This window comes from Lygodium microphyllum, chromosome 9 (assembly GCF_053477565.2).
Source record: "Lygodium microphyllum isolate KBCC chromosome 9, Lygodium_microphyllum_v1.1.10, whole genome shotgun sequence".
Lineage (NCBI taxonomy): Eukaryota > Viridiplantae > Streptophyta > Polypodiopsida > Schizaeales > Lygodiaceae > Lygodium > Lygodium microphyllum.
Window position 1 is genome coordinate 26,161,369 of NC_141143.1, and position 288,358 is coordinate 26,449,726.

Here is a 288,358-nt window from a genome sequence, read left to right on the forward strand (position 1 = left end):
TCTTCAAGAGAATCCCTATGGGAAAGAGACCAACCAAAAGAGCAGTGTCCATGGTATTCATTAAGGAAATATGAAGTGAAGAGCTCTACAAAGCCTTGGCCATCAGCTCGAGCTTGCAACGAGATGTACTAGCAAGGGTCTTTAAAGAAGCTATTAGAGTAGACAACTAGCTCAAGAAGAGAAGCTCCAAGATCTTGAATTGAGAAGATTCCAGCGCTAGGGATTCTGAGAGGTCTTCAATACCAAGTGAGAGATTAGGCCAAGCACTCCGGATAAAGGGAAGGGCTCTAATTTAGGATAAGAGCTAGCAGAGATGAAGATAGAAATAGCTAAGCTACAGGAGATGATGAGACAACCAACGCGCCCACACATCCATTGCATGCATTGCAGCAAAAACCACCTATAAATTGAGTGTTAAGATCTTAGGTCATGAATTTTCATAATTGCAGTAGGTTCGGCCATGACGCCATGCATTATCGACTACCTTGGAGACTCCCATACTCGCAGCCTTACAGTAAACCCTACCTTGCAAATAGGCTGCCAAACTTCTTTGGAAGAGGAGCCCCATTCGCCCTCCCGACACCTAATGACACTACGCCAACCATGGAGATAAACCCTACAGGTATCCCCAAACCACCTGGACCATATATAACCCATCCATCAAGTGATACTCCAATCCACTACATGGAGGAGTTGAATGGTGATGAGCCTTATGTAAGCCCTTATGTATCATATGATGAAGAAGGTAATGTAGTCCTTATGGACTACTGACCAGTACCAATGATGGCGTTAGGTAGAGGGAGAGGTAGAGGCCTAGGAGGGCAATGCAAGAGTCATGGACTTGCAATCACCCAGGACACGTTTCTTTGCATTGCCCCGAGAGGGAGCAAGCTAATAGAGACAAGGCTGACCTAAGATGCATTGAGTGTAGAATCACTCATCTCTTTGTTGATTTCCCTAGAAGGAAGCCATCCTCTAGTTTGGCAAATGAGCCACCAGTCCCAGTAGGGTTGTTTGGTGTCGAGACACTCAAAGGGGAGACCACACCCATCCCGTTGCATGTCATGACCCGCACGTAAACAAAATGGGCCAGCATATCATTGTCAGGGCCTAGCAACCTCAACGCAACCTCAATCAGAAAAAAGAGTCAGAGACGGAGGAAGAAGAGACCAGACACTAAGGTCACGCTCAAAACCAAAAGTTCCACAACACTACTTGTTGGAAAGAAGGTCACTGACACAGAGGTGGAAATGTCAACTCCAAAGATGGCTACAATGGAAAGTGCTAGGGTCAATGAGTATCCCAACCCAAAGCACCAACTTGAAGCCATCGAGAAGGTGAAGGAGTGGGTGAGAGAAGCCCAAGAGCACATCAAAGACGTTGAGTCCATACTAGAAGATGAAATCGATGATCTCTCATTCATAAGCACACTAGTTCCACCCCCACAACTAAAATTGAGGGATGCAACTGCACCACAAGTAGTGCCACTAATATAGGCTAGCAAATTAGTCAATGTCGTTGGCTAGGAACTACGGGGTTAGGAGAGAAGTAAGTAGCTAGCAACCTCCTTAATACATTGGTGACCACCCTTGTGACTCTAAGCATAGGAGGCCTGCTTAGGCAGCACCCAACGATATGGCAAGAGTTGAAATAGCTCAAGGAAGCTACTATATGTATATCCTCTATATCAGGTGCGTTCAAGGCCTATTTGTAAATATCCTTATCTATGAATTTTTCATGAATAAAACATAACCCTTTTCTATTCAATCTGTAAATAACCCGTTTATATTACACCCTTTTGTATGTAAAAATTGTATAAAAAGTGTATTTTAAAAATACCTTATTTTGAACACACATGATGCATACATATATTCATGAGTAACTTACTCGAGTGAAATAGTGGGTTGAAGAATCAAATGAGCAAACCGCTGCAAACTTGCACAAGCACGACACAGAAATGCAAATACCTAGCCTAATGTTGCACTCCATACCTAAGCCCTTGCACATGAATGCATTTTGGGAAGGTATAGAGATGCATGTGGTCCTACCAGTCTTAGCTCTTGGAGAGTTATCACGAGAAAGGGAATCGTAGACCTACAGGAGTTAGTGTGCTAAGCCATGCGGTGTTCCAAAATTGGGGTAACCCACCAGTCAAGGCTACTAGGTTCAACATCACACTGGCTAATGAAATGAAGGTGAAACCATTCGGAGTGTTAAAGAACTAGCAAGTGAAGATAGCAGGAGTCCAGTTCTCTATTGACTTTATAGACATGAAGAGAGTAGACTACGACATCTTGTTAGGCCAACCTTGGATGTGCAACGTGAGAGTGATAGAAAACTGGGGCAATGGTATCATCTTCCTAAGAAATCAAATAGAGGTTGTAAGGATAGATATGGGCACTTGGAAGACTATGCCGGTTGACCTAGATTCCATCTCCACCATGCTAAACGGTGATGACCTGATTAGGAAAGCCTACAGGGCCTTAATCAAGTATATTCCAAGTCCTGAGGACGAGCGAGACTGGATGCAGGTTCTTACTACCATCGACCTTTCGTTCTCAAACAAAGAGGAGTATGAACAAGCCAACAAGAAAATTGGCAGGCCCAATGACACACCCTCAACACCAATCTACATTATGACTAGAAGCATACGCGAAAAACCCGACCCTGTCACATTCCAAGTCCTGAACAATAGACGGGAGCTACTAGAGATCCTAGGACATCTGACTAACAAGTTGGTTGGCAATCCAACAACTAATCTCAACCCACTCCATGATCTCTTGGATGAGCCTGAATGGCGATGGTCCAGGGTGCACAATTTAAACTTAATGTACCATTGGGCTTTAGTCCCCAACCAATGAGAGGAGATGCATCGAAACTTGGAGAATGATGAGCAGTCAGACAAAAGTAGCTCTGATGAAGAATATAAAGACTGATGTTCCTTCAGTGATGAGAGCTAAAGGAAAATAGACACTGTAGAATATGACACTGGGGGACTTATAATGAAACAAGTACGAGTTGACTCCAAACCACGCAAGTAGAATGCCCTTAGAATAGAAAAAGAAGTCATGTGCAAGAACTGCAATCAAACTTGGTTGGACCACATGGGCGCAATGGACTATGACCAGGCAGGCCTAGCCCACTTGAGTGACACACCACTGCTGAGAACGAACTCACCTTTTGAGCTGCGACCACGAGGAGAGACTCCCTATTCTAGTGAAGACAGAGTGTTTGATTCTAAGTCAGAATTCAGCTCGAATAGTGATCGTGATATATACCTTGACCTTCCAAAACTAGACACACCAAGGGGGACCTCCCCGTCCACCTAAGACATCGACAATTAAGGGAGGAACGACGAAAGCTGCCTAAAGAAATGTAGACAGAAAGAGCAATAAAAACCACAAGACCTACCAAGGAGATTCACAACATTCAAAAAAGGGAATAGGGTAGTGATCTTTCTAGGAGCCAAATGATAGGAGCAAGCAAGCGAACCAATCGAAGGACCCGCCAAGGTCAAGGAGGTCAATTTGTTCAGGAAATGAGAGACACTCCGACCTATCTTTATAGCTGATGACTTGACCAAGGAAGAGGAAGCAAGCCTCATTGCTCTCTTATAATAATATATAGACGTCTTGGTTGGTCCCTAGAAGAGCTCAAAGTGGTAGACTCAAGTGTGGTGACTCACAACATACTCATGACACGGACAAGCAGTGACTGTACCCCATGAATCCAAAGCACGCCCACGCCATCAATGAAGAAATTGAGAAGCTAATGCAGGCAGGGCTCATCTACAAAATTGAGTACATGGACTAGATTTCTCCCATAGTCATCGTATTGAAGAAGAATGGAAAGATTAGAGTGTGTGTCAATTACAAGAAGGTAAATGCGGCCACAAAGAGAGATAACTATCCATTGTCGTACATTGAGCACATGCTCGAGAGAGTAGCAGGCAAGGAGGCCTACAGTTTCCTAGACGACTTCTCTGCATACAATCAAGTGCAAGTGCATCCTAATGATAGGCACAAGACCACATTCACCACTAAATGGTCCATCTTTGCCTACATAGTCATGCCTTTTGGGTTGACTAACACACCGTCTACATTTCAACAATTGATGTGCACTATATTCAAAGATATTCTTAGGAAGGAATTAGAGGTCTTCGTGGATGACCAAGCTGTTGATCATATTTGAATGGACCAAGAAATGCCAACACACGTATGAGGAATTAAAAAAGGCTCTAACCACGGCAGCAATTCTACGAGCCCCAGATTGGACACTCATGTTCCATGTGCACATTGACACTTCGAAATTCACCGTAGGAGCTGTGTTGTGCCAGCCTAGTGAATACAACCTAGATTATCCAATGAGCTTTGTTAGCAGACAACTCACTGAAATCGAAATAAATTACTCAACAACAAAGAGATAGGGCTTGGCCATGGTGTTTGCCATAAAGAAATTTCAGCATTATCTTTTGGCTACGCCTTTTACCTTCTTTGTTAACCACCAAGCCTTGTTGTATCTGGTTAGTAAACCTTACGCTACAGGACGCATTGCTTGATGGTTACTTTTAATTTTGGAATTTGATTTCTCCATGGTGGTATGTAAAGAGAAGCAGCACTACATGGCTAACCATATGTCTCGCATCCCCACAAGAGAATCCGTCGGGCAAGGCATTGTAGACAAACTGCCAAACGCACATCTATTTAGCCTGTCTAGCGAAAGGGATTTGTTTAGAGCCGACATGACACAGTACTGGACAAATGACATAGTCCAAGTGCTTGAGCACAGACTACCTGAATGACCCATAGAAAAGGCCCAACTTAGGTGACTCATCCTAAGGATCCAACCCTATTAGTTGATTGCATGCCAACTCTACAGGCTGGGGCAAGATGGATTGATGCACAGATGCATGTGTTAGCATGAAATGCATGACGTACTCATAGAGACACACAATGGAATTGCAAGTGGACAATTCAGTAGTGGAGATATGATTGCAAGGTGCTACAGTCCCAGTTGTGGTGGCCTACCCTTTTCTGAGATGCAGCACGATTCATAAAGTATTGTGATGAGTGCCAATGGACTAAGGTCCCAATTCATAAGGACCACATGGAGCTTACCCCAATCATTGCATGACAACCCTTTGAGAAGTGGGGGACTGACTTCATCGGATCCATTAGTCCCGCGACACAATATTCACAAGATAAATACATAATTGCCACCACCAACTATCTAAAGAAATAGGCAAATTTGCGAGCTACGAGAAAAAATGGTGTTAGAACCACTACCAAGTTCTTATGGGAGCAAGTAATCTCATGATTTGACTACCCCATCGAACTTGTTAGCAACTAAGGCACACACTTCCTCAATGAAGTGATAGCTCATCTCCTATCCACCTTCATAATAGTCCATCAGAAATCTTTGCCTTATTACCCTTAGGTAAACGACCAAGATGAATCCACAAGTTGTAAAAGATGCAATATCTAGAGCATGGTAGATGCTATGGTGGATGAAAGATGAAGATTAAGATCATCATGACATAGACAAAGACAAGGACTTGACTTGTTACACAACTGAATTAGGTTCCAAGATTGAGACTTGGACTCATAAACACATTCTTGTGTATAAGACTAACAATGGCATTGTATTCATCTCATGTGAAAATGACAAGCAAGTACAATGCTTTATAAGAAAGTCTAGATAGCACATACTCCTACTGTGCTTATGGGATTCTTCTACTAATACGTCGTTGCTCCATCTAAAGAGACTAAAGTAGGTGTGATTGCAAATATCTCAACACCCCTCCTCAATCACAACCAGAAGTACAAAGCATGTAGAGGCTTTAGCGAAGGCAACATATGCAAAGTGTGGGCACACCATAAACATGGCAAACACCAGAGGCTATTGCAAAAAAAGCTAAGTGTGGGTACCATAAACATGATGGACATCCAAAGATTTGCAAGCTAAAATGGAGAAGATCATGAAAGCCATAGAAGAACTGGAGACGCTGAGGGAGGAAAGAGCATGCAGGTACGAAAGAGAGGTGGAAAGATTGACACAAGAGGCAGCCTTAGCACAGGATGAGTAGCAGGAGCTAAGAGGAGAAATGGAAGATCAAGAAGGGAGACTAACAATGCTAGCTTAGAGGTAGGAGAAAAGCCTCGAGGACATGAAGAGGAGAGCGGAAGAATAGACCAGTTAAAACCTTGGTACACCGTCTAGCTCTCAAGTGGAGAAAGACAAAACATTGGCAAAAAGCAGAGCAATGATTGTCCACATGACTTTCGAGGCCCAACAGTGCACCTTCCTCAATACGCTACTCGATATCACTCAGACAGAGGAAAGGAAGGCCATTTAGATAATTAAGATGAAGCTTGGGATTGCATGCATGGCCCTGAAGGCAGGATTGTAGATGCTGGCACCACTAGTGGGAGTCCACCTAGCTCCCAAAGAATAAAGAAACTATCTATTGTGAGAGCTAGATTTTAAGACCCAATTTGGACATTGGAGCGTGTTTTTGGAGAAGAAAAGTGCCCAATAAGCGTTAAAGAGTCAATTTTATGAAAAATCAAATGATGGCGGATGGTTGATCTGGAGTTTTCCTAAATGCATTTCGACGTCAGGGATCCAACACAAGTCTCGGTTCGTTGATCAGAGGTATTTTGACCCCCCATTTAATCCCTGAAAGGTTTGGCATTGTAAAGAAGCTAACTAGATCCGGGAGCCGAAAAGTGCATGACCCAAGTTTATAGATTTCAACATCATGAAGCTAGTTGTCCAATCAGATCGCAAATCGGAGTCTGTTTGCACCCTCAAACAGGTCGAAAACCCTTCGCGACAATGTGAAAGTGGTTTTTTGAAGTGGACATTTTATAAATGAAATGAAATGAAACTCTAAATGAAGAAAACATGCAAAAAACATATCAAGATATAGGAAAGGGGCGTTTTTTTATTATTGCTGCTCCATTTTTTGGGGATTTGTGTGCCTCTTGGATGCTCAATCATGTAGAGAGAGAAGGAGATCCCTAATCTATGCAGAGAGGGCAAGATTTTGATGGTAACCATATGTAATATGATGAAGGGAATGAAATTCTTATTTTTAGTCTTTCTCTCTCCTCTCTCCTCATGATGTCCATTCATATGGATCAATTCAAGAGAGAATGGGGTGAAATGTGATGACAAATTTGGATCAAATAATGATGCTGAAGTGGTAGAGGACGTAGATCGGTAGTAGGAGAGTGTGTTAGCCATAAAGGAGAAGCATCAACGGCCTCCCGATTTTGAGATACGCACCTCGAACCCCACAGTTCCTATATGTGTAAGCGATCCTTCTTTTTGTTTTATGAAAAATGGTTGAACGAAGCGTTTGATAATGATTGTTCTTGATTTCCTATGTTGCATTCTCTCTAAAATGTAGAAGAAACCAAAAATTTTAATGATATAATGATTTCAAGCAAAACATGCAAAACCCATAAGTTGTGGGTTTTATGAAAATGATGGAAATTGCGGGTTTTGTTGGATTCTTTGGGGTCATATGAGATGAAAATTGATAGGGAAATAATGTTGACATACTTCATTAGGAAAAACTAATAACTCTGAAATATCATAATTTTTGGGCAAATAAATAAGGAAAAATAGAGAAAATGAGAGAAAAATAGGTTTTTTCACTCAATAATTAGGAAAAACTACGATTCATATTTTTGAATGTGTAATAAGACGGAGGCATGAGGATTAAGACTCATTTTAACCTTTTTTTATGTTAGAGTGCATTTTGATCGCTTTCTACATGAAAAATGACATAGAAATGAACCCTACACCTATGCAATGTTGCAAAACCTAAACGGTTAGGGGAAATAGGGATTGTAAAAGTGAGAGGTTGTTATAAATACATCAAATTTTGATTCATTTGATTTATGAATAGCATATAGGCTGATAATAATTTAAGTTTAAAGAGACTAGTAGCATGAGGAAACTCGGTGCTAGTCTCTAACAACGCCGCAATAACGCACATGCTGAAAATCATTAAAGGATTGTTTTTCACACCACGTGGCTGATTTCTAATTATAAAATGCTTTCGCACAATGGTCATACACTTCTGCATTTTGCATGCCACATGGTATAAAACCTGGATGCATATCACTTAATTGCCTAATAAATGACCAACGTGGAGTGTGTAAGGATACCCTTGTTGTAGGCTAGACAATCATTTCTTGGGAAAAGTGGTTGGTGAGGAAATATTAAAGTCTCCTAGATCATTCAAAATCAAGGAGTGGAGAGTATTCATATGTCCTTTATGTTAGAGCAGCGCATCGAGGGGCCAATCCTCTCGATGTAGGAGAGTTGTAGTGGAGCCATGGCATTTAGCTGGAGGGGGTTCCTCCTTTAAGTTTGTGTTACGTGGTATTTTATACCAAGACATATGGGATCTCCCTTTCAGGAGTAAGGAAGGACAATCATTAGACTAAATTTCATTACAAACGCAATATCTCTAGTAGCAATTAGGGTAGTGTACCCTTAGAGACTTCTGGCCACGAGGCCGTGTGGGATTGTCTTGTGAGTGTTACAGAGCCCCAGCTAGTGCCTATAGCCAATGTTGGGCCCATTTTAGGTCCCAACAGGTGGTGCCTTTTTCAGGAGCTTCCTACAAGTGGCGGTTTTCGTACCTTGGTGGATTTGAACCTATTCTCTAGTGTATGCCAGAAATTAGTGAGCTAGACTCACAAGACCATCAAGCAAAGCTCCAAAAGCAAGAAAGGGTTGAATGAGCTAGATGGTAGGCTGAGATAAACATGAGATACTCTCTGTAAAGGAGTGGCCCAATAGCTTTGCAAGGGCAAGGTTTTAATAACCCTAGCTTGACAGATAGTCCATTAGGGGGAGAAAGCTCTAGTTCTTCCCCCCTCCAATAAATCCCTCCACTTCGAGTGGAGCTCTAGTTCCAGTTGTTCAAACCCTTGTAGTAGTAGGGAATCCAGTTATTACCATGGCAGCACAACCTATTGCTACACCCTTGTAGTAGTAGGGAATCTAGTTATTACCATGGCAGCACAACCTATTGCTACACCTATTGGAATGGTGGATTTGCCAACTTTAGGTTTCCCCCTACCCATCTTTAGTGGGTTAGTGGAGCAGGGTGCGGAACTACACATTAACAAATTTCAAAAGTTGATGTTTAACTGTCATATCCAAGATGAAGGACATTTAATGATGTTCTTTAACATGACTCTCAAAGGAAGAGCTACCATATGGTATCATTGCCTAGAGGTAGGAACCATAACCACTATTGATTTATTTTTCGAAGCCTTTCAAAGGGAGTTTTCCCCTAAAAGAGGTGGTCAATATTGGCTACGTGTACTAAATGTGACACGTTTAACAACCACATGAGGATATCTACCAAGAAGTTAAAAGAGGTCTTTTGCAAATTGCATGCCTCTTTCCGTATTCCAGTAGCTACCCAATTACAATATTTCTTGCATGGTCTAGATTTCAATATTCACGTGCGATTGAGTAGTGTCACTTTGTCGAATGTAGACACTGCCATTAAATGAGCACAAGAAGTAGAATCTCAACTACAAGTGGCCTATGTCTCTCGAACCAATCTTAATATGGGTTTAGTTTCGGAAAATAATTTGGCATTGACCAATGGCAATGGAAGTCAAGGGATAGCTGTGACTAACCCGAATGTGAGAGGAAGCATGGTTCAAAATGTGCCTTTATTGCCAGCTCCTCCTAGTGTGACTATGCCTAAGGCCAGTCAGATGGATCCATAAATGCTAGAGGCCAAGTAGTGAACCCTAACATTGTTCTTGTGAGTCAAAAACCAATGCCCAATCAAATTGTTAGGCCACTGGAACGACCAATAGACGATCATGGCTATGAGTCAAGTGCATCAAATATCCTTAGCGAAGTTAAGGACATGATGAAGCACTACACTGACATGATTTCCAAACAATATAGACAAATAGCCATTGATGTTAATTTCCTTTAAAAACAATAGTATCTAATAGGGAGTCAGCACCCTGAAGAGGGTGCACCCTTGAGATTTAGTTGTAAATGGTGTGGTGACCATCACTACCCTAGAAATTTTCCAAACCTCAAATGTGATATTTGTCGGAAGTCCGCCCATTTGGCTGCCACCTGTTGGAGTAAGATTAGCTCTCTCTAACAAGGTAGTAGACAGCCATGTCCTATTAACCACTGCATGCAAGGGAATAATCTTCATCGAGATGAGGGTCGAAGAAAATCCTTCAAAGAAGTAAGGCTATTGTGGAGGAGCTCCCTAATGGAAGTGGAGTTAGCCTCATTGAGGCTGTATGAGTTAATGGCACTAAAGCTTCTAATCTGCGGGCCATTACGAGAGGTTAAAAGGGTGGTCTAGAAGGCAACAAAAATAATGTAAAATCTATTGATGGAAATCCTAAACAAGACGATAAATGGACACAAGTCCTTAACCCCAACATGGAAGGGGAACCTTTAAAACCCATAGGGAGTAAAGCCGACGCCAAGAAGGATAAAGAATTACCAAGGAGGAAGGCAAAAGCTAAGAAGGAAGCACCAAAACTGGTTCAACGACCAAAAGAGAGAATGGTCTAGCAAGAGAAGAGATTCGATTTGGCAAGCTCTCTTTGTGAAGTTAAATCAGACGTGAATCTCTTGCAACTGATTAAGCTGTCTCCAAGAGTGCACAAGGAATTTAAAAAGATCCTGCATATACTAGGTACATCGTAGAACCTCTGGGCATAGCACGAGTAGGAGATGATTGGTGGGAGCATGTTGAAAAGCATTGCCCAAGGGTTGCAACCTACATTGATGGAATACTAGTGGATCATGCTACTGTAGATATAAGATCATCGATCAACATCATGAGTTCAGAATTGATGGAGAGGCTAGGCTTACCAACCCAAAAAGATGCCTCTACAATTCTGCAACAAATGGCTAATGACAGTTTAAGGCAACCTGAAGGTTGTATTACCAAAGTCCTTGTGATCGTTGCTAGTATGGAATGCATTGTGGACTTTAGGGTTATTAGGTTCGCACGACAACCAAGCTATCAAGTATTGTTAGGAAGGCCATGGATCTTGCAATCCGACTATCAAGTGGATATGCCTACTAGTTGATTGATATTTGGTAGAGGTGTCAATCGTGTGGTAGTAGATGCATATCCTGAGTCTCCACAAAGCAAGAGAGCTCTTCTATCCTCTACAGAATTAGAGACATTAGAAGATGTATCTGCCAGTGAGACTTCATCAAAAGTGATGAATCAAAAGAAGGGTCCACTACAGAGGACATCTATCAAATAACTCTAAATGAGCCAATAGAGCCTCAAGATCGAATAAGAGACACGCATGTGATTGAGAAGGCTCTTGGTACACCAAGTGATACACAACCAATTAAATTAGGGTCCATGCTTAGTGTGGAAGAAAGGGAGGACTATGTGTCCCTTATCTAAGAGTTCCCCAACATCTTTAACTAGAGTTATGATGAGCTGAGAGGTATTCCTCCTAGCCTAGCTATTCATACCATTCCTCTAAAGGAAGGTAGTCATCATGTGCATTAGAAAGTAAGGCGTATGTCTTTTGAACCGAGGGATGGGTTGTTCGAGGAGTTTCTGAAATTGTGACAGGTTGGTTAAAAGCACCTAAAAGGGGTGAAGTATTGTATTTTAAAAGCCACCATGCATAGTATCAGCTGCTGCTTATCCTAAATCTGGGAGGAAAAATGGTACAATTCGATCACTTTTGCTAGAGTCGAAAGTTGGGCATATCAAAAATCAACTATACCTACATGGATAAGTTGTGTCTTGCAATGGTATTTGTGACTAAAAAATTCAGGCACTACATTCTCTATGAGAAGATTGTATTTTATACAAAGGCACAAGGGCTTAGATTGTTGATGAACAAGTTATAGCCGCCTGATCGTTTAGCAAAGTGGTTGATCACTTTGCAAGAGTTTGATTACGAGATCAGGAGTAAGCCATCGAGGTTGCAGGGCATTGTGGAATGGCTTGTGGATTTTGGGGAGCCAAAAGAGACTTTGGCATAAGAAAGCAATATGGAGTTGTTGTTTAAGATTGATATGGCGTCTATTCCCTCCTGGTATGCCACTATAACACATTACCTCTCAATAGGAGAGACTGGATCCGGACTATCAAAATCAGAGAAGAAGAAAATTAAATAGTAGGCATTGAAATTTTCCTTGATCACAGGAACATTATATCGGCACCAATGTGTGATGCATGACGAGGTTCCATTCATTTTGGAAGAGTGCCATGACTCCGCTTTGCAGAGGGCATTTTGTTGGGCAGCTTATTGCACAAAAATCTTTGAGAGCAGATTATTGGTGGCCGTCCATTTTCCAAGATGCATTTGAGTGTGAGATGCAATATTTGTCAACGACATGACAGTAGGGAGAATAGAAAGCGACCACTTACTCTATTATGCCTATACTTCCATTCAAGAAGTGGGGCATAGATTTTGTGGGTCCTATTACCCCATTGTCGAATGCGCAAAAGAGATATATTATTGTGACGACAGACTACCTTACAAAGTGGTCTAAGGCACAAGCAATGAGGAAGGACAATGCAAAGGAGACTGCTAGTTTCCTACTAGAGCAGATTATATGCTGATTTGGTCCTCCAAAAAAATTAGTATCGAAATGTGAAACCCACTTTTTAAACAAGGTGATTAAGAGTCTGGCTGAAGCATGGAAAATTAAGCACAACAAAACAACTCCTTATAACCCACAAGCGAATGGGTAGGTTGAAAGTAATAGAAACTTGTGGGTATTCTATCAAAAATAGTGTCCGAAAAGAAGTGAGACTGGGATAAGAAATTATATGTGGCGGTGTGGGTGTATAACATGATGTTTAAACTATCCACTAGCCACACCCCGTTCAAGCTAGTCTATGGGGAGGAGTGTGTTTTTCCCTCAGAGATTGAGTTTCCAACCATAAGATTCACAATCGAACATTCTTTGGGTGATGAGGATGCCCTCTTCGAGCACTTTATGACTCTAGCCCACTTGGATGAGCTCAAATTATAGAGTCTGTTGCACCAGGAAGTGGATAAGCGTCGAATGAAGTAGCTGCATGATTTAAAAGCAAAGAAATATATCTTTAAGAAGGGACATTTAGTTCTATATTATGATGCATGTAGAGAACTATTTCCAAGAAAACTTGAGCCCAAATGGGACGGTCCTTACAAGATTGTAAGAATAGGGGAACATAAGTCCACGAAATTACTGGTTGATCTTGAGAGAGTGGAATTTAAAAATAAGGTTCATCTAACGAAATAAATCCCTCAGGTCAATGCAGGGCTGATCAGAAACTTGCAAGAGAACATATTGATTGATGGAGCGGCTTATCCATTACTTTAAATACCCATACTTGGAGCAACGATATCATCAGGGAAACCTTATCTGTTTGAGTAAAGGATATAAAGTGATTGAGCAAGAGGACGTATCATTTTTCTGGGAAATCAAAGTCTTCTCTTATCACTACTTACAAATTCTGACAAGCATCCCTGTTACATTCAATGAAGAAGGTGGAATGGAGCCTTTAGTACATCCTCTAAATATGTGACATTTTGATTGTCATAATTATGAGTAGAGGTGATGATGTCTAGCTATCTGAACCCATTGTGGACGTACACATTCTATTTTGATGGAGTGTCCAGGGGTCCCAACAAGAAAGAGAGTATAGGGGTAGGTATTAGAGATCCCCAACGTAGAGTCATAATGAAATTAGATGCTTATCTCGGGGTTGGATTTACCAATAGCATGGCAGAATACATAGCTTTAATCATGGACTTGAATATTGCTAAGAAGGGCGGTATCCGTAAGTTGTTAGTAAAGGGGGATTCCCAATTGGTATTGAACCAACTAAATGGGACTTACACAATATGAAATCCCATTATTTCTATGTATTATCGCACTACTATGATTGTGCTCGACAGGTTTGAGAGATTGTCTCTTCAGTTGGTTCCACGATATTGGAATCAGTTTGTGGACTCACTAGCAAACTTTGCGTATGAAGAATACCTTTTTTTTAATTGTGGTCCTAGTTTGGATATCTCTATTAATGATGGGATAGAACCCGATCGATTATGGGGGCTTTTATCAGAACATGCCCTATATGGTAGATGTTGGTTAGATGACATGTTATACATACACCTCTTTCTATTTATGCAGGAGGTATGGGTCACAATTTGATGCATTTAGTTTAGGGAAGAATCCCTATTTCCTCCTTGGGATGGAGCATCTTGTTGTATACTAATAAGATTTTACAAGGGGAGATATATATGAGCTATTTTGTTTGATACCATTAGGCTAAGAGGGTTGGTTCTTTTTAGGGTTAATACTTGATTTCCTTAGGCCAAGAGGGCTGATTTTTGTTGAGTTTAAATGTTTTATTTCTTTAGGCCATGAGGGCCAGTTTTATTAGGAGTGAATTGTGTTATTTCCTTAGGCCAATAGGGCCATATGTCTATTTAGTGCAGGTGCATTTAATGGTTTTTTATTTTAGGGATTGCATCACACAGGTTGCCAAATTCACTAGAGGGAGCCTTTGGTGTGTGGAGGAGCTGTTGGTGGCCATTTGAGGTGGTTTGTCCCCTTTCTAAGTTTGCCCCTTAAGTAGATAATGATATATGTGTATATAGGGGTTACTTTCTTTTCGTTTGTTGGGGACCGACAATCAAGGCATGAAGTCCCAGGTTTAGGTTAGGTATGTCTATGGGGGGTCTGAGCAGTTGTTGCCTCCTGCAAAGGCATTGTCAAGCATTGAAATACCTATTTTAGAAGGCAATCCTAGTGACCCTATTCTGCTAACCCGCTAGGCGGCCGTTCTAGGAGTTTCTATTGGTTATGAGGCAGTTAAAAAAGCGTGCCAATATATATATATATGCAAAGAAGCAAAATCTTGATTAGCTGAAGAATAAAACTATACAGAGGTGTATAAAAAGGGGTTCTAAACCCTATAAAAATAGAAAAGGAAGGAAAGAAAAATCCTTGAGTAGTTGTTCATCGCCTTGCAAAGTCCTGGTAGGTTCTTGGGGCCGACCAGGGCCGCCGATGCCTTGTCTTCCTAGGGGTGGCATCTAGCTTAAAAAAATAAGAATAAGAGAAGGTGGGAGTGAAAATCAAAGTGAGTGAAAGATGAAAATGATAAAGGATTAAGTGTCACCTTGCGAGGGCTTGGTAGGTTCTTGGGTACCGAGACAGGACATGGGGCCAATGCACTGTTCTCCTTGGGTCATTACTCTCAACTCCCTCCTTTTTACATGCCCGAGTATGGAAGGATTAAAGCTAAAGGAAAATATATTAAATAAAAAAAATTATTTCTCATGCTATAGGAGTCCTCGCCTAGGAGGAGCTCCAGGTTGAGTTGTCCTCAGTTAGGTAGATAGTTCAGACCACCACTTAGGATAACCTCTTTGATAGTTCTTTTTAGCTTGGCTGTGTTGGAGCAATCGGTTAGTGACTAGCTTTGGGCTTTCTATGAAACTATGCTAGGCCTACTCCTCATGGATTTCATGCCTTGGTTTTGTCAAGGGTAGGGTGAGAAATGGTATGGGTTTTATTGTGTATCTATTTTGATTTAGCTTGATGCTCTTTGTGGTTGTGTTTATATGCAGGTTTGTTCATGGGATTCGACAGGCTGACTCACCCTATCCCGTGGTCGCTAATGAGAGTTGGATTTTAAGACCCGATTTGCACCTGTTCTTGAAGCATTGGAGCTTATTTTTGGAGAAGAAAGTACCCGAGAGGCATTAAAGAGCCAATTTTATAAAAAATCAAATGGTGGCGAATGGTTGAGCTAGAGTTTTCCTAAATGCATTTTGACGTCAGGGATCCAACGCAAGTCTCGGTTTGTCAACCAAAGATCATTTGACCCCCCATTTAGTCCTCGCAAGGTTTGGCATTATAAAACAACTAACTATGTCCAAGAGTCAAAAAGTGTATGACAGGGCCCAAGTTTATAGATTTTGACATCATGAAGCCAATTGTCCAATCGGATCGTGAATCGGAGTCTCTTTGCACCCTCAAACAGGCCGAAAACCCTTTCATGAAAGTGTGAAAGTGGTTTTTTGAAGTGGACATTTTATAAATGAAATGAAATGAAACTCTAAATGAAGAAATCATGCAAAAAACATGTCGAGATGCAGGGAGCGGGCATTTTTTATTGGCGCCACCCCATTTTTTGGGGATTTGTGTGCCTCTTGGATGCTCAATCATGTAGAGAGAGAAGGAGATCCCTAATCTATGCAGATAGGGCAAGATTTTGATGGTAACCATATGTAATATGATGAAGAGAATGAAATTCTGATTTTTAGTCTTTCTCTCTCCTCTCTCCTCATGATGTCCATTCATATGGATCAATTCAAGAGAGAAGGGGGTGGGATGTGATGACAAATTTGAATCAAAAGATGATGCTGAAGTGGTAGAGGATGTAGATCAGGTAGGAGAGTGCGTTAGTGGCAAAAGAGAAGCGTCACCAGCCTCCCAATTTCGAGATATAAACCTCGAAACCCACAGTTCTTATACATAAGCGATCCTTCTTTTTGTTTTATGAAAAATGGTTGAAGGAAGTGTTTGATAATGATTGTTCTTCATTTCCTGTGTTGTATTCTCTCTAAAATATAGAAGAAACTAGAAATTTTAATGATATAATGATTTCCAGCAAAACACGCAAAACCCACAAGTTACGGTTTTTATGAAAATTATGAAAATTGGGAATTTTTTTTCATTCTTTGGGGTAATATGAAATGAAAATTGATAAGGAAATAGTGTTGAACACACTTCATTAGGAAATATCAATAACTCTAAAATATCATAATTTTTAGGCAAATAAATAAGAAAAAATAGAGAAAATGGGAGGAAAAATAGGTTTTTTCGCTCAATTTCAAGCTCAATAGAAAACCAATGAATCATCTCAGTTGAATATTGAATCATGGAGTGTACCTCATGGGGAACTTCAAAAAAACCATGCAAACTGACTGCATTCTACAATGCTTCATATTCAACCAACTCCTGTAAAGGAAATGTAGTGTAAATCTTGCAATCTTGCTCTTCCTGCAAAGGGATTACAATGCTAATCTTGTAATTTTGTGATTCCGAGAGAAAAATACTGACTTGTTCTTCAAATCGGGCAATGCAATGACCTGAAGTATTATCTTGCATGTTGGAAACATCGGTATCCTAAACAAATACATCCAAAGATGGTGCATTTTGCACTACAAGTAGTGGCACTTCTTCAAGTTCTAGCAAAGTTCCTTCATTGAAATCCAACTTACTAGCTACATTATCTTCCTTAACATCAATAAGAGAACCAAGAAAATCATGCACAATGACATCCTCATCGCAACAACCATAATCCTCAAACTTATCATCCATAACAGCATCATCTTCTTGAATACATGACCGATATTCTTGATCACCAATCTAATCTCTTCATTGTTCATAACTGATGGCTTGCTTTCTTCTTGATTAAAGTTAACTGGAGATTGCTTATAACAATTTGTAAAATACCAAAATATGGAAAATATCTTGAGATCATGAAGAATATCCTCAAAAGAATCCAACTTCTCCCATGCTTTATCCATCTTCAAACTTGAAGCCTTCTTTATTGGTTGATGAAAACCTCTTGCAAATACCATCAAACTCATTACATAAATCAAACATGCAAAAATTCATTCTTCACAAGACCGATGAACATAAGAACAACGCTTTGAAGTATGCCCACGGTTCCAGTGCCCCCTACAGCAGTCCATTGCTAGCAATTCCCGACGCCTCTAATCAGGTGTCGCCCTAGCACCGCCTCTGGTCTCTACATAGTTCTCTATCATTGCGCCTACCTGCTCCATCTCCTACAGTCGTTGCCCTACTATGCACCGCCCCTATGGCATTACTCGTGGTGTGTGCCACCCCCAAACTTTGCACCGCTTTTTCTTTTCCTTTGATTTACCCATTGCTTTAGGTAGTTCTCATTGCTTCAAGCATGTATCATTGCTTCAAGCAGTCTATCCTACTTCATGTCTTGATAAAAATTTCAGATTTAGGACATTCTGCTTCATACAAAAACTCTACTTCATGCAAGAATTCTGCTTCATGCAAGAAACTATTACTTTATACAAAAACCACTGCTTCATGCAGAAAAATCGAATTGCTAGCCTCAACCTTTGCCATTTTTAATGGTGTTTGAACACAGAGATACAAGGAATCAATAGCATCATATACAAACACAAAACCCTTCGAACTCCATACAGCAAATTCATTTTTCATCCATAAAACAAAGTCCTTTTTCAGAAATCTCAAGTATTGCTTCAAGTCTCTGCACAAATTCTGCACCTAGAAAACCTTTCAAAATGAATATAGGAAATTAGGTTGTCTTCCCCAAAATAGGGTCGTTTTTTACATATCTTCAAATTTCTAGCATCAATTAAAGTCATTTTGTTGTGAAACTCCACACCAAAGATTCAAAAAAGCATGCATGATCATGGTGGCAATATCGCCAAAGTGTTGTTGACCTATCTATACAGAATACATAATAGGATAGACATTGTCTCATGAGGAAAAATACATGTTCCCCATGGATAAAATACCTAATCTTATATCAAAAAATCATAAAAACTCAAAAATAATCACATAGAGAAATAAGAACACAAACTTCAACACTAATAATCAGAGAATGACAAATAGAACACAAAGAAGATGTTGAGAATAGAATAGGAACACAATGAATGATGGTGCCAACTGTCAGATCTACTATATAATAATGAGAATCCATCATACACAATAGGTCGTGAGCATCAGAGAAGAGCCCAAAAATGAGAATGACATAGTATGCCTCATTAAGTCACATTTTTACAATTGCCTATAAACTACACTTCATGAGGCATACAACTTCATGGGGCATTTTAAGATTGCTTTATACAATAAGAAGTAAAGACTAAGGCTCTAAACCATGCTAAGAGCAAACATTGTGTGAAAAGCCAACAATGGCTAACACTTCCTAATTTTGTTATATTTCTATGTCTTTTGTTGCTACCACTCTCATCTTTTGAATCACTTGAGTTCTCCTTAGAGTCTAATCTTGAGCTACTTTTCTCATCATCAGTATCATTGTCATAATCAAAATCTTTATTTGAATCTAAGGAGTTTTCACTATTGCTGCTCTTGGAATGGTGGATATCCAATATTTTCTCAACTCTTATAGTAGCCCTAAGCAATGTATATAAAGTGTCATTAGGTTTAATTCCACTTTTTCCTTCAACTTCTTCTCATCACTTTTCAAATATTTTCTTTCTTCTTTTTGTTTTCTTTGTTTGCTTTTTCTTACTACTATTTTCATCATTTGAATCACTTAACTCCTCCATTAGGGTCTAATCCTAAGCAAATTATTTTATCATCATTGTCATTATCATGATCAATTATTCTTGGAATTGCTACAACTCTTACAATTGATCCCCTAATCTTGCTCTTCAAGCCTTTGATGGAATAGGAGATATACACCTCTTTAGAGGGTTTATTAACCTAAGTTATCATGTTTAGCAAGCTTTTACTTTTTTGTGCATAGTCTTCAACTAATGTGTTCTTTTTATCAACCTTGTTGATCTTTCTTTGTATATCTCTTGTTATTTTATCCTTCCTAGACCTTCCCAATTTTTTGAGATGGCAAGCTCAACATGTACAAACATTGATGATGGACCGCTTGGTTAGATGGCTACACTTAGTACATCAATGGTTATTATGACTCTTACATGGCCCTGACTTATCACTTATTATATTTGGTTTGTTACACCTATCTAAGCTAGCATAGTTATAGCACCAATCAATTAGTATAGTCCACTATGCACTATTTGACTTATTAGGTCACTTTTCTTTATATTGTATCTTATCTATAATTTGTGTACATTTAAAAAAATGTGTGAAAAAAGAAGAAGAAACCAAAAAGAGAATGGTTTGTCCTCTATCTCTCATTATGTGTTATTAAGTGAGCTTCTCCTTGTGTATTATGTGTGTTCGGTGCAAAAATTTAAGTAAGTTCCCCCACCACATGATTCATGACATGATATCAAAGTTATACCACTGATAGAGGATGGTTTTGGAGGTTGAGGCATTAAATGCAACTCCAACTCCAACTAATAAAGAGCTTCAATATCAAAATTCACATGGAGAGACACTTAGCGCAACTTCAACAAGTAAGGAAGGGTACTCCATCAAATAAGTTGAGTTGTGATCACATGTTGAAAGCTAGTTAATCGACTTCTCCTTATCAATATTATATACCCTACTTAGCAAGCTCCATAGCTAAAATAAGAGTTACATTTAAGCAACTCAAATTCTAATTCTCATAATCACTTAATCTTCACAACTAAATTAAGACTTACATTTGGACAATTCAAAGTGTGGTTCTTGTATTCACTTGTGAAAGTCATCAATGGATACATGGAGAGACTCTTACTGTAATTCCAACTACAAAAGAGAGTGTGTGAGTGAGTGGCTCTCTATAAGGAAGAGAGGCTTTTGTTCTCGTCTCCTTTATTTCCTTTCTTCAACCTCTTCTCTTTCACTTATTAGTAGTAGAGGCAGCAAGGAGAGCAAAAGGAACATATCGGAGAATTGTGGAGCCATTGAGTGTGTCTTGTCAATCTCTAGACTATGATGAAGGAAGGTAAAACTTGGTATATTCATTATATTGAAATGGCAAGATCAACATATGTGGACATTGATGATGGACCATCTGGCTGGATGGGTCTACACATTTACACTTAGCACGTCAATGATCATTATGATCCTCACATGGCCACTGACTTATCACTTATTATATTTAGTTTGTTGTGCCTACCTATAGCTGGCATAGTTATAGTGCCAATCAATTAATATAGTCTATTATGCACTATTTGACTTAATAGACCACTTTCCTTTATATTGTATCTTATCTATACTTTGTATACATTATATTGTGGTTGCAAAAGGCTTGCTTGCTATTTTGTATCATTTTAGAGATAATGGCAGAGAACATTGGAAACTGTATTAGTGAGAAGCCAAACAAGAACAACTACCCATCATGGAAGTTTGGTGTAATGAACTTCCTTATTGGAAAAGGCATTTACGAGTTCATTTCAGGTAAAGAAAAGGAGCCAAAGCTAAGTCACCCTACAACTGCGGATGAATTAAAGATGTGGAAAGAATGGAATGAAAAGGATAAAAAGGTGATGTATTGGCTATCTATAGCAGTCATTAATAATACTATGTTGGAGCATATCAAGAATGCAGAAACTTCACATGTAGCTTGGATAATTTTTTAGAGCATGTTTTTAGTAAATGCAAAGGCGTAAAAAATTCAACTCAAGCAAGAGTTGAATACTTTGAAGAAAGGAAAAACGCATGTCCATGAGTATATTTTGAATGTGAGGAGCATTGTAGATGCTTTGGCAGTGATTGATGCAATACCTGATGATAATGATTTGGTTTCATATACTTTGGGTGGCCTTAATAATAAGAAGACTTGGAAATCATTTTTCACTTTTGTATATGTATGAAAGCTATTTTTAGATTTTGATGAGTTGGTCTCTCTCATGATCACAGAACGATCAACATGTAGGCTGAATCATCTGAAAGAAGTCGTAAACATGTCCAAGCTTTTTACTCAAGTTTAGAAAGGGGACGTGGCAAATCCTCTTCAAGAGGACGTGTTATGGGACGTGCTAGTGATAAGTAGCAAAATAGGTTAAATTAGTAACTCGATAAAATGTAGGTTTTTGCATGGAAACTTTAGAGGTAGGGGGGACCTCTAGAGGAAGAGGTGGATGGCAAAACATAGGTTCTAGCAATTCTAGTATTGTTTGCCATTGTTGTGGAAAAACGGGTCATATTGCAGCCCATTGTTATGCTAATAAGGATAATATGTGCAGTGATAAATTGCAATAAGGAAACTATGCATCGTCTTCACAACACAATGAAGACAAAAATAAGTGTTTGTTTGTCATGTAGCATATGATGAATGCTATTATAGGAAAGAAAACACATGATGATGTATGGTATGTCAATTTTCAGGTGCATCTAATCATATGACGAGTCATGCTAAATAGTTTGGAGATGCATGATTTACAAAATGGAGGTTATGTGTAGATAACTAATGATTCATGCCATCCAATTTCACACATTGGAAAGGTTTCCTTATCCTTGCATGATGGCAAGACAAAGAGTCTGCCGCCAGATGTATTACATCTGCCATTAATCACAAAGAACTTAGTGTCTACTGGTCAAATGATAGAGCAAGGGTTACAGGTTTGATTTAATGCAAAAGAGTCTGCCGCCAGATGTATTACATGTGCCATTAATCACAAAGAACTTAGTGTCTATTGGTCAAATGATAGAGCAAGGGTTACAGGTTTGATTTAATGCAAAAGGTTAATTTGTAAAAGACTTAAATGATAAGTGCAAGTTGGTCACAAAAGGAAGTAGAGTTGGTCATATGTTCATCTTAGATGCTGAAATTTCTGCTATGAATGTTGCTATGCATGCTAATTTAGGAAAAGAAGCAGTCATAGACATTGAAATATGGCATAAAGATATTGGACGTGCAAACATGTAAAGGCTAAAATTAATGCAATCCAAAGGATTAGTTACAAGGTTGCCTGCTTTTAGAGTTGCAGATTTTCCTAAAGTGTGTAAAGTATGTTAATTTGATAAGCAAGCAAGACAACCTTTTCTGCATAATAGAGAGTGACTAGAAACATGAAGGCTTGAAAGTTAAGTTCTTGAGATCAAATGGAGGAGAAGAATACCTCTCTAATGAGTTTAGTGCCTTCCTGAGATCTCATGGAATAAAGAGACAATTTACTTGCAAGTATATCCCATAGCAAAATGGGAATAGGCATATTGTAAAATTTTCCCAAGCATTGATGGCTGAAAAGAATATGTCAAAACATTTTTTGTTTGAAGTTGTTCATACTGCTATCTATATTATGAATAGAACTTTGACAACTACAATTCACGGGATGACCCCCAAAGAATGCTTTACAGGCAAGAAGCCCGATGTGTCACACTTGAAAGTGTTTGGCTATATTGTATATGTTCATGTGCCAAATGAGCTATGAAAGAAGCTTGATCCAATGGCTAAAAAATATATGTTATTGGGTACTCTTTAGAGAAAAAAGGATACCCTATCACTCATAGGCGAGTTTAGAGTGAGCATGGATGTTATTTTTTATAAGATGATCAATTGGTATGCATCTAGTGGTGATGCACTGGATGATGATGATCATGATAGTTATGTGCAAAAATAAAAGCAAGAATCATGGAGCCTTACTAGACTAGAAACATCATTTGGTACCACATCTACCATTACCCCTTGGTCTAGGAGCCTAAGGAGTAGCCCCACATCTTCAGGTGGATCTACACATGTTACATGTAAATACAAAGGAAAGAAGAAAGTGTTGGATGGTAATGATGCATCTACTAGTCATTTGGGATTTGATGGAGATTCCAGTGGTTCAAAGAGTTTGGATTATGAGCTTAGTATTCCTTCAGTCAATCAGGACACGAGGTGTACATAGAGAAAATGGTAATGCAAAGGCTCCATTGAGTAATCCAATGGTACGCAGGTCTATAGCAAGGTCAAATACCCTAATAAAAATATTTGGTTTTGAAGGTTATGCAACTCACCATTATGCTTATATGGTAAAGTTATTTGAGGATGCTGTTGGTCATGCTCATTGGGATGTAGCAATGAATGAGAAGATGGTTGCATTAGAAGCCAATAAGACTTGGTATTTGGCACCCTTCGCTAAGGGTAAGAAATCTATCGGTTGTAAGTGATTTTACAAAATTAAGCACAATGGAGATGGTTCAGCTAGCAAGTATAAGGCTAGGCTAGTTCCAAAAGGCTATGCTCAAACATATGGCATAGATTATGAAGAGACATTCACTCTAATTGCTAGGATGGAAACTGTTAGATGTGTGATTACTTTGGTAGCAGCCAAAGAAAGGTTGGAACTTGTAGCAAATGGATGTCAAGAATGCCTTTTTGCATGGTGAATTGCAAGAAGAAATGTATATGGAGCAACCAACAAGTTATTAGGATTTAGAACATCCCAAATATGTGTGTAGGTTAAAGAAAGTGCTCTATGGGCTAAAGCAAGTACTAGAGCATGGTTTGACAAGATCAGAGAGTATATTGTCAACATTGTCTTTTATATTTTTTATGTTGACCACTCACTTTATGTGAGAAAGGAAGATGTAGGATTGGTCATCATAGTCATGTATGTGGGTAACTTGATTATTATAGGTGACGGTGACAGTAGGTTGCTGAAGTTAAGGATTTTTTGAAGAAGTTTGAGATGAAGGATTTGGGTGAGCTGAGGTACTTTCTTGGTATTGAGGTGATCATATGTGAAGATGTTATATGGCCATCCCAAAGGCAATATGGCTTGGATATGTTATCTAAGTATGGTATGACAACATGTAAGCCACTTTCAGTACCATTGGAGCAAAATTTAAAGTTGAGTACTAATGTTGGGGATGAGATAGAGGACCCTGCTATGTTCAAGAGGATAGTAGAGAGTCTAATTTACATGAGTATCACAAGGCCAAACTTGAGCTATGCTCTTGGCTTTGTCAGCCAGTTTATGCACATGCCTAGAAAGCCTCATTTGGATGCAATTAAATGCATATTGAGGTATGTGAAGTCCACTTTACATTATGGACTTTTTTTATCATGCATGTAAGGATGTAGAGGTGTTTCAATACACAAATACATATTGGGCTAGTAGCATGTCAGACAAAAGATCTACCAGTGGATTCATGTTTTTCCTTAGTAGTGTAGCAGTTATATGGAGTAGCAAAAAGTAACCTGTAGTTGCGTTATCGAGTAGTACAGAGGCCAAGTATAGAGGTGTTGCTATGGCAGCATGTGAGGCGGTATGGCTGCAAAAGTTATTGGGTGATTTGGATGTGTAGGGAGATGGTCCAGTTGTCATTCACTGTAACAACATGAGTAGCATATAGCTAGCTAGGAACTCAGTGTTTCATGCTAGGACAAAACACATTGAGGTGCATTACCACTTTGTAAGAGAGAAGGTACTTGCAGCAGAGATTGACTTGGTATATGTCAGCACACATGATTAGATAGCTAACATTTTCACAAATGCATTGGGTGGAGAGAAGCTTTGTAAGTTTCGACGCTTACTTGGAGTTGCAGAGATAGAGTTGAGCGTGAGGGGGAGTGTTGAGATGGAAAGCTCAACACGTGTAGATATTGATGATGGAATGCCTAGCTAGATGGATCTTCATGTCTACACTTATCATGTTTGTGGCCATTCTAATCCTTACATGGCCATTGACTTATCACTTATTATATTTAGTTTCTTGCATCTACCTACAGCTACCATAGTTATAGCACCAGTCATTTAGTATTGTCAATTATGCACTATTTGACTTAGTAGGCCATTTTCCTTTATATTATACCTTGTCTATACTTTGTGTACATTGTATTGTGTGTGGAAGAATAAGAAGAAACCAACAAGAAAAAAAATTGGCCTCCATCTCCTTCTTGTGTTCTTGAGTGAGCTTCTTCTTGTATATATGGTGTGTGTTTGGCACAACAACTCAAGCAAGTCCCCCCACCACAGGATTCTTGACACAAGCAAGAATATTGAGCTTACTTATTCTTCTTCTTCCTTTTTTTTCTTGTAGATAAAAGAGGATAGAAGAGAGCTTCAAAATGCAAGATGTCTAGTTGAGAGATAGATTAGAACTGCATAGAGAAGAATGCTTGAAAGTATTCCACCGTGCTCTCACAATTGAGATACATATCCCAACATTTTGGTTCCTTTATGGGAACCATGACAATGATCATTAGTTGTTTGTGGTGCTTGCTTTCCTAATGTTGGGTGAAGTAGGAGGCCACATTTACTAAAGGAGATTGACTAATCTATTTCTCTTTCTTAGAGAAAGCATAGCTCCTTCAAGACACATTTCTAACCTGAATAGGATTAGAATTGGAAGGAGAAAGATTGAGAAAAGAGTAGATTAAATCCATTTGATGTTTGCTACTTTTCACAAATACAAAAAGCCAATACAAACCATTCTCAGTCATGTGTAGAGCAATGATAAGCACTCAAATCTACTATTTTCTCCACAAGATTGAATGTATTTAATGTATATCGTCTTGAGAGCTTCATTGTGTGCATCTTTTGTTTTCATCAAGAAATTGAGGTCATCAATTCATGAAATAAGGGATGAATTGCTACAGTGAAAATACTATAGTTGGTGCTTACTAAAAATGTAAACTTGAAGTAGCATGCACAATAGTTATTCAAGCTTGCCAAAACTACCAAGTTGGTATGTCCTGGAAGTATTCACAACCATAATACCTTGAGTTATACTTGGTTCATGTTTGTGCATCATATTTCATTAGTAGCATGCTTTGAGCATCGAACTAGCACTTAAGAGTGTTAAGGTATAAAACACACTATTTTCATCTTAGTTTATGGACACATGGGATTCACTAGTAGTAATAAGGAGACGTCAATTGCGTGCAAGAAATATATGAAAATACCCCTTATCTATCCTCTATTTATGGGACCTTACCTTATAAAATATACCTTCCTTCCCAAAATAACCCCCCTCCCTTACACTCACGTGGTACCATACGGTAAACCCTAGTGGACCCCCTGGGTTTATGGACCACAATTAGATTCCTGAAGATCATCGACCATGAAGAAGATGGTATATCGGGGACATGCTTCTTCCTTGCCCAGAGGGTCATGAATTGAGGGAAGGTTTTCTTGGATGATCTCTAGTATGAATAAATGTCCAAAGCTAGCATGAGCTAAAAATGATTCACGAGGAGTCACATCTATGCAAAATGCGATGGTTCTTAGTTTTCTATGAATTGCCATATTGGACCCACTTACAAATCAACCATTTGTTGAATCCCATGCATATTTTCAAGAATACAGGCAACTTATTAAGGGACCATATCACAGAAAGAGAGACATTGTAGACGTATGAATGGATTTGAAGGAGGTAGGCAAGACAGAGGTGCTTTTAGTCGATCTACTCTAATGGGTTGCTTACACCTATCTCATGCTCCTTGGGTCCTATCCACTAAAGAAGAGCGCCCTTAGGTCTGCTTTTTTTAAAAATGACCAACTAACATGACCAAAATCCCATGATTGGCACAAGATAGCCTTGATAGTAAGTAACCTTAGTATTTCACTATTTTGTGTTGATTCAATGTTCATAATGCTTTAAATTTCTGATAGTTTGTACTACGGATCGTGATTGCGAGGTGTCTCACTCCAAAAATATGTTTGGTGATTTATAAGTTGTCAAATTTAGTGCAATGGATCTCACAGAAGGAGATCAAGACATATTTTATTGAACTCTCTAGGCATGGAGTAGTTGAGATGGTTTGTCTCTTTGAGAAGTACATGTCCATGAGCATGCTCACAATACAAATTCACCTCCTGGTACATCTCATGGATGAAGTGGAGACTCCGGAACCCATCTATACACAATGGATGTTTTTCTTGGAGTGCTTCATGAAAACCCTAAAGGGCTTTATGCAAACAATGAGCTAGGCCAAAAGGTAGCATGGCTGAAGGTTGGCTAGTATTGGAGTTATTATTGTATTTTTTGGAGCGGTTGTCGACGATGGATTCAAACAACAATATGCCATGGACGTTGAAGGATGATGATAGACTGATGATAAATGTGGTGGTTGGAAATGGGGCAGAAAAGAGGATGGATGGTGCCATGGAGGAGAAAGTGAATTGTTTTTGTATGTTGCATCATGTATCCATGGAGAAGTGGCTCAATAGGTACGAGCAGGCCACCAAAATTGAGCAAGAGGGAGCGCGATCAAAATTTTAGTGTAGTACATGCTATCAACTAGTTTAATATCCCAAGGGCATGGAGGAGATGCCACAATTTATACCTACAAGGTAGTTGCATGAAACTTTGGTTGTAGCTTTGTGTGAAGGGATAGAGGTCTCTAGGGAGGAGTGGGAATTCTCAGGGGGATGTACTTCGAAGGTAACCGCATTCTTTCTTTGTTATTATATCTAGATTTTATACACGACGACTAACTAAACGTTTTAGTGTACAATACAAAATCTACAGCATGGTGTAGCCATGCGGGTAACATTTTCGACTAGAGTGTATCGACAAAATGTGCTTCACAATGGATTGTGGTGTCATGGCAAAGTTTGAGCAAGAGAGTCAACAATGGGCCATGGATCGGGCCATGGATCTGAGTACTTTAGTAGATGAGTGGAGTACTTTGGAAACTTGCAAAGAGTTATGTCAATGGATTATTGTAGCTTCTCCATGATCATATTCAATGTAAAGTGGTTTAAAGTGGTATTGGAAGGAGCTAGGGCAACCGTTCGATGAGATCCATCTAGATTTCTAAAGGTAAATTTTGAGAAAATATGGAACAACTTACATGACATGTTTGTCTTACCAAGTCATTGTGAACAAGTATATGACCTTTTTTGTTAAATTTTTCAGGACTCAAAATAGTCACAAATGTTGATTCACTCTTTGCAACACACTTATATGTGATATTGAACAGGTAATCTTCTATCCAAATCCTTAGCAACCTCGATGGTAGTATGTTGTGCCATCAACACCTCGGAACATGTGAGTGTATGATGAAAGTAATGTCCTCAACGTGGATGGGGAGAGTATGCAAGTAGACAGTTGATGTTGTCGGGGGTGGAGGGCGGGGAGGACTTGGAGCATGTGGAGGAGACAGGCACAGGTAATGTAGATGAAGAGACAAAAGGCCAAGAATTTTTCAAGAATGAGGTGGACTCCTCTTTCTGTGGTGGAGACCTATGTGTATAGACCTTCTAGTGTAGGCCGAGCTATGCCAAGAGCTTGACGTGGAGTCATAGGCCCGATTGTATTTGCATTGCCTCAAAGCTCGAGTGGCTGGATACAAAGGATTGGTGGAGACTCGGGGAGAAGGCCACAGACTCTCCAGGACGATGACAGCAATAGTGGGAGGTAGTGAGGGCACGATTGGAGGCAGGAATTGTACATCATCCAAGGTGTGGCGGCCACAAGATTTATTTGGAGGATTTTGTAAGTTTTATTTTTGTTCTTCTTACTTTCTTGTTTGGAATATCACTTGTACTAACAACCTTATTTCTCACAATGCTACTTTGTTTTCTTTGCAGCTCTCCATCACAAACCGCCATCCTATAGGTTTGAAGACTCGATATGTAGAGAAAAATCGTCTCATTGCACTCGTCTATAGATTATATATGCATGGTGGCCCAGTAAGTCAACCTTCTTTCTTATTTGCAGTCATTAGTTGTTTAATGATGCATTATGTATTGTGGATTAATAATATAAACTTGCATTTTGCAATATTTTTAGATATGTTTCCATGTCTGTTTTGGACTCTTCTCTCTATGGTTCCATGTAGTTTTAGGAGTTGTCATCATCAGTCTTGTACTTATTTGAATATTGAATCAACAACACTTTTTTTCCAACATCTCATGATGCACCTCTCTTTATGACAATTATGTATTCAATATGTAATTGCTTTATGGAACATTATTTAGCACATAGTACTGGGAGGTGGCATATTGCCCTACCACCTTTTTTTTCTCTACAACTGTCGCTATTCGCGTCACTAATTTACTGCATGTGTGGCTATCTATGCTAGTATATGCATTGAAAAGTGTCACTTCTAATAGCAACACAAATCGCGATGAAAATAGCAATGGTAATTACAACGTATATGTAGGGACATATATATCGATGATACTTTTAGCAATAATGAAAAAAATTATAAATATTTGTGTCACTTTTAAACATCGGTATGTGGCCTGTATCTTATAGTAGACTAAATGAAACTATTGTTTTTTAATTTCTAGAGTGCTCAAATAAAATCTATGTATTAATTTAATATATCATTTCATCCTTTGAAATGTATTTCCTCTACTATGAGAGAACTAATCTATAATTTCTTTATGTTAGAATAGGTATCTCAACGAATGACAATAATTTAAGATATATATTAAGAATTTAACAAATTATTTATATATTATTTTTAATGCCAAGCTCATGCTTTATGCAAAAAAACCGACATCTTGATTTTTTCTAAATTATTTTGTACAATAATGAATGGTATTTAAACATTTTAAAAATGTGATTAAAAAATAAATCTTATGGGTTTTAAGGATATATATGTAGATATATGTTAAATAATATATATATTAATTTTTTAATAATAATTTATTAATACAGTTTCTATAATTGATATCTAAGAATAATAAAATTTATGTAAAAATTTTATGTACAAATATATAGGTCAAGAATACTTGATTTTGTATGTTGGAATGAATATCATCATTGGCTACCGTTTTCCTTGCACTAAATGCTTTTGGCACAATGAATCCACCATATTGGAGGGCTCTGGCTCATCTATCTTGTTGACCTTCTTATGCAAAGGCATGATGGATGGAGAGGGAAAAAATGGGTGGTGTGAGATAAAGAAGGTGGGTAGGATAAGATAAAGACAATCAATAAGGATGAAGGAGGGTGGGTAGGAATTATGGTGTAGTAAAATATATTTCACAAAAATTTGAGCTTGCATTATCACTCTCTCTCACATGTGCTTGTCTTTTATTGTACCTCTCTTCCCAACATCACTCTACTCTCACCTATCTCTTGCTTTCTATTCATGAATGATTATCTTTTTATATCTGAGGAGGGGATGGGGGTGTGATCCTAAAAACACCATAGTTTCTTGATGTGTTAGCATGTGCCATAAGGAGAGAAAAAGGTCTAAGTGGCTTAAATGCAAAAATCACATATCACTAGGATAAAAGTATTAGGAAATATCTCCATAAAGACAAGTGGGGGGGAACACTATAATTAATTATTACATAGGGAGGGGAGGTATCTTATGACAATTTGTTAGGAAGGGTGAAGAGACACACACACACACGCACACATTCTCTCTCTCTCTCTCTCTCTCTCTCTCTCTCTCTCTCTCTCTCTCTCTCTCTCTCTCTCTCTCTCTCTCTCTCTCTCTCTCTCTCTCTCTCTCTCTCTCTCTCTCTCTCTCTCTCTCTCTCTCTCTCCTTAAAAATAATGAAAACAGGGGGAATGGTCGATAAGTATTTGAATTGCAGAGGGGGGGGGGATTAGGCTACATCAAACTAGAGGGAGGGGAAATGAAATGATAATAATGATGGTGATGGATATTTGGAAGGGAGAGGTTGCATTGAGGTGGCATAGGGGGAGAAGGCAACATGGAGATGAGGGATGAGGTGGGGGCCTAGCATTTGCCATTAAAAGCCACCTCCCTCCCATTAATCCATTCTTATCTTCTCTATTTCATAAGGTTTTTAACCTTATGCATTTTTTTCCCCATTCCCATGTGGACTCATGAAGCCAGATTCAATGTGTTTCCGAATCCAATTTCAATGTGGTGTAACTTTTTCCTTTTACACAAGTGGTATTGCAAGCCCACATTCTTTTCTAGTAATTTTGATAAGCTAAGACATTATGCGAGATTGGAAAAATAATGTGGTCATATGTTATTTTGGGAATATTACATCCTCTTGTCCTCGTAGAGAAATCAAGATGTCCTCATCTTGAGAGAAACTTGGGGTGATCTCTACTAAAGGGTGGACTCCTCGTCCATGTGGTAGCCTCTTCAAGAAAGTCGTTCCATTGAATAAGGTACTCATTGTTGAGAATAAGATTTTTAAGAGGCCTTTCCCGAATCTCAAGAATTCTATCTACATGAACTTCTAAAATTCCCTAAGTTGGCATTACACTTTGTCTATCATTTAGGACGTAATCAAGGTTCAAGACATAAGGCTTGAGAAGGCTTTGAAGAAATACATTATGAACTTTGAGATGAGGTGGAAGTTGTAATTTGTAGATATTCCTACCAAGACTCTTGATAATCTTATTGGGCCCATAGTATCTTGGACTAAGGTTTTGAATTTCCCAAGGGATAGAGAACTATTGTTTGACCAAACTCTTAGGAATACCATGTTTCTATGCTTGAAAGTTTAGGGAGTCCTCTTAGGATTAGCATAGGCCTTTTGGTGGTCTTGTGCTACTTTGATATCTTGGTGGATTTATTTGGTTTGCTCCTCCATCTCATCCAACATTTTCTACAAAAATATTTGTTGTCAACAAGAGATATGTTTTGTATAGGGTTCCAAACATCCGTATACACAACATCAAGTATATTTCTGCTCACATCTCTATCATGTGAAAAATGTTGTCTTACATGCTTACCAAACTAACATGCTTTACACACTTTATACAATTTTGTAGCTCTAAAAGCAAGCAACCTTGTAACCAACTTTGGATTGTATTAATTTCAATATTTGCATATTTATATGTCCTATACACTTGTGCCATATTTCAATGTTTGTAACCACTCTTTTACCTTTAGCATACATAGCACCATTCATAATAGAAATTCCAACATCTAAAGTAAACATGTGGCCAAATCTAATTCCTATTGCAATTGACATATACTTATCATTAAAATCTTTCATAAAATAATCTTTTATATTAAATTGAACATACAACCCTTACTCTATCATTCGATCAACAAATACTATATTCTTTGTGATGAATGGTACGTGTAATACATCTAATAAACTCTCTATATGGCCATCATACAAGGACAAGAAAACTTTTATAATATGTAAAATTGGGTATCATGAATCATTACCCATCTACACATAACCTAGATTTTTTAAATCATATATCTCTCCAAACCATTCACATAGCTAGTCATATGATTAGATACACCTAAATTAATATACCATACATCATCATGTGTCCCCTTTCCTATAACAGTATTCTTCATGCTACATAACAAACAGCTCATTTTTTGTCTTCATTTTATCATGTAAAGATGATGCATAGTTTTCTTGCTGCAATTTACCACTATGGATATCATCCTTCTTACCATAATACTAGGCTACAATATGACTTGTTTTGCCACAATAATGATAAACAATACCAAAATTGCTAGAATCTCCATTTTATCATCCACCTCTTTCTCTAGAGCTCCTCTTGTCTCTAAAGTTGCCACAGCCTCTTGAAACCGGCATATCGCTAAACTACTGATCTAACTTACTTCACTAGTTATCACCAGCATGTTTTATACCATGACCTCTTGATGAGGACTTTTCACGTCCCTTCCTGAACTAGAGTAGAATCATTTGACCTATTTACCACTTTTTTATGATGATTCAGCCTACATGTTGATCTCTTCAATGATCATGAGAAAGATAAACTTGTTAAAATCTAGAAATGGCTTCCATATATATACAAAAGTAACAAATGATTTCCAAGCCTTTTCATTAGTAAAGCCACCCAAAGTAGATAATACCAAATCATCATCTCATCAAGCATTGCATCAATTATTGCCAAAGCATGTGTAATGCTTCTCACCTTCAAAACATACTCATTGACAAAAAATTCATTTCTTCAAAGTATTCAGCTCTTGCTTGAGCTAAATCTTTCATACCTTTGTATTCACATAAACATATTTTCAAATATGGTCCATGCTACATATGAACTTTTTGCATTTTTAATATGCCCCAACATTGTGTTATCAATGTTTGCATATAGCCAATACATTCACAATATACCCTAGAACTGCTATCTGCAACCTTGCAATTCTAAAACGGGGACCGAAGCGGCCCCAAATGGTCAAAAAAGTAACGACAAGCCCTTGCCTTATATACAATGCTTTTCTTGCACACCAAATCTCACAACAATCTAAGATTTTTTGCTTTGCCTTGCTTTCAATGAATTTGATATTGAAGCTTTTTACTAGTTGGAGTTGCACTAAGAGTGTCTCCATGTGTTGATTGATCACTTGCACAAGTGATTGTATTAGAAGTACAACTTGAGTTGTTCAAATGTATGTCTTGCTTTAGTTGTGGAGCTTATTCTCTAAAAAAGAGAACATTGATCAGGAGAGAAAGTGCTAAAATTGATTAAATAGCTTTTGACATGTGATCACAACCTGGCTTATTTGATGGAGTACCCGTCAAAACCTAAAGTTATAAATTTTATGCAGTCAAGGCTAGGTTCCTCCTTCACATGCTAATCATCATGACAATGTTTATGGCTTCTTGGATTGATTCTCACATGCAATGGCCTTAAAGCACTCCATCCCTTTACTATTTTTTTCACAATGTAACTACTAAACACTTTTTGTTCTTGTATGTGTGTTTTGTGATTAGCACATGGGTATCCAAATTTGTTGTAAGGCATGTGAAAAGGGGTAATGTGCGAATTTTAAACAATTGTTGCTAGAAACCAGCTAGTTGTTATATGTCACAAGGAAAGGTTTGATTGGTCTACTTGGCTCCTCATGTGCTTACAATACACATGTTGAACACTAAGATAGGTTACACATGTTGGTGGATGGACAATTCGTGCAAAAAGGTGTGTGTGTGTGTGTGTTAGGGGATGTTTCACGATTTCATTCAATCCACTTTTGATGGGTGATGAACACTTTTATAGACAACATATTCATTAAAAAAAGTGCTTGTGTAGCTGACAAGGTTTGAGCCCCCGCCAATCACACGGACACTAGGCAAAGTCCGTTTTCGTGTAGATATGCTCAGTGTGTAAGTGTTTGACTTGACAAATCACAAAATGCCCTAGCAATTTGAATTTTGAGGCCATGTGTAATTGCCTTAATTGCCATTGCCATTTTCACTTTTGCCATGTCGACATCTTTTAATGTGGTGAAGGCTCTCTCTCTTTTTTTTTCGTAAAAGATAATTGTATTAATTACGAAAAAATGTACAAGTTTACGTGATTACAATATACACGATGGCTGTAAGATCATGTGTGTAAACTGTCAGTACAAAACCTGGACAAAGATACACAAGTCATGGCAAGGACACTGTGGAAATTGCCATATGCCAGGGAAGTAAGTCTTCCCGAGGGAGCAAGTCAGAGTGCCGAATGAAATCTGTCTGTCAAAGCAGGAGGCCTTTAAGCCTGGCAATGTGTCTCGGAACATTAGATGCCGAATAAAAAAGAAAGGCATTCCGAGTGGTCCAATTGTGCCAACATCCCCAGTATCAAAGAAAATGGAGCGTCTCTCTCTCTCTCTCTCTCTCTCTCTCTCAGGTTTGGTGTACTTGGCTCCTCAAAGCGCTTGCAATACAGATGCTAAGCATTAACTACTATTTACACTTTTGCGATGGTGGCACCTTCCATGTGGTGAGCATCTCTCTCTCTCCCCCCGTCCCTACCAGGGTCATTTTCTGCGGCGCGCGGGCGCCCCCCCCCCCCCTCTCGCCCGCGCGGGGCGAGGTTCTCTGGCACGCGCGCTCTACTCGTTCCCTTGAGGTCAACGTGGGAGGGAACACGAGCTCCACAAGCAGTGCTAGCACAGCATCGCTCTCTCTCTCTCTCTCTCTCTCTCTCTCTCTCTCTCTCTCTCTCTCTCTCTGTGTCTTTGTCTGTGTTTGTGCGCTGTCGGCGTGCTCTCGAGACACGCTCCTCCTAAAGCCGAAAACTGCACGCCATGGCAGCACGTGGACTCAGCATGGCTTCCAGTATCACCCGCCGGCAGCGGCAGCTCCTCCTATATTCGATGATGATCGTGGTCGGGGTCATGTGTTTGCTGATGAGTAGGGTGGTTGCAAGCGCGGCGGTAATTCGAGCAGACGACAACTCGACGGTGTACGAGGTGCTGGAGAGCTACGGCTTCCCGGCGGGGCTGCTGCCGGACACGGTGGAGAGCTACGAGCTGGACGAGGAGACCGGCACCTTCGCGGTGTACCTGGAGGGCTCCTGCACCGTCGACATCCCGGGCGCCTACCCCGTCCGCTACGCCTCCACCATCACCGGCTCCATCGCCTACGGCAGCCTCACCAACCTCCGAGGTATCACCGTCCGGGTCCTCTTGATCCGCTGGCGGATCTCCTCCATCACCGTCAGCGGCGACGACCTCGTCTTCAGGGTCGGCCCCGTTACCGCCTCCTATCCCATCTCCAACTTCGCCGAGAACCCTGGGTGCTCCTCTTCTGCCTCTTCTTCTTCATCTTTGTCGGCCAGATCTGATTCTTGATCGCACTCGCCCGCTCCTTCTTCATCATCAGGTCTCCCCCTTCCACATTGCCTCAGGTTCTGTGATTCAGACCTCATACTCGAGTTATGTCTACTACTTAAGCAGGGTTCTTCCATCCCACACACAGCGCAGGTTCTGATACAGACCTCCATTTCCCATCCGGCAGCTAGCTGGGTCCGTCCTCTACTTACATTATCCACAGCATTTATCTCTGTAAACTTTACTACATTACGACCTGCGTTGTACACAGGATTTATTCTTGTGACCTTTGCTCCAGGCGTTCTGTGTGATTGCTTTTTGGACCATACCTCCCATGCATCTGAACTGCTTTGCTGCTGTTTTCTGGCCCGAGCATTTGTCTGATCAGTCATGCCTGACTTCCTTCTTCATGGGCCCGTGCCATGTTCTTATCAACAGTTGCTCCGATTACAATTGCACCGCCGGATCGCGTAAGCAGGAAAAAGAGAAGGAAAAACGTGCTCTCTCGCTCAAATTATTTGCTTAGGGACGTGGGTTTGTTCCTTTTTTGACTCGTACCATGGCATCTGCAGCGCCATAGACGGAAAAATGCACTCGTATGCAGTGCTCAGATCCTTTTCTGAGCGTGGTAGAAGGTAAATACCGCCCAAACACGCAAATCGAGAGAACAGCGACGAGTCCTGGAACAAGCTGGACGCGTGCCTTGACAAGTAGGCCCTTTTGCATTATTACAGTGCCACTAGATTTCCTCTCGAGGCCGTGACTCTTAAATAGGTAAGATCTCTCTCGCCCAACATCTAAAACTCATGTCGATTTTTATTCTTTAGTCATGGCGACTCTATTCTTATTATCCGTAGAACTCTACTAACAACTCTTCCACTATAATATCGTAGCTTAAGCGTCTCTTCAACTAGAGACCCTATATGCCTTAGCAGAGCAACGTATAGGCTTGCAGCATGAACCCAATTCTTAAAAGATCATCTCCTCAATGCTTGTGCTGAGGGATAGTGCCATCGTAGATGTGGGACTGCTTCCTTTCTCTTAATACACACGGGGCACTAGGGTGAAAGCTTCAAAACTTCCCAAGTTTGTCCTTTGTATTGAACTTCTTAGAAGTGACTTTTGATAGCAACTTAGCTTAGTAGATGGAGTGCTTGCTCATAGTCTTTTCATTCTATACTTCTAAGTTTTCCACCTAGTCCTTGGAAATGGGGCCTTATTCTGTTGTCATCTCCATGCAGACATCACCTTTCAAAGTTCTTTTTGCTCTTCATAGACTAGGCCTTCTTACCTCTTGAAGTAATTAGTGATTTCAAAGGGAAGCTTAGTGACACCTAGCCAAAGGTGGGTCACTCATTAGCCATTGATTGCAACACTTTCCCTACCCACCTTATTTCAAGTTCATTTATGTTATTTTTCATTTCTATCCCCAATATATTCGTCATTTTCCCCCTAAGAAATCCCAAACATCCACCCATTTTAAGAGCCTCTTCGTAGCACGTGCCTTAGCCCATTTCTAGTCTTTGGTTATAAGCAAATCTCCATTTTGAAGTGTGTGTGATGAAAATTGTACCACTTGGAGTAGAGATGCGTCTCCACTTCTTGCAAACTCCATGGACCACTCGAAGGTCTTGAATGTGTTATTTTTATTCTTCAACAATGCATTCACATCTTCTAAGCAAGGCAATCACAACTTCTAAGGTTGTGATTTTGAAGTTGAAGCCAACTAAAACAACATCCTCCCAAATAAGGCCATCCCACTTACCTTTCACAGGAACTACCTTACTCATCCATCAGCTCGTGATTATTGCCGTTCGATATCTAAATGTAGTTTGCTAACTAAGTTGAAGAGTAATTAGGATGCCTTGTCTTTTCAACTTCAATCTTGAGTCCCCCATTTGCTTTACATTTACATCCCTCACATCAGATCTCCCATGCTATAGCATGCCATTTGTCAACATCTACATATTCTCATGCAAATTCTTTGTCCTTTTCCACTAGCCCCCAACTTGCCTTAGAGAAAGCTCACACTATTGCCACAAAAGAGGCCATGGGTGTTACGATTGTATTAGTGCAATCTTGTCACACAATCCAATAAGCAATCACCTATATTTCATCATCATTATCCTCCACTTTGTCAAGTAGTCACACATGAATTTTTGACTCATTGGTCCCCATTAGGTACTCAAGATGTTGAAGTTATGCCCCAACTTCAAGGACTTGTAGCCATATTGTGAACTCCACTACTACACCTCTTGGTAAGAGAAATGAAGTAACTCCATACAAAAGTGGTAACCCCTTCAAGCTACCTTGCTAAATCATATAATCAATCATCCTAAGGAATGAGTGTATAATCACAACAAAAAGCAAAGGGGCAAGGGGGAATCCTTGCCTCACAAGCCCTTTCAATTGAAAGCGTTGTGTTGATATTACACTTATCAAGGGTGTGGCATTGCTAGAACAATCCTGCAATTGTGTTGCAAAAAAGGAGTGCCAAAGCCTAAAGCTGCCACCATGGTTATAGTAAAATCCCCACATATCTATTTCTACCAACATGATTTCCCTTTTGAGTGCAAGGTTGACTGTGAGAACAAAATTAAGAAAACTTGACTCCTGTAAGCAAAGCCCTATTGTCTCTATCAATCATGGATAGCAAGAACTTGATACGGAGGGATAATGTCCTAGCAATGATTTTATAGCATATATTTAGTGCATTTAGCATTGTGGGCAATTGACACTAGTTCACCGTCAGCCTATCCATGGACTTGGGTATTAACTCGATTGCAATACAATCGAAATATTTAGGAAGGAAACCAATTTTTTTGAAATGATTCACAAATGCACATACATTAGAGACATTAACATCCCAAATAGCTGCATAGAATTCCACTCGCTACCTATCTGGGCCCACTACTTTCCATCTCTTCATCTTGCTTAAGATATATTCCAAGTCATCCACCATGAAAGGCCAAGCAAGTAAGTAGTCAATGTTTGTAGAGAACTTCCTAGTGTAGGGGGTAAGAAACTTTAGAGCCTCGAATATATTCAAGAGGTTGACTCACTATGGTGGATCGATGGTGGACAAACACCTTCAAGATAAACACATTATCACTTTGAATAGCTCCATTTTCACCTTAGATGTTAGTGATAGCCTCCCTCTTCTTTTTTGATTCAACACTTGAAAGAAGCTTGGTAGATATGTTTACCCTTCCAAGTTAAATTTGGCTTACTTGTACCTTGATGTTGTCAAGTTGATATCTAAATTGAACTTTATTGTAATCTTCAATTTCCTGTAAGATCCACATAGAATAATCATCATTAAGATCTAGAGTAAGAGCATTAAGTATAGTTGAGAGGAGATAAGTGGCAGTCAAAAGAGCTTGTCTTATATCTTTGGCTTTCTCCCTTCCATATTGATATGAATACTCTATCACTAAAGAAAGGTAGCACCTTTATCTTTGAAAGGACTTGGGAAACATTACACTAATATCCGTCTAGACATCTTTATTCCTATTTAAATAGATGCCATCCTTCAAAAATGAGATATTTAGCAAATGCCATTTTTTTAAAGAAAAATATTAATGTATAAATCAATGGGATATTTCATCAAGAGCCAGGATCCCTCACATGCAAATTATATCAAATTAAGCAACATCATGGGATCATGGTATGCACTAGTTGAATTTTTATTAAAAGGCAAAGTCTAAGTGCATGAGAGAGAGAGAGAGAGAGAGAGAGAGAGAGAGAGAGAGAGAGAGGGAGGGAGAGACCAATCACATAGCCACAAACAGGCTACATGCTCAAGGAGAAGGTTAAAAACCCTAATCTTAAAACTCATGCATAAAAGAGATGAAAAATAATAAAGCAAGCTATTCATGTGTGTACAAACTTTGCTTTCTATCCTTCTTGCTACTCTATTGTCTATGAGTGAGAGTGAAGGAGAGGGAGTGTGTGTGGAATGAGAGACATGGTGATGAGAAGCTCCTTGCATTCTCTCCCCTTCTTCTCTATCTCATCCTCTTGGTGAGTTGTGAAATGCAAACAAGATCATGTGAAATTGAGAGTACAAGGGAGTGAGAAACGTGGTATGTAAAGCTATATTCTTCTCTTTATCTCCTAAAGTTCATCATTGGTAACTCCTATCATATGTAGGAAACTATAGAAGCAAGGTTAAAAGCGAAGGGTGCATAGGTGGATCGTGGAGCATGGCTTACTGATGTGGTTAGTATTACTAAGTGCATTCTTTTGTTCATATTGAGTCATCCAGATTTACTTAAGCATGAAAGTAGGCTAGGTGAGAGATAACCATGTGCTTTGTAAGTTGAGCTCATAGAGCACAACATTTTGGTTCCATTCTTGGGACCAAGGGCACATCAATGACATTGTCACTTGCATGCCTTATGTAGTGGAATAGGAGAGATATCCAGATATTGACCGCAAAACATGTATAAGTAGTTATGTTAATGGGGAGAAAATGCTTGATATCACTTTTTATGGAATGAAATAGAGTCTTATATAATTCATTCTCTTAGATCGTATAGTACCAAGGTTGAAACATAATAGAATCACGAGTTGTAGTTGCAATGAGTAAGGGAATGCATTAAGACTACTTTGATTCAGAAGTTTCTTTGTATAACATTGATTAAGACATTTGTGGGAGCTTCTTGCTCGACCACCAAGATCATGGGCCGTTTATTATTTCAAGCATTTCAAGCCAAGTGCAATGGCTACCTCTCACATAGTTGTACGCGCTCTCACACCTACAAGTGTAGTGAGCTTACCTCCATGCTCGATTGAGTTGCCTCCTCCCTCAAGCACTCCAGTAGCTCCAAAATACAAGGCGCAAGCTCGATCCTCGAGCTCCATGCTCCATTACCGTGCGTCAGACAAGAGAAGAGAAGAGAAGAAGAAAAGAGGAGAAGATGGAGAGCTTCTCCACCATGGTCCCTAACCCTCACACACTCACTCCCTCACACTCCCTCTCTCAAGCACAAGCTCAAGCAAGCAAGAAGAAGAAGAAAAAGAGGAGGAGAGCTAGCTTTGGCAACACACAAGAATGAGCTTCTTCATTCACTTTATGCCTTTTATACAAAACCCTAACCCTGATTCCCTTTGAGGACCCATCCCTTTTTTACATGCTCGGCCATTTTAGCCTAGGTCATCTTTTCCTATTCCCTTTATATTTGCATGGTGCCTTCATCCATGCCCATCTACATTTACAAATTGCACAGGAGGGAGCTTGGTGCTCCTTTACAAGGATTTAGAGTGCGCTTTTAAGTTGCCATGCGCTTTTGGCCTTTTTTCCTCCTATTTCTTTAGTCGGGCCGTCTTTTTTCGCTTTGCCCTGTGTCTTTTAAATTCTCTTTTTGCTTTCTATACATTGGAGTTAACATTAACCCCCTTCTAGTCACGAGTGTCAGTCCCATGGCACTTACTGCACTTGTTGGTGAGGGCTCGGGTGGTTGAAGGGTTGCCATGTGGGTTGGTGATGGGGCTTTATGGAGATTGGATGAGAAGAAGAAGCATCACAAAATTGGATGAGAGATTATGGAGGCCGAGAATAGATTTGATTGGGTAGCAGGGACCTTCGATGTCGGTGGTTGATTGCAATTGTTGAGTGTACCTAAAAAAGAAAAAGGAAGTGCACTACTTGGGGGCATGTCTACCTCACTGTGCAGTGCATGGTGTCTGTGCTAGTGAAACTGGGAGTTGGGTCGAGGGAAGCTTGTGGTATTGTCCCACACTTGAGGACCTAATTTGTGTACAGGGGAGGTACTATGGGTGTGACTTAGGGAGACATGTTTAACCATAGGGAGTACAAACTCCCTAGGTGTGTCCTGCCCTTGATGTGCCCTAAGTGTGAAGTGGGGGGACATGAAGGGCTAGGGGGTTAGGGAATCCCGGCCAACCGAGGCCACTACCAGCCACATGTAACTAGAGAACCCCTAGGTGCAATGTTTGTGGCACTTTGATATTACACGTGAAAGCTTGTTGTTACTTTCCTTTTGCTTTGTGTGGGTCTTTTCTTTGTTTTCTCTTTTCTTTGCTTTTTTCTTTTTCTTTCTCTCTTTCTCTCTTTTTTTTGGAGATGCATTAGGAGGGAGCACACTAGACATCATCATGATGCTCTCCAGTAGTTGCATTTCGAGGGGGCCTAAAAGATTTGCTAAGGAACGCATGGCTTGGCATGTAGCCCCTTTGCTCTTCTAACTATATTTGTGGCCACTGAGGGGCCTTGGTTCCTACACTCATTCTTTCTTTTGTTGATCTGATTCAGAATCAAGCCCTTCTTCCTAGACTAGCTCCAAGGGCTCTTGTTGAGGGAGTTGCATTTGTTGTTCTAGCTCCCTAAGCCCTAGCAAGGAGAGTTCATGTGAGGTTCAACGAGTTGAGATTAGGGGAGCACATTGCTCCTCTACTCCCAAGCTGGTGCTAGGCTTGGGTGTCATAGCAGGGAGTCCATGTTGCAGCCCTCCTTATTAGCTCTAGTTTTCTTTTTAGTTGTTCCAATATCTCTTCTCCTCTCGATTGCATGACATTCAATGTTGTGTGGCTCAAGAATGTGTGTTGTTGCTCCAACATTCATGTCTTGATAACCACTGTTTTTTTTCCACCAAAGGCGTTCACTCTTGGAATGGGCCATCTTATAGACTAAATCTTTGATTCCATTTTCGTTAGAGCAATCTCCTCCTTCTCCTGTTGCCTCAATCATTCTTCCTCCTCTTCTGGCATTTTCCTGTGCTCTTCTTCTATTCTCTTTGATTCCTCCTCTTGCAGCTCTCTGTTTCCCTTGGAGGTGGATCAAGTTTTTCTTATGGGGATTTTAAGAGTGACATTTTCCTCTCCCCTTGGCTCAATGATTTTGAGCCTTGCTGCTCATTGATTGTCCTCTTGTTCTTGCTATTGAGATAGTTGGTCATTCTCCTTTTCATTAGTAACTCTATCCATGTTGTCATGTTATTCCTTGTGGACTTTGTTCCCCCCCCCCCCCCCATTCTCCTACTGAAAGTGAGATGGTTGGGCTTGTTGGGGTGGAAGAGTGATGCTCCTCTTGGATTGGCGATGGCTCCAGGGTCTTCTTTGCTACTTCTCTTTCTGCCTTCCCCAGAGCTTCCCAAATGATGCCAGTTAACACTCCTCCCAACCCTATAGTCAAAGCCTTGGAAGCAAGTTTTTTCCTCTCCGACTCCGCTATGGTGGCCGAACACTCCTTTTCTGCCACCCTTGGTGCTATGGCTAGTACCTTTGCCGATGCCTATATTGTCTTCTAGACGTAAGCATTCCAGTTTTCCTTGTTTAAGGTGTTGGCTGCAAGACTCTCCAGTAATGGTATACCTATTTTGTTCATGAGAGAACTATATCTCTAGCTTGAGAAAAAGATGTGGACCATTTTAACCTCAAGTGAATGATGGGGTGCTTTATGGTCACTGTGCTAATGTTTCCTTCTTACGTCAAAAGTTCTTAGGAATTGTGTGTATATGTCGTGGTCGATTTTCTAGCCAACCTTCTCCATGTATCTGTGGAGATTGCACTGGTCAACTATTTGTCTCATTGCATCTTCCTTGTTCACCAACTCTCTCAAATTGTTGATGTTGCGGTACTTTAGCTAGTTGTAGACTTGTGTTTTAGTGGCCAATTGGTACTTGTTGTGCTCTTCCTCTGAGAAGAAGTTGGCCTACTATCTCAAGATCTTGGTATAGCACAATAGCTTATAATTAGCTCCTTTGAGAGTACTTCTTGTAAAAAAGAAAAAAGTTTAAGATCAAACATTATAGAATGGTGCAATTATTTTAGTAGGGAATGTGAAATTTTTATACTTCAAGCACGATTTCCATAAAAGGTTTTCTTGAATTACAAGTTTTATTTATTCGTCCCTTCTTTTTTTTTTGCTTTTGAAATTCGGTTTGAAGTTTTGAACTTCAAGTCATGTTTTCTTTTCCACCTTACCCCCTCCCCTCCCCCCCTAAGAATGTTGAAAAACCTTCCTAGGATTGGAGAGTGAAGGGTTAAGGGAATTTAAGGGCATGCTTACTATGCTTTACTTCGTCATGAGTCAATAGTGGTGGTTATACTCCAAGTGGACATGACAGTCCATGTCATGAGGTCTAATGCATGCATGTATAATGGAGGTCACGATATCAGTGAGAAAGTCACTGAAGTTCATTCTGCTTCTAGTAGCAATATGCAATTCTTCCTCGGTCAGGATTCGATCGAAATAGGGGTGGGTCATGACATATTCCTTTAAAGGTTATTTGCACATGTGATGGCCAAGACTCTGAATGAGGTAGGAGCCACATAGGTAGGGTCGTACTCAAGAGTTTTGATTGTGCATCTTTTCTCAGTGTTGGTCATGATTTGGCAACCTCTTGTTCCCATCGGAGACACAGAGCATACCATTTTCGTAGAAAGGAAGAGTCAAACTCGGCAAGCTTAGTCAACTCTTCTAGCTTTTGGCCTGTTGCAAAGACTTTGCTCCTACGGTAGGATGTGATCAGTCATTGTGTGCAAGCTTGCTGTCAAGAGATCTCATTGGCGATCAATTCCTTGGCTACCTTGGGAATCTTGACAAACACAAACTTATAGTCCTCCCAAGTGCATGGCAAGGAGTGCACTTCCATTGCTAATGTCTCATCGAGGAGGCCTAAGTCCAGTCGTTCATAGTTCCTGGCTAGCATGGTGAATGTGGCATCCAAGCATCTGATATAGGTGACTAATTCATCCCCCATATATTTGTGGCTAGGTCCACTACCAATGTAAGGATGGATCTCCTCTTATAGGAGGGTCTGAGGCCTATGGGAGGTTGGGGTTTGGTTGAGAGATAGATAACACAACTATTGATGCCTGCCTCATGGGTGGTTCGATAGGGTTGCTAGATTAGCGTTTTGTTGAGATGGATTGGAGGGCCTAAATTAAGGGGCATGAGTACTGCAGATAGTCTTGGGCAACCAAATCCAGTTGTTATCTTCATAGTAGTCTTGTACGCACAATAGGTCTTTGGGTACCCATCGTGCCTTGACTGTTCATCTACTTCGATAGCGCCAAAGCTTTGCCTCCTAGGCCTAGGGCATGAGGTTCCTTGATTACAAGTTCGTGCAGGTTTTGGCTTCTAGACGACTATGGTTGCCATTTAGGCACCCATTTGAGCTATTGCTCAATTGTCTTGAATGTGGCTCCTTTAGATGGCAACGGGCTTGTCTTGTCAGGTTGGGACTAGTTATAACATGTTGAGAGTCATTTCCTGCCACATTGCAATCTACCATGTGGCAGCAGTCAGACTATCTGACTACAATCGCTGACTGCAGTTGACGGACAGTCTCGGATAGTCTGAGAGTCGGCGAACTGTCTGATTGTAGTCTGTTGACTACATGCGACTACATTAAATGCAACTGACCTAGTTATTATGAGTTATTTCTGAGGCATTCTTTTGAGCCTTTATAAGGCTGAGTTTCCAACAAACTTCTACACTTGTATCTGACATATTTCAACCTGCTGGTGATGGAGACTGCACTTGGGGCTGATGAAGATCGAGGTCCTTGAGGTAGAGACATATGCAGATATTTTCTTTCCACCCATCTATAATTTTGCATCCTTATATAGCATTCTTCACTGCATATTTTGTGTTTCACTATCTCTTTCTCTCTCTCTCTTCTCTCTCGGTTCACTCTTTGTCCTGGTCATTCCCTTCCACATTGCTTCACTCTGACACAACCCCCCTCCTTAGACCTTGCATTAGGTTCCTCTACTGGTGGCATTGCAGGTTTTGATGGAGTTGTGCTACCCTTGCTAAAAGTCATCACTATCTAAAAATTGCCAATAGCGAGATGAATGCACTATGAGTCATAGTCAACAGTGTAGTGTGCTTGTTTCTTGAATGTGCATCCTAGGAGCGATTTCTTACCAGTGTGCCCCCCAAATGGGTTGAGTTTAGTGTTGGTAGACTACAGTTGGGGCTGACCAATGAGGGTCCAATGATTGTGCATAAGGATATTATAGTCAGATCCCTCGTCAATGAGTGTGTCAAAGGCATATGTGGTGTGACCTGTGATTGATATGCATAGGTATGTAGGTGCCACTTCTTCCTCATCCTCTTACTCAATCTCAATGATGGTGGCTACTCTTATATTTATAGGGGATCTCACGTGGTAGGTGCGTTGGTATTAGTCGATTACTAGAGCTCTTGGTCATCATGCAGAATAGTACTGATGATGGGAACCTACTCTTCGACGACATCTGAGATTATGTGACTTTCTGGGACTCATCGGCTACCCTAGAAATGTGTTTATAATCCTCCTCTTCATCTAAGAATGGCAGGTTGATGGTGGCTAGCACATGCATCCAATCTCACTCGTCCTCAAGACAAGGGATATACTTTGTTAGTGGCCCATAGGATTTACTGACTTTTGAGTCTCCTTTAAACATGGAAAATATGGCATCTAGGTTGACCAGTGTGGTCTTCCAAGTATCCATCTCGACTCTTATAGCCTCTAATCCATTGCCTAATAATATGAGATCGTTGCCCCAATCTTCTATCACTCGTGCATTTCGCATCCAAGGGTGGATTATCCCAATCCTATAGGACTACATGGTTGAGTACAGTGACCCCTACTTCTGTGTCTACAATTTCCTTTCTTGTAGCATCTCCTAATGCATTGACAGGTAAGATTGTGTGAATTTTTGTGCCTTCCCAAAAGGCATTTACGTGCAAAGACTTAGGCAATAATTTTAAGTTTAAGCTTGGTATGTGTGTTATTGGGTCATGGTCAGGTAAGTTAGTTACTCCAAGCTCATCATGTCATTCTACCCATTGCTTCAACCCTTGCCATAGCATCGGGTTCTACCCAAGTAGCTCTCCCAAAGGTAGGGTCATAGGGGCTAATATCAATGTCATGAGCAAGTTTCCAACCACTTTATTTTCGTTAGGCTCTATACTCTTATGCTAATGATCTTAGGCAGCCTGCCCACCTGTGCCATCTGGGCTCTATCTATGTAGTGTTATGTGGGGTGCTTGATTTGGATTGAGTAGGCGAGACCGGTGTGCTCACACTAGGAGCTCATCGATCTCATCTTCCATGATGGGTTCTACATCCTTCAGGTGTGCTTGGGCTTCTCTTATCCACTCCTTGACCTTATCCACTACTTCCAATTGGTGCCTCAGATTGAGATATTCTCCAATCTTGGCACTTCCCTTATCCACTCCTTGACCTTATCCACTACTTCCAATTGGTGCCTCAGATTGAGATATTCTCCAATCTTGGCACTTCCCTTTTCTACTATCTAAGCAGCAAATGTCTCTCCTTCTACGTCTGTGACTTGCTTCCCCTTTGATAACGTGGTGGCACTATCTATCTTAAGTATAATCCTTATCTCAACCTTCTTTTTCCTTCTTCTACGACTTCCCTTCCCTATTGAGGTTGCATCGACATTGTTAGGTGTCCTAGTAATGAAATATTTGCATGATTTGCCTAGGCTTGGGTTATGACATTCAACGTAATTGGCGTGGCTTCGCCATCAAGTGTTTCAACTTCGAACACTCCCAATAGTACAAATGGCACGATAGACAAACTAGTGGAAGGTTTTCACCTAGGGTACTCAATGTACAAGTGTGTAATCCCATACTCAGGGCATCTCAAGTCGGCCTTCTCTCGATTGGCATGCTCCCTTTTGGGGCATCGTGATGAGATGTGTCATGGGTGACTACAAGTGATGGGTTCTTGGTTATGCCCTCCTAGAAGTGATGTATCATGGGTGACTACAAGTCCAACATGTGATGGGTTCTTGGTTCTGCCCTTCTAGACCTCTACCTCTTCCCCTACCCAACACCATCATCGGCACTGGTCTAAAATCCATCAAGATGGGATTTTTCTCTTCGTCATACTAGATGTAAGGGTTTACATATGCCTCATCCTCATTCGGCTCCTCTATGTAATGTATTGGAATATCGCTCGATGGATGGGTCACAATGGGTCTAAGAACTCTAGGTATCCCCTTGGGGTTGATATCCATCCTAGGGGGACAACTAGCTTTGAATCATTAGGTGCTGGGAGAGCTAGTGGAGCCCCCCTTCTGAAAGGTTGTGGTCTATTCCCCAGGTAGTAAGGCTAATTGTATGGCTATGAGTATCACAATTGCCTAATGCATTACATCATAGCCAAACCTACCACAATTGGCACATGGTTTGGATCTAGGACCCAAGCACTCGGCTTGAAGGTAGTTTCCTCCACAATGCATTCATTGCACGTGAGGTTTTGTAGGCCTTCTCATCATCTCTTGAAGCCTAGCCAACTCTAGCTTCACATTCACCAATACTTGGCTCTGGTTGACACTCTTTCCCTTGTCTTGGGTGCTCTAGTTGGATCTTTCACCAACAACGGTAATAGCTTTTGAGATTCTAGAGGCTGTATTGTCTCGGATTGTGGGCCTTGAGCTCCTCTCCTTGAGTAGGTCATCCACTTGTATGGCTTCTTCAAAGACCCTAGCTAGCATATCCCTTTGCAAGGTTGAGTTGTTCACCAAGGCCTTGTAAAGCTCTTTGCTTCAGATTCCACTTATGAATACAATGGAGACTGCTCGTTCGCTAGGTTGCTTTGTGGATAGTTGGGATTCCAAGAGACTTTGCACGTGGGTGACATAGTCTTAGATATCCTCCTTGTCCTTTTGACTAACGTTCATCAATCTAATGATGAGGTTGTTAGAGTATCTTGCCTTAGAGAATCTCTAGCACTCATATGCTAGTGTCCTTAAAGTGCATTGTGTGAAATCAGGCTTTTAGCTTTTCTATGCATACCAAATGTTTAATTAATACAGTCTACGAATCCAACGAAAACAATACAGTGCAACATACACTTTTCTTGATTCTTTCATGTGTTTAACGACAACTCTAGCTAGTTTAATTTGATATTTACATTGTCCTAGACATGTGGTCTGAGGGGCAGTAGATTTGATCAATTAGTTTGGGTCTCTATCAAGACACAAGACTAAAGGTCAGCGTTGCGGTCATTTTCTGGGCCGTTACATTGCGACTCGTGAGTCTAGTGGCCCTATGAGTTGTTTCATGTGTTTGAAGGCCTACGGGGGTGTCGTCTAGATTGGCTTAGCCTTCGCATGCTCTAGGGTGGGTCCAATTTTCTAGAATTTGGGTTCTACACTATTGCGCATGTCCAAGTGATAGTGTTCAAGTTACAGTGTCTGAGTTTTAGACTCGAACATTCAAGTCAGGTACATGTCTCTCACATGCACCTTAATCAATCTCTCAACTATGATCCTAGAAGAAATTTTCCAACACAAAGGCACGCTCAAAGCTTACTTATGAGGCTTAAAGGTGCGATGGTGAAGATTGCCTAGCACAAAATGGTTTCTAGCCTTATAGCTCTCTCTCTCTCTATCAAGCTCTCTCCCTCAACTCAAAAATGACAAATGAGCTCTCTCTTTGCCCTCTTAGCTTCTTAAACCCTTTCTCTCTTTCCTTGTTACTTCCCCCTTCTCTCTCATTAGTGTCATAATGCCTTGAAGCTCTCTTTCCCTGTTTTGGGCTTGCTATTACAGCTGATACCCTACTATGTATTTCTATGTTTTTCTTGATTTTTCCTTACCTAAATGCATTCAAATCACAAGCAACCACTTACACTAATCCAAGCTACTTACCTAAATCTAAAAAACCAAAAAAACTTACTTATAGAGAAGATCGAATACCTCTTCAACTCCCTCGCTCCCTATCTATCTCAAGCACCGGGTTTGGTGCAAACCCTACTTCAATGCTCCATTTGGAGCACACAAGCACTCAAAGCTTGAATCTGTTGGACCCAGCAATGAAACCAAAATGTGAGAGCTTCTTGCTCGACCTCGAAGACCCACGGATCACTTATTGTTTCAAGCATTTCAAGCCAAATGCAATGGCTACCTCTCACATAGTCGTACATGTGCTCTCACACCTACAAGCGTATTGAGCTTACCTCCATGCTCTTACCTCCATGCTCGATTGAGTTGCCTCCTCCCTCAAGCACTCCGGTAGCTCCACAATCCAAGGTGCAAAATCAAGCAAGATTGATCCTCAAGCTCCAAGCTCCATGATCCATTGCCACATGCGAGACCAAGAGAAGATAAGATAAGAAGAAAAGAGGAGAAGATGGAGAGCTTCTCCACCATGGTCCCTCACCCTCACACACTCACTCCCTCACACTCCCTCTCTCAAGCACAAGCTCAAGTAAGCAAGAAGAATAAGAATAAGAATAAGAAGAGAGCTAGCTTTGGCCATACACAAGAATGAGCTTCTTCATTCACTTTTTTTCTTTTATACAAAACCCTAACCCTAATCCCCTTTGGGCACCCATTCCTTTTTTACATGCTTGGCCATTTTAGCCTAGGTCCTCTTTTCCTATTCCCTTCCTATTTGCATTGTGCCTTCACCCATGCATGTCTACATTTGCAAATTACACAGGAGGAAGCCTGGTGCTTTTTTACAAGGATTTAGAGTGCGCTTTTATATTTAAAATGTGCCTTTTCTCTTTTGCACTTGCCCTAAACTTTTAAGGTTTCCCTTGCACTTTTGGCCTTTTTTACTCCTATTTCTTCGGCACCAATAGAATAATATTTAAAAGGGTAAGAGTAACAGATTGATTAAGACAACAAGAGAAATAGAGAAATAAATTGATTACACATGATTGAGATTACAAGGTGTAACTACTGCATGAGTGAAGTAGAAGAAGGAAAGAGATAGCTCTTACATGCACTCACAAGGCTAAATCTTGAGTGAACTTAAGTACAATCATCACTTTATTACTTGATTATTTATATAAAATGAGCAAGAATAAACATGAATGCTTTGTAAATACCACCTAGTCTTCATCATCTACTTCACAATTTGTGGCCTACTACTAGTTGTTTGTAATCATCGCCTGTAGTTCCCCATTGTTGGACTCGCCATGCTACTACCCTGATGGCTCGAAAACACCACCCCTATGGGTTGTGAATCACCACTTGATTGGAAAGAGATGCTTGTGTGCTAGACAATAACTAAGGGAATAAAACCATTGACTTGCAACATCTCTCACTGCACGTTATCATTGGATGCATGTTGGTCCATGCCCTCATAAATCAAACCACCATTCATCACATCATCTTACACATTGATCATATGAAGAAAGTATTGGCACTATTGTTGACTCTCTAGAATATCTTACATCATCAACATACCCATTAGGGCCAAAACGCTTCCAAAAAGACACATAAATTTTTGATTAAGTTATTAATTAGCTAAGGTTTTAGAAGAATAAACCCCCAAAATTTGGCCAACAATGAGAGAATATATTGTTCATTTAAGAGGTCAATCATTAAATGCCTAAGGACTTTAGCTCATCTCAAGGGTCACTTTTCGGCCATTACTCTTCCTTTTTACATAATTAAACATTTTGCCATCATATTTTCCCACCAAAATTACATTTGTTTTTTGTCTTCTACCATTGATTCTCTCATTTTCTCTTTGTCTTTAGTTGTCAATGAAAATTATACTCTGCCATAAATTTTCTCTCTAAAATCACATCTATTTCTTATTGCCAATCTACTCTAATCTTCCTTCGTCTCCTTTCACAAACCCTTGAGAATGTGATGAATAATAAAAAGATTCTCTACCTAGAGGACTAGTGCCACTTAGTTGTTAAGTTAAATACAAAGATATGGGCCTTCCTGGATCTAAAACAAGATCAGCTCATTAGTTTCTAGACCCCACTAAGCATTTTCTTCCATCTTTTCAACTTGATTCATAAGAAAATGATTAAAAAATACTCATGATGTTGACACAAACTTGTAGAGATAGATATACTAAGGATGAACCTCAAGCTAATGCAAAAGAAAGTGAAAACATTCACCTTGATCTTGGCACTTGAAAATAGAATATCTTCATTATATTATGTTGTAATGTCAACTTTTTAGCAAGCAACTAATAGATAAGACAAGGGGTTATAATGTATTATGATTAGAAGAAAGGAAATACTTTGATTTTTGGGAGAGAGAAATTATTGATTCAAATAGTCATGCTACTACCGCTAAACCTCCATTTTTAAATATTGATTGTTCAATTTTTAGTCTATTAAAATATCAAAAATATTAACCTAATAATAGATAAAAGTATTAGTGCCATTGTGTATTATATCCACTTGAGGATTGAGACAAACTCATATGTGTAGAATGCTTCAAAGAATATGAAGAATATAACTTTTTACTTAATATTAGCTCTTGGGAACCTTTTTCTCATCATACCGTTAATTGTGATTCTTAGTAGCACTATTAGATTTCAATACCTAAATGATGGCTTAATGTCATGGGATGATGTTGCCTTTATTATCCTATCCTTGGCAATCTCTTAAGATCTCTTCCCTTGATCTATAGGAAGAATAAAAAGGACTTAACTCTATTTCTTCATCTTAGAACTCTCATTCAAATGCAAACTAATTTTAGGATTGAAAGCATCACTACAATATTGATGCCTTATCATTATATATATTTCTTCAAACATAATATATCTCACATTTTACCCAAACATGACTATTAAACAATCCTTGGAATATAAGATCTTCTGTACTCTATAGCATTCACAATCTTATTTATTTTTGAAAATGGTTTAAAAAGTATTGTAGGATATTATACAAGGTTCTCTACATTAAATAATATAAACTTTTGATAAGTCAATATTAGTAGACCTACATACAATAATATGAACTTTTGATAAGCGAACAAAGTTGAATAAGTAGTTAAATTCAATAAAAATCATTTAGTGAAACAAAAGAATAATTAGGAAAGAAATGGTAAAAATAATTTTTTATCCCAAAAGTATGTAACTATTCAACAACTCTTGTATATTTTTTTAAACGCCTAAAGAAGATAGAATTTATGTTGCAAAGATATATTAATACAATATCTTTTCAAAAAGATAGTCCCTTTTGAATCCAAATTATGTAATGATAGGTAGAAAAAATAACAAAGGACTAGTCAAAAAATTTCCAAGTCTTATTATGCTTAAGATACTCCAAACAATCTATAATTATATTTCCATTAAGTGACACTCTAAACTAGCTAAAAATCTTTGTATCAAGCCATATTAATCAAGAGTGTTTGAGAAAAGTACGAAGAATAAAAAATATCTAATATGACACAAATATGCGATTTTAGATTTGGTTCCCCTTCTTCACACAAACATTAGATATTTTTCTTTTCCATGATTTTCTTCAACTATGATTAAAATCTTTCATTTTCTTATGGTTTTTTAGCTTTAGTGTAATGGTCATGACTAGATTCACCTATGTGATGATGGTAGAATCTTTACTTTTAATGAGATCTTACACTTATCAAAAAAAATTAAAGATACATACATATATTGTAATTTCAAAAAATAATTAAAAACTTTTGAGAAATTTTTCAACTTTTTTTGCTATTTTAAAATATTTTTAAGTTTTAAAAAGCTATTAGAATAACAAAAATAGCCCAAAAATAAGACTTTTCATATAGTGTTATTAGGGGGGTTGTTGCATCCTCAAACTCCCTAATTGCATCATATTTTTTTAATGGTTTTTTTTCTTTTAAGACTTATTTTTAGCCTAAAAGTATTTAAAAATACCAAATGAGTTGAAATCTTTTTGAAAAAAATACATTTTTTCAAAATAGAATATATTTATTGAAAATTTTATTGACTTTTTTACATAAATGTAAGGTCTCATTAAAAGTAAAGATGATACATGTAAATAAATCCAATAGTGACCATTACTCTAAAGGTAAATCTTAGAAAAAGTAAATATTTTAATTATAATTGAATTTTTTTTAGAAAATCATTAAAAAGAAAAAATATTTGGTATGGTGCAAATAAGGGTTCAAGCATAGCTAGAACCCCCTATTCACGTCGTATTAAAGAAGGTTAAGGAAGAGATCTACAAAAAGGGCACTTGCTTTTCTTATGAATGTACCTAACCCTTCGAAAAATCTTATATTTTGATGATTTCTAATGGTGTGTAGAAAAAATTACCAAAGATTATAATGTTTTTCAACTCATTTGATAATCAAATGAACCATCATATATTTTATATTTATGATAGCCTACTTTACATTGGTATTTACTCTTAAGAAGTCACTTAAGTTTATGAAAAATTTAGATGGAATATATGGCGATGTTAAAATATATTATGTATATCTCTTTCTTACAGTTTTTATCTTGTAAATTTTCTTTTATTGATTTTGCTAATATCCCAAGAATCCATTTCAAAGGTAGATTTTATATCTTTATATATGTATACTTACATATTGTGACTCATGATGTAATAAAATACTTTGGATATATAAATTAAACATATTTTTATTTATAAAATCATATTGAGGTATATAAAGTTTTTTTCAAATGTTTCTTCACAAGAATTGCTAATGAGCAAGACCAAATTCTCAATGGTTTTTATATCTTTTTTGTTCAAAAATTAGAATAGTAAGAGATATATAACTTATACAAAGCAAATTATATTAAAACCTTTTTTTAATGGTGTACATTATTGAGCTTGACCATATATCCAAGAGTTTTATTTTCTTATATAACATTTATCATGTGTTTACACTATTAAACTTGAACTTATATCTTCATTTTGTGAGTATCCTAAGAACTTATATCTTGAACTTGTGTTGTCTTGCCAAGAACTTCAATGTGTCTCTAATATATTCCAATATCTTGGAAAGTACCACTCAATCTCTCTATAGACTATCGCTCAAAACTTACTAATGGAAAGATATTTGCAAAAAAAAAAATCTATTTTTATTACTTACACTAATTTTAAAAATTGTGTTTATTACTTGTATCAAAACTTCTTATGTATTTATAAAGAAATACATTTAATGAGAGGCAAGTATATATCTCTAGCTATAAAAACATGTTAAAGTTGAGCAAACATTCTAAAGGTGTAGCTTTGAAACCAACAATACATCCCTTCTAATGATATTTTGCATCCTCTTATTTTACATTTTTCACCTTGTGGAAGCCCTTACAGGATGATAGTATGGTAATCTAATTATTTACAATAAAAGTTTTGGGCTTCCAAGTTTCACCTGTACTTTTGTTATAAACGATGCAAGAGATTATGGAATGAGAATGACACCTTGTGGATGCTATGGAAAAAAAACAAAAGTGGACATATTGTGTAGAGAAAGAAACTCAAAGAGAGGGTCAAGAAGGAGAATTGAGAGAGCCTAATTAAATGGGTACCAAAGGGAAGTCATGTAGTCAAATCTCTCAATTTCAAAATATCGAGTATAAACACTAAGTCCCATCTTTGTCATATCTTTTTATAGCCTTTTTTCAATGAATAGGACTATTGAGACTACCAAAACATGTTAGACTTGAGATATTTGGATTAAAAAATATCTCTAAATTTTTCAAATATCCAGTATTAACTTCAAGTCACATCTTTGTCATATCTTTTGATAGCTTTTGCTAGTGAATAGGACTATTAGGACCACCAAAACATGTCAAACTTTATAACTATGAAATGAACTTTACTATCTCCAAAGTGGAGAAGATTATTGATGGCAGTTTGTCTTTGGCTCAAGGGATTCACAAAAGTGTTGTTTTTTTATGTTTTTGGTCCTAATTCTTATCTCCTTCTCAAGGATGTAGGGTAGTGTAGATTGAGTTACCCACTGGGCGGTGCATGGTGTCCGTGCTAGTGAAATTGGGAATTAGGTCACCTCAAAGAAGCCTATGATGTTGTCCCACACTTCAGGACCTAGTTTGTATATAGGGAAGGTGATGTGGGTGTGACTTAGGGAGACATGTCTAACCATAGGTCAGGACAAACTCCCTAGGTGTGTCCTACCCTTGATGTACCCTAAGTGTGAAATGGGGGGATAGAAAGGGCTAGGGGGTTAGGCACAGAACTGCTGGCCGACCGAGGCAACCGGACATATCTAACTTGAGAACCCCTAGGTACAGTGTTTGTGGCACTCTGATCTACATGGGAAAGCTCAGTGTTCCTTTCCTTGAGCTTTGTGTGGGTCTTTTCTTTGTTTTCTTTCTTTTTCTCCTTGTTTTTTCAAAGATGCATTAGGAGGAAGCACACTAGACATCATCCTAATGCTCTGCAATAGTTACATTTCGAGGGGACCTAAGAGATTTGCCAAGGAATGCATGCTTGGCCCTTTACTCTTCTAACTATACTTGTGGCCACAAAGGGGGCTTGGTTCATGCACTCCTTCATTGTTTTATTGATCTAATTCAGAATCAGGCCCTTCTTCCTAAACCAGCTTCACTGACTCCTATTGAGGTGGTTGCATTTGTTGTTGTGACTCCCCAAGCCCTAGTAAAGAGAGTTTTTGTGAGATTCAGCCAATTCAGATTAGGGGAGCACGTTGCTTTTTTACTCCCAAGCCAGTGCTAGGTTTGGGTGTCGTGGCATGGATTCCATGTTGCAGCACCCTTGTTAACCCTCAAACAAACAACGTGGAAAATCCAGAAAATCTAAAGCAGAAGACAAGACCAAGGCAAAAGCAGAAGGGAGGACGAAGGCACGCCAAGAAAAATCAAAAAACACAAGTGTGAAAAAGCCCTAAATCAAGGAGAGGCGCACAGGGAAAAGTGCAAGTCAAAACTTTTGTAAAAGAGCGCAAGGCGCACCATAATTTATTTTAAGAGCGTCGGGCTCCTGACCCATCCAAATTATAAAGGTAGATGGGCAGTATGAAGAAAGCTAGGAAGACAAGAGAACAATGGGAAAAAGGGCCTAGGCCACGGCCGGCCATGTAAAAAAGGGGATAAGGGGATGACCGCCCAAAAGGGATTTAGGATTTTATATATAAAGTTCAAAAAGTGAATGAGGGATCGTTCTTTTGGTGTGTGGCAACAAGAGACTCGCCTTCTTCTCTTCTTCTCTTCTCTTTGCTTGCTTGTGTGTGCTTGAGGGAGGGAGTGCAAGAGTGTGAGGGAGTGAGTGTGTGAGGGTGAGGGATCAAGGAGGTGAAGCTCTCCATCATCTCCTCTCTTCTTCTTCTCTCCTCTTCTCTTCTCTTCTCTTGTCTCGCATGGGGCTATGGAGGATGGAGCTTGGAGGTGGAGGCTTGAGAATGCTTGGGCTTGCATCAAGAATCCTGGAGCTATCGGAGTGTTTGAGAGAGGAAGCAACTCGATTGGGCATCAAGATAAGCTCACTACACTCATAGAGAAGGATAGCGCATCGGCTATGTGAGAGGTAGCCATTAGTGCTTGCTTGAAACGCTTGAATAATAAGCGGTTTGTGGGTCTTGGCAATCGTCATCTCTACATTTTGGTTCCGTTGAGGGGACCAGCAGATTCAAGCTTGAGCGTTTGTGCGCTTCAAATCGAGCATCGAAGTAAGGGTTTCGTCCCCGAACTAGAGCTTGAAATAGATAGAGGTTTTGGGTCTTTAATCCGTGCTACAATTAAGTATTTTGTATCTTTGATGGTTAGTTTAGTAGGAGAAATTAGTTCAGTACTTTGCTTTCGATTCTTGTTGCATTTAGGATAGGTTAAGGTTAGAAAATCGGTTGGAAAAGTGTACTCGATTGTGTGGATCTGCTTCAAGCGCATTGTTGGCAAGTTCATTGCCCACTACAGGTATACCCACACCTTCTCCTTCATGCATATGTAGGATCTCGAGGTGCTCAACCAGTGTGAAGGCCACGAAACTCAGCGCGGTCTTTTGCATCGGCTTGGAGAAAACGCATCGCGTTTGGCCCATTTGAGTGACGATGATTTTGGGCCGAGTCCCAGAATCAGCCATTGACCTACTTGACTCGAACACATCAAAGTTTGGCCCTCCTGTATTCGGCCCTCGGCCCACTCCCATTCATCCCTCTCAACTCAGACGCCTACCGCTCGGCTTGTCCAAATCAATCATTCGGCCCCTGCAATTCAGACCTATTGGGCCGAGTTTGATTTTCCCAAATTTTTTTGAAAATTGGACTAGACCATCTAGACACCAGCTATCCAAACATTCAAAGACCGTACAGATGCTCAAGAAGCCTTTCTGCTAGCAGCAAAAGGAACAAAGGGATCAACGAGACTCGAGCATAGAGGTGACACTAGTCGACCATCTAGTGATTCAGCCCGACAACAACATCGAGTGGAGTCTTGGAGCACTAACAAATCATGACTGAGCAAAGAGAATAACAAAGAACACTATAAATCAGCAAGGACGGTCAAAAAATTGAAGTGAAAAATTGGGCATACAAGCATATTAGGCTAAACCCACGATGAGAGTGGTAGAGTCATCTAGGCACTTGTCTTCTCACTTAGTCTGAATTCCAGCCCTCAAAGCACAATTGAGAAAAGCTAAAAGCCTGATTTCGCATAGTGAACAAAAAAAAGCACACACGCGCACAGAGTGAGGATAAGTTGAGAATTAGTTGTAATTAACAAGGAACACGCCCGGACTTAAGAACTTGAAGGAACCCACCAATAAGAGAAGACCCAAAGACATAGAACGGAGATTGAATCCCCAAGAGTAGGACCAAGTGGAGAACACAACCAAAAATCTGAACGCAACAAGGATTGACAATACCGCGGAAGTGGATTTACCCGACCTTATCGACTTGATCGACAACTTGGCAAAACATGAAGTCCTAGACATGGAAGAGGGCTGCTCAGGTCGTAGAAGCAATGAGGAGCTTAACCTAGCTGAGGCTTTCCAGTAGTTAGTGAACAAATACGATGCTCAAACATTGCTAGAGTATCGCAGTAGACCTGTAGAGGACATCATAGCAGATCTTGAGAGAAGAGGAAGCTGGCACGTAGAGCTCTACAAGGCCTAGCTACGTACAACCAATATCAGTAAACTGGGAACTTACGCCAGAGCTTAGAAATGTGAGAGATCCAGAGAGTGCTAGCCTAAGCAAGCAAAAATTGGTCAAACAGCGAGATAGCGCTAGAAAGAGATCTCACATTGAGCGAGCTTCCGACAAAGCGGCTACCAGATAACACAGTCGCAGAACAAAGCGATGCAGCATTGGCAACATCGCTATTGACAGGGTTGGGAGTTAACCAAGGCTTTAGGAGCCAATCAAAAATCCTTGTGGTAGTAAAGTAGTTACACAAATATCAAGCAACTGACAACCCATATAGCCTTGTGGAGTAGTTTGAGTAGATCTGCGAGGCCAACAGTCTCACTGATCCTACTCAACGCTCCCAAGCCTTCGGAGTATGCTTAGGTGACAAGGGTCAAACTTGGTATACAAGTTTAGATGCTGCGGAGTGTGTCGATTTCAATGGCTTGAAAAATCTCTTCATTAAGAGATTTTTCAAACGTGGGTACTCTGACAACCTACTAGTGTGACTCATGAATGTCAATCAGAGAGAGAAGAAGGACATCCGAGATTATGTGACCCATGTGAGGAGCCTCTTCAAAAGAATCCCAATGAGCGAAAGACCAACCAAAAGAGCGGTAACTACGGTGTTCATTAGTGAAATAAGAAGTGAAGAGCTCTACAAAGCCTCGGCCGGCAACTTGAGCTCCAGAGGCTTAGATCAAGAGGAGTCTAGCACCAGGAGTTTCGAGAGGGTCTCAATGCCGAGTGAGAGAGCCAACCCAAGCATGTGGCACAAAGGGAAGGGCATTGATTTGAGACAAGAGCTAGCAGAGATTAGGATGGACATAGCAAAACTGCAGGAGATGATGAGGCGGCCAACATGCCTACACACCAATGTGTGCATTGTGGCAGAAACCACTTGGCAACTAAGTGTCAGGACCCTAGGTCATGACCGTGTGCTAATTGTGGTAGGTTTGGCCATGACACCATACATTGTCTATTACCTCAGAGGCTCCCATACCCACAGCCTTACGGTCAACCCTACCTTGTGAACAGGCCACCGAACTTCCTTGGAAGGGGAGCCCCATTGGCTCTCTCAACACCTAATGATGCCAAACCACCCATTCCTAGGATAGAAATAAATCCTACAAGTATCCCTAACCTACCTAGACCCTACAAGACCCATCCACCTAGTGATACTCTAGTCCACTATGTGGATGAGCCAAGCAATGATGAGCCTTATGTAAACCCATACGTGACATACGATGAGGAAGGCAATGCTACCCTCATGGACTATAGACCAGTACCGATGATGGCATTAGGTAGAGGGAGAGGTAGATGCCTAGGAGAGCAAACCCAAAAACCAGTAGTGTGTTGGACTTGCGGGCACCTCGGACATTTTTCTTTGTGCTATCCCAAGAGGGAGCAAGCAAATAGAGATAAGGCGAACCTTAGATGCACTGAGTGTGGAATCGCTCATCTCTTTGTCGATTGCCCTAGGCAAAGGCCATCCTCTAGTTTGGAAAATGAGCCATCAATTCCATTGGGGTTTTTCGGTGTCGAGGCACTTGACGGGGAGGCCACACCTATCCCACTACATGTCATGACCCACGTGCAAATGAAGCAAGTTGGCATATCATTGCCAAGGCCTAGCAACCTTGATGCAACCTCAGTTGGAAAGAAGAGTTGGAGATAAAGGAAGAAGAGACCAGACGCTAAGGTCACCCTCAAAACCGAAAGTGCCACGACACTGTCAGTTGGAGGGAAAATCATTGACACAGAAGAAGAAATGTCGGTTCCTCGGACGGCTGAAAAGGGAAGTGCTAAGGTCGAGGGGTACCCCAATCTAAAGCGCCAACTTGAAGCCATCAAGAAGGTGAAAGAATGGGTGAAGAGGGCCCAAGAGCACCTAAAGGATGCTAAGCCCATACTGGAAGACGAGATCGATGATCTCTCAAGCATAAGCATGCCAATCTCTCTCCCACGATGAAGATCAAGGGAGGCGATGGTACCATAAGTTGGGTCACCTAAACAAAGCCTAGATGCTCCTAGCTAGCAAGACAATCAAGGCCATTGGCCAAGAACTACAGACCTAGGAGAGAGGCAAGTGACTAGAAACCTCCTCACTACACTGATGACCACGCTAGTAACTCTAAGCTTAGGTGACTTGCTTAGGCAGCACCCAACGCTATGGATGGAGCTAAAGCAATGGATTGAAGAAAGAAATGAGCCAATTACCACAAACTTGCCTGAGCACGATGCAGAAATCCAAAAACCAAGTTTGACACTACACTCCATGCCTAAATCATTGCACGTCAATGCTTTTTGGGAGGACACAGAAATGCATGCAGTCCTACCACTCTTAGCACTGGGGAACGTCACTAGAAAGGGGACACATGAGCAGGAGTGAGTGTGCTAAGCCATGCAGTACTCCAAACTTGGGGTAACCCATTGGTCGAGACTGCTAGGTTTAATGTCACATTGGCAAATGGAATGAAGGTGAAACCGTTTGGAGTGTTGAAAAATTAGCCAGTAAAGATCGCATGAATCCAATTCTCTATTGACTTCATAGTCATGAAGGGAGTGGACTACGACATCCTACTAGGTCGACCCTGGATGCACAACGCAAGAGTCGTAGAAGACTGGGGCAACGGTCTTATCTTCTTAGGTAATCGGACAGAAGCTGTAAGAGTAGAGATAGACACTTGGAAGACTATGTGAGTTAACCTAGATGCCATCTCCACCATGCTGAAGGGCGACGAACTGACTAGGGGATCCTATGGCCCTTACCAAGTATATCCCATGCCTTGAGGAGGATAAGCAAGACTAGATACATATTCTTACTACCATCGACCTACCATTCTCAGAGAGACTGAGGAGTACAAACAAGCCATCAAGGCAACTCTGGCAAGCTCAAGGACATACCTTCAGTGCCAGTCTGCATGATGATTGGGAGCCTATGTGGAAGATCCAATCATGTTGCATTTCGATAAACGAGAGCTCCTAGAGATCCTAGGGTACTTGACCAAGAAGTTGGCAATCCGACAGCAACGAATCTTAAGCCACTCCAAGATCTCTTGAAGGAGCCTGAATGGCGATGGTTTGAGGTACATGATTTAAACTTGAAGTACAATTGGGTCTAAATCCTTAACCAACAAGAAGAGAATTGTCAGAACCAAGAGAATGAGGAGCAACCAAACAAAGACAACTTTGACGACGAATATGAGGACTGTTGTTCCTTCAGTGATGGGAGCGAAAGGAAAATCGACACCCTAGAGTACAACACTAGGGGGTGTATAATCAAACAAATACGAGTAGACCCCAGACCACGCAAGCGGAGTGCACTTAGAGTAGAGAAAGGAGTCAGGCACAAGGACTATGATCGGAGCACACGGGTGCAATCGACTACAAGCAGGCAGGCCTAGCCCAACCAAGTGATGCACCATTGCTGCAAATAGACTCACATTCTGAGCTACGACCACTAGGAGAGAGCCCCTCTTCTAGCAAAGACAAAGAGTTCAATTCCAAATCGGAAGTCAACTTAGATGGTGACCCAAAATACCTCGGCCTCCCAAGTCTAGACGCACTAAGGGGGACCTACCTGTCCACCTACGACACTGATGGTTAAAGGAAGATCGACAGGCAAGCACGAAGCAAAGAAATGCGAACAAACGAACAATGAAAACTGTAAGACCTGCCGAAATGATTCACAAAGTTCAAAAAGGGAGATAGGGTGGTGATCTTGCTAGGAGCCAAATGACAAGGGCAAGTAAGCAAACCAATTGAGGGATCACCAAGGTCAAAGAGGTCAATTTAACTAAGGAAGGGGAGACCTTGCGACTTGTCTTTATAGCGGATGACTTGGCTGAGCAAGATGAAGCAAGTCTTGTTACTCTCCTGTAGGAGTATATATAAGTCTTTGCTTGGTCCCTAGAGGAACTCAAAGGGGTAGACTCGAGTGTGGTGACTCACAACATATCCATGACACCTGATGCAACGCCTTCCATCGAGCAGTTAACCATATCCCATGAATCCAAAGCACACTTACGCTATTAAGGAAGAAATGGACAAACTGATGAGAGTGGGATTCATCTAAGAAATTGAACACACGAACTGGGTCTCACCCATAGTCATCATCCTAAAGAAGAATGGGAAGATTAGCGTGTGTGTCAATTACAAGAAGGTAAACGCAACTACAAAGAGAGAGAACTACCCATTGCCGTACACCGAGCACATGCTTGAGAGAGTAGTTAGCAAAGAGGCTTACAATTTCCTTGATGGTTTCTCTCGATACAATCACGTGCAAGTGCATCCTAACAATAGGCATAAGACTGCATTCACCACTAAATGGGGAGTCTTTGCCTACATAGTCATACCTTTTGGATTGACTAACATGCCAGCCACTTTCCAATGACTAATGTGTACAATATTCAAGGACATACTGAGGAAGGAGTTAGAGGTCTTCATGGACAACTTGCGTGTTCACTCTACTTGGCGAGAACACTTAGATAGGCTCTGAGCGGTCTTGGAACGATGTCCGCTATACTGACTCTCTCATTGAACCCCTTGAAGTTCCAGTTATGGGTAAAGCATGGATATATCCTAGGATACATGATGTCAAAGAATGGCATTGCCACACATTCCTCGAACATCAAGGTCATTGTCGATCTTCCACCCCCAACTGATTACAAGTGTGTTCAATGCTTTTTAGGACATACATGGTATTATGGATGGTTTGTGTTAAATTATGCATTGATTGCTAGACCTCTATACAAGCTATTGATTATATTCGAATGGACCGAGGAATGCCAATGCGCATATGAGGAACCAAAAAAGGCTCTAACCACAACACCAATACTAAGAGCCCTAGATTGGACACTCATGTTTCACGTGCACATCAACGCTTCGAAATTTGCAGTAGGAGCTATGTTGTGCCAACCTGGTGAACACAAGCTGGACTACCCGGTGAGCTTTCCTAGCAGATAACTCACTGAGACTGAAATGAATTACTCAACGATAGAGTGAGAGGGCTTGACCATAGTGTTTGTAGTAAAGAAATCTCAACGTTATCTTCTAGCTACACCTTTTACTTTCTTTGTTGACCATCAAGTCTTGTTGTACCTGGTTAACAAACCATGTGCTACAGGATGCATTGCTAGATGGCTTCTTCTACTTTTGGAGTTTGATTTCTCCATGATGGTGCATAAGGGGAAACAACATTACATGGCTAATCATCTATCTTGCATCCCCACACGAGAAGCAGCTAGACAATGCATTGTGGATAAACTGTCAAACAAGCATCTATTCCGCTTATCCAACGAAAAATATTTGTCTAGAGCTGACCTGATGCCATATTGGGTAGATGACATAGTTCAAGTGCTTGAACACAAACTACCAAAACGGTCGATAGAAAAGGCCCAACTTAGGCGGCTTATCCTGAAAATCCAACCCTATCAGCTGATAGAGCTAGCCAACTTTACAAGCTGGGACAAGACAGATTACTGTGCAGATGCATGTGTGAGCATGAGATGCATGACGTAATAATAGAGGCACATTGCAAAATCGCAAGAGGACATTTCAGCAAAGACGTGACAATTTGCAAAATGCTGCAGTCCGAGCTGTGGCGGCCTACCCTCTTCCAAGATGCAACATGATTCGTGAAGCATTGTGATGAATGCCAATGAACTAAAGTCCTATTCATAAAGATCACATGGAACTAACCCCAATTATCATACGACAACCTTTCAAGAAATGGGGGATTGACTTCATCAGACCCATTAGTCCCACGACACAATATTCACAAGCTAAATACATCATTGTGGCCACACTGACTATCTAACCAAATGGGCAAAAGCACAAGCTACGAGAAAGAATGACATTAGGACCATTGCTAAGTTTCTATGGGAGCAAGTGATCTCACGACTCGGTTGTCCCATCAAACTAGTCAGTGACTAGGGCACACACTTCATCAACAAAGTAATAGCTCACCTCATATTCTCCTTCCTAATCAACCCCATCAGAAATCCTCACCTTATTACCCACATGAAAACGGTCAATCTCAATCGACAAATAAAATCCTAGTAAACATCCTGACCAAGGTTGTCTCTACTTCACGCAGTGATTGGGATAACAAATTGATGGTGGCCTTATGGGCCTACTGCATAGCTTACAAGATGGCTATAGGACAAACCCCCTTTAGATTGGCATATGGTACAGAGGCAATCCTTCCCTTGAAATTCTTCATACCAAGCCTCGGGATCGCCCTTCAAAAAAGATGGGATGGGAAGGGGGCATGGATGGAACGCTTGATTGAACTTGAACGCTTAACAAAAACCCAGCTTCGAGCCACCCATGTGCTCATATGCGAGAAGGCAAGTTGCAAAAGTTGGTATAACAAGCATGTCAAGCAGTGCAGCTTCAAACAGGGTGACTTAGTACTACTATACTCAGTCAAAGGACATAAGCAAAAGTTGAATTTTTGGGGGCTATGACCTTTTAAGGTCGGAACCATCAGCCGAAATGGCAACATAGAACTAGAAACTCTAGAGGGTGAGGGCATAGGCTTCTTTAATGGAACCTACATAAAGACGTATTTCCCTCCCACGCACTCATTGAATGAGTCCCTAATGCTAGCATCCCTTGTCCACGTACAAGTAGCCACTATCACTGAGGTGGATGGTGAGGATGAGGATTTTGGAAGAGAGGGAGAGAGACAGAGTGGAGTGGAAGATGAGCCTCAGCTCATTATTGTTCTTCTTCCATTATTCTTCCATCATACTTACTGAAAGAGACTTACACACATAGGTATGACTAACCAAGACTAACTGTGGTTAAGTCACTAACTACACCAACTTATTGAATGTCACACACGTGTACAACTGTATCCAGCTAATGGTCACACACATAAAGATAGACTGAATGAAGAGTAACGGGAGCTTGATATTCTAACATTCCCCCTTAAGCTCAAACCATCTGATAAACTCCAAGTAGCTATCTGAAGTATATGAATTTTTCTTTACCAAGAGACTTGGTAAATATGTCTGCTACCTGGTCTTCAGTCTTCACATGAATCAAGTCAATCTGCCCTGTAAGAACCATTTCTCTAATGAAATGGTAGTGAACCTCAATATGTTTAGACCTAGCATCGTAGACAGGATTGCTAGCCAACATAACACTGCTAAGGTTATCACTATGCAATCTCACTCTTCTTTCCAACTGTATTCCCAAGTCTTTCAATAGTTTAATCAACCAAACTTCTTCGCAAGTTGCTAAGGCCGCTCCTCTATACTCAGCTTCTGTCTAGACAATGCAATAGTAGGCTGTTTCTGTCAAGATTGTGGGAGAGAAGGAAGGAGTCTCACTTGAAGCTTTCTTGCTTGCACAATGGGGGAAGACACACAAGGGTGGAGGCTAAAAACAGTTTTCCTCTTCTTAGTTGTGTAAGCCAAAAGAACTCAAGTACAAAGAAATAGAAGAACCCTCTATATGGGTCTCAAACCAACCTCAACTAACTAAGGTGGCATACTAACTGAGCCACGAACTAGAGTAGATAAGGATAGCTATCATGTAGCTATTATTCATGGGCGGTGTGCCAACCGCATCTGCAACTGACAAGTCGGTGACATAAATACACAACGGTCACCCTGGCGTATCACGAGTGGAGCTCGATATCTCAACACTCCCCCTCGAGCTCAACCCCAATTCCTGCACACCAAGCAGGTCTCTGAACTTGCGCAGCTTCTCTGCGCCCAATGCCTTCGTGAATATGTCAGCTACCTGATCCTCTGTGCTGACATAAACTAGATCAATAAGACCTAGTAAAACCCTCTCTCGCACATAGTGATAATGCACCTCAATGTGCTTTGTTCTAGCATGATAGACTGGGTTATTTGCCAAGTGTATACTACTCATGTTGTCACAATAAATGACAACTGGTCCATCTGTAGACTGATGCATATCATAAAGTAGCTTATGCAACCAAGCTACCTCACATGCAGCCATTGCTGCACCCCTGTACTCAGCCTCTGTGCTCGACAAGGCAACTGTAGGTTGTTTCTTGCTGCTCCAAGTGACTGCAGCACTCCCAAAAGAGAACACATATCCACTGGTAGATCGTCTATCAGAAATACTACCAGCCCAATCAGCATCAGTGTATCCATGCAACTGTATCTGAACCCCAGTCTCATAAAATAGTCCATACTGCAATGTGGACTTCACATACCTGAGTATGCGTCTAGCCGCATCCAAATGTGGTTTCCTTGGAGCCTGCATAAACTGACTTACCAATCCAACAGCATAGCTCAAATCTGGCCTGGTAATAGTCATATAAATCAAACTTCCTACTATGCATCTGTACATAGTAGGGTCTTCTAGAAGCTCACCTGCATCTGTGCTCAGCTTCACATTCTGCTCCAAAGGAACTGAAATAGGCTTACAGCCTGTCATCCCATATTTGGACAGCATGTCCAATCCATACTGCCTCTGCAAGAGCTGTATCCCACTTGGTGATCTAATCACCTCAATGCCCAAGAAATAACGCAGCTCTCCCAAATCCTTCATCTCAAACTTCTGCTTCAATAGCATTTTCACATGAAGGATATCTTCATCACTGTCACTTGTCATAATCAAATCATCAACATAAATGACAAGTAGCATAATACCTTTCTCTATTTTTCTCACATAAAGTGAGAAATCTGCCTTGGAAATCTAAAAGCCAATAGTGACAAGATACTGTCCTATCTTGTCAGACCATGCTCTAGGTGCTTGCTTCAAGCCATACAAGGCTTTCTTCAACCTGCAAACAAACTCAGGATGAACAGCATGCACATAACCTGGTGGCTGCTCCATATAGACCTCTTCTTGCAAATCACCATGCAAGAAGGAATTCTTTACATCCATCTGATGTAAAGACCATCCCTTTGATGCAGCCATGGCAATGACCGCTCTTACGGTTGCCATCCTTGCAACCGGACTGAATGTTTCTTCATAGTCAATACCATATGTTTGTGCATACCCCTTGACTACTAATCTTGCCTTGTATCTGTTCACAGAACCATCTGCATTGTGCTTCACCTTATAAGCCCACTTACAGCCAATTGCATTTTTACCTTTAGGCAAAGGTACCAATTCCCATGTAGCATTAGCTTCCAAGGCATCCATTTCTTCATCCATGGCTTTCTCCCATTTTTCTTTTCCCATGGCTTCCTCAAAAGAAGTGGGTTCTGGTTCATGTATCACTTTGACCATATATGAATAGTGAATGGCTGTAAATCCATCATATTTCAGCCTATCCACAGGATACCTAGCTCTCGTAGACCTGCGCAAAGTAGGTTCACTCCCAGGTGCTCTCAAAACATCCCTAGTCTTCCTTACTCCAGGTGTAACAATAGAAGGAATACCCAACTCATCATCAATGCTCTGTTCTGAGCCACTGGATTCACCATCCACATAAGAGTGACCTACATTCACATCAAACATGGGCTGATCAACCTTCTCTTTTCCTTTTTGTGATATATGCATACCACTATCTGCATTACTTTGAGAAGATTCTCCTGATCTCAATCTGCCTGTCCATGGCAAAGAATATGAACCACTGCTAGAGGACGCTCCAGGTCCACTAATATTTTGTGACTGCTACTGTGAATTCTGTGCAGCATTACCATTTTGTGCATCTACATCATCAATCACATTTACTGGTTTATACCAGCTACTCATCTCATCAAAAACAACATCTCTGCTCACTGTAAACTTACGAGTAGAAGGGTTATAGCATCTATACCCTTTTTGCTGCAGAGAGTAACCAATAAAGATGCACTTCTCAGCTTTTGGATCCAACTTGGATCTCAACTCATCTGGCACATGTACATAGGCAATGCAACCAAAAATTTTCAAATGAGAAATATCTGGTTTCCTACCAGTATACCTCTCCTCTGGAGTCATTCCATGTATTGCTGCAGTGGGAGTCCTGTTCATTATGTAGACTGCTGTAGCAACTGCTTCAGCCCAATAAAAATCTGGCAAGTCTTTTTCATTGAGCATGGCACGAGATACCTCTCCAATATGCCTATTTTTCCTTTCTGCAATTCCATTTTGTTGTGGGGTATGACTGCATGAATATTGCTGCTTTATGCCATGCTCCTGCAGGAACCTTGCAAACTCATTTGAGAGGTACTCTCCCCCTCCATCTAACCTTAGGCATTTTATCCGCAGGCCTGTTTCTTTTTCAACCATCGCTTTAAGAGTGTTGAAATGCCCAAAAACTTCACTTTTCTTTTTCATAAAATACACCCAAACTTTTTTGCTATAGTCATCAATAAAACTGACAAAATAATGACAGCCTCCAAGAGATGCAGCTTTAGTTGTCCACACATCAGAGTGGATTAATTCCAATGGCTTCTTACTCTCTTGATCATGTCTAGGAAATGGTTTCCTTGCCTGTTTTCCAAATTGACAGGCTTCACATACCTTATGCATTTCTGCAACCTTGAATTTCGGCAAACCTGCAACAATATTTTGGGCCTGCATTGATTTAAGTTGATGTACATTAACATGACCAATGCGTTTATGCCAGATATCAATATCTGCAACTACACCGGTCCCATGTGCAAACATTGCTGCACTCAATTCAGACATGTCTGCATCCAATGTAAACATTCTGCCCTTCTTCTTTCCTTTTGCTATCAAGCGACCTTTATTTTTCATATCCTCAACAAAGCATCCATGAGGATTAAATCTGACCTGCAAGCCCTATTCAACCATTTGACCAACAGAAACCAGATTCTTGGTGATATTCGGGACATGAAATACATCGGACAGGTATTTCTTTTTCCCATCCTGCATAGACAAGGGAATTTTTCCAATCTGCACAATAGGATGTGCAGTATCATCACCAGTCTCCACAAATCCTGGTTTTTCCATTTTCCTTGCATCCTCCATCCATTCTGCATGACCTATCATGTGGTTTGATGCACCTGAGTCAACATACCATACATCATTGCTTTCTTCTGCACTTGTCACAGAATTGTTCATGTGCTGCACCATAAACAAGTGCTCATTTCTGTCATCACCCTGTCTACTAGAAGATGCATAATTCCCTTGTTTCAGTTTTCCATTCATGATGTCATTCTGCTTTTTATAGCAGTCTTTAGCCATATGACCCATTTTACCACAGTAGTAGCATTCAACATTACTGTTTGCATTTTGGCCTCTTTGCCATCCACCACGACCTCTTTGGCTCCCCCGCCTCTAGAGTTACCACGTCCTCCTCCATAGGACTGGTTTTCTTGAGTTTGCTGCATATTCTGATTTCTGCCACGGCCTCCAAATCGGCCTCCTCTACCTCTGCCTCTACCTCTTCCAGCATTTGAGTAGAAGACAGCTTCTTTTGAAGTTCCTCCTGAAGAAGATGCACTACCATTTCTCTGCTCCTCAGAAATTAGAAGAGCAATCAACTCCTCAAAATCAGGAAATCTTTCACGGACGGAAATGGATGTTCGGAACTATGCATAATCCTTTCCTAGACCATTCAAGGTCACGGAAACTAAATCATCATCTTCCACTGGCGACCCAATGGAAGCAAGTGCATCTGCAATCTTCTTCACCTTCATGTGGTAGTCGTTGATGCTCATACTTTCTCTTTGCACATTATGCAACTCTTGCTTGAGCTGCATTTTCCTGGCTTGCGTATTTGTGCTATACATTTTTGACAAAGTATCCCATGCCTCCTTTGGCGTACTTGCATCCTGAATATGCACAATCATAGAGTCTGAAATACTGATAGACAGCCAATACATAACTTTCCTGGCTCTCTCATGCCATATTTTGAATGCCTGCATTTGCTGTTGATTGGGAACATCAGGAAGAACTGGTTCTTCTTCATTTCCTGCAACAAATTCCCAATATCCTTTTCCCATAAGGAAATTTGTCATTCTAAACTTCCATGCTTGGAAGTTGTTCTTGTCAAGCTTTTCAGTGACAATCTGTGAAAGAGAATCAGATGCCATTACAGAAGACTGGAAAAAATTCTGTCACTGCAAAAACCACAGCTTCACCCTCACACGGGAAAATCTGCAAAACTGGCGAAAGTGGTATTTGACCACACAGTCACTTCCTAGTGACGATTTTGCATCAACAGGCAACAGGGATGATTCTGTAACTCCCAATGTCTCTGCGCACTAGCATACAATGCAATTTTTACAGTAACTTTTCACCAACCTGTAGAACAATGGCTGCCCTGCATAAAACTGGGCCTTTTCTTGAGTGCGTGCAGAAAACTTTCGCCTCCAAAACAGGCCCCGAAATGGCCTCAAATCAAAAAAACAGGGTCGCCAAAGGGCTAAAGCCCTTATCCGCAACATATACTGCCCTCTTCCTTCACCGCGAAGGGTGTCTCAACCTGAGACAATGCACTCCTGCACTTTCCGGCTGTGCTACCTGCAGAGATCTGCTCCCAAAACAAAAAATGAAAGCAACACTGCTCCTCTTACCAGAACACCGCGAGCTTGGCTTGCTTTCTTGAGCTCCTTACCACGAACAAGGCTCTGATACCATGTCAAGATTGTGGGAGAGAAGGAAGGAGTCTCGCTTGAAGCTTTCTTGCTTGCACAATGGGGGAAGACACACAAGGGTGGAGGCTGAAAACAGTTTTCCTCTTCTTAGTTGTGTAAGCCAAAAGAACCCAAGTACAAAGAAATAGAAGAACCCTCTATATGGGTCTCAAAGCAAACTCAACTAACTAAGGTGGCATACTAACTGAGCCACGAACTAGAGTAGATAAGGATAGCTATCATGTAGCTATTATTCATGGGCGGTGTGCCAACCGCGTCTGCAACTGACAAGTCGGTGACATAAATACACAACGGTCACCCTGGCGTATCACGAGTGGAGCTCGATATCTCAACAGTTTCTTACTCTGCCAAACTGATCATACTACTGCCCAATCCAAATGCATAACCACTGGTTGACCTCCTGTCATAGGCACAACCATCCCAATTAGCATCAGTAAACCCTATCAAGTTAAGAGATTTTCCATATCCATAAAATAGTCAATAATTTGTAGTACCCTTTACATATCTCATGATCCTCCTGACTACATCTAAATGTGGTTTGCGAGGCTTTTGCATGAACTGACTAATCAACCCCACTGCATAACATAAGTCACGACGCGTAATAGTCAAGTATATCAAGTTGCCCACCATCTATTGATACATGGTCACATTCTCTATGTCATTCCCAACATCAATCTACTGCTTGGCATTCTGATCAAGAGGTGTCTCTATAGACTTGCATTCAGCCATACCATACTTCTATAACATGTCATGAGCATATTTCTTCTGTATAGCAGTCATGTACCTTGAGGCGTAAAGACTACCTCAATCCCAAGAAAATACTTTAGTTCACCAAGGTCTTTGACTTTGAATTTAGACTATAAACATGATTTAATTTCAGCAATGCCCTCTTCATCATCTCCAATGATGATAAGTTCATCTACATAAACCACTAGAAACACATATCCATGATCTACCTTCTTCGTGAACAGACTGTGATCTGCATCACCCAATCTAAATCCATGTTGCTATAAATAACTGCTGATCCGATCATTCCATGCTCTAGATGTCTGTTTCAGTCCATATAAAGCCTTTTTCAGCTTACATACATGTGTAGGAAAGTCCAGGTGAACATAGCCTTCAGGCTACTCCATATATACTTCCTCAACCAAATCACCGTTCAAGAAAGCATTCTTGACATCCATTTGCCATAATTTCTAGCCTTTGCATGTTGCCAAAGCAATGACGTTTCTGGCTATCACCATTTTAGCCACCACCGGAATGAAAGTCTCCTCATAGTCAAGGCCATATTCATGTGCATACCCTTTTGCAACTAGCCTAGCCTTATAGCGTTCTAACGAACCATGTGACTTGCACTTAACCTTGTACACCCATTTGCAGCCAATAGGGACTTTGCCTTCACGAAACTCAATCAATTCCCATGTCTTATTTTCAACCAGGGTTGCATACTCCTCATCCATGGCAGCACACCAGTTATTATCTGTTAACTGCATCATCAAACTTTGTAGATTCTTTGTAACCTGTCACACTAGCCATGTATGGATAATGGTGGGCTGAATAACCAGTGTATGTAAACCTGTCAACTAGTTTTCTGACTCTCTCAAATCTGCATAACTATGGCTCACTCTGAGTTTGCCTCTCATGAGGCAGTACATAATGACTCTACCTTGCTCCAGGCGTCATAATAGACGAAATGCCCAACTCACTATCCAAACTGTCGTTGTTGGATGACTCATAACCTACTATAAGTGGACCTATCACATCCTCAAGCATCTTTTCTTTTCCCTCATCCAATCTCCCCCTCACTGACATATCTGTGTCAGTGGACGTAGGAGTACAACTCCACAAGCGTCCTAACCAAGGACTTACTATAAGTGTATTTTCAGCATTACTAGTGCTAGCTGATCCATCAATAGCCACTACAATAGGATTACCATACTACGATGCCAGCTCATCAAAAACAACATCTCTGCTAATCAATGTCTCATGTGTAGATGGTACATAACACTTGTAAGCTTTTCAGTCTTGTGCATAACCAAGGAACACACTCTTGACAGCTTTAGGATCCAATTTCTTCCTCTTTTCATCACGAACATGCATATATGCAATGCTGCCAAATACCTTCAAGTGTGAAGTGTCAGGCTTATGACCATACAACCTCTCATATGGAGTTACATCGTGAATCCTTGCGTAGGGGTTCTATTCAGAACATAGATAGCAGTCACTACTGCTTCAGCACAATAACCATTTGGCAAACTCTTCTCATTCAGCATAGCTCTTATTGATTCCATCAGTACCATATTTTTCATTTGTGCTACACCAGTTTGCTGCGGTGTATAGCTGCAAGTTAAATGTCTTCTAATCCCATATTTAGCAAGGTACCTGTCAAAGTAATTAGAGATGTATTCTCCGCCTCCATCTGATCTAAGACATAAAATTTTACAACTCAACTCATTTTCAGCATGCTTCTTAAAGTCCTTGAATGCATCAAACACATCATCCTTATGTTTCAGTATGTAAAGCCAAGAATCATCAATAAAGGATACATATAGTAACGAGCACCACCAAATGAAGCATTATGGGACGGACCCCATACATTTGAATGTACCAACTATCTCATAAATGGAAACCTTGTCTGCTTTCCAAACTGACTTGCATCACATACATGTCCAAAGTCATGATACTTGAACCTAGGCAATCCAAGCACAATCTCCTTCTACTGCATAGATTTCAGTTTTTGTACATTCACATGGCTAATCCACTTATGCCATATCTCAACATCCCGTATAGCACCATCATCATGTGCAAACATGGCTGCTTTCAATTCTAGAATTGATGCATCAAGAGTAAACATTCTACCATCTCTTCGGCCTCTAGTAATCAATTTGCAGTCATTACCATATTCTTCAACAAAGCATCCATCTCTATTAAATCTCACATACAGATTCTATTCTGCCATCTGTCCAACTGACAAAAGATTCTTGGTTATTCTCCAGCCATTACTTTGTTCGAACCATGAATCGCGAATTTTGGTAATAATAAAACCTCCATCTTTTGAACCTTTTGGCAAGTTCTAGTGGCGGAAAACGACCCGAATCTGTAGGAATTTGGGAAGGTTGAAGCAATGGCCAAACCTCCTTGAGGCTACAGCAATAACGTCATAAGCAATGACACTTAATTAAAGCACTTTATCCTCACTTTCCACCTTTTATCTAGGGTTAGGAGGATCACAATTGCGCCATAATGCTAGATCTCCATCTTTCTTTGTTGGTTGCTCTCCAATCTTTCGTAGAATTATGAATAGTTTCACTAAAAATAAGTTTATTGGCTTGAAAAAAAAAATGTACATGTAGTACATCATGCAGTCTCTTTTTCTTGCCATCATGCATCAACGACGGAACAATTCCTGTGTGCTAAATGTCATGTTGGGTGTCATCCCCAATACACACATAACTATGTGAACCTGCAACCATCTCATCAAACCATTCTCCATGGGGTGTCATATGATTTGAAGCCCCTGAATCAATATACCATCTCTCATCTCCGTTGTGCCTAAATGCATTCTTAGACACATGCTACATGGCAAACAACCTGTCACCCTGATCATCAGGAACTTCGCTAGATGAAGCATAATTTCCATGTTGTCTACCCTTGGCTTTCATGTCAGCCTGTTTCTTTTGACAATCTTTGGCTATATGCCCATATCTACCGCAATAATGACAGTCCTTGTCCATGTTGGAATGATCATTTGACTATCATGAACCAGATCCACCACCTCTACCATGGGGTGATCTCCCTTTGCCTCTAAAACCACCAAGCATTCTGCTGATGTTGTCCATAAGCATTTCGAGTGTCTCCTCGACCTAAAAAAAAAGCCATAGCCTCTACCACCTTTACCACGCTAGCTAGAGTAAAGAATAGTGTCTCTGCTTTGAGATGTACTAGAACTTGTATCTAGCCCAAGCTTAACTTCCTCATGTAGGAGCAAAGCAATCAACTCATCCCAATCAGGGGATTCAGCTCTCACAAAAATAGACGTATCAAATGCTTTATACTCTTTGCCAAGTCCATTCAATGTCATTGCAATCATATCATCCTCAGACACTGAAGATCCAATGGTGGCAAGCTGATCTGCTATGTTCTTGATCTTTGTAGTGTAGACCTGAAAGCTTCTACCATTCCTAGACATGTTATCGACTTGTTGCTTTAGCTGAATCTTTCTTGCATGTGTTACATTTCCATAATTCTTCATGAGTATGTCCCATGCATCCTTTGGGAAACTGCATCCTTCTGTATAACCATAGCATCTGATATACATAAGGAAAACCAATGTAACACCTTGAATGCTCTCTCAATCCATAGCTTCTGAGCCCTTTTTTGATCATTTATCAGATTCCTTTCATGCATTTTAGGTTCAGCCTCATCACCTCTATATAAGTCCCAATAACCTCTGCCAACCAAAAAATTCTTCATACGTAACTTTCATACAGCAAAATTTTTATTGTCCAACTTTTTTCCCACAATTTGAGTGACATTGCCAGTGCTTTGAGCATTTGCCATAGTTATAGCTTGGGTATTCAGTGATGATACAACTTGAAAGTATCTGACTCCTTTTCCTATAGTTCAAGACCAGTTTTTTGCTATTCAGGACAGTTTTCTTGACAACCTCTTGCTATAAAATGTATTCCAACAAAGAAAAAACATAGTCAACTCAGCATAAACCAAGCTCAAATCAATTCAAAACATTCGATAGTAGTGGCAAAACATCCCAGCAACAAACTATATCCATACAAGTATCAATGTTTGTACTGTATGCAAGTAGCAGTACCAAATACAACCAACCCACTACTATAACCAACAATATTTTCTCTATTAAAATAAGAGTATTCACACCTCAAAACAGCCCCAAAACATCTCATTCAGTTGCCACTCTATGCAGGAGTTGGTACATGTCCAACTAGTCAGAATATATTGCATGTATGTTAAGTGAAGATGATAGCTATCCTTCTTGCAGACAATAACCAGTCAATACCCTGGTATAACCAGCAACAAATAAATCCAAACTTTGGACTTTGAGCACTCACAATATATCAAAAAATATATACCACTCAAGTGGTATGATCCAAGCATTTTTCACTAGCAAATAAGTATCACAGATACTTCAACCCTGTAGATATATTGTTTCCAAATTTAGGACAACAACCAGTTCACTGTTCCAGTCTGCAAATAAGCTCCAAAACTAAGCATTTAACACTCCAATATCATGCTCAAATGCATGATAATAAGGATATACATTGTTAGGATGAAAGCCACTAGTGCCTTGGAATCACTTGTTGTTTATTGCAATAAACAGCCAGCATGCACAGGCCTGTGCTGAATATCTCAAAATCTATGAGGAATTTGAAAAAACTTTCTTCCGCAAACTTATAGACCACGTCAAAACAGTTAGGAATTGTAGATTGTTTCTCCAAAAACCATTTTTGTTTAGCAAGATACAGCTTCTGCAAAAAAAAGGGGTTCTAGGCATGGTCTCCTTTGATGATGTTTTCTTCAGATCTGATGTCTTGATGTCAAATGGCCACTGCCACGCCTTTAGACTTCAGGTATTCAAGCTTTGATACCATGTTAGAAGAGAGGGAGAGAGACAGAGTGGAGCGGAAGATGAGCCTCGGCTCATTGTTGTTCTTCTTCCATTATTCTTCCATTGTACTTACTGAAAGAGACTTACACACATAGATATGACTAACCAAGACTAACTATGGTTAAGTCACTGACTACACCAACTTATTTAATGTTACACACATGTATAGCTATATCCAGCTAATGTCGGTCACACACATAAAGATAGACTAACTGAAGAGTAACAGGAGCTTGATATTCTAACAAAGAAGCATTACCACCAACTTACCTACGCATGACAGTCACTGCTAAACACACATGCACCATCAATGCATTGATCGATGAGGGAGCTGATTTTAATATCTTGACTCATGACCATTGGACCCAAATTGGCAAACTGCAGTTGCAGCCCACTAATGCTAATCTCACCCCTTATGGAGGCCAACCCTACATGATGTTAGGAAAGTGCAAGGTTGCAATTTCTATCGAGCCTGAAAGCGTGCCGATAATCTTCTATGTGTTGCCCAACACTAAGAATGCATGCACGGAATCGCTATTAGGATGAACTTTCAAGAAGCAAACTTGTTGTAATGTCGACTATCAGTCACAGCGTATCCACCTAGCCATGGGCAACATTCGCATTGTTACAGCTTTCAGCAAGGGCGGTGCGACTCTTTCCAAGACCATGAAGCCACTGGTAGAGGAACCCACCGTGAAGACTAAGGAGGGAGGTCATGACTTGTCACAACCTACCAAGCCTCAATGCCAGCAACCCACTAGAACCAACGCTGATGCCCATAAACCCCAATTCAAATGGGTACCTAAACAGAGAGCGCAACCTAGGAATAGAAACCCACGGCCCTGCCACGCTAATGATCCGCACTCGAAACCTAGAAAGCCAAGACGAAACTATAAACATCAATGTATGGTCAAGTCACAATGGGTCCCCAAGGCCCTATTGCACACGCGCAAGGCTACTATGCGGATAACACCTGGATTTGGCTACCTAAAGCCAAAACAACCAACGGCCCTACTCAAATGCCACCCTCAATCTTGACCACATGAAACATCATGCCAGAGACACTCACAACACAAGAGAGTCAAACTGCTAAGTCCATAGAACCTCCAAAGTCTAACTTGGCAGGGCCTGAACCAATCTATCATCCAAAATCACAACTTACTACTAACAAAATGCTCAGCTCTTAGTGCTGATGATACCCCTAAGTTCTCAAATTCATCTAGTAGCACGACAACTGCAACTACCTCCAAACCCATCGAATCTGAGGCCAAGTTCCAACCTAAAGAGCAACCCAAACTGCGACTATTAGTTGCTGAACTCTCTAGTCTTATTAAGCCTCAACCACCCACCGGCCTTCGACCCTCTTATGAGTGATGATCAATTCTAACCTTGGCCACGGACTTAGCTGAAAATACGGGGGACGACTTGGTTGCTTGCCCTCGATGCTTGGACGCTATTTTCATGACCTTGGCCAAAAGCTACGATCGACTAGACTTAGGCCTCTTGGAAGAACCTATAGCAACGGAAGTACGAACACTCCCTTGCTCTTGGGAGGAGTTGGAATTTGTATTTGTTAAGGCTTCCGAATCAGCTCAAGAGTTAATTGCACTTGAGATATCCCAAGAGAAGGTAATCAAGCAATGTCTCATTTCATCGTATAGCAAGAATACAATCATGGTCATAAACCAAGAAATCGAGAAGTTGAAACAGCTTACCAATCACAACTCCTCCTTCTTGTGAAAATGGTATGCTTTATGCATGCAATGGGAGCTAGAGGGATGCCAAATAATGGCCAATGCCGAACAGCGATGCCCAATCAAGGCATCTGAATATGACCCAACCTATGCCACTCCAACTTCCTATTGGGTGTTGATTTCCATTCATAACCGACCCTTGGAAGAACACATTGAGGGACATCCTCATTTAGATTGCATCCTCACTGAGGAGGAGTTGCATGTCGCTAGTCGAGTGGACTCCAATGACTTCTTGCTTCACATCCTCGCTCACATTACGCACGTAGGAATCCGCCCTTTCGACATGGATGGCTATGCTAATTTCAAGTATAATCTGAATTTCTACGTTGGCTCATGCAAAGGTAAAGCACTAAGATTATGTGTTCAACGCCCATCATCCTCTAACCCTTTAATCCTAGGAAGGATTCTTCTCAATATTCAAAGAGGGGGAGGTAAGATGAAACAAACCAAATACATAAGAAAAACCATAAAGGAAAATCACACATGAGGGACCTCAATGGTAGGACGGGGGTAGGATGAAGCAACTTGTGGCTAAGAAATTGACAATAAAATTTGAAAGCAATAGACTTAGACAACTTGGAGAAAAAAGTGTAATTATGTACTAAAATAAGTTAATATGTCAAGCATGAAGTCTTTTCTTTTAGTGAGTAACTACTTGGAAAAGCACTAATGGCAAACCATGGCTTATGACAGGAGCTGAAGATGTCGCAGCAAGACCGAACCCATCGCCTACCCTTCATGGAAGAGGAAAGAGTGAAGTACGGCCTATCCCTTAAAAATCAGGCATACAACCAACTCAAATTTAGGAGCATCTACAACATCAAAGGGGTGATGATGACCAGTGAGGAAGCCGTCAGGAGGATCGTGGATCAGTGCAACCTCACCACGTATATCAAAAAGTTCGCGCAACGTGACCACACTAGGTGTGTGGAATTGCTGAGGACGTATGACTTCAATAAGGAGAGTGAGACAGTGTCCTTGGCAAGTAGGAAAGGAAACAAGCAGGTGCAAGTCTCGCTTAGCAAAGCCTTAGTAGAGAAGGCATTGGGGTTGGAACCGAAGGTGGAGAAGAGGCATAAAAGAGATGTTTATGCCATGCTAGGGATGAAGAAGGAAAGTTTCTTAACAAATGATGGCATAAGTATCCAAGACATTCCCAACGTGGAGGTCACATTGCAAGCAAAGGTGATCCACGCCCTCCTCTCCAACCTAAGATACAATTCGCTTATGCATAGGATTAGCGTGCCTGTGCTAGAGAGCGTGGCGGCTCATTCATTGCATGAAGTGGATTGGAATGGCTATGTCAGGAAAAGCATAGACCAATCAGCCAAAACACTTGACCTTGCAAGCAGACTGGCGGGTGGAGAATCCCTAGCATCAAAGGGAACTGACAAGAGGAAGCCCTCGGCCAAGGCCTCATTCATAGGGTATCGAGGAGTCTTGAGACTGCCCTTATCTAAGAGGCGATAAAAGAGGCGCAAGATGGAGAAGAGGGACCAGATGAAATGCCTAAGAGGTCACCTCCTCGTCACGACAAAGAACCATCAAGTGAGAGGACGGTTAGTGAAGAAGAGGGCGATCAAGAAGAAGAAGCTCAATCCAGCAAGAGGATGGTGAAGACGTCTAAAAAAATAAGACAACAAACAACAAGCAGGAGGAAGAGAGGAAGAAAAAAGAGGAAGCAAACCTACTTAAAGCCAAGGCTAAGTCAAAAAGAGCCAAGAAAGAGATGAGGAAAAAGCTGTTGAACAAGAGGAGGAGTTGAGAAGGAAATAAGAGGAGGACTTGGCGCAAGTTGTGCACATGTCCATAGAACAGCAGTGCAGGCAAGAAGAACTAGAAGCAATGAGCCCACCTTGGCAGGACAGGCCATCGAGAACCAATGCCCAAGCATCAGAAGACTCACCTCTGCCCATCCCTGAAGGAAAGGACAAAGCCGCACTCCACCCAACACCATCTACCCTCTTGCCCAATACCCCGACCATCACAGCAACGCCAGGCACCCCAACCACAATGGATGCTACCAACCTTATGGCATAGGTGCAGTTCTTAGTCGATAAGGCACATACCCCAATGCCCACCTCCAGTGTGGAAACCCCAACGATAAGAGTGAAAAGATCCGCTACTGCAGATGCCGAATCTCGAGGGGCCCAAGTGACCAAGAATATAGAGCCACAGCCCATTGACCAGGACGAGCATGCCAGGGAGCTCTACACTCAGTTAGAAAGGTAAAAGGAGGAGAAGAGAGCAGTTGTGGCGAAGCTAGAAATAGAAAAGGAAATATCAAATACCTTCAGTTAGAGAAGACCCGCCAACTGGCCTTGCAACAAAAAGAAATCCACTCACTAAAAGCAAAACTGAGGGCCAAGGAAGATGACAAAGAATGATAGCTCAAAAGACTGGAGGAAGAGAACTAGGAGCTAGTCATAATGCAAAGGGAATACAAACTCTTGGTTCTACAGTAGGCCGAGCTCAAAACACAAATGAGAAAACTCCAAGAGAGCATAGAAGAGCTTGGCATGCTGGAAGTAGAGAGAGTACAAGAGCAAGAAGAACATAAAAAAGAGAAAGAACAAGCAAAGCGTGGAATGCAAAGACAAAGGGAGAAACAAGTAACACTAGAAAAGGAGATTGAACGCCTAATAGAAGAAAAAAAAGAACTTGTGCAGAAATGGAAAAGGCAGGAGCCGTTGATAGTAGCCCTATCACAAAGGCAAGGTGAGGGCTTGGAAGAGATAAACAAGAGGGCTAAAGAATCGGCTAGCCAGAACAAGAAAAGAGTTAAAGCCTTGTCACGCCATCTCGCTCAAGCCGAAAAAGAAAGAATATTTGCTGAAAGTAGAGTGACAACCGCCCAAGTGAGCATCTAAACCTAGCAATGCGCCTTCCTTGACACCCTACTAGATGTCACTTAGGCAGAGGAATGAGAGTCCATAGAAACAATAAAAAAGAAAAACTGGGATTGGCTCATAGGGCATTGAAAGCAAGACTACAGATGCTACCACAACCTAGTGGAGTTGGCCCAAGCCTGGAAGAGCAATGCCATTATCTCCTATTGGCAGGCCTAACCTCACAGGAAGTGGATGCGCTTGGTTCATCGAAGAAGAATAGCAGGGGCCAAGCCACAAGAGAGAAATGGATGAGAACTTGGGAATGTGATCACATGAAGAGGAGCTGGTCCCATCGCCTGCTTCCCCACAACCTGAAGAACAGCAACATGCAGACAGCTTTGCAAAAAGAAAGGCAGTATTGAGGGAAAGAGGAAACAAATGGTGGAGGAGACAAAAAGAAAATGGAATGCCAAGGGAGTGAGGGCACTCCACAAGCACCTATCCCACCATGTGTGGGCGACACTCTAGCAAGCTTCCATACCGACCTTGTAATCTGGGAGATGCAAGAAATGGACATGAGCCCTTCGACCTTAACTTCCGATTCCCCGCTGCCCTATGCAGGGTTTTATCCATCAAGGTGGTGGAGGAGGTGATTAACATCGGAGGTAGGCTTGGGTAGAAATGTCTGGAGGAGAGAGCGCAGAACCCCACTCTATGGGCCACTAAAGATGCCAAATTTTGGCAGTACCAAAGTCCATGCCCTGGCTATGAATGCCAACCTACTTGGAGAAGAAGGGTTTACGACGCCAACCTAGACAATTGGATCGCCTTTTGCAACACTCAACCCTTCAAGCAGAATGACCCAACCTTCATGCCTTACCCTCGAAGGGTCGAAGTGGATTTTGACTCCAGTGTCCATGGCCTCCATGACTTCCCTATAATCTATAACCCTCATTGTACTACGTATAAAGATGCCCTCATCTTCACATCAGAAAACTTGTATGATATCCTAATCCAATTCATGAACGAATTCTCTTCATGCCCTACCCCTACCTTTATTACTACTTGTAACTACCTTATATTACTTAGGATACTCCTTAGGCAAGATCCCACCCCACAAGAGCACAACCTCCCAATACTCCATTTTGATCCTAATGCTATAGATAGTTACACGATGGCTCGACTATTGATGCAACTGCTCTATTTTCTTCATTTTGCTTAGCTCTTCTAGAGGACATGAATGATAGCTACTTCACCCACTATAATCATCCATTCCTCTCTACCACCACCCTTCAAGTCCACCTAAACCTCAAGGGGTATCTCCAAAGCCATTGATTCCTTAATAAATCTATTAAGCCCCCTTCTCCACCTCACTCTGATGACGAACATTAAACTTTCGCCTGACTATGTAACTTTATTATTATTATAAAAAAATAGAGAGAGAGAGAGAGAGAAACAAAGAGGAGAAAGCAAAAGGAAAAGAAAAAGAAAAAGATATTACACGTCGCCACCACAAGTTGCACATCCACCATAGTCACTGCACCTAGGGATCCTCAAGTTAGGTGCATCTGGTGGCCCTGGTCGGCCGGCTCTGTTCCTAACCCCCTATCATCATTTTGATCCCCCACTTCACACCTAGGGCACATCAAGGGCAGGACACACCTAGGGAGGTAACACTCGCCTATGGTTAGACATGTTATCCTAAGCTACACGCACCGCACTTCCCTTATGCACAAACTAAGTCCTTACGTGAGTGGCAACACCCAAGCTTGTTGTCCCAGTCCCACTAGCATGCACACAATGCACCACACGACAATGGAACACACCCCCAAGTAGTGCACCTTCTTTTCTTTTCAGGTACAAACAAAGGTCCCAACCACCAGCCCTGGAGACCCCATCATCCATGCAATGCACTCCCCATCTTATGTGACATTGTTGCCAAGCCGACAAAACAAAGCAGGGCACACTAAGGCAGTCCCAATCAAAAAGTGAATGAAGAAGTTTATTTGGAACAACACAAGAGAAGGCAACCGTGGAGGGCCAGGAGACAGATCCATCTAACACCATATTCAATTTTAAAGATGGATCCGCCCATCAACCTCTCTCCCCACCGAGATCCATCCAACACCATTGTCAATTTCAAAGGCATAAATCCCTCCAGCACACCTTCCATTAGGGCTCATATAGGGCCTTTCAAGTCCATAAATCCCTCTGGCACCAAGGATCATATCCAACGCAAGGGCCTTTCAATTCCATAAATCCCTCAAACATGTCCATAAATCCATTCAACACTAGGAATCATCTCCAACTCAAGGGCCTTCCAATTCCATAAATCCCTCCAACACAGCTTGTACACAAACTCAAAAAGCTACTTGGCTACTCCAGCAACAAAGTTTGACCCACCACCCAACAAGTGCCATGGGACTAGCACTCAAGTAGGAGGGGGATAATGTTAACCCTCAAATGAATAAGGAGTGCCATGGGACTAGCACTCAAGAAGGAGGGGGATAATGTTAACCCTCAAATGAAAATCTAGAAAATCTAAAGCAAAAGAGAAGGCCAAGGCAAAAGTGGAATGGAGGACAAAGGCACACCAAGAAAAATCAGGAAACACAAGAAGTGTGAAAAATCCCTAAATCAAGGAGAGGCACACAGGAAAAAGCACAAGTCAAAACTTTTGTAAAAGAGTTCAAGGCACAGTATGATTTATTTTAAGAGCACCGGGATCTGACCCGTGCAAATTGTAAAGGTAGATGGGCGGTAGGAAGGAAGCTAGGAAGACAAGAGAACAATGGGAAAAATAGCCCTAGTCATGTAAAAAAGGGAATAAGGGGATGACTACCCAAAAGGGATTTAGGGTTTTATATAAAAAGTTCAAAAAGTAAATAAGAGCTCATTCTTTTGGTGTGTGGCAACAAGAGACTCGCCTTCTTCTCTTCTCTTTGCTTGCTTTGTGTGCTTGAGGGAGGGAGTGCGAGAGTGTGAGAGAATAGTGTGTGAGGGTGAAGGATCAAGGAGGTGAAGCTCTCCATCATCTCCTCTCTTCTTCTTCTCTCCTCTTCTCTTCTCTTCTCTTGTCTTGGATGTGGCTATGGAGGATGGAGCTTGGAGGTGGAGGCTTGAGAAGGCTTGAGCTTGCATCAAGAATCGTGGAGCTATTGGAGTGTTTGAGAGAGGAAGCAACTCAATTGAGCATCAAGGTAAGCTCACTACACTCATAGAGAAGGATAGTGCGTCAGCTATGTGAGAGGTAGCCATTAGTGCTTGCTTGAAATGCTTGAATAATAAGCAGTCCGTGGGTCTTAGCGGTCGAGCTTGTGCTCGCCTCTCTATAGCCCTCCTTGTTAGCTCTAGTTTTCTTTTTAGTTGTTCCAATGTCTCTTCTCCTCTCAACTATGTGACATTCAATGTTGTGCTCAAGAATGCATGTTGTTGCTCCTAGATTCTTGTCCTAATAGCCACAATTTTTCTTTCCACCAGGAGACATTCACTCTCAGAATGGGCCAACTTGTACTCTAAATCTTTGATTTCATTTTTGTTAGAGAAATCTCCTCCTCCTCATGTTGCCTTAGTCGTTCTTTCTCCTCTAGTGGTGTTTTCCTATGCTCTTCTTCTAATCTCTTCGATTCCTCCTCCACCCTTTGCAACTCTCTATTTCCCTTGGAGGTGGATCGAGTTCTTCGTATGGGGATTTTAAGAGTGATCTTTTCCTCTCCCCTTGGCTCGCCAATTTTGTGCCTTGCTGCTCACCGATTGTCCTCTTGCTCTTAATGTTGAGATGGTTGGTTGTTCTCCTTTTCATTAGTAACTCTCTCCATATGTCCTGTTATTCCTTGTGGACTTCATATCCCCCTTGTTCTCCTACAAAAAGTGAGATGGTTGGGCTTGCTGTGGTGGAAGAGCCATGCTCCTTTTGAATTGGTCATAGCTCCTAGGTCTTCTTTGCTATGTGCTCTTCCCACCTCCCTCACAACTTTCTGAATGATGGCAATTAACACTCCTCCAAAACCTACAGTCAAATCCTTGGAGGCATGTTTTTTTTTCCTCTTGGACTTCGCTATGGTAGCTGGAGACTTCTTTTCTGCCACCGTTGGTGCTATGATTAGTACCTTTGTCGAGGCTTGTATTGTTTTCTAGACATAGGCATTCCAATTTTCCTCATCTAAAGCCTTGGCTACAAGACTCTCCAACAATGGTTCACCAATTTTGTCCATGAGATCATTATATCACTAACTTGAGAAAAGGATGTGGACCATTTTAACCTCGGGCGAATGGTGGGGTGCTTGATGGTCATGGTGCTAATGTTCCTCTTTATGTCAAAAGATCTTGGGAATTATGTGCATCTCTTGTGGGTGATTTTTTTGCCACCCTTCTCCATACATCTGTGGAGATTGCATTGTCTCACCATGCCATCCTTGTTCACTAGCTCTCTCAAATTGCTAACACTACAGTACTTCAGCTAATTGTAGACTTGTGTTTCAATGGCCAGTTGTCGGTACCTGTCGTGCTCTTTCTTTGAGAATGGAAGTTGGTCTGCCATCTTGAGTTCCTATTCTGGCACAACAACTTACAATTAGCTCCTTTGAGAGTACTTTTTGCAAAAAATGAAAAATTTTAAGATCGAACATCATGGAATGGTGCGACGTTTCAATGAAAATGCAAAATTTTTATACTTCAAGTAATCCACACATTCCAAGTATGACTTTCATAAAAGATTTTCTTGAAGTACAAGATTCCTTTATTCATTCTCTTTCACTTTTGAAATTCGATTTTAAGTTTTGAAGTTCAAGTCATGTTTTCTTTTCCACCTTACCCCCTCCCCTCCCCCCCCCCCCCCCCCCAGGAACAATGAAAATCCTTCCAAGGATTAGAGAGTGAAGGGTTAAGGGCATTTAAGCACATGCTTGTTGTGCTTTACTTTGTCATGAGCCAATCATAGAAGTTTGGGCTATACTCCAAGTGGGCGTGATGGTCCATATCATGGGGTCTAATGCCTATGTGTGTAATGTAGGTCAGGACATCAGTAAGAAAGTCACTAGAGTTCATTCTACTAGCAATATGTAATTTTTCCTCAATCACGATTCGATTGAAATAGGGGTGGGCCATGACATATTCCTCTAAAGGTCATTTGCAGGTGATGGCCAAGACTATGAATGAGGTAGAAGAGCCACATAGGTAGGGTCATACTCAGCGGTTTTGATTGCATATCTCTCTGCTCGGTGTTGGTCATGATTTGGTAGCCCTCTTGTTCTCATTGTTGACACAGAGCATACCATTTTTGCAAAAAGGAAGAGTCAGAGTCAGCTAGCTTTGTCAACTCTTCACGCTTACGACTTGTTGCTGCAAAGACTTTTCACCTGTGATAGGATGTGATCAGCTGTTGTGTGCAAGCTTGCTCTCGAGAGATCTCATTATCAATCAATTCCTTGGCTACCTCAAGAATCTTGATGAACATGAACTCATAGTCTTCCCAAGTGCATGGCAAGGAGCATATTTCCATTGCTAATGTCTTATCGAGGAGGCCTAAGTTCAGCTATTCATAGTTCTTGGATAGCATGGTGAATGTGGCATCCAAGCATCTAATGCAGGTGACAAAGTTGTTTCTCGTACTCGTGGCTAGGTCCATGGCCAACATAAGGATAGATCTACACTCATAGGAGGGTCTAAGGCCTATGGGAGGTGAAATCATTGTGCATAAAATGTGGACAATTCATCATTTTACTTCTCCAAACATTAAAGGTTGGATTGCCATTATAAGATTGGTTGCATAGTCATACTCACCTAGCTGAAAAAGCCTTTTATGTTTTCAAATTTGCAACCATAGGGGCATCCTTTACGCACCAAGTACTAGTTGGGTGTACATGGTGGGTTCCCAACTATTAATTAGCTTGCAAAAGTATTAAGATCTTTCCATGCCTAAGGTCTTTTCTTATGCAAACCGTGGACCATCAAGGACTTCAACATTAAGCTACCACACCCATTCTTCTCTCTCTTAAAGAAAGGTGGTGATGCAATTTTATGAGCTTTTAAGCTAGATGATAGCTCTACAATATGTGATAACTTAATACAAATTCATTGAAAAAAAAAAGTACCCCCAATCTTCAAGTATATCTTGTTGACACTGTACTTTTTTAACCGGAGAATTGAATATGCAAAAGCTTGGAGGAATATCCTATGTTACATGAAACGTATGGTGCTAATCGAGAAAGCACTTATTTTCCAAATATTTTTAGTTATTCATTGTGTCATGTTAAGAGTTTAGCACATTAGTAAGGTATTTCATGATGACAAAAAATATGTGCATGCTGTAAGGTAAGGTACTTTAAGAGTTAATTCAAAAAAAATTGTGGAGGATACTTTACCAACAAGCACAATTATCCATTTCAACAGCTCTTCCCCTTTTGTCTTCAAGCTATGTTGAAGTTCTATATAGTGTTGTTTATGGCCAATAGCTCAACTACTCATGCCTGACTTTTGGGATGTTCAATGGGGCGTTTGTCGACCACTTGTGCAATGGATTGGTCATGCGGCTCAATTAATATACTACTCTCAGGGTGTGGAGCATTTGGGACACTGGAAGTATTAGGCTGAGATGGCCTAGGGCCAGTTAGTTGCGGCTTTGGTCGATAGACTCATTAACATTCTTTGGATTTGGTGCTTTTTGATTCAATGGATTTCTCATTCCTAGCTAGCTCACTGCTTTGTGGAGATGGGCTGGAGGGCTTGGATTGACCGAGCACACGTGCCGCTCCTAGTCTTGGGCAACCAAATCTAGTTGTTGCCTTCATAATAGCCTTAAGCATGCAATAGGTCCTTGGGTACCCATCGTGGCTCTTCATCTGCTTCGATAGTGCCATCTTTGCCTCCTAGGCCTAGGATGTGATATTATATCATCATAGGTTCGTGATTGAGGGTTGGCTTCTAGGTGGCTATGGTTGCTGTTTGGGCACCCATTTCAGCTTCGCTTAGTGGTATTGTATGTGTCTCTTTTGGGTTGTAAGCGGTTTGTCTTGGCAGAGTGGGACAAGTTACGACCCCCCCTCCTTAGACCTTGCACTTGTTTCCTCCATTGTGGCACTACCAACTGCGATGGATCTATGTCACCCTTGATGAAAGCCATCATTAACCGAACATTGCCAATGGCAAGGTGAATGCACTGTGAGTCATAGTCAACATTGTAATGTGCTTATTTCTTGAATGCGCGTCCTAGCAACAATTCCTTACTAGTGGCATTGGTGTTAGGCATGACATAGAAGATCATAGGTAGGCTTTTAATCTCAATAGAGACTGCTATTTTGCACTTTCCTGGCAATGAGTAGGACTACCCTCCAAATAGTGTCGATAGGATGTAGTTGGGGCTAACCAATGGGATTCCAATGATCACGCGTAAGGATATTACAATCAGTTCCCTCATCAATGAGTGCATCAAAGACGTGTGTCTTTTGGGTATTCATCTCAATGATATGCATAGGTAGGTAGGTGGCACTACTTCCTCACCCTCTTCCTCAATCTCAATGATGGTGGCTACTCTTACATTTATAGGGGGTTCTAGCATTGGCGGCTTGTGTGGTAAGTGTGCTAGTATTGGTCGATTACTAGAGCTCCTAGCTATCATGCAAAGTGATACTGATGGTGGAACCCTACTCTTCGGCAGCAACTGAGATTACGTGACTTTTTGGGACTCATCGGTTGCCCTTATAGCCTATTTATAATCCTTCTCTTCATTTAATAATGGCATATCAATAGTGGCTAGCACATGCATCCAATCCTGCTCGTCCTCCTGGGGCAACTAATATACTTTGTTAATGGTCCATAGGATTTGTTGATTGGTGAGTCTCATTTCAACATAGCAGAGATGGCATCTAGATCAATCGAAGTGGTCTTTCAAGTATCCATATTGCCTCTTAAAGCCTTCCATCTATTGCCTAAGAGTATGAGACCATTGCCCCAATCTTCTATCACTCGTGCATTTTGCATCCAAGGTTGGCCTAGTAGGACGTCATAGTCCATTCCCTTCATGACTATGAAATTCACTAAGAACTAGACTCCTGTTATCTTCAAGGGCCACTCTAGCACTCCAAATGGTCTAACCTTCATTCTATTAGCCAACATGAAATTAAACCTTACAGTCTCCATAGGTGGGTTACCCCAAGCCTACATGATTGCATGGCTTAGTACACTTACTCCGACTCCTATATCTACAATGTGACATCTCCTGATGCATTAACAGGCAAGACTGCATGCATCTCTGTGCCTTCCCAAAAAACATTCACGTGTAAAGACTTAGGCACTAAGTTCAAGGTTAAGCTTGGTATGTGTGTTACTACATCATGATCATGCATGTCAGTCACACCAAGCTCATCATGTTGTTCTACCCATTGTTTCAACCCTTGCCATAGCGTTGGGTTATGCCTAAGCAATTCTCCCAAAGGTAGAGTCACAGGGGCTAATATCAATGTCATGAGAAATTTTCCAATTGCTTGCTTTTTATTAGGCTCTACACTCTTTTGCCAATGATCTTGGGCAGCCTACCCACCTGTAGTGTCTAGGCTATATCGATGTGGTGTTACATGGCATGTGGATGCATCTCTTGATCTAAACTAAGTAGGTGAGACTAGTGTGCTCACACTAGAGAGCTCATCAATTTTGTTTTCCATGATGGGTTCCACATCTTTTAGGTGCACTTGGGCTTCTCTCACCCACTCCTTGACCTTATCAACCACTTCTAATTGGTGCCTCAGATCCGGATACTCTCCAATCTTGGCACCTCTTTTTTGCTGTCTTAGGAGCAGATGTCTCTGCTTACGTCTCTGCTTCTGTGTCCGTGACTTCCTTCCCCTTTGGTAACATGGTGCCATTATCTGTCTTAAGCATAATCCTCTTCTCGTCCCACTTTTTCCTTCTTCTACGGCTTCTCTTCCCTATCGAGGCTGCATTGACGTTGCTAGGTCCTAGTAATGGGATACCACCCCGCTTTGCCTGTGCTCGGGTTGACATGACATTCAACGGAATTGATGCGGCTTTGCCATCAAGTGTTTCAACTCTAAACAATCCCAATGGTATAAATGGCACGATAGCCAAACTAGTGGATGGTTTTCACCTATGGTACTTGGCATACAAGTATGCGATCCCACACTCAAGGCATCTTTGTACATCAAGTTGGCATTGCCCTCTTTGTACAAGATGTAAGGGTTTATGCATGCTTCATCCTCATTCAGCTCCTCTACGTAATGTATTGAAGCCTCGCTTAGTGGATGGGTTACAAAGGGTCTAGGTGGTCTAGGTATGCTTGTGGAGTTGATGTCCATCCTAGGGATATCTGGCTTTGAATCATTGGGTGCTGAAAGAACTAGTGGACCACCCCTTCCGTAATGTGGTAGTCTATTACCTAGGTAATAAGTCTAATTGTATGGCTGTGGGTATGGCAACCACCTCAGTAATCGGCAATGCATGGCATCATGGCCAAACCTACCACAATTGGCACAGGGATTGAATCTATGATCCATGCACTCGGCCAAAAGGTGGTTTCCTCTCCAATGCACACACATGAGGTCATGCATGCCTTCTCATCATCTCTTGAAGCCTAGCCCACTCTAGCTTCACGCTCACTAACTCTTGGCTACTGTGATCGACATTCTTTCCCTTGTCCTGGGTGTTTTTGTTAGATCTTTGACCAATGGTCGTAGCCCTTTCTAAAGTTCTAGAGATAGTGTTGTCTTAGGTTGTGGGTCTTGAGCTCCTCTCCTTGAGTAGGTCATCCACTCATATGGCTTCTTCGAAGACTATGGCTAGCACATCCCTTTATAGGGTTGAGTTGCTCACCAAAGCCTTATAAAGCTCTTTGCTTCAGATTCCACTTATGAACACAATGGAGACCGCTCGTTCCCTAGGTCGCTTTGCGATTGAAATTCTCTTAAAGAGACTTCGCACGTAGGTGACATAGTCTCGGATATCCTCCTTGTCCTTTTGACTAATGTTCATTAATCTAATGATGAGATTATGCAAAAATGGTTTAAAGGGTGGGGAGTGGATAGATATCTAGATATGGCATCCGAAGATATATGCATGGACACATTTCAATCAGACCTCTTGAGCATATCAAGCAAAATATCAAAGCAAGGGAGCAAATGGCAAACTTGCTTATTACAATATGCATATATGTCCTTCATGTTGGAAATCCTACATGTAAACAGAGGCACACACTCAACCATACATAGCCAACCCGCTCTCAATGGTATTTAGACGGAGTATTGCACGACTTTGAACTCAATCACACACTTTATTGATAGAGACATGTGAATGGAGTGGACATGCAAGAGAGACAAGGTTATGCAAGCTGTGTGGACTACAGAGTGTAGAATTAGAGGAGCACATGATTATGACATGCCTAGCATATGCACACATACGGGCTGACTTTGATATCCCTTTACAGAGGCCACTTCACCAGTTTTGGACCTCTACTCCTATATCAAAGTTAGGGGCTCTCATTACCTACATGTTACACTTTTAGGAGAACCATGCTGCATAGATCGTTCTTTCACCGTACTACCCTTTCCTACCATGGGGGAGGAGAATCATTGTATATCTAGAAAGGTTCCATGGGTCATAATTTGGCCTTTCGTGGTGGACGACAATAAACTACTCTACTCTCTCTCTCTCTTCTTCTTCTTCTTCTTCTTCTTCTTCTTCTTCTTCTTCTTCTTCTTCTTCTTCTTCTTCTACTACTACTACTGCTGCTGCTGCTGCTGCTGCTGCTGCTACTGCTACTGCTACTGCTACTGCTACTACTGCTACTACTACTACGACCACCACCACCACCACCACCACCTTTCATATATTGCTTAATAGTTTCAGAACACGAGAGTATAGTAGACACGACGGCCATTTCTCTCTTCCTCTTCCTTTCTTCTTCTCCCTCTCTTATTTCCTATCTTTCTTTCTCTCTCTCTCTCTCTTTCTTTATTTCCCCTCTCTTTGTTTCTCTCCACCCCCTTATGTTTTCTCACTCATTCTCCTCTCTCTCTCTCTCTCTTCCCGTTTCTTTGTTATCTTTCATGTTTATTATGTCTCTCTCTCATTCTCTCTTCCTTTTCATTTCTTCTTCTCCCTCTCTTGTTTCTTATCATTCTCCCTCAATGCACCACATTCTCCGCCCTCCCTTATTTCTTATCTCATTTCCTCTCTTTCTCCCTCAATGCACATCATTGTAAAAAAAAAAACAAGAAAAGAATAAATTTAAGAACAAGAACAAACCCTCTCTTTATGTTTCTCTACCCCCTCGTGTTTTCTCATTCATTCTCCTCTCTCCCTCCCTCCCTCTCTCTATTTCTCTCTTTCTTTATTATATTTCATGTGTATTCCCTCTCTCTCTTATTCTTTATTCATTTTTCTTTATTCTTCTCCCTCTCTCATTTCCTCTCTTTCTCCCTCAATACACCTCGTTCTCAACATAAATAAATAAAAGAAAAGGATAAAGAACAAAAACAAACCAAGAGGGAGCAATGCACTCACCACAAAGGCCCGAGGATGGATTCTTCATCTTCTCTTTGCAACGGCGGCTCCTCTTCGCCCTTCATGCACTTTCTCCTCTTCTTTGCAAATGGTGGTGGTGATGAGAAGCTCTCCTTCTCTCTCGTTCTCTCCCTCTCCCTCCCAAACGCACGATCTATTTCACTCTCTCTTTCTCTCTTTGCGGCAAAATGCCACACTCGGGTTTCGGCCTGCTTTTTTTAATGTTTGAGTACCATCACAAATAGCGACGCTGCTAATTTGCATCGAAACTACCCGTCGCTATTCCCCTGCATCCTTGTAGTGTATGTTCACATTTGCAATATCATTTGTCTCCTCTCTATCTAGTGATGGAACCTCAAGTAACCCAATCAGCATACAAAACTTGGCTTTATGAGCACGCTTCATTTCTTCCCAAGATTTAAGAGTAGGCTTGTATTCACCCCAATTCGCTCCATACGTCTATCGTATCTCACGAACTTCTGCATTGATCTTGCTCTCAACACTACATTCAAAATATTCAATCTTGTAATCGTCCTGAATACTGTGCTACTACATTATTTTGTCAAAAACTATGCGATAGTTGGATATATCCTACTTAATAAATAGACCCACTTTCCCCCAGATGTGCCACACTATGTAGCCACCTAAGTTAAACACCCATATGATATCCATTTAATCAAGCATGTACATAATCATCCTCCCTCTAGGATCAAAAACCCAATTCACGAGCATTCTCAGAAACATATAGCAATCCCAATCTCTCCCACGTGGATCATAAGGGACTAATATCTCATGACATCCCTCTATCATATAACCCTTTGCAACCAAATCCACAAATTCAATAGATCCTCAAGGATCACATGGTAAACCAAAATCCCATTGCAACATCTTAAATCCAACAACTTCCCTTGCATAAATAATTTCCATATTATCTTCAATATCTTGCATACAATAGACAAGTCACAATTTGGCATACAAAACTTGGCTTTATGAGCATGCTTCATTTCTTCCCAAGCTTTAAGAGCATGCTTGTATTCATCCCAAGTTGTTCCATACATCTATCGTATCTCTTGAACTTATGCATTGATCCTGCTCTCAACACTACATTCAAAATATTCAATCTTGTAATCTTCTTGAATACCATATTGTTACATTATTTTGTCAAAAACTATGAGATAGTTGGATATATCATGCTTATTAAATAGACCCACTTCCTCTACAATTATATGAAGTGCTTATATGAAGTGCTTTCATTACCAAATCCTCTATCCGCTCAGGTTCTTGTTCAATAGATTCTTATTCAAGCATATTTATCCATTGGCACACTAATTGCATTTGTATTGCTTCCATAAATATTTGAATTGCTCATATCCTACAATCCATATTCAAATATTTTCTCTTAGTCACATGTACTCAATCTTTTAGTACCAACATCCATTGTATGTGAATGTCCCTGATAAAGTCCTTAATAGCTTCATGGTTACTACGATCTCCCATCCTATAATCGTGATGCGGCTTTCCTGTCGAGTTTACCACACGTATGTCAAAAAGATACACATGTAGCTTGGAAAGGTCAATGGCTTCCAAACACTTCTATAACTCAGGAGTGATCAAAACTAAATCCAAACTCTACTTAGCTTCCCTTACATAAACCATTTCCATCTTTTCTTCAATGTCCTGCACATTAAAGCATATGACTCTAGCTTCAAGAAACCACAAAGAAACACACTCTATGACATAAATCTCTTTATGTAGTGCTATAACATAACTTAAAAATGTGCCTTCTTCAACTTGCATGGTTGGATCAACCATCTGCACAACCAATTGTTCTCCCAAAGCATATATTTATTTTGCATCCTCAAGTGTCAAAGCATTTTCCCTCTCTTGCACATTAGCATCCGCACACTTCATCATCACATCATTAGTAGTCACTTTCCCAATAATATCAATAGCCAACTTATCTACATGATTAACCACAACATATATAGTACTCTCCACTAGGACCACATCAGTCAACGCATATGTGCCATGAACATGAACCTACATATAGCAAAAAACATAGTAGCATCCTTGAACAAGATCTCTACATCTTCGTAACCCTTTGCCACTACATCTACATCTACAATTATAGTCAATATATCTATATATCTAGCACCAACCTACATATCAAATAGCATAGAAGCATCCCTAGACAACATCTCTACATCATTAGTACTCTCTAGCACTATGTTCACATTTGCAATATCCTCCGTCTCCTCTGTATCTAGTGATGGAAGCTCACATAGCCCACTTAACATACAAAACTTGGCTTTATGATCATGCTTAATTTCTTCCCATGCTTTAAGAGCATGCTTGTATTCATCCCAAGTTGTCCCATACATCTATTGTATCTCTTGAACTTGTGCATTAATCTTGCTCCCAACATTGCATTCAAAATATTCAATCTTGTAATCTTTTAGAATACCACACTGCTACATTATTTCATCAAAAACTTTGAGATAGTTGGATATATCTAGCTCATTAAATAGACCCACTTGCTTTGCAATCATATGAAGTGATTCCATTACCAAATCCTCTATCCTCTTTGGTTCTTATTCAATAGGTTCTTATTTCGGCATATCTATTAGTTGATGCAGTAATTCCATTTGTATTGCCTCCATAAATATTTTAACTACTCATATCGTGCAGTCCATATTTAAATGTTTTTATTTATCCACCTACACACAATCTTTTAGTATTAGTATCCATTGCATGTGAATGCCCCTGATAAAGTCCATGTCAACTTCATGATAACTACGGTCTCCCATCCTACAATTGTGATGCGGCTTTATGTCAAGATCACTGCATATGCCAGAAAAATGTGTGTCTAGGCTAAAAAGATGTGGGGTCTTTGTGAAGAGATTTAGGAAAGAGGAGAAGAGAGATAGATTTTGCTTAACAAGAAGAGAAGCTTTAATTATTATTCACAGAAAAAGTAAAACCTAGATTTCAATCCTTGATAAAGTCTTTGAACCCAAATCACAATTTTCTTATGAGAAAATCCTAGATGTTAGCCCTCAACTACTTCCAAACACTTCTACAACTCAGGAATGATTAAAACTAATCCAAACTCTACTTGTCCCTCCATGGCATCCACGCTTTATGTAGCTCAAGAGAGATCGTAGTGAAGCCCTTAAATATATCCATGATCAAGTCTATTCAAAGCATCAAGCATCAAGTATATACTTTTCATCAAACATGAGATAGAACTCAAATCCCATCACTACATCCTCCTCATGAATCATAAACCAATTTCTAGAATACACTAGAAATAGGAGCATAAGCAATTACATGAACTTCTTTACACTACCCCATAACTAAGAAAATTTGCAAATCAACTTTATTCAAATAGCTTATTAAAACACTCTCTTCTCTTATATCCTCTTCGGTAAGCCGAGTTGATCAAAACATTGTCTTCTCTTATCACTTCTTCAAAAAGTTGCCCTTGTAATGAACATATTGGTTTCCTATTTAGAAGCATGATTTGAAATGAATATCATCCTCTAGGCTTCAAGACATACAAATTCAAAAGCATAAACTCCATCTTTGAGGGGATCTATGAAAGGTAGAGCCTGAGTGGAAGCACACAAGCAGAAGTAAGAGCAAAGCAAGAGCTATGGGGCGGATGGAGAGAGAGAGAGAGAGAGAGAGAGAATGTGGGAACTCCAATAGTCACAATGTTTGACTAGCCTTCCCTTATTCAAATGTCACTAAAAGAATAAAGAATGAAGTGGCAATGATAGGTGCCCATCACCTACAGTGTATAAGTATGCGGGTATTGTTAGTATAATGAATACATGGGTAGTTAGACACAAGCACCTTTAATCCCAACAATCTTCCACTTAAAGGTAAATGTGTCCATGATGAGGGGAGAAGAAGAAAAAAGTGATAAAATACAACAAGATGAGGACTAGGCGTCACCTCATCATATGCCCATCATCTTCTTAAGGAAGGCAAAATGTTACACTCCAAGACTTTTAGTGAGAAAATCTACAAGATTCTTGTCAATCGAACGTTAACAAGCTCAAAAGACTTGTCCTCTACCACCTCCCTGATGAAGTGATAGTGTATCTCAATATTCTTTGTCTTCACATATGGAAGACTGGATTATTAGCTAGATGATTGGCCAATTGGATGGCACTCATAGAATCCGAATGCACTATTGGGACCACATCAGTAATATCAAGGTCTACTGACCAGATGGCTAATGAAAGAGCCCCTTTACAAGCCTTAGTGCCTTCAACATACTTTGCCTCTATAGTAGATAGGGCCGTGCATTTTCATACCCTAGATATCCAAGGAATAGCATCTCTAGCAAAGGTGAAGACATAACCAGAGGTGGACTTCCTATGTTTCTATGTCCTGCATAATCAGAGTCAATGTATCCCATGGCTCCTATATCTTGGCTACCATAACATATGCACATATCTACATTGCCCTTAAGGTACCTCATGGTACCCTTGGAAATGCCCTTGGAGAGTTCAATCATACATATATGTATATGTATATATCACGTGGGTTCAACATAAGGGATTTTTAAAATACCATTTTTTACATACAAAATGGTCCTATATAAAGGATTTGCTTATAGATTGAATAGAAACAGGTTATGTTTTATCAGTGAAAATTTCATAAATAAGGATATTTACAAATAGGCCTTGAATGCACGTGATATAGAGGGTATACATATAGTGAATTCCTCGACATGATACCCTTCACAACATCCCAATGCCACTTGCCAAGTGTAGCTATATAGCATGCCACAACATATGCACATACCTACATTTCCCTTAAGGTACCTCATGATACCCTTCATGGTATCCCAATGCCACCTACCAGGTATAGCCATGTAGCATGCTACAACTCCCACTGCAAATGCTATGTCAAGATGAGTGGCTATTATGGCATACATCAACCTACCCATTGTGGTTGGATGCATAAGGAATGTTGGCCATCTCGACTTGTTGCCTGCAAACAATCCGCTTGACTAATCTTCACATGAGAAGATACAAGACATCCAATAGGCTTAACATCCTATATATGAAACCACTCAAGGATCTTTTGGATGTACTCCTTCTATGATAAGTACTCCTTCCATGAGATAAGTAAATGATCCCCTTTTAGAGTGATTGGGTGTGATGTGCATCCCAAGAATATGCAAGGCATGTCCCATGTCCTTCATCTCAAAGCTCTTCTTGAGTTGACCTTTTGAAGTGTCCAACTCATCATGAGCACTCCTAACACTCAACATATTATCCACATAGAGTACCAAAATCATAAGGCTATCATTACATGCCTTCTTTGTATATAAACATGGATCCATATCACTACGGGTATATCCTTATGAGTGCATAAAGGTATCAAACTTGTGGTACCATTCCCTAGGTACCTACTGAAGGCCATAAAGGCTCTTTCTCAACTTTCACACTAGGTGTTCCCTACCTTTTTCCTCAAATCCCCTAGGCTATTGTATATAGATCTCATCATACAAGGCCCCATGTAAGAAAGCTGTCATGACATCCATTTGATATAGGTCCAGATTGAGCTATGCAACCAAAGCCAAAACCAAGCATAGGATAGTCATCTTGATGACAAGAGAGAAGAGGCTAGCTTGGTGCATTAGAGTACTCTTCACTTATATACCTACTTGCATGGCAAAGCGTGTTTTTCACTAGGCAAAGAAATCAAATGGCACGTATGATTTTTCAATAGTGAGTCATACTTTGACTGCATAGCCCTCTTAAGAGTGACTATCACCTTTGTGCATGGCCTCATCATAGGTAAGAGGCTCACTAGCATTTGTCATAATAACATAATTCATAGAGAGCACAAATCAATTAGGCTGATGTATATCTCTTCCCCATAACCAAGAAAGATATAGCTCATGAACTAAGGGTCTAGCTTATTACAGTTGTCCTTGGAAAGATAGTAGAAAGCCTCACAATCAAAGACATGCAAATGAACATATGATTGAGGTTTTTCAGACCATACCTCCTCTATAACTTGATTGTCAAGAGATGTGCGTGGGGATTTATTAATCAAATGTATAGTAGTAGTTAATTGCCTCAGCCCAAAAGTGCTACTATAAGCCTGCTTGGCTACACGTACTACAAACTCTCTCCTGAATCATCCTATTCATGCACTCAACCATATCATTCTAGGGTTGGGGTCTAGGGTTATGTCAACTAATGCTTAATACCCCTCTCATTACAAAACTACTCAAAGGCTTTAGATATATACTTACCCCCATTGTTAGACCATAGGCATTTTAGCCTATACTCAGATTGATTCTCAACAACAGTAAGCCAATGCTGACATGTAGCCAAGACTTTCGACTTTTGCTTTATGGGGTATGCTCAGACCTTTTGTGAGTAATCATTAATAAAGGTAGCAAAATAACTTGCACCACCTAAAGACTTGTAGGACATGGGTCCATAAACATTAGGATGAACAAGAGCCAAAGGCTTACCCATACACATAGTGCCAAACTTCTTATGCAAACTATGGGTCTACTTGCCATAAAGACAAAAATGATCACAAGAATCAAAACACTTATAGTCAAGAGGTGAAAGATGTTACAAATGGGTAACATTTTAATTCCCTTTAAGTACATGTGCCCAAGGCAACAATGCCATAATGATACATGTAGTACTGTAACCACTACCAAAACATGGTTAATAAACCTAGAGACAAGTGAGGGATAAAGAGCGCTAGACTTGGCACCTTATGCCAAAATAAGAAAAGTCATATTTTGATTATAATTTCAATAGTATAAAACTTTTTAAATATTTAATAAGCTCTTTATTTTTCCAAATACACAATGCAAAAGACAATAGTCATTATACATTATGTTGATTATTAGTTTTCTATATTAGGATATCAAAATTTTCCAAAAGAGAGGACTTCTTTTTGTTCAAAAGGTCCAAACATTTCAATATAGTTCATTCACAAAGTTTCAATCTACTGTATCTCATATTAAACATATCATAAATACACACATAATATGATATTCTTAGCTAGTAATTATTTTTTATCTCTTCTCTCTCGTCAAACATTATTTTAAAACTTTCCTCTCCTCTTCTCTCTCATCAAAATGTGTGTGTGTGTGTGTGTTCTCTCTTTATCTCTCGACTCTATTGAGTCCTAATGATGAGAGAGAGAGAGAGAGAGAGAGAGAGAGAGAGAGAGAGTGTGTGTGTGTGTGTGTGTGTGTGTGTGTGTGCGCGCGCGCTAGAGGAGACACACATAGTGAGAAATGAAGATAAGGGCCATGCACAAACACGAACACACATATACACACATAGAGAGGGAGAGACACATACACACATGTACTACTTACTTTATTGCTTAGTTAGTAAGTTGATTACTAATCATTTTTTAGTTGATTACTAAATAAAACTATAAAGAGAGGGAAGAGAGAGAGACAGAGACAAATGAGAGGAGAAAGCGAGACGGGAGAGAGAGAGAGAGAGAGAGAGAGAGAGAGAGAGAGAGATTATGTGACTTGCTTTGAATTTTTTTTTAGTCGAGAAGGAGGTTGCTAGCAACTTATCTAAAAGAGGATCACCAACAACCCCTTCTCAAGATGATTTTTTTTTTACAAGTCTCCTTCATTTCTTTGAGGAGACTTGTGAAAAAATTTTACGCTAAACAAGGGATTACTGGCAACCCCTTCTTTGCAAAAAAAAAATAATGTTCTCTCTTTTTTTTTTAAATCACTAAATAGAGGGATATAAGCAACCCCTTCCCAACCAAAAAAAAAATCCTTTTTTTCACTAAGAAGGGGTTGTCAACAACCCCTATATGATGAAAAAAAAATTCACGTCCCCTTAGAGATATGATGGAGGGCAATTGTGATTCAAAGCCTTTGTGTGTGTGTCATTGAGAAGGGATTGTTGGCAACCTTTGTCCAACGAAAAAAACTTCACGTCTCCTTAGAGAGATGATGACAAAGTTACATTCTCTCTCTCTCTCTCTCTCTCTCTCTCTCTCTCTCTCTCTCTCTCTCTCTCTCTCTCTCTCTCTCTCTCTCTCTCTCTCTCTCTCTCTCGTTTTTAATGAGGAAACTAATACAACATTCAAATGGACAAAGATTTTTTCTTCTAGTTTACATAGAAGATAAAGAGAATTTCAAACCAAATGATGATATTGAGTCTTAGAAGTCATACAAGTTAACAACATGGAGACTTCTCTATAGGCATAACTTGGTATCCTTCAATAGAAGAATATTTGCAATGGTATCTTGTCGATGTGTTCTTTATATGTAATAGAACTATGAATGGGGGGTTCATGTATGTGCAATTAGAGAAGGGGATATTGCAAACTTTACCAGGGAAATGTAGGGATTAGATGCACTTGAAGGAGGAGTAGCTCATATATAAGGATCACCAAATTGAGCAGTAGTGGAATGAGGTATACTAAAGATGTCCTATCTTCCTTGACTACCAAGAGGTGAATTCCCCTCCAATGAGAAGGCATTATACAAAAAATACTAGAAGAAAAACATGTGCAAGAGACATAAAAATCCAAATTCCTAGTACATAATTCCACATATATTCTTTAGAATATGTTACATTTTTATGTCTAGACTATGAATGATCAAAGGAAAGTGATATCTCTGATGCATTTGTTATCGTAACTCATTCTTTTGAAAGGATTCAAGGTGAAACCACAATCTCTAAAATATTTTGTGATATTGATTGGCCACACTTTAGTCCTACAATGATGCTATTCGTGGATGATAGCATAAAGAAGATGTAATATAATCTATCTAACTCCTTTATATGTCCATCTAGATTTCAAGAAAATCTCATGGATACCATCCTCTTCAAATGCATGCTTTTTTATTTGGCTGAGAAAAATCCCATGAATACCATCCTCTTGGAATACACGCTTCCTTGTTTGACTAAGCCATCAAGTTTTCATGAGGAAGTCTAGGAGTTTGTTAGAGAATACCCATTTCACCCTCCAACAATAGAGTTGGATTGATATTTAATGTTTGCAATAAATATGCTAATTTACTTTGTGCATAATAGTTCACTAACTTGTAAATATATTTGTGGATTTAGTATTTTTTTGTAGTTTTTATAGTAAATTCATATAGTACAATGTGAAATATATCACTATATTGAAATATTTAATTATTGCTAAAGTTTGGAGTTTAAAATGAAGAATTTTTAGAAGGAGCAATAGCTACAAGTAATGAAGCAATACAAAGCTATATTTTATAGAGATTGTGAAGCAGTTGCTTGCAAGGATTTATTGTAAAAAAATGCATAACTTCAATCCATATGTAAGCCTAATCAAATGAGGAAGAGAGAGAGGAATGTATAAGTATAAGTAGATGTGTTTGAGTTTGCTTGTGTGTGCATAATTGAAATACTAACACATCAATATGTAATTACAAAATACGTGCAAAGAAGGGAGAGAGAGGGGATGTGAATGTATATGTAGTGTGATATCTTATATGTATGCATAATTGAATCATTAACATTGTGATAATATTATCAAAGATAAGCACTAGCTTAATTTAGTATTGTAAATAAGTTAAGAAGAGAGAACTACTAATGCATTGAGAGAGAGATGATAGAGTTGGGAGTGAAAAACATAGACAGAGAGAGAGAGAGAGAGATTTTTATTCAAAAGGAGGAGGAGAGGGAATAAGATGTGATGGTGGTAGTGGTGGTGCTAGTAGTGTTAATGTTATTGATGGGAGTGAGATGGCGATGGTTGGTCCTCAACATATGAGGAGAGAGAGAGGAGAATTGGTTGTGGTTCTAATGAGGAGAGGAAGAGTAAGATATGACGGTGCTAGTGGTGGTGATGGTGGTAGGGGGTAATGATGGATGTGCTGGTGGCAATGGAGGAGCAATAGTGGTGTTTGATATATGCCCAAAAGAAAAAGAGGACCAAGTGGACTATGTGGAATAAAAATGGAGGTTGCTAAAAAAAATATTGCTCCAAAAACTCACTTCTTCTCAGACGCAGTAAGTAACTATACATATGGTAAGCATAGACATCATACACATAGGAGATCTCAAGGTAAAGAGAGAAGAATTGCCAAATGCATAAGCCATTGAGCAAAGCTCAATACATAACTCAAAAGCATATAAATATCATTGACAATATGTTGATCAATACAAGTGCCAAGTCCAAAGTAAGTGATCAAATCAGCCCATTGAAGGGTAACTGCATCCAATACATATCAAGAGAATACATACATAAAGTGTCCCCACGATCTCGATGAAAGGAAGCTCAAGCTCAATTATATACATCCAAAGCTTTATGTAACATCCAAAGTAGCACATGTAACTCCTACTAGAACAAAATTGAACGGTAAATGAGCAATACAAGCTCAAAACATTAAGTACATGACATTTGTGTACCCAAGATATATGAAGCATAAACTGAAAGCATAAAACCCAATAATTTCTTCAAGCCTATAACTACATAAGCCATTGAAGTAATCCATGCATGTAACACAACCAAGATCAATATAATGGAGCCCAAATCTCAGCTCAAAATCACGCCATAGCATATCGAGAAGTATACATAACAATCGAAGTAACAGAACATCCATCGAGTATCCCGTAGAGCATCAATGAGCATTAAGCATAAGATTTTCACTGATAAATTGTCGAGACCAAAATTGAGCCCAACACTATCTCTGAGGCTGTACCATGAGTGTAAAAACAATTTATTTAATCAAATCAACAACTTGGATGTGCACAACCAATTCTTTTCATGATTTTTATAATACTAGCATATTTGCTTTGTTGGATAGGGAACAACATTGAGCATACTCGTGCTATTAAACCCTTTACCTTTTGAAAATAAACATGAACTATATGTAAAGTGTATTATATAAATTAGATTTCAACCTATATTTAGCACTCATGATCCCTTCCCTCCCTACCGCTTAATGTTATGCTTGCAGTGGTAGGTGTAGAGAATGTTTTCATGTCATTTTCTTGTCTAAGAAATAATAAATCACTCACTGTAACATGGAATGGGACTAAGCTTAGACTAAACCTCATGCCTTAGGTCCACCATACATCCACAAATACATTTATAAATTTTTATAAATTTTTGGCATATAAATCTATTTTTTCCATATAAAACTATTTTTTTAATTTATTTTAAATAAATTAAAATATTTCATTGATTTTTTTGAGTCAACAATTTAAATCTCACACTCTAATCCATCTTGACATTCAATTTTACCCCACATGTACATAATTTGATTGCTTGAAATTACAAAAACACTATTTTTTCTTTTAAAATATGATTTTTGGATTTTCAAACATTAATAGCTTGTGATTACAAGTACATATTCTATAATTTACGACACACAACCCTCAAACATGTTGAAACCAAGCATCAAACAAATATTTGTTGCACATGAACGAGAATTGCATCACAAATTGTCAAAAAGGTTTTGAATTTTCATTGAAAAAGGGCTTATTGCCTTTTCTCGGGTTTTGGAAATTAATATTTGCATTTCCAAGTAGCCACCACCAAACCCGCCATTGATCCTTAAACCATGCTGACCATCATTTCTCAGCATCCACATGATCTCGATACAATCTGATACAAGCTAGACGATCAGTACTCATTCCAATCTCTTTCCATTTACTTGTGCATGAACCACCTTCAAGAGGAGAGGGATGGAGGAGAGAGAGAGAGAGAGAGAGAGACTGATTTTTGTTCTTCCTCTTCAGGCCATCATTTATCGTGCGAAGACAGGTGATTGAGAGTGAAAATTTTGAGGAGGAGGCTTGTGTGATCAGATTGGTTGGGTGCTTTCAGCCCCCTAACCCCTCTCCATCAATCGTGATGATGACACCTTTATGTTGATCATGTCCATTTCAAAATCCCCCTCCCCTCCCTAATTGAAAAAAATTGGGCTCAAGGCCCCAAAGGGTCGTCCCCTTTAATTATCCAAAGGCAATTCACACCTCAAGTGCTTGGTCTTCCACTTCTCCCATTCCTAGTGCCCGATCTCACTTTTGAAAAATTTTACGTGTCTGCGTCAAAGTCCCCAACTGCTTGGAACTTGTCCTGCTTCGATTTGGCACCCGAAAAATTTATGAAAAATCTACAACCACTGTGAAGTCTAGCTTTCAAAGTAATTTGGATTCCCTTCCATGGCCACTTAAAATTGTCAGATCTGGGTCCTCCACTTTCATTGAGCTTTGAATTCCACCTTAATTTCTCATCATTTGGCACTTGACCAACAATTCCCCAGCATTTAAATTCCTCTCTCATAAATACTTGCTGCCTTGCTATTAAAACATTAAAATGACAATAAAATCTGAGCTATTCCAAGCTCAAATTAGTCCCAAAAGCATAACTATACCATCCAAGCATCAAAGTAGAATCCTCGAAGCATCAAACATTCATTATAGAATCTACTATATGCTATCCAAACCAAAACTATTTTGTTCTATGTGAAATAGAGAATAGAAAACTACATAGAATCAACTCTATGAGTGCCCAAATCTATAACTCTCATCGTGATAGAATGCCTAAATCCAATGCCATATGCAAGATTTATAGCCAAAGTATGACAGTGCTATCAAGCTACCATAGTTGACCATGACTTCTACATCATACTTTGTATCCACTCAAAAATGATAAAATGGCTCCTCCTCAACTCAATAAGTACAAGGCTTAGTTGAGCCTTGGGAAGCTCCTCAACGAGCATGGATCAATCTGAAACAAGCTAGAAGAAGGAAAGACTCAATGCATACCTCAAGAGGAAGAAACAATGACTGCCATGAAACCTTGAGTTGAAGCTTTGAATTCGGGCTAAGGAAAAGGATGAAGATCCTCAAATGGTTGGCTTTTATACCAGTTGAAAGGTAGAACCTAATTGGAAGCACATAAGCAGAAGTAAGAGCAAAGTAAGAGTTATGGCAGACGGAGAGAGAGAGAGAGAGAGAGAGAGAGAGAGAGAGAGAGAGAACTCCAACACTCACAATGTGCGACTGATCTTCACTTATTCAAATATCATTGAAATAATAAAGAATGAAGTGACACTGATGGGCACACACTACTTGTAGTGTACATGTGTGTGGGTATTGTCGATGTAATGAATACACGAGCGGTTAGGCACAAATGCCTTTACCCCCAACAATTTGCCCATGAGTCACAAGCTCATAAGTCCACAAGCCTTACTAATCGCCATTCAAATTGGAATATCAATCCAACAAACTACTACTCCTATGCATTAATTGCTTTTGGCCCGTTGTTATCTCCCAAACTAGTTGTCACCTTTATCACAAATAGCCTACACACAATACCAAATTGCCCTAAGTGCTTTCAAACCTAATTGTGATGTTGTTGTATACTAGCATGTGCAACTCCAATATGAAGCCGTCCTGTGATATACGGCCTTCAAACCATGCTCATAGCAACGGTGGCCACTTGCCTCACAACTGGCCTTTTGCGCTCGTGATGCACTTCCAAAATGGTAACTTGCTGTTCACAAGGGCTCACCCTTGAAGCTTTTCTTTTTTGCAACTCTTTTAGATACTCAAATTAGCAATAAGCAAAGGTAGGACTATTGTTGATTAGGTAAGGAAATGGAGATCGGAGCCCCTCAAGGAAGACAACGATCACCAACCTATATTTAGTTGCTTACTTCAAATAATTGGTTATTCATTGTATTGGGTAGCATTCTTGGATATATGCAACTGCATTAATTGCTTTTTGCCCACTATTATCTCCCAAACTAGTTGTCACCTTTATCACAAATAGCCTACACACAATACCAAATCGCCCTAAGCACTTTCAAACCTAATTATGGTGTTGCTGTATACTAGCATGTGCAACTCTAATATGAAGTTGTCCTGTGATATATGGCCTTCAAACCATGCTCATAGCAATGGTGGTCACTTGCCTCACAACTGGCCTTTTGTGCCCATGGTGCACTTCCAAAATGGTAACTTGTTGTTGACAAGGACTCACCCTTGAAACTTTGTTTTTCTGCAACTCTTCTAGATACTCAAATTAGCAGTAAGCAAAGGTAGGACTATTGTTGATTGGGTAAGGAAATGGAGATCGACATAGGACGTGCCCCTCAAGGAAGACAATGATCACCAACCTATATTTAGTTGCTTACTTCTAATAGTTGGTTATTCATTGTATTAGGTAGCATTCTTGAATATATGCAACTGCATTAATTGCTTTTGGCCTGCTATTATCTCCCAAACTAGTTGTCACCTTTATCACAAATAGCCTACGCACAATACCAAATTGCCCTAAGCGCTTTCAAACCTAATTGTGGTGTTGTTGTATACTAGCATGTGCAACTCCAATATGAAGTTGTCATGTGATATATGGCCTTCAAACCATGCTCATAGCAACAGTGGCCACTTGCCTCACAACTGGCCTTTTGTGCCCATGATGCACTTCCAGAATGGTAACTTGCTATTCACAAGGGCTCACCCTTGAAGCTTTGCTTTTCTGCAACTCTTCTAGATACTCAAGTTAGCAGTAAGAAAAGGTAGGACTATTGTTGATTGGGTAAGGAAATGGAGATCAACAGAGGATGTGCCCCTCAAGGAAGACAATGATCACCAACCTATATTTAGTTGCTTACTTCAAATAGTTGGTTATTCATTGTATTGGGTAGCATTCCTGGATATATGCAACTATGAACACACTAACTCCACCACTTCCCAAAAGCATGCCACCAACTTTCACCACAAATGTTGGCTCTGGTCATTGCTACTATGATTGCATCCCCTAATTAGCCTCTTTTGCATTGGCTCAGCTAGTCAACTTCCAATCTCCCCCATTAGCATTCTCGATTTGCCTCTTGATATCTTCTCCTTCAAACAACACATTAGCTGCAATATCAAACACACAAAGCAATTATCAAATAGGTTGGCCATCTAATTTGAACACATGCTAGCTTCATCGTGGCTGTCTATCTCTACCTCAACCCCCCCCCCCCCCAACCACCGTAACTCCTCTAATCATGAACATGCCCATAAACATGCTCACGAGTAGATCTCCACGTACTAGCCCATATCATTAGCACTCTTCCCAAGAAACATGTTGTAGTCCCCATTCAAGCATATATGGCCATCCCTTGAATCATGATGGTAGATCATTATACTTTTGTTTGCTTAATCTCATTGCTACCCTCAATCTAAGAAACACATGTAACATTGTCTCTTTAGAACTTAATGACCAAGTCCTCCCCAATATGATGCTAATAATCTCCTCATGGTAGGTCAATGTTTGTTCTCCCTTCACAAAACATGATGTTCAGTGCCAAAGACATCAACTTCATCCCTTAGGAAACATGTAGTAGTCCTAATTGAATTCACATCTAGCCCACATCCTCAATCTTGATGCTCCCCCAATAGCTAGCTTATCCCCTAAACACAACTCTCTCCTCCTTGCAATCACATAACTCTTTCTCCTTAATCCTTGCTCCTATCTTAGATGGTGATTACTTTTTCCCAAAACATGTTCAGCATGCCCCAAAGTGTATGCCATCTTAAGCTCTTTGCTTAAGGCTTTTACTTTGTCACATAAGCAAAATGCTTTTTTCTAGTGCATTCAATCCATTGAACTCTTAAGTGCCTCTCCTTTATTAACTCCCACCCTTCCACCCCCATGAACACGATTCCCTATTTTTGTGATCCTTTGATGATAATAATGTTGTCTACTCGCCTTAGGCATTCAAATCTTGTTCCCCCTTAGGCAATGCCCGATATCCACATTACCACTCTTAGGGTCTTCAGTCACAATGACTTATGAAGATCTCAAAGTCATGAGTTGGAAAGAGAATGCCTTTGGAATCATCCTAGCAAGTGTTTTCGTGCATTGGATAATAATCATTATGACAATGCATGGTGGTGGTGCGTGCGTGTGTGTGTGTGTGTGTGTGTCCCATGTATTGCTATATTGATGTAGAGATCTTTAAAACACAAGCATGAAGCTCCACAACTATTTGGGAAGTCAACCATGATACAATCAATAATCATTTGTCTCTAAGGTAAAGGGTAATGTCTAGTTACTTTGATTAGATGTGATGCCCCGCATGGACTTTGACTAGCATGACTAAGTGGATGTTCTATTGGTCCACATGCAGCATCACTCTAAGTGTTTACATCTAATGTGAGCAATTGATGTGGGTGAGTGTGCATGAGGGAGTCTATTGCCTAAGCCTACATGAGTGAGTGCGTGTGAGTGAGCTTAAGTAAGTGTGTGCATGCTCGTGTAGGTGAGTGGTATGTGGGTGAGTCTAGTATATGTGAATATGTGTGAGTGAGCCTATGTGAGATCGTGCATGTAAGCAAGTCTAAGTGAGTGAGTTTGTGCTCGTGTGGATGAGTGGTATGTGGGTTAGTCTAATGTATGTGTGTATGTATGGCCGAGTTTATGTGATCAAGCCTATGTGAGTGAGTGAGTGTGATTTTATGTGAGTGCCACGAGATTGAGTGAGTGTATGTGGGCTAGTCTATGTGAGCAAGTGTATTGTGGGTGAGTATGTGTGGGTAAGTCGATGTGAGTGGGCGCTTCCATGAATGAGTGAGTTTTCATCCCATTTTCATTGAAAGGTGTTGTTATGACACTAGCACACCTGAATCTCTCTTTTTATAACCATAACTATTGTCACAAAAAACAAGATGGAGATACGATGTACATGTGGATTTGAAGATGATGATCATGAAGCTCAATTTGCTTTACTTGCAATATAGCTCCTTCCCTTGTCCCTCTTGATGCTTCTTTTGAAATCTTTGCTTTCTTGTCACCTCCATTCTCTTCTATGGTTGCACTCTTCCTCTTTCTCTTGAATGATTGGTGTGACACAACTCCAATTACTTCCCTTTAATTCAATGATAACAACAAGAAAAAACCATCCAAAAGCAATTGACTCTACTCTTCTCCTCCATAGCTTCTAAATCTTCATACTTAACCTTCCACTCATTATCCCTCAAATCTTTAAGCTTGGGTTGAAAGGGATGCAGGAGACGTGAGAGAGAAGAGCACACACAATGTAGGTGCTGTCAACAATGTTATGATAGCCTTATTGTACTTTCATATATATATGAATAAAGAATATGGGCAGTCACTGTACACGGGAAAGCCCAAGGGCCTTTTATTCCAACAACCTCCCACTAAAAGGCCAATGGGCTAGGGAGTGAAAAAAACAAAACAAAAGAAAAGAGATAGGGTGAGGAATCATGACATCTCACCCAACGCCCAATCGGAAAGCGAGGTGTGCAATAAGTGGCGGGAACCTCCTCACAAGAAGAGTCAAGCATCCCTGAGTCCATGACATCCAAGAGATAAGCGATCCCATAGCTCTAGACAATAGAGCAATCCATGACTGCTTCCCATGAAGCAAGCAACACAACTCATAAGTGCACGGCTGTAAAGTATCAGAGTGGCACATAGCATCAATGCAGTGCATAAAAGACAATGGAGAGCATACAGACTCTCCAAGGTCAATCATCGAAAGAGAGCCAGCATCCCGAACACAAGTCAAACGGGGTCTCAAGACAGTATGCGGCCTCAGCAAAGCGAAAGATTGACATACGACTATAGAATCAGCCATAAAGCTCACTGAACATGTATCAAGAGGCCTAAGAGGTGTATGCATCTCATATAAGATAGCATGACGGCTATGTAGAACCTGTTGGGCATCTAAATCCCAAAACCTGTAAGCCGTAAATTCACCATCTCCATAACCAAGGAGTATGCATCTGCGTGACATAGGCTCATGTGATCATAGGAGGGTCTCATGCCACTCCATGCCTCATGTGGAGTAATAACATCCAAAGAGAAACACATCGTTCGATTAACTAAGCAGATTGCCATCATAAGGGCCTCAGCCCAAAAGCCATAAGACAACCTAGCTATGGTAAGCATAGAAGCAACCTTTGCTTGTAAAGTTAGGCGCATGCCATGAGCAATCCCATAATACTGTGGGCATAAGAAATCAATGCCATATTGTTGACAAGAGATCCATAAGCTGGGAGAGATAGCATGACTCTCATAATCGATCTGCAAGCATCTAGGCCTACTACCAACAGAATCCATAAACCTCTCAAGCATAGTAACAACATCCTCAATCCGTACCAAAGGGTAAGCCCAAACATAGTGGGTAGCATGATCCATGAAGGTTACAAAATACAACGCTCCACCAGGTGACTGGGAAGGCATAGGTCCATATACTACAACATGGACTAGATCTAGAGGAGCATGTCTCACACGATATCCATAAGCCAAGAGAGGCTCTACACTGACCATGAGTACAATGAGGGTAAGTAGCATGGGGAAGAGCAAGCAATAAGCCCATATCACATAAAGCATCCATCTCAGTGTGTCGTACATGGCCTAGGCGACAATGCCATAAGAACGCATATGGTATCTACATAATTGCAACCATAGAATCTCCCACATGAGAGACATGCACTACATAATCACTGCCATATCTAGCACCTCTGGCCAATACCAAGCAACCACGACTGATTTTCCATGAAGTATCCCCAAGAGAGACATAATATCTTGCACCATGCAATTGACTGATAGAGATTAAGCTCTTACTAAGCGTAGGTACATGCAAGGCATCACGGGGCATAAGAGAAGACCCATTTGGCAAAGCCAAGTGTATATTCCTTGTACCAATAACATGACAATCCTACTCAAAGCCCAAAGAAATACATCTGTCAACCTCCTTGTAAGAAGAGAACCAAGCTCTATGCGGAGTAACATGACAAGATGCCATACTGCCTAAAAGCCAATCAAAGGTATAGGCCATATCACTGAGCAAGTAATCTGCAAGGTAACACGATGCCAAGAGTCTAGGCTTAGCTACATCATCATGGGTAACTATATGTACCATACCACTATCAACTGTGGTCTCGCTTACTATATCACTGACGCTACTCTCATATCTAGTGTGGTGCAATCTTTTCTGCTCTCTAATCCACTTGAAGCATTTACACTTCACATGCCATGTCTTTCCACAATGAAAGCAAACAGAACTTGTAAAACTTGTAGAAGAGGACAAATGCTATGTAATAGCATGAGTAGGGTTGTCCAATACATTCAAGGAGCTCAAAGAATTAGGGGAACTCTCATAAGAGAGAACAGGCTCATCAAGAGGACTATTTATATGACTAGAAGAGCTAGAAGTCGTCATAGCATACAACAAAGGGGACTCATCCAAACTAGAAGGGGAGAACACAAAGACATCAACCACGGATGCAAAAGCTCCCACACGGACAAGCCTAGCAGGCAAAAGCATGATCTATCCAACCACTATAGCTCGCAGCCATAAAAGCATAAGCATGCCTCGGAGTCATAAATGCATAAGCATCCCCGAAACATAGGAGTATACATAACTTTGCAGTGTCTCATACCATGTACTGACATACATGTCCAGCCAAGAACATCATGTGGCAAATAAACCTGCAAGAATCAAGCTCCAATAAAAGCCCAAATATATGTGTAAAAGCATCTTGTTGGGGATAAAGGCGCCTCCGCCTAGCTGCCCGTGTATTACTGCACTGACAGTCACCGCCACTGCACACTACAAGTGGCGGGCGCCCATCACCGTCACTTTATTCTTTATTCTTTTAGTGACAATTTGAATAAAGGAAGGCCCGGTCACACATTGTGACTGTTGGAGTTCCCATTTCTTGTATCTCTCTTTCTTGCTCTTGCTCTCCCGCCATAGCTCTCAAGTGCAAGCTTCGATCCTTCTCTCCTTTCAACTGGCATCAGAGCACAGCTTCCTGACTCTTGAGCTTAGCTCGTGGCATTCTCAGCTTCCCATTGACTCCCCACTTGCATTGGGTCTCCTTCCTGACAGCCATAACTCATTCTCTTGAGCTCTCGTCACTCCTCGGCTTCTTGAGCTTCTTCCCGGCCTATTAAGGCACCATCGGGGCATTGACATTGAGATATTGCTTCATTATTTCAGAGATTTATCTCAGTCCGCAGGTCTAGGTAAATAGGGTTTTCACTGGTTGTGGGCAGCCATAGCTCATACCTCTTAGAGCTTCCTTCACCTAGATCTTGCTTCCAGCCTATCAAGGCTTGTTGAGGCTTGGTGTAGGCCTTCTTTGGCCCCCATTTGTGCCCCCTTTGGGCCCCATTGTTGGACAGCAGAACCCCCCAGCCAGTTCACGTTTTTTTTTGCGCCTGTTTCAAAATCTGGCCCAAAAATCACTCTTTTTGTCATATCTCGGGCATTCGGAATCCCGATAATTCAGGCAAGGTAAGAGTCTAAGTTGGGGTTTTGGCATGCTCCGGACGTGATGGTGATGTCAGATTTGCCAAATTCTAATGAGAGAATATTCTGCAATAGATTTCATGTCTGAGACAGTATGTATTTGTATGCCTATGGCTTATGTGATGCTTCTACTGATGTCTATTGATACCGGATCACTTGTGGATGTTATGCCTCTTATGTGAGACGCATTTGGAGCTGATTTAGCTCAGCCATTGATTGTTTTGAACAATCCCAGATCTGTCCAAAATAGGGAAGCCACCTGTTACTTCAATTTTATGCTTATAGGTATTGGCATTTGATACCCGATTATGCCCGGTTGGTGCCTATACATACGGGAATGTATGCCTATGGTTTGCCTATAGATTTGAGCTTGGATTGAGCACTGATTTGCTCAGTTTATAGAGATTATATGCTGCTGAAAACTTCAAGACTGAAGCTATTTATGCTACAGTTGGGTTATGCATATCGGTCATGGGGTGCTCTCGGCTACTCGGTATGATGTCATGATGTATTTGGACTATGCCACATGTCTTGTTTATGCTTGGGAATGCTTTTGAGCTAAGATTAGAGCTCAATTTGGGTTTGACTGTCACTTCTTTGCAGCTCGCATTTCATCTATGACATGGTTTATGCCTAGGCTATCCAGTACGGGTTATGATGTCTTGGTGAATGCTTTATGCTTTGGCTGCGGATGGCAGTTGTTTGAGCTCGTCTCGACATTCATTTGAGTATGCCCTTGAGCAGTTGGACATTGACTTGGATTTTTCCATTACGGCTTGGCTTTTTCCATTACAACCTTGGATGCTATTAAGGCATTGTCTTGGTTACCTGTCTTTGGTACTTTGACTTGGTTTGCTTGAGTTGTTGAGCTCGTTTATCTGCCTTTTGAGCCAATGGGAACATCTTGTATGCTTGACCGACATTGAGTAGGAGGTTTATGCTATTTGAGCATTTTGCAGATACTTGAGACTTTGGGATCTCTTACACTTACATGTTGCATGGTTCATGCACTGATATCTTGGAATTGCTTTTGGCCTGAGCTTGGGCTTTGCACTCTAGTGAGTATACACCTACTGGTGTCAGGTCTTGCTAGTGTTATGTATACTTTGCCCTACTATCCAGGGGGTATGCCTACTCACTAACGGATGCTATGGTGATATGTTTGGGTGTTTACTCAAGGTCTTGATGACTGTATTGGTGTTGATTTATGCCCGTTTATGGCTGATCGTGTCTTGGTTGTCATTTATTGACTTGGTGCAGTGATTTGGTCAGAAATTGACTCTCACAGTACCCTGCTGTCATTTATTACAGCAAGCATATAACTCCGTACTAACATGGATTGTTCATGCTGAAATATTTTGAAATGTTGTACTTTCACTAGTACTTGGTGGGAAGTAGCTTTGATTACACTTTTCTTGCCATTTTCTCTCGATTTTGGTGATTTTTTTGTCATTTTGTGCAATAAACAACAAGCAGTTTTGAATTGTCTACGGTCTTCCAGCCTCCATTATGGCGAGTTTGTCCACTAATCATGCTATTTTCAACATCACTAAGCTTGATGGTACGAATTACTCTTATTGGAAGAGCTACATTTTACAGGTATTAGTGTAGAAATTGCAGATTAAACCATTGAGGTTCAACGAGCAGCCGCCTGCAACTATGCCAGATGAGGAATGGTTTAAGCTTGATGAGTTATGCAAGTCCACTATTGTATTATCTCTCACAAAACAGGTTTATTACAATATATTTGAGAAAGAACAGAGTGCATGGCAGTTGTGGGATAAAATCAAGAATCTCTATGATAAGAAAAGTCCAGTGAGTTAGATGTATTGGCTAAAGCAGCTTATGGATCTGCGCATGAAGGAGAATGTGACCATGTCTGCTCACTCGACCCAATTCCATGCTATACTCAAGAACTTGACTTCGCAGGACATCACTTTTGCAGAGGATGTCACTCCTCTTTTCTTGCTTGGTACTCTTAATGAGTCATGGGATGTATTCCGCACTACATTATGTGCCTCTACTGCTACCTTGAAATTATCTGATGTTGAGAGTGCTCTTCTGCAGGAAGAGGTTAACCGTAAGAATTTGGATGCCTCTCGTGTGTCGCATGCTATGGCAGTTAGAGGCAAGAATGATGGATATGGAAAGCATGGCAATGGCAGTGGTCGTGGACGGAATTTTCAGAAATCTCGATCCAAGTCTCGTGGGAAGTCACGTAGCAAATCCTGTGGCAGGAATGCAAATGTTACTTGGCACCATTGTGGGAAAAAGGGCCATATTAGGCCACAATGCCATGAACTGCGCAATGAAAGGCGCAAAAATAAGGGGAAAGACAAAGTGCAGGATAAGTCTTCTGATCGCAGCATAGTGCCTGCAAAGTCTAGTGTTAAAATTGAAGAGATCAATGTTATGCAGCATGAGGATGTTAATGATGATGATTATATCCTTGCAGCTTGACTGAGATACACTCTATGTATGCACAATGTTGGCTCTTGGACTCAGGTGCATCCTTTCATGTGACACCTTGCCGAGAGTGATTTCATTCATACTGTACTGTTTCGGGTTTTGTGCGCTTGGGTGATGACAACTTTATTGACATTGTGGGCATTGGTAATGTTAGGCTGTAGTTTCCTTTTGGCAGTAGTTTTGTTATGCAAGATGTACGTCATGTACTTGCTTTGACATGCAGTCTCATGTCAGCTAGACAGCTTGATGACGTAGGTTATCGTGTATCTTTTGGAGACTCTGCATGGAAGATCACTCGTATAGTAGACTTGTGATTGTGAGAGGTGCCAAGGCTGGTAGCCTCTATCCCTTGATTGTATCCGCTTCTTCCCTTGATCATGTTTTGTCTGTGGGTTCTATTCCCACACGTATCTCTTTGGCATGCCCATTCGGGCCATATGACTTTGAAAGGAATGAAAATGCTTTTTGGTTTGCAGTACTTACCGCCCCTTGATTATGCATGTTTTGATTCATGTGAGCATTATCTTTATGGCAGGCAGACCAGGTCTACGCATAAGAAGTCTGGTAGGCCATGTGTGAATGAGCCCTTGGCATTGGTACATTCGGATGTCTCTGGGCCCATGCCTTGTCAGTCTATGGGTGGTGCAAAGTATTTTGTTACGTTCATAGATGATTTTTCACGGAAAGTTTGGGCTTATCCCATTAAGCTGAAATCCGATGTCTTGGTTGTGTTTTAGAGATGGCTTGCATTGGTTGAGAACCAGTCTGAGTATCGGCTAAAATGCATAAGGACAGATAATGGGGGTGAGTATGTCTCACATGCTTTTGAGCAGTTATGTGATGAGAGGGGTATTAAGCGTCAGTTGATTGCCCCCTACAACCCCCCCTCCCCCCGCCCCAGAATAGTTTGGCTAAGCGGATGAATAGAACCATCCAGGAGCATGTACGTAGTACGCTTAGCCATGCAGGCCTACCACAGAGCTTTTGGGTTGAGGCAATTAGTACAGCTGTGCATATCATAAACAGATCACCTTCTAGTGGTTTGGATTTTCAGGTTGTTGAGGAGGTATGGACTGGAAAACCTCCCTCTTATGCACATCTCCGTATCTTTGGATGTGAGGCATTTTGCCATGTGCCCAGGGACAAGAGAAGTAAGCTGGATCCTAAGAGTATCATATGTATTTTCCTTGGTTATGGGGATGCAGGTGAGATGGGTTACCGTCTCTGGGATTCGCAGGTGCGGAAAGTCATCCGCAATCGCGATGTAGTCTTCCATGGAGACAAGATGCATAGGCAGCCTAAGAGAGTTGTTAAGATCCGCAGGGTCATATTTCAGGAGGAGTTGAGAGCTCCCGCGCAGCCAGTTGGACAGCCTACAGCTGCAGTAGATGCTCATGGTCAGGGTGTTGGACAGGCAGCTGGGCAGGCAGCAGAGCCTGCCGTGAGATGATCTACTAGAGACAGATATCCACCTGATAGATTTCAGCCCTCAATGAATTATGTCTTGGTTACAGATGCAGGAGAGCCTTTCACTTATGATGAGGCTATGCGCAGGGGTGACAGTCACTCATGGGAGAGGGGGCTATGCAATCTGAGATAGACTCCTTGCATAAGAATGAGACTTGGAATTTGGTTTGCTTGCCTAAGGGCAAGAAGGCTTTGCCATGCAAGTGGGTGTACAAGCTGAAAAGTACCCCTAGACACCCCAAGCCGGCATATAAGGCTAGATTGGTAGCAAAGGGTTTTAAGCAGGAGCATGGTGTGGACTTTGATGAGGTCTTTTCTCTTGTGGTTAAGATGACCACCCTACGCTTAGTCTTGGCTTTGGTTGCTCAACTTGACTTGGATTTATACCAGATGGATGTCAAGACAGCTTTCTTACATGGGGACTTGCATGATGAGATTTATATAGAGTAGCCTAAGGGCTTTGTAGAACCTGGTATGGAGCACCTAGTGTGCAAATTGAAGAAAAGTCTTTATGGCTTGAAACATGCACCTAGGGAGTGGTATCATAAGTTTGATGCCTTTATGCAGTCACAGTGCTACAGCAAGAGTGCTATGGATCCGTGTCTTTACACGAAGAAAGCTCGTGATGGTTCTTTATTGATTTTGGTACTCTATGTGGATGATATGCTGATAGCAGGGAAAGCTCATGATGAGCTAGATGCTCTTAAGGCTCAGCTCAAGAAAAGCTTTGAGATGAAAGATCTGGGATAGGCCTCTCACATACTTGTATGTGCATTAGACTCGATAGGCATCAAGGACTCCTCTACTTGTCACAGAGGGAATACATTCATAAAGTCCTTGAGCGCTTATGCATGTAGGACATAAAGCCTATTGGCTGTCCATTGCCTTCTTATGTGAAGGTATCACAGGCTAATTGTCTGTAGACAAATGAGCAGAGGGCCGAGATGGCCAAGATTCCCTATGCATTCGCAGTGGGCAGTCTTATGTATGCCATGATAGCCACTCGTCCAGATATTATTGCCTTTGCAGTTGGTGTTGTGGCACACTATATGGCTACACCTGGCAAGAAGCATTGGGATGCCGTGAAGGGTATCATGAGGTACCTGAAGGGCACTGTAAATATGTGCATATGCTATGGCAGCCAGGATACAGGAGTCATGGGGTACACTGACTCTGATTATGCAGGACATACAGATAGTAGGAAGTCCACTTCCGGCTATGTATTCACATATGCTGGAGGTGCTGTTTCTTGGATGTCTAGGGTGTAGAACTGCACAACCCTTTCTACTACAGAGGCCGAGTATGTTGCAGCCATTGAGGCTTGCAAGGAGGCCATTTGGTTGGGTCGTTTGGTTGCTAACCTTGGTATTGATGCTATCCTTACACTGCATTTGGATTCTATGAGTGCTATTCAGTTAGCCAAGAATCCGATCTTCCATGCGAAGGCGAAACACATTGAGGTGAGGTATCACTTCATACATGGGGTCGTTGAAGACAAGTCTGTTGACCTTGTCAAGATCTCAACTGACCAGAATCTTGCAGATCTACTCATGAAAAGCCTCTCTATAGAGCGCTTTGCTTTCTTCAAGAGGTTGATGGGCGTGGGATGAGATGACGTCTTTCCTCATTGTGTTGTACATATGTTGTACTGTCTTTTTTCTTTTTCTTTTCACTCCTCACTTGGGCAGATTCACCTTTAAGTGGGAGGTTGTTGGGGGCAAAGGCACCTCCGCCTAGCTGCCTGTGTATTACTACATTGACAGTCACCGCCACTGCACACTACAGGTGGCAGGCGCCCGTCACCGTCACTTTATTCTTTATTCTTTTAGTGACTGTTTGAATAAAGGAAGGCTCGGCCACACATTGTGACTGTTGGAGTTCCCATTTCTTGTCTCTCTCTTTCTTACTCTTGCTCTCCCGCCATAGCTCTCGAGTGCAAGCTTCGATCCTTTTCTCCTTTCGCATCTAGGTAAGAGGCTCTGTAAAATACATAGCAACAAACCATGTGCATACATGGGTGGCCATAAAGATCAATTGCTCCCTGACATACATGGGCAATAGTAGTCCAAATAGCATAGATGCCATACAACAAAGAAGCAGGACGGCCATAACTATAAATCCCACACACTATCCAAGTCCATTCATCAATAAGTATCCCGCATATCAAATGCAAACGAGCAATCACGGCTCAATAGGCAATTGCCAAAACAAGGAAGTAGTTCATTGCTCAATACTTGTAAGTGCATCCAAGTAATAGCCAAGATCCATAATCAAAGCATCAAATCCCATATAGCATCCAAGGTCGTAACGGAAAAAGCCAAGTCAATGTCCAACAGCTCAAGGGAATACTCAAATGAATGTCAAGACGAGCTCAAACAACTGCCATCCACATCCAAAGCATAAAACATTCACCAAGACATCATAACCCGTACTGGGTAGCCTAGGCATAAACCATGTCATAGATAAAATGCCAGCTACAAAGAAGTGACAGTCAAACCCAAATCGAGCTCTAATCTCAGCTCAAAAGCATTCCGGAGCATAAACAAGACATGTGGCATAGTCCAAATACATCATGACGTCATACCGAGTAGCCGGGAGCACCCCGTGACCAATAGGTATAACCCAACTGTAGCATAAATAGCTTCAGCCTTGAAGTTTCCAACAGCAAATAACAGTCCAAAATTGAGTAAAATAATGCTCAAACCAAGCTCAAATCAAGTGCCAACTCAAAGCAAGATTAGCTCCAAAACCATCTCACATGATAGGCATACATTCCCACATCATTTGAGAAGCATTCGGGACCAACCGAGCGACCAATGTCAATGCCAATGTGGCCCAAACATAAAACGCTAATGTAGCACTGCTGTAAACTATCTGTGAACAGTCGTGGACTGAAGTAAATCAGCCCCCAAATCAATGCCAAGTCAAATGCCAAGTGCCAAGATCAAATGCCAAGTGCCGGGGCTCTCATGAAGCCATTTTGAAGTGCCAAAGAGTGCCAACAAGGAGGGGAGCTGAAGAAAGAGGATCACGAGCTGCTTTCAAGTGTCAAAAATTGGCGCAAACTGTAGGAAGGGGACTGATCATGTTTTTGATGAAGAGGGGGCTCAAGGGAGCCACAAGGGGTCTCAAGGAAGCCAATAGAAGCCTCCAAATCAAGCCTCAACAGCCCAAGTTTAAGGAGGGAAGCTTCAACCTTCAAGGGGGAAGCTCATCAATGGCTGCCCCAACCTGTAAACCTTGATGTACCTATGTGGAGTGAAATGAATGAGAGAGAATAAGATCTCATACCTCGTGTAGATGTCGGGAAGAGCTTGCGAAGGAGTGACTCTAATACCAATTAAAAGGGATGCAGGAGACGCATGAGAGAAGAGCACACACAATGTAGGTGTTGTCAACAATGTTATGACAGCCTTATTGCACTTTCATATATATATGAATAAAGAATATGGGTGGTCACTGTACACGGGCAGGCCCAAGGGCCTTTTACCCCAACAGGTCTCTCACAGAGTCTCTATGTATGTATGTGTGAGTGGAAGCTTGTGAATCCCTATGAGTGAGTGAACTCCTATGAGTGAATCCTATGGATGAGTCCCAAGTTCACAGAGAGTTATATAGATAGATGAAATGTTATATATTTTTGCGGTTTTGGAACGTTTTTAGGGTTTTGTTTTGTGGGTTTTTCCTTTTCAAACTACACCAATCAATGATCCAATCTAATGAATCGATACCCTCTCGATCTAGCATACCTAATCTAGTAGTGAAGGTTTTGAAGTAAGCATGTCATTGATGAGCCTTTTGTTCCATCACACAATAAGACTGTGAGGACCTTGTTGATTCCATCCATGTCCTGACAATGGAGCCGAAATATTCAACTTTTCACTCAATGTCGAGACTTTGTACGCAACTCATTGCTTCAAGAGGTGTCGACTATGCTATTTCTCACCTAGCTTCCTTACACTCCTCAATCCAACCATGGGATGTTGTAACGACGAGCTAGAGGCTTGTCGCATGTAAAATGTGCCTGAGGAGAGGTTTGTGATATCCTCTATGGGCATAGTTAGTGAAACTTTTTCAAAATGGGCACAATTTGATATGCAAAGCTTTGCTCTTCCAATAATGGTAATGGTAAATTGGGGCGAGAAGGCCTTCATACTTTGTATTTTAATGCAAAGTTTTAAAGGTGCCAAGGCGGGTGGGGAAGTGCCTCTATGTGGGTGAGTCCCTGGGATCGAAACTTTATCCTCCACTCACTCTCATTGCTGGCTTAGTATCAGCTTGCTCTCAAAGCCGTTGGCACCTTCTCTCTCTTGCTTCTTCCTTTGGAGAACAAAAATTCTCAGAAAATCCAGAAGCTTACGATGATGAGTCGCAAGCTTTCTCAATGAAATGTAATGGAGTCAATGCTGAAATCGACTTTTTGGGTGCAAAGGAACCTCATCTGCAGCCTCACTCGCAATGGCAGGCTGCATGCGCGCTCGCGTCCGCCACCCAAGAAATGGAAGCTGATCGAAAGCAGCCCACGAGGATGCCTCTTGCAGGCCCTCTCTTCAGCCCCCTCTCCCTCGACAGAAGGCAAGAGGCTCTTTGCTGTGGCCAGCACCTCCGCCTCAGGCGAGCCGCTGAACAAGGACAGCCCTAGCAATCATGCGGAGCTCCACCTCTATAATACCATGTCCCGGCGCAAGGAGAAATTCCAGCCCTTGGTCCCCGGCAAGGTTGGCATGTACGTCTGCGGCGTCACTACCTATGATTACAGCCACATTGGGCATGCCAGAGTCTATGTGAGCTTCGATGTCCTCTTCAGGTACATCTGAACTGTCCCTTCCATGGTGGATCGACAAGAAACTGATGGCTTTGCTCTGTCTGTCCAGTTTTTATCCTTTGAATTTGCGGTTGTTTCTGCTGATGACAAGCGGTCATCACGTCGTTGCAGTTGGTGGACCCTCTTAAGAGCTTTGCGACAAGTAGTGTGATGTGCAACTTGTTTTGTGTTTGATTGTTGGCTCCCTGTGATCATTCGCAAGCTCCCCATTGTGTTTGGTAAGTCCATCCTTGCTAAGCATCCTGATTAGCCCCTCTGTATGGTGTCTCATCTTGAAGAGAACAAGGTTTAATAAGAAGCAGGACATTTTTGGCATTGGAAGGACATATCTCCAAGCGACAATCCTTATGGCAAACATCACCTCTTCTCCTCAGCTTAACTGCCTTGCACCGGTGGCTTGCTGCCTGCCATCCTGCCTCCTTGCCATCCCTAACAATGCTGCTCTCTATCCTCACCTCTTCCATTTCATCTGCCTCCTTTGCTTGCCTTCGTACCCAATCTTGTCACTTTGTATCCCTTGCGTTCATTCTTCTCTTGTGTGACTCCCACATTGTAGCTGCTAGTGTAGGCGTTTTCGCTGTTTTGTCTGGAAGTGTGTTTTTGCTCTTTCAATGTGAGGAGGACTCCATGGAGCCTCTCCATCAACTGCAGCTGACTTTATGCATATCTCCATCAACGCCACCAGATCAACAGTTTTCTAAAGCCATGCACCTAAATCAGCACACGTGTTTCAATTTATGTGTTTACTGGATCCTGGACTTTACTCAAATAAGTGAGATTATTTAATAGGCCAGTTGGCAGGCCCAGCTTACTTGATATACTCTACCACAAAATTACTCAAATGAAAAACAATTGTGATAGTGACGACACAAGAACACTTGTGAGTGTGCATGCGGGAGCGACAGTGCACTGAGAGAGAGGGAGAACACAGAGAAAATGAACACAAAGAACACAGACCCTGAATCAGTGATGAAGAGAACAGGACACAATGCTGAAAATGGTGATGGACTGGGTTCTGCACGAGTGCCACTCTGAAAGCAGGTAAGTGAGGGTGCTGATGGAGGAAGAGAACTCTGATTAAGGATAGAGCAGAGAATGATGCTTCGAGAGAGAGAAAGATGACTGTGACAGCAGTAGTCTGGTCACAATCAGGAAGAAGAGATGAAGGATGCAAAAGTGATGAATCATGAATTACACAATGGGGAGAAGGAAGCCTATATAGGTGGCAGTGTCCGAACCATCCGACTGTCTGACCGGCATGTAATGCTGGTTGAAATGCTGGAAACTAACCGAAAGTGGCTGACCTGCCAGGAATGATGTCTGCCTGCCAAAAAAGACTCTCTGACCTGCCTGTCCATGGAAAAGTGCCCAGAAAATGTGTCACTGTCCTTTTCGACGTCTGCCTAGCTTGAAATGGGTATAAATATGCAGGAGAGGGTGTTGCCTGCCAAGATAGGGCCGTGGGGCTGCTGGATGGAGAGTGGACAGGTCTGGACAGACTATGAGCAGGTCAGAGAACCTTGATTTGATGTGCCTAGATGAACACTGCTGATGCATGTAAAGGACTAATGGACATGCACAGTGCCAGAGCTCCAAACATTCTCATCAGACTTTTGTGAAGGCTCAAGCCAGGAGATGGATACAGAGAATGACGAGTGGTATGTATATGAGAACTGAGGTGGGCAGAGTTGAGTTGGTGATGTTGAATGAGGCTTGGAGATGATTGCACTGTAATGGCTGAGTAGGGGGCAGCACCTGTGGATGAGGATGCTGTGGAGGAGGGAGACTTGTAAGAGGGTGATGGAAGAACATCAACATGGAGAGAGAAGGGAAGAGAAAGACTGAAATAAATGCAGGGAATGGAAGAAGAAATCTGCACTGGATTGAATGGAATGCTGAATACAAAGCGGACTGACCAGTCCCTGCAAACAGCCCAAAGTGTCAGTGAGGGCACTCGATCGAGCTGATGACTGAAAATGCACCGGATGACGGAGGAGAATCACCAGATGACAGCTCGATCAAGCCGATGACTGAAAATGCACCAGATGACGGAGGAGAATCACCAGATGACAGAGAGGGCTGAAAGCCTGCAAAAAGAATGTGCTGCTGGGGGGACTGCCCCAAATAGCAGAGCAGCCCCCAAAGTGGCTGACCTGCTGCATAGGCATGCTGTGGAGCAGCCTGACCAGCATTTGATACTGGTTGGCAGCATTAAATGTGCTGCCTGCTGCATTAAATGCAGTGAAAGTCAGGCACCAGCCTCCTTTAGTGTGAAACCCATTTGGGGAACGTTAAACTTCTGGCTCACTTGGTAGCAAGTGTGAATGCATTAAAATCTGACCTAAAATTGTAATGCACGCAAAAGAAAATGCTGAAAACAGTTAGAGCTCCTCTCTTTGTGTTAGAGTCACAATTAAGAGATAACAACATGAAATAATACATACTAACATCCCCTCTCAAATGTTGGGGAGTGTCTGAAGACCCAACAACCTCATATGGTGAAGCATAGAAGCCGGAGACAGGCTTCATGAAGTTATCTGTTGCATTGTCCTCCATGGGACAGTAAACCACTGCTAGCTTGGAATCCACGATCTGCTCCAAATACAATGGTATTGGACCTCTATGTGTTTTCTGCGGGCTTGAAACATAGGTTTCTTCACTAGAGCTAGGGCACTCTGGTTATGCATGTGGAGCTCTGTGGGTTTTGTTTGTGGGAAGTCAATCTTCGCCAACATCTGACGGATCTTGCCTTGTAGATCAGAGGGCATGATACTGTGAGAGAGTGCAACAGAAGAGGAATACGAACACAGAGAGAAAAGGAGAAGAGAAAAGACAATAGGAATGGAAGGGAAATCTGCACTGAATCTGGAAAGAAAATTGAATACAATGATGGACTGATCAGTCCTTGCAAGCAGCCCAAAGCGTTAGCGAGGGCATCGAATCAGGCTGAAGATGATGGCAGCATTGGAAACAGTGACAGAGTCTGCAACCTGCAGCAAATAGAAGAAGATGATCTACCCCAACTAGTGGGGGACTGGCTGACAAGCAGCCTGCCTCCAAAAATATGCAGTTGGTTGCTCCTGATCTAGGCAACCGGCCGAGTCTCGTGATGAAAATGCTGATGTGGCACTCTTCGTGCATATTGCTGATGACTAGGGCTGCATGATCTCTGCAAGGACGTGCAATGGTTGTAGACACTGTGCATACACATCTGACATAAACTAGAGGAAGAAATGCACTCAAAACTAAATGGAAAAGACAGTGAGAGCTCCAATGTCTTTGTTAGACTTTGATGGAGCTAGGGAGCTCACAAAACTAGGAGATGATAGATTGACAGAATAAAATGGTAGGCTAACACCCCTCTCAAATTTTGGGAGTGTTCGAAGACCCAACAATCTCATATGATGAAGCATAGAAGCATGTGGAAGAGGCTTCATTAAGAGATCCACTGCATTGTTCTCCATGGGATGGTAAGACTTGGAATCCATGATTTGCTCCTGAATAAAGTTGTATTGAACCTCTATGTGCTTCGTGCCATCATATCTCCAAATAGCTATTGAATGGCCTCTATACACATCTTTTGCTCCTTTGGCTCTTACTTGAGCGAGTCAATCAAGCTCTTTGTGTTGGGATAATTGAACTACCAATCCCTTTGGCTTTCCCATTGTCAAAGATCCAACTAGAGAGCTGGGATAATTGAACTACCAATCCCTTTGGTTTCTCCATTGTTAAAGACCCAACTAGAGAGTTGAAACCCATCATTGACTGCTTAAAGCATGGACCTATCAAATATAATAAGAGTAGTCATGTTGAAGCTCCTATTGGATCCTCTAGATATATATCTAGGACGGAGACTTAAATTGGCAGCACATTTGTTAATCTGTGTGGCTAACACTTATTCCAATGCATCTTGAACTCTTGCTGCATTAGACATGGCAAGCAGAACAATACCAAAAGTTATATTTCCATTGGCCCAGGCATGGAGCAATTGTGTGATTAATTTAATGAAAAATGAATGAGAATGAAATAATTAATTGACATACAATGATACTCGATCACAAATTAGGAGTAGTGTATTGATGAGAGAGAGTATAATGCTCAAGGCGATCACATTGAATAATACCATACTTATGTGCTAATGAGGCACAAGGTGTCTTTATATAATAAAATAAAACTCTAACGGCTTAACTATCGTAGGAAACCCTAAAATAACCCCTAATCATAGTGTCACTTAGTGCCTAGTACACTAGGAGCAACAATTGCATTTAATGACAATTCAAATGTCTAGGGAGCCGGGAGCATGGATCAAAGGTCATCAATGCATAGCCCACCAGATGGCCTACAAACCCCCCTCGATGAAATGGGCGGACTAATGAGGTAAAAATAATAGAATCCTAGAAAATAAAAAGTAATATAAGGTCATGGCTGCACAAGTTTATCCAAGTGGATATAGCAACCTATGATAGTACAGAGTATGAGAGATCATGGAACAAATGGAATCAAGTTCAAGGCTTGCGGAAAAGCCTGGAACTTTGGTTGAGGAAGAGCATTTGTTAAAAGATCTGCCAAGTTGTCTTTAGTGGGTGCATAAGACAACTCTATTTCTCAAGCTGATATTTGCTCACGAATATAATGGCAATGAACTTCTATATGCTTTGTGTAGGCATGGAACGCTATGTTCCGCACAATGACCAAAGCACTCCGGGTTGTTAGTGTAGATTAATTGTCAAAGTCGTTTGGTGCACATGAAGATTTGCAAGTAACTTGCAGAGCCAAACACACTCCATTGTGGCTGTGAATGTTGCTCTATACTCAGCTTCACAATTAAAGGTAGCAATTGTAGTTTGTTTTTTGTTGAACCAAAAAACAAGAGATGTACCCAAGAAGAAGCAGTTGCCACTATGAAAGACACAAGAATTCGAACATCCAGCTCAATCACTGTCAAAATATCCATGCAAAGAGTGTGAAGAATTAACCTTGTAGAAAAGGCTAAGATCCTGGGTGCCTTTAAGATATTGAAAGACACGCTTCACTACTTGCCAACGAAGTACTAAAGGGTTGTGCATAAATCTCCTCAACTAGGAGACAACAAACTAAAGATCAGGCCTTGTGTGACATAGATAAATCAAGCATCCAATAGCCTGTTGATATAGAGTAGTAAAAAGGATCGGCTATCATCATCAGAAGTAAATTCGAAACTAGGTTTCAAGGGAGTAGACACAGGCTTGCAATCCTCATTGAAAGCGTTGAAGAAGCTGTCCAGTGTATTTGGGCTCTGTCATGATGATGCCCCCCTCAATGGTGGCAAATTGGATACCCAAATAATAGTGAGGTAGACCAAGATCCATCATGGCAAAGGTTTGCTGCAAATTAGCCTTAAATGCTGCAATTTGACTAGCATTGGTCCTAGTGACAAGCATGTCATCAATATAAAGCACAAGAATAATAAAATTATATCCTTGATGTCGAATGTAAAGAGTAGCCTGAGTAGGGCTATCGAGAAATTCAAGATGCAATAGATGAGAATGTATGCGGGCATACCAAGCATGTGGATCTTGCTTTAATCCATACAAAGCCTTTTTGAGACGAAAGACTTTGTGCTCAGATCCTTTAATTGCAAATCCTAGAGGTTGAGAAATATATATCTCTTCAATGAGATATCCATGGAGAAATGTTGTCTTGATGTCGAACTAATGCACCTCCCAATGAAAGTGGGCAGTAAGGGCAATAATACTCTTGATGATAGTAATGTGAGAGGTAGGGGCAAAAGTCTCCTAAAAGTCGATTGCTTGTTGTTGGGCATAGCCCTTGGTAACAAGGTGGGCTTTGTACTGTTAGCAGATATTAGTCAGCTCATGGTGTGAGTCTGTGTGCAGAGGCTGGGCATTTTATGCACTATTTTATGGCACATTTTTGTGGCCATTTATGATGTACTTTTAGCATTTATTGCTGGCCGACCAGCATTAAATGCTGGCCGACCTGCATTTTATGCTCCCCACTTTTGTGGCTATTTATAGGGCTCCTCCTCCACAGTCTTTGGTACTTCAGCCATCAGTGGAGATCCTTCTGGGAGAGAGGAGCCGGTGCTGAGGAGCCCACGCAGCCAGTGACTCACCGTTGTATGCTGCTGTCTCGTGTTCGATATGGATTCCATTTCCTGAGCATACATCTGAGTTCTCATCTGTCTACTGTGTTCATTCTTTCTTCTGTCTTGTGTTTCAGCATTTATTTCAGCATATTCTTTACGCTTCCATTGCTGCACCACTTCTGACATGGTATCAGATTTCAGGCTGCAACCTATTTGTGCTGTGTTTTCTTGCAGTTTTCAGGATTTACACCCTTCTTGCTGATCAGGCGGCTGTCCTTCCTGCTGGCGACTGCTGATTTGCTGCTGGCGACAGTGTTTCAGCATTTGCGTTTTGCGTTTTGCGTTTTTCTGGACAGATTTGCGTTTACTGCTGTTCCACTCTTTGCTGCCCGTGTTTTCTTTATCCAACTGCTGGCAACAGTCTTTAGCCCCTGTTTCTTCAGTTTGCAGCCTGCGTTTTGCTGTTTACAACATTATTTTTGCCTGTTTTTCTGATTATTCAGGCCGTTTTTGCTGTTTTTGGCAGTTTTAACCTGATTTTTTCACTTTGTGCAGCAGCTTTTGGCTTATTTTGGTCAGCCTTTGGGTTATATTGCATGTGAACTCACTCTTTTTGGTGTTTTTGGTTGCGTTTTGGCTGTGCTCACTCTCCCAACGACCCTCTTTTCTTCTACTTCTCTTTTCTACCTCCTCCAGATGGCCCCTCCGTGCACCTCAAGTGAAGATAAGTTACATGGACCTGATTATCTCACATGGAGTGCTGTCATGAAAGCTTGGTTTGTGCAGAAGCGGCTATGGTACATCGTCTGTGGAGCCCTTGCTCGACCTCTCCGTCCTTTTCCTCTTCCTGAAGACTTTGATGAGGACAACCATGAGGAAGCGGTGCTCACATGGGACTCGAACGATGCCCGTGCTTACTCGGCGTTGCTTCGGTGTATTTCTAAGGCGGTCTTACCGGCGGTTACCTCCTGTAGGACATCTCCTGAAGTATGGCAGAAGTTGCAGCAGATGTACGAGGCACCTTCCACCATGCGGGCCGTCACACTTTATGGCCAGCTCCAGCAGATGAAGTTTGAGCCGAAAGATACTATTCAGTCTTTTCTTCTTCGTGTTACGCAGGTACAGGACCAGCTTCGGCACATGCAATCTGCTCTTCCCGAGGTGCATCTTGTCGGGACGGTCCTCTACAAGCTCCCCCCGGAGTTTGATGGAGTGGCCAATGCTTTGCGGGCACAGACATCATCGACTCCTGTCAGTTTTACACATATGACCTCGATGCTTCTTGAGCATGAGGCATCCTTGAGATTACAGGGGCGGCTTCCGGCACATTATGGAGGTGAGGCTTATGTAGCTTTAGAGAGGGGTGACGGGAAGAAGAACTCGAAGGCCCAGTGTTACCACTGTGGCAAGAAGGGACATTTGCGGAAGGACTGCAAGAAGTTAGCGGCTTCTAGGAAGAAGGAGCAGAAGACGAAGCGGGATGCTGACTCTACCGATGAGTCCTCTCCTTCATCAGACTCCGACTCCGATCCTCCGACCAACGTGAAGTCCAAGGCGCGGAAGGGATCCTCTTCTTCGGATCGCGGGAAGAGCTTGGTGGCCCCTTCCTCGGCTGCTTTCTAGTGGTGGTGATGCGGTCATCCCTCACGACTCCTCGGTGCCAGAGAGGGAGTGTGAGCGGGTGTTGGTGGGGCTGCAGTGCCTCATCTATATTTTGATACAGGTGCACAGGTTCCAGAGAGGGACGTCCCTGACGCATCGACGGTATCTGGCAGTGAAATCCTAGAGACTGGAGTTGATTTCTGGGTTCATGATGAGCTGTTCTTCTTGAGAGAGAGCGAGAGGCTTTCGTCTGGAGCTCACATGAGGGGACACTTTGGTGGTTTGGCCAAAGGCAGGAACTCCATGGTCACATGTTCAGAGACATGTTTGGCAGATTGGCTTTGTATGTCCTGAGTGACATAGGTGACATTACACAGAGAGCTGCTATGAGTCTTCTCTATTTTCAGGTGTTGTTGGTACGATCGACATCGACATCAGATACTCTCCGAGGCATCTTGGTGGTGGGCTGGCCACTCACCGCTTGGACATCCATGGTCCTTCTGGTGTTTCTTTGTTGTGTAGTTTATGATTCTCCATCATTGTACTATTTCATTGTATCCGATCACCCATGATCTGAGAGAGGGTGTTAGCAGATATTAGTCAGCTCATGGTGTGAGTCTGTGTGCAGAGACTGGGCATTTTATGCACTATTTTGTGGCACATTTTTGTGGCCATTTATGATGTACTTTTAGCATTTATTGCTGGCCGACCAGCATTAAATGCTGGCCGACCTGCATTTTATGCTCCCCACTTTTGTGGCTATTTATAGGGCTCCTCTTCCACAGTCTTTGGTACTTCAGCCATCAGTGGAGATCCTTCTGGGAGAGAGGAGCCGGTGCTGAGGAGCCCACGCAGCCAGTGACTCACCGTTGTATGCTGCTGTCTTGTGTTCGATATGGATTCCATTTCCCGAGCATACATCTGAGTTCTCATTTGTCTACTGTGTTCATTCTTTCTTCTGTCTTGTGTTTCAACATTTATTTCAGCATATTCTTTACGCTTCCATTGCTGCACCACTTCTGACATGTACCTGTCAATAGAACCATCTATGAGAGTAGTCCTCCTTTGAGCTCCCTCACCCACATGATGGCGTCGTGTGATGCGCGTTGATAGCTCCACCCACTACGCGTGAAATCTAGTCCTGCAACTCCTTCCGGCTTTCCTTGTAAATATACTCGTGCCTTAGTTGCACCTTGGAATACATATTCGGGCCTTCACTTGGACCCGTGGTTTTTCATGCCATGTTACCTTCATTTTGTGTCGTGTTACCTTGTCCCGTGACGTGTTACGCTTTCGCTAGCTCATGACGTGTTACGCTTCTACGTTCCGTGTCGTGTCGTGTTATGCTTTTGCAAAGCTGTGGGAGCAGTCTCCTAAAAGTCTATTGCTTGTTGTTGGGCATAGCCCTTGGTAACAAGGTGGGCTTTGTACCTGTCAATAGAACCATCTATGAGGGTAGTCCTTCTTTGAGCTCCCTCACCCACGTGATGGCGTCGTGTGATGTGCGTTGATAGCTCCACCCACTACACGTAAAATCTAGTCCCGCAAGCCTTCCGGCTTTCCTTGTAAATATACTCGTGCCTTAGTCGCACCTTGGAATACATATTCGGGCCTTCACTTGGACTTGTGGTTTTTCATGCCGTGTTACCTTCATTCCGTGTCATGTTACCTTGTCCCGTGATGTGTTACGCTTTCGGTAGCTCATGACGTGTTACACTTCCGCGTTCCGTGTCGTGTTGTGTTACGCTTCCGCAAAGCTGTGGGACCGCTGATTAGAGGGTGATCCCTCATGAGGCGGGTTCTACGGGGTGGGTGTTGCCTGCCCCATAATAGGTCGAAGGAGGGTCCGTTACACTTGGTATCAGAGCAAACTCCTCGGCTGGTGCGTGCTGACCCCCGAGTGAGTGAGCCTGGTCAAAGTAGAATGGGTAAAAAGAAGAAAGATGCAGAAAAAGTGAAAAATGAGCACAAAGAAGTGGGTCAAAGTAGAATGGGTAAAAAGAAGAAAGATGCAGAAAAAGTGAAAAATGAGCACAAAGAAGTGGATAGAGCCTGAGATGAGGTTGAAAGCAAAATAATTAAAAATGTTTATACAACAAAATACAAGATTTTGGCTCAATGGTATGATTTTGAGGATGAACGGAGAGTTCTTTGGGCAACGAAGGTAAAATGGCTGCAAGGCGGCTATCCATTTTCAAAAAAAGAAGAAATGGATCTGGAAAACAAGTTGAAGCAAGTCAAGGATAAGCAAATAGAGTGCAAAATGATGCTGGGAGTAGTGAATGATAACCTTGTAGATTGGTATGAAGAACACAAGAATGACTCAACGTTTGATCTATTGCTTGTGGAGTGTCAATTGAAAATGGAAATGACACGAGTATGGTGAAGTCGTAGCGTGGGGGCGTATGCCAAATGAGAAAGCACCAATAGAGACACCCCCAGCATGTCAATCTACACCGTGTGCTGAAATGCACAAATCCGACAGTGAATATGATTTAGAAAGTGAATCAGAGAGTGAAAGCAGTGGCGGTGATCTGATGAATGATGAAGAGTTTTTGACTGCAGCACAATACCGGTTGGCCATGGCTGAAATGATGCTATCAAATGGGCAATTGAGTATAGAACAATGTAAGGCGCTACCCCAGTTGGTAGACAGAATGAAGATACAGCTGGCAAAGCACAAAAGTCAGTGTGAGAAAATTGTCAAGTTTCCCGATGCCATGAGTGAGTCTGAAGATGAACAAGCAGAGCCAGCCCAATTAGTACCACTTCAGGACGAGTCATCCTTGTATGAATCGATAGATTGGGATGCTTACAGATGCTATGGCAAAGCAATGAGAGGCATTCAAGAAGATGAAGAAGCAGAAGATGAAGATGAATACATTGAAGATGAAGTCTTCTCCTACCCTTGGCAGCCTCAAAAGGTCCTCCAATGGGTACAAATTAGACCAAGAGCCTCCCCTCCCTCTCTCTTGCAAGCTGGATTTATAAAAATGCCTCTCTCCAGCCTCTAAAGACGTTTTTTAGTCTTGCATAGGCATTTTTGACAAGTGGCAGGCTTTCCAAATGGTTTTTTTAGCATTCTTTATCATTAAATATTAAATTTCAGCCTTTAAATATTGAATATTAATCTAATAATTATTTCGGTGTGATGAAAAATAATTTGATTGTTCAATAATTAAATTGGTTAGGCAACTTCCATTCTCGAGTGTCTTTGCACCATCTTTGACCATCAGATTGGGGTTAGGTACCATCAAAGGCCACTTCTCTAGTGTCACCAATTGACACTTATGGCCAAATGGATGGCTTAGGCCTACAATTGGCACTAGACACCACCAAGTACTTGTGCAACCTAACTTATAGCAACTTTTGCCTTTGACATCGCGTGATTTCTTCCGGTCTCGAGCTCGTAAATTTACTTTAACCCTAGTTGTACCTCACAGTGCGACATTTACTTAATCATGTGATTAAAAATTAATCCATACGTTAAGTGAGGTTTCAAAAATACATGTCCTCATGACAGCCCTCCCCCTTGAAATCCTTGCAATCGTCCTAGATTGCACTGCCAAATGCATCAAAAGCAAAGTACTACATTGGAATTTCCATAGGGCATCATAGTCAACAGAACATTGCGCATTGCTGTTCAACCATTCCATATGCCCAACATATGCTGAAAATTACCAGCCAACATAACATAGCATAAGACTCACAAATAATCTCGAAAACATTGCGAGATTATCATGTGACATGTCCATTTCTCATGAGCTCAACTCATCTGGCAAAACCAAACCATAGTATAACGAAAACCAAGCATAAACCATAGGTAAAACATCAATGGTATCATAACATATGTTGTTGTCCATGGAACTAGATGTAAACCATTGAAAATTGGGCATTGAAAACCATTGAAAACCATTGAAAATTGAGCATAATCTGATCATAAATTGATCACTTGCTAATCTGAGAACTGATCACAAACTGCTGCAAATGAGACTCCAAACTGATCATAAACTCATTGGAAAAACTGACCAGCAATTAGTGCAAAAACTTATGCAGAATTGATCCAAAAAGTGACCATAAACGGTTCTCAAGTTGATCAAAAACTGAGCTGAAATTGATCAGAATTTTTGTCTCAAAATTGAGGCAAAATTCATGCTAAATTAATAATAAGCTGATGCAAACTTATAGTTCTAGTGTATGGGTGAAACTCATGCTCATCTGCATACATCTCACAGTGACTAGTACACTAAGTAATGACCTCATGACAAACATACTGTCAGCGCAGTACCTTGGATGTATGCTGAATATATCCGAGATCCACTACATACGAGAGCTGTCCATTATTGAGGAGTGGAAGTGCTACCTTCCCCTTGAGCATCAGGCAATACTTCAGACCCTTGCTTTGCTGAACGTGACGGAGCCTGAACTAAAGTCGGCTCTAACTGAAAGGCATCTAGGTAAAGCTGCAACAACAGAGAATGGTCTACCAAGTCATCCTCTTCCATCCATTTGGCATACATTGGTATATAATTTTGAAATTTCACCAAGTATCTCCTGGAAACTTTACCTTTGACCTTTCTTTCCTTATGCGTCACACTCTGCTCAGGTGCCAAAATCTCATCTAGCTCCTCAACTTGAGGCTAAATTTCAGCAGACATATCCTCTGGCACATCACCATGAAAAGGCCTTAACAAATTGACATGAAAGGCATTGTGTATCCACCAATGTGGAGGTAATTTCAGTCGATGTGCCTCATTGCTGATCTTCTCTAACACCTCGAAGGGCCCATAGTATCTCATACTCAACTTCGGATACAATCTTTCTTTTCCTTTCATCTTTTTCAGCCTTGCCTTTTCAAAACGCAGCAATACATAATCACCCTTTGCAAACTACAAAACACGTCTATGTCGATCAGTTGTTCTCTTTTGCTTTTCTTGCGATCTCTGAAGTGCATATTTTATCTTTGTATAGGCTACATCCAAGTTTTCCACATAACAATTAGCCTCAAAGATCTTATCCTTAGTTTGCAGAATAGGTGGTATCTTCTTGCCATCCTCAACCACCTCAAATGGAGCTTTGCCCGTACAACTATGCACTGTGTTGTTGTAAGCAAACTCAACCAAGGGCAAATACTACTCCCACTATGTCTTGTGGTCTAAAATGTCTAAGTGTTTTCTATGCTCTACCTCGTTCTTTGAATAGACAATCATGTCATAAAAGAAAGTGTCCACAAATTCCCTAAGTGGCATGAATGTACGATTCATCATCTGATTGAAAGTGATAAGAGCATTTGTAAGTTCAAAAGGCATAACAAAAAACTCATACAATCCAAAAGATGTCCTAAAAGTTGTCTTAGGCACATCTGCTGGTCTAATGTGGATTTGATGATACCCACTTTTCAAATCTATACAGTTAAATACGACCTCCCCTTGCAATCTATCCATAACATCATCGATTTGAGGAATTGGACAATGATTCTTTATTATGATCGGCATGATCACCTGTAACAGTCAAGTCATCAACATATAAAACAAATAACACACGACCACCCTCGGAAGTGTGTACATAGAGTTGCGGATCGGCGGCCCTAGAGCTCCGATATCCCAGCTTGGCCTGGAGAAACGAGTCAATCTTCTCGTTCCAAGCATATGGAGCTTTCTTCAGGTCGTACAAGGCCTTATTCAACCTGTAACCTTCCCATTTGAGGAACCAAAGCCAGGAGACTGCTCTACATAGATCTGCTCCTTCAAATCACCGTTCAAGAAGACCAATTTCACATCCAACTGAAAGACAGGCCATCTCCTAACAATTGTCGGAGTTCCCAATTTGTCTCTCTCTCTTTCTTGCTCTTGCTCTCCCACCATAGCTCTTCCAAGCAAGCTTCAATCCTTCTCACATTTCAATTGGTATCAGAGCATTGCTGCTTGAGCATCTCGACTTGGTTCGTGGCATCTTCAACTTCCTATTGATTATCTACACTCATTGGGTCTCCTTCCCAGCAGACATAGCCGACTCTCGAGCTCCCGTCACTCCTCGGCTTCCCGAGCACCGGCCCCTTTGGGCACCCTCAGGGCATTCCAACAAAGGTATTCATTCATCTTCTTTGGGTTTTTATGTTGGTTACAGGTCTACAAGTCTGAGCAGAAGAAGTCAGCACCATTGTATCTTGTTGGCTTCATATCTTGACATAGGCCTTGGTGGGGCACCTTAGGCTTGTTATGTGTCTTCTTTGGCACCCCCTCGAGCTTCCTATCACCCTGACTAGCACAAAAACGTAAGTAGCAACCCTAGGCAGATCAACCTGAATTTGCGCTAGTTTATGGCAGCCCCTGGACAGCTCATCCCGGTCATTGGTAGCCTCATTTGGGCACTGTACACTTGGTTTATACTTGGCATTTGATCCCGAGCCTTGGCATTGAGCATTGATGTGATTTACTTCAGGTTTGGGACTACTATATACAGTTTATAGGCAACCCACAACAGTGCTACATTAGCATTTTATGTTTGGACCACTTTGCTTTAGTGAGTCCAAGGCATGAGTATCCCTGCTAGCAATCAGCATGTCATCAACATAAAGAACCAAGATAATCAAGTTGCCATCTACTGCCTTCTTGATGTACATGCAGTGATCCACTTGACTCCTATGAAAACCTTGAGATTGCATAAATGTATCAAACTTATGATACCATTCTCTTGGTGTTTGTTTCAGCCCATACAAGCTCCTTTTGAGTTTACGTGATCTCTTTCCCTTGTGCCACAAGCCCTTCAGGCTATGGCATATATATGTCTTCATGCTGATCACCATGTAAGAATGTAGTCATTACATCTATTTGTATGAGCTCCATATCTTCAGCTACAACCAGTGAACACCCCCCTACAACCCTAAGGTTTAAGGGTTGTACCTTGTACTTTTAGTTTACACTTTTTTAGTCTATTGCATTTGGTGTCGTGCTTCACTCTCTACTGTCTACTGTTTTCTGTGCTGAGCTTCGATCCTGACCTCCACTCTCACATTTGGTATCAGAGCATTGGCTTTGTTTAGGGTAACTCCCTTCAGCATTCAGGATTCTCTGCTCAGGTCCAACCTCAACCTTCAGAAGGAGACGCCCTGCTCCACTGCCTTGTCCTGCACAGCAGCTCGATTTGATTCTCCCCACGTCAACAGACTGTACCGTCAGTCATGCTGCCCTTCCCGCCTCACTTGTCCCAGTGACTCCTACCGGTACTGCGTGTCTGTTGAGCGCTTGTCCCAACGACGCCTACTTGTCCTGTTTGCCATGTGCCACGTTAGTCCAGTTTGCCCCAACTCGTTAACTTAAGTCGCCAGCGCCGCCTGCCTGCAGTCTTCACGTTCGTCAACAGCCGCCTGTCAGCAGCGACGCCTCTAAAGATTGGTCCTTTGCGCCACCTGTTCGCCATTGCGCCAGCTCGCAGCAGCTCAGATGCTCGCTCGCCTGCGATGTCCTCCCCGCTTGACTGTCTTCACGTCAGCCACGTCACCCCCCCGATACCCACTTGTCATCACTAAGGTATTTTAATTTAATTTTTTTTTTCTTTTATTCTAGAACAAAGTTCTGGAAGAGGGGGTTCCTATGCAGCAGGCACAGCATATAGGATACATGTCTGGGACAAATTGGATGGAAATTTTTGGACACATTCATAAAAATTTTTGTGGCTTTTATGTTTTTTGAGGACATTGGTATATGTACTGCAATTACAGTCATTGATAGACTGTTTTGAACAAATCTAGGGCAAGACATTTTGGGGATTTTGCTGGTATAGTGTTGCTGAACACTGATTGCACATTGGACTGCGTGCATAACAGACAATTTTGATAGAGTGCACCTTTGTACACTAATTGCAGAAAGTTATTTCTTGCAATTTTTGAAAATTTTCAGATTTCCAGTGTAGTCCTGCTTCGACATTGCTCTTTTGCATTTTTTTGGTAATTGAAAATCATGGCAAATCAGGGAGGAGATGTTTTCACCTATGTATCCAAGGAGCACAGATTGGATGGAAATAACTATTCACTTTGGTTCTTCATGATCAAGAATGTACTTGTGGCAAAAAATCTTTGGGATTATGTAAGTGGAGAAGCTCGACCTGGAGTTGTGGCTCCAGCTACTCCTCCAGAAGGACGTGCACCACGAGCACCTCAGCCTCCTCCACTTCATCCCCTTCCCCAAAGAACAAGAGCTCAAAAAGCATGGGATACATGGAATGCACAGGCTTTGTCGGTGATTGCATTGGTAGTTCGGCGGTCAATCATCCCCCATATTCGTTCAACAGCTTCTTCACGAGAAGCTTGGCTAACTATGGAGCAGATGTTTGCAGGCAAGAATGAGAATCACATCTCTTTTTTAAAGAAAGAGCTAGAGATATTGAAAATGGATGAAGGTGGTTCTATTCAGGATCACTTGAATAAAATTCAGGACTTGCGAGAGCAGGTCATGAATGTTGATGAGTACTATTCGGATGCATTACCTTCTTCGTACTTGGCTTTTCATACGGCCTTAAACCTCGCCATGAGGATTGCCACGCAGCCAATCACTTTTCTTCAGTTAGTCAGTTTGCTTCTAGAGGAGGAGCAAACACAGAGGAATAGTAGTGTGAATGCTATAGCCTCTGAGCAGGCTTTTATGGCTAGACAGAAGGGCAAAGACAACCAAGTGAAGAATGCTCCGTAGAGTTCTGGGACTTCTGGCACCTCGCAGGCAAACAAAAAACAAGGGGGCATGCAAGCCAAAAAGGACAAATGCCATTATTGCAAGACGCCAGGCCACTACATCACTGAGTGCAGAAAGCGCATTGCCAAAGAGAAGGAAAAAGAGTCAGGAATGTCTGTTTCTGATGCTCCTTCCATTGCTATTGAGTCCGCTTCCTTTGTTGCAGACAGGGACTATTGTTTTTACACATGCAGTTATGACACCTCTTGGGCAGCTCGAGCATTTAGCTCTACTGAGAATGCAGGCACTTGGTTTTTTGATAGTGGTGCTTCTAGGCATATTACATCTCGCACAGATTTATTTGCATCTTTGTTGCAGACAGGGACTATTGTTTTTACACATGCAGTTATGACACCTCTTGGGCAGCTCGAGCATTTAGCTCTACTGAGAATGCAGGCACTTGGTTTTTTGATAGTGGTGCTTCTAGGCATATTACATCTCGCACAGATTTATTTGCATCTATTCATGCAGCTCAAGTTGGCAAGTCTGTATAGTGTGCCAACAATGCATCATACCCTGTTAGAGGTATTGGGGAGATTGTGCTCATAGCCATTGATGGCTCTATTCTTCGCCTATAGGATGCTTTATTTGTGCCAGGCATAAAGAAAAATTTTCTCTCTATCTCTTCTTTCGCATGTTGTGGATTGCAGGTCACATTTGATGATGACCGATGCATGGTGAGAGACAAAGAACACATGACTTTGGTCTTGACAGGCACTTTATGTCATGGGTTATACGAGTTGGATGCTCTTTCAGTTGATCAGCGTATTTGACATCCACTCTTACTCCTGCTATGATACAGGCAGAGTTATAGCATGCTAGGATGGGGCATGTGAACTTTGGCAGCTTGATGCTCTTATAGTGTACGCAGATGCTAGATGGATTACCTCTACTGGAGAGACCTCTTGAGCACTTGTGCGAAGGATGTATTTCGGGGAAAATGCATCGTTTTTTGTTTCCCCGTGATGTTGCTTTTAGAGCAGTAGCCAGGTTGCAGTTAGTGCATTTAGATGTATGTGGACCTATGCAGACAAAGTCATTGGGAGGATGTTACTATTTTGTGACTTTTATTGATGACTTTACTCGATTTTGCTGGGTATACTCTTTGGTCAAAAAGTCAGAAGTGTATGATGCATTCTTGGCTTTTCTTGCACTTGTTGAAAGCCAGTCTGGTTGTAAAATTAAGACTCTCCGTTCGGACCGAGGGGGGGAATATATGCTTTCTATGCTGAATTCTTTTTTGAAGCAAAAGGGCATTGTCCATCAATACACTACTGCTTATACTCTACAGTAGAATGGGGTTGCAGAGAGAAAGAATCGGTCACTCATGGAGATGGCCAGATGTATGCTGAAGGCAAAGAGCTTGCCTCACAGTTTCTGGATGGAAGCCGTTATGTGTGCTTGCCATGTTTTGAACAGATGCCCCACCAAAGCATTGCAGTTAGTGTATTCAGATGTATGTGGACCTATGCAGACAAAGTCATTGGGAGGATGTTACTATTTTGTGACTTTTATTGATGACTTTACTCGATTTTGCTGGGTCTACTCTTTGGTCAAAAATTTAGAAGTGTATGATGCATTCTTGGCTTTTCTTGCACTTGTTGAAAGCCAGTCTGGTTGTAAAATTAAGACTCTCCGTTCGGACCAAGGGAGGGAATACATGCTCTCTATGCTGAATTCTTTTTGGAAGCAAAAGGGCATTGTCCATCAGTACACTACTGCTTATACTCCACAGCAGAATGGGGTTGCAGAGAGAAAGAATTGTTCACTCATGGAGATGGCCAGATGTATGCTGAAGGCAAAGAGCTTGCCTCACAGTTTTTGGATGGAAGCCGTTATGTGTGCTTGCCATGTTTTGAACAGATGCCCCACCAAAGCATTGAAGAAAATTACACCTTTTGACAAAGACACTTTCGTACCTTTGGAATATGTGCCTTGCATATGCACATATTCCAAAGGTACTCAGGAAAAAGTTGGATAACAAGGCTGTTAAATGCAATTTTTATGGGATATAGCAATGAGAGCAAAGGCTATAGACTCTATGATCCTGTTTCTAAAAAGGTGTTTGTCAGTAGGGATGTACTATTTGATGAAAAATCAAAATTGTCCCTGGCTGGTTTAGATACATATCAGGCTGCCCGTGATGTATTTTGAAGGGCTGCTGCCCATTACATTTGGTGATTCAGTTGGAGTTTCAGCAAGTGAACTCAATGTTCAGCCAGCTACTCCTTTGGAAAATGCAGAAAATCAGCCATTGGCTGATCTGAATAATCAGCAAAGTGCTGAAACTGAAATTCAGCAAGAGCTTATGCACAGCCAAGAGGCAAGACAAATGCCTAGATGGTATTTATAGACTATGGAAGTAGTCATCTGGATGCACCCATGGCTGGTTGTACTAGAAGGCAAGCTCGTATGCATAATACTGCATATGTCATGGAGTTTCTTATGGCAGCACGCACCCTTGATGAAGAGGAGCCTGAATGTTTTGAGGATGCACAACAGAGTGTGCATTGGATGGCAGCAATGAAAGCTGAATTGGATTCTATCACTAAAAATCAAACATGGGATTTGGTGTCTTTGCCATTTGGGAAGAAAGCTATTGGAACAAAATGGGTCTACAAGCTGAAACGGAATGCAACCGTGCAACTGGCGGTCGCCACATGCTAGACCCGTCTCCTCCTCGCCATGCACTAGAGCCTCACGCGGCACTTGTCTGACTATCTGCGCTTGACCCGCTCTGTCCACCAGTTGCACCTTGATTCACGTCGCCTGCAGGTCGTCGCTTGCCCTGTCACTAGCTCGTCGCTTCCTGCTTGTCATGTCCGCTCTTCTCACGATTGCTGCCCCATCACGCATAGTTGCTGCCGTCGCCTGCTCGCGACCTGGAAAGACAATGTTTTGACTTGCATGCAGCCTGACGTGGCCTGTTGGCCTGTGATCGATTGAAAACGACATTTTTGTTCTGCGCCTGACTGAAAATGACGTTTTTGACCTGTGTGTGATTGCACAAGCTATGGCTTGTGTGTCTAGTGAAAGAACAGTGATGAGCTGACTTGCACGGATTGTGAGAAGCGCAAACACCTTGACCACAACTTTGATACCAGTTTGATGGAGCTTGATGCGGAGCTGAGAGTGAATCGACGGATAACACACACAAAGAGTAGAGAGCAATAGAAAGGAGAGAGTGAGCACGACACCTCTTATGTTCGGTACAAAAGACTAGTGTACCTCTTTAGGTTTTTAGATAGATATGAAAGTACAAATGTGCTAAGGGTGTGTTCACACCTGTGCACATATAAAAGGCACGATGGCCCTTTATTCCCAACAGGCAGATGGACAACACTTAGTGCATTTTGTCTAGCATTTATGGCATTTTAAGCTATGCAGGTCGGCCAGTTTAAGCATTTTACCGTATTTGTAGCTGCCTGCCCTCCTCATTATCATCTACATTTCTGTCAGTTTTGTTCCTTTGTTTCATTTTATTCCTCATCTCCTTTGTTTACTCCATGTTCATTGTTCCTTTCTATTGTGCACTCTCACAATATGATGCATCAAATTGCAATAAATACTTTGTAATGCCTATGTTCTTGAAGATGCTCAATTATATATTAGGTTAGGAAATGGCAAATAACATCTATATCCTTGAAGTTTTGATATTGTTTGGAGGATTATATTGTAGAATTTGATCACTGGTCATATAGGGGCTTTTCTTTGAATATTTCATGTATGCAAGTTCCTTGACCCATAATTTTTGCTATATTTGTAAGACATCGTTTTAAGGCATTTCCTAATATAGGGTTTTTTCTTTGAATATTTCATGTATGCAAGTTCCTTGACCCATAATTTTTGCTATATTTGTAAGACATCGTTTTAAGGCATTTCCTAAACGTTAATTCTGTATAGAAACCCTTTTCCTTCCTTGTCAATTCTGAAACTTCTGGCTAGTATGATGGATGGTAGACTAAAGAAAATGAAAAAATGCACATATGGGAGGTAGTCAATTATCTTAATCCTTAAGGGTGGAAGCATTTTATAATCATGTCAAGACAAGATTTATCAAGTACATGGTTGATGGAACAAGCAGATTCTATGGTTCTATCTTAGATACATAGAAAATAGATTGCTCAATCGCATTCATTGGACGTAGTTTTGGAGACGATTGAGCATCATGGGCATTCATGTTAAGCATAATATGTTATTGCTTATCTTTCAACTCTTATTGTGTAGGTGGTATGTGTATAGACAATCAACTAAAACTAAAGTTCTGGGACAAAGTGCACTTTGAAGCATCTCTATATCCTTTATGTCATAGTTTTACTTCATACATTACCATATGGCATAAACATACGTGTATGGAAGTATGGATTAAGAATGGTTCGCTGCCCCTAGACGAGTCATACACAACCCTTAAATTTTCTATACTTTTGAGAAATAAGGATATGTAATGTACATTCTAGAATGATAAAGTCTAAACTTAACACTTTTAAGTTTAAACCACCAATGAAAAGATAAAAAACTCAAATATTAGAGACAAGGCGATGGCAAAAACAAACAAAAAAAGTACCAAATTGTGGGGGGGAAAAAGGCAGCAATTCGTTTGATATTTCTCTTCTTCTTTTGTGTTTTACATTTTTGACGTTCATGTAGCTTTGTAACACGATGTGATTTTGACTTTATTGTAGGTGGCTTTGACAGATACTTGATGCACTTGGGCTATGATGTGAAATATGTCAGGAACTTCACTGATATTGATGATAAGGTATGCAATGTAAAAAAAAGCTTTTTTGAAGGGTTCTTTTCTCATTTCCTATCTGTCTATGCCACTATTTTGGGTTGTAGTATGTAGATTACGCTTTAATTGATTTTGTTTGCCACAGCAGTTTGCAACATGTGATAGATTTTACATTTCTTGAAGCTTAAATACTTCTTTGCTTTCTGATCATGGCATGCAACTTCAGATTGTAGGTGAGAATTTGTAACTGGGCAATAGTTAGGAGTTTTACGATGATGCTCAGTGCATGCATGTTTGGTTGTGCTAACTGCTTGAGGTTGAAAGCTGTGAATTGAACCTCTCTTTTGAGTCCTACAAAGATTGTTTCAACTGCACAGTGTGATTATGGCATGCTGGATAAACCTTGAGCCTTGTCTACAGTCACCATGCTGTTTCAAGGCCATGCAAAACTGCAGACGTGACTGAAATGATGACAGTCCCCATGTACACGGGTGTCTCCTGAAAAGCAGCATATAGGGAGTGCAGGGGATGAACATGTAGTGCAGATCAGTGTTAGCCAAGAAGCCACCACTGAATTTGCAAATCCTGTATATGCACTGACTTAATCAGCAAAACTTGTAGTAGGGTTTGCAGGTGTCAAAGAAAGGACGGTGCCTTTGAATTATTGTTTTATTGAAAACTCTCTTTTACTTTTGCTGATAAAGCTGCAAATTTTCCTTAATATCTAAGGTTTTCATTCTCACTTGCATTTTTCACTCCATGTGCAAGTAAATGCATTATACCTATTATGTTTCTCAACAGAAGTAAGCAGGAATGTATTTCCACTTAGCTTTCACATTTTCAAAAAGATAATTTCCTCAGCCAAGGTTCATTCCCATTAGTGAAACATATAGTTGATATCGACTGACCCTCAAGTGGACATTTGCCATGTGTCCATGACCTTTCTGGACGGCTGCTGCCCTCAGCATGCAAAAGTCCTCTTTGTTAAGAAACACTAGGGTTTGCAGAAAGACCGCGCACACAAACTGTTGCAGGGCTAATAAATGAACTTAGAATGAAAGATGAATGAATGGAATAAAACTCAATTAACAAACCAAGTATATGGGGGTAAATGGTTCAAGAAATGCTCAAGGAACATAGAGTTGTCCAGTAAGCACTCTTGCTCAAGAGAGCAGGCTGAGGGATACTGAATAATTCTTGTACTTTGAAAGGTTACAGATGCATAAAACCACCAAACTTGATGTTGACAGTCGAGGGAAATGATCTAGGCAGCAGCCCTTGGAGTAGAGAGTGTTGTAAAGGCTGAGGAAAAGCAGTGCAACCTGAAAACACAGCAGCTGTCTGAAGCTCAGGGTGAAAGATAGCTGAGAATGATGTCACACTAGTGAAATGGCAGGGAAGCTGCAAAATGCAGCTGTTTGGGGAGTCCCTTGGGCAAAATGCCAAGTTTGGACTGTAAAACACAGAGAGGATTGACAACCAGTAGCAAGGTGGCCTGATCTGATGATGACTAGCAGTAGGATGACGGTGATCAGTAGTGATGGTAGTGTTACATCCTTGGACATCATGGATGGGCGCCTGCAGCATTGGCCATTGACTACTACCCATTTGGTCGTTACTAGGGGTCATTAGGCATGTACATGTCTTAAAAGTTAGGAGGGCTAAAGGTTCTTGTAGTGGAGACATGCTCAAGGCACTTTAGGGTTAGCTAAAGGGTCTTGTACGGATGCACTCAGGGCACTCTAGGGTTAGGGGGGCTAGATTCTACAAATAGAATCCAAGGCTCATTTGTGCATTTTACTGTGTGATCACTGCATTGGACCGTGATATTTAGCCTTACCAAAGACCCAATCAAAAGGATGTGGCCTAGTCCCCACCACAACATGCCAAATGTTAGAAAGGAGGGCCCAAATCTTCCAAGAAAAAGGATAGTAAATGAATCTATGATGGGGAGACTCAACTGTAGTGGTATAAAATAAACAATTCCCATTGGAGATACCCTAACTGTGAAGATCCGATGCAAGAGGAAGGCCATCCACCAACATTCTCCAAATGAATACCTTACATTTGAATGGTGTCTTGTTGATCCATCCTACAATCATTGTCAATTTCCACCAAGCTTTAGATTTGTGCGATCCCCAATGCGCATTGGCTCTGCTAGTCAACCATGAGCGATCTCGGATCAATCTCGGATCACGAGATGATAAATCTGATTGATTGGAGAGGACTTTGAGGGTCAAACACCTTGCAAGGTCCCAAGCCTGTTAGGACAATCAGAATCTAGGATAGGAAAGGGATGTCAGTTGTGTAAAACATTGGAGACCTTGCCTCAAAGCTCACAGTAGCCATGAGGGGTCCAAAAGATGTGTCTAATAGTGCGAAAAGATCTCAGTGTGCCTTGAGACAAGAGAGTGGCTTCAATCATTGAGAACAATCTAAGACGAGCCATGTGATTAAAATTAGGTCTCTCCTTTGATTTGTCCTCCCAAGAAAGCAAGTGAGATAGGGCTAGAATTTCCATTTGCAAGGAATTGGCGGCTAGTCTATCCTTTGCTGGATACCTTTTGCAAAGCACCATTTTCCATGAACACACTAAATGGTTGAGGAGGATTGAAGTAGATGAAGAGAACATAACTCTCTTTTTTTTTCGTAAAAGGTAATTGTATTAATTACGAAAAAAAGGTACAAGTTTACATGATTACAAGATACACGATGGTTCTAAGCCAACGTGTGTAAAATCCCAGTACAAAACCACGAAAGAGTTACACAAGTCATGGCAAAGACGCAGAGGAAATTGCCATATGCCAGGGAAGTAAGTCCTCCTGAGGGAGCAAGTCCGAGTGCCGAATGAGATCTATCTGCCAATGCAAGAGACCTTTAAGCCTGGCAATGTGTCCCGGAACATTAGAGGCCGAATCAAAAGAAAGGCATTCCGAGTGGTCCAATTGTGCCAGCATCCCCAGTATCTAAAAAAGTGGAATAAGATATTCATATGCAACTGTGCCAGTGTGGGGTATTTTAGGCACACAAAAACCCAATCGAAAGGGCTTAGTGCGAAACCCACCACAGCTTGCCAAACCTGTGACAAGAGCGACCAGATATTCTTAGCGAGAGGGCAAGAAATAAATCGATGACGGGCCGATTCCATAGTAGTGGTGCAGAAGAAACAATTGCCGTGCGGCACTTGAAAAGGGCCGAAGCAAGAGGAAGACCACCAATCATCACTCTCCAAAGAAAGACCTTGCATTTGAAAGGTGTCTTATTCAACCAGCCCTCCATCACAGTTGTCTTCCACCATGACTGAGATTTCCGCAATCCCCATACAGTATTAGCTTTAGCAACCAAGCATTGATGATCTTTAATCAGAAGATGGTATACCTGGTTAACTGAGGCCTTTTCCAAACTCAATCGACCTGCAAGGTCCTAGTCCTGCCAAGGACGATCCACAACAAGGGCAGGAAAAGGTTGCCTGCTCTAGAGCACTAACAAAAGCTGTTCCCATAAATCACGGTATCCACGAGGGATTCTGAAAAGTCTCTTGGCAGTACGAAACGATATGAAGACATTACGACTGGTAAGGGTGGCATCTGCAATTGAAGTCACGCCCAAACGGGCCATGCGGTTAAATTTTGGTCTGAGCTCATGTTTGTCTTCCCATGAAAGTAATCTTGAGACTGCCAACAATTCCAGTTGAAAAGAGTTTGTATGCAAGCGGTCCTTCGGTGGATGCCAACACGCCTTTTGGAGCACCACTTTATAGGAGCCAACTAAATGAACTAACAGGGATGAGGAAGGATTGGAAAACCTAGAGTCTGCATTAAGAACATGCCACCAGGAGCTCTGAATCTGCGTATTACCATGCAGAAGCCCACGGTCCTTAAGAAAATAACGGGCTATAACAGCCCACGGGTGATGATCCACACACATGGCACAAAAAAGAGACCAACGAAGTGTCAACATATGAGTTTTGGCATCCAAAATAGCTCCACCACCCAGGCGTTTGGGGGTACATGTATGTGACCACGAAATCCACGAAATACCTGCATGCAATGAATCCTTCTTTCATAACATGAAACGAATGGGGTGAGTGAGAGCATTCAAAGTAGTAGGAGTCCAAGGCAGCAATGGCAAGAAATATGTGAGCATTGGCAGCATAATTGTCTGAGCCACTTTGAGGCGAACATGGAAGGGCCATGCTTGCGACTTCCAATACATAAACTTAGCTCCAGTTTCCGTGAAATCCACTCTAGTAGCTGCTTTGGCCGAACATCAACACCCAAATGGTACCCAAGATGCTTGATAATGGAACCACGGGGAACAACCTGTCCCTGCCAGCCCAATGACTGTAAATCAGACTCCGTGCAACTGAGAATGGCTGATTTGAAAGCATTGATACGAAGAACAGAAGCCTGACCAAAGAGCGTCCAAACATCTAATACCTTGCGAATGTTGTCCTTGTCCACACGCAAAATCATAAACCTATCATTAGCCAAAGATTGGCTAATGAAGCGCTGTTCCAAAGGAAGAGACAATCCAGCCAGCTGAGTAGAAGCTGCCATTGAAGATAACATCGAAAGAACCGGATGAGTCGCCAGGGCAAAGAAGAGAGGACTCAAAGGGCAACCCTGTCTCACAGAGCGTGCAAGGATAAATGGCTCTGTAACACCACCATTTAGCATAACTAGCGAAGAAGCCGCAACACTAATGGTGTAGATCAATCGGGACATCCGAGTACCAAAACCCATAGTAGACATAAGTTCTGCAATGAAAGACCAGTCTAAATAGTCAAAAGCCTTTTCCAGATCCAATTGAATCAATACCACTTCCTGACTAGAGTGCCTTGCATAGTCAATAGCCATTTGCACATTTAAGATATTATGCAGAATGTTGTGGCCCTTAATGAAACCATATTGAAGAGGATACACAATAGCTAGAAGATGCTTGTGGAGCCGATTCGCCAGTACTTTGGAAAAGATTTTATACATCGAACCCATCAAAGAAATTGGTCTCCAATGTTGCAACAGTGATGGCGAAGGAACCTTTGGAAGCAGTTTGATAAGACCTTCTTTCCATGAGGAAGGCATGACCCCTGTTTCCCATACCTGTTGAAACATAGCCGTCAATGGCTTCACCAGTTGGGTAGCAGAACTCTCAAAGAATTCATTGGTGAGACCATCCCAACCGGGACTTTTATCCTTAGGCAAGCGTAACAAAACATCCATAACCTCCTCCTCACAAATATCCGTCTCCAAAGTAGTTTGCATATCACGTGGAACCTGATGGCGGACCAGATCATAGAAGACTGAGCGTGCATGTGTAACCTGGCCAAAAGGTGACGGAGAAGAACTAAGAAGATCTAGAAAATAATTCCTGCACATATTGACAATGGTCTGAGGATTAGTGACCATTCGACCTTCTGAATCCTGGAATCTAGTCATATTTTCTCGAGTAGGAGAAACATGCAGAGCGCGAAAGAACTTATGAGTCTAACAAGCACTATCTTGCAAATTCTCAGTACAAATTTTGCAGTTTGGCCTGCTGATAAGATTTCAACTGAAACTCTTTAATAAGATCAGCCAAACGCATCGCCAATGACAGCAGAAATTCATCATCTGGGGTGTCCACCAGCAGAGAATGAACCAAAGCCAGTAAGTCCTCCGCTGCGTGACACCACTGCTGACAAAGAGAGGCATGATGGATCCCATACTGCCGAGCAACCCTCTGCACATTAGAGAGCAATCGTGCAAAGGAAGCCGTACCCTCAGAGACGAAGTCCAATAAAAATCTATCAATCAATTGCTGCATATAGCCTTGAAAGATTGAATGCTTCAAATAAGACGAGTTGAAACGTAAAGGGAGTCTATCCAGCAACTGCATAAAAGGTGCAATGGGTTGTGCAAGTATCTCAAGCTGGAGAGGGAAATGGTCCGACAAGACATATTGCTGCAAGACTTTCATTTCCAGCATCTTAGGAAGAAAATCATCATCCTGCATGATGTACATTCGGTCCAACCGTGACCATGTAGTTGCATACTGCGCCGAATGGAAAGTAAACCTTGTAGAAGAAGGGTGTAGCCAAGACCATAGATCTTGCTTAAGTACCGCAAGAACAAAGGCATTCTACACCCAACTTTCCGGAGCATCCATCTCCGAATGCCCTAAAGTGGACTGTGAAGAATCAACACACATATTAAAATCCCCCATCAAAAAACCCCTTCTGCCAAGTGACAAGGAAGTTTGCAAAGTATTCCAAAGATCTCGGTGGAATAAAGGGTCATTCGGAGCATAGAGGCCCAGCAACCATAATATCTCTCCTTTAAATAAAACTTCAATTACCATAAAGCGGCCATGTACATCATTTTTAATAAGAACAGGTTGATATTTCTCATGGACAATCATAAGCACACCAGAATAATGCATGGCCGCTGCACAAAACAAGCGAAACCCATGGCAATCCACAACTTTTCCTGCTTCACCATGACTCTTGTGCTCAACCGCACACAAGATATCCAGAACATAATTCTCTCTCTCTCTCTCTCTCTCTCTCTCTCTCTCTCTTTGCGAGTTGGCTCATATAGACATTTTAACCAAAAAAGCTAATGTAAAGGGGACCATAATGCACAACCCAACCAACAACCATCACACACCACCAGAACCTGTTTCTCCTCCCTACCCCACCCCTCCACGCCACAAAAAAAAAAAAAAAAGGAAAAAAGAAAAGGATACTAGTGCAATATTAAGGAGTAAGGAAGAATGTTGCATGGTGGTCACTAGTTTATTTGTGATTTGCTATAAACAATGTACACACATGTATTTCTATTGAGGTAAAAGTAAAATCATGCCACACAATACAATGGTTTTCACTTGGAGGTTGCACAATTGAGTTTTTTGTTAGCTTTTCACATTTTAAGGGTATTACGATATTCTATTAGTGTGCGTTGGTGGGCACTTCTTGGGGCAATTGGGTGATGTATTTATGGCCTTGGGGACGGTGGCATTTTCACTCAATAGACTTGCATTTATGGCCAATCTGCTCTTGTGCATTGCAGCGTTGGTGCCTATTTATATGACTCTCCTCTACACTCCTTGGCATCGTGGTACCTTGTATCACTGCATCCTTAGAGAGGGAGCCTAAAGGCTGGTATCTTCGTAGTATTGTATTGTTTATCTCATGCTTCGCTGGTATCTTCGTAGTATTGTATTGTTCATCTCATGCTTCGCTTTATGGATTCCATTGTCTATTTGTTGTGCATTCTTATGCTCATTTGACAATATTCGTTATATCAAGGCTTATGCCTTGTCTTTGGTGGTTGAATGTGGGGAATCCATGGTCATGACGTGCTTTTTGTGGAGCTATTTATGAGAGGCAACAATATTAGTCTATTTCCACTTTCTATTGTTAGGGTTGGATCATGATCAATATTGACATCAATTGTCATGGGGACATGAAATGGACCTCGAGGATGTAGTGCATGTCAAAGTAAGAAGTTGTGATAAGTTATGTTGACTGGGTTTTTGTGGTCAGTTGGTATTAGATATGACCTTGTGACAGTGGTTTGGTTAATAAGGTGTTAGCGGTGACATTAGGAGCTAGCATTAATTAATTAATTAATGCTAGTTTAAGGGTCAATAGAGGTTGGGAACCACTTTAGGTTGCAAATGGCCTAGCCAATTTAATTATGGATGGGTGCATTTAATTTTGGGTAGGGTCAGAAGAGTTGAATTTAGTTTTTAGAATTATTTAATTTTGAAAATTAATTTAATGAGTGGATAATGTTAGAAAATGGGTTTAGAAGGCTACCACTTGGCAAAAATGCATGTACAAGAATGAAAAACGTTTTTGGAGGTTGGAGAGAGGGATTCGATTCATTTAGCTTTTAAGAGAGACGAAGGAGATGCTGCTAGTCTGATCTGCAGCCATTGTAGGACCTTTTGAGGCAGCCAGGGGCAGGAGAAGACCAAATTGGAGCAAGTAATAGCAATTCTTGCCTTTCTAGGAGGTGGCGACAGCATTAAATGCTATGTGGTACAGGCAGCAATCGGATTTCAGGCCTTTCTTGCGTGAAAATTAGAAATCTCTCTCTTCTGGCATTCTCTCACCTTCTCTAGCTTGTGCTCGGTCATCCTCAAAATTGCTCAACCTTTTGGATCAGATTTCAGTCAAATTTGGTGAACAACAGAGAGATCTCTACTGCAAACCCTAAATTTCTACAAACATTAGGGCTTGACAGCCACCTCAAGATCTGTGCCAATTGGTGAAGACGTCGTACGTTGAATTCAGTACTTGAAATTTGTGTAATTGTCAGGGAATTCAGATTCCAGCCCATTAATTGTAAATTGGGGCAGCATTTGGCCAGTTGGTGGTTCCATTTGTGCAAGTTTTGGGTAAAAATCAAGGGGTGATTTGCCCAAATTGATTGTTGATTGTTGGTTGTTACTGCAAAGGGCTTTTGGAATAGCAGAGGAGATTGTGAATCTTAGCTTGTACTCATTCCATTAGCAATCAAGTTAAAGAAATACTAAAGGGCGTGCCAGTTTTGGGGCCAACAGGATATCCAATGTCCAAGATGATTAAGGTAATTTGTGCATTTCGAGTTATGTTCATTTGTTGATTGTTGTAATTAAGTGCTTAATCAAGGAATTACCACCCTTTCCAAGAAGGAAGGTTGGTTTCATCAATCTCTTTTGGAGACACCTTCAATGTAGCTTGATCACCCACGCCTTGGATATCGATGGTTCTATCTGATTTTCATCATTATATGTATTACAATATCATATGTTTTTGGCAAACCTTTGGTTCTAATATGGAACATGGAGGGGGTTCCTAGGGGCCTATATCCGTATCATAATTGTATATCTAGTTGGACTTGTCGCGTGTGATCTTAGAGAGAATGTTAGCTTTGCACATTTCAATTTCCATGGATATTAGGGCTCTCTATTAGTATGCATCAATGGGCAGCACTTTGTGTGGCACTTGGGCGACATGGCTTCTGTAGCTGCATTTTGACTTGGCCTATGTGATGGCACCATGGTTGCCTATTTATATGGCTCTCCTCTCCACCTCTCTTTCATTGATAAGGCAAATTGCAATTAAGGCATGCGCTTGGGTATCATGGCTGTCGCATTGGATTTGGTATTGAGTAGGAGCTGGTGTAGAAGATGAAGGTAACTTAGCATCATGATTCATGAGAGTGATTGTATTACGGCTGTCGCACTGGATTTAGTATTGAGGAGCTGGTGTAGAAGATGAAGGTAACTTAGCATCATGATTCATGAGAGTGATTGCTCAACATAGAGGTACCGATTACAATATTCCATGAATTCTTTATTACAAGAACATTCCCCAACATGTAAACTCACATAGTATAATTGGTGCCATTGAGCTTGTCGTCAGTGCCAAGCATGCCCAATAATCTTTCTCAATCTCTCTTTCTCATTTATGATGCACAATACTACTCAATCATAAATGCAAGCCACTGTACTAATAAATGAGAGGACAATGCTTGAGGAGACCACAATCAATAATGTTGCACTTAATGTGCTACTGTTGCACAAAGTGTCTTTTTATAGAAAACCTAACCCTAAATGACTTGATTGTCTTAAGAAGCCCTAACCCTAGTATCATTAGGGTTGTAGAGCATTAGGGATAACAATTATTTTAATAGCAATTTAAGCACCTAAGAAGCTTGAAAGGTGGATCAAAGGGCATTAATGTGAAGCCCACAAGATGAACTACACTACCTATTGGTAGTCATACTCATAGTAGGGTGCCCATTGGAGTAGCCCTATTAAGAGAAATTGTCCACTAATTGAAGAGCATACTTTTATTGTATAGAAAGATGCTTTCTAAATGGTGAACAATCTTCATGCCTTGAAAGTAGGAAAGATGACCAACATGAGTTATCTCAAATGTGAAAATTAGTTGTGCTTGAATAGACTCTATTATTAAAGTGGATGTCCTAGTAATGATCAAGTCATCCACATGAAACACAATGTAGCAAAGCCTCGTTGCATGGTAGAAGATATATAGATTTGGAGCATATGGAGAGATGAAATGACTAATTGAGAAAGGAACACTTGATTTGATGGTGCTAGGCTTTAGGGGCTTACTTCAGCCTATAAAGGGATTTTTGCAACGAGTGAGAGACCTTTAGGCTTTTTCTCACGGCCTAGGATTGAGTAGTTTGGTGGGCCATGGTGGAGCCACATTGATCTCTTTCTCCAAAACACCTTTAGAAAAGTGCTCTCTACATGATATGATGAGCATCCAAACTTGATAACAATTGCTTAGCCATAAGTTGAGTGGTAGGTGCAAAGGATTGCTCATGGTCAATGGATTATTTTTGACAAAATTCTTACACTATTAATTTGGCTTGTATTTGTCTATTGTACCATTTGCTTTGAACTTAGTGTGGAATATCCATGTTATCCCAATGACCTTGTTTACTAGGCTGATTTACAAGGGTCTAAGTACTGTTCCCATCAATGCTTTTAGAATCTTGTGCCATGGCTTTATGATAGTGAAGGTTCTTGAGAGCCACACACCACATGTTTGGTTCACTATGAGCGAATGCTTTTAGGTTTTTTGTTTCATGGCTTTACGATAGTCGGGGTTCTTGAGAGCCTAGTGCCATGTATTCAGCTCACTCTGAGTGATGTAAGGTAAAGATTGTTGCAAAATTTTAGAGCAAGTTGGGTAGATTGTTGCATGCTATCTAGGGAGGATTCACTAGGGGGAGTCTATAGAAATTTCCATGGTTTGTTGGTATATGCAAGACAATGTGTCCCTTGAAGGCTATCATGAAGATGATGGGTCCTCAGTGGACTTGGAAGTGGGAATGGATATCGCCTTAGCAGGCACGAGAAAGGGGTATTGGTCAAGTAAGTGCAATAGAATAGCGAGAACCAAAGGCTTTCACAAAATAAATAGGCTATCCCTACCACTATTGGATATCGATAGTGAAGGAAGAGGCCAGTGGTGTATGAAGCAAATATGGTGGGTATGTGGTGATGCAAAAAAAGATGTGCGGAAAGGAAGCTAGTGAAGCTAAGCAAGCAAGGGAGACTACCATGCGCAATGCTGCAAATATGGTGGATTCAGAGTTGACCACTCCAAAAAGTAAAGCTAAGCAAACGAGGGAGACTGCCAACTGCAATGCAGCAAATATGGTGGATCCAGAGTTGACCACTCCAAAAAGATAAAAAAGGGATAAATGCGTATAGGTGGATGTTCATGGAACAGAATGCTAATGCATTGGAGTGATGCAAGAGGCAATGCATATGTGATTATACTCAAGCAAAATGCTATGCAATCGCACGGGGATTGGGAGAATTGTTCACTTGTCCAAGTGCCCTTTTATAGTCATGCCATCCTGATGATGCAGATGAAGATACAAAATTACAATATACAAAAATGTTTCTCAAGCGTGATTGTTATGAGTACGTTGATTTTGATTTTGAGGTGTAGTGTTTCCCTCTCTTTGCCCTGTGGCAGTAAAGTTCCAACAAGGAGAATTGTCCTTGGACTTAATCTCTTGTTTACGTGTGTTGGGGGTAAAGGCACCTATGCCTAGCCGCTCATGTATTACTACATTGACAATACCTGCACACTTGTACATTGCAGGTGACGGGTGTCCATCACTGTCGCTTCATTCTTTATTCTTTCAGTGACATTTGAATAAAAGGGAAGGTTGGACACATATTGTGAGTGTTGGAGTTTCCACATCTTGTGTCTCTCTCTCTTGCGCTTACTTCTTTCACCATAGCTCTTGCTTTCACTTGCGTGCTTCCACTCCAGGCTCACTCCCTTCAACTAGTATTAGAGCTAACCATTCGAGAAGCTTCTTCATCCTTTGCTTCAGTCCGGATTCAAAGCTTCAACTTAAGGTTTCGTGGCAGCCATTGTCTCTCTCTCTCTCTCTCTCTCTCTCTCTCTCTCAGTATGCATTGAGTCTTTCCTTCATCCGGCTTGTTCCAGCTTGCTCCGCGCTTGTTGAGGAGCTTTCCAAAGCTTAGCTGAGCCTTGTTGAGTGATTATTGAGCTGAGGAGCAGCCATTTAATCCATTTTTGAGTGGATACAAAGCATGCTATAGAAGTTGTGGACAGCTATGACAGATTGACAGGATTGTCGTATTTTGGCCTTAACTTTTGAATATGGTATTTAGGTGTTCTATAGCTAGAAATGAAGAGCATGATGAGAGCTACAAATCTGGCCACTCATAGAGTCGATTCTTAGAACTATTCTAGTTTGGACAGCAAACAGTAAATTTCATAATGCATGTTTCATGCTTTGGGGCTTGGTATTGATGCCCGAATGTTCGCTTGACACTTGGGGATCCTTGACAAATGTCTTAGAATGCTTTTGGACAGTCTATAGGTAGTGGGGGCAGGTCCAATTTGGCCATTAGACATAGTCCTACCAGGCAAACTGCCACCATGGCACAGTAGTCAGCCAGATTTTGATTGGCCGACCCACTTATTTTTTCTCTCTTACCGCTAGGTAGTCCAACTTGAGTGGTCAATGTACCTTTTTTTAACATCGATGAGAGTGAGATCAGGCTGTGATGAATGCTCCGATATTCACTATGTACATATTCTGCCTCAGATTTCAGTTTTCAACCTTTAATTATTTTTTTAGTTCTCTCTCTTTCTCTCTCTCTTGCATGACTTACACAAGGATTTACCACATTGGCCATATTGGAGAGACAATGCCATCAGATGCACTTCCATTAGCCCTGGACATGGAGGTGGCGATTTGTTGACACATTTGTCACACTAGCCACAATGTATCATGTATGGCATACTTGTTTGGACCCTTGGTTTGGCTACATATCTTTGGACATAGATTGAGAGACCATAGATCGTTATGCTTTTGCAGATGATCTGTAATAAACCATCAATAATACATTAGAGTAGAGTTTTGCTACAACCTCCATGATGTTGGAGGCCCTCTTTGAGATCATCAACTTCATACATAGGGTATATGGCATGCTGATAGATTACCTAGGAGAGCTCTCAAAGCTTGCAGGCAACTAGCACAGGTAGGACATGCTGATAGATTGCCTAGGTCTAGTTCCTACTTGAGATTTAGAGGCGCTGTGCACATGATTACTATAGATAGGCACTTTGCACAAAGGGTAGCGATAGTCACAACTCACTGATTTTGACACATTGCATCTACATAGAGATGGCTCGAGATTCATAGGCTCTGCATGTCATTACTATAGACAAGCACTTTGCAAAGAGGGTGGCGATAGTGATAACTCACTGATTTCGTCTAGACAATGATCACACACATTGCATCTACACAAAGAGGGGTGACAATCCGTAGGGCTAAGGAGATTAGAGTGGCACGCTGACCATGGGTGCAAGGGTACTAGACACAAAGGCTACATGAGAGAGAGATGAGGGAGATCTACCAGCAACATGAGTAGTACCTAATAGAGCTTAGGGATTAGTTTAGATGCTATCCCTACACTATGTCATCAAAGGATATATGATATCTTGTGCCCACATTGATCTTGAGCGGGTGGAGCTAGTCATCAGTGTATCATTATTTAGTCACGTAGCTAGCCATGTACATCCATCCCATCCTCTTCTTGTTGTATCCCTATATGGGCATTGCACTGTACATCACTATAGCTTCTTTGCATGGTATGTAATTGATCATGATTTACCACATCAGATTGTGATGTGCGTTGGAAATGGAGGAGAAGAGAGAGAGAGTGAACACAAGACAATAAGCAAGAGTGGGCAATATGTAATGCATGCCCACAAAATTACAAATTCCAGCAATTTAATGCCGATTCTCACCAAAATTTCTGAAATTTCCCTGAATTTACTGTTCAATCTGACTGTAGTAGCAATTAAAGGCTGCTGTACCACTGATTTCTTGCATTGGGATGCATGTAGGGCAAAAGCCCCAAATTTCTTGCATTGGGATGCGTGTAGGGCAAAAGCCCCAAATTTCTTCTTGCAGTTTCAAAGAAATTGAAGAAATTTTTACCTTATAGTTTGAATTTCTGCAGAAATATCGCCTTGGGATGTGTGCCAATGGTAACCAGCAGCTGGTATCCGTTGCGTGATGTGTGCTGGAGCCAAAAAATTGAAAAGCCCCCAATTTCTTGCACCAATGTCGAAGAAATTGCGCAATGTTGGCAATTTCGGTGGAGATTCACGCACGAGAACTTGAATTGAGCAAAAGCCCCAACTTTTCTTGAAGAAATTTCGAGAAATTTTAGAAATTGAAAAAAGTGGTAAAAAATCCCTAAATTTCGTGACATGGAGTGTGAGAAATTGAGAAATCCTTTGAAGCTAGGCATGAGACCCAAATTTTCGAAAACCCCAAAATTTGGAAAGTTAGGGTTTCTGCATTTTTTCTTAGATCTGTTGAAATGGTGGGTAGGGTTGAGAAAATGGCAAAGCAAGGCTAAGAAAGTGGTAGTGAGAATATTACAAGTAGGTTTGAGAGAGAGGCTGTGTGTGCTGAGTTATGTGCAAGATTGCATACGGGACTGCGTGCAAGCTGAAAACAGCTGTAGCACCTCCTCTAGAAGAGCAACTTCTCTTCCTTTAGGCTGAACGTTGGCTGGTTGCAACAGGACCTTGGTGGAGCGGCTATTAGTTGATGGTAGCAGCTTGGGATTCATGCACTGAAGCTGCTCTAATACCAAATGTTGGAGAGAGAGAGAGAGAGAGAGAGAGAGAGAGAGAGTTATATTAACATCTATGAAAGACCAAGTTGGCCTATGAGACCAATATGTTACATACAAAATGTCTAGGAAACTTTCTAGGTCCTAGTAAAGCTACCATCTAATGCTATGATACACTAATTGAGTAGGTACAAAATGGTATATAGGCTGGGTACAATTCACATTGGGCACTGCCTATAGATTAGCAAATTCTAACAATGTCTAGTGATGATTGTCATTTTACATGGTTTTCTCTCATAGGCTATTTTCGGCTTTAGTAAACATTATTCTCTCTCTTTCATCTTTCTCTTTGTCTTTCTACATTCCACTCCTTGACTTGCATGTGCATCCACTTTTGCAACGCTACACTTATTTCTTTGCACGGAATAGGACCTCAATGTCGAAGACAATGAAGACAAGTTGAAACCTGAATCTATCATGTGGGAAAAGTAATTCTCTCTCAAACTAAGGATGCCAATGTTGAAGGAGGAGTCGAAGGTGGCTAAGGTGCCAAGAACTTGTTGTAGAAGAAGATGAACCACTTGAGCTGGAAGAACTATGTCAAAGAAGTAGTGGCTATGGAACATCAATGGGTGCTTGAAGCTTGGCCTTGAGAGAGGAAGCCTCCATGTTGATTGAAGTAGGGCCCAAGTAGGAGAGAACATGCAGCCACCAAGGGATGATAGAAAAGTTGTGCCTCTAGTCTAATCAAGACCAACGGATTCCTCCACATTAGTCCTTGAATGACGTACAAGCCCAACATGTAAGCATTAGAAGAAATACCAACATGATTCAAGCTCATCCTTGAGAGGGGAAGCCTCCATACTGATTGAAAAAGTAGGGTCCAAGTAGGAGAGAACATGGAGCCACCAAGGGACGATAGAAAAATTGTGTCTCTAGTCTAATCTAGACCAATGGATTCTTGCATGTTAGTCCTTACATGATATACAAGCCCAACAAGTAAGTATTAGAAGAGAGACTGACATGATAGATTCCCCACTTTTCAATTGATATGACAGATTCTTTACTTTCCAACTTGGTAGGTTGCTCAAAGTTTGGCGAGTTACACTTTTTGTTTTTAAGCTGTACAGGGCTGAGTTCATCAGCTAGCCAAAGCTTGGTGCCTTGTAATGACTTGGATTGTTGAAGAACTTGGATCCTATGTGTTGGTTATGATACTTTGCAATGGCATGCTTCCCTCTCTTGACAATGATCCATGGGTTGCCAATTAATATGAGAGAGAGAGAGAGAGAGAGAGAGAGAGAGAGAGAGAGAGAGAGAGAGAGAGAGAGAGAGATTAACGTTTACGAAAAAGAGAGAGAGAGAGATTAACTTCTATATAAGGCCAATGTGGCCTATGAGACAAAATCCAGAGTACATCCATGTCTAATATCATCATAATCAGTAAGGTAAAAATAACATTAAAAATAAGTGGGCGACCTATGAAACCATGCTGAGAATAAGTATACAATGGGACTATATTAGAATTGAACCATGTGCAGTGTTGTCCCATCGATAGAAAAGAAAAGAAAAGAAAAGAAAAGAAAAGGAGAACCAAATTTGATAGAACCATATACAAAAGTGTGGTGGAGACTATAGGCTGGAGTTGATCTCAAGATTTGCACATGATCTCAGCTATGATGCGGTCCCTAGTTGCTTCACTGATATGCCTGGTGGTGAGTCTTTGGTGTCTCGTGATAATGTGTTTGATCTGGACTGTGGTGCAGCCTTCTCGGACGTGGTCCTGGTAGAGAGGGTCTGTTAAGAAGAGTGCTAGGGTTTGCACTGAGGACACATAGAGTGTACGACCATGACAGAAACACAAAGACACAGACACAGACATAGAGGGCAAAACTCAAACCCTAAACGTAAAACTCAAAACTCAAACACAAACAGAAGAAGGGAGAGAAAGAACACAACTCTGAAGTGAATGAATGCTGTAAATGAATGTAAGAGTGTACAGTGTGCTCAAGGGAGCAATGTCAGAGTGTGATGTCCATTGAAGACAGATCCCAAGTCTGTGACCACCAATCGGAGTGTAGGAGTGCTAAATAGTGAATGACAGCAGGCTGGTCACCAAAACGCAGCAGTCTAGAGGCTGGAAACTGGTAAACGCAGCAAACTCAAACCCTAAACGTAAAACTCAAAACTCAAACACAAACAGAAGAAGGGAGAGAAAGAACACAACTCTGAAGTGAATGAATGCTGTAAATGAATGTAAGAGTGTACAGTGTGCTCAAGGGAGCAATGTCAGAGTGCGATGTCCATTGAAGACAGATTCCAAGTCTGTGACCACCAATCGGAGTGTAGGAGTGCTAAATAGTGAATGACAGCAGGCTGGTCACCAAAACGCAGCAGTCTAGAGGCTGGAAACTGGTAAACGCAGCAGTGTACCACCGATCCGAGGCTGGAAACTGTGCATAGTTTGCTGTAAACAGCAGGCTGAAATAGTGTCAGGGCCTGCAATGGTGAAAACGCAGGCTGGCTGACCCTAGAGATGATGGACAGCAAGCTGAACAACAGTCTTGGACAGTCTGGAGCAGTTGCCAGCAGCTGAGAGCTGTCGCCTACAGCAATGGATAGGCTGAAGATGATGTGGCTGCAGTCGATGATGGCTGGACAGCAGATGGAGGCGGGCTGTAGACTGGAAATTGGGCGCCAACAGCAGCAGAGGGTGTGTGGGTTGGTATAACCTGCAAAACAAGGATGATTGTTGAATGGGGGCAGCCTGTCTATTTATAGGTGTGGAAGGGCGTCCCAAAAAGTAGGGTTTTCACTAAACTTTCTTGAACTGCTCCCCGTTTTAGGGTTTTCACTAAACTCTCTCGAACCGCTCTCCGTTTTAGGGTTTTACTTTGAAAGAGCATTTTTAGTGTGTTTTGGGACTGTTTAAGAGGCTAATTAGCAAGTAATGCATATTTTAGCTCAACACCCCCTCTGAGGCCCAAAATCGAGCCGAAAGGTTAGACCAGCCATTATGATGTTGATGTACACCAAGGCGTCCACCCCAAAGCAACCAAGGCATCGGACAAAGGATGCACGTCGGTTGCCCAGTGGCCTATCAAGATGATAGAGGCGATGGTTATCTTACCAAGGGAATCCAAGTAGTCACCCCAGAGAGGATAGAGCATTGGACAAAGGGTGCACGTCGGCTGCCTAGTGGCCTACCAAGCCCTACAAAGGCGGATGGAACTACATGGAACTTTTGTGTGTGTGTGTGTGTTTTTTTTTTTTTTTTGAATAAGTGTGGTAAATTTTATGGGATGTGGCCAATTGAGGAATAATGACCCTGAAGACGGGAGTAGGGAGGGTATACCCAACACATCACAAAACAATACAAGCTAACCCATCCACTTAGGGTGTCGATGATGAGGAAAAGTAGATGATGAGATATCCATGTGATGAAGAAGGATGGTGGTGTGGTAATAACAGCCGTTGGTGGAAACAACTTAGGATCTGCTTAAGTGATGCTCTGCACAATGAGATGCAAGTATGCTACATGTTGAAGAATGCTCATGCAGCAGGTGCCACTTGGACAATGTCCTTCATGGGGAAATTATTCACTTGCCTAAGCACCCTAGTACAAAGATGATGAAATCATGCAATGCAAAGGATAAGGTACAGCAGGGGGGAGAAGCTGATGTCGAAGACAAAGTGCTAAAGCCTGTAGAATACCAAGAAGGATAGGAATCCCCTCTGAACCTGGATGTAGATGCTGAAGAAGGAAGAGGAGCCTGATGTCGATCTTCGTGTGGTGTTGAGAACCATAAGGAATGAAGAGGAGGAGAAAGCATCCCAGCTGGAAGAGCTAGGTAGAAGTCACCACCATGATAGCATCAAGAGAGATGTTGTACGATCCGCCCCGGGAGGGGAAGCCTCCATGCTGGTAGAAGAGCAAAACTCCAAGGATGATAAAACCATGAAGGAATGACACACACCCCAAGTCTCCAGCCCAGGTAGGACTGGGCAAACTTGCATGTTAGCCCTACACTGAAAACAAAACCTGCAAAGGAGATCAAAGTCTGCAATCACAGAGGTTAGTAGTGAGATGCTTCAAAAACAAGACAAAACAAAAATGAAAAGCTAACTGAAGGAATAAGTGCAAAGATGCAAATGTGTATGTGTGTGTGAGTAAATGCAGTAGAAGACTTAAAATGTAGAGACAAAAATCCTATGGGCTTGACTCTAAGAGTGCGAAAAATGAATGCTAGACTGACCTAGGTATCCGAAAGGACCTAGAGACATGCTAGTCTAAGAAGATGGCCACCATCGCGTACGTCCAGTAGCAAAGCTCTGCCAAGGGAACACTTGACAAGGTGGGAAGGAAGGTGAGATAGATGCATGAAGTGCAACGGGATCGGAACCTGCAGACCGATCAACCAATTCTTTAGGAGTAGAGAAGATTGGCCGCTGAGGCTGTGCGGGTGCCACATGTCCAACAATTACTGTGGGGGTTGGAGAAGTAGATGGGGTTGCAGCGGAAGGTGTAGCTCCACTGGACTGTGAAGTCGCGGCGGTCTACTGAGGCTTTTTAGGTGGAAGTTCTTGGGCCGGAGTGACACTCTTTGTCCACATGGCCTGCTTTCTGGCAGTGTGTGCAAAACCAGTTTTTCTTAGGGAGTTGCTGCCAGATAGGTCTTGATTCTTTGGTTCCATTGGAGGAAGAGGAGTCACCCTTTGATTGGCTTGCCTTTGCATCTAGCGAGTTCTTGCCACTTGTGGTTTTTCTTCTCGAAGAAGAAGCAACCAACCCCCTCTGCTCTGAATAAGGCTATGATGAGGATTTCTTGTAGACTTGATCATGCAGCCTTGCGTAACGCAAGAACTTACACTCAAACTTGTAGAAGGTTGGCAATCGAGGTTGGGAGATGATGTGTTGGATGAAATTGAAGTATTTTGCAGGCACCTTATTCAAGAAGAATGTAACCTGATCGTCATCTGACTTTGGAGAGCCAGTAGTGGCGAACTTGGCAAGTAACCGTCTATAGTCAGCCAGCTTGACTTTTAGATCATTCCCTTCCTTAAGAGAGAACTCTTGAAGCTCAAAGTCGAGATTGATGCGCGGAGTACGATCATGAGCCACATAGCGATCAAGAAGGTGACTCCAACGCTCTGACGCGAGCAGGAAGTGTTGCAATTGAGAGTGAAACTCAGGAAGCAATCCCTGCATTAGCTCAACATTGGCTGTAGCATTGCGGACTCTCCATTGACAGATGTAGTCAGGGTGAGCTAGTTGAGGGTCCGGCATAGGCTTGAGACCAATGACGAGGTCCCAAATACCCTGAGACTCAAGCACTTGTTGCATGAAATTTGACCAAGTAGTGAAATTTGACCCGTTAAAACGTGTCTTATCCGTGAAGGCATTCTTGGCCGTTGCAACAGGAGTGGTAGTGCTCGGAGATGGATAGTGTGAAAAAGTGTAGTGTGGGTAGGATGGAGGAGTGGAGTACACTTGGGAATGGGCCCCAGACTGCCCACCAGGCATGCGGGTAGTGTGCAAGGTGGATCTATAGGTAGGGATGGGCTGAAAAGGCATGGACATGGTAGCCACATGAGGAACCCAAGGAGGTGGGATGGGAACACGGGGAGCAGAAGATGGGAATCCTTGCGTAGGTGTAACCCAAGGAGAGTGTGAAGACGCACCATAAGCTGCTGAGGATGGCCATAAGCTGAGGATGGAAACCCTTGTGTATGAGTGGTCATGGGAGATTTGAAGCTGGGGATAGTGAGGGGGATGCCCATCACAGTCGACCCAGGATTGATGGGTGTGCTCATTTGTTGAAAGGTGAGAGGCACTGTGTTAAAGGATGGCATTCCCCCTAATGAAGTACCATGGTGCAAAGAGGTAGAGAATGGGGTGGAGAAGGAAAAGGTGCTAGGAGCGGAGATGGTAGATCCAACACCTAGGGTGTGTGATGCAGATGTGGAGTATAATCCAAGATTTTGGAAAGATGATGAGAGATGATCAAGGTGTGATATAGAAGAGGGTGGGATGGGAGGGAAGTGAGAAGTGTGTGTAATATGCTCAAATGAAACAGAAGCTGTAGATGTACTTGAATTTCATTTGCTTCGTGAGTCCCCTCTATTGAAGTTCACATATGCAAAGCCATTCGGATTCTGTACCTCAAAAGAAGAAACAAGCGAGGGTTTTGATTCATGCAACACAAAAGAATTGTACAAACTTGACATTGGACTTGGCGGAGATAATGAAGATGGATTGCCAGACGTTCCGAATGCCGTATATCCTCCATGATTGGAAAGGCGGCCAACCTCACCAACTGGTCCGAATGTGGTAGCAAAACTGGTAGGAGGGGTATAAACATCACCGTACTTGTTGCGATAGTACTCCTCAAAGTCCTCCTCTATCATGTTAGTGAAATCTGGTGAAGGTGGAGTGTCGTCCTCCTCATCGAGTATAATGCCGTCTCAGGGCCTCCAATGATGGAGAAGCCTGATAAGACATCATAGGAACTGGAGAAGAAGGTGTTTGGGACATTGTGATTTGTTTACGAGTCGTATTGTGTGCTTGCACAAAGACTAGCTCTCAACAATATCCGCAGGATACTCTTTACAAGAGCACCGGCTTTGATACCATGTTAAGAAGAGTGCTAGGGTTTGCACTGAGGACACACAGATGTAGGACCACGACAAAAACACAAAGACATAGACACAGACACAGAGGGGAAAACTCAAATCCTAAATGCAAAACTCAAAACTCAAACACAAATAGAAGAAGAGAGAGAGAGAACACAACTCTGAAGTGAATGAATGCTGTAAATGAATGTAAGAGTGTACAGTGTGCTCAAGGGCAGAGCAATGTCGGAGTGTGACGTCCACTGAAGACAAATCCCAAGTCTGTGACCACCAATCGGAGTGTAGGAGTGCTGAATAGTGAATGGCAACAGGTTGGTCACCAAAACGTAGCAGTTTGGAGGCTGGAAATTGGTAAACACAGCAGTGTACCACTGATCGGAGGCTGGAAACTGTGCACAGTCTGCTGTAAACAGCAGGCTGAAACAGTGTCTGAGAGTGTCAAGGCTTGCAATGGTGAAACCGCAGGCTGGCTGACCCTGGAGATGATGGACAGCAGGCTGAACAACAGTCTGGGACAGTCTGGAGCAGTCGCCAGCAGCTGAGAGCTGTCGCTTACAGCAATGGACAGGTTGAAGATGATGTGGCTGCAGTTGATGATGGCTGGACAGCAGATGGAGGCGGGCTGCAGGTTGGAAACTGGGCGCCAACAGCAGCAGAGGGTGTGTGGGCTGGTGTAACCTGCAAAACAAGGATGATTGCTGAATGGGGGCAGCCTATCTGTTTATAGATGTGGAAGGGCCCCCCAAAAAGTAGGGTTTTCACTAAACTTTCTCGAACTGCTCCCCGTTTTAGGGTTTCCACTGAATTCTCTCGAACCGCTCCATGTTTTAGGATTTTACTCTAAAAGAGCATTTTTAGTGTGTTTTGGGACTGTTTAAGAGGCTAATCAGCAAGTAATGCATATTTTAGCTCAATAGGGTCGTCGTGCTTGATGATGGAAAATGGCTCTATCTAATGTGACTCCATAGCATGGCATGTAAGGTGTTTGGCAGAATGGCTCTATCTATGCTAGGCTAGTAGTCCCAGTAGGGATGGGTCTATGGAAAAAGTCTGTCATTGCTCTTTGTGTGGGTCTCTTTGAATGAGTTGGCCTTCTGTCTCGTAGTAGTGCTGCGAGGTGCTTGTGGAGCTCCAAGAGGAAAAGACCTAGGCATCTCTGGTCCTTATACTCCATGATGCAACGAAGGGGTTCAAAACCATTACGAAAGAGGCAGTGGTACCGTCCTTGTATGTCATAGTATATTGTACATTTGCATATGTAGTGTTCTTCTGTCTGAGGCTCTCGACCACAAAGCTAGCAAGTCCTATCCTCTGTTAAGATATATATCTATTTGCCTGTCTCCATCTGAAGCCTATGTGAGAAGGTGCGAATTTGTCTGATAGCAGCTTGTATGCGATTGGAGAGATGGGTGTCCATATATGCTGGCCGAATAGTGAAACCATTGTTGAGCTAGCTGTGGAGTGATTGTGCGATTAATTTAATGGAAAATGAATGTGAATGAACGGATTAATCGATGCACAACAATACTCGATCACGAATGAGAAGTAATGAATTAATGAGAGAGAGAGAGAGAGGTGCAGGGCCGCTTTCTGGTAATCGAAGTCTTATTTGAAGGAGAAATTTTATGGTTGCTGGGCCTCTATGCTCCAAACGATCCTGCCTCCCGACGGGATCTTTGGTCGACTTTGCAGGGCTCCATGTCACTTGGCCGAAGGGGATTTTTGATGGGAGATTTCAATATGTGTGTTGACTCTTCTCAGTCCACTTCGGGGCATTCGGTAATGGATACGCCGGAAAGCCGGGTGTGGAATTCCTTTGCTTTGCGCGTGCTTAAGCAAGATCTTTGGTCGTGGCTTCACCCTTCTTTTTCAGGCTTTACTTTTCATTCCGCACAATATGCCACTACTTGGTCGCGGTTGGACCGAATGTATATCATGCAAGGGGATGATTTTGCAGGTCTTGCAGCAATATGCGTTGTCGGACCATTTCCCCCTCTAGTTTGAGATGCGGGCACAATCTATTGCACCTTTTACGCAGTTGCTGGATAGGCTCCCTTTACGTTTCAACTCCTTTTATTTGACGCATCCAATTTTTCAGGGCTATATGTAGCAATTGATTGAGAGATTCTTATTGGACTTCGCCTCTACCGGCCTGGCAGCATTTGCGCGGCTGCTTTCTAATGTGCAGCGGGTTGCTCGGCAGTATGGGATTCATCATGCCTCTCTTTGTCGACGACGTCGACATGCAGCAGAGGACTTACTGGCTTTGGTCCGTTCCTTGCTCGTGGATTCCCCAGATGATGATTTTCTGCTGTCACTGGAAAGGCGTTTGGCCCATCTTATTCAAGTATTTCAGTTGAAATCTTATCAGCAGGCCAAGCTGCATAACTTGACTGACACATTGCACGATAGTGCTTGCTAGTCTCATAAGTTCTTTCGCGCCTTGCATGCTTCTCCGGCTCGCGAAAATATGACTAGGCTCCAGGATTTGGAAGGTCGCATGGCCACTGATCCGTAGACCATTGTCACCATGTGCAGAAATTATTTTATGGAACTTCTTGGTTCTTCTCCCTCGCCTTCTAGCCAGGTTACGCATGCCCGCTTGGCCTTCTATCATCTGGTCCGTCAGCAGGTTCCACTTGATATGCAAGCGACTTTGGAGGCGGATATTTGTGAGGAGGAGGTTATGGATGTTTTGTTGCACCTGCCTAAGGATAAAAGTCCTGGTTGGGATGGTCTCACTAATGAATTCTTTGAGCATTCGGCCGCGGAGTTGGTGAAGCCATTGGCGGTCATGTGTCAGCAGGCTTGGGAAACAGGGGTTATGCCCTCCTCATGGAAAGAAGGCCTTGTCAAACTGATTCCCAAGGTCCCTTCGCCGTCAAAGCTGCAACACTGGAGACCAATTTCTTTGATGGGCTCGATGTATAAAATCTTCTCCAAAGTGCTGGCGAATCGGCTTCACAAGCACCTTCCCGCTATTGTGCATTCTCTCCAATATGGTTTCATCAAGGGCTGCAACATTCTCCATAATATCTTGAATGTGCAAATGGCTATTGACTATGCGCGGCATTCCAGTCAGGAAGTGGTCTTGATTCAACTGGACTTGGAAAAGGCGTTTGACTATGTGGACTGGTCTTTCATTGCAGATCTCATGTCTGCTATGGGCTTTGGTACCCGGATGTCCCGATTGATCTACACCATTAGTGCTGCTGCTTCTTCTAGAGTTATGTTCAATGGTGGGGTTACAGAGCCATTTGTCCTTGCTTGCTCGGTCAGACAGGGTTGCCCTTTGAGTCCTCTCTTCTTTGCCCTGGCGACTCACCCGGTCCTTTCAATGTTATCCTCAATGGCGGCTTCGGCTCAGCTGGCCGGATTGTCTCTTCCTTTGGGGCAGCACTTCATTAGCCAATCTTTGGCTGATGACACCTTTATGATTTTGCGGGCAGACAAGGACAACATTCGAAAGGCATTAGATGTTTGGGCGCTCTTTGGTCAGGCCTCTGGTCTTCGCATCAATGCCTTTAAGTCGGCCATTCTCAGTTGCACGGAGCCTGATTTACAGTCATTAGGCTGGCAGGGTCAGGTGGTTTCCCGTGGATCCATTGTCAGGCATCTTGGATACCCGTTGGGAGTGGATGTACAGCCCAAGGACCTACTGGAGTGGATTTCACAAAAACTGGCGACGAAGTTTATGTATTGGAAGTTGCAAGCGTGGCCATTCCAATGTGCGCCTCAAAGTGGCTCAGACCATTATGCTACCAATGCTAACGTATTTCTTGCCATTGCTGCCATGGACGCCTACTGCTTTGAAGGCTCTTACTCATCCTATTCGTTTCATGCTATGGAAGAAGGACTCCCTGCAGGCAGGCATTTCATGGATTTCATGGTCACATACATGTACCCCTAAACGCATGGGTGGTGGCGCTATTTTGGATGCAGAAACTCATATGGTGGCTCTTCGTTGGTCTCTTTTTCGTGCCATGTGTGTGGATCATCACCCGTGGACAATCATAGCCCGTTATTTTCTTGAGGACAGCGGGCTACGCCATGGTAACACACGGCTTCGGGCCTCCTGGTGGCATGTCCTTAATTCTGACTCTCGATTTTCCAGTGCCTCTTTCTCTTTGTTACTGCACTTGGTCGGCTCTTGGAAAGTGGTGCTCCAAAAGGCCCGTTGGTATCCAGTAGGGGACCGCGTGCAGTCTAACTCCTTTCAGCTGGAATTGTTGGCAGTATCCAGATTACTTTCATGGGAAGACAAACATCAGCTCAGACCGAGATTTAACCGCATGGCCCTTTTAGGTCTGACTTCAATTGCGGATGCTACCCTTGCTACTCGCAATGTCCTCGCATCGTTTCGGACTGCTAGGAGACTTTTCAAGATCCTGCGCGGATACCGTGGTTTATGGGAAAAGCTTTTATTGGAGCTTCAGGGTTGGCAACCCTTTCCTGCCCTGGCTGTGGATCGTCCTTGGCAGGACTGGGACCTTGCAGGCAAGTTGAGTCTGGAAAAGGCCTCTACCAATCAGGTGTATCATCTTCTCATTCGAGATCACCACTGGCTGGGTGTGAAAGCTAATACTGTTTGGGGACTGTGGAAATCGCCGACATGGTGGCAGGCAACGCTGATGGAGGGCTGGCTGAATAAGGAACCTTTCAAATGCAAGGTCTTCCTTTGGCGGGTAATGATTGGTGGTCTTCCTCTTGCCTCGGCCCTTTCCAAGCGTCGAATCTCGAATGGCAATTGTTTCTTCTGTACCACTACCGTGGAATCGGCCCGACATCGTTTTCTTTCTTGCCCGCTCGCCAAGAATATCTGGTTACTCTTGTCGCAAATCTGGCAAGCGGTGGTGGGGTCCTCACTAACTCCTTTCGATTGGGTTTTTGTGCGCCCAAAGTACCCCATACCGCCACAGTTACATATGAAGATCTTATTTCACTTTTTCAGATACTGGGGATGCTGGCACATTTGGACCACGCGCAATGCTTTTCTTTTTGATTCGGCCTCTAATGTACCGAGACATATTGCCAGGCTTAAAGGGCTCTTGCATTGGCAGCTAGATCTCATTCGATACTCCGACTTGCTCCCTCGGGAGGATTTGCATCCCTGGCATATGGCAATTGCCTCTGGGTCGTTGCCATGATTGGTGTAACCTTTGTAGTGCATTAGTACGGGGATTTCCCACACGTTGGGCTAGGGCCCTCGTGTCTCTTGTAATCATGTCATCATGTAATCTTGTACCTTTTTGTAATTAATACAATTACCTTTTACGAAAAAAAAAGAGAGAGAGAGAGGTTGTTTTTACGAAAAAAAAGAAGAGAGAGAGATTGTTCCCCGTGGTTCCATTGTTAGGCATCTTGGGTACCCTTTGGGTGTTGATGTTTGGCCAAAGCAACTATTAGAGTGGATTTCACAGAAACTGGCAGCTAAGTTTCTGTATTGGAAGTCGGAGGCTTGGCCCTTTCATGTTCACCTCAAAGTGGCTCAGACAATTATGTTGCCAACACTCATATATTTCTTGCCATTGCTGCTGTGGACTACTACTACTTTGAATGCTCTTACTCAACACATTCGTTTCATGTTATGGAAGAAGGATTCCTTGTAGGCAAGCATTTCATGGATTTCTTGGTCGCACATATGTACCCCCAAGCGCATGGGTGGTGGGGCTATTTTGGATGCTGAAACTCATATGCTGGCACTTCGTTGGTCTCTTTTTCATGCCATGTGCGTGGATCATCACCCGTGGGTCGTTATAGCCCGTTATTTTCTTGAGGATCATTGACTTGTGCATGGTAATACACAAATTCGGAGCTCTTGGTGGCATGTTCTTAATGAAGACTCTCTGTTTTCTAGTCCTTCCTCATCCCTGCTTGTTCATTTGGTTTGCTCCTGGAAATTGGTTCTCCAGAAGGCGCGTTGGCATCCAGCGGAGGATCGCTTACATACTAACTCCTTTCAACTGGAATTGTTGGCAGCCTTGCGATTATTTTCTTGGGAATGCAAACATGACCTCGGACCAAAATTTAACCGCATGGCACGTTTGGGCTTGACTTCAGTTGCAGATGCCACCCTTGCTAGTCGTAACGTCTTGATATCGTTTCGTATAGCCAGGAGGCTTTTCAGAATCCCTCGTGGATACCATGATTTATGGGAACAACTTTTGTTGGTGCTCCAGAGTAGGCAACCCTTTACTTCCCTTGCTTTGGATCGTCCTTGGCAGGATTGGGACCTTGCAGGTCGGTTGAATTTGGAAAAGGCCTCAGCTAACCAGGTGTATCATCTTTTGATTAAAGATCATCAATGGCTGGTTACTAAAGCTAATACTGTATGGGGATCGCGGAAATCTCAGTCATGGTGGAAGGCAACTGTGATGGAGGGCTGGTTGAACAAGACACCTTTCAAATGCAAGGTCTTTCTTTGGAGGGTGATGATTGGTGGTCTTCCGCTTGCTTCAGCCCTTTCCAAGCGTCGAATCTCTAACGGCAATTGTTTCTTTTGCACCACTACTGTGGAATCGGCCCGTCATCGATTTATTTCTTGCCCTCTCGCTAAGAATATCTAGTCGCTCTTGTCAGCGGTTTGGCGAGCAGTGGTTGGTTTCTCGCTAAGCCCTTTTGATTGGGTTTTTGTAGGCCAAAATACCCCACACTGGCACAGTCGCATATGAAGATCTTGTTTCACTCTCTTAGATACTGGGGATGCTGGCACAATTGGACCACTCGAAATGCCTTTCTTTTTTATTTGGCCTCTAATGTTCAGGGACATATTGCGAGGTTTAAAGGTCTCTTGCATTGGCAGACGGATCTCATTTGGTACTCTGACTTACTCCCTCGAGAGGACTTACTTCCTTGGCATATGGCAATTTCCTCTGCGTCTTTGCCATGACTTTTGTAACTCTTTTGTGGTTTAGTGCTGAGATTTTACACATGATGGCTTAGAGCCATCGTATATCTTGTAATCATGTAAACTTGTATCTTTTTTCATAATTAATACAATTACCTTTTACGAGAGAGAGAGAGAGAGAGAGAGAGAGAGAGAGAGAGAGAGAGAGAGAGAGAGAGAGAGAGAGAGAGAGAGGATCACATTGAATAATGCCACACTGTGCAAAATGAGGCATGACGTGTCTTTAAATAATAAAGTATGAGACCCTAACGGCTTAACCATTATAGGAAATCCTAAAATAAACCCTAACCCTAGTGTCACTTAGCGCTAGGATACTAGCGCCAATAATTGCATTTAATGATAGTTTAAATGCCTAGGGATCTCGGATCTCGGATCAAAGGGCATCAATGTGTAGCCTATGAGATGGCCTATAAACCCCGCTCCATGAAATGGGTAGATTGATCTAGGAAAAAGTAGCAAAATCCTAGAAAATGAAGGAAAATATAAGGTCATGGTTGCACAAGTTCATCCAAAGTGGATATAGCAACCTATGATCATACAGAGTATGACAGATCATGGAAAAAATGGAATCAAGTTCAAGGCTTGCTGAAAAACTTCAAACTTTGGTCGAGAAAGAGCCTTCGTGAAAAGATCTGCCAAGTTATCTTCAGTCGGTATGTAAGACAACTCTATTTCTCTAGCTGACATCTGCTCATGAACATAATGATAATGAACTTCTATATGCTTTGTGTGGGCATGGGACACTGGGTTTTGTGCAATGGCCAAAGCACTTTGGCTGTCAGTGTAGATAAATTTCGTGCATTTGTTATGGCAGTCAGGATATAGGAGTTGTGGGATACATTGACTCTGACTATGCAGGACCTGTAGACAATAGGAAGTCCACTTTTGGCTATGTGTTCACTTTTGTTGGAGGTGCTGTTTCATGAATGTCCAAGGTGCAGAAATACACGGTCCTCTCCACTACAGAGGCCGAGTATATTGCAGCCACTGAGGCTTGCAAGGAGGCCATTTGGTTAGGCCGTTTGGTTGCTGACCTTGGTATGACAAATGCTATCCCTACATTGCATTCGGATTGTCTTGAGTGTTATCCAGTTAGCCAAGAATCAGGTCTTTCATGCGAAGACGAAACACATTGAGGTGAGGTATCACTTCATTCGTGAGGTCGTTTAGGATAGAATTGGTGATCTTGTCAAGATCTCGACTGACGAGAATCTTGCAGACTTGCTCACGAAAAGTCTCTGAGTGGAGTGTTTTGCCTTCTTTAGGAAGATGATGGGCATAGCACATGAGATGACGTTTTTCCTCATCTTGTTGTATCTATGTACACTTGTATCTTTTTTTTTCTTTTTTTTCTTCTCACTAAGGAAGATTCACCTTTAAGTGGGAGGTTGTTGGGGGTAAAGGCACCTCTGCCTAGCCGCCCGTGTATTACTATACTCACAGTACCCATGCCTGCACATTGTAGGTGGCGGGTGCCCATCACTGTCACTTCATACTTTATTCTTTCAGTGAGGGCCTTCTGCCAAGACAAAGACCTAACTGTGAACCTGGGGAAAACCAAGGTCATGGTGTTCAACACGTCAATCCAATGGCTCCGACGGTCGGTACCCCCCTTCACATACGGTGGAGAAACCGTGGATGTGATCCAAAGATACGTCTATCTGGGGATTACATTCTTTGGACCGAAATTTACCGTGAGAAAAGCCGCGGAAGATAGACTAACCCGAGGCTATGCAGCCCTCGGGTCAATGGAGAACCAATGTGCCCACATACAGTTTTAGGAACCCCGGACAAAGCTCTGGCTTTTTGACACCTTGGTCACACCAGCCCTCCTGTACGGGGCTCCCATATGGGGGTCCAATCTCTACCACACGCGGAGGGTCCCACAGGATCGGTCACTGCCTAAGGAGGAGGCTACCTATGAGGGATGGGAGCAGATGGAGAGACCCTTAATACTTATGATCTCACAAATGATCCGAAGCAAGCCCTCCGTACCACACGAGATCATCCGCGCAGAGCTGGGGGCACTGCTCCTCGTGGCTGAGGCCCTCTTCCAGACCGTGACTTTCTTGCGCCGAATATGGGACCTGCCCCGGCACCGGTACCCCAGACTCGCCTTGAAGTCATCCAAACAGCTAGCAACACAAGGGGACACTGAGTGCTGGTATGCTCGAACAGAGACCTGGCTACGGCTCCATGGCCTGCACATGGACCACCTCCCCCCACTACAATACAGCCTAGACTACCCACACCTGGAGCTCAGCCGAGAGGAGGTAAATCGCATCACCAGAATGGATATCATCCAGACAGACACCGCCAGGACATGGTTGACCCCCACGTCGGAACTAGGAACCAAGAAGGCTTTCTACCGAGAACGCTTCCTGCATATCTTCCCGGACGGCTTCATCACCCGCCCAAGCTACATGGACACACACCTGTCTCACGGGGTCAGAAGTGCCATCGGATAGATCCGCACATCCTCACACCAACTACGGGTCGAAACGGGCAGATACGGGGCCAACCCCCTCCCCCCAGAAGACCAAATCTGTCAGCTCTGCCATCTCGAGCCAGAGACAGAGGAACACTATATTTGTAGATGCCCAGTGTACTACGAAATCCGGGCACGCTTCCACTGCATATTTAGCGAAGGATTCGGACCACTCTCCAAGGTGATGGAATTCAAAGACCAGAGATGCCTGGGGCTCTTTCTACTGGAAATACGATGCCACGGAGACCACCTCCTACGAACCACGGAGCAAAGACAAGGAGCCACCAACCAACGCACACTCAACGACTTCTACCAAATACCAGCTACCCTCCCCACCACCGAGCCCCCACCAGCCCAACCGGCCTCCCGACCCCCGGGGGCCACCTTAGAAATAGCCACAGTGAGAGGTAAAGCCCGGCGCCCACACCCCGCCGGCCCCCGTCCCCGCAGAAGACACTGGTCGAAGATACAAGGGATACTACGCCGCCATCGGAGGGCCCTGCCCCGCTGCTTTAGCCTCTCCATGCTAGACCGACCCATGCGGGACATCCTAGGATGAACACCCCAGGAGCAGTTCCACACTGCACTGGGAGTACCTCTAGATTGTATCTAGTCCAGATATCATTTTGTACCTACTCAATTTAGTTCAACATAGCATAAATGTTAGCTTCACTGGGACTTTTGAAATCTCCCAAACATTTGTATGCAACATTTTGGTCTCATAGGCCAACTTGGCCTGTTGTAGACGTTAATATAACTTTCTTTCTTTCTTTCTTTCTCTCTCTCCCCTCGTCCACCCCCGCCCACCCCCGCCCACCCCCGGCTCCTTCCACCATAGCTCTTACTCCCGCTCGTGCTTCCACTTCTGGGCTCACCTCCCTTCACTCTCCTTTTAGAGAGGAAGGCCTTTTTTTTCTCTATGTCCGCAAAGCAAAGAGTTAGAGCCTTGGACTTGAGAGTTCTCTTTTCCCACTCTCCAAGTATTGACTATAGGTACATTTAAAGCCCCAAATTTGTTGGCAAGTGTCTTAGCATCTTCCTGTGGGCTTCTCTTCTTCTCTCATCCTACTATTTGTACTACCTGTACATGCAAAACCCTAGCCCATGTCTCCTGACCTTTTCTTCCAAAGTAGCATTCATTACTTCAGTCTTGTTCATTGATGTTTCCTTATTCTTTTTTACTACCTCAATCCTTGGGCTGGCCTCTTCTATTTGCTTCTGTGTTGTCTTTGCGACTTCTGCCCATGAGTGAACCTCCCTTTCACATGCCTTCAATGCCTCTCTCTTTGTAGTTATTCTTGCACATTCATTTCTTTTTTCTTAAAAATATATTCAATTCTTCCCTCAGTTCTAAGGTTTCAGATTTGTAGGCATCTACCACTTTCTGCATTTCAATTTTTAGTGTGTGCATTTCGGACAACATTTGTGCTTGTAAGTCATTCTTAATCTTTATCTGCATGTCTTGCATTTGTGCCTTCTGATTTACTATTGGTTCGGCTTTGACCTGCTCTCGTATTTCTTTTTCCAATTCATGTCTTGTAATTCGTAGTTCAGAGCAAATCATGAGATGAATTTCTTCGTACTTCCTTTCATTCATGGTGCGTGAGATCCTTCCATGCTTGTTAGATGTTGGGGAGTTGATCCAATCAGGGACCCTATGGCCATACGTCTTATACCATGTGTTCTTAGGAGTGTTGAACATTGCTTTCATGGATGGTTGTGCTAGCTCTTGATCAGATTCATCTCCGAGATATTCATTTTCCATGGTTTGATGCTTACATTTGTCTGCAGTATCCATCTCTCACAAACTGTGTGCAAAGCCACTCAGCTCGTACTTTGTGCTGTCAAATCAAAGCAATGTCTATGATTCTTGTAAATTTTCAGGGTTTCCCTAACCCCCTTAATTTTTGCAAGCCCAATAAACTTTTACGACCCCAAATGCCTTCACATTGTTTACAGTCATTGCAGAAATACAAGTGGCAGCCTCAGTCACTGCATTACTGCATACTGCAGGATATGATCAAAATCAAAGTCGATGCATCATTGCCTAGTCCACAAGTCAGTGCATCAATACATTCACCCAGGTCTGCATTCATGTCATTCTGAGTACATTCATGTCATATCAATCGGAGTACATTTGCAATCTTAGTACATTGGCATCTACAATCTTAGTACATTACTCAAGTGTGCATTCACGTTAGTTGACACAGCATGTCAGGCTTTTGAGCACACTCATGTCAGTATGCACATCGCAACGGTCACTCTTGTGTGTTTCAATTAGTACCCTTGCATCAGTACATTCATTGCGTCTCTGTAGAGAAAGCATACAGTACTTTTGTATCAATTCATTACCGTGTCAGTGCATTACTTGAAATAGGGAGGGCATTCTTGTGTCAATACATTATTGCATACAATACTCTTACGTCAATGCATTCAATACATCTCTGCATCAATACATTGCTCACGACAGGTTTGCCTCACGCCAGGTACTTTCTTGCTCACGACAGGTCTGCCTCGCACCAGAGAGATATTTGCCTCACGTTAGAGAGACACTGCCTCACGACAAGTTTGACATCACAATAGGTTTGACACCACGATAGGTTCCTCACAACAAGTCTCTGACATCACGTCATGCCAAGTTCTATCATGACGAGAGAGAGAGAGAGAGAGAGAGAGAGAGAGAGAGAGAGAGAGAGAGAGAGAGAGAGAGAGAGAGAGAGAGAGAGAGAGAGAGAGAGAGTTGTATCTCTCATACTAGCACGGTTATTCAAGTTTCTTGGTGGCATGTGCTTAACTCCAAGAGGCCTATTAAGGTCTCCCAGTCCCTTCTCCTTTCTCATTTGATTGCATCCTGGCAAGATATATTACGTTTTGCAATTTGGCGCCCTCCTAATCTTTGTAAAGAGGAGAATTCGCTGCAAGGAGAAGTGTTGGCTACCCTCCAAGTTGTTGGATTGGCCTGATAAAGTTTTGCAGCGAGATAAGTTTAATCGGATGGCTCGTTTGGGCTTACAGACAGTCCATGATGGTGTCATTCTTGGGCAGCCCCGTCTTTATTCTTTCTGGCGTATTTGTTTGCACTCTCAAGTGCCTCGTGGCTATCATGACATTTGGTTGTCCTTACAAGACAAGCTTATGAGGTTCTCTCCTTGGCAAGATTGGATGGTTGTGCTTCCTGATGATTTCGAGAAAATGTCAACTAATCAGATCTATCATCAGATTGTTGAGGCCAAGAGATGGGTCATTGGAAAGGCTAATAAATTATGGCATATTCAAGACAACAAAAAGAAGTGGCAGGAAAGATTCCTCCAACTTTGGAAGTCTAAGGTTCCTTATCTAGGTAAAGTGTTCATGTGGAGGTTGCTTATTGGGGGTCTTCCAATTGGGGATGTGTTGCATGCTCGCAAGATCTCCTGTGGTCGCTGTGTATTTTGCACTACATGTGATGAGACGTTGCTTCATCTCTTTGTCTCTTGCCTTGTTGCTCGACAGATTTGCAGTTTTGTTTCCCGTGTGTGGTCCTCGGCGACTTAGCAATGGATATCAACGCGTTCGTGGATTATGGGAAGGATGACTTCTATGTTTGCTTTGCAATCAGATTATTCTTGCCTCTTCCATTTCCTTAGATGGACAGGTTTGTGGCATATTTGGCATACTTGGAATGCCTTTATTTTTGATTTGGCCTCGGGCATCCATGGTCATGTGGCCTATGTTCATGGTTTAGTGTTATGGCAGATCTCCTCTATGGTTTCAGCTGATCTGGTTCTTCCTGACATTGCCGCTCCCTAGCTGGATATTGTTCGCTCCACACCAATTGTCCTTTCTGTGTGATATTTGTGTGTCAGGGTCTTGGTAGCCTTTCGCCTTGATTTGTGTCTGTTCTGCTTTTCTCAGCTGACTTGATGGTGTGATGTAAATATTGCTACTTAATTCAATTATCTTCACGAAAAAAAGAGAGAGAGACTTGAGTTATTGCAAAACAAAGGAAAAATTAGGCCATGAGACAAAGATCTACACATTTCAAAATGGAATGATCCCATTTCCTAAATAGAGTAGAGAACATATAACTAGATGAAGTAGAATAGGATTTTTCTTGATGTAAGGACTAGAAGCATCTAGAAGCTATTAGCAAGAGGTTTGATCTAACTTTTAGAATTACTATGGCCTATACAAGGCCCATAATGTGGCATTCTTGTTATCTATTTACCCCTTTTGTGCCTTAAACTTGACAATCACGCCGTCTATGCCATCTATCTATCATCAGGACAACATGACTTATATTTTCTGCATCTAGAATATATGATAAACAGGGCCACAAGTATAAAAGTTTATGCTGTTGATGTTTTGTCTACATACACCACTATGGAGAGTCCCTATCATGACTTTAGGATAGATAATTGAGCTTTAGTCTGCTATGACTCTTTGCTGCAGCTTTATTTTGTTATAGACCTTTGTTTCTGCACTTTCTCAGGCTTTTGTTTTCGGTTGGTAGATCATTGCAAGATCCAATATGCTTGGAGAAGATCCACTAGCGCTCAGTGACCGGTTTTGTAAGGAGTTTCATGTCGATATGGAGGCCCTGCAATGTCTTCCTGTATCAGTTGAACCTCGCGTGTCTAAACATATGGATTCAATCATCAAGTTGATTCAACAGGTACTGCCTCTATTTTTCAAACACAATTATCAAGAGTGAGTGAGCACAGGGACAAGATGTTTGCATTGGGTTTTAGGCAATGATGCATGCTCTTATGGACTGCACTTGTCTTGTGTCTGATTTCATAATGAAAACTGGACCTTCAAAGGCTCATGGAAACACCTCCTGGACATACAGCTGTAACATTTTTGAAGTATGTGACCATTTAGATATCAAGGATGGCAGTTTCTTCCTGGAAAATTGCACAACAAGGGGATATTTGTTTGCTTATTTGCCACACCCAATTTAAGACACTGAAATATTTTTGGTTTTTCTTCTGTTCTTTTTCACACACATCACAATGTCTATAAGAAAAGCTAATTGAGAGAGGGGCCTTTAAACTCAAAACCTAAGCGTGAACAACTCAATGCAAGCTCATGGTTTTGGGTGACAGATTTTGGACAATGGATATGGATACGTGCTGGAAGATGGGGATGTATTCTTTTCTGTGAATAAATGGCCCGCTTATGGGTGCTTGTCTGGACGTGGTTCAAATGAAAATCGGGCTGGTGAGCGCATCTCCATTGATTCAAGAAAGCACAACCCTGCAGACTTTGCTTTATGGAAGGTATAGTCCAGTTAACGATTGTTTGAGAAGCTTTGACCGTTTTCGGACCATCTTCAGTGTGGTTATGTATGTGCAGAGTGCTAAGCCTGGTGAACCTTCTTGGAAAAGTCCTTGGGGTCTAGGAAGGCCAGGTTGGCATATTGAATGCAGCGCCATGAGTGCAGATCATCTTGGTCATTGCTTTGACATACATGGGGGGGGAATGGATTTAATATTTCCACACCATGAAAACGAAATTGCACAGAGTTCTGCCGCATGCTCAGGCAGTTGTGTGCGCTACTGGATGCACAATGGCTTTGTAACAGTTGATTCAGAGAAAATGTCAAAGTCACTCGGAAACTTCTTTACTATTCGTGAGGTAATAAACTATTGGCTCTGTAAAGTTTTATGCCATTCTTTATTGGGAAACAAAGTGAAGTGGAAAAGTTTCCAAGTTAAGCTTGAAAGACAACTGTTGGAATTCAGAGCTGAATATCATGACTATTTGCAGGTTCTTGAAACTTACCATTCCCTTGCAGTAAGGCTTTTTCTAATCTCAACGCACTATCGTTCTCCTATCAACTTTTCAAATTTACAGCTGGAAAAAGCCTCTGACCGAGTTTACTATATATATCAGGTATGGATTCAGCCCTAATGTCTCAGATCTAAGACTGCAGGCCTACATTTATCACTAGAAGATTTTTGACAGACCGTTTCAACTTTGCTACAGACACTGGAAGACTCTGCACAGTGCTTGTTAAACAAAGCTGATACATCCATATCTAAGGAATGCAAAGCTTGTGTAGAGAGTTTTCGACAGTCTTTTCAAAGTTCTATGGCAGATGATCTATTGACGCCTGCAGTACTTGCATCTCTTTCAGAACCTCTGAGAATAATGAATGATCTGCTGCACACTCGACAGGTGTGTAATTGTTTCACTAGGGTTTCTATTGCACCTTCACATGTGAGCTGGCTTAGAGTCTAGATAAGATCGTCCCAAGACATTGGTTGGAAATGTGGACTTTGCTTTAGTCACACTCGTGTTTGGGCTCCCTATGAGTATTCTAACATTAAGGGTTCCTTGAGTTTTGATCACTATTACTTGTTTGGAGGTGTTAGTGATTACAACTCCTGAATTAACAACCCAGTGATGTAAGAATTTAATCTCCTAGAAGCACAACTCAAAGAAGATCAGAGAACCCAGAGGATCCATATATATTGAAGCAACGTGGTATCCATGAAATATGTTTCACTAGGCGTGAAACAAAACACATTCCATTAAAATGTTTCAGTATGCGATGTTTCACCTACCCTAGTGTTTTTTGTTAGAAACCTATTGAATGTATGATTTAAATGTGCCTATTTGCTGTTTCATATGGTGTATTATTTTGGACCTACACAAGGGTCAAACATTTCATGCTGATACATAATGAATGTTCTGATGGTGAAATTTTCAAGGGTGAAACATTTTCTGATTACCTTGCCTAAGAGCAGTAATATGTGAAAGAAGCAATGGTGGAATGTGAGGTAAGAGCTATGGAGGTTGCAAGAGAAACACACAAGATTTTTGTGGGTGTATGAGGGGTGCTTACTCAGCTATTGGCCGTTGGCCTTCACCCCAATAACCTCCCATTTAAAGGCCAATGTGCCTTTATGAGAGTATTAGAAGAAAGGGAAGATACTATCCAATGTCCATTAGTACTCTGCAATGTGCAACACACTTAGAAGGTAAACCTTTGGTGAGAAGATATGTAGGGTTATCATCCATATGGACCTTGACAAGCTCAATGCACTTGTCTTCAAGAACCTTTTTGATGAAGTCTTTGCATGAAAGATAGGGTTCTTTGCCAATTGAATGGTACTCTGGCTATCACAATGCAATGTAGGCCTCTCTCCTACAATACCCAAGTCTTCCATTGGACTAGTAAGCCATGTAATTTTTTTGCAAGCCTCAGTGGCTGCAACATACTCAGTCTCAGTTATAGATAAAGCCATACATGGTTGCAATTGGGAGATCCAAGAGGATGCATTATCTGTGAAAGTAAAGACCAAACCTATAGTAGACCTAAAGTCTACACTCCTTGCAAAATGAGTATCTACATATTGAAGAACATATGCATCCTTCTGAAGCATATACATATAGCTCTAGTGCTATTCAAGTATCTCATGATACTCTTTACTACTGCTCAATGCTTCTTGCTAGGGTTTGCCATTCAAGTATCTCATGATGTTTTTTACTACCTCTCAATGCTTCTTGCTAGGTTTTGCTATACACTTGCTACCTCTTCGTAATGTCTAGATATGTAACACCCGTGGCGTATATCTAGCTACCAATTGTGGATGCGTAAGGAACCTTAGCCATTTCAGCATTCTGCTCATTTGACTTGGGGCTTTCCTCTTGGCTAAGTTATACACTCCATCTTTAGACTATATCATGGTTACAATTTGTGGTGAGCCTTCTCGTTATGTTGATGCTATGATTAGGGATGATAGTCACAAGTGAGAAAGGCTATGTAGTCAAATATGAATTCTTTGATGAAAATGCTATTTGGTAGTTATTTCTTTTGCCTCAGAGCAAACATACACTATATGCGGTTGGGTCTACAAGTTAAAGGTATCTCCATTTGATGCATTGCCTAAGTACAAGATAAGATCAGTGACCACAGGATTCAAGTAGGAGAAGGGGATTGACTTTGATGAGATATTCTCACTAGTAGTCAAAATAACCACCCTTCGTATGCTAATTGGACTCTTTGTTCATAGTTGCATCCATATGTTGTATGCTACTTGTTCTTATCATATGATATGGTACGTATCCGTACGGTCGAATTGGCTATTTGTGGCCATCGTGTCTGGTGCATTTCTCCGTGTTCATGAACATTTCTGTCTGTGTGTTTCTGGTGCTGTGCCATCTTGTTTGTCACTTTAGGGGGGTGGGAAGCTTTTTCAACATCTTTCCAAGATGGAGGGGCAAGTTGCTCCATGCAAGGAAATCCCTCAAAATATCGTCGACGAGATTCTTGCCAAGATGAGAGGGGGATCCAGAAGAGGAGAAGACAGTGGCGTATTAGTATAAACTTCTATGCCTACTAATGAGGAAGCATCGAATGTGGGCGTATCTTTAAGCGACGTGGGAAAGGCCTCCACCATTGGTGGTGGGGACTTCACATTTGTATCCAACTCCCCGGAAAAAGACAAAGAGTGGAGGCTCATGTGGCACCGGAGAGGCAATCCTTTCCCTCTCAAGCTCCCAGTCATGTGCGTGGATCAGTTGCCCTTCTTAGATAAATGCAAAGACTTGCGAATGTGAAATTACATGTGTGGTGATTGAGTGCAATCTTGCATTCAATGTCCTAAAGCAAGAGCAATGGAAGATGGTAAAAGCCATTGTCAATGTGGGTCCATGTGAAGGATAGACCGGTGTCACGTACAATGACATGAGGATGAAGAAGATCGATGGGTGAGGAGGGCAATCCGCAAAGCTATATCAGTTGTCACCTTCTTCACGATACAACGTGCATATGTTCTAGAGATAGCAGAGAGGAGATGGGCATGGATGCATAAGTCCATCCATGGTTTTGCTACATTGGTATATCTAGCCTATAAGTTGCCGATGGTCATGGATGATAGAGAGCTCCATTCAGACCAACTTGCTTATTTGACTTGTGTGTTTCTTGTGGATGACCACAAGAACAATGCACTATGGGTGGAGCTAGGATGCTATGTGGATTAGAGAGGGCATGTGGCTTTTACTTCTCTTACTTGTTGGAGGAGAGAGTCACTTATGAAGTCTCTATTTTGGTGGCAAAACTTTGAATACACATTGGGGACCCTTCAAGCTTAGCCATGAGAGTCCTTGCTCAAGATTGCTCTTCGGGTGCATGTGAGAGAAACTGGAGTGTCTATTTTCTCATTCACATGAAGATTTGCAATTGGCTTAGTATACAACAATTAGAGTGGCTAGTCTATTGCGGCACTAACTTACACATGATGAGAGCTATGATGAGCATGGGTAGTCCAAAACATATAAATACTTAACCATAAAATTAAAAATTTGTTATTTTAAACTTTAACGTTTATACTTTACAATTTAGACTTTAGCATTTATAATCTTATGTGCATTGTGTAGGTGAATGTTGATACATTCAAGTTGACAAGCAACACTCTTTTGAGTGTACATTAGGAGATGGATGATGAGGAGGAGATGATCTTTGCGAAGCTCTATAGAGAGCTTATAGCAATAGCAGATACTTGTGATACTCGTAGTTGTAGAAATTACATGGCACAACGGACATAATTTGAGTAAGGAGTAGAGAGCACACAACAAATATGAGAAGCACAAAGATTGCTTTAATATCAAACGAATTGACATAAAGATAGTTCTTTACCCGTGTGCTTCCACTGTGAAGCTTAGATGGCAATCCAGATAGATGATAGGCGAAGAGCTTAGGGTAGCTGGAGAAACTCTAATTGGATGAAATATAGATTGACAATATCTTTAGAGGAGTCTTTCTTTTATAGCCCAAAAAGGTAGTTTGGTTGGCAAGTTTGACCATATTATGAAGATTTCCTAAACGGTAAGGGAATATTCTAAGGAATTAAGAAATATTCCCTTTACGGCCAGGTCGGGAATGTTGCCCTTGGACCTTCGTCAGGGAGTTGCTGGCCCTCTTGAGACTCCTCGAGACAGGAAGCGACCCCTTGACCCCAAAATAGGGGCCTTTGATAACTCCCACATCCCCAAAACTCAATGCCAAAAAGAAGCATTCCATATCCTTTTTGCTGTGAGACTTAGCCTCTCTCATGAGAATTCCCTCTATTCTTCGACCTTTGTCGGGAGTGTACTAAAGACCATGCATTCTTTTTTTAAATTCATCTCCTTTGTGAGCATGTTGCTCTCAACATTAGAACTTGTAAAACCACTTGTATGTGTAGAGTTGCTAATGGCTGTCTTGAAAGTGCCCCAAATCTTAAGCAAGTTGACCAACAAGAATATAGCCATAATTGAATCATGAAAAGTAATCTTTTGTGATATCAACTAGTTGAAAATAGTATTAAACACATTGAGATGGTTGGACATAGAATTCTTCTCCTCCATGCGAAGATCAATGAGTTTCCTCAACCAATATACTTGGGAAGCAACGATTTTTTTCTCGTACAAATCACATAGCTTCTTTCATATACCATATGCACCATTTGCCGTGTCTTTTACATTAAAGCAAACAGACTTTGAGAGAATCAATATGATAGTGGAACTTGCAAACTCATCCATTTCTTTCCATTCATCTACATCAATATCCTTGAGCTTAACATTGCATTTGATTGGCTTTATCTGCTTCTTTTGAACCAATACATTATAGATTTACTTGTTTTCATAAGAAAATAGGTGCCATCCAAATTTTCACTATTAAGTAATGTGTTTGTAGAAATAGATGAAGAAATCATAATAGTTTTAATATGTTTTACATACTGAAATTCCAAGGTATGCCTAATCGCAAGTGCAAAGGAGACCAATTAATTGCAATCTAAATGCCTTGCAAAGCCTAACAACGGGCAAAATAGCATAAATAGCGTAAAATTAAGATAAATGTATACCAAGCAATTGAGATACAGTCAATTGCAAGACTAAAATTGCAATACCAAGTGCTCACTGTAATGGCAAAGACAATACCAAAATAGCCGGAGCACTTTTCAGTACATCAATCTTTTTTCTTATTTCTTTTTGGAAATTTCTTGGATGTTAATCTTAAGCAAAACAACCTCAAAATGACATGCACCTTATTTTCTTAGTGTGCTCAATCAACGCTAATCCAAAGGTCATAGAAATGGGTTTTTTGTGATAAAATAGATGCCTATAGCAACATGAGGAAATGGAAGAATAGCATGATACCTCAAAATTCATCAAAGTAGGTTGTTTTCATCATAAACAACCTTTTGGAGTATCTGGATAAGTAGCATGGCCCATAGACATCATTGTCCTAGGAAATCATCATCATCATCATCGTCCCCCCCCGCCGCAACTATACTGTAGCAAGCCCCACGCTTAATGGTCTGCTGTCTTAAACCCTCTGCTTAAGCCATGTGCTTTTGGCAAGCAAACCCTCTGCTTCCAAATGACAAGCTGTTTATGTGCTTGCATGTATCAAAAGCATGCACCAAAACCTCTTTATGAGCATTCAAAACCAAGTTGTTGTGCTTTTGTTCTAGCCACTAATGGCTGCCCAAATGTAACCAAATCAAGCTATTGCAGTCCCCAAATCGAGCCTTAGTGGCTCCTCAATCCAAAGCATATGTTTGCCTTAGATGTAGAGCTAAGTAATGAGAATAGTACCTTTGTCAAGTTGTGGACAGCAAGCACAAATTTTGTAGGAGGAGCTTGAATCCTTGGTCTTCATAATGAAGCTTCACTTGCCACACTCTTTGCTTCGAGCACGAGTCCCAGGAATGCTACTCTAATACCAAAGGGAAGCAATGGTGGTATGTGAGGTGGGAGCTATAGAGTGCAAGGGGATTTTGAGAGAGAGGCACAAGAGAGCTTTGTGGGTACAGTGGATGGTATCTTTATTCATTGTTATCTTCACTTATATATGATTGTATAGTGTGTACTTATACAAGGGGTGCTTGCACAGCTGGAGAACCCAAAGGATCCTATCATATATATCAAAGCAATGTGGTATCCATGAAACATGATATGCATTCTAATGAAACATCTCATTATGCAATGTCTCACCTACCCCTTTCACTTTGGGGAATAAAAGCAATTTCTGTTAAGAACATGTTGGATGCATTATTTAAATGTGTTATTTTGTCATTTCATGTGGTATTTCATTTAGGACCTATGTATAGTGTGTACTTATACAAGGGGTGCTTGCCCAGCTAGAGAACTCAAAGGATCCTATCATATATATCAAAGCAATGTGGTATCCATGAAACATGATATGCATTCTAATGAAACATCTCAGTATGCAATGTCTCACCTACCCCTTTCACTTCGGGAGATAAAAGCAATTTCTGTTAAGAACCTGTTGGATGCATTATTTAAATGTGCTATTTTGTCTTTTCATGTGGTATTTCATTTAGGACCTACAAAAGGTCAAATATTTCATGCTGATACAGAACATTTGAGGGTTAAGTGGTTCAAGGGTGAAACATTTTCATGTCACCTTGTACGAGAGCAGTAATATGGGTGTATAAGGGTAAATGCTGCCAACAACGAATCCATGATATTGTAATCTTTGCGCTCATGGATCCATGGAATCTGCCTCGCTGCCCCATCCAAAATTCTATCGATCAAGAAATGAAATTAGACTGCTAAAAAATCGCATATCCCTTAGGAAAGTAATATCATAAAATTGGTTGATGTAAAAGACTCCTGATGAGCACCAGCCTTCAAACCACTAGGATCAGCCAGAACTCTCTTGCTTGTGCTGCCAACCCATGTGCATGCTGTCCAGCTCAAGCTCTTGCTATTGTTGATGATTGAAGATGAAGGTGATGATCCACAATCCACATGGATCACATTGATGACAATCAAATTGTTAACAACTGGGTGTTTACAACATAGCCTCCTTGAATAGGCACATGTGACATGAGATTCTGTCCTATTTGTTGATTTGCCCTGCCACTCCTCATTTCTGCTGCTTAGCCATTCAGCCATTATTTGAAATAACAAACTCCACTTCAGCCTTTTTGTTATGTATTAAAGTCATGAATTCTTGGAACTTAATATAATTAGGTCCTTTGAATGATAATAATCTGAATAGCATTCAATTTTAAAATATTTTCCCTTGTATGTTGTGACTTTAGATGAATTGTGGCAATAACTAAATATTCTATTTTTGTATGTTTTTATATATACTACCCCTATCCCATTTGTAGGGTTTGGCCATCTGCATCCTATGCTTGTTCCCATCCTTTGTTCCATGTATCTATGATATGTAGTCATATTGCTTGCTTATCTTCTCTTAGGTATAATATCTTTTATTCCAGCTCACTTAGCTTATTGGTAGGTCTAGAACAATTACAAAGCCTCTATAGCAAGTATATCTTGTGGGGGAAGGAAACAAAAGGGGAAGGGAAGGAAGGAAAAGGAGGGTGAGGGAAGTGATAATTGTGCCAAAAAGTGCATGCATTGCAAGAGGGCAACCATATGGAAGATAATGTTGGTAGAAATATCCCCAACTTTGTTTTAAAGAAGAGATTCGACAGTGCCATGAAGGAGGTCCCTTTTATGGCACTTGCCATTGAGACCGTGCTTGTTACCCTATGTGAATGTGCGAAGCCTTGGTTTGTGGAAGTGAAGCCACTAGCCATAGATGATAGGACTTCACATAAGGCTTTGTTATAGGAGTTGTAGAAGAGAAGGGGATCAATCATCATGGGAAATAAGTCTATAGTACCAGTTTGTGGTCCTTCCATGATACCTCTACATCCAGGGCACCATGGCATAGTGACTTAAGATCTTTATGTTTCACATTTGGGTTTTGAACTTTTGTCTATCTATGCTATTACCCAGCTAGGCAATAGGATTGTCTTCTTTAGGTGAGATTTTCAGGTTGAGGATGAGGCCATCAAGGAGCCTCTTTGGACAAGTCTATAAGAGGGTGGATTGTATGAGAGCATAACCCTTGCAATGAGGATATCCTTGGAGTGAGTCTTGCACATGAGGCCTTGGGAAAGCGAGCCACACATTTGGCTGAAGGGTTACTAGATTTTGGATGTGCCTACCAACACTTTGTCTCAAGATTTGCAGATGAGGTGAGTATCAGAGAGAACCTTTCCTATAGAAGGTATCTCATGGAGTCCTTTCCAGCTTCTCCACATGGATTTGTGTGGCTCCATGTGCACAACATCTTGGGGTAAAGCTATTTATCTCATATCTTTTGTTCATGACTTCTCTAGATATTTTTGGGCTTATTTTTAAGCTCATGCTAGAGGCTTTTTAGAGCTCTTGTGATTGGAGAAGTATGGTGAGGAGGTAGGTTCCCATAGGATCCTGATAGTGAGAGCAGATTAGGGTGGTATAGTTCAGAGAAGTATGGTGAGGAGGTAGGTTCCCATAGGATCCTGATAGTGAGAGCAGATTAGGGTGGTATAGTTCTCATTTATCTTGAGGTTGTTAGCCTCATAGACGTGCTCAAACCAGTTAACAAAAAGTCATAACGGTCATCGCTAGTGTGTAATTCTCGAGTTGCTTGGAAATTATTGGGATTTTGCCTTGACTATCATCTTTCTAACGGTTTCCATCTCCTTCTTAAGCTACCTTTTGGCTTCTTGTTGTTCTTGAGTCAATCGTTATACACTTTCTATGAGGGTCCTACCTGTGGTGCTTGCATTGGTTGGCACTTGGTCAATTTTCCTTTTAACGGATTCTATATGAGCAGCAAAGTCCTTGAGTTGGTCCTGGATTTTCTAGGATAGCTGGTTGATACTTTCTTCGTCCATTGTATTTGTCTCTTAATCTACAAGCGTCTCTATCAAGCTGAGAGTTTCCTTAGCTAAGTGGTCCCCTAGTGAAGACACAGCTAAGGTTTATATCTTGGGGAGATAAGAGTTAGAGTTTGCTTCCTAGTTTTACAAAACGTGCCTCTCAATCCTTAATGGCTTGGTAGGCCTTGTAGGTTCTTGCTGTAAGGTCAAGTTTGCCTTACGACACTTCCTGTAGGTCACTTGCAGGTAGGTTGTTGCCTCACGAGGTTAAGATGTAAGTTCAAGTCTGCTCCATCCTCTAGGGAAGAAGCCATGGCACTAGTGCAGCAAACAAGTAGTGGGAGAGAGCAAACATAGTCCTTAATGTTACAACAGAAGGGATGAAAGAATTTGAGTTTGCCGATGGCTTGTTGCTCTTTGCAATGTGTGTTCCTCATGCAAAATGAGGATATTTAGCTCTTGGGATGCTTTGCTCTGATACCATGTGAAGAAAACACATGGAAGCCCTAAGCCAGCTTTAAGAATATGTAAAGAAGTAGTAGGTTGTGCAATGGAGACAACAGAATGCATGACAACCTGGAAGCCCTAAGCCAGCTTTAAGAATATGTAAAGAAGTAGTAGGTTGTGCAAAAGAGACAACAGAATGCATGACAACCATGAATAATGAATGAACTTAGAAGTCAAAGAATGAATGAAATGATGAATAATATGTAATGATACAATGGGGCCTCAAGCCTTAGTGTCTTTGGGATTGGGGTTGAGGTTTGAGTCATAGAATTTGGATAGAGTGGCCTGAGATGATTGCATTGTCCTATTTGATAAGGTGGCAACACGTGTGGAAGGAGGATGCTCCATGGAAGGAGCAAAACACGATTGTCTAGGAAAGAGGGATGTTGAAGAAGACACCAGATGAATGCGGACAGCAATGAAGTGGGTGAAACTTCAGTCCTTCTCACTGCATAATGAAGAAGAATGATCTCCAGGGCTCTACTAGCAAAAACACCATTATACCCTGATGGAGAGAACCTGTAACAATAAAAATGCAGCCATGTATTGATGAATAGAGCCTTCAAAAAGTAGGGCGACTGTTGTAGAAGGGGAGCCACCATCCTGTAACAGCAGCAGAACAAAAACATAGATGCAGCCTTGGAATGTGATAGTGATAGCCTGTTGGAGGTGAATGATTGTTGTAACTGATAGTAGACTGCTCTAGAATGATGGCAGCAACTCCTGATGATGATCACTAGCCTCTAGGTATGAAAAAGGAAAATGTAGATGGCAACCATTTGTGATGAAGATGACCGGTCAAACCAGTGTAGAAATGATTGCAGCAACCAGGCGGCAGCTTGTAGATATCCAGCTGCTGATAAACACAGCAGAAGTCTCTAGTTGTTGTGTGGACATACAACTGGGGATACGCAAAGGAACACCAATATCCTAACTTGCATTGGTGGAAGGAGTCTATCTTCTCATTCCAAGCACACGGAGTCTATTTTAGGCCGTAAAGGGCCTTCTTCAAGTGGCAAACTTTGCCATCTTATGAGGAAAAGATAGAAGTCTAATCAACATAGATCTCCTCTTTCAAATCACCATTAATGAAGGTAGACTTCACATCAAGTTGATAAACCGGCCATCTCTTATCCTTGGCCAAGGCAAGGACCCCAATGGTAGCCATTCGAGCTATAGGGGCAAAGGTATCATGGAAATTCACTCCTAGCTACTACGCGAATCCTTTAGCAATCAGCCGCACCTTGTGCTTATCCAAAGTGCCATCATTGTGGCATTTGGTCTTAAAAACCCACTTGAGTCCAATCACCTTCCTATGAACAGGCTGTGGCACAAGATCCCAATTGCCATTCCACTCAATGGCCTCCAACTCTTGCTCCATAGTATGCTTCCAATGCTGTGATTGCAAAGCCTCCTTCATGGAGGTGGACTCTCTATCCTGTATGGTATGAGTCATCATAGTGAGTACAAACAAGCTCAATGGAGTGTGGTTGGTTCCTCCGAGTAAAACCAGCCTTCCTCCTCGGATAGGGTGGTAAATGCCTGATTACAACTTAATTACAGCAGCAAACAATAAATGCAAATCTGAAAATACAAATTTACCTAATGATCTTAGACAATGCACACTCGATTGGCCCCAAATTTGGCGACCCTTTCGGTATTTCTTTAGCCCCAATCCCTTTTGGTATGTCAACTCCCCTTGCTTTCCAAAGTGACCAGCAAGTCTTCAATCTATTTGGCCCCTTGATTCGGGCACTGAATTGGCCTTCACTCACTTCATAGACGATGGAAATGCCCCAGATTCAATGGCTGGCTAGTCAATTCAGCTGAAATTCACCTTCAGCCTTGTTGAATCCAAGTCTTGGAGCTTCCAATTTTTGGCACGCTTCCCAAGGCTGCTGCTTAACCTTAATTTTTGTTGTAAATTAGGGTTTACAACAGAGAAATTTGCAATTTCTCAGCCTCCAAGGATCCAAATGTTGAGATCTTTGGAGCAAGGCTATGAAATGGCTGGGAGAGGGAAAGTTGTAGAGAGAGAAAATTCAGAGTTTAGTCGTGAAGAATGACTGAAAATCAGTGAAGTGCAGTTGTTGCATTGCCACAACAGCATGTAGCTGCAAAGAATTGAAGAAAATCAGTCATTTACTGCTGCTACGCTGTGTGAATAGCGTGTAGATGTTGTCTCCTACTGTTGACTGGTCTTCTTTTGCCCTTGGCTGCCTCAGAAGGTCCTCCAATGGCTGCAAATGAGACCAGTAGCCTCCCCTCCCTCTTTCTTGCAGGCTGAATTTATAAAAATGTTCTCTCCCCAGTCTCTAAAGACGTTTTTCAGTCTTGCATAGCATTTTTGACAAGTGGCAACCTTTCCAAATGGTTTTTCCAACATTTTTCATAATTAAATATTAATTTTCAGCCTTAAATACTAAAAATTAATCTAATAATTATTTTGATGCGCTAAAAAGTAATCTGATTGGCCAATAATTAAATTGGCTAGGCAACTTTCATTTCCCGAGTGTCTCTATGCCATCTTTGACCCTCAGATCGGCGTTAGGTACCATTAAACGCAACTTCTCTAGTGTCGCCAACTGACACTTATGGCCAAATGGATGACCTAGGCCAACAACTGGCACCAGATAGCACCAAGTACCTGTGCGGCATAACTTACAGTAACTTTTGTCTTTGACATGTCGTGATTTTTTCGGGTCCCGGGCTTGTAAATTTACTTTAACCTCAGTTGCACCTCACATGTGCATCATTTACTCAATCATGTGATTAAAAATTAATCCACATGTTAAGTGAGGTTTCAAAAATACATGTCCTCATGACAGCCCTCCCCTTTGAAATCCTTGCAATCGTCCTCAATTGCATTGCCAAATGCATCAAAAGCAAAGTACTACATTGGAATTTCCATAGGGCATCATAGTCAACACAACATTGCGCATTGTTGTTCAACCATTCCATATGCCCAAGATGTGCTGAAAATTACCAGCCAACATAACATAGCATAAGACTCACAAAGAATCTCGAAAACATTGCCACATTATCATGTTACATGTCAATTTCTTATGACAGATTATCATGTGATATGTCCATTTCTCATGAGCTCAACTCATCTGGCAAAACCAAACCATAGTATAGCGAAAACCAAGCATAAACCATGGGTAAAACAGCAATGGCATCATAACATATGCTGCTGTCCATGGAACTAGATGTAAACTATTGAAAACTGAGCATAATCTGATCATAAATTGATCACTTGTTGATCTGAGAATTGATCACAAACTGCTGTAAATGTGACCCCAAACTGATCACAAACTCATTGCAAAAACTGATAAGCAATTAGTGCAAAAATTGATGCACAACTGATCCAAAAAGTGACCATAAGCGGTTCTCAAGTTGATCAAAAACTCATAACATATGCTGCTGTCCATGGAACTAGATGTAAACTATTGAAAACTGAGCATAATCTGATCATAAATTGATCACTTGTTGATCTGAGAATTGATCACAAACTGCTGTAAATGTGACCCCAAACTGATCACAAACTCATTGCAAAAACTGATAAGCAATTAGTGCAAAAATTGATGCACAACTGATCCAAAAAGTGACCATAAGCGGTTCTCAAGTTGATCAAAAACTGAGTTGGAAGTGATAATAATTTTTGTCTCAAAATTGAGGCAAAATTTATGCTAAATTGATCATAAGCTGATGCAAAAGTATAGTTCAAGTGCCCGGGTTGAAACTCATACTCATTTGCATACATTTCATAGTGACTAGTACACTAAGTAGTGATGTCATGGCAAACATACTGTCAGCGCAACACCTTGGATGCATGCTGAATACATCCCAGATCCACTACATACGAGAGTTGTCCATAACTGGAGGAGGGGAAGTGCTACCTCCCCCTTGAGTATCATGCAATACTCCGAACCCTTGCTCTGCTGAACCTGACGGATCCCGGCTCTAACTGAAAGGCATCTAGGTAAAGGTGCAACAATTGAGGATGGTCTGCCAAGTCATCCTCTTCCATCCATTTGGCATCCATTGGTGAATAATTCTGAAATTTCACCAAGCATCTCCTGGAAATTTTACCTTTGACATTTCTTTTCTTATGTGCCAAAATCTGCTCAGGTGCCAAAATCTCATCTAGCTTCTCAACCTTGGGCTGAATTTCAGCAGACATATCCTCTGGCACATCACATGAAAAGGCCTCAACAAATTGACATGAAAGGCATTATGTATCCACCAATGTGGAGGTAATTTCAGCCGATATGCCACATCGCTGATCTTCTCCAACACCTAGAAGGGGCAATAGTATCTCATACTCAACTTCGGATACAATCTTTCTCTTCCTTTCATCTTTTTCAGCCTTGCCTTTTCAAAATGCAGCAATACATAATCACCCTTTGCAAACTACAAAACACGTCTATGTCGATCAGTTGTTCTCTTTTGCTTTTCTTGCAATCTCTGAAGTGCATATTTTATCTTTGCATAGGCTACATCCAAGTTTTCCACATAACGATTAGCCTCAAAAATCTTATTCTTAGTTTGTAGAATAGATGGTACCTTCTTGCTATCCTCAAGCACCTCAAATGGAGCTTTGCCCGTAGAACTATGCACTGTGTTGTTGTAAGGAAACTCAACCAAGGGCAGATACTGCTCCCATTGTGTCTTGTGGTTTGAAACATAGCACCTCAAAAGATCTAACACTGTGGAATTTGCTTCCTCTGACCGACCATCTGTCTGCAGATGGAAGGATGATAAGAATTTCAGTGTGGTATCCATATTCTCAAACAAGCCCTTCCAAAATAAAGTAGTCATCTAGGGGTCTTGATCACTTATGATCGACTTTGGCATACCATGATACTTAAAGATGTGTTGCAAAAACAATCGTGCCATATGATCAGTCTTTATTTTCTTCCTGATCGGAATGAAATGGGCTTGTTTGCTAAACCTGCAAATGATAGTCCATATTCCATCATTCCCTGTAGGTGTCTTAGGAAGCTCAAAAATAAAGTCCATTGCAATGCGCTGCCAAGGCCTATCTGGAATATGTAAGGGCTGCAATAAACCCGGCACTTTTGCCTATTGTGCTTTACCTTCTGGCATACGATGCATGTCTTAACAAACTGTTATATATCATTCCTCAAAGCTGGCCAATAAAAGAAATGCTTCACTACCTTGACCGTGGCATCAATACCTTTGTGTTTTGCATACGGAGAAACATGACTTTCAGTGATAACTCTAGGCCTTAATTGCTTTGTGACACGTAGTCGTCCATGCATCATCAGCAATCCATCTCTTAGCACAAAGTGTTTATGCCTTTGGTCATTGCAAAGCTGATCATAAACATTAGGAAAGTCCGAATCAACAATATATTGCTCTTTCATGGCATCCAACTCAGTGTCATAATTCATGTTGATGGCTGAAATTTGTGGTTTACGTGACAGTGCCATATGATCAGTCTTTATTTTCTTCTTGACCTGGAATGAAATGGGCTTGTTTGCTAAACCTACAAATGAAAGTCTATATTCGATCATTCCCTGTAGGTGTCTTAGGAAGCTCAAAAATAAAGTCCATTGCAATGCGCTGCCAAGGCCTATCTGGAATAGACAAGGGCTGCAATAAACCCGACACTTTTGCCTATCGTGCTTTATCTTTTGGCATACGATGCATGTCTTAACAAATTGTTCTATATCATGCCTCAAAGCTGGCCAATAAAAGAAATGCTTTACTACCTTGACCACGGCATCAATACCTTTGTGTTTTGCATACGGAGAAACATGACTTTCAGTGATAACTCTAGGCCTTAACTGCTTTGTGACACATAGTCGTCCATGCATCATCAGCAATCCATCTCTAAGCACAAAGTGTTCATGCCTTTGGCCATTGCAAAGCTGATCATAAACATTAGCAAAGTTCGAATCAACAATATATTGCTCTTTCATGGCATCCAACTTAGTGTCATAAACCATGCTGATGGCTGAAATTTATGGTTTACGTGACAGTGCATTAGCCACAACATTCTTTTTACAATCAATATGTACAATCTGAAAATGAAACATCGAGAGAAAATTTGCCCATCTCATATGCTTCTCTAACAACTTTGTCTGCGTTAGAAAGTACCTCAAAGTTTGATGATCTGTCTGTACTGTAAAATCGGCTCCCAACAAATAATGTTTCTACGTAGATAGTGCATGAATTACAGCCAAGGGCTCTTTCTCATAGACCTGCAAATTCTTTTTTGCACTGTGGAGAATTCGGCTCTGATAAGCAGCAACTCGGCCGTCCTGCATAAGAACAACCCCAATGCTGTTACCACATGCATCACATTGAACTATGAATGACTTCCTTAGATCGGGCAACACAAGCACAGGATCTGAAGTCATCCTTACCTTCAACTTTTCAAATGCTGAAATTTCCACTGCTGTCCATCTCAATGGCACATCCTTCTGCAAGGCATGCAATGGGGATGCAATTTCAGCAAACCCGTGTACATACTTCCTGTAGTAAGAAAATAAACCCAAGAAGGTGCGGATCTCATGCATATTCCTCGAAGGTGGCCATGATCGTATTGCTTCGACCTTTACAGGGTCCATGTGAATATCATTAGCCAATACAATATGTCCCAAAAATTGGATTTCATGCAAGAAGAATTCACTTTTCTTGTCATTGATAACTAGCCTATGGTCACGGGTTCATTGAGCACAATATCAAGTGTTTTTTATACTCTGCCTCGTTCTTTGAATAGACAGTCATGTCATCAAAGAAAGTGTCCACAAATCCTGTATGTGGCCTGAAGATGCGATCCATCATCCGATTAAAAGTCGCAGGAGCATTCGTAAGTCCAAAAGGCATAACAAGAAACTTATACAATCCAAAAGATGTCCTAAAAGCTGTCTTAGGCACATCTTCTGGACTAATGCGTATCTGATGATACCCAGTTTTCAAATCTATACGGCTAAATATGGCTGTCCCTTGCAATCTATCCATAACATCATCGATCCGAGGAATTGGAAATCGATTCTTTATTGTGATCTTGTTTAGAGCACACAATGCACATATGCCATGAACCATCCTTTTTTTGCACCAAAAGCACTGGAGAACAAAAAGGAGATGAACTGGGCTGAATCAACCCTTCTTCTAACAGCTCATTTACGCGAGTCATAATCTCCTCCTATTGGGCTGCACTGACTCTGTAGGATGGCTTATTAGGTGGGCTACATCCAGGGATAAGACCTATGTCATGATCTTTTGGCCTTTTAGGCGGTAGCTGTCTTGAAAGTGACCAACAGAAGCAATCAGCATACATTTTCAAAAATGATATGCGATCCTTCTCTAACTTAGACATGTTTCCAATATTCTTACTATCATCTTTATCCTTAGTAAAAACCAAGTACGCTGAAAGATGATTTTTCATTACTTTAGAAATGGCAGCTCCATATACAACAAAGACAGATTGACCTTTCAACTTTACATCGAGTGTAAGTATCTTTCCCTTATGCTGAATAGTGATCTTTTTTGCACGAGAATCAATCACTATATGCATACGGTGACACCATGGCATACCAAGCAATACATCACAACCCTTAAGTGGAGCAATGAAGAACTCTTCGCTGTCCACATATCCTTGTATGTGCAACCGAAGCTTTCCAATGAGGGGTGTGACAGGCTCTGCATGGCCTTTACATGCCATTCCAACTTTCCCCATGGGTCCCATCTCATCCTCTCTAATGCCTAGACGGGCGTCCATGTCAACAGAGATGAAGTTTGCTCGTGCACAACTATCAAAGAAAATCAATGCATGCTGATTTCTAATTTTTCCCCATGCTCTGCACAACTTAGTAGCATCATCATTGGGCTGATCACTAACAACATCGGACACCAATCCCACTGATGTTTTGGGCTTCTTTCCTTTAGAATCTCCCTGATTTTCTGATTTTCCAGCTTGTTGCCTATTGGGGTAGTCCCTTGCAATGTGGCTCTCCTGTCACAAATAAAACATTTATTTGCAGCCATCAATTCCCTACATTGTGCCAATGTTTTCGAGCCCTTTCTTTGTTGTTTTGGCCTCTTTTCAGGCTGATTTTCAGATTTGCCCCTTTTCTAAGCCTTAAACAACTTTGTATTCGGCTTCTTCCCCCTCTCTAGGAAGCCCGAATCCTTCCCACGCAGCAAAGCATCGGTTGTAGCAGCAATCTCTATAAGCTGAGACATGCTAGACACGGTGGATTTAATGCCAAAATCCTTGATTCCTTTGGGCAACCCACAGACGTATTTTTCCACTTGCTCATGAAGGGGTATGGGGCGATAAGAAGTAATAGGCAACAATGCATCCTAAAACTTCTTATTATATTTCTCCAAATTCTTACATTTCTTAGCATCCAACTTATTCCAAGCTGTCATGATTTTCACCTCAAAGGTACTTGTTAACCAATTCGATGCAAACATTTGCTTGAATTGTATCCATGTTGACTGTGCTCTACCTTGCATCAAAAGAGTGGACCACCACTGTAATGCATTCCCTTTCAAGAAAGTGGCTGCCTTTCGAATCTTTGAGGACTCTGTGAAGTCCCCCCTTGAATAGGCTGCATCAAACTGCTGAATGAAAGTCAAAGCTTTCAGCCTATCTTGTACACTGCTGAAGGACTCAAACTTTACTCCTTTTCCACCCTCATCATAGTCTTTTGCTGCCCCTTTGGGTGTCAAGTTTTCATACACTGGCTGTTGCAAAAGGGTGCGGTTGCTGAATTTACATCAAAACCAACGCCAAATGGAGCATTTGCATGACCAACATTCGTTCCTTGAGCCCCATAAGCATTCGGGGATGCAGATGCAATACCAAATATACTACTTTGTGCCCCAAGCATCAAGCCAATGCTGCCATACATAGGGTTTTGCATATTTCCAGCCATACCCGAATACATTGGGCCTCGCACTCCATGCATTGGTTGTTGCATACCATAGGAATTTGTGCCATATATTCCCGTATGCGTTCCTTGTCCAACCATAGCATGAAAATTCGTACTTCCACCAAAATATCTTAGCTGCCCCATCATAGCATGCACACTTGCCTGTCCAAAATCCATTGGATTGGCACTTCCGCGATGGCCTTGTATTTGCATTCCTTGCCTTGTAGGTACCAACCGCTTTATTTTATTAGCATCTTTGGGAGCTTCAAATGAAGGGTTTGGCACTATCTTCTGTACATCTTGCTGTCTTGAAGGTGTAGAAGACGTCTTCTTCTTCTTGCCTTTGCTGTCCTTCTTTGGAGCATTCAAAAATCGGGTAAATTGAGGATCGTTTGCCAATTTAGCAAAGAGATTTGCTGCCGTCCTCATCCGATTCTTGAAGTGGTCATCAAATTCCTCTTCACTTTGCTAGTCATCAGTCTCCTTATGCCCGGAAGACCGTGCATCTTGCCCAACAATAACATTTTTAGCTTGCTGTCCATGGTCTGAGCCTTGTCCAAGGTCAGACATTGCATTTCCTTCATTCCCATGTGAACATTCATATTAAGAGGCATCATCACTGCTTGAGTCCATCTCACTTTATGAAGACATATTGCTGTAATTTCTCAGCTGAGAGTAAAAATCAGCACTAGCACAAAGCTTTGGCTTGCAATCAGGTGCCACGGGCCCACCAAATCAAGGGATTGAGTGGTATCTCAACCAATGGAACCATGAAACCAGGCTTTCTCCTTGGATAGGGTGGTAAATCCCCGATTACAATTTAATCATAGTAGCAAACAATAAATGCAAATCTGAAAATACAAATTTACCTACTGAACTTTGGACAATGTACACCCGATTGGCCCCAAATTTGGTGCCCCTTTCGGTATTTCTTTAGCTTTATTGAAGAAAAAGTTGATTTACAATGGGATTCTCCCAATCCCTTTCAGTATTTCAACTCCCCTTGCTGTCCAAAGTGACCAACAAGTCTTTAATCTATTTTGCCCCTTGATTCGGACATTGAATTGGCCTTCATCCACTCTATAGATGATGGAAATGCCCCAAATTTAATGGCTGGCTAGTCTTCCACTTGAATTCAGCTGAAATTCACCTTCAGCCTTGTTGAATCCAAGTCTTGGAGCTTCCAATTTCTGGCACTCTTCCGAAGGCTGCTGCTTAACCTTAATTTTTGTTGTAAATTAGGGTTTACAGTAAAGAAATTTGCAATTTCTCAGCCTCCAAGGATTCAAATGCTGAGATCTTTGGAATAAGGCTATGAAATGGCTGGGAGAGGGAAAGTTGTAGAGAGAGAAAATTCAGAGTTTAGTCGTGAAGAATGACTGAAAATCAGTGAAGTGCAGTTGTTGCATTGCCACAACAGCATGTAGCTGCAAAGAATTGAAGAAAATCAGTCATTTACTGCTGCTGCGCTGTGTGAATAGCGTGTAGATGCTGTCTCCTACTGTTGACTGGTCTTCTTTTGCCCTTGGCTGCCTCAGAAGGTCCTCCAATGACTGCAAATCAGACCAGCAGCCTCCCCTCCCTCTTTCTTGCAGGCTGAATTTATAAAAATGCCTCTCCCCAGCCTCTAAAGACGTTTTTCAGTCTTGCATTGGCATTTTTGACAAGCGGCAACCTTCCCAAATGGTTTTTTCAGCATTTTTCATTATTAAATATTAATTTTCAGCCTTTAAATACTGAAAATTAATCTAATAATTATTCCGGTGCCCTGAAAAGTAATTTGACTGGCCAATAATTAAATTGGCTTGGCAACTTTTATTTCTCGAGTGTCTCTGCGCCATCTTTGACCCTCGGATTGGCATTAGGTACCATTAAACGCCACTTCTCTGGTGTCACCAACTGACACGTATGGCCAAATGGATGACCTAGGCAAACAACTGGCACCAGATAACACCAAGTACCTGTGCGGCATAACTTATAGCAACTTTTGTCTTTGACATCCTGTGATTTCTTCGGATCCCAGGCTTGTTAATTTTCTTTAACCCTAGTTACACCTCGCATGTGCATCATTTACTTAATCATGTGATTATAAATTAATCCACATGTTAAGTGAGGTTTCAAAAATACATGTCCTCATGACACCGACATTGCCACGCGCTATTCTACAATGGTTGCCACTTTAGAACTCTCTTAATCCTTGCATCATGGAGTGTATCATGCACCCAACGAGGATGTGGCCGGTACTCTTCCCCTCGCTTTGCCTTTGATAAAGTCTCTAGAACATCCATTGGTGTGAACTCAATGGGTGAATCTGGGGGTGAAGCAATCTTCTCCTTCAATGATGGTGGAGCCTCAAGAGACATAGGCTCAAAGGGCATTGGCTCAAGTGTCCAGTTGTTACCCAAATCTCCAACTATGGGATGGTCAGCACTCCCCTTTGTAATTGAAAACTCTATGAACCAAACATCTCGACTCATATAGACTTCTCGTGAGATGGGATCATAAAGCTTGTATCCCTGTGACTGTGAGCTATATTCCATGAACACTTGTCTTTTGGAAGCTAGCTCAAACTTCTCTCTTTGTTTCTTTGGGATAGGAACATAGGCATAACACTAGAACACTCTAAAATAAGATATATCTGGCTTTTGATTAGTTACCTTTATCTTTGATACATACTGAAGAGTTGCCACCAATGAGAATTTGCCCATGCATTGGAGACATATGGGGGTAATACCATCGATAGGAGTTGTGTGGTGGGAAGTGCCATTGTCCACAATCCACTCTTGAGGTTGTGGAGCTATCATCGCTGCATTAGTAGTGGCTTGTGTCAAATCCTCAAATCACTTCCAAATGGAAAAAGGTGGTTGATGAAGGAGCAACCAGTGACCACCATTCTTGAGTCCTTTGTAGAGTTTTTCTTCTTGGTGTCCTTGTCCTTGTCGGGTAGGCCTTCCAGTGACCTGTCTTGCCACTAATGTGACAAGTAGACTGCTTGGTTTTATCTTGCTTAGTCTTCTCATCCTTTTTTTTCTTATCGTTGTTTTTTTTCTTTTGTTGAGAAGATTGATCTATCTGCCATTATCTTAGAAACATTTTGACCTTTGAGTAGTTACTTCTAATCCAAGACCATCGGAACCAACTCTGGTGTGCAAATCGGATGCTATATGTATACGTAGCGAGTGCCGGAAGGTCCCGAAGAAGAAAAGAACTCTATTTTAGTTCAAAAAGCAAGAGAGAGGATTACACGACATGAAGAAAAGAGACCAATTGGATACAATCTCCCCCCATGCCTTGTCTCAGCGCTCCACAAAGCATGTATTTAATATTTTATTCATCTTCAAGCTAAAAAATAGCCCAAATTTACAATTAGCATGCCTTAGCTTTTGTGTTTGCTTTTGTCCAAATAAAGAATAAAGCGGTTGGTGCCCCAAGAGTCGGGCTGTGTCCAAATACAATGACCAATAATGAATATTTAAACCGTGCGCCCATGCACAAACAAAATAATAAATATATGTCAAGTGTTTCAATAAACAAGCGCGTCAAAATAAATATTGGCATTACGCCTAATATGCGCACCCATAAAAAATGATTAGTTTTTCTAAATAACTTGAATCATAGTTGCACTAGTACCATGTACGAAAGGTTTGATATCATACCATACTATACTTTAGGTACCATATCTTACGTATTAGTATTATAAGGTACCAACTTAATGGATACATCTTTTCCATTCGAATTGCACTTTGGGACGAGCTAAATGCTCCTTATATTAATATGATTCTCCCATGAGATTAGGTTATTTGAGATTTAAACAATTTTTCTCAACCTTCTCTCTCTCAAGTCCAAACTTCTCTTATTTGTATGATCATGCATGTATGATGTATCCACTCGCATCTATGTAGTTATAAGTTATAGATAACAGTAGCGCATGTTGTGTATGTAACATTAGGTTTTGGCATGTTATCCTCAAGTACTCATCTTATATACTCTAATAGCATTGCTATTTAGACTTAAAATATCTATTCTATTATCTTTAGTCCAAAATAATAAAGTTTTTTTTTTCGTACTAATATCGTACCGTACCTTATAAAATCTTAAGGTACTATTTAGTACCATATTTTATCGTACCGTACCATATCATACCTTTCGTACCTAACAACTATGACTTGAATACATGCTATCGCCCAGTACTTTCTAGCGTCATCGTCGCTTGCTCTACACATCAACGGAAGCATTCACAATTGTTAGAAAATAATAAAATTAAACTGACAAAAGTAAATATCTAGCAGTCTTCAGCTACAAAATAAATAAATAGGTTGGAACTCTATCCTAGCCTTAATTGAATACGAGTGCGCACTCTAAACTCATAAACATCCATTAATTTAAATATATATTTTGTGGAATCGTCCGCTATGAAATTACCCATTTGTACATTAAATTAATGTGACGTTCGAAAAGGACAGACGTTCCCATCAACTTTTCACACAAGGAATCCACCTTATGTATGAGCCCCGGCAAATAAATATAATTTTACGGAATTCATTGCAAAACCTCACGGAATCCATCGTGGAATATACCTCCTGGCTTCATATCCCCGAGGTGGGATAGCAATTGTTATCAATTACTATTAGCTCAATGTGGAGCGAGCAATGAGGGTAAGCACTTAGGTTACGAGCGTGCATCCATTGGGCCTCTTCAACATGATGATTTTTAAATTTCACCAAATATCTAGAATATTTACGGCCAGTTTTAGTGGTCATATAATCAATGTCTAAAATTGTTTCAGGTTCAAGGATTTCAGTTTCTTCTTCTAACAAAGGAGGATTTTCATAGACAGGGTGGACATGTAATTGGCCTTTGAAAGGTCGTATAAACTGATAAGAAAAGTATTGTGGATTTTTCAGTGTTGGGGTAGTTTTAATTAAAAGACATTGTCATTGATTTTGTGAATGATTTTGAAAGGTCCTTAAAATCTAGGGGCTAACTTTACAACAGGGTGTTTCTCAATACTTTGTAGTCTTTGCTTTTCAATGGGTAACCAAAGATAATCATCAACTATGAAATTCATAGCTTTTCTTTTTTTGTTAGCTTATCTAGTATATGATTACCGGGCTTTCACAATCATATCTTTAACTCCATAAAAAATAGTAGCATGCATATTGGTAATATTATCAGTAGCTTTAACTTTGTTTGACAATGAAGTAATAAGTGTAGGCAATCTATATCCATAAATGATTTTAAAAGGTGCTTTCCGTGTAGTGGTATGTGGAGTATTATTGTATGCAAATTGAAGTAAATGTAAGTGTGTATCCTATGTTTGTGGTTTTGAAATTGTGTATGCAGATAAGAGATCCAAAATTGTACTATTTGTAGCTTTTATTTGTCCATTTGTTTTAGGATGAAATGCAGATAAAAAATCAATCTTTATTTCTAAATTAGCAAACAAAGTAGTCCAAAAATTAATGTAGAATCTAGAATCACGATCAGAAATAATAACTTTTGGTAAACCATGGTTAGTGAAAACAGTTTTAAGAAACAATTGAGCAGCTTGAGATACAGCTAACGTTTTCTTGCATGGAATGAAATATGTCTGTTTACTAAATGGATCTATAATAGTCTAAATCATATCATGATTAGCTTGAGTGTTAGGCAAACCAAAAATAAAATCCATTGAAATATGTTCCCATGGTCTTTCAGAAATTGGTAAAGGCATTAACAAACTATACTGCTTACCATGGTGTCGCTTAACTCTTTGACAAATTAAACACTCAGATACAAAGTTAGAAACATCAGATTCCATTTGTGGCTAGTAGAAATCTTCAACCAATGTACGTGAAGTGGAAATAATATCTTTATGGCCTTGATATGGGGGACAATGAATTTCGTGTAACACAAATGATCTAAATGGAACAGTTAAACATAACCTTTTATCATAAAACATAAATCCATCAGCATAAGACAATGAATCAATTGAAATTCAATTATTGGCAATTAATTTATTCCAATCAGTATGAAAACGGGGGTCTTGATCATAGGTAACTTTCATAGGGATAAGGGAATCAAAAGATATCACAGAGATATTATGAATAGTTAGTCTTCTACTCAAGGTATTGGCAACAATATTTTCTTTTCTAGGTTGATATTGGATAAGTAGATGAAAAATTTGAATAAAAGTAGCCCATTTAATATGACGGTAAGAGATTTGTGGCTGGCTAAGGAGATATTTGATACTTTGTTGGCCAGTTTTAATCATGAATTTAGATTCCATTAAATAGTGTTTTCATTGACGTAAAGCTTGTACTACAGCTGGGAATTCCTTATCATAGGTAGAATACTTGAGTTTAGAGGGTTTAAGCTTGCAGCTAGAGTAGGCTATGAGGGTTTAAGCTTGCAGCTAGAGTAGGCTATGGGATGGGAATCTTGCATAATCACAACTCCTATTCCCGATTTACTAGCGTCAATGACTACTAGAAAAAATGGTCTATTAAAGTCAGGGAGTTGCAATATAGGAGCATGTGTTAAGGTATGTGTTAATAAATCAAAAGAATTTTGCTGATTTTCAGACCAATGATACACAATACCTTTCTTTAATAATTTTGTCAAAGGTAATGCAAGCAATGAAAAATTTCTCATAAATTTTTTGTAAAAGCTAGCAAGACCTAAGAAATAACGTAATTCATGCACATTTTTAGGTATCGGCCAATTAAAAATTGCTTCTATCTTTTTAGAGTCAACTTTAATACCTTCAGATGAAACAATATGTCCTAAGTATTGAATTTGGATTTGAAAAAATTCACTCTTTTCAAGATTAGCATATAATTGATTCTCTTTCAATAATTTGAAAACCAAGGATAAATGTTCATAATGCTATGTTACATTTTTAGTGTAACTAACTGGGAAACAATTGTGAGAGATGACCGTTTGGGGGCCTTGGGCACCTGAATAGGATCAAGGGGAGTCTAGAAAGTGAGTGAGTTTTAAAAATAGTATAACTCACGTGAAGGGGATGGTTGGCGAGAGAGTTACGACTTGGGGGTTCTAGCCAGCAACTTACTAGACGTGGTTGGGTGGAGAATGGAAGAGAGGGCTCTCGTGCTCATTTTCCATTGAACAGAGTGGGGGCACCAGCAGAATAGAGTCCCGGATATCTTCCGGATGCAATACTGGTATCAGAGTGATTTTGATCACGCCCTGTGTTGGCGACTGCACTTGGGTCACGCCAATCGAGTCATTGATGCTGTGCTGTTTGCAAGCTGGGGCCGTTTTCCGCCGAAATGATTAAGTCTCACCGAAACGAATATGCCTCGTTTCCAATCGATTCAGCTACGTCCTGCGTCATTACGGGCCGTATTAATTATAACTTTGGCCACAATCCTATTTCCATGCGACCTGGCTGTGGTGTTTAATCACACCCTTACCTAGCGCCCTTGCTGACAGGTTTTGTTGCCACGCGACGTGCACAGATTGGAGGAAAGTCGCACTGTTTCTCACGTTTTTTCTATCACTAAGCTATAAAGGCCCTCGACATGTGTCCTGTCTCTGTAATTAGGAAAGTACCTCATCTTTGTATGCAAATTTCTTATATTTGCTTTTCTATTCCAGTGTAAAGATGGAGGGGAAAGAGTGAGAGGGGGTAATCGAAGGCTCTAGTTCTGGGGACCACCCTATGGTGGATCCCCCATGAAACGGAAATACAAGAAGAACAATGGGAAGGATTTTTTGCTACACGAGAACAATTTGGTGATCTAATTGCTCGTGTGCAAGCACAGGGGGTTCAAATGGAGTTGCTAACTCAAGCTCTCACCAAAATAAAATCCCAATTAGCCTTATTACTAGAAAGGAATAAAGGTAAGGTATAGACCTCAGATATTCCATCTTCATTGAAAGATCTTGATGTGACTATGCGAGACCCTAGTGAACCCTACCAAAAGTTGAGGGATAACCCAATGTTAAAAGATATGAAACCCTGTCAGTTTTATGGGGAGGAAAAAGATAAAAATAAAGACACTATCTTTAATTTTCTCCAAAAATGGGAAGATTTGCATATATTAAAGAATACTACACCACATCTTTAAGCGCTGGAGGCTAGTTTAACCTTGGGGCCAAAGGCATATAAATGGTGGAGAACGTTAAAGGAGGCAAATAAAATACCTGAAACTTGGGCTCAATTTGAATTGGTCTTTCTGAAAGAATTGCTTCCTGAAAATGAAATATAAAGAAATTGCGAAGATTGGGATTTTGTCAGACAAAAGGGAAGACCTTTTCTGATATATCTCGAGGAGTATCATGAGATAATCCTCAAATTGAAAGGAATAGATGAATTTCAAAAGACAAGAGGATTCATAAGGGAACTAGATAAGGCTTATAAAAAGGAAGCGAAAAGGAGTTCACCTAAGACTCTTGAAGAGACAATTAAATTTGCATTAATCAATGAAGATAATACGCGTCCAGGTGCACTTTGGTCTCACTGATACGAAGCCCAAGACTAAGGAATTTGAGGCCTCAAAATTTGTAAGCAAATCTAAAAGAAAAATGCCATTCCTTAAGGGTAAGAAACAACCCTTTGAAAAGAAACAATATGCAAGGCCAAAGTTAAGTCAAGATGACTTTGATAAGGGAAAAAAAGAAAGGTTGTGTTTCAACTGTCTATCTCCTAACCATGCTGCTTGGAATTGCCCTCAAAGGAAAAAGGGGGAAGATAAAGGAAAGGATAAGGACAAAGGCAAGGGACAAGAGAAACAAATCCATGTAGTGCAGACCCTGGAATTAAAGAGGCATGAAAGGTATAAATCTTTAGAGGTCTTGCACAAGGATGCACAACACATGTGTTGTATGTCAACTTCTATGTGGCAGCCTACTATCGGGCCACATGATTTAATTAAAGTGCATGGATTGATAGTTGGAAAGAGGGTTGGAGTCATGATTGATGACTTTGCCACCCACAACTTCATAAATTATGCACTTGCCAAGAAATTAAAACCTCCCCAACAAAAGAGTGAGCATCAATATGTTGTTCGTATGATGCAAGGTTAGGATAATAAAATATGGGATACAATGGTATCCAATTTGGAAATTGAGATCCAAGGATATAAAGATAAGCTTGATTTCCAAATTATGAATATGGAAAGAGCCGATATTACTTTAGGGAGGGAGTGGCTATGGGGATTGGAACCATCCTTAAAGCGTAGTTATCATCATAATACACTGGAATTTGAAAGGGATGGTAAGAATTTTGTGATTCAAGGTGAACATGAAGTATCTGATAACCCTTTGATATGTTTCCTTGAAGTTTAGAAGTTGATAAAGAAGGAAGCTTGTGAGGTATATGTGTTATGGTGCCTTCCTGTACAGAACACTCTTACTTTTTATAATATAAAGCAACAATTTTCTTATGTTTGTGAATTGAATGTAAATAATGAATTTAGTGGTTTGTTAGATGAATTTAAAGGTGCGTTTTCTTCTGACTTACCAAGCGGCCTTCCACTAGATAGGGGTGATGTAAATTACCCAATTGACATAGATAGGGATACACACCCTATTTCTAAACCACCTTATAAGCTAAGTGAACACAGCACCGAGAAGTCAAAAGACAAATTAAGGATTACCTTGATAAAGGGTTTATACAACCCAGCAATTCACCTTGGGCTTCGCCAATTTTTATTGGTAAAGAAAAAAGATGGTTCTATGCGACTTTGTGTCGATTATAGAGCACTTAATAAGATAACAGTGAAGAATAAGTTTCCTATGCCCAGAACGGAAGATCTATTTGATCAATTACAAGGGGCAAAATTCTTCACAAAGATTGGCTTAAGATCAGACTATCACCATGTAAGAATTAAGGCCTAGGATGTTCCTAAGATGGCATTTTGTACTAGATATGGGCATTATGTTTTTTTGGTGATACTTTTTGGCCTCACTAATGCACCAGCTACTTTTATGAAGCTGATGAATAGTGTGTTACGGCCCTATCTAGGATGTTTTGTAGTAGTATTCTTGGATGATATCTTGATCTTTAGTAAATGAAGAGAAGAACATTTGGAACACTTACAGTTAGTATTCCAATTGTTAAAAACCCATTTCCTTTATGTGAAGAAAACTAAATGTAAATTCTTCGCACAGGAGGTCAAATATTTGAGACATATTATCTTGAAAGAGGGAATCAAGATGGATCGAGGAAAAGTAAGGGCAATTATTGAATGGCCATCTCCAATGAACCTGGAAGAGCTGTAGATCTTTCTAGGTTTATCTGTATTTTATCGTAGATTCATTCGAGATTATGCCAAAATAGTTATTCCAATGACACACCAACTTAAAGGGAAAGGGAAGAGCTTTAATTGGGGAACAAACCAAAATGAAAGATTTCAAAAACTTAAGGTAGCTATTGCTACAGCTCCAGTACTACTAATTGTGGATCCCAATAAACCATTCGTGGTTGAAGCTGATGCCAGTGATAGGGTAGTAGGCGCGGTCTTATTACAAGAAGGTTGACCAGTTGCTTTTGAAAGCAAGAAATTAGACCGTGCAAAATGGAATTATTCTGTTTGTGAGAGGGAGTTGTATGCAATAGTACATGCAATGAAGAAATCGAGGCACTATTTGTATGGTGCCAAACTTTTGATCTTGTCGGATCATGAAAGCATTAAGTGGCTTAATGAACAACCGGATCTACAATGGCGTAAAGCCAGATGGACCAAACTCCTCTAAGAGTTCGACTATGAGATAAGATATAGAAAAGGAAAGTATAATATAGTGGCTGATGCACAACAGAATGCCCATCATAAATGAATCGTGTTTTACTCAGTTCACTTCCGATTTGCTTGAATCCTTAAAAGGGAAATGCCAGGTTGATCCGGCATATTCCAACAAATGGGAAGCAATAGAAAATGGGGATCCAAATGGAAGAGCCTCCCCTAAGGAAGGAACATCTGAGGATGTTCAACAAGGAAATGGAGCATTGGAGGCTGCTCAAATGGGATTCAAGTGAAAGAATTTTACCATTGATAATGGTTATTTACTCTACAAGGGTAGGGTATGTGTCCGGAAAGATGAAGAAATAAGGCGCCAGATACTCTTTGAGTGTCATGATACCCCTAGTGCGGGACATCCAGGAGTTAATAAGACTTATAGTCTTATTAAAAGGTAGTTCTATTGGCCTGGAATGAATAAGGACGTCCTTGACTATGTGGTCAAATGTAGTAAATACTAGGTTAATAAAGCTGAAAGATTGAAAATGGGAGGACTTCTCCATCCATTAGAGATTCGTTTGGGAAAATGAGAGAGTATCTCCATGGACTTTATTGTTGCGTTACCTAGAACACACAGGGGGCACGACTCTGTGTGGGTGATTGTGGATGGGTCAACCAAAATGGCTAGGTTTATTCCAACTTCATCTGATGTTAAAACACCAGAATTGGCTAGATTGTTCATAGAGAACATATACCGATTGTATGGCCTTCCGGCAAATATAGTTTCTGATCGGGATAGAAAATTTAATGGTCAATTTTGGCGTGCTGTATTTAGGAAATTTGATACTAAACTTAACATGAGCACGGCGGAGCACCCCCAAACAAATGGGCAAGCAGAAAGGGTTAACCAAATCCTTGAAGATATGTTGAGAGCATATGTAAGTAAAAGGCAAACTAATTGGGAAGAGTATTTACCGATAGCAGAGTTTGCATATAATAGTGCAAAACACTTTTCCACTGGATATAGTCCATTTATGCTAATGTGTGGGTTTCAGCCCAGAGCTCCTCATGCAGTAGGACTGCACAAGGAAAAGGTTTAGGCATCAAAGGATTTCTTGGAGGATATGAATAGTATATTAAAATTTGCTCAAGAAAATATTAAGAAAGCTCAAAATCGAGCTAGAGCTTATGTAGATCCTTATCGAAGAGACATCTCCTTTGAGGAAGGAGAATTGATCTATCTTAAGGTGCTTGAACAAACTAAAACCATGAAAATGGGATGATGTCCAAAGCTTTCACTGAGGTATTCTAGTCTTTCGCAATACTTAAGAGGGTGGGAAAAGAGGCTTACAAGCTCTAACTACTTGTTGGTAGTAAAACACATCGAGTTTTTCATGTAAGTAAGCTAAGAAAGAAGCTGGGTGATATGGATAATCTAATTTTAAATGATAACACTGAGGAGCTAATCACCAATCTATTTCACATGAACCAGAAAGAATTTTAAGTGTTCGTAACAGACGAATGAGAAATACTATTTATCAAGAATATCTGGTGAAATGGAAAGATTGTTCAGAAGAAAGCTCAATATGGAAGGGAGTAAGTAGCTTAGGGAAAAGGTTTTCCAATTTACAATTAGACCTTTCAAATATTGTTTTCGAGGATGAAACCGATTCTTAAGGGGAAGGAAATGTTACATTTATTGTTACATTTATGGTGTAACTAATTGGGGAACAAGTGCGAGAGATGATCGTTCGGGGGTCTTGGGCACTCGAATGGGATCAAGTGGAGTCTAGGAAGTGAGTGAGTTTTAAAAATAGTATAACTCACCTGAAGGGGACGACTGGTGAGACAGTCACGACTTGGGGATTCTAGCCAGCAACTTACTAGATGTGGCTGGGTGGAGAATGGAAGAGAGGACTCTCGTGCTCGTTTTCCATTGAACAGAGTAGGGGCACCGGCAGAAGAAAGTCCCGGATATGTCGTGTACGTAATATGCTCATTTTTATTCTTACTGAAAACCAATATGTCATCAAAGAAAACAATGACACAATACTGATACTTCAAAAATATGTGATTCATCATACAATTGAATGTAGCTGGTGCATTAGTTAAACCAAAATGCATAACAAGGAATTCATCATGGCCAAATTGAGTTCTAAATGCAATCTTGAAAATATCAGACATGTCCAGTCGTACTTGATGGTATCTAGACTTAAGATCTATTTTGCTAAATATTGCAGCCCCTTGTAGTTTATCCATGAGGTCATCTATCCTAGGAATCGGATATCTATTCTTGACAGTGATCTTATTTAGGGCACGATAATCAATGCACATCCTATAGGTGTTGTTTTTCTTTTTAACTAATAGGACATGTGCACCAAATGGAGAACTACTGGGTCTAATGAGTCCTCGGGTTAACAATTCTTGAACTTCAGTTTGAATTTCTTTTTGTTCAATTTGATTATATCGATAAGGTGCTTTACATGGTGGTTGAGAATCTGAAATTAAGTCTATTTTATGATCTTCAAGACGTGTGGGTGGTAAATCAAGTGGTAAGTCAACAACAAAACAATCTTTAAATTGTGAAAGAAATTGTGAGTGTCTAGGATGCATGTGATTTTTCTTAACTTCAATTTCATTGATCCATATTAAGTATGATTTGCTACCTTTTCGTAATGCACGTTTAGCCTGTGTATGATTGAGCAATGGAAAATTATTGAAAGTGTGCATACCATGCAATATGATTTGTTTTCTTTTAGAATGAATCTTCTTTGAATGCGTGGAATAATCTATATCGGGATTATACTGATGATGCCAAGGCATTCCAAAGATAATATCACTAGATTGCAAAGGCACAACTAAGAAATTTCTGCGCTCAGCATAATCACCAATTTTAATTTCTAAGTTATGCACTTCTTGTGTTCCATTGTATCTAATGCTTAGGAATGTAGCCTTGATGCGATAATGAGTGGAAACAGTATGAAAATTCAATTCTTTGACTAATTTTACAGAAATGAAATTGTGTTTGCACCCATCATCATGTAAAACAGTCTTTTCTTTACCATGCACAAGACATTTCATCGTTAATAAAGAATGGGGATTTGGTATACCTAGTAAAGTATCTGCCGATATCGTCATCGTCTTCTGTGAAATCTGGCATTTCTTCATGGTCTTCATCTTCAGTCGCTCCCAAGTAGTTGATGTGAACAATTCGTTTTTTAGATTGACAATTCACCGCTAGATATCCAGGTTGATGGCACTTATAGTAAACCATGGATTTAGCTTTAGAAACATTATTGGTAATAGCGGGAAGTTTAGGAATATTAGGATTTGACTGGAAAGATGACTTATGATTTAGATTTGTGTTTGATGGTAAAGCAGGGGTCGTCGTGTCCAAGATTTACGGAATGAAGATGGAACAAAGCGGTTTTGATTGAATCTTCGAAAGTTAGAATTGAATTGCTTTGTACCGAAGGTACCATTATTTGAGAATTGTTATGGTCACTTTTCTTGTTCTCGAATTTTGTCTTCAACATCATGGGCCAAGGAAATCGCATCCTCGAGAGTCGTTGGCTTGAAGATGTTTACTTTCATATAGAAGTGACAAAGTAAACCAGACATAAACTTGCGCTTATGGATTGTCTCAGGTACATCTTCAAGCATTCGAAGTTGTAATAAAGCATTCTAGAAACGCTTGATATATTGTGAGATAGGCTTGCGTCTTTGTTGCAGAAGATCCCACCGTTTGATTGCTTTTTTGTGGAATTGAGGTGGAAGAAAATTTTGCAAAAATTTCTTTTGAAAATTCTCCCAAGTAGTAGGATAATCAATGCTTTTGCGGACAACTGTCCACTATAGCAATGCTTTGTTCACTAAATGATTAGTGATATACTTAAATTTGTCTTTTTCGGCATACTGTTTTTCATGGAAATAATCATCAAACTGACTGATAAAAGCAAGAACAATCTTTCCATTGCGTAACCCATTGAAAGTACGAAATTTGAAATTTCTTTTACTTATCTTGGCTTCTTTCCAAATAGATTGTGCTTCAAGTATCGCATCGATTGTGCGTCGTATAACATCTTCAGGTTGCGGTCCATCTTGATCGGCAGTAGATCGTTGAATACTGGCCAATTGAGCTTGCAAAGTTTGACGTGCTCTTCGTTTCTCTTGAAGCTGCATCATAATTAGGTCCAGTTTTTGCTCCATCGTTGGTTCCGGTAAATCACCTTCAGCCATAAAATCTTCAATATTTTGGTCGGTTATCTTGCAAAATTTTAAATAATCTCACACACGCGAAATCTTATTAGCGGGATGAGCGTAGCTCAAGGTTGGGTTTACAAGGCTTGTTAAAAAAAAAAAAAGACTTTTGAGCAATCTTTCTTCTCCACGGTTACGAAAATCGATGTTCGTCTTCTTCCAAGCGTATACGCCTTCTGTATAGTCTGCGTGTGATTCTCTGCTTGTTGGAATTCGTCTTTGTCACAGCACATGTGTGAACAAAGGCTTGTAGGGAGTTAAAGAACCAGTTCGGGTTTGATTTGTAGAAGTACTCCGTGTGAACCCCCACTATGGGAAGGTTAAAGATTGAAACTTTAAAGCTTTAGAGAGCTTAAAAACTTTAAGCTTGAAAGCTTAATGATTTTAATTAATCGTTTTGAGGAAGGCGGCATATCTTGGCTGACGTCGACGACCGTAAGTCCATGCTGCCACTGCAGTCGATTGAACTTTTGAGCTTAAGCTTTCTTTTAAGCTTTTTAAGCTTAATCAACTTAAACTTAATAAAGCTTCTTCTCTGCTCTCTGTTATGTCCAAGAGACTTACAAAGGATCTTTCCGGGTGGTTCTCCGCAACAGAGATTGGTCCTTCACGATCCAACAGCGTAGCAGGGGGTTCTTCATTGCCAGGAACACGCTGGTATTGATGGATTGTCGCGAGATTGATTGTAGAGCCCGATCGTTCCAGGAGCTTCACTTTCTCGCGAGATGGTGAGTGATTGGAAGCCCTCGATCTCAGTTTCGCTCTGATACTACTGGTGCGCAAATCGGATGCTGTATGTGTACATAGCGAGCGTCGGAAGGTCCACAAGAACAAAATAACTCTACTTTAGTTTAAAAAGCAAAAGAGAAGATTTGCACGACATGAAGAAAAGAGACCAATCGGGTACAATCTCTCCCCATGCCTTGTGTGAGCGCTCCACAAAGCATGCATTTAATATTTTATTCATTTTCAAGCTAAAAAATAGCCCAAATTTACAATTAGCATGCCTTAGCTTTTGTGTTTGCTTTTGTCCAAATAAAGAATAAAGTGGTTGGGCGCTCCAAGAGTCGAGCTATGTCCAAATACAATGATCAATAATGAATATTTAAACCGTGCACCCATGTACAAACAAAATAATAAATATATGTTAAGCGCTTTAATAAATAAGTGTGTCAGAATAAATATTGGCGTCACGCCTAAGACGTGCGCCCATCAAAAATGATAATTTCTTCTAAATAACTTGAATACACGCTATCGCCCAGTGCTTCCCAACGCCACCGTCGCCTGCTCTACATATCAGCTGAAGCATTCACAATTGTTAGAAAATAATAAAATTAAACCGACAAAAGTGAATACTTAGTAGTCTTCAGCTACAAAATAAATAAATAGGTTGGAACTCTGTCCTAGCCTTAATTTAATACGAGTGCGTACTCTAAACTCATAAACGTCCATTAATTTAAATATGTATTTTGCGGAATTACCCGCTATGGAATCACCCACTTGCACATTAAATTAACGTGACACCCGAAAAGGATAGGCGTCCCCATCAACTTTTCGCACAAGGAATCCACCTTATGTATGAGCCCTGGAAAATAAATATAATTTTATGGAATCCATCGCAAAACCTCAGGAATCCACCGTGGAATATGTCTCCTGACATCAAACTCCTCCCACTTAAATGGCGGCCGTTTACTTTGAAGCAATCAAGGCGGAGTAGAATGCACTAAATCCAAGAGATAATTGTGAGAGAAGGGTTATTGCCATGTCCTTAGATGCAACTACCTTCCTTGAACTTGCATTTGCAATTGCCGAAGCTTATCGATATGCTCCGAGCATGGAGGTGGACTTGGATGGGTTCGATGTCCACATCTATAAATAAACAGGCTGCCCCCATACAGCCATCATCCTTGTTTGTAGGTTACACTAGCCCACACACCCTCTGCTGCTGTTGGTGTCGAGTTTCTAGCCTGCAGCCCACCTCCATTTGCTGTCGAGCCATCATTGACTGCAGCCACATTATCTTCAGCCTGTCCATTGCTGTCGACGATAGCTCTCAGCTGTTGGCAACTACTCCAGAGTGTTTCAGATTGCTGTTCAGCTTGTTGTGCATCATCTCCAGGGTCAGCCAGCCTGTATTTTCAGCATTGCAGGCCCTAACACTCTCAGACACTATTTCAGCGTGCTGTTTACAGCAGACTGTGCACAGTTTCCAGCCTCCGATCAGTGGTACACTGCTGCGTCTACTAGTTTCCAGCCTCCAGAGTGCTGCGTTTTGGTGACCAGCTTGCTGCCATTCACTATTCAGTACTCCTACACTCCGGTTGGTGGTCACAGACTTGGGATCCGTCTTCGGTGGATGTCACACTCCGACATTGCTTTGCCCTTGAGCACACTGTACACTCTTACATTCATTCACTTCAGAGTTGTGTTCTCTCTCTCCCTTCTTCTGTTTGTGTTTGAGTTTTGAGTTTTGCGTTTAGAGTTTGAGTTTTGAGTTTTGCGTTTAGGGTTTGAGTTTTGCCCTTTGTGTCTGTGTCTGTCTCTTTGCGTTTCTGTCGTGGTCGTACACTTTGTGTGTCCTCAGTGCAAACCCTAGTAGTTTTCTTCACACCCACTTCATCATGGTTATCTGATTGTACAATTGATCCAATTGTAGCCATATCTCCGGCCAATGGTCAAATGCTGGATGTGGGCTATTACAGTCGGAGTGGAGGAGAGAAGGGCAAGTGTTCACACTCGAATATTGTAAAAGGCATGGTGAGCCTTTATTCCCAACAACCTCCCACCTAAAGGCAACATGCTTGAAGGTAGAGAAAAGAATCAGCTAAGTCGATGCATGTACACATATACTATCCAACCCCCATCATCTGGCGGCAATGAGCAAACCACTTGGTTGGAAGACCCTTGGTGAGAAGGTCTACAGGGTTATCATCAGTATATACCTTGACAAACTCAATGCCCTTGTTGTCAAGTACATCCCTAATAAAGTGATACTTCACATGTATGTGTTTTGTCTTTGCGTGAAAGATAGGATTTCGTGCTAGCATGATAGCACTCTGATTGTCACAGTGTAGGATAGGAACCTCTGTAATACCAAGCTCTCTCACCAGACGTGAAAGCCATAAAGCCTCTTTGCATGCCTTAGTGGCAGTAACATATTTTGTCTACTTTTGCAGCCTAGATATCCAAGAGACTGCTCCACCTGTGAACATGAACACATATCGTGAAGTAGACTTCTTGCAGTCAGGATGGCCAATATAGTCTGTATCCATGAACCCAACAACAGATGACTTTTGCTTACCAAAGTAGATACATAAATCCTTTGTGCAAATCCTTTGTGTCCTCAAGGTATCTCGTGATACCCTTCACTACTTCCCAATGCTTTTTGCCAGGATAGGCCATGTATTTGCTAACCACTCCCACCGCAAATGCGATGTCAGGACGTGTAGCAACCATAGCATATATCAAGCTACCAACAGCTGAAGCTTGAGGTGTCTTGGTCATTTTAGCCTTTCCGTTATCAGATGTAGGGCTGCCATCTGCACTAAGTTTTAGATATGGAGGCAATGGTACACTAATGGCTTCCCCCCCCCTCCATATTGAAACGTTGCAAAACCTTAGTGACATACTCTTGCTATGACAAATAAAGAAGACCCTTCAATTTGTCTTTGAGTATACGCGTGCCAAGAATGTGATTGGCCTCACCAAGATCCTTCATATCAAAACTGTTGTGTAAACTCTACTTCAAGGAGTCCATGGCATGAACTTCCTTACCTGCAATCAGCATGTCATCCACATACAAAACCAAGAAAATAAGGTTGCCATCTGCTGCCTTCTTGGTGTATAAGCAGTGATCAACTTGAGAACGATGAAATCTTTGAGATTGCATAAATGTATCAAATTTATGATACCATTCTCATGGTGCTTGCTTCAGCCCATACAAACTCTTGTTGAGTTTACATACCATGTGCTCTTTTTCTTTTGCAGCAAAACCCTTAGGTTGCTGCATATAGATCTCCTCATGCAGATCACCATGTAAGAAAGTGGTTTTTACATCCATCTGTATGAGTTCCATGTCTTCGGATGCAACCAAGCCCAAGGTGGTCCGCTAAGTTGTCATTTTGACTATAAGAGAAAAGATTTCATCAAAATCAATTCCATGTTCTTGCTTGTATCCTTTAGTAAGCAGGCGTGCCTTGTACTTTGGCAGAGAACCAAAACTGACTTTCATTTTGTAAATCCATTTGCATGGTAGTACTTTTTGTCCTTCAGGCAAATACATCAAATCCCAAGTGCCATTTTTCATGAGAGATTCCATCTTTGACAGCATTGCTTTATGCCATTTCTTACTATCTTTTCTGTCCATTGCTTCCTGGAAGCATGATGGCTCACCACAATCTATTAACATTACATAATCAACCATGTAGTTTACACCAGGAACGAACCTATTTGGCTATCTTTGCACTGTCGACCTATGGACCCAATGGTCAAGATTTGCTGGTTGTTCAGTCTGCGAATCTGCATTAACAACTTGCTGTTCTGCAGGTTCAACATGCTGTACAATTGATTCAGGCTGTTCCAAAGGCACATATTCTTGCTAAATTTGTGGTACATCATGGGAAAGATCCTACTGATCATTTTCACCATCATTCCCTGCATTTTCAGGAACATTTACAGTAGGTATTTGCTCCTGTCTAACGGGCATTCTTTGCTGTCCTATTGGTACATCCTCTCGGAATACAACCCTTCTGACTTCTTGTGTGCTTTTTGGTTGTTTGTGCATGCGATCTTCCTGGAATGTAACATCATTGTTGTGTACTACTTTTCTTTTCTCGGGATTCCATAATCGATACCCCATCTCACCTTCATCACCATATCCTAGGAAAATATATTTATAGGACTTTGGCTCAAGTTTGCTGTGTTCTTTCTTGCGAATGTGCACAAATGCCTCGTAGCCAAACACTTTAAGTGAGCATACGAATATGGCTTGCCTGACCACACTTATTGAGGGATTTGCTGCTCCCTTTCCCCCCCCCCCCCCCCCCCCCCAAAAGACTTTTTTAGTGACTGATTAATTAAGTGTACGGCTGTTATAACAACCTCTGTCCAAAATCCATGGGGTAAAGCAACATGTGACAATATTGTATGAACCTTGTCTTGAATGGTCTTATTCATACACTTTGCAACACCATTTTGGGGCAGATTATGAGGGGCAGTGAGCGGGCAAGCTCATCCAAGTCGTCCCACTCATCTTGTTTCATGTTGCTGGTTTGATTCCCTTTGTTTTGATGGGCTTTACATGTTTCTTTTGCACCAAGACATTGTAGCATTGTTTTTGCCAAATTGCAAAATTATATGTACCCTTAAGCTTCATAATGTGCAAAAGATTACTATTGTCATTGTTTCCGGCCATAATTTGCAGTCCCAAACTAACCAATCACCAAAGGCAAGTCTAAATGTGACACAAGTAACCATGGTACACAAAAGTACCAACTAGCAATGAAATCTCGATATTGCAGAAACTTCAGATCTGCAAATAGATTTCAGAATTAAAAGGTGTATATTGTTGCACTCCTCAAGTAATTACTGACACATTTAGAGACCAAGCCACCAGTTACATGTGAAATCCCTAAAATTTCACTGCAACTTCTGCTTCAAAGGCATTCTCGAGCACAAATTTGACAATTTTGATCAAAAGCCCCAAATTTTTAAAGGGTAATCCGTTCAGATTGCATTAATATACATACCCAAGTAGTGCATATACCAAACATTTGTTGCATAAATTGAAGGGATTTTGCAAAAGCCCAAATTTTCTTTGAAAGGTGAGAAGGATTGAAGCTTGCACGCGAGAGCTATGGCGGGAGAGTAAGAGCAAGAAAGAGAGAGACAAGAAATGGGAACTTCAATAATCACAATGTGTGGCCGGGTCTTTCTTTATTCAAATTGTCACTAAAAGAATAAATAATAAGTGACTGTGACGGGCGCCTACCACCTGTAGTGTGCAGTGGCGGATACTGTGAGTGTAGTAATACACGGGCGGCTAGGTGGAGGTGCCTTTATCCCCAACAACCTTCCACTTAAAGGCGAATCTGCCCCAGTGTGAGAGAAAAAAGAAAAGAGAGTACAACATGTACACATGTACAACAGGGTGAGAAAAAAGACGTCATCTCATCCAATACCCATCAATCTCCTAAGGAAGGCAAAGCGCTCGATAGTGAGGCTTTTCGTGAGTAAGTCTGTAGGATTCTGCTCAGTCGAAATCTTGACAAGGTCAACAGACCCGTCCTCAACGACCTCGCGAATGAAGTGATACCTCACCTCAATATGTTTCGTCTTCGCATGGAAGACTGGATTCTTGGCCAAGTGAATGACACTCATAGAATCCGAATGTAGTGTAGGCCTAGCATGTGTCATACCAAGGTCTGCAATCAAACGGCCTAACCAGATAGCCTCCTTGCAAGTCTCTATGGCTGCAATATACTTGGCCTCTGTAGTAGAAAGAGCCATACATTTTTGCGCCCTGGACATCCAAGAGATAGCCCCTCCAGCATAAGTGAACACATAGCCAGAAGTGGACTTTCTACTATGTGTATGTCCTGCATAATCAGAGTTAGTATACCCCACGACTCCTGTATCCTGGCTGCCATAACAAAGGCACATATGTGTTGTGCCCTTGAGGTACCTCATGATACCCTTTACGGCATCCCAATGTTTCTTGTCAGGTGTAGCCATGTAACATGCCACAACCCCAAACTATAAAAGCAATATCTCGACGGGTGGCTATTATGGCATACATAAGATTGTCCACGGCTGCTGCATAGGGAATCTTGGCCATTTTGGCCCTTTGCTCATCTGTTTGTGGACAATTGGCCTGTGAAACCTTCACATGAGAAGGTAATGGACAGCCAATAGGCTTAACATCCTGCATGCGGAAGTGCTCAAGGACTTTATGAATGTACTCCCTCTGTGATAGATAGAGTAGTCCCTGAGATCTATCGCGCGTAATACGCATCCCAAGTATATGAGAGGCTTATTCCAGATCTTTCATCTCAAAGCTCTTCTTGAGCTGAGCCTTAAGAGCATCTAGCTCCTCATGAGCTGTCCCTGCTAGAAGGATGTCATTCACATAGAGTACCAAAATCAGTAAAGAACCGTCACGGGCTTTCTTCATGTACAAGCATAGATCCATAGCACTGTGACTGCATTAATGCATCAAACTTATGGTACCATTCCCTAGGTGTCTACTTCAAGCCATATATACTCTTTTTTAGTTTGTACACTAGGTATTCCTTGCCAGGGTCTGCAAAACCCTTAGGCTGCTCCATGTAAATCTCATCATGTAAGTTCCCATGTAGAAAAGCCGTCTTGACATCCATCTGGTACAAGTCCAGGTCAAGTTGTGCAACCAAGGCCAAGACTAAGCATAGGGTGGTCATCTTGACCACAGGAGAAAAGACTTCATCTAAATCAATACCATGCTCGTGCTTAAAACCCTTAGCAACCAATCGAGCCTTGTATGCTGGCTTGGGATGTCCAGGGATACTTTTCAGCTTGTATACCCACTTGCATGGCAAAGCTTTCTTACCCTGAGGCAAGGAAACCAAATCCCAAGTCTGATTCTTATGCAATGAGTCAAGCTCAGATTGCATAGCCCTCTCCCAAGAGTGGCAGTCACCCCTGCGCATAGCCTCATGATAAGTAAGAGGCTCTCTTGCATCTGTAACCAGTACATAATCCATAGAGAGCATAAAACTGTTAAGAGGTTGTCTATCTCTAGTAGAACGCCTCAAGCCAGACTCTGCTGCTTGACCGACATTTTGTCTAACATTAGCATGTTTAACATCTGAGCCATGAGCATCAGGTGATGGTGCACGCTGTCTAGCTGGTTGTGGAGCAGGCTGAACAGGAGTAGGTGGCTCCTCCTGAAAGATAACTCTGCGAACCTCAACCACTTTCTTAGATTGCATATACATTTTGTCCTCATGAAAGATGACATCATGGCTGCGGATTACTTTCCGTGCTTGCAGATCCCATAGATGGTAACCCATCTCTCTTGTATCTCCATAGCCAATGAAAATGCAGTTGACACTTTTAGGATCTAGTTTATTGTGTTTATCCTTGGGCACATGGTAGAATGCCTCACATCCAAAGACACGCAAATGATTATAAGAGGGGGGGGGACTTGCGTGCCCATACCTCCTCTGCAACCTGAAAGTCAATGTCACTGCTAGGCGACCTGTTAATGAGATGCACTGCAGTAGTAACTGCCTCAACCCAAAAGTGTTGCAGTAAGCCAGACTGGCTAAGCATGCTACGAGCCCTTTCCTGAATGGTTCTATTCATACGTTCAGCCATACCATTTTGGGGAGGAGTGTAAGGGGCGGTCAATTGACGTTTAATACCCCGTTCATCACAAAACTGCTCAAAAGTACGTGATATATACTCACCTCCATTATCTGACCTTAGGCATTTTAGCCTTTTCCCAGACTGGTTCTCTGCCAATGCAAGCCAACATTGAAATGTGTCTAAGACATCGGATTTTCTCTTTATGGGATAAACCCAAACCTTACGTGAGTAATCATCTATAAAAGTAACAAAGTACTTTGCTCCACCAAGTGACTGACAGGGCATGGGTCCACATACATCTGAGTGCACAAGAGCCAAGGGCTCACCCATGCGTTTCTTACTAGACTTTTTATGCATATTTCTAGTCTGCCGGCCATACAAACAATGATCACAAGAATCAAAATGCGAAGAGTCGAAAGGCAGAAGATACTGCAAAGTACAGAGCATTTTCATTCCTTTAAGAGATATATCCCCCAAACGAGCATGCCAAAGGGATACATGGGGGAATAGAATCCACAGACAAAACATGATCCAATGTAGCTCGAGATACAAGTAAGGGATAGAGACTGCCCTACTTGGCACCTCTTGCAAGTACAAGCCTGCCACGAGTAATCTTTCATGCAGAGTCTCCAAAAGACACAAAATACCCTGCATCATTAAGCTGTCCAGCTGACATAAGGCTGCGAGTCAACGCAGGTACATGGCGTACATCATGCAAAACAAAAGAGCCGCCAGAAGGAAACTGCAGCCTAACATCTCCAATGCCCACAATGTCAAGAGACCTGTCATCACCAAGGTGCACAGAACCAGATATAGTACGATAGGTATGAAACCAATCTCTACAGGGTGTCACATAAAATGACTTACCCGAATCCAAGAGCCAGCACTGCGCATACATAGTGTATCTCAGAAGTCTGTAAGGCATCGCATGAAGAAGCTGTAAGTATGTAATCGTTATCTAAATCAGTGGCGTGCATGACATTAACCTCTTCTATCTTCACACTAGACTTTGCAGGTACTATGCTGTGCTCAGAAGACTTTTCTTGCACTTTATCTTTTCCCTCTTCCTTATGCTTATCATCGTACATTTTATGGCACTGCGGCCTAACATGTCCTGCTTTTCCACAATAATGATAGGTAAGATCAGACTTTCGTCCTTGGGACTTACTGCGACCACGTGACTTGGACGTGGACTTCTGAGAGTCCCTGCCCTTATGATCATTATCATGCCTGCCATTTCTGCCACCTTCAATGGTCAATGCATGTGAAGAGCGAGAAGCATCAGTGTTTGTCATGTTGATTTTCTCAGTCAATAAAGTACTCTCAACATCTCCTGTGACAACAGATTCTTCATGATAGCATGAAACTGATTGAAATGAGATGATAGGGATGGCCCCTCCTTCATGCGAAGGTCCATTAACTGCTTCAGCCAATACATTTGTGACGTAGGACTCTGCTGTGCATAAAGCTCTTGAATTTTCTCCCATAAGTCCCATGCACTCTGACTCTTATATTCAACAACATTATGATGGACCTTTTCTAAGAGTGACAAAATAATGGTAGACTTGCATAGCTCATCAACTTCCATCCAAACATCATCATCCATATTCTCAAGTTTGACACCTTTGAAACGCAAGGGTTTAATTTGCAACTTCTGCACCAAAACCTGCCATATTTGGGACTTCCAATACCTATACTTGATACTATCCAACTTGGCAATGCTAGAGAGAGCTGTATCTTTCAAATGACCAGCCATACTGTCCCAAAGCAATGCAAAACAGTAAAATTGCAGGTTGCTGTAATTAGCAGAAAATGCACTAAAACCACTGCTAAAACTGGCTGAAAGAGTGGATTTCACTAAGAGAAGCACCTTCCACCAAATATGACCAAGATAACATCAAATAGAAAGCATTATCCTTATAGAAGTGCTAATCTGCAGATTTCAGCTTGCTGTAATAAATGACAGCAGTATGTAAAACTGTCCCAAATGAAACAGTCTCTGATACATATGTCACTGCAACTACCAGGTAACAAGATACATCCAATAGTGAGTTCCAAGGGCAAGAGGGTACCAAGAACTGTCAAATCAATAACCTGTCCGGCAAGAGACATCTCATATGTCCAAAAGTTATGCATGTAATGGGTCTCGGGTTAAGAGAAGAGACCAAGCGCAAGCACAACTGATAGAGCAAGAAGCTCAATACATAACCAGCCAAGATGCATACAAAACTGACAAACCTGTGACAGAGATAGGTGTTTGCCCGAAAGGCGTATTAAATCAGCCCACTACAGACTAACTGCAGATATAAAGCTCTCAAGAGAGCAAATGCATGTAACTGTCCCACAAGCTCAAGCTCAGTTGTAAATAAGACTCTGTGTACATCCGAATATTCCAAGAGACTCCCACTGGAAGTGAAGTCAGATGCAAAGAGAGCAAGCAACGCTCTAATACATCAAATAGATAGCATTAGAGATGCCAAATCCCAGTAGGGTACATTCGGAGCATAAATCCCAAGCTATCTCAGACCCGTAAAGCATAAGCTTGAAAGCATGCAAAGAGCATGTAATTGACAACTAAATGCAATGTCCAGTAGATCCAAAATGCTCAAATACGTCTGAAGATGAAGCTCCAAGTAACTGTCAAGCATGGGCAAACTAAGTGGCATCCACATCTGATCAAAGCATAAATGCAAGAAGCCTAAATGTCAAGCAGTGACAATAGGCATAGACCGGTTCAAATCATGCCAAGTGAAGCCAAATGCCAGTGAAGAACAACCAAGTTGGAGCTTAATACAAGCTCAAAGGCATTCTGGAACCAAAGACAAGCTCGATGTCGTACCCCGAAGGTCAATACTTCATTGCTTATCCCAAAGACGTAGCCTGATTAGCATAGGCATAAGCATACATGAGTAAAAATGACTTCAGCCCATTGTATTACATCAAACATTCACTGCTCCAAATTGTGTATTTGCAGGCCCAAATCATCACCAAAATGATGACAAAGCATTACCATTACATCTACAAATAATAGGCATCCATTGCATAGGCATATGGGCATGAACCGGTGTAGATAAGCTTCAATGTACTTACAAAAACCCTATCGCAAGTTGTAACCGGCAGGTCTGCTGTGTATTCTAGGAGAGGAGAGGTTCAATCCAAGGTTCTAAGCACACTAGCAATGCCAAGCATCAATAGGATGTGCCCAGGAGGGAATATGACCCACAAATGGTGTTTTAACCAGGGAGCAAAGCATTGAAGCTCAAGGACTTTGACCTGCAGGCTGGCCCAATCAGCGCAGGTATGGCAGGCTGTGCTGCTGCTCCACGTGGCAGGGATGAAGGCCACAATAAGGTTTAATGGAGCCAATAATAGCCCAAGCAAAGGCTCATGTAGGCTCAATGAAGCCAAGTGAAGAGAGGAGCTTTAAACTTCAAATGAGAAGCTTGATAATGATTGCCCCTGCCCTGCCTAAACTGTAACCAGTATAAACCCTCCAAAGAAAGAGTGTATACCTCTGTGTGAATGCCCTGAGGGTGCCTCAATAGGCCGGGAGGAAGCTTGGGAAGCCGGGGAGTGACGAGAGCTCAAGGGAGTCGGCTATAGCTGCCGGGATGGAGACCCAATGCGAGGAGGGAGTCAATGGGAAGCTGATAATGCCACGAGCCAAGCTCAAGAGTTGGGAAGCCGTGCTCTGATACCAGTTGAAAGGTGAGAAGGACGGAAGCTTGCACGCGAGAGCTATGGTGGGAGAGCAAGAGCAAGAAAGAGAGAGACAAGAAATGGGAACTCCAACAACCACAATGTGTGGCTGGGCCTTCCTTTATTCAAACTGTCACTAAAAGAATAAAGAATAAGTGACTATGACGGGTGCCCCTCACCTGCAGTGTGCAGTGGTGGGTACTATTAGTGTAGTAATGCTAGGGCATCCTTTGCTCATCCCTAATGTGTTTCAACCATCGGAGGTGACGAAAACTCAAAATCTATAGCAAAAAACTGAAAACATAGCCTTTTCTCCTTCATGAATAGCACCTTTGTTTGTTTCCTGCACTTCTTCGCTTGTCTCAGCCTTGTGTTGATGTGCAGCCCTCCCACTTTCCCTCTGAAAACGCAGCCTTTTGTCTCACTGAAATCTACTCTTGAGGGCTAACCATGATCAATCAGCCCTTCAACGCTGCCGCCCTGATACCATGTCAGAGTGCAGAAAATGCGGAAGCGTATGACAGGACTGAAAGAAAATGAACATGAAGAGAAGAGGAGAGAAAAAGACAATGAAATGCAGAAATCTGCAGTGAATGAATGCTGAAATGAAGGAAGCTGATATGCACAATGAGCTGCTGAGTGTATCTGTGCTGAGGATCTCTCTCCACCTGCAAATCTAAAGTGAGAATGACTGGGGGCAGGCTTGCCATATATAGGCTGAATAAAAAGCAATAAAATATGCAGGTCGGCCAGCCAAAACTGGCTGACTGCAGCAGAAAATAAATAATGAAATAATAAATGCAGTGAAAATGCTGCCTGCATGCCACATGGCACTGCGTGACTGCTGCATTACCTGCCTGACCACCTGGAACTGTTGTGAACAGTTGGCGACTGCATGAAATTGTCCGCCGACCTGATCTAGAAAAATGCATAAAGCTGCCTGAGAGTAACTGTACTCTACTTGTGACCATCCAGGGGATGACTAAACCTCTAACAGCCCAAGCTGCCCTAAGTGGTGCCCAGCCTAATTCCTAATAAAATTGTCCAACACCCATGGAATGTACGTTGCAAACAACCCTAAGAGGTGTGGAGGTTAGCCCTTACGATGGTAATCCATGCCGTATGATTGGGACTACGATAGAGACCTGGGGGTTAGCAGTTTGGGTCATGGGCCACATGTATATGAGGATCTTTAGGGGAGCCACTACTGTCTCATTTTTAGTTAGCACTTGAGTGTAATTCCCTTCCTAGACTTCTTGTAGGCAGTGTGGTGGACTGAGAGGCATTACCATATCAGTTGGACAAGGAGGTGCAGTCATGCCACTTATATACATGACATTACTACTGTAGAGATCAGGATGGAGATTATCCACTCTGTAGAACATGTGAGAGATTGCAGGGTCACTTGAGTGTATGAGGTAGAGGGATGCTTGTGTATAGCCTGGATGACTGGCTGTTTACTTGGCCCTTGTACTTTGATGAAATTTGTAGTCCTTTATACGGCTTATTTTGTGCGTTGAACTTAGATAACATTTTTCTTGAGGTTTTATTAATTGAAATACGCTTTCTTTGAAAAGAAAATGTCTACTTATATACTTGTTTACTTGTTATGAGGTGTATGCAACACTTGCATTAATGTACAAGGTGGGTGCTATTGAATTGCTTTTATTGTAGAGTCTCAGCTCATCAGCTCTCTGATTGGAATCTTATTTTACTATTTAAAAACTGTTCTACGAGTTGCAAGCTCTTTGCAGTAACAAACTTTGTGATTGCATCTTCTTGTCTTACTGGTAGAGCAAGTTGTTTTGTTCCCTTAGGTTCTTATGGGGAACGCTAACTGCTTTCACAGGGTCGTCGAGATCAAAATCGCATTGGCTCCTTGAAAACTTTGCAAGGAGAAGTAAAGTCAGTATTAGAGGTTTTGGGCTTGCTTCCTACCACTTTTTCTGAGGTACTCTTCTCTTGAGCAATTATGTTCTGACAAGTTATGTGCAAATATAGTGGTCTGGACTCTGCATATTTCCTGCAGCTTAGGCATATGAAACAAGTCCCAAGTCTCAATTGTTTCAGGTTCTAGAAGAGCTCAAAGAGAAGGCGCTGAAAAGAGTGAACTTGAGAAGGGAGGATCTAGAACAGCAGATCCAAGAAAGGGCAGCTGCAAGGGCTGCTAAAGACTATGCCAAATCAGATGAGATCAGACAAAGGCTGTCTTTACTGGGAATATCATTGATGGATGGCCCTGACGGCACCACGTGGCGGCCATGTGCTGCAGCTGATACATGATCAGGATCCGGATTATGCTTTAGTAGGTCTCTATTTGCCATTATTTCTGCATGGTTGTTAGGGAACGTAATTGTGCAACATCATCAAATTTAAAATCGATCCACAGAATATATGTGCAAACCTTTGTTTAGACTCAAAAGCCTGTTTGATGAAGGCATTATAGTGCAGAACACTTATATTCTTCTAAGCTTCTGTTGAGAAATAACCAACCTAAACAAGGCAGAATTCTGTCATGCATGTAGCATTCAAGTGTCTGCTAGATATGTCATACACTTAGTAGCTGTGCTTCAGCACGATGTGTTCACCTTCTATAAACATGAGACCTAGCTTCACTCCCTAGTTGGCCTCCATCTTCATATATTCTCTTCAACAAAGTTTGTAGGTTTACTTCTGCAGTTTGTAGGTTTACTTTGATCGCTTTACAAAAATAAACATTTCTATTGTTTAGATTTCTTTACCTTTGTATCACGAATCACGAACAAATGATTTCTTCTAACAAAATGCCTGCTGGTTTGATAATCTAATAAGAAGCATAACAAATAACAATATCTATGAAAGAGTTTAATTAATTATGCATCAAAGAAGTGGTAATTCTATTGAAAGGACCTTCACAATTCTAGGAGAATGCATAATTGGTTTCACAGATCTTGTTGCACTAGCCTTAACAAACTTCCTCTCATTAACCAACAATGATGAATCCATTTTACTATTACTAGAAGCGTCAACTGAGATAGCCCTTTTTGGTGGTAACCTGGGCCTAGAAGCTGCATTTGCTGATGTTTAGGAGCTTGCGGAAAGATAAGAGGTGAATCATAAATAAAATGAGCCAGGATGTAGCGTAATGGTTGCAGCTTACATGTTAGCCACTTGGCAAATGGAGCCTTGCATATGTATTAAACACCTAGCAAGTACAGCTTTGCAAGTATTGAGGTGAATATCTTGAAGATGAGATTCTGTCAAACTTGCAGGGTGATATGTTTCTCGCTCAAGGAATGTAAAATTGTGGCCAACTTGTTTGTTGCCAATGGTGTTTACAGGCTTGCAAATCGGCAAACTTATAATTGTTATCCTCTCATCTTGATTGGGTCTTTAGGCCTCACTTGCAGTTAAGCTCTAGTACCTAATTTTAATAGGCTTTATAACTCAACAAAAAAATTATTCAAAGCATTAATGATAATGAAGTAAAGTATACATATGTTTTGCTAAATAGCATTTCTTTTTTTTAGATCACCTAACTTCCATGACATGTGTGGCTACGATGTAAAGTTGTATTAGCATGATATTGAAGGCTAAAATGACCTATGAAACCAAAATGAAAGTACAACTAAGTGATTGTATGTCTTGTCATTTATAAACAAATGCAAATTGAAACAAATTGGTATTTAAAGCATTATGCACTTTGAATGGTATAAGACTTGTCTAGTAGAATACAATCATGATTTTTGTTGATGTGTACAAGAAATAGTGTAAGACTCATCAAGGAGTATACCACAATTATGTGTGAAAGAAATTCAAGCTGAAATTGGCTTTAAAAAACTCAAATCAAAGAGAGATTTAGTATGATGCTTCTTGGACAAATGAGCAATTAACTAACAATGAATGTGAATTAGTTAGAGATGCATAAGAGGGTTGTAAAAGTTTGTTTTTGAAAAGTCTTTTTTCTCTCCTTGGAACGCTGGGGAAAGTAGTCGAGATTATGAACATGAAGAATTGTTGGATATGGAGGTGAGAGAGACGCACAATGAACTCGAGACCTTGAGCAAGAGTGGGCAATGGTTTTGCATTGAAAGATACAAGCACTAGAATGAGTGAATAGAAGCGTGATAGATCTAAAGTATGTTAAACCTAATTTAACTCAACGTTCACTTGACTTGAGAGATGTGATACAACTTACTAATTAGGCCATGTTTGCATCACACCTAAAACATTGGACATCGTCCAAAAGAGTTTTAACACCCCCTTGTACCGAAGTGATGATGTTACAATGAGTAAATCAATCCAAAATGTATTAAGTTCAAGGGTTTTCAAAACTCTTGGTAAAATATTTGCAACATGCTTGTTTGGGAATTGAGATCATGCTATTTTCCCTTGCATGTGATCTCTCTAACATAGTGATAATGTATCTCAATGTATTTTGTAGGAGCATGCAACATTGGTTTATGTGTTGTGGCAATAGCACTCTAATTGTTAGAAAACGTAGGAGGGTCCCTCCAAATGAATATGAACATAGTGATAATGTATCTTAATGTATTTTGTAGGAGCATGCAACATTGGTTTTTGTGTTGCTGCAATATCACTCTAATTGTTAGAAAAAGTAGGAGGGTCCCTCCAAATGAATATGAACATTAGCCAATGAATGGTGTAACCCAACACATTTGATTGTCATTGTAAAGGTTCCTCTGTACTCAACTTCACAAGATGAGATAGCCATGGTAGGTTACTTTTTGCTCAGCCAGGAAATGCATGATTGACCTAGAAATAATGCCCATTAGTGGAGTGCCTTGCAAGTCTCTTCCCTTGGGAAACAACAAACCATATGACCGTGTTCCTTACAAATAATAAAAGACATACTCCTAGATGTAGGAGAAAATGCCCTTCCTCATAGTCAATGCTTATTTTTTGAAGTATATCCCTTTGCAACTAGCCTTGTATATATCAATAGACCAAGTATGTTAAATCAATGTGTATCAATGGCCTCTTGCCACTAGAAGGCAAGCCAACATAACCTAGGAGAAAGTGGAATAGCTAGGGGCTCATTGGGGGAAGGTGAAGCAAGTTCAACACGCTATAATTGTTGATTTGTTGCATGATAATCAACCTTTGAACTAATGGTATATAGGAGACCCTCAAATACACCCAAAGATTCTAATGTGGCTAGCATTTCAAATTCGATATACACTTTGGAGAATGTGGCATCTTTACTTACAAAAACCTTGTATGTGGAAGGGTTTTTCCAATTGATACCTTTGCTTTCCATGTTACACCCAACAAGAATGTATTTTCCTATCTTGTTGTCAAGCTTTTCATGAAACTCTTTGGGTACATGTGCATATGCAATAGAACCAAAGACATGGAAATAATCTACAAAGGTTTCTTGCCATACTGTGCCTCATATGGTGTAATCATGGTCAATACTTTTGTAGGGGGATAGTGCAAAACATGATTTGCACACATAGAGCCTTGCCAAAATCTATAAGGTGGCCCTTTGCTCTTCAACATGCATCTAGTCATTTCTATAAGAGTGTGATTCTTGTGTTTCGCTACTTCATTCTATCAAGGAGTCATCCTCACTATAGACTAATGTGCAATGCTATGGTCCAACACATCTCTCTCTCTCTCTCTGTCTCTCTCTCTCTCTCTCTCTCTCTCTCTCTCTCTCTCTCTCTCTCTCTCTCTCTCTCTCTCTCTCTCTCTCTCTCTCTCTTTTCAAAATCTCTCCTTTGGGCTTGAAAATCTCTTGTAAAATAAGACATATTTTACCTGATATAAGAGTGAAAAAATCTGGGCCTTAACACATTGTAAAATAAATGATCTCTCCTTTGGGCTCAAATATCTCTTGCACCATAAAACACATTTTATTCCCATAGAAGAGTGGAAAATATATGAGCTTGACATACAAAAACTCATCTCTATATGTTGGAGGTACTTTGCAAGTTCCTTACTATTTTAATAAGGTTTCATGTTGCACTTAGCTTTGCTCTACATGGATGAGGTCTTTCAAAGGATCCTCTTTTCCTTTTGGTTTTCTTATGATAATGGTCCATTGCTCATCCTTTTTACATAGATACGCATTCCGAGGGCTTGAAAATTTGGGGTCTTTGCTCAATTGAAGGTCCTTTGCATGCATCATCACCGAAATTTCACACATTGCAATTTCATCAACATTTGCATAAGAAATTTGGGGCTTTTACTAAAATCAACCCTGATTGGTCTTGAGAGTATCATTGATAATCAATTGTACATGATTTTGAATTTTTGAAATTTCTCAAAAATTAGATAGAAAAAACTAGGGCTTTTTGCTCTCATGCCTTCAAAGCCATACTACAAGTGGTGATACAACATTAAATTGCTATTTCAATTAGTTTGGGCATGAAAAATGAGGCATTGAAAACCATTTTTTGGCTACACAACAATGATTTAGTACTTGATAGTTTTCGTATAGCAAGTATAATTGTTTGCATCAGAATCCCAAAGAGGAATTTATTCATTATATGCTTTTTTTGTATTGAAAAATTTTAATAACTTTCTTTCAATTTTTATTTGGTAGATGTTTGCAGCCAAGAATGAGGCATGCATCTCCTTTTTACAAAGAGAGTTGGTCAATGCTCACAAAAATGAGGGTGATTCTATGGTGGATCACATCACAGATGTTTAGGAATTGCGTGAGGAGTTGCTCAACATTGATGAGGTGATTGAAGATGGTGAGATTGTGAAGATCACCTTGAACTCTCTTTCAAAGTCGTACCTTGGTTTCCACACTTCATTGAATTTGTCTTTGAGGGGGGTAACAACATCTTGCATTCATGGAGATGACCAACCTCTTCCTTTAAGAGGATCAAGCTTGGAAGAATATGGTTCTACATTTAGGTGATATATGCTTTCTAGGTACAAAGGCAAAGGGAAAGCAAAGAAAAATGCAAATGTACCCAAAGATAATGTTGGGCATCCTTCAAGTGAGGATATCAATGAAGAAGAGGATATCAATGATGCAAATAAGTCAATGAAGAAGAGAAATTTCCACTATTGCAAAAATCTAGATTAGTATAGTAAAGAATGTAGAGAAAGACTCACAAAAGAGAAGAAAAATACTTTGATATGGCTCTCTAAGAGACATCACCCACTCGCATGACCAATGGCTATGCTTTATCCAACCTTGTGGAGGGGACTATATTTAAAAAAAAAACATACAATTATGACTTTTCTATGGATGGGTGATCCTTTAATGCATTAGAGACATAAAATACTTTGGCATTTTGATAATGGTGCATCATGTCATGTCACTTCTAGAAAGTGTTTGTTTTCATCTATGCATTCAACCCTTTTTGGTAAAAAGGTATCTTGTGCCAACAACACTTCTCATGCAGTTTGTGGTATTGGATTACAATAGGCAGATAACGTAGATTTCTTCCTTTTGATATTTTTTTACATGCCAAGGATTACCAAGAACTTGCTTTCAGTGTTGTCTACTTTCAAAAGTAGTGGATTTTAGATCATCTTTGATGATGACAAATGTATTGTGCATGATAAAGAGCATAAGTATGCATTGAGAATTGTTGGGAATTTGTACAAAGATCCCTTTCTTTTGGATGATAATGTAACAAGATCAGACACGATCTTTTTAATTACTTCACTTAAATCAAACACTACATTTTCAATTGCTACACTTATCTCACAATAGAAAATTCAAGGTTATTGCATGCTAGATGTGGACACATGAGTTTTAATAGTATGATGACTCTTCAAAGATATTAGATGGTTGATGTGTTGCCTAATTTGGGTACTCCACCTCCACTTATGAGGGTTGCATTCTTAACAAGATGCATCCTTTGACCTTTAAAAAGGATGGTGCAACGTGTGTTGCTTGATAATTACAGCTTATATATGGTGATGTATGTGGTCCCATGTGGACCCATGTGGACCCATGCTCTTGGGGATCATCTTTATTTGGTCACATTTATTGATGACTACTCAAGGTATATGTGTGTATGTCTTGAAAGCCAAATTGGATATGCTTATGTATTTCAAATGTTTGGTTGCCAATTTGAAAATGAAACTTGTTGAAAGCTAAATCGGATATGCTTATGTATTTCAAACATTTGGCTACCAAATCGTAAATGAAACTAGTTGAAAGCCAAATAAGATGTGGTTATATATTTCAAACATTTGATTGTCAAATTGGAAGTTAAGAATGGTTTAAAAGTGTAGGCTCTTCATATAGATAGAGGGAGGAAGTACATGTCTAAAGCCACAAAGAGAGAGAGAGAGAGAGAGAGAGAGAGAGAGAGAGAGAGAGAGAGAGAGAGAGAGAGAGAGAGAGAGAGAGAGAGAGAGAGAGAGAGAGAGAGAGAGAGAGAGAGAGAGAGAGAGAGAGAGAGAGAGAGAGAGAGAGAGAGAGAGAGAGAGAGAGAGAGAGAGAGATCATCGACATACTTTTAGATGCCCTAAAGGTGTACGTGAAGAAGAGACACATCTAGATTTGAGTTACAATCCACTATATGGTGCCATTGTTACAAAAAATAATCTAGTTTAGAGTGCCATTGGTAGAAAAAATAATACATATATAAATGTATATATAGATATATAAATCACACACACACACACACACACACACACACACACACGCACGCACGCACGCACGCACGCACGCACGCACGCACGCAAATATGCATGTATGTATTTGTGTGTGCATGTGTACATTCATACATATGTGTGTATGAATTTATGCAAATTTCGAAGTGGCTATATTATTTCCTTGCTTGGTGACACACCGTGGTACCATTGACTCAAACCCTTGCTCTTTTAATAACGATGTTAATTTGGTCTCTAGCATGTATGATTTTGAACATGATTTGTGATCTTTATCTAGGTATTCTTTTGTTTCTACTTGGTACTCTCCAAGGAGACTCCTAGATGTGCATGGGATGTAAGCTTCTTTCGTAGTGCAGATTCTTTAATCTCTAGAAGATTAGCACAAGGAGTCCACCTTATAGAATATGTAAGATACCATGTGAGTTCAAAAGAAAGGGTATTATATACAGTACAATTTACAGGATTATATGTACAAAAGGAGTATTTTAATTGCAATTTGAAAAAAATCTGTAAGTTTAGTAAAGTAAAAGGGGTCATCTTAAGGCCTCATAGCATGTAAAGAAATGGTATTTCTTAATATCCTTTGAACACATGTTATATAGATGATTTCTTATAGGTGGACTCCCCAAGAAGATTAGTGTTTGCCATACTTTGCTTATTTTCCTTCTTTCTTTTTGTTTCCATTTTGCACCTCCTCCTGCAATCTTGTTGTCATTTTCCTAACTTCATCTTCAATATTGGGAACCACTGTAGCCAATTACATTGTCATTTATTCTTGTAGCTAGTCTAGAACTTGTGAACTTTGGCTAATAAATCTCTCAGAACCATATTTTTTACTTCTAAGTTGCAAAGTTGCTAGCATAAGTATTCCTTCCATCAGCTTGGCTTGGATGGTGCTGTGATGACAATCAAAAAGGTCTTTGGATATATCTTATTGTTAGGGAAGGTACTTGATAAATTTTACTCTAGGTTCCCAAGACATGTGAGAACTCCTTTGCAATCCCTCAATCTTGTGCCTACTCCCTAGTCTAGAGTCATTTGAACTTTGGCTAATAAATCTCTCAGAACCATATTTTTTACTTCTAAGTTGCAAAGTTGCTAGCATAAGTATTCCTTCCATCAGCTTGGCTTGGATGGTGCTGTGATGACAATCAAAAAGGTCTTTGGATATATCTTATTGTTAGGGAAGGTACTTGATAAATTTTACTCTAGGTTCCCAAGACATGTGACAACTCCTTTGCAATCCCTCCATCTTGTGCCTACTCCCTAGTCTAGAGTCATCTGATTTGTAGAAGTGTGGAGTATTTGGGGATGGTCTAGTCTACTATGGGGTGGAGGGGGGTGGATGTGGAGAGTGGTGGGGGTGGTATAGGAGATGGGGGATGACTTGTCTCTCATTGTGGGGAAGGCTATTGTTTTGGCGGCTTTCACTAGTAGGGGGACATTAAAGCCAGATGACTCACCTTGAGTTAGGGCTCTCGAGGACCTAACTACCCCCTAGCTTGGTGTCACTGTACTCTAATGAAGTTATCATCCTCCATGCACCCTAGTAATCTATGTAGGCAAACAAATCAGGGTAGCTTCAAGTTTTTGGGAGAGAGAGAGAGAGAGAGAGAGAGAGAGAGAGAGAGAGAGAGAGAGAGAGAGAGAGAGAGAGAGAGAGAGAGAGAGAGAGAGAGAGAGAGAGAGAGAGAGAGAGAGAGAGAGAGAGAGAGAGAGAGAGAGAGAGAGAGAGAGAGAGAGAGAGAGAGAGAGAGAGAGAGAGAGAGAGAGAGAGAGAGAGAGAGAGAGAGAGAGAGAGAGAGAGAGACAGAGCTAATGGTAGTAAGGCATGTATTTATTGATCTTCAATAGTGGCCTATTGATTAGCATCATCCTAAACCTCTATATTGCCTAAAAATGTTGTTCTTTATTCTCTTGACCATTTGCTTCCTAATTATCTTAACCCCTCCAATTGATATTAGAGTCTTGAACTTTTGTATTCCATTGATTTCTTGAACTTCATGGTTGGTTTTGTTATTGCACTCTTAATCATTTTTTGCTAATTAGACTATTTTTGAACTCATGAATTCTATATTTCTTGAATAGAAGTATTGATCCTTCTTAGAATAGATTGCAATTCACAACCTTGAATAATGATCTCAACAACAATTTCAATGAGAGATCTATTTGAAGGACTCCTCTTCATCCTTTGTTTTAACAAAGTATTAATGGTTGGGGAAATAATAGGTGTAAAATGTTGTTTTAACCACACATCGAGAACCTTTTCCTAGTCATGACATATCTTTAAGAGTAGCTTTTGCTAAACCTGGGAATCAAGTCCATTATCCATTTCAATGTTAGTCACAAGGGAAAGTTTTTCAATAACTAAAATAAATTAGTTGAACTACTCTCTTGTTGATTTCTAGAGCTGTTTTCTTTGGGATGAACTTTTTGATCAAGATTTGGCTATTGTGATACTTTGATCACTCAATTCTTAGGTTTTTTTCCCCCTTTTTGCAACCTATTAACTTACGTTTCAACCAAAGTTAAAAATTTTCTTGATTCTCCCAATTCATTTTATTCTTAGCCTATGATTTTTGAGATAAAGGTCAATGGACAATAGTTGGGTAGGTACCCCTTGTATATGTAACTATTATATAGTCATATACAAGTGAAGATAATAAACAATAAGGATACCATTCATTTTTGTATCCACATAACTCTCTTGTGTTCTTCTCTCTCTTGACCCTCTTGCACTCCATAGCTTCTACCTTACATCCCACAATTGCTACCCTCTCAATAGGTATCAAAGTGACATTCGGTGTTCATGGGAGGTTGTGTTTGGAGTGAGAAGCATGAGGAGTGAAGCTTTGTTGTGAAAATCAAGGATTCAAGCTTTTTCTTTGACATTAGTGCTTATAGTCCACATCTTGATAGTGATATTATTCTTATCACCATTCATTTTTGTATCTGTATAATTCTCTTTTGTACTTCTCTCTCTTGACCCTCTTGCACTCCATAGCTTCTACCTTGCATCCCACAATTGCTACCCTCTCAATAGGTATCAAAGTGACATTCGATGTTCATGGGAGCTTGTGTTTGGAGTGAGAAGTGCGAGGAGTGAAGCTTTGTTGTGAAGATCAAGGATTTGAGCTTTTTCTTTGACATTAGTGCTTATAGTCCACTTCTTGATTGTGGTATTATTCTTATCACCAAGCTCCACATCAAAGGCAAACATGTGCTTTAGCTTGAGGAGCCATTGAGCCTTGATTCGGAGGCCTTAATAGCCTCATTTTCTTGCATTTGGGCAGCCATTAGTGTTTGAAAGTGATGCAAAATAGCTTGGCTTTGGATGCTTGAAAAGAGATTTTGGATGCTCAAAGAGATCAAACAACATTGAGACTTTTCAAGAGAAAAGAAATCATCATTATCTTCCATTTTCTTTATATCAAGTACTATTATTGTAGAGGAGAAAGTGAAAATACATTTCAAGCATTTAGTTTGGAGCCATTCTATCTATCTTGAGTAGATATAGAGCATGTTATACAAAAGTCGTGGATAACTACCATAGCTTGATTTCACTTCCATAATTTGGCTAGAACTTTTACCTATGATATTAGATTGAGGCTTTCTATATCTCAAAACAAAGAGCATGATGAGAGCTATATATAGGAACAATTAGATATACAAAAAGTTCTGGTTTGGACAACACTTTTGGACATCAGCTTGCACTTGGAGGCTTGTAGATTACTCTTTGCTTGAGATTGCAAACATATTTCCATGGATTTGGTGACTTCAAGGATTTTCCATGCTAGTTTATGTTCACTTTGCAGAGATTACATGGGCTAAAATTGATTTGTAAAGGCAAGTTGCATATACTTGGTCTTTTGTGGCTATTTTATGCTCTAATACTTGTTCTCTAATAGTTTCTTGATGCTCAAAAGATAGCCACGATACTTGGTAAAGATAGCAAAAAAATCATATACATTTGGTTTGATATTTGAATAGCAGGGTTGCTTGGCTTTGCGGGGCATTCCGTAGTCCCTTGGTCTATTTGGAGCTTGCAGTTTGGTACTACTTGTTTTGGTGTGCAGACATACTTTTGTCATTATGGTTTCTTCATTGAGTTCAAATAATGCATTGTTCAATATTGAGAAACTTGATGGTACAAACTTTTCATATTGAAAAGAAAAAATATACAATGTATTGGTCTAGAAGTAGGTAAAGTTAGTCAGATGTAGGGGGATTAAGCTTGAGGACATGGATGTAGATGTATTGGGAGGAATTAGATGAGGTGGCATGCTCTACTATTATATTGACACTATAAGGTCCATGTATTTTAATGTGAAAGACACATTAGGTATATATGGTGTATGGAAAAATTTAGCGATGTGCATGAAAAAGAAAGTACAACCTTGCAAGTTTATTGACTAAAAATCTCATTTATCTCTGCATGGAGGAGCAAGCTTTGATGCCTAATGACCTCAAGGATTTCAACACCATTTTTAGCCAATTGACAACTTAGAAGATGCTCTTTCATGTTCACTGAAAGCCATGTCCTTATTATTCACCTTGCTTGAGAGTTGGGATATCACTAATAACTCTACACCCTAAGGTGGTCATATGAGTGCTAATTAAGCATCTAGGAGTTAGTGGGCAAAAGGTCATACCTTTTGAGACATGAATAGCATTCCACATTCCTACCTTTTGGGAGTTTTCCTGATCACCTCAATGAGTTCAACACCATTTTTAGCCAATTCACATCTCAAAAGATTGTCTTTCATGATTTAGTGAAAGTTAAGTACTTGTTGTTTACCTTGCCTAAGAGTTGGGATACTTTCAAGACTGCCATTAGGAACTCCATACCACATAGATGGTCTTACGAGTGTTAATTAAGCATCTAAGGGCTAGTGGGAAAAATGTCATATCTTTTGGGATTTCCTAGATTGGATTACATTGAGGAGACAATAAATTTAATAGAATTATATGTGTTGTTTTGATCACATTATTGTCCTTTCTTTTGTTTGACTATAATATGTTGGAGATTGTGTGGATAATGTATTTGGTTTTTATGCATGCAGTCTTTGTTGTTTGTTTTCAATGTGATGAAGTAGACAAAAACACATGGCAATCCTATAGGTCTCTCATGAGTTAGTAATGGGATTAAGGAAGAATTTTGAAATATTTGAATAAGAAAGAAAAGAGCCTTTCTTTCCCACAAGAAAACGATTATGACAAGTAGATCTTTGAAAGGAGCATTGATCTCCACAAACCCATAGGAGTATTGACTAGAGCAAGTACAAGGTAATTGTGAAAATTAGAGAAATGATTATGCATGAAATATATAGCGTCCCTTTAGATCATGAGAGTAGTGAAGAAATTGAGGACGAGGATGAATATCAAAGTATCGATTCAAAGGAATCCGAAGTAGAAAATACAAGAAATAAGGATAGTGAAATACCTATCTACAATCCTTTGTTGTTTATGGGCACCCCATTGCGTGAAGTACAATAGAGGTTGCAAAGTTTGATTGCTACAAAAGTAGCATAATTTACTTGAACCAGAGTTTCTAATCAAAGGTTGACCTTTGATCCATTGCCACCATTGAAAAAGAGGAAGCAAACAATATCAGGACCCAATGAGATGGCACAACCACCCCAAAATCCAAAAGTTTGAGCAGAAAGGTTTTCAGGGAAAAGGAAGCAATACCCTAATTGTCATGTTTCACAGTTTGGACGGCAAGTGGATATGGAGCTCTTTTTGATGATGATGTCAAGAATCAATAGTTTGCAACACCATTCAATGGGAAGGCAATGGATTGGTTTAGTAGTTATGGATTGGGAAATTTTGATGATTGTGATCTCAAGCAAAGGTTTTTGGAAAGGTTCTAGATGGAGCAATATTAGATGACATTATGGGAAAAATTAAAAAAAGAAGAAGCAAGAATGTATGTTGGTGCAACGTTATGCTTAGAAAGTTTTGAAGAGGTTTTGAACTACTTGAAGAAGTTGTTTTACTCAGAGAAACCTTATTTGGAAATGACCATTGCTAACTTTATTAAAGGACTTGAATTAGAGAATTAGAAATGTTGTTGCTAATATAGAAATTGATCCCTAGAATGTTGATTTTGATGATTTAGTGCAAGTTATAGCGAAGGTGGAGAAAAGGCTTGGATTAAGCCATCAAGGAACAAATGTAAGGAAGATAATTCATAATTGGAGGAGAAATCAGATTTATGAATAGAGGATGAAGAGGAGGACTCAAGCTCCAAATACCTAACTTCAATTGCTTGCCCCTCCTCTTTTGATATCTTTTGGAAAGAAACATTAAGCACATCTTAATACTGTGTTGATGAATTGGTAGCCTACATGGTAGCCTGCACATGATTAAAGCCCATAGATAAATAACGAAAATATATCTCTTTTTTACTTGTATCCTCCTTAAAAATATCCACCTCCTCTTCTTTCTCATCCTCCTGTATGTCAACCAATTTTCACTTATTCTCCACCTATTATTCACTTGTCTTCTTGGACTTTGGGGTCAAGACATTGATTTGTATACATGCAATTTTGCCAAAGCATACATGCAAACTTACAAAGGCCTATCTTTTGCAACACCATACCTTTACCTTAATATCCTCTAAATCCACGACAAGCTTTGAGCCTTGAAAGGGCATATATTTATTAGAACGAAGTTAGATGATAGGCGCATCTACTAGTGTACCTCCATTTTCAAATCGCTGAGTTTCTTCATTAAGCATATTCTTATAATAGCTAGCTTGTAGGCAGTGATGTGTCTTGGTCATGGCAATTGAAAGTTTTCTAAGATGGTTAAGCCTTTTGAGTGAGGAGAAATGGTAAAAAGGAGAGGTACTCTCTACCATGTATAGTCCTTTGAAAAGACTTGTTCTATCTGCCATGTATAGTCCTTTTGAAAGACTTTTCAATTGCCATGTATAGTCATTTTGAAAAACTTTTCAAATCTCCTTTGCTTTATAATTTCCATGATGCACTTGATAATTTTTGACAATGATTTGCCCCCACTGACAACATGAGCAAACTAGTTGTTAATAAGTCATTGTCGTGATATTCTCGTGGTCACATCAAACCTAGAATCTAGGCCGCGATATAGGTGACAAAGATTGTCATAATGAAGATCTTACTCATCCTCATTAAAGTGAAAACAAATAATCAATTTGGAAAATTTTCAATGTTTGATTACTTCCCTCCATTCTCACTCTCTTCTTTCTTTCCCATCCTTACTAGTTTCTTCTTCATTTTCCTTCTTATTTCTAATTCGCATGCTTTTTCAATTCAATATTCTAATCATATCCTTAACTATGGATCGGTCATCCAATGACCTCTGTAGCTCTAGTAAAAGACCTCTCTATCATCTTCATATTGAGTTGGATAGTGAGTATGAACCAATAAGAAAGAGAACAAAACCCATTACTATTACAGAGTCTACAAAACATATACTTAGGTTTGAAGGAAAGAAGAATCTTGATCTTTGGTTAAATATCAGACTATATTCCAAAGATCCTAGCAAAAATAACACTTCACCTTTTTATAATATCTCTTCATTGTTGAGATTCATTGGTGATGGTTATAATGGGTTTCTAGGCTATACACTTAAGTTGGTTGCAGAAAAGGATGTCCTCAAATTGGAGAACCATCTTTTATCAAAACATAACAATGAGTTACTGTAGAAGCTAGAGGGCTATGAACAGAGGATTCATTTGTTGGAGAAACACATCAAATCTTATCAATGAAAGCAAACTATTTTAGGAATTCGAAATCGACAAAAGGCTCTTAGAAATATTGAGAGTCTCAGACGAGGAGGAGCTGGTTGTAGTAAAAGAATCCAAGCAACAATGTATATTTTTTTCCACTTTAAAAATATGAAATATGACTTTGTTTATAATTAATTGTATTGATTTGTGATGTTGATTTTATTTAGGTCTCTTCTTAAACCAAATGCAAGTGAAAGAGATTCTTTGAAATCATCTCAGTTTTATTATCATCTTCTTCCTTCAGTAGTTTCAAAAGATATTTTGGAGAAGAAGAAATTTAAAAAGGCAAAGAAACAATGCTTCAAGTCATTTATAAAGGATCATTCTTTGGATATTGAGTTAGTGCAGAAGACATTAGATAATATTGGTATCAATCGAGATGCTTATATATAACTTTTCTAGCTTTTACAGTCAAATATGAAGTAAGGACAACTATGTAATTGCATACTTCCAAGGCCATTTGTGATTAGAATTATCAGACATAGAGTGAATAACAAAGTAATGGAAATTCTGGGTGAGCCTTTCCATATCAAAGCTAGCTTCAAGGGCAAGAAAAAGGAAGTTGTATTCAATGAATTTAACAATATTTTCCTTGACTTGCCCACCCTACAATGCTTAATGATTAGATTCTATGAGATGTTACTAGAAGATGCACAAGGAGTGACTAAATTTGTGGTTAAACTTGATGAAAGTGAGATTCTAAAATGTACAAAACTAGAGAGGGTCTCTATTACCTTGATGAATAGAGCACTTTCATTAGATCATTACAATCACTCAATGCCATTTATTGTTCAATCGGAACACAACATTTGGTGGCTAGGAGCATTCGAAGTAGATATAGAGGATTTTGATATATTGTATTGGGTTTTTTATCGAACACTAATACTTGATGTTATTAAGAGACAATAAGTAGGAGAAGAGCTATTTGTTGAAGGATTTGGGAACTATAAGATTGAGTGGCATATAGGAGGTGACTTAAAGACACTTAAATGTATGCACAATGTATCAAAGGGAGCCAACTCTAGATTTCCTTGCTTATAGTGCATGTCCCTAGCCATAGAGTTGAACTCAAGTAATTGAAATAGAGCTCCCTCTAAGCACAACAAGGATCCACAGTTTAAGCTAGTCCTAGATATTCCTTTAGTGAATGCCCATATTTGTACACTTCATGCACTTTGTAGGATAATTGAAAAGATTGTTCATCTTTATATAAGATTTGCATGAAAGCTGAAGTCATTATCAGCTAGAACATATGCTATAACAAAGATTGAAAAAGTCTTATATGTAATTGGTTTGCATGGTGGTAATGTTGTTATTGAACCAGATCTTCAAAAGTATAAGCATGGCAATTGTTTCCCCAAAAATCCATCTGTTGGTGGAGTGAAGGCTAGAAGGTTCCTAGACTTTCATGGGAGACTTGGTAAGATAAAATCTAGGAATGGTGGCTCAACTATTAGATACAGTTAGTGGAAGTGTCTTCATAATGCACTTAAGGATCATGCTAATAATAGACAAGCTTGGAATACAAAAGCCAATGTTTAGGAAATATTAGAAAAAGTATTCTTTTATTGTGATAAAACAAAGTGGAATGATGATGATGATCTCAAAGACTTCAAAAACCAATTAAACCTTTTTAAAAAGGCAATGACAAAAGCTTGGGATAATCAACACTTCACTTACTATATGGTAAGAAGTTTGCATATATATGTCTCTTTACTATCTGACTCATATAGGTTTTTCTAATTGAATATCTTTATTTGTTAATTATGCAACATATTTTATACAACCATGCTCCATATTTTATCAAGAAATATGGATGTCTATCTATTTGGTTAACCCAAGGTATGGAAAAATCACATTATCAAGAAAGAACACAATACTTTAGACACACAAGACATGGAGTTGGAAGATACAAAGCAAATTGTTTATTAGAGGCCATTCAATGGCTCTACAAACAAATTTAGCACAAATTCAAGCTCAAAGACACAATCGCATAATGTAATACATCATCTTTAGCAAGGACTATATCCATTGTTACCCAAAGAAGAAAAGAGGGATATTTAAACTCTTATGCAAAGCAAAGATATTCAAAAAAACTAGACAAAGAGAATCTCTCAGGCAACAATAGAGTAAGCAGGGTAGGCTTAGGTGGCAAAGAATCCTGTCTTTTCTTTGAATTTCCCAGGATTCTGAATAGTTTAAAACATATCATGCAAGCAAGAGGTTACCTTTGAATAGTTTAAAATATATCATGCAAGAAAGAGGTTACTTTTGAGCTATTGCACCAGCATGTAGAAAAGAAAAGGAGGTGTAATCTGTATGAGATCTGAATCAGTTTTGGTCCTTGGTAGCCTTGCAGACAATCTTTTTGAATACTAATAGTGGCTTGCCTTTGACAAATAGCCTATTTTTTGTACATGTCCTTTGTTATTGCTATTAAATTTACGGGAACCAAACTCTCAAATCAACCTTTTGCTGGCAATGATCGTACATGATCTTGCGGGGGTGTTAAAAACCTTTCATGTAACTTGCAGCATTCCCAATAGAAGTCATCGTATAGGCCTTTTATGGTGTTTGTGAGTCCTACAGTTTCTACAATATCTGAGTCTTCCTTGGTCACTGTGTTTTGTTCAATGCAAGTTGTGAGCAATATTTGAGTCTTCCTTGGTCTTTATATAGAGAAAATTCTATAATATCTGAGTCTTCCTTGGTCTTTATAAAGAGAAAATTCTTTCATTCTTAAGGTACATAAGACATTGGTTCCCTTCTTAGCTTCTAGCGAAGTCCACCATAAATGAGGCGTACATGTCACTTTTATTGCTTGATCATCTCTATCCATTTACTTGTGTTGCTTGATCATCTCCACCCATCCACCTACAAATTAACGTATGTCGGAGTGTTTCCCGTCTCGTGGTGTTGCACCGGACCTCACCACCACTCTCTCTTTGTTTTTTACCCATTCATTATCTCCTCTCCTTCCATCTCTCTCTCTTTTTCTCTTTCTTTATTATGCTGTATGTTTATTCCCTCTCTCTCGTTCCTTCTTCCTTTTTCTCTTCCTCCCGCTCTCTCATTTTCTTTAACAAACATATCTCATTTTCTTTAACAAAACTATTACTACAACAACAACAACAACAACAACAAAAAACAAGAAAACCATTACTACTACAACCACGACTATGACAACTACGACTACAACTACAACTACGACTACGACCACGACCACGACCACGACTATGACTACGACAATGACTACGACTACGACTACGACTACGACTATGACTACGACTATGACTATGACTATAATAAATAAGAAAAGAAGAAAAAACAACAACAACAACAACAACAACAACAACAACAACTATTACTACTACTACTACAAAAAACAAGAAAACTAAACAACAATAAACAAGAAAAGAAAAAAAACTACTACTACTACTACAACAACAAACAAGAAAACAACAGCCTCTCCCTCCTTCTCTCTCTCCCTCCCTCTCCCTCTCCCTCTCTTTCTCTCTTTCCCTATTATGTTTAATGTTGTATCCCTCTCTCTCTCTCTCTCTCTCGTTCTTTCTTTCCTTTTCTCTCTTCCTCTCCCTCCCTCACCCTCACCCTCTCTTTCTCTCTTTCCCTATTATATTTAATGTTTTTTCTCTCTCCTCTCCCTCTCTCATTTCCTCTCCCTCCCTTTTCTCTCTTCGTCTCCCTTTCTCATTCCCTCTCCCTCTCCCTCTCCCTCTCCCTCTCTTTCTCTCTTTCCCTATTATGTTCAATGTTTTTTCTCTCTCTTCTCCCTCTCTCATTTCCTTTTCTCTCTTCCTCTCCCTTTCTCATTTCCTCTCCCTCCCTCACCTCACCCTCTCTTTTTCTCTTTCCCTATTATGTTTAATGTTTTTTTATCTCTCCTCTCCCTCTCTCATTTTCTTTCCTCTCTTCCGCTCCCTCTCTCATTTTCTCTCCCTCCCTCTCCCTCTCCCTCTCTTTTTCTCTTTCCCTATTATGTTTAATGGTTTTTCCCTCTCTCTCTCGTTCCTTCTTTCCTTTTCTCTCTTCCTCTCCCTCTCTCATTTCCTCTCCCTCTCCCTATTATGTTTAATGTTTTCTCTTTCTCTCTCTCATTTCTTCTTTCCTTTTCTCTCTTCCTCTCCCTCTCCTTTTCTTTCTCTCTTTCCCTATTATGTTTAATGTTTCCCTCTCTTTTCTCTCCCTCTCTCATTTCCTCTCCCTCTCTTTCTCTCTTTTCCTATTATGTTTAATGTTTCCCTCTCTTCCTCTCTCTCTCTTTCCTCTTTCTCTTCCTCTCCCTCCCTCTCCCTCTTCCTCTCCCTCTCTCATTTCCTCTCCCTCTCCCTCCCTCTCCCTCTCTTTCTCTCTCATTTCCTTTCCCTCTCTCAATACACATGAATTTTAACAAAAACAAGTGAAATAGAAAGAGAAAATACAAAAACAAAGCAAGAAGGAACAATGCACTCATCGTAAAGGCTCAAGATGGATTCGGCGGCTCCTCTTCGCCCTCCGTACACTTCCTCCTGTTCTCCACGAACGGCGGCGGTGGCGGTGAGAAGCTTTCGTTCTCCCTCTTTCTCTCTTTCTCTCCCTCTCCCTCTCAAATGCAAGATGTTTGCTCTTCCTTTCGCTCTCTCTTTTGCTCTCTCTTTCGTGTATGCACACAAAATAACACGCTTGGGTTTTAGCCCACATTTTTTTCGTCTGGGCACCATCGCTATTTGCATCGCTATTAGCATCGCATTTGTGAAGCTAATAGCGACGCAAATAGTGACGTTGCTATTTTGCATTGGAAACCGCCGTCGCTATACCTCCATATCCTTGTAGTGACATGAAAGAGAATCCTCTAGAGATAATTTATGCTCTAATGTTACTCATAAATTGGCAACCACAAAATTCATTGGTACTATAGCTTCCAAACCATACACCAACTTGAAAGGAGCTAATCTTATAGTAACCTTATATGTAGTTCTGAATGGCCACAATGTCGAGTCCAACTTAGTATTCGAATCATGTTGATTTTCCTACACAATCTTCTTTGAAATTCTTAGTGGAATCTTATTGGAGCCTTTAGCCAACCATTATCTTGTGGGTCATGCAAGGTTGATTTCTTATGTAAAATCATGTGTGTACCAATCAACTTTTCAATTACATGATTCGAAAAACATCTACTTTGATCACTTACAAGCTCAATTGGGTAAACCTAGTCATATTGCCCTAGCTTCAACCACTTTATACAATAATTCATACATACCAAGATATACTTATTTTGGATGTACTTTGTTGCTAGCTTAATTGTCCCTACAAAATAATATCTCTTGCTTTTGGAATCGTTCCAAAGGTAGCATTGAATGATTCTACATTGAATCTTGTTCTTATGGTTGCCCCTTCTTTAGAAATATAACATACTACTTAGCATGCTCACGTGCATCCTTTTGCACTATTTGCCACCATAAACCTACTTATTGTATTTTCTTGGTTGCTATTTCTAAAAAAAAGTGATCACTTGTAATTCTTACATGCACTTCTTGAAGTACTATAGACTCTTTAAATTTAGGTATGCACCCTAAGAACCTGATCTATGGATTTCTTATATAAGACACCATATATAATTTGGAAAGACCTACTACATTGTGCTAACTTCCTCTATCGATCCCTAGTAAGATAACTAGGCATAGTTGCATTGGTAAGAAACTATAGCATCTAATCATAGTATATATGAATCTGCATTAACGACTTGGATTTCAAACAATTTATCATTAGGTGGTTGATCATTGATTGGTTCCTTGGATTTCTCTTCCTCCAATCTAGTTAAGAAATTAGCTATAGTGTGCTCTCTACTTGGTGTATGAATCATCTTATAGTCAAACTCTTATAAAAGTAACATCCAATAAGCTAGTCTTCTTATAAGATATGGCTTATTCCCCAAATAAAGTAGAGACTAATGATTCACATGAAACACTACCCAATTTTCTAAAAAAAATTCTTGAGTTTTTGTAAAGCATATATCATGTGCCCAAGGTCTCTCTTTCAATTACGGTATTCGTTCTTATCGTTGATAACCTTCTACTAGCATAGTACATTGGTCTACACCAATGAGGTACCTTCTCCTACATTAAGAAAACTCCTATAGCCACATCCAATGCATTAACAAATATATGGAATGGCAAGTGCCACTATGGGGCTACAACATTAGAGCAACAAATAACATCTTCTTGGGCACATTAAAAGCTTTGCTCTAATCATCCATCCATGAGAAATACATCCCCTTCTTTGCTAAACTTGGTAAAGGTGTACAAATATGAGATAAATACTTGAAACATCTTCCATGCCACTTAAGTTGTCACTAAATACTTGAAATATGAGGTAAATATCTTCCATGCCATTCAAGTTGTCCCACAAACCACACCACCTCATGTACATTCATTGGCACTTTCAATTGGTAGCAAATTCTGACTTGAAAGGATTCAAAGACACATTGAGCTTCCTACATCTCTTTAAAAAAAACCTAAAATGTCTTAAGTCATCCTCTATTCTACCAAAGACATAAAAAACATCTAAGAAGACTCGCTTAAATCTTGTCAAATATGGGTCAAATGTCCTTTATACTGCTTCTTGAAATCTAGTGGTCCATTCTTTTATCCAAAGTTCAAAACCATATTAACAAATTCTCCCCACTTAGTTATGAATGCTATCTTATCAAGGTCATTTGGAGCCATCCTTATTTGATTATAGCCCAGAAATCCATCTACAAAACTATACATTTGGTGTTTGGCCAATCATCCATTAATGATTTTTTAATGGGAATAGGAAATGAATCAGTAATATTTGTTGCACTCAATTTCTTGTAATCCACATACATTTGGATCTTTGCATTCTTTTTGGAAACTACAACAATGCGACCTCATTTATTGGTTTGATAGACCGAATTATTAGCAACTCATCATACCTACTTGTCATAATTAGAGTTCATATGGCACCTCCTTTGAATAATTGGCTTAGTATCCTTTTTAAAATTAATCCAATGTTGACACAGGATTGGGTCAAAGCCCTTCATGGTTGAGTATTCCCAAGAAAAAAAATCTTGAAATTTCTTGCATAATTCCACAAACTTTTGCATGAATGCATTCCCCACATGTAGACTAACTTTTTACACCATCTTTATAGGCTTTGGATCATCCTGTATACTCAAATTAACTTCTTACACTTCATCTTCAAACACTCTAGATGAATGCATCATAGTTTGCTCATACCTCTACTTATATTCAATAATAGGCCACTGGCTCACTTCCTCCTCTAGTCCCTAATAATCTAAATGTTCATTTGTTACAACTATGCTTTCTTGTATTCTTGACTACTTTGTCTTAACTTGTATCTCCTGATTTTCTTGTGTGGATAAGATTTTTAATAGGAGCATGTGGTCTTGAATGCTTTTGCTACTCCATTGATTTTTGCACTTCAAACTTCTACATTTCAAACCTTCATTCCTAAATTTTTGGCTCATGTACCTTTGTATCTCTTGATGGTTGAATAACATATCCTTGCATTATGCCTTCCACATCTATCTCAAAGATAGGAACAACTATACGATTAGCCTTCAAAAACCCTTCCTTATCATCATCTCCTACTTCCCTTGATAGATTAATAGTTTGAGCAATCATAGGTCTACATTTTTGATCTAAAAGAATCTTCTTCCCTATGTACAATTGAATTTCCTTTGATCCACATGGAAAAGTAATTACACCAGATTTCCAATCCTGCTTCAATTTTGTTAGCTTAACCAAGGTCTTTCCAACAAAATTTGATAATAACCTTCCATCTCATCCATGTTGAAAACCACAAAAGTTACTAAAAAAATAACACTTGCTACCTTGATCTTTTGATTCTTTTGGATTCCTAATGGTTGTAGTCTCCTTTGATCTGCCATTTTTACCTAAAAAGAAGATGGTGACAAAACTGAGATATTGGGTTAGCCAGGTATATATTTTTCAAAGTTATGTTTACTCTTTCTCCTCCATCCCCAAGATGACATCATTTAAAACATTCCCCCATATTTAACTTGTATAGTTACGGGACTTGGTAATCCACCACCTCATGCTATGTTGCAACCACTACCTGAGATTCTAATGCTTGTTGCTACCCAATTACTTAATTAAATAGTTTCTATTTTTGTGTTCTAATTTTTGTCAACAACTTCTTAAATCTTGTAATTATGTTTAGTATCAGCTCCAAGGTTAACTCTAGTGATGACTTGGCTAATGCTTGAAATAGCTTCTGTGACCCTCTACTTTCTTCAACTCCTCCTTGTTGTATGTCACCTTTTAGTTCTCCTATCACACCATCCTAGTGGCCTGAGAAGCATTAAACTCCCTTGAAGTTGGTTGGAGGGGAAAGGTCTACAATTATATTGATTTTCAAGGAATCTATCCTCATCATCTTTCATTTCTCTAGAACTAAATCTATGATTTGCTTATTCCTTTGCATTTTTCTAGCCCATTTAAGAGCATTTCTTACTCACTCCTTTTCCCAATTTACGCCATCTTTTGCTTTGGATTGCGTAACCACTATGTAATCCATATCCTCCTTGTAGTCTTCCACCACCATGCCATTTGAGCAATCGTGTTTGTCATCCATAGTATCCCCAAATATGGTTTCCTACATTTCTTGTAAATCTATCAGATGTTATAATCCATAGTTCTACAATATCTGCTATCCTATGATCTCTCCCATTATTTATATGATCTTCCCTACAATATATCTCCAAAGGTAATTCCACCAGCATTTTTGCAAGGGCTAGTTTATTTTGTTGCTAGTGTGATACATTCGTCCTTGTATCATTTCAACTTTGTACTCTCTTTGTAGTATTGGCATTACCCTCTCCGCTTTATGCTTTACCCATTACTCACAACTTGGTTCGATGCAATGGCCTTGAGTCCCATAGTAATTATTCAGTTCTCCTTGTGTATCTTGCTAATAACTCTCCATATCCAAGAAAGATTCATTCTTAAATGTAGCTTCAAGATTACTTGGACTTTTTTATGATGCAAGTAAGGATATACATGTGTTTGGATACATAGATGTAGATTGGGTTGGTAGTATGTCTAATACAAGATCAATAGTTATGTGTGGCACAACAAAAAGTAATCTATTGCTTTATCAAGTAGTACAGAGGTTGAGTATAGAGGTGCTATTATGTATGGCTACAAAAGTTATTGGGTGATCTCAATGTGCAAATAGATGGTCTAGTTGTCATTCATTATGACAACATGAGTATCATTCAATTGGCTAGGAGCTCTATGTTCCATGCTAGGAAAAAACACATTGAAATACATTATCACATTGTGAGAGAGAGGGTACTTGTAGGTTAGATGGACTTGGTATTTGTTAGCACAAAAGATCATATAGTTGATGTCTTTATGAAGGCATTGAGTGGAGAGAAGCTTTGAAATTTTTGAAGCTTACTCAGAGTTGCAGAGATGCACTTGAGCTGAAGAGGGAGTGTTGAGATGATAAGCTCAACATGTGCAGAAATTGATGGAACGTTTGGTTAGATGGATCCGCACATTTACACTTAGCATGTCATTGGTCATTATGACTCTTACATGCCACTCGCTTATCTCTTATATTATTTTTGGTTTGTTGACCTATTTACAACTAGCATAGTTATAACGATAGTTGATTAGTACGATCTATCATGCAGTTGTTTGACTTAGTGGATCACTCTCCTTTATGTTGTATCTTATATATACTTTGTGTACATTGAAAACTGCATGGAAGAAGAAGAAGAACTAGTAAGATAACATTTTGGCCTCCATCTCTCCTTGTGCATTATTGAGTGAGCTTGTTCTTTTGTGTGTTGTGTGTGATTGGTACAATAGCTTGAGTAAGTCTCTCTACCATGTGATTCATGACAATTGCTTCCAACACACTTGGTGTGTGACCAAACATCTTGTTTCTTTTGCAAAGAGGTGCATACTCATCATCCCGATCAATATCATGGAGGTGGTATGGATATTTATGGTTATCCATACTTATAATTGAGTTACCAAGAAGCAATCCAAGCTTATAATGGATGTGGTTTACAATACCCCAAAACAAAAAGTTAAAAACAAAGAAGGAATATTTTGAGGGAGTCATTGAAGCTTAAAGGGAAGTTTCTAAGCAGCATGACGGTCATGCATTGAAGGTGACAAGTGCATGCAACACGTTCAAGGGTTATCATCAATGAATGATAGACAGTGAAAGTACTAAGGTAAAAAAGGGCATTGCAATTTTTCTCTCCTCAATTTCTTACAAGGCCAAAAGGTGACTTCAAATCTCCCTTCATGATTGAGAATACACCTCAAAATGGTGTGTTTGAGAAGGTAAACAAGGCCATTCAAAAAATGGTACATAGTGTACTCTCTAATGCTAGTCTCACTAATGGATTTTGGACTAAAGCTATAAAGTTAACAATGCATTTGATCAATAAGTCTCTTATCAAGCCATTAGATGGAAAAATATCCAAGGAGTTATGGTATAGTAAGAGACCTAGTTATGATCATTTACTTGTTTTTCTCTACAAAACTATTAACTATAAAACGAGAAAGGTGCAAAATGGTAGAATAGAAAAAGAAACTGGTAAAGGTAGCAACAAGAAAGAGAACTAAAAATCAAACAAAAGGTGCAAAGAGTGTAATATTTTTTAAATTAATGCCTACAATTAATTCTAATATTTTTCTAGAGTGGGCATAATGCCTATGTAAGTTATAACATGTTTCGCTAGGAAATAAGACCCATAGCTTGGCAAGGGCACATGCGCTAGCTTTCATTTGCGTTTCCAATGATCAATGTACTCTAAATATACATGTATAAAGTAACAAAGCAGGGACCAAGAGCCAAATAGTAGAGATGGGTGCCCAATTTATGAAGAATGCCAACTTAAAGCCCATGTATAAAACCAAAAGTTAATGGATAAGCTCATTCTTGTGTTGTGCAACCTTGAGGGCATCCTTCTTCTTCTTGCTTGTCATTGCTTTCACAAGCCACACATGCCAAACTTAATGAAATACATTGTTTCATGTGGCTATGGCTACCTCTCACATAACCATTATATACTCTCAAGAAATGTAGTGAACTCATCGATTTACCCTCTTGTCACACTCCATTTGTAAAAAGGTAATCCTTGGCTCTACATCCAAGTGAAGAGCCTCAAGAGAGCTCCATCTCCACAGCCTCAATCTTTGTACAAGCTTCATGTTGAAGAAGAAGAAGAAGAAGCAAGAGATTCTCCCAGACTGATTCCTCACTCTATCTCATACTTTTCTCCCCCTCACCCCCCCTCTCTCTCTCTCTCTCTCTCTCTCTCTCTCTCTCTCTCAAAATCTTCCTCTCTCACATAATTAAGATGCATGCAAGAAGCAAGAAGAGAGCTGACAAGTTTGCAAACTAGAACAATGAGCTTATCCATTTAGTTTCTAGCTTTTATACATAGCCTTAGTTTTCTTGGGTACACTTCCATTTCATTGGCAATCTTCTCTTACCTTGCACACACTCTTTGAAAATTTTACAACTCTTTTTTGACTTGTTGGACCTAGATTTTTTTGTGCTCATATCCTACTCAAGATGATATTACAATTTGCATGGGAGTGAGTTCAACTCCCTTGTACGAAATAATTATATATAAAAAAATTACATGCGCTAGACAACTGCTTTTATTTTTGTTGCTTTTACCATTCTAAACTTTTGTCTTTCTTTTTGTGCTTTCTTTGTTGTGCCTATCTACAAGAAGGGGCTAACATTATCCCTTCCTAGACTTGTACTAGTCCCATGGCACTCGTTAATTTGGTTGGTATTTCAATGGTGCCCAATGTTGGTTGGTTTTTGTTCTTCAAGGGTTGGCTTTCTATTGAGGTAACGGGGAGAGAGAGAAGTATGAGGGTGGCCACCAATATAATTGGTTTTTTCGAGTCAATCTTCAAGTCAATTTCTTGTTATAGAAGGAATTGTGCACCTCCTAAGGGTGTGCGTCTACCTTGTTATCCTATAAAGCATCCACAAAACATTCCTTGGCCTCTATAAAATTACTGGTTTTGATATAAGGATGGAAAATTCCTTGTTTGTGTCATCCACTATGTTTTTCTCATCCTGACAACACTTTACAATGAATTTGATGCAAAAGTTCCCCCTGAGCCATGTGAATTTTTGGATATCATTAACTATTAGGAAATTCTTTCCTAAAATCGGGATGAAGGGGAGATTTACCAAATTTAGGGAGACAATAGTCATTATTATTTCATGTTTTACCTATTGTTCTTACAATTTAGTCACTTTTAAGCTTTTAATCACAAGCTCCCTTGACGTTGCATCCTCCACCTTAGTAGAAGTAAGGACCTCCTCCATGTCCATATCAACTCCCTCAACACGTATTAGTCTTTTGCATTTGGCATCATTTTGTTATAGCTTTGTTGGATCCAATGATTCTTCTTGATGAGCCAAAAAGCTAATAAATCCGTAGTAAATATTCATAAAGCTAAGAACTCTTTTTGTCGTGTTGGAAATCTAATGTATTTCTCCAATCCTTGGGAAGTTTTTGCGCCCTTTTCTTCACACATTTCTTTTTTTGTACATCTTTCCTTGGAAAGGATAATGTATGAATGTTTTTGAATATTCAATAATTGTTTCTAATCCTACTAGGGCTTTGAAGGCTTAAACCCATCTTCAACAAAATCCAAGTTAGCCAAAATGGTTTCCTTTGTATTAAATGGAGAAAAGCATTGGAAATCTCTCTAGCATTATCAAAGCATGTACTATGCCAAGACTTATAAAGAAAACTAAATAGCTATAGTTGGAGTTTTATCTACAACAAAAGTTTTTCTCCTATGTAAATGTCCTCCATGTCTTGATCTTTCGATTTTGCAATAGCTAATGCGGTCTTATCTTCCTCTCCAATACTTATTGTGGTTTGGTTATCCATTGTGAGAGTAACACTTGACTCCTCCCCTTTAGAAAATTGGACTTCAAAATCAGTTGGTATCTCATTATTGATGTGAACATCACCAAATTGAGATCAAAATCTATAAAATCAAGTCTTATCTCTTCCTTGTCCTCTATTTGCAATGAAAGGAGAAAGGGGGAATTTCTATAATATATTTTCCAATATCTTGCAAAAACTAACACAGACCCTAGAATGTGCAAATTGGGTCTTCAAATTGATCAAAATGCCCAAATATGCTATGTATGGTTTGGCTACAAAAATTGCATGATGAATATTCAAAGTCTCTTTGTTTCCAATTTCTACAAAGTTATCCCAGAACCACCAGAAGTATGATCAACAATAATGGAGAATGCATTGAAAGACCAAAAAATGCAAGAAAAATCACAATACTAATTAGCTAGATATCTCACAATGATGTTAGAGAAGCATACCCTATGATGCACACAAGTGTTTAAAAAAATTGTGAAAGTCCCCCCTTGGATGCTTAAGGGTTCAAACATAAAAACATAGAGTAAGAACTTACATGTAGTTACACTTCATGAAATTCTCGGACTAGTCCTTAATAATTGTAAGAGTTGAAAAAATTGATGACAATGTTGCAAATAGGGTAAGCTCCTCCCAAAGACTTCATAGCCAGCACAATTGCATGTGGGACACAAGAAAATAACCCTTAGAACTATAAAAAAAGTTACTTATCGATCGGTTTGGGACTCTTTAAGGGATGCATGAACATGGTTGATGTTACAAGCACAAGGCTTTCCCATATGGCACTGCCAATATGAATAAGGAATCTTTACGTAGCTTCATAGAAACAAATTTTCCATGACTTTAATTTAAACAGAACTGATTATCCTCGTCATATTGCTCATATAATTCATAAAGAAACCACAAAGATACAAGAGAATACACCACTCTGAATGGAAATCATCACAGAATATTCTTCTTCAAAGTTTTCATAGATTTCTCTCACAATCTCTCACTCATAAATACATTGTTTTGCATAAATTTTGATATCACACACACACACACACACACACACACACTCTCTCTCTCTCTCTCTCTCTCTCTCTCTCTCTCTCTCATACATGCTCTCTTCCAATAGTACAATGAGATAATCAATAATAATCATCCATAACCCCTCTTTGGTCATGGATACCCCTCCCAAGAGGTATGTCTACTATGAAAGGTCACCAAAGCCACTATAGTGTCCCTTGAGAGCTCATTACTATCATTATCACTTTAGTCTTTACTTCAAGTCTTCAGTATCTACTTCTTCCACTTCTTCGAGCTATTTTGAACTTATGTTCATCGCTTCCCAAGGTTGAAAAACTTCCCCAAGCTACGTGTTCAGCCCTCATCACACTTATAGAGGCATATATAACAGAACAAAATAGAGACAAAGACTCTATAGATGGTCAATAGAGGGTTAACAAAAGGCATCAGAAAGCCTTTAGCCCACTTAAATCATTCAAAACCATAAAAAATCAATCAATAAGCTTAAAAAAACTCTCAAACCTCATCAATCATCATCCCAACCTCTCATATAGAAGGAGAACAAAGCAGAATAGAAGCTAATCAGACCCAATTAGACATTAACAAGACATCAACATAACATTATATCTCCACTGTAAAACATGATGACATCCAAAACATAATCAACCTTATTTAAAACACTCTCAAACACTTCCAAAAAAATCAATTATCATTCAAAATCCATAAAAAATCAACCATTTAGTCTACAAAAATAATAAAAATCAGCCAAAAAATCAATCATTTCAACCCTCAACATATCCCCATACTTAATCAAGGAGCATCCTCATGACCTTGGAAAAAGAGAATAGAAATTCAAAATATAGCTTAGCTTGATCTTCTTTACCATCTTCAAGAAACACCATCCAAGTACAACCCTAACCTATAATCTATATCTAATAGAGAATTGCAACGAAAGGAAAACACCTATATCCATTATCACAGCTATGAAATAGAAAAGCATAATAAACTTTTAAATGATATAAGAGATTGGTTTTCGTATGCCATAAGCATCCATCCCGTGGAGAGAATCACAAACCACAATTACTCATCTTCTCAATTAGCTTCATTTTTTTCTTTAACACCACACAAGAGGGATAAAATACCACATATACACCATAAAACATATACACAACTCACATGGACACAAAACAATGTAGTCTAAATGGCACATGCTCCCAAAAATTGAAGAGCAAGGAGAAAGATTTTCATTAAAAAGGGTCAACACATCCAAGAAATTGTTCATAGGCTATATAGAAAAAGCATATTTTTTCTTGAACTTCATACTCAGCTTGAGATGTTCTAGACTCTTGTTCTCATCCACAAAATATAGAGGCACATTCTGAAGAAACTGTAAGCAACACATCCTTTCCAACATGATAATAAACCTAGTAGGAAAATCTTGTGCAAAATAATACTGAACATCCATAAGAGCAACAATCACATCCTCATTCGAATTAATCATCAAGTTTGGAATACTCTTCCTAGTATTCAGGTGAGACTGTTGATGCATAAAAAAAACATACAGCAAAAATGAGACGCCAAGCATAGTGAAGTATCCTCAAAAGAAGCATCTGCTCTAGAAAATTGAAGATAAGAAGTGAAACATTGTGCAGAACTGTCCCAAGAATCATGAATGATGGGCCAATTAAACACTAGTCCTGTCAAAGAATCATTCAATGTCCACTGCCATCGATGGAGGATATCATTGTTATATCTATGAGTGTCCATCACTAATTGGGGAGGAAGATTAATATAATCAGATGGAGATGGTAAATGGATAATAGAAGAAAAATGAAGAGGTGGGTAAGATAAATAATAGAATGAAGGCATTTGAAGGGATAATGAGGGTGGGAAAGAAAGTAGAAATTTCGGAAGGGATTTCACTAGAAAAACAGAAGGAATAGGTTGAACAACAAAAACAGATTCAATAGGAGGCGAGGATATAGGATCAACAACAAATGGGCATATAGTAAAAACTAGAATGTGAGGGGAAACTGCAAGGGTAAAAGATAAAAGAGGGATATTATCTCAATTAGATTGGAGGATGGTAATATACAATGGTAGTCGGTAGGAGATTAAGGAGATAGGATATCATGAGGACCATAAGGATAGATAGAACATTGGAAATTAGAAGCTGAAAAGAAATCCTTAGTGAATAAAGGATTGTTAGCAATATGGTTCAATAGTTGGGATCTCAAGGGCTGAATATCTAACTTGTGAAATACACTCTGTTGACTGCAAGGTTCCAGAACATCATTCTCCAAAGGAGGATGCCAAGCATAGCCTTTACACCATAATGTCTACTGATGATAATTCTTCAGGCCATCAACCAAAGTCATTTCAGTTGAATGGACATAAATGATTCCATGAAAAATCACATCTCCTACATAAAGGTTCATGTCCTCCTGATCAGGGATGTGTAGATCTCCTCGGAGATACAAAAAATATAAGAGTTGAGCTTCATGAGAGATCAACTCATCAACAAATCTATCAAATACTACTTTGAGTAAATCAACTGACCACATATTCTACTAGCCATCCTCTGGAGGTCTAAGTCCACATTAGTCAAGGAGATGTACAATGCAAAAAAGCGTTGTTGCTGATAATAAATCCAAAAGGATGATGGAGGTGACATCAATTCAGCATAATGAACAAAATCCTCCTAGACACAATTCATATGCTATTGAAGGCGCTCTACCTTGGCAAAAAATTCATCACACAGTTTAGTCTTTTTTTGCAAATGATCTAGCTCTTTCTTAGACAACAAAGAAGACATCATGGGGGCTGGAGGAGAAACCGAAAGAGTGGCAAGTTTTTGATTAAGTTCATCAATAAACTTCTTTTACGACTCTACAGTCTCTTAAGAATGCTGTAACGGGTCCTCACAAATACCAAGCTTGCGAGCTGATTCAATCATTTCCTCAAGGGTAACATTCTTCTCTTTGGTTAAGGAAACATTTGCTTCCTCTAAAGTAGCAACCTTAGCTTCTAACTCTTTAATCATGGCCTAATGTGAATCCATAAAAGCCATAGCTGTGGTCATTTGTATATAGATATCACTCAAATAAGTCTTTTTAAAAGCTAAATTTGCAAGAGCTTTGCTAAGCTGACTAGTCAAAGAATCCACCTTGTCTTGCAATGAAGTATAGACTCTTGAATATATTGTCTGAAGAAATGAAGTCATGGAAGTCTCCAACACATTATGAACACTAGAAACTAGATGTGAAAGCATAGATCCAGATAGTACTATTTGCAGGGAAGGAGGAATCTGTGGATCCAGTTGGCTTTCCCATTGTGCTACAAAAAGTTTGATACAAGACAAGAATGAGGGAAGGGAGCTACCAAAGACCTCAGGGATCGAAACCTGTACCACAAGAGTTGGAACAGGTAGAGGATCAGAAGGACCCTGTGTGCGACACTTCTTTTGAATGATTTTGTCAAGGGGTACATCCACTAGATTAGAATTGACTTCCATAGGAGGAGAAAGAACAGGTGGAGGAGACTTCTGTGTGGAAGTGGAACATGATCAAACATAAGAATGCCACCTAGGGGAGGTGCCAATTGAATGATTTTCTATATAAAAACCCCATAAGACACATTATTGAGTTGACCTTTCATGACTCGTTGAAAATGTTGATCCACGTTAGCCAACAAAAAGGTTGTCCAATTAACCATAACCCCTTCCAGGATCCAGATAGAGGCCATGAAGAGTTCTCTGGACAAACACTTTGAAGTATGCTTACTTGACATAATGCGATCTTGGAGGAATTGGCATAATTGCTTCCATAAAGGAGAGGTAATATGTGCCACTGATACTCTTGAACTAGTGATAACTTTATGTGCTAACAAAGGAGTAGAGGTTTCCTTCTACAACAAGGCACGGATCTCTGTAGTGGATAATAATTAATTGTCACTAGGCACAAGAAAAGTTGCAAAAGGCAAGAACAAGGCCTCATTGATAGTAACATGGGATAAACAAAATAGATGGCCATAAACCAAGCTCGAAAGCTTCTTGTAAGTCTCCAATAAAGAATACCATAACTTTGCATCCATTGGAGGGAACTTCAAGGCCACAAAGAGATGAAGGCTAGACTTTTGAATAATACAATCAACATCCAAGAGAAGAGAATAATCATGAACTGATAATAAGGATACATGCTTGATCACACGTGGGGTAGTGGAAGAAGATGCCATTTAGACAACACTTGAGTATCTGTAGACACACAAAACCAGTAAAAGGAAGAAGGATTCATGCAAAACCCACACATACCACCACTGAGATAGATAATAGGGGAAACAAAAATAGCAACAACAACACATTGATTGGACTAGACGAGACCTCCCTAAGCATTTTATATCCTACGAAAATTTGACATGACCTACGCACATATGTGACTGAAAGCTTCATGTGATGCATACATACATGCACCCATAAACCCCATAATCAAAAAGTTTAAAGAAAATAAAAATCTACACATACCGTATTTGAGACATAATATAGAAATCAAGACTAAACCATAGATTCCGACCATCACAATAAATATAGATAGACAATATCTTTGTATTTGACCAAGAAAAATCCCAATCTCCGTAATCGTATGGCATATACCTATGGTGCGAAAAAGTGGGTGAGTGAAAGCTACACAACTCATTTTTATTATAGATGATCAATTAATTATAATTCATTATTAAATTATTCCATTAATGCATGGTGAGTTGTTTGCATAGCCCAATCTCAACTTATACTAACTTGATTGAACTGGGGGTCTCTACAAATACAATTCATTTTTAAAAAGTTATATGATCTGTAGCGCAAAGCATATGTATGTGTGATTTTGGGAGCTCATTATTAATTATAAACTAATTATATGTATATAGTGCATGTGTGTGTACACTTGTGAATGGATTTTAAATTACTAAATTAAGTGGGTCATGGTGCTATGTGCTCGTGCAACTGCGCGAGGTTCCTTATAAATTAACAACTAATTCTTTTTAATTAAAAATTTAGGATGTGCATTCTATTAATTTTGTAGGTGCAACGGTCAGTTGATTTTTAATCACAATTACATGTGTGTGACGTTGCATGTGAAGAAGGGAAAGAGAAAAACTTGGCGACGTGTGGACACCTGCGAGGTTTGATGTGCAAAATCCCACTTCCAAACAATCCAAAACATAGAAAAATCCTTGTATGCAAACAACAAGGATCAAGACAATAGTTGACCTCTTGTAAGTTACAAAAAGCTAGATACTAATATAAAAAGAACGGGGACAAAAAAGGGTTTGGCACTTGGGTAATTATATATATATATATATATATATATAGTAAAAATATGAAAATAAAATTTTTGGATTTTTAAAAAGACATTAAAACAACTCATTTGGGAAATGTTTGCAATTTGCCACTTTTTTTCTTCAAATAAATCATTTCTAATATGTTTTCTAAATTTTATGTATGTTTAACAAGTCATAATCATGATGAAAATTTATTTGGAATTTAAAAAAATATATGTTTTTTTAAATTGTAGAAAATTCATATGACATATTGAAGTTCTGTAATTTTTTAAATATTGTAATATTTTTTATTTTTATTGGTATTTTTTCATTAATATAAAATACTCTAATTTTTCAAAAAATTATAGATTTTTGTATGATTTTTTATAAATTTTTTCATTTTATTTGAATTTTTACTGATTTTAGACAATTCTCAAATGCTTTTTGGTCTTTTTTTCAAAAATGAAAAAGGAGGGAAATATGGTACGCGATCATGAATGGCGTGGACTGCGTGTGAACAACTGCAAACTCTCCACCATGCGGACAAAACTGAACGCATGTCCTTGTGCATGAATGATTGTAATCGCGAACGCGCGTAATGAGGTTGAAAATGCCGCATGCGAATAGGACCTTAAAGCGGGCACACAAACAACACGTCGAAAAAGGGGGTGATCATGCGCAACAGAGAGGGAGAAGGGGGTGTCGGGGGGAGGGAACGGTTGGGGAGGGAGGGAAGAATATGCGTAGTTTTTGTTTTCTTTTAGAAAACAAGGTTTTGTTGTTTATGTTGTTCTTTTAAATGGGGAAATTGAAAATTCTGCCCTCGCGTCGTGCATGAATGTGGATGCAAGGGGGTAAAAAAATTCGCGACAGTGGAGTTGACATGACAAAGGGGCAGATGCATGGGAGAAGGACGATGTCTTGAATGCGGCGACGTGTGGAAAATTATGAAAATGTGGGCGTTCATGCGAGATGTGAAAACATGTGAAACGTCAAAATTCAAATTATAGGAAAATTAATAACAATTAAGCTAGCACTGGATGGACAAATAAAAAAAGGAAAAAATATACCAAAGGACGAGAGGAAGAGAACAAAAAAATAAAACGGGATGTTCGGGGACAATTATAGGCATTCACTTGGGAAGAAAAATGCAAAAATTGGGCATGCAAACACATAGAAAATTAATACTGGTAAATCTGTCAACTAAGATAAAGGGCAATTGAAAGGAAAAATATTGAGAATGATGTGGTGGACTGGCCTGTCACATCAAAATGTAGTTCCGATAGGGATAAGACTTGTTCGCATGGGAAAAATGGTAAAAATGCACTTGAAAAGGGAAACAAAAATTAATACGAAAACATTTGGTAGTCAAAACAAGGAAAAATGAAAATAAAAATGTCCGCAGGAAAGTGACACACATGATGGGTAAGTAACACACGGTTCTAAGGGCAGTAGGACAGATTTGTATGGAAAAAATAGTAAAAATACTAATGAAAATAGAGTCAAAAATTAATATGAGAAAATCCATGCATTAGAACAGAGAGCAACAAAAATAAAAAATGTCAAGGAAACTAGTGGGATAGGGGTGTCAAGTTAGAATACATTTTCGGTGCCATTAGGGGGGCATTCACATGGAAAAATAAGCACGAAAACTCACAAAGAATGGATATCATAAAATTGGTGGGCAGAATATGATAGAAAAAAAAGAAAAAATTTGTAGCGGGCAAGCTAGACAAGGCTATTGAATCAAAATTGAATTCTAAGGTGAATAAGGCAGATTCAAATGAAAAAAGGACCAAAAACACATGTGAGAATACCTAGAAATACGGAAAAATTAATAACGAACAAATCGTGCATCAGAATAGTGGGCAATAAAAAGGAAAAATGTAAAGGGAAAGATATAGGTCACGGCTATCACATGAGATCATTGTTTCGAAGTGAAAAGGCATGTTCACATGGGAAAACGTTAAATGGATCGAAAATTATGTAAAAATGAATAACTCATGATCCATGGCTTGGAACTAAGGGCTATAAAAAGGAAAAGTAGCCAGTTTGAAGGGAAAAATAGAACTGTAAGGTCATATGTCAAGTGTAAGGAATGTAGGGTGGGTTCGCATCGACAAGCGCCAAAACAAAGGAGAAAGCCAAACGAACAAGGAAGGGTCACACCACAGGGTGAAAATAGGACGAGTGGGTGGGTAAGGGACCCCATTAAGGAAAAAACAGGATATGGTATACTTGAATCATCCGATAGGGATGTTTCCATAAGGGTATGAAAAGCACACGCACGAGGACGTGCCCCTATACTTAAAATCTTAATAGATTGGGGTGACCAATCAACACGGACCTAACACTTGATCACAACTCATACATGTACATCCCCACACTTAACACCAACCAACACTTGTATACAAAAGGGTGCTCTAGGGTAAGAGGGTGTGGACTTGGGATGACAGATCTTGTACAACTCTATCAACTATTCCATAATCTTATTAAGAAAGTCAGTACTTTTGTGACTTATGAGCTCTAGGGGACTGCCAAAATGGGTGATGATGTTCTTGTATAGGAACAAAGGCACGCTATTTTCATCATCCTGCTTCAGGGCTTTCTCTTCACACTACTTTGTCACATAGTCCGTTACAGACCAAGATGTAATTTTTTTGCTTCCTTAGGTTGGTAGATCAATGGGGCCAACAAAGTCAATTCCCCATTTCTCGAATGGTTTTAGGGAAAGTATGGGTTATAGTGGCATGGTGCTAGATTTGGTAGGCTTTTCCATTCTCTGACAAGCATCACAATGTTTGCAGTAGTCATAGGCATCCTTCTCGAGGGTCGCCCACCAGTATCTTGTAAGTAAGGCCTTTCTAGCTGTCATTTCTCCTATGAAGTGCTCTCCACAGGGCTCATCATGGCATGCTTTCAGTACTATTCCAATCTCATCTCCTGCAATACATCTTCGCAGTACTTAATCTTTGCCTTTTTTTGTATAGAGTGACACCTAACAAGGTGAAGGGGGCTGATTCTAACATAAGCTTCTTCTTCTCGCGCGGTTGGAGATATCGAGGGAATATTGTTGCATTGCCAAGAGGTTAGCTATGTTTGTGTTGTCCTGCCGCTATGCGGTCATAGCGTGAAAAACTCTAGAATGCATCGTCATTCGGCTTTCTTATTGATTTAGAGAGCCAATGCCATATTAGTCATTAATGTCAATGTCCATAGTGTGGATAGTCCAAAAATACTATATTTTTGGACAAGTTTAGCTAATTTTTGATATTTTAGATATTATCTCTTATAAATATCCAAAAAATATAGAGAACTTCTAAAATAGGATGACATGTAAAAGAAAGCATGTAGCTTTTAGTAATTTTGGGAGGATTTTATGTAAAAAGAAGGATTTGCAAAATCATGCAACACGTGATTGCAGTTTTCAAGTAGTGAATTGCACTCTGAACTGGGAGATGAAGGAGGAGTGATCTGGCAAAATTCTGGTCAAGTGTCCTAGTATTTTACCCCCCTTTCAGAGCCAATGGAGACATCAGATTGGCGGTTTGAGGAGCATAGAGGAATGTATTGTTTCATGCACGTTTTTGTCTACAAGAGATTTATCTTCTCATAATGCAGAAATAAATTGACAGGCTTCACCTCTATGAGTATTCTTCTACATCTTCTATTTCTTTGATCCCCTTCTCTTTCATCTACTCCTCTCCCCAAATCTCCATTCACCCTGCTATCTCATACCCTTGTGGTAGACTTTTAATCCCAAACGTGAACCCGACGTGAAAGTCAGCAGCATGTGTGTAAAGACGGGGGATTCTATAGGTTCAAGTGGTGGCGATGCTTTACAACATATGATTGATTTGTTATAGCAATAACAATATCAATAATTGTTGTTACAATAATAGATGAAAACTCGGTATGAATTGAAAGAATTGATTCCTTAGCTGTGAATGCATTGCAGGTAGTGGGACAAGAATTGATGTAATTTAAAGGTCAAAATGTTTTGTCCTTCATCCGGTTGTTATGAAGAAAATATGTTGTTTCATGAGGTACCGCAATATGCATGGAGTTCGTATTTCTCCTGTTTGGCCATGCATGCATTGCATGATCAGATTGACAAGTTACATAGAAAAGATGTTGATTGGGCAGCTTTTAAGAAAGCTTTGAGAGAAGAGTTTTTCTTGGAAGATGCAGGATTGGTAACTAAAAAGACATTTACAGATTGGATTGAAAAGCCCAATAAAGGGTTGACTGCTATAGCTTTGCTTTGTGAATTTGAAAGTCGATATGCGTAGTTGATGCCAGGAGACATATTCCACGGTGGATTTTGTGAGGTTTTGCGGTGGGTTCCGTAAAATTATATTTGTTGCCGGGGCTCATATACAAGGTGGATTCCTTGTGCGAAAAGTCGATGGGAATGCCTATCCTTTTCGGGCGTCTTGTTAATTTAATGTGCAAGTGGGTGATTCCGCAAAATACATATGTAAATTAATGGACGTTTATGAGTTTAGAGTATAGACTCGTAATAAATTAAGGTTAGGATTGAGTTCTAACCAATTTATTTATTTTGTAGCTGAAGACTGCTAGGTATTCACTTTTGTCGATTTAATTTTATTATTTTCTAACAATTGTGAATGCTTCAGTTGATCTGTAGAGCAGGCAGCGGTGGCATTGGGAAGCACTGTGGGCGATAGTGTGTATTCAAGTTATTTAGAAGAAATTATCATTTTTGATGGGTGCGTATCTTAGGCGTGGCACCGATATTTATTTTGACGTGCTTATTTATTGAAGCGCATGACATTTATTTATTATTTTATATACGCATAGATGCACGATTTAAATATTTGTTATTAGACATTGTATTTGGGCAATATCGCCCAACTCTTTGGCCTCCCAATAGCTTTAATTATTTAGTGGGATAAAAGCAAACATAAAAGCTAAAGCGTGCTAATTGTAAATTGGGCTATTTTTTGAGCTCAGAGATGAATAATATATCAAATACATGCTTTGTGGAGTGCTCACACAAGGCATGGGGGGAGATTGTACCTAATGAGTCTTTAGCTTCATGTTGTGCAAGTCTTCTCTCTTGTTTTTTGTGCAAAAGTAGAGTTCTTTTGTTCTTGGGGACCTTTTGGCACTCACTACGCGCGAATACAACATCCAATCTGTGCACTAGTGCTATCAGGCGAGATTGAGAGCTTCCAATCACTTACCGTCTCGTGCGAATGTGAAGCTCTTGTAACAATCAAGCTCTACAGTCAGTCTCGTGGCAATCCGTCAATACCCGCGTGTTCCTGGCAGTGAAGAACCCCCTGCTACGCTGTTGGATTGCGAAGGACCGGCCTCTACAGGTGGAGGACAACGTGGGAAGCTTCTTCATCAACACATTTTTTTTTTCAAAGACCAGAGAAGCAGATAAGTCCAATTCATAAAGTTTCATTAGAGAGCTTAATAATATTTCTAAAAGAAAGCTTATCTTCACAAAATTTCGACGTCTGTGGTGGTAAGACGTACTGCCTGTTGTCGACGTCATTTAAAACATATCGACATCTTGGTTTAAAAAAAAACGATTAGTTTAAAGCTTTAAGCTTTAAGCTTACTAAGCTCCAAGTCAACTAAGTCACAAAGATCAAAATCTCAAATTTCAATCTCTCCCATAGCGACTATTCATATACAGCTAGTCCTGGATGGGTTTTTACTTCTATCGAAGCCCCTATTCACACCCGTGGACTGACAAAGCCAAATTCCAACAAAAAGTTTGCAACACAGTCTGTACGCATGAATTATCTTCTTGGAAGACGATCGTGATATCCAATTTCGCATCTGCAAAGAAGAAATACTACAAAAAACTATTTAAAAAAAAGAAACAAGCCTTGTAAATCCGAATTCGAACTATGCTCATCCTGCTAACAAGATTTCGAGTGTGTGAGGTCTTTTGGAATTTTGCAGGATGTCTGATCAAACCATGGAAGATTTTATGGCTGAAGGTGACCTACCCAAACTAATGATGGAGCAAAAACTGGATTTGATTATGATGCAGCTTCAAGAGGAATGAAAAGCACATCAAACTTTGTAAGCTCAATTGGCCAATCTGCAACGATCTACCGTCGACCAAGATGGATTGCAATTTGAAGATCTTATACGACGTACGATCACTTGAAGCGCAATCTATTCAGAAAGAAATAAAGATAAGTAAAAGAAATTTCAAATTTCGTACTTTCAATGGGTCACGTGATAGAAAGGTTGTACTTGCTTTTATAAGTCAATTTGATGATTATTTCAATGAAGAACAGTATGCTGAGAAAGACAAAATTAAGTGTGTCACTAATCATCTAGTGGACAAAGTATCCCTATGGTGGACTGCTGTCCAAGAGCATTGATTGTCCTACTACTTGGGAGACTTTCCAAAAGAAAATTTTGCAGAATTTCCTTCCACCCCAATTCCACGAAAAAGCAATCAAACAATGGGATCTTCTGCAAAACAGAGAGATCATGAGCCTATTTCACAATATACTGAGCGTTTTTTGGAATGCTTTGTTGCAACTTGGAATGCTCGAAGATGTACTTGAAGCAACCCATAAAAGCAAGTTTATGTCTGGCTTACTTGGATATTTTTATGCGGAAGTCAACATGTTTAAGCCAACGACTCTAGAAGATGCAATTTCCTTAGCCCATGACATTGAAGACAAAATTCGAGGACGAGAGAAGCGACCACAACAATTTCAAAATAATGGTAACCTTGGTTCAAAACAATTCAATTCAAATTTTCAAAGATTAAATCTAAACTGTTTCCTTCCACCTTCATTCCGTAAATCTTGGATACGACCACCTGCTTTACCATCAAACACAAATCCAAACCCTAAGCCATCTCTCTAGCCAAATCCCAACATTCCTAAACTTCCCGCTATTACCAATAATGTATCTAAAGCCATGCCCATAGTCTGTTACAAATGCCATCAACTTGGACATCTAGCGGCGAATTGTCAAGCCAAAAAGCCAATTGTTCATATCAATTATTTGGGAGTGACAGAAGATGAAGAACATGAAGAAATGCAAGATTTCACGGAAGACGATGACGATATCAGTACTACTTCAGATACTTTACCAGGTATGCCAAATCTCCATTCTTTATTAACACTGATGAAATGTCTTGTCCATGGTAAAGAAAAAATATTTTACATGATGATGGGAGCACACACAAGTTTATTTCTACAAAATTAGTCAAAGAATTGAATTTACATACTGTTTCTACACATTATCACATTAAGGCTGCATTTCTAGGCATTAGATACAATGGAACACAAGAAGTGCATGACTTAGAAATTAAAATTGGTGATTATGTTAAAAGTAGAAATTTCTTAGTTGTGCCTTTGCAATCTAGTGACATTATCTTAGGAATGCCTTGGCGTCATCAGTACAATCTTGCTATAGATTATTCCATGCATTCAATGAAGATTCATTCTAACGGAAAACAAATCACATTACATGGTATGTGCACTTTCGATATTTTTCCATTGCTTAGTCATAGAAAGGCTAAACATGCATTCCGAAAAGGTAGAAAATCTCATTTAATATGGGTGAATGAAATTGAAGCTTAAGAAAATCAAATGTATCCTAAGCATGCACAATTTCTTTCACAATTTCAAGATTGTTTTGCTGCTGACTTACCACCTAGAATACCACCTATACGTCTCAAAGATCACAAAATAGACCTAATTCCTGGATCTTAACCACCATGTAAAGAACCATATAGACATAACCAAACTGAACAGAAAGAAATTCAAGCCCAAGTTGAAGAATTGTTTCATTAGACCTAGTAGTTCTCCATTTGGTGCACCTGTCTTATTAGTGAAGAAGAAAAACAATACCTATTGCATGTGCATTGATTATCGTGCCCTAAATAAGATCATCGTTAAGAATAGATATCCGATTCCTAGGGTAGATGATCTTATGGACAAGCTACAAGGCTTTGCAATATTTAGCAAGATAGATCTTAAATCTGGATGCTATCAAGTAAGATTAGACACATCTGATATATTCAAAACTGCATTTAGAACACAATTTGGACACTATGAATTCCTTGTTATGCCTTTTGGTTTAACTAATGCACCAGCCACATTCAATCATATGATGAATCACATATTTTTGAAGCATTAGCATTGCGTCATTGTTTTCTTTGATGACATATTGGTTTTCAGTAAGAATGAGAATGAGCATTATGAACATTTATCTTTTGTTTTCAAATTATTGAAAGAGAATCAATTATATGCTAATCCAGAAAAGAGTGAAATTTTCCAAACACAAATTGAATATCTAGGACATATTGTTTCATCTGAAGGTATTAAAGTTGAGCCTAAAAAGATAGAAGCAATTTTGAAGTGACCGATACCTAAAAATGTGTACAAATTACGTTCTTTCTTAGGTCTTGCTAGCTTTTATAGAAAATTTGTGAGAAAATTTTCATTGCTTGCATTACCTTTGACAAAACTATTCAAAAAAGGCATTGTGTATCATTGGTCTGACAATCAACAAAAGTCATTTGATTTACTGAAACATGCTTTAACTTATGCTCCTGTATTGCAATTACCTGACTTCAATAGACCAATTTTCCTAGTAGTCACTAATGCTAGTGGATTTGGAATAGGAGAAGTCCTTATGTAAGATTCTCATCCCATAGCCTACTCTAACTGCAAACTTAAACCCTTTAAACTTAAGTATTCTACCTATGATAAGAAATTGCTAGCTGTAGTACAAGCTTTACGACAATGGAAACACTATTAAATATATGACCGACAAATTCAATGGGATGCTTTTATTCAAAGTTTTCATCCACTCATACAATATCAACCCAAAAAAGAGAATGTTGTTGCTGATGCTTTAAGTAGAAGACCGACTATTCATAATATCTCTGTGATATCTTTTGACTCTCTTCTCCCTATGAAAGATACTTATGACCAAGACCCTAGTTTTCAAGCTGATTGGAATAAATTAGTTGCGAATAACTGGATTCCCATTGATTCATTTTCTTACACTGATGGATTTATGTTCTATGAAAAAAGATTATAAGTAATTGTTCCATTTTGATCATTTGTTTTTCATGAAATTCATCGTTCCCCATACCAAGGCCATAGAGGAATTATTTCTACTTTCCGTACATTGATTAAAGATTTTTATTGGCCACACATGGAATTTGATATATCTAACTTTGTATCTGAATGCTTAATTTGCTAAAGAGTTAAACGACACCATGGTAAACAATATGGTTTATTAATGCCTTTACCAATTCCAAAACGACCGTGGAAACAGATCTTAATGGATTTTATCACTGGTTTGCCTAATACTAAAGCTAATCGTGACATGATTTGGACTATTTTTGATAGGTTTAGCAAACAAGTATATTTCATTCCATGCAAGAAAACGTTAATTGCATCTCAAGCAACTCAATTGTTCTTAAAAACTATTTTCACTAATCATGGTTTGCCAAAAGCTATTATTTTATACCGTGATTCTAGATTCTGCAATAATTTTTGGATTACTTTGTTTGCTAATTTAGGAACAAAGATTGATTTTTCATCTGCATTTCATCTTGAAACAAATGGGCAAACAGAAGCTATTAACAGTACCATTTTAGATCTTTTGCGTGCATACACAAATTCAAAATCACAAACATAGGATACACATTTACATTTACTTTAGTTTGCATACAATAACACACCACATACAACTATATAGAAAGCACCATTTGAAATTATTTATGGATATGATTACCTACACCTGTTACATCATTGTCAAACAAAGTTCAAGCTCTGATGATATTGCTAACATGCATGCTACCATTTTTGATGAAGTTAAAGATATGATTGCCAAAGCCCAGCAATCATACACAAAACAAGCCAACAAGAAAAGAAAAGCTATGAGTGTCAAAGTTGATGATTATGTTTGGTTACGTATTGAAAAGTGAAGATTACAAAGTGTTGACAAACACCCTGTTGTAAAGTTAGCTCCTAGATTTTATGGACCTTTCAAGATCAGTCATAAAATCAATGACAATGCATTTAAACTAGAATTACCACCACACTGGAAAATCCACAACACTTTTCATATTAGTTTGTTACGACCTTTTAGAGACCAATTACCTGTACATCCTATTTATGAAAACCCTCCTTTGCTAGAAGAAGAAACTGAAATCCTTGAGCCTGAAACTATTCTAGATACTGACTTTATGACCACTAGAACTGGCCGTAGATATTCTAGATATCTAGTTAAGTTTAAAAATCATCCTATTGAAGAGGCCCAATGGATGCACGCTTGAGACCTAAGTGCTTACCCCTCAGTGCTGGCTCCACATTGAGCTAATATCAATTGAGGACAATTGGTATACCACCCCAGGGGTATGATGCCAGGAGGCATATTCCATTGTGGATTCCATAAGGTTTTGTGGTGGATTCCATAAAATTATATTTTTTGCCGCTGGGGCTCATACACAAGGTGGATTCCTTGTGCGAAAAGTTGATGGGAACGCCTATCCTTTTTTGGCGTCTTGTTAATTTAATGTGCAAGTGGGTGATTCCATAGTAGGTGATTTCGCAAAACACATATTTAAATTAATGGACGTTTATGAGTTTAGAGTGCGTACTCATAATAAATTAAAGTTAGGATTGAGTTCTAACCACTTTATTTATTTTGTAGGTGAAGATTGCTAGGTATTCACTTTTGTCGATTTAATTTTATTATTTTCTAACAATTGTGAATGCTTCAGTTGATGTGTAGAGCAGGCAGCGGTGGCATTGGGAAGCACTGGGTGATAGAATGTATTCAAGTTATTTAGAAGAAATTATCATTTTTTATGGGTACGCATCTTAGGCGTAGTGCCAATATTTATTTTGATGTGCTTATTTATTGAAGTGTCTAACATTTATTTATTATTTTGTATGCACATGGATGCACGATTTAAATATTTGTTATTGGACATTGTATTTGGGCACCACCTGACTCTTTGGACGCCCAATAGCTTTAATTCTTTAGTGGGACAAAAGCAAACACAAAAGCTAAAGCATGCTAATTGTAAATTGGGCTATTTTTTCAGCTTGGAGATGAATAATATATCAAATATTAACTTTGTGGAGTGCTCACACAAGGCATGGGGGAGATTGTACCCAATGAGTTTTTTGCTTTATGTCGTGCAAGTCTTCTCTCTTGTTTTTTGTGCAAAACTAGAGTTCTTTTGTTCTTGGGGACCTTCCGGCGCTCAGTACGCGCGTATACAACATCCAATCTATGCACTAGTAGTAGGATGCCAATGAGCAACAATCATTGGAGAGTCAGAAAATTGATTTGTTTATGAAGGCTGCAGATTATGTCTTACAAGAGAAGCTGACTAATCATTTAGAAGATGCCTCTTCTGAAAGGGTTGAAATCAGATTGGGTTTACATAATTGAAGTAGTGTATATGTTGGTAAAGAGAGAGCATATGAAATTGCAGCCAAGGCACCTGTAGTTATGGTGGCAGAATAATGATCGATTTACATCCTATTGGCTTTGGTTCAATCGGCTATACCTATTGGTGTAGCTCTTAAAGGTAAAAGTTGGATGTCAAGGTAGAAGAGAAGGGTCGGGCACAATAGCCCAAAGGCCGTATAGAGAAGGATACAAGAGGAGATGAATTTGGTGTGATAGTTTATAGCGTGAAAGCGAGATTGTATAGTCTACCGTGAAGTGGAAGCAAAAGAGTTAGTCTTTTGGAAAGATAGCAAAATACATGCAACAAAAAATGGTCTTTCAATAGAGCCAAAATTTGGAAATGGTGGCATGTAGAAGAGGCTAGAAGATATGGTTGCAAGGACAACATTTATTGCCATAGATGTAGCCACATATGGGTTGAGAATTGAAAGGACTGATGAATCTCGTGTTTGGATGCAAGCATTAGATTGGATGGAAAAGGACAAAAAAACAAAGTCTAAAGTGGCTGATGCAAGTCAAAGTATACGAGGGAGAACAAGATGGAGTGCACCAATGGATTCATTTTTAGCCTACGCTTATTTGGCTGAGATTTATAATCAAGAAGCTCTTCTGGAAGAAAAGAGAAGAAGAGATGAGGACATTGTTGGTCCTTCCTCTTTAGGCCCATCTAAACGCATGACATGAAGTAAAATGGAGCAACAAAAAGAGACTGAAAAAGCCATACTTGAGCATGTTATGGAGGATGCATCTCAAGAGAAGAAACAAGAAGGGAAGAAAAGGGACAAGTAGCTTGGTTACACGTTACAATCGGATCTTGAAATTGGCACAAACCTTAAAAAGGTCTTGGAAGATCGCATACTTGGCAGTAGAGTAGAATTCACACTTGAAAAAGTTCTTGGAATCGTAAAGCATGAATTTCATGATGCAATCATTGATATGTTGAAATGAAAAAGAGAGTTTGATGGTGAAGTTTTGCAAGCATTGATGCAAGATGACAAAGACATAGAGAAACAACTTCATAGGGAATATGATGATGCATGTAATGTTGTTTTGGAACAGGCTAATGCTGAAAATGGGTTTAATGGGAGTGTAGATAGCAAGCTTGTGGTTATAAATGGTATTATGGGCAGCATTAAGTATAGAGAGAAGGCTATGTATAATGGGAATGTCCATCAACAAGCACATGAAGAAGAAGATGCTCATTTGAGTCCAAACAATCATTTTTCACGAATGCATTGGGCTCGTGCTACAATAGAGACAATTGTTAAAGTGGGAGAAAGAGAGATGCATTGCATAGCTCTCTTGGATCATGCTTCCAAAATCAATGTTATGGCATGCAGCTTGTATAAGAATGGAGGTTGGCTGATTGATGTAGAACTGAGATGGTGTATGCGAGCAGTAAAGAATTCATCAGGGGATCTTTATGCGGCTTTGTCCAAATGTACATGTGACTATTGCAGATGTTAGGGATGAATATCACTTTTTTTGTACAGGATTCATATAGTTATCTAGTGATGTTGGGGCAGTCCTATATTTCAAAATCAAGGTTGAAAACAAAAGCCTTGGATAATGGTTCTTCATATGCTCGGGTTTGGAGTAAAGACAATACAAAGGAGGTACATTTTCTCACTGTTTGTGTGAATCATCCCCGCAATCAAGTAGGTTGCGAGATAATCCTATGACACCTAATGCATGAGAGTTTAAGGGTTTTTAGACAGTATTGCTATAAGTAGAGGCTATAGCAGTGCCTTTAGGAAGACAATTATGCCTCCAAGAAAGGGGGAAACTGTGTTTGTGTTTGGATTGTAGGAATGGACATGTAGTCTTGGCAGTTTTAAGAATATTTCAGCCGTGTGCAGGGCTGAAAAGAAATATGTAGGATGGGCTGAAAAAGAGCTGAAGACATATGGCTTGATGGCTATAAATGAAGGTATTTCAGGGTTGTTTTGGATCAGTTGATGTTGATACAATGGATGAAATTTCTGCAGCAATGAATGCTGAAAATAGGGAAGAAAAACAGGTTATCTATGTTGACACTTTAGAGATATATAAAGTCATTCAAGAGTTTTCTGAGCATGAAAATGAGAATATGGAAGAAGAAGAGGTAGAAGATGTTGACATGACAGAGGATACTTCTTCTGACACTGCAGATCTGTAAGACTTTGGCACATGCCGGAGGATGTGCAAGTTAGGAGGGGGTGGATGTCATGCTGCTACGTGGTCACAGTGTAAAAAAATCTAGAATGCATCATCATTTGACTCTCTTATTGATCCAGAGAGCCAATGCCATATTAGTAATTAATGTCAATGTCCGTAGTGTGGATGGTAAAAAAAAAACTAGATTTTTGAACAAGTTTAGCCAATTTTAGATATTTTAGATACTATCTCTTGTAAACATCCAAAAACTATAAACAACTTCTAGAATAGGATGACATGTAAAAGAAAGCAATAGATTTCATCCATTTTGGAAGGATTTTATGTAAAAAGAAGGATTGGCAAAATCGCGCAATGCGCGATCATAGTTTTCAAGTAGTGAATACCACTTCGAACTGGGAGATGAAGGAGTGATCTGGCACAAATCTGGCCAGGTATCCTGCTATTTTACTCCCCTTTTGGAGCCAATGGAGTCATCAAATTGGTGGTCTGAGTAGCATACATGAAGGTATTGTTTTATGCACATTTTTGTCTACAAGAGATTTATCTTCTCATAATGTAGAGATAAATTGACACACGCTTCACCTCTATAAGTATTCTTCTATATCTTCTATTTCTTTGAACCCCTTCTCTTTCATCTATAATAGGTGACTTCAAAAGTCATTTAAGGTTTAGGCAGAAGGTATTTTCCCATTGACAAAGACTTTGCTTCTTTTGACAGTTGGCTTAATGTACCCATTGTCAGGGACTATGCCTTTGTTTTCTTGGGAAATATATGTTTGATGGCTTCTTCGTCTCCTGGTGTGCCATCTATTACTTCATTGGCAGAGTCTGTTACGACTTCGATGCAAATTTCCTCCACGTCTTGATCTTTCAATTTTGCAATAGTCTGGTCTTATCTTCCTCTCCAATACTTATTGTGGTTTAGTTATCCTTTGTGAGAGTAACACTTAACTCCTCCCCTTTAGAAAATTGGACTTCAGAATCAGTTGGTATCTCATTACTAATATGAACATCTCCAAATTGAGATCAAAATCTATAAAATCATGTCTTATCTCTTCCTTGTCCTCTATTTGCAATGAAAGGAGAGAGGGGGAATTCTATCATATCTTTTCCAATATCTTGGAAAAACTAACACGGACCTTGGAATGTGCAAATTGGGTCTTCAAATTGATCAAAATGCGCAAATACGCAATGTATGGTTTGACTACAAAACATTGCATGATAAATCGATAGGCTTCTATCTCACTACAAGAGGTGACTTCAAAAGTCATTTAAGGTTCAGGAAGGATGTATTCTCCCATTGACAAAGACTTTGCTTCTTTTGACAATTGGCTTAATGTGCCCACTGTCAGGGACTATGCCTCTATTTTCTTGGGAAAGATATGTTTGATGGCTTCTTCGTCTCCTAATGTGCCATCTATTACTTCATTGGAAGAGTCTGTTACGACTTCGATGCAAATGTCCTCCACGTCTTGATCTTTCAATTTTGCAATAATGTAGCCTTATCTTCCTCTCCAATACTTATTGTGGTTTAGTTATCCTTTGTGAGAATAACACTTGAATCCTCCCATTTAGAAATTTGGACTTCAGAATCAATTGGTATCTCATTACTAATGTGAACATCACCAAATTGAGATCAAATCTATAAAATCAAGTCTTATCTCTTCCTTGTCCTCTATTTGAAATGAAAGGAGAGAGGGGGAATTCTATCACATCTTTTCCAACATATTGGAAAAACTAACACAGACCCTAGAATGCACAAATACGCACTATATGGGCTGGCTACAAAACATTGCATGATGAATATTTAAAGTTTCTTTGTTTCCAATTTCTATAAAGTTAACATCCCAGAACCACCAGAAGTATGATCAACAATAATGGAGAATGCACTGAAAGACCAAGAAATATAAAAAAATCAAAATACTAATCAGCGAGATATCTTGAAGTGATATTAGAGAAGCATACCCTATGATGCACAAAAGTGTTTTAAAAAATGGTGAAAGTGTCCCCTTGGATGCCTAATGGTCCAAACATAAAAACATAGAGTAAGAACTTACTACATGTAGTTACATTTTATAAAATTCTCGGACTAGTCCTTGATAATTGTAAGAGTCGAAAAAATCGATAACAATGCACATCGAATAGGGTAAGCTCCTTCCCAAAGACTTCATAGCCAGCACAATTGCATCTGGGACACAAGAAAATAACCCTTAGAACTATTAAAAATTTACTTACTTATCGATGGGTTTGGGACTCTTTAAGGGATGCATGAACATGGATGACATTACAAGCACAAGGCTTTCCCATATGGCACCACCAATAGATTGACATATGCCCAAATAATTTGATTCTTCCCCAAACATATGGTATGAATGCCATGTGTTAATTGATTGGGGTTAAATAAATATCTGTAATTTTTGGCATTTTTACCATGTGGCAAATTGTCTTCGATATGGTGATATCATCCATTGAAGCCCCGAGAGGAACACCAAGAAAATGGGAAATATACTACAAGAAAACCTATCTTGTATCATCAACAAACATCTTTTTCATATTTGGTATGACCACAACAAAGAAAATAACACCATGAATAAGTAATATCCATGTAGCCACACACACAAACACACACACACACACACACACACACACACACACACACACACACACTCTCTCTCTCTCTCTCTCTCTCTCTCTCTCTCTCTCTCTCTCTCTCTCTCTCATACATGCTCTCTTCTAATAGTACAATGAGATCATCAATAATAATCATCCATAACCCCTCTTTGGTCATGGATACCCCTCCCAAGAGGTATGTCTACTATGAAAGGTCACTAGAGCCACTATAGTGTCACTTGAGAGCTCACTACTGTCACTGTCACTTCAATATTTACTTCAAGTCTTCAGTAGCTACTTCTTCCACTTCTTTGAGCTATTTTGAACTTCATCTCTTCCCAAGGTTGAAAAAATTTTCCAAGCTACACGTTCATCCCTCATTACACTTACAAAGGCATATAGAACAGAACATAATAGAGACAGAAGCTCTACAGACGGTCAACAGAGGGTTAACAGAAGGCATCAGAAAGCATTTAGCTCACTTAAATAATTCAAAAAGCTTCCAAACACTCTCAAAACTCATCACCCATCATCCCAACCTCTCATACAAAAGAAAAACAAAGTAGAACAAAAGGTCAATAGACTCAATTAGACATTAATATGACATTAATAAAACATGTTAGAACATCATATCTCCACTATAAAACATCATGAGCTTCCACAAACTAATTAACCTTATCTAAAAAGCTCCCAAACAGTTTCAAAAAAATCAATCATAATTCAAAATCCGTAAAAAATCAACCATTCAGCCCACAAAAATTACAAAAATCAGCCAAAAAATAAATCATTTCAAACCTCAACATCCATATGTGTGAGAAGATCATTGACATTAAATTTCTATGTTTTTCTATAACAAGTAGTACATGACCACTTTTATTGTGGAGGCTATCCAAGCTTGAGTGTCTTGATATTTTTTCATTGAAGGTACTAACTAGTTGTTTTGGAGGCTATTCCCTTCTAGTGAATGTAGAGAAAATAATTTTGTTGAAAAAAAGATTTATATTGTAGGTGTTTGGCATTGGGTATGGATACCAATCTTTAAGGGGGACTTCTTACCATATATCATATGCTACTCATGCCATTATACAACAAGATGCAAGCCATATACCGACATTTAAAGTGATAAAATTATTAATAAAAAATTATTCCCTATCATCACTAGAACCATCGATATACACATTTCTACAAAATTGTTGCAATATGCATCACTATAGCAAATATTTGCAATGCAAATAACAACACATATTGTGTAGGTTTATTTGCAACTGTACTTTTTGGGTGCCATGCCACCTTCCAACCACATGTGCTAAAAAAGTTCCATAAATGATTTATAGATTGAGTATACAACTATTATTGAAACACATGCATTATGAGATGGCAAAAGAAAAATATTCTTTGATTAATTGTCAAATAAGTACAGAATCAACAAATGATATCTTATAAAACTACATGGAGTGATAGGGAGCATAATCCAAAAATAGACAAACATATCAATAAATATTGCTAAATGCGAGTCCATATAAAATATGAGAAATATATTAAAGAGACCTATGTAGAAAGAGTTTGTATGGACTATAGGGCCAAAAACAAAAGGGGCATGCTCCATGAATCCAAGCGACTGTTACAAGTCTTTCCTATATCTGTTAGCTTGTCCTAATGCAATGGAGCGCCAGATAGACTCTACAATATAAAACAACCAAATATTAATCTACATAATATAATGCATCATAGAAAATGCAAAAATTGAAACCAGGAGAGAGACATGACTTATCGGACTGCCGCATACATACAATCTATCGATAAGAGAAGTGAGACCATGCTTCTTTACATACTAAGTCTCCAACCCTATAGGATCGTGGTTTATGATTGAGCATTGTAAGAGAAACAAAGTAGCATTGTAAGAAATAAGATTACTAGTACAAGTACTACAAGAAAGTGGAGATAATTAAAAGAAAAGTTGTGAAATCCTCCAAATAAGTTCTATGTGTGCCACTGCCAAGATGATGCATGACTCATGTTGTTGTACCGCTATGTAGATACATTATGAAAAACCCTAGAGTGTATCATGATATAGCTTTCTTATTAATCTAGAGAGTCAATGTTATCTTATTCATTAGTGCTAGTGTTCATAGTACAGTTAGTTCCAAAATACGAGATTTTTGGACAGGTTTAGCCTATTTTTTGATATTTTGGATATTATTTCTTGTAAGTATCTTAAAAAGATGTAGAAAACTTCTAAAATAGGGTGACATGTAAAAAGAAAGTGGCTTTTCAGCTAGTTTTGGGATGTCTCATGCAAAAATAAGGGACTTTCGAAATCGTGTGGCACGCCATTGCAGTTTACATGCAACAAACAACACTCTGGAACAAGGAGAAGAGAAAAGAGTGATTTGGGAGATTTTTGTGTAGGTGTGCTATAGTTTTACCCCTGTTTCATAGCCAACGAAACCATCAGATTTGCTGTCTGAGTAGCAGAGAAGTAGTGTTTGGTGCACATTTTTGGTCTACTAGGGATCTCTAGGAGATGTAATGCTTGGAGATTGCTTCCGAGTAGTCCCAGAAGGATTTTGTTTATATCTCAGATTCTATCAATACATAATGCTTTCGTTCATTGACCTTTGTCTTTATCTTGTGTACCTCTTGTCTATATTTTTTCTTCTCTTTATCTTCTATTATCTACTTCCTTCTCTCTTTGATCCTCGGTGGATACAACCTTTCTACTAAAACCCCTTCGATTAACATTGGTAAATCCCATGTGAAAGGTCATTAGAAGAAAAGACAGGATGGGAGAACCTTCAAGCACAATTTTTAGTGATGTTTTATAGCAGTTAGTGTAGAATATGAACATGCTTGTGTAGTTACAACAACAACAACAGGTGATGCATACTTTTGTTCAAACAAAAACTATTGTGATGAATGCTTTGCAAGAAGTAGAGCGTGAGATAAAGTTGTTTAATGTCAAGAATGTATATGCATATTTGCATACCTAAAGATGGAGTTCTTTGGGGTGGCTCAACTTGCATGGAGCTAGTATTTTGTATAGGTCACTATACATGAATTGAAAGCCCAAGTTACTGAATTATAGATGCAGTGTATGCTGAATGGGTAGCTTTCAAGAAGACACTTAGGGGATAATTTTTACATTTAAGACACTAGTTTGATTACCTATAAGACTTTCGAGGAGTGGGTTCTACAATCCAAATAAGGGTCTTATGGCTACATAGTTATTAAGAGAATTTGAAAGTCGATTTAAGCAATTAGATCTGGCAGAATAGCAATCTCTTGTAAGTCAAAAAATTAAATTGTTTCTATAAGCGGAAGATCTTGAGCTTCTGATGATTTGTTAGAGGATCAGACTATAGAGACAATGCTTAAAACAAAGTGGAGATATATTAAGAAATTTGTTACTATACTTGTAAAAAAGCATAGAAGAAGAGAGATTGTATGTATCTAGCTTGCCCCCTGTTACGAAAAAAATAGTTGATGTATCTAGTAAGCCACCTACTTCTCTGGCTAACTCTATGTGGCTACACTTGTTGTTTCCACGGTTAAAGAAGATGTATTAGATGAATTGGTTAAAAGCATGCGGGATATTTAGTATAAGGTAGCAAAATTGGATGAGAAAGAACAAGAGGAAAGGGGACGAGCAACAATCCCTAAACCAGGGAAAAGATGTATGTGGTATGATAGTTTGCAGCATGAAAGGAAGGATTGTGTTTGCTTATTAGGATGCCTTAGTATGACAACTCATCTTTTGGAATGATGGCAAGATCCATGCGCAAAAAGTGGCCTTAGACGTGAGACTTCAGACAGGGTAGCTGTAGGCTTCATTTTTTGCCAAGATTTCACCGTTGGACTTCAGGGGACCCGATGCACCCTACATCAAGTTTCATCGCATAAAAATATATGGTAGTTAGAAATCTCACCTTCTCCATATCATCTTGTATCTTCATTTCCTTGTGTGTCAGTGAGGCACCTCTTTGGGCAGAGGGATCTACAAACTCCTTGGTAGGAAGCTGGGGCCTTGGTCTAAACGAATCATGCTATAGTGCTTCAAATTCAACATCCAACACAAGATAATCTTCTTCAACCGAGGTAATATGCTCCTGTGCTACTATGATGGCACTCACTGTATCTAAACTTGTGCCATCATATCTTTCAATCTTTGCCATCGTTGGATGCACATCCATGTAATCATAATCGATTAGGTCTTCCATCGAATCCCTGACTAGGATGAAAAACAAGTATCCTTCATTCATTTTCAAGTATTATAGCACATCTGATAGAAGCAAGTATTGTACACCATCTACTTCAATGGGTGTCAAGGAGGCAAGGTTGGGTTTTTCGACTTGTGGCTATTCTCTAAAGAAGGTGGCACCATGAGAGCCAACCCTTGCTCTGCCACCGCTCGATGTTCCTCTTCAACATTTATGAGCTCTTCAATCGGTTCTTCTCCCGTGTATGTGATAGTAACAACCTATGGAGTTGTATCTTCACTGCTCTCCTTCTCTAGGGGTGTATCCACCAATGCAAGGAGGTAAATTGCCAATGCGCAATCACACTTCAAGAGATCCAAAAATGTTGTACTTGGTGCACTGCCCATGGGAACATTGCATACTTTGTGCAAAGGATCCACATGGGCTAGACACGTATTCACCACTTTTTGGTGATTCTTTCCTGCTTGAAATACCATGAGCTATTCTAGAGGCTCCCAAGTCATGTCGGATCCCTCGATGGAGTATGTACATGTAGCAATGGTGCTCACAAAGTCTTCCAAAACCTGAAGGGGGGTCTCTAGCGATGAGAGCACACTTTTAAGGTTGAATTTCTTAGAGAAAACCTGGAATATCTCATCACCCTAGTTGGCAAAGATAGTCTCGTGGATCCACTTATCAAAGTGTGAGTGAGCATCCATCATAGCAGGTAGGAGTGATGTGGTGGATATAAAGAGATGAAGAGAGAAAGTGTGAAATGAAACAATGAAATAAGAACTAAACTAGTTCTACCTTAAAAACCTCAAGTTTTAAACCATTAAGAGCTGTTCACATACGATATTTAGTTATGGCTTTACTTACATCTTTGTAAAGTTTACATGAATATGTAAATGTATTGATGTGAAAAGTGTATAATAAGTGTATGATTTTGCATAAATACCATAATTTTTAAATATTAAAAGTTTGCAAGCGATAATATTTTATTGACAAAAAAAAATCCAAAAATATATAGGTGTTGGATATTACAACTTGTGGTGTTGGGATTTTTAGGGAGAGTCTACAATTTCTAAAAGATGTGGAGCCACACACTTTCCGCTGTAACAATATCCTCAACTTAGCTTTGAATTTTCATGCCATCTAGTTTAAAATAGAAGCTAACATGTGGATTCTATATTAACATTGTAATTTCTTGGTGCATTATACTTAAGGGCCAATCATCCTCCATTTGCAGCACTTGGGGCTCACGGCCCTCACAAATGACAGTAACATCCATAGCTGCACTTTCACACATGTCTTGATCAAGACACAACCATTTACCCTTGAGCATCCTCCATCTACGATACTTGAACACTAGGCATAAAGTGTGTTGTGTGACAAAGTACCTGTAATTGGAAAGAAAAGTTAGCCAATTCATACCAAAGTAAGATAATAGTCAACTAAGAGAGAATTTTTTTACCTGAAAGCCATGTCCCTTATTGTGACTTGACACTCCACTATGTCAAGATTGTGAGTTATTTTTTATGTCCAAGTTTTGCCTAGAATCCTTGTTACATAATCCTCTGATGCAATTTTTATGATGTACGTCTTTTAGTACGTCTCAAACCCTTACATTCCTTGAACATGTGTACAAAAATTGCAATTGGTATGAACAATCTTAGATGCACATTCTTTGAGCTAGTGCTTGGCTTCATAGAATTCAATATGTTTGTTGAAATTTTTGTGCCACACATGTGCAATATTCTTGATCCCCGTTGGGCAATATGTACTTGGAGTCATAGAAAAAAACAAGGTCCTCTACGAGTTGCTTAGTTGTATGTCCCTCAAAGAGAAATCTACCAATTTCAAGGTGGTAACACTTAAAAGAACCAGTGAAACTCTCAATATTTTGTAACTCACAACAATCCAAAGGGTATACTTTTGTAAATATGAGACAAGTTGTTACATAGGTATCATGAAATTTCTCATTCTCAATGAGTTGCAAATACTTACTATTTGCAATGTTTCATTGAAAGGGCACATTGTGGGCGAATATGTATTTATTTTTGCATGAATACATGTTGTACACATGCCTCTGTTACAAGGTGAGAATCAATATTCCTTTGTTTGAGAGCTAAAATTTCACATTTTCAGTGCTCTGATACATATGCAATTGCAAATGCTTTCACCCTGAAAGCTCCCTTCATACTTGGACGCATATGTATCCATGATGAGCAATGATACGTATCAGTGATCCATTTCCCTTCTTCATCTTTTTTGTTACATCTATTGAGAGAATGCTTGTTCTTCTCTTAGGCATTATAACCTACGCATTAGATGTAAAGAAGTATGTATTAACCCCTAAATAATAAGCATTTTAAGTTTGTCTAGTAATCACCAATATGCCATACAAATCAACATGGCATTAAGAGATGTTTACACTTTTGTAAACAGACATAAACATCAATATCAAAACACATATGGCTATGTACATCAACACAAAGTATAGATTCAATTTCAAGGTATTACTTTAATCATATCATTTACATGAAATATAAGGAAAAGAATAGCACAATACTCAGAGAATTTTGCAAAAATAAAATTTATTACAATGAAGAGGAGTCTGATTTGACTCAATACATCGTATGAAATGTGAGTATTATAGAGTAGTTGTTACAAGGATAGCAGCCACATGGCATTTAAATCTTAATAGGCACATTGGATTGACATCTGAGATATTCTAAGACTCAACACATTGTGTGTTTTATGGATGATATGATACAAGAGTTTCATGGATCATTGCCAATTGGCATGGAGATCCAAATGGATACATAGGACCTATAAAGTATAGGACTTTTGAACCATCGACTTCTAGCAGATCCATATCATTAGCACGAAGAAATCACTCACCACATCAAAATAGTCGATCGAGAATTATGTGCTTCACCTAAACCTCGTACAATACATGCATGTATAAAAAAAATACTTGCATGAATCCCTTTTAGCAAAAAATATCTAGATAATTGCATGAATAGAAGCAATACAAAACATGGCTAATTTACCTATAAGCTGATGTGCTGAAGATAAGATTGAATCGTTGCTAATCAAAACCCATGGCAAATGATGGACATAAGAAAACATCAATCTTATCAAACATAAAAGTCACTAATTAAATGAATAAATTTTAGAACACAAAATATGGCAGATTTACGTGTAAATTGAGCTACATAGTCTTTGGTCTACCTTGTGTTAAGTGCTACAACAACAATCGATCTTTAAGTTAGAACTAGCATCAAACCCTATTTTAAAGATAATAGAAAAGGTATAATGCACAGAGGAAGAAAGAGAGAGTGTGTGAGTACACGGGAGAGAGAAAGAAATGAGCACCTATCCAATCTTGCCCAAATTGATGTCTACAAAAGATAATAGCAATAATTAGTATTTACATGAAGGTATACTAAAAAAATAGTAGAAAAGAGGAAACACAGAGAGAAAGAGAGACGGAGAGAAAGATGAGCACTTATCCAATGTCACACAAAATGATATTTGCAATAAAACAACAACAAGGATTAGAACTAACATTATGTTGTATTGAAAAGATATCAACAAAAAAAAACCAAACAGAGAGAGAGATTAACACCTTTGCCTCTTGCCCCAAATAAACTCTACAAGAAAACAACAATTAGAACCAACATCAAATTCTATTGAAAATACAACATAAAAGAGAAAAAATAGAGAGAGAGAGAGAGAGAGAGAGAGAGAGAGAGAGAGAGAGAGATGAGTACCTCTATCTCCTGCCCCAAACAACCTCTGTAATAAAACAACAATAACAGTAAGAAACGACATCAAACCCTATTGAAAAAATAGTGAAGAAGAGAAAATGAAAAGAGAGATGGGCACTTGTGTTTTGCCCAAAATCTGGATTTTCATGGAGAAGAAAGTGCAAAGGTAAGCAAAATGCTCAAAACCTTAATTACGCTCAGTGGGTAGCTTCAATGGAGACGAAAATTCATGAGTATAGAGAAGAGAGGGAAAGTGGTATGTTGCTCAACTTTAGGGTCAAACTGATTTCGTAATAGGGAAAAAAACCAAAATTGAAAATTCTCAAAAAGGGGGAAAAATACGAGGTGAGAGAAACTCAAAATTTTAAACCTATTCATTCTCCCTTTTTTAAAATCCCCCACTACCCCTTTTTTTAATAGAGAACCTAAGATTTGGAGAGAGAAGATTCACCCTCCATGGATGTCAACATCTAGCCTTCCTATTGGACAATCCAAAAGGCCCACATCTTAAACTATATTATTTTTAAGGGCCCATTTGTGAGTTTATTTTTTTCCTAATGTACCTCTCCTTAGATAGCATCCATGGTAAAAACTTCTTATTTGCACACGAATTATTTTAAGCTTCTTATCGTTTTTTTTTTCCCATTTGTAGTGCAAGGGTTACTTCTACTCTTGTTATATACCATTTTACTTTGTAAAATTACTAGAAAAGTTTGAGTAGGCTATTTGCTTTTTGTACACCACTACCATGTATTGTATGTCTAAAGTATCTAGTCCTTGCTTGGTAACTTCTCCATTCATCGGGTGGACCAAATAAAAAAACTTCCATACTATTGCACAAACTAGGGATAATGAATACAAATAATATGCACTTCATAAGAAATGGATGATAGGGTTAGTTAAGAGCTAAGCATTAAGTGCAAGACATAGAAATCAAGTATGATTTTTCTTACTATATATTTCATGAGATTAATTTCTCCCCAAGCATCTTACATGGATGGTTGAAAATTTTAAAGGCCTTCTTGAAGGGCGAGAGGTCCTCCTTGGATTAAAGTGTTTTATTACAATACATGAATACTGTGTCCCCAATGCCTCTTAGACTTTAGACTTTCTACCCCTTGTTCTTTCGTCATCATCCCATGGTCTTTGACTACATTGCGTAGCACTTTTCATTGTTTGTAATAATGCAAAAAGAATATGTTGTGGAGTTCCTTTTTATAGGCTTGCCATGGAAGCCCAAAAATCTTTTGGCCTTAACTCCACCTATCTTGGCCTTTTGGGATTGTAGTTTTCATGTAAATCTAATATAGAGGTGCACAATTTTCTCTACTATTCTACACAAGGCATGTAATATGCACATGTGGGCGTTTGTTAAAGGGATATATAGGATGACTTAAAAGTTTCAAAGATATTTGGTGTGTCTATCAAGTGCCTTGTTTCAACTAGTAGCATTGCACTCCTTGGCCACTACCATATAGTAAATGCAAGGACTCTTAGAAGTAGCATCTCTTGACAGATTATGCATGCACTTGAGTGTCTTTAGATCTGTGGTCATGTGCCACTCCAATTTATATTGATCAAATCCTTCAACACTTAGTCTCTCGTCTACTTGTTGAGCACTTATCACCTCGATATAGAAGTTAGTTAAAACACCCAGTACAATATGCCAAAATATTAAGTGTCAAGTTGAAATGATCCCAACCACCAAATGCCTTGCGTTGATTGCACACTGAAGTGCACTGAGCCCTCTGTGTCTTCATCGCTCTTGCAAATTGACTGAAGAGCCCTATTTATCAGGGTGATAGAAACTCTCTCCATCTTCTTACCACTTACAATGTTTATTTTATCTAGCTTGATAAAAAAAATGGCAACCCCATTTGCTAGTATATGCTTTAGCCTATAAAACTTGATCATAGATCTCTTGAAAGTCCTTAGGTCAAAGAATATGTTGTCACAATTGTTGTACTTTAGTAGTCTCTTTTTTCTAGGACAGCTATCTATAATGTGAAAGGCCTCACCAAGGACTTCCAATATTCTTTTGGTTGATGTTGCATTTTGTTTGTTGAATTGAGGATGGCTTTGGAAGCAGAGACCCATTTACCCTGTTCTTTCTGAATGCCTCTTACATGAATTTGAAGAACTGAGTGTAGCTTTGTCTACTAATCCCCACTTTGTTGAGGGTGCTTTGGATGTCCTCTTTGTCTAGGCAAGACCTTTGCAATAGATTTTCAATGCATTGTTCCTTGGCCTTCCTGAACTCTTCTTTAAAAAAACATGTTTCTAGTAGCTTTGGCAAGAATGATGTTGCTACACGCTTGTGATGCTCTCTCCATATTTCTCATTACTTTATCTAAATGGACAATGGCCCTATCAAATAGAAGAAAAAAAGCAACACGCATATGAGCATGGATTGATAATGCATTCATAGAATGAGCATTTGCCTTGGACTTGATACTCTCGAAACACAATAGAAGAATAAAACTAGTTTAGTATGAGCAACTAACTATTACTATATTGCTACTTTTCTTCTCCTACAACCTTTACTTCCATTTCTTTTGTTTGGTTACACGTAGTTGGGTTCCAAGTCTCCTAATATTTCCTTGGATATCCTTTAATTGTTTCCTCATTGTACCTATTTCTTGGTGTAACCATTGGTTCTCCAACTTTAAAATGTTTGAATGGCCTACTAGATTTTGAGTATAAGCTAGAAGCCCTTGATGACCATCTCTAACAAATCTCAACAAACAATAAAGAGTATGAAGAGAACAATGACCATCTCCAAGCGTTTTTACCATCTGACCTCAATATTGCTATCCAATGCACTTGGTGTGTGACTAGACACCTTGTTTTTTTTTGTAAACATGTGTATACTAATCATCAAGATCAATATTGCAATGGTATGGGTATTTACAATTATCCATTCTTGCAATCTAGTTATCAAGAAGCGATCCAAGCTTACAATGGGTGTGGTTCACAATCCCTCAAAATAAAAAAGTAAAAACAAAGATGGAATACTTTCAAAGAATCATTGGAGCTTGAAGGGAAGCTTCTAAGCAGTGGTGAGGCATTGAAGGTGAGAAGTGCATGTGATGCCTTTGAGGTTCGACATCAATGAGTGATAGACGACGAAAGTACCAAGGTAAAGAAATGCAAACATTCCCAAGATTGTAAATTTTTTTCTAACAATATATTTTGTAATTGCATTGCACTTTCTCTCTCCTTAATTTCTTATCGGGTCAAAAAGTAACCTCAAATACTTTCTCATGTATGAGAATCCTAATCAAAATGGTGTGGTTGAGAAGATAAACAAGACAATTTAGAAAATGGTATGTAGCATGCTCTCTAATGCTAGTCTTACTAATGGATTTTGGGCCAAAG

General features: G+C 40.3%; 2 protein-coding genes across 3 annotated transcripts; both read left to right on the top strand.

Moving 5' to 3' along the window:
* Positions 1 to 35,545: 35,545 nt before the first annotated feature.
* On the top strand, positions 35,546 to 36,408 carry LOC148030886 (uncharacterized protein At5g01610-like). Its single transcript, XM_087684430.1, has one exon. The coding sequence runs from the start codon at positions 35,558 to 35,560 to the stop codon at positions 36,101 to 36,103; it is 546 nt and encodes a 181-aa protein (XP_087540556.1). The 5' UTR covers positions 35,546 to 35,557; the 3' UTR covers positions 36,104 to 36,408.
* An 85,208-nt stretch (positions 36,409 to 121,616) lies between these two features.
* LOC148030887 (Cysteinyl-tRNA synthetase, class Ia family protein) lies at positions 121,617 to 227,836 on the top strand. Of its 2 annotated transcripts, none has more exons than XM_087684431.1 (9): positions 121,617 to 122,209; positions 143,339 to 143,402; positions 178,548 to 178,709; positions 179,143 to 179,316; positions 179,393 to 179,674; positions 179,807 to 179,932; positions 180,026 to 180,217; positions 226,983 to 227,084; positions 227,204 to 227,836. In XM_087684431.1, the coding sequence occupies exons 1-9, from the start codon at positions 121,797 to 121,799 to the stop codon at positions 227,414 to 227,416; spliced, it is 1,728 nt and encodes a 575-aa protein (XP_087540557.1). In that variant the 5' UTR covers positions 121,617 to 121,796; the 3' UTR covers positions 227,417 to 227,836. The 2 variants fall into 2 exon arrangements, with proteins under 2 accessions (XP_087540557.1, XP_087540558.1); XM_087684432.1 differs by having other exon boundaries at positions 122,055 to 122,209; positions 143,326 to 143,402.
* Positions 227,837 to 288,358: the final 60,522 nt, after the last annotated feature.

Excerpts from the sequence above, each read along its gene's own strand:
- LOC148030886 (XM_087684430.1), top strand. The coding sequence starts at position 35,558 with ATGGCAGCACGTGGACTCAGCATGGCTTCCAGTATCACCCGCCGGCAG.
- LOC148030887 (XM_087684431.1), top strand. The coding sequence starts at position 121,797 with ATGGAGTCAATGCTGAAATCGACTTTTTGGGTGCAAAGGAACCTCATC. Across the intron at positions 143,403-178,547 it reads TCACTGATATTGATGATAAG|ATCATTGCAAGATCCAATAT; the intron begins GTATGCAATGTA and ends TTCGGTTGGTAG. Across the intron at positions 179,317-179,392 it reads CAGACTTTGCTTTATGGAAG|AGTGCTAAGCCTGGTGAACC; the intron begins GTATAGTCCAGT and ends ATGTATGTGCAG.